General features: G+C 26.4%; 21 protein-coding genes across 32 annotated transcripts; 11 read left to right on the plus strand and 10 right to left on the minus strand.

The window, feature by feature from the left end:
* Positions 1 to 10,817: 10,817 nt before the first annotated feature.
* Positions 10,818 to 11,658, minus strand: LOC123267183. Its single transcript, XM_044731724.1, has one exon. The coding sequence runs from the start codon at positions 11,652 to 11,654 to the stop codon at positions 10,818 to 10,820; it is 837 nt and encodes a 278-aa protein (XP_044587659.1). The 5' UTR covers positions 11,655 to 11,658.
* A 10,312-nt stretch (positions 11,659 to 21,970) lies between these two features.
* LOC123267696 (katanin p60 ATPase-containing subunit A-like 1) lies at positions 21,971 to 27,917 on the minus strand. Its single transcript, XM_044732485.1, has 10 exons — positions 27,828 to 27,917; positions 27,338 to 27,758; positions 26,230 to 26,359; positions 25,583 to 25,824; positions 25,380 to 25,501; positions 25,074 to 25,253; positions 24,849 to 24,991; positions 24,589 to 24,701; positions 22,390 to 22,516; positions 21,971 to 22,309 (listed from the first exon to the last, which is right to left on the minus strand). Exons 2-10 carry the CDS (start codon positions 27,600 to 27,602, stop codon positions 22,111 to 22,113), a joined length of 1,521 nt encoding a protein of 506 aa, XP_044588420.1. The 5' UTR covers positions 27,603 to 27,758; positions 27,828 to 27,917; the 3' UTR covers positions 21,971 to 22,110.
* LOC123267701 (putative cyclin-dependent serine/threonine-protein kinase DDB_G0272797/DDB_G0274007) lies at positions 23,237 to 42,169 on the plus strand. Of its 4 annotated transcripts, none has more exons than XM_044732499.1 (6): positions 23,237 to 23,257; positions 39,064 to 39,191; positions 39,282 to 39,329; positions 41,100 to 41,374; positions 41,440 to 41,588; positions 41,929 to 42,169. In XM_044732499.1, exons 2-6 carry the CDS (start codon positions 39,084 to 39,086, stop codon positions 42,108 to 42,110), a joined length of 762 nt encoding a protein of 253 aa, XP_044588434.1. In that variant the 5' UTR covers positions 23,237 to 23,257; positions 39,064 to 39,083; the 3' UTR covers positions 42,111 to 42,169. The 4 variants fall into 4 exon arrangements, with proteins under 4 accessions (XP_044588434.1, XP_044588433.1, XP_044588431.1 ...); XM_044732498.1 differs by lacking the exon at positions 23,237 to 23,257 and adding an exon at positions 28,344 to 28,360; XM_044732496.1 differs by lacking the exon at positions 23,237 to 23,257 and adding an exon at positions 38,673 to 38,764 and having other exon boundaries at positions 39,068 to 39,191.
* Positions 28,481 to 30,334, plus strand: LOC123267698. Of its 3 annotated transcripts, XM_044732491.1 has the most exons (4): positions 28,481 to 28,586; positions 28,668 to 29,157; positions 29,248 to 29,854; positions 30,297 to 30,334. In XM_044732491.1, the coding sequence occupies exons 2-3, from the start codon at positions 28,686 to 28,688 to the stop codon at positions 29,607 to 29,609; spliced, it is 834 nt and encodes a 277-aa protein (XP_044588426.1). In that variant the 5' UTR covers positions 28,481 to 28,586; positions 28,668 to 28,685; the 3' UTR covers positions 29,610 to 29,854; positions 30,297 to 30,334. The 3 variants fall into 3 exon arrangements, with proteins under 3 accessions (XP_044588426.1, XP_044588424.1, XP_044588425.1); XM_044732489.1 differs by having other exon boundaries at positions 28,668 to 29,854; XM_044732490.1 differs by having other exon boundaries at positions 28,498 to 28,544; positions 28,667 to 29,854.
* Positions 32,715 to 38,375, minus strand: LOC123267697 (uncharacterized protein C19orf47). Of its 2 annotated transcripts, none has more exons than XM_044732486.1 (3): positions 38,325 to 38,375; positions 34,717 to 35,829; positions 32,715 to 32,954 (listed from the first exon to the last, which is right to left on the minus strand). In XM_044732486.1, exons 1-3 carry the CDS (start codon positions 38,341 to 38,343, stop codon positions 32,824 to 32,826), a joined length of 1,263 nt encoding a protein of 420 aa, XP_044588421.1. In that variant the 5' UTR covers positions 38,344 to 38,375; the 3' UTR covers positions 32,715 to 32,823. The 2 variants fall into 2 exon arrangements, with proteins under 2 accessions (XP_044588421.1, XP_044588422.1); XM_044732487.1 differs by having other exon boundaries at positions 34,717 to 35,805; positions 38,325 to 38,356.
* Positions 42,170 to 44,313: 2,144 nt separating the features above from the next.
* Positions 44,314 to 46,366, plus strand: LOC123267700 (DNA repair protein XRCC3). Of its 2 annotated transcripts, none has more exons than XM_044732494.1 (3): positions 44,314 to 44,583; positions 45,381 to 45,514; positions 45,871 to 46,366. In XM_044732494.1, exons 1-3 carry the CDS (start codon positions 44,373 to 44,375, stop codon positions 46,303 to 46,305), a joined length of 780 nt encoding a protein of 259 aa, XP_044588429.1. In that variant the 5' UTR covers positions 44,314 to 44,372; the 3' UTR covers positions 46,306 to 46,366. The 2 variants fall into 2 exon arrangements, with proteins under 2 accessions (XP_044588429.1, XP_044588428.1); XM_044732493.1 differs by having other exon boundaries at positions 44,315 to 44,586; positions 45,384 to 45,514.
* Positions 46,367 to 46,570: 204 nt separating this feature from the next.
* On the minus strand, positions 46,571 to 49,255 carry LOC123267699 (RNA pseudouridylate synthase domain-containing protein 1-like). Its single transcript, XM_044732492.1, has 4 exons — positions 49,085 to 49,255; positions 48,752 to 48,995; positions 48,179 to 48,455; positions 46,571 to 46,718 (listed from the first exon to the last, which is right to left on the minus strand). The coding sequence occupies exons 1-4, from the start codon at positions 49,253 to 49,255 to the stop codon at positions 46,571 to 46,573; spliced, it is 840 nt and encodes a 279-aa protein (XP_044588427.1).
* A 1,874-nt stretch (positions 49,256 to 51,129) lies between these two features.
* Positions 51,130 to 68,873, plus strand: LOC123267695 (E3 SUMO-protein ligase RanBP2-like). 2 transcript variants are annotated; one of them, XM_044732484.1, is made up of 6 exons: positions 51,130 to 51,344; positions 55,055 to 56,042; positions 56,999 to 62,103; positions 62,134 to 62,293; positions 62,756 to 63,759; positions 68,623 to 68,873. In XM_044732484.1, exons 1-6 carry the CDS (start codon positions 51,273 to 51,275, stop codon positions 68,809 to 68,811), a joined length of 7,518 nt encoding a protein of 2,505 aa, XP_044588419.1. In that variant the 5' UTR covers positions 51,130 to 51,272; the 3' UTR covers positions 68,812 to 68,873. The 2 variants fall into 2 exon arrangements, with proteins under 2 accessions (XP_044588419.1, XP_044588418.1); XM_044732483.1 differs by having other exon boundaries at positions 62,134 to 63,759.
* A 719-nt stretch (positions 68,874 to 69,592) lies between these two features.
* On the minus strand, positions 69,593 to 80,219 carry LOC123267177 (phenoloxidase-activating factor 2-like). Of its 2 annotated transcripts, XM_044731718.1 has the most exons (6): positions 80,069 to 80,219; positions 76,904 to 77,259; positions 75,858 to 76,175; positions 72,900 to 73,168; positions 72,280 to 72,443; positions 69,594 to 69,836 (listed from the first exon to the last, which is right to left on the minus strand). In XM_044731718.1, the coding sequence occupies exons 2-6, from the start codon at positions 77,251 to 77,253 to the stop codon at positions 69,648 to 69,650; spliced, it is 1,290 nt and encodes a 429-aa protein (XP_044587653.1). In that variant the 5' UTR covers positions 77,254 to 77,259; positions 80,069 to 80,219; the 3' UTR covers positions 69,594 to 69,647. The 2 variants fall into 2 exon arrangements, with proteins under 2 accessions (XP_044587654.1, XP_044587653.1); XM_044731719.1 differs by lacking the exon at positions 80,069 to 80,219 and having other exon boundaries at positions 69,593 to 69,836.
* A 1,045-nt stretch (positions 80,220 to 81,264) lies between these two features.
* Positions 81,265 to 92,639, minus strand: LOC123267184 (poly [ADP-ribose] polymerase 1-like). The gene is made up of 3 exons (XM_044731725.1): positions 92,414 to 92,639; positions 85,341 to 86,522; positions 81,265 to 81,593 (listed from the first exon to the last, which is right to left on the minus strand). Exons 1-3 carry the CDS (start codon positions 92,415 to 92,417, stop codon positions 81,265 to 81,267), a joined length of 1,515 nt encoding a protein of 504 aa, XP_044587660.1. The 5' UTR covers positions 92,418 to 92,639.
* An 8,186-nt stretch (positions 92,640 to 100,825) lies between these two features.
* On the minus strand, positions 100,826 to 104,332 carry LOC123266713 (putative ankyrin repeat protein RF_0381). Its single transcript, XM_044731093.1, has 2 exons — positions 104,283 to 104,332; positions 100,826 to 102,104 (listed from the first exon to the last, which is right to left on the minus strand). Exon 2 carries the CDS (start codon positions 102,050 to 102,052, stop codon positions 100,844 to 100,846), a length of 1,209 nt encoding a protein of 402 aa, XP_044587028.1. The 5' UTR covers positions 102,053 to 102,104; positions 104,283 to 104,332; the 3' UTR covers positions 100,826 to 100,843.
* A 3,656-nt stretch (positions 104,333 to 107,988) lies between these two features.
* LOC123267185 lies at positions 107,989 to 128,145 on the minus strand. Its single transcript, XM_044731726.1, has 6 exons — positions 128,060 to 128,145; positions 115,934 to 115,979; positions 115,333 to 115,856; positions 112,400 to 113,221; positions 109,481 to 110,194; positions 107,989 to 108,150 (listed from the first exon to the last, which is right to left on the minus strand). Exons 3-6 carry the CDS (start codon positions 115,546 to 115,548, stop codon positions 107,989 to 107,991), a joined length of 1,914 nt encoding a protein of 637 aa, XP_044587661.1. The 5' UTR covers positions 115,549 to 115,856; positions 115,934 to 115,979; positions 128,060 to 128,145.
* LOC123266776 (differentially expressed in FDCP 8 homolog) lies at positions 128,067 to 153,987 on the plus strand. 3 transcript variants are annotated; one of them, XM_044731177.1, is made up of 8 exons: positions 128,067 to 128,471; positions 129,471 to 129,762; positions 130,120 to 130,290; positions 132,025 to 132,078; positions 132,231 to 132,472; positions 132,955 to 133,190; positions 134,742 to 134,952; positions 153,957 to 153,987. In XM_044731177.1, exons 1-7 carry the CDS (start codon positions 128,283 to 128,285, stop codon positions 134,941 to 134,943), a joined length of 1,386 nt encoding a protein of 461 aa, XP_044587112.1. In that variant the 5' UTR covers positions 128,067 to 128,282; the 3' UTR covers positions 134,944 to 134,952; positions 153,957 to 153,987. The 3 variants fall into 3 exon arrangements, with proteins under 3 accessions (XP_044587112.1, XP_044587111.1, XP_044587113.1); XM_044731176.1 differs by lacking the exon at positions 153,957 to 153,987 and having other exon boundaries at positions 134,742 to 135,031; XM_044731178.1 differs by lacking the exons at positions 132,025 to 132,078; positions 153,957 to 153,987 and having other exon boundaries at positions 128,072 to 128,471; positions 134,742 to 135,031.
* LOC123266778 (phospholipase A2-like) lies at positions 137,599 to 140,543 on the plus strand. The gene is made up of 4 exons (XM_044731180.1): positions 137,599 to 137,930; positions 138,939 to 139,098; positions 139,763 to 139,915; positions 140,342 to 140,543. The coding sequence occupies exons 1-4, from the start codon at positions 137,693 to 137,695 to the stop codon at positions 140,430 to 140,432; spliced, it is 642 nt and encodes a 213-aa protein (XP_044587115.1). The 5' UTR covers positions 137,599 to 137,692; the 3' UTR covers positions 140,433 to 140,543.
* On the plus strand, positions 141,087 to 156,703 carry LOC123266777 (odorant receptor Or1-like). The gene is made up of 5 exons (XM_044731179.1): positions 141,087 to 141,752; positions 143,862 to 144,373; positions 146,758 to 146,965; positions 156,424 to 156,579; positions 156,650 to 156,703. The coding sequence occupies exons 1-5, from the start codon at positions 141,483 to 141,485 to the stop codon at positions 156,701 to 156,703; spliced, it is 1,200 nt and encodes a 399-aa protein (XP_044587114.1). The 5' UTR covers positions 141,087 to 141,482.
* Positions 156,704 to 157,141: 438 nt separating this feature from the next.
* LOC123266717 (phospholipase A2-like) lies at positions 157,142 to 161,499 on the plus strand. The gene is made up of 4 exons (XM_044731097.1): positions 157,142 to 157,670; positions 158,378 to 158,537; positions 161,180 to 161,332; positions 161,406 to 161,499. Exons 1-4 carry the CDS (start codon positions 157,298 to 157,300, stop codon positions 161,494 to 161,496), a joined length of 777 nt encoding a protein of 258 aa, XP_044587032.1. The 5' UTR covers positions 157,142 to 157,297; the 3' UTR covers positions 161,497 to 161,499.
* A 2,635-nt stretch (positions 161,500 to 164,134) lies between these two features.
* LOC123267187 (phospholipase A2-like) lies at positions 164,135 to 165,634 on the plus strand. The gene is made up of 4 exons (XM_044731729.1): positions 164,135 to 164,383; positions 164,523 to 164,682; positions 165,319 to 165,471; positions 165,541 to 165,634. The coding sequence occupies exons 1-4, from the start codon at positions 164,242 to 164,244 to the stop codon at positions 165,632 to 165,634; spliced, it is 549 nt and encodes a 182-aa protein (XP_044587664.1). The 5' UTR covers positions 164,135 to 164,241.
* Positions 165,635 to 166,102: 468 nt separating this feature from the next.
* LOC123267290 (phospholipase A(2)-like) lies at positions 166,103 to 172,191 on the minus strand. The gene is made up of 4 exons (XM_044731842.1): positions 171,622 to 172,191; positions 171,281 to 171,440; positions 166,390 to 166,539; positions 166,103 to 166,284 (listed from the first exon to the last, which is right to left on the minus strand). Exons 1-4 carry the CDS (start codon positions 172,022 to 172,024, stop codon positions 166,173 to 166,175), a joined length of 825 nt encoding a protein of 274 aa, XP_044587777.1. The 5' UTR covers positions 172,025 to 172,191; the 3' UTR covers positions 166,103 to 166,172.
* An 8,515-nt stretch (positions 172,192 to 180,706) lies between these two features.
* On the plus strand, positions 180,707 to 201,214 carry LOC123267188. Its single transcript, XM_044731730.1, has 9 exons — positions 180,707 to 181,136; positions 184,204 to 184,363; positions 184,424 to 184,573; positions 184,680 to 184,791; positions 196,926 to 197,166; positions 198,648 to 198,707; positions 200,642 to 200,810; positions 200,879 to 201,031; positions 201,102 to 201,214. Exons 1-9 carry the CDS (start codon positions 180,779 to 180,781, stop codon positions 201,187 to 201,189), a joined length of 1,491 nt encoding a protein of 496 aa, XP_044587665.1. The 5' UTR covers positions 180,707 to 180,778; the 3' UTR covers positions 201,190 to 201,214.
* An 801-nt stretch (positions 201,215 to 202,015) lies between these two features.
* LOC123267190 (phospholipase A2-like) lies at positions 202,016 to 204,320 on the plus strand. Its single transcript, XM_044731733.1, has 5 exons — positions 202,016 to 202,026; positions 202,276 to 202,454; positions 203,481 to 203,640; positions 204,013 to 204,165; positions 204,220 to 204,320. The coding sequence occupies exons 1-5, from the start codon at positions 202,016 to 202,018 to the stop codon at positions 204,311 to 204,313; spliced, it is 597 nt and encodes a 198-aa protein (XP_044587668.1). The 3' UTR covers positions 204,314 to 204,320.
* A 2,245-nt stretch (positions 204,321 to 206,565) lies between these two features.
* Positions 206,566 to 222,320, minus strand: LOC123267743 (dihydropyrimidine dehydrogenase [NADP(+)]). The gene is made up of 5 exons (XM_044732562.1): positions 222,086 to 222,320; positions 221,968 to 222,012; positions 215,878 to 216,781; positions 212,819 to 214,072; positions 206,566 to 207,452 (listed from the first exon to the last, which is right to left on the minus strand). The coding sequence occupies exons 2-5, from the start codon at positions 222,010 to 222,012 to the stop codon at positions 206,614 to 206,616; spliced, it is 3,042 nt and encodes a 1,013-aa protein (XP_044588497.1). The 5' UTR covers positions 222,086 to 222,320; the 3' UTR covers positions 206,566 to 206,613.
* Between the last annotated feature and the right edge of the window lie 690 nt (positions 222,321 to 223,010).

Consider the following 223,010-nt stretch of genomic DNA (forward strand, 5'->3'; position numbering starts at 1 on the left):
ATGTGGGTACTCAAATGAAAGGTCCCGAGGAGTGTAACATCGGGATGAGCTTATATCTTTCAAAATGTCAATAGTTCACGAGGTACAAGGTAATTTCTTGATTACTGACATTTTTTAAGATATAAACTCATTTCAATGTTACACTCATCGAGACCTTTCATTCAAGTACCCACGTGGCAATTTTTATATATTTTATAAATATGGTAATTGTGAAATATATAAATATATGAAATATATGAAAAATTGATGTGGGTACTCAAATGAAAGGTCTCGATGAGTGTAACATCGGGATAAGCTTATATCTTTAAAAATGTCAATAGTTCAAAAGATACAAGGTCATTTCTTAATTATTGAAATTTTTCACGATATAAACTCATTTTGATGTTACACTCATCGAGACCTTTCATTCAAGTACCCACATGGCAATTTTTATATATTTTATATATATGGTAATTGTGAAATATATAAATATATGAAATATATGAAAAATTGATGTGGGTACTCAAATGAAAGGTCTCGATGAGTGTAATGTCGGGGTGAGTTTATATCTTTAAAAATGTCAATATTTCAAAAGATACAAGGTCATTTCTTTATTATTGAAATTTTTCACGATATAAACTCATTTTGATGTTACACTCATCGAGACCTTTCATTTAAGTACCCACATGGCAATTTTTATATATTTTATATATATGGTATTTGTGAAATATATAAATATATGAAATATATGAAAAATTGATGTGGGTACTCAAATGAAAGGTCTCGATGAATATAACCCCGAGATGAGCTTATATCTTTAAAAATGTCAATAGTTCACGAAATACAAGGTCATTTCTTAATTATGTGTCCAGAGATACATTTTTTGTAGAAAATTAAATTTTGAATAACTGTTTTTTAAAAAATTTTTTCTTAAAACCAATATATTTATCAAAAATCTTGAGCTTAGTACAATTTTGTAGATTTATAATAAAAATTAATTATTATTAGACTTAAAAAAATTTTAATTTTTATAAAAATTAATACAGCTTCTTTTGATCCTCTATTAATTTAATTTTATTTAAAAAAAATATAATTTAAAATTATTAATGGGTGCTCCGAAATGATTCGCTCTATTTAATTTAAAAAAAAAAAAGTAATGCATGATTTATTAAAAATAATTTAACCAAGTATATCAATATATATGAAAGATTAATTTAATATGTAAATAATTAAATAGAAAAAGAGTACCTTGCTTAATCTATAAGTCTGTAGGTATTATGATAAAAATAGGAAAAATATGCCAAAAATAAATAAATTACTAAACACCAGAATTAATTAAATGTAACAATATGTAATAATATCCGTCCGTGAATAAATCAAGAAAATATAATCGTGTGGTTAGATGAATAATTAATATTAAATAAAAAATGATCCAAATGATAATATGCAAAATATTAAATACATATTAACTATATTTAATATTTAATATTTAATATTGTTTATTCGTTTAAGTAGCTATTACGGTTAAAGTTTTATTCATCGATTTATTTCAGAGCACTCTCAGAATAATTAATTCACGGGGACCATTTTTTATTTGGCCGAATGTTAAATAAACATCTTTGACATTAAAATTTAAATTTTTAGATTTCTATTATTATCTCAGCCAAAAGTATGAGGAATTTAATAGCTTTTCTATAAACATCATTGTGAATTAAATAACTTCATTAAAAAATAAATTTACCATCGGATTGTTCGGAAGCCGGTTATACCACATCCTAGGTTTATTTTTAGACAGTACAATAAATATTAAAAGTGTAAATTTTATGCGATTTGTTAAAAAAAAATTGTATATTAAATTTAATTAGAAATTTTTGAATATTTAAAGAAGAAATAGAATTAAAATTAAATATTTTTAAAATAATAAGATACATTTTTTTAATTAAAAAATTTTTGGTTCAAGATTTCTTTTCTTAAGCCAATTTTTTCAATCAAAAAATTCTAATAAGGAAGACTAACAACCTTGCAGTCACTACGTGACTGCCGTGACTTCCTAATTATAAATAAATTTTGGTTTATTAAATAATGACTTTTGTTAAATTACACTGTGCTTTCTTAAATATTGACGTTTTTAAAGATATTAGCTCATCTTGATGTTACACTTATCAAGAGCTTTCATTTGAGTACCCACATGCATTTTTGATATATTTTTCATATATATATATAATATATATTTTAAAAATATAAAGTCATCACGATGTTACACTCATCAAAAGCTTTCATTTGAGTACCCACATGCATTTTTGATATATTTTTCATATATACATATATATAATATATATTTTGAAGATATAAGCTCATCCCGATGTTACACTCATCGAGACCTTTCATTTGAGTACCCACATGCATTTTTGATATATTTTTCATATATATATATATATAATATATATTTTAAAAATATAAAGTCATCATGATGTTACACTCATCAAAAGCTTTCATTTGAGTACCCACATGCATTTTTGATATATTTTTCATATATACATATATATAATATATATTTTGAAGATATAAGCTCATCCCGATGTTACACTCATCGAGACCTTTCATTTGAGTACCCACATCAATTTTTCACATATTATATATATATATATATATATATATATATATATATATATATATATATATATATATGTATATATGAAAAATATATCAAATTGCATGTGGATACTCAAATAAAGGCTCTTGATAAGTGTAATATCAAGATGAGCTTATATCTTTAAAAATGTCAATACTTCACAAGATATAAGGTCTTTAATAAATAATGACTTTTGTTAAATTGCACTGTACTTCTTTAACTATTGACGTTTTTAAAGATATAAGCTCATCCCGATGTTACACTCATCAAGAGCTTTCATTTAAGTACCCACATGCATTTTTGATATATTTTTCATATATATCATATATATAAATATATGAAATATATCAAAAATTGATGTGGGTACTCAAATGAAAGTTCTCGATGAGTATAACATCAGGATGAATTTATATCTTCATAAATGTCAATAGTTCTCAAGATACAATGTCATTTCTTAATTATAGATATTTTTGAAGGTATAAACTCATTTTGATGTTACACTCATCGAGACCTTTCATTTAAGTACCTACATGGCATTTTTTATATATTTTATATATATGGTATTTGTGAAATATATAAATATATAAAATATATGAAAAATTGATGTGGGTACTCGAATGAAACGTCTCGATAAATGTTACGTCGGGATGAGTTTATATCTTTAAAAATGTCAATAGTTCTCAAGATACAATGTCATTTCTTAATTATTGAAATTTTTTAAGATATAAACTCATTTCGATGTTACACTCATCGAGACCTTTCATTTAAGTACCCACAAGTTATTTTTTATATATTTTATATATATGGTATTTGTGAAATATATAAATATATAAAATATATGAAAAATTGATGTGGGTACTCGAATGAAAGGTCTCAATGAGTGTAACATCGGGATGAGCTTATATTTTTAATAATGTCAATAGTTCTCAAAATACAAGGTCATTTCTTAATTATTTCTTCAGAGATTGAATTATAAAATATTTTTAAAATAATAAATTACTTGAATTAAAATAAATTTTTTTATTAAAAAAATTTTATGCTTCAAAAAATTAATTAAAAATTTTTCTTTAAAAATAATTGATATTTTTAATTTAAAAAAAAATAATAATCGGCTTCCTGGAATATTATAATCATAATGATTTAAAACAAAGCTTTACCCTTATATTTATTAAAACTACAACATGTTACATCTGCTATTAGATTATTCGAAATATTACGCTTACTAGGTGTTGCCAGATGTGAATGTGCATTTTCTACATATAAGATATTAATTCTTTAGATAAAATAAAATTTGGACCATGTACTATTTCTGTGAAATTATTATAAAAATTATATAATTGAGGATGTTAAATCCGTAATAATTGTAATAAAGTTTTATGTAATGTATTTAAATAATGAATAATTATATTTAATAAATAATATTAACGCTTGTATTATAAAGCGGTGGATTATAGTATAGAGTATGTAGAAATTTATAATTTTATTTTAAAAGCTCTTAATAAATTTTTTTTTGTATTTTAAAAAATTATTGTATTATAAATTATAATTGTGTATTATACAGCGACGAAAAAACTACTTTAATTTTATATTTATTAGTAAAATAATTTGTAATTAATTTTTTTATTAAGTTCAATTAAAAGTATCTCCTCTTATCTAAGTTACAGAAAATTAAGAAGAAATATCTTAAAAAAATAAACCAGAGACTTATAAAAATATTTATATAAATTTACATTAAAGCTTATTACTTTTTTCTTTTTACTTTTTATACAAAAATATTATTATTGCATCAAAAAAATTTTTTATTTCTTCCCACACAGAAAAATTCCAGATTATACTGAGTGAAAAAAAAATTAAGATAGTAGCTAGTATAATCCAGATATCACTGAGTATAATCCAGATATCACTGAGTATAATCCAGATATCACTGAGTATAATCCAGATATCACTGAGTATAATCCAGATATCACTGAGTATAATCCAGATATCACTGAGTATAATCTGGAATGATATTCAGTATCATCTTGTTTTTTCCGTGCATCTTTAATTTATTAAAAATTTTTAAATATAAATTTAGATATTTTAGTTTTTATTAATTAAAAATTTTTTTTTTAATTTATTTATCAATTTTTATATTCTTAATACAGAAATAAATAGTAAAAAAAATTGATAAAAAAAATTAGTTAATTTTTTTATTAAGCTTTAGAAGAAATACTAAATTAATTCCTCAATTCTAGAAAATATCTTTTTTATGATACAAATTTAAATAAATTAGTTATTAAATTTTTATTTAAATTATTTAAAGTCAATTAATTTTTTTAAAAATATTATTTCTTCTTAGTGTAATTTTTTTAAAATTTTAGATTAACCTCAAAACCTGGCAACACTAATATAATAAATAATAAAGAAGAAATAATTAAATAAGTAAGAAAAAAATAAATTTTCAAGCCATATCCTCACAGAAAATAACTATTGATTAATAATTAATAATTAATTAATTATTAATAGTTTTTAAATTTGTTTAATTTTAATAAAAAATTAAATTCTTATTTTATTTTTGAGTTTTTGATGATTAATAATAGTAAAATAAATTATTAATGGAATTGATTGTAATTATAATTAAATAGTCTTCAGTAGTTAATTTCCGCGAGCGATATGATATATTTTTAAAAAAATAAGAGTAATTGTTATTAAATTTCTCTTTTATCTTTAAATTATGTTTAATATTATTATAATTAATATTCAAAAATATTAGAAGAAGAAATAAGAGGTTTATTTTTAAATTGGACTAATAAAAATATATTGTGCTTCGCATAAATTAAATATCTAGAGTTATATGTCAAAATTAATAATGTTTAGTTGAACATATTGCATTCTAAAATTTTGTAGTTTGCAAAAAATTAAAAACCAAAGAATTCACTAGGTGTCTTTTAATTATTTGTCGTAAATCTGATACTTAGCTAAATTAACTGCCACATATTCTTGAGTTTATATGCATTTGTAAGCACAACTGCCATTTATAAATATTTGAACAATTATATAGACTTTAATTGATATCTATAGTGTAAAATAATCGAAGAACAATAAAAATTTTATTTCAGAAACAAACAAGTCTACATTTTTTCTAAAAAATTTTCCCAAATTTTTTCTCGTCTAAAAAAAGGTCTTAAAAAAATTTTTTTCCATCGTTTCACTTATACATTTTTTTAGAAAATTTAATGCCCTTTAATTTGACGGAATCAGAAAGCCTAACTTCAGTAAAGCCTTTGATTCTGTTAACCATAAGAGATTATTGAGCAAATTATTACTTATGAACTTGTAACGTCCACGTTTTCCAAAAATTATAAAAATAAAATAATTTATTTGTCCCCGGCTCGAAATTTGCTCGCCGGAGTCCAGGGTCATAAACGGGGATTACATTATCAATAACAAAATAATAAACAAAACACTTCATTTTAAATAAATCAAAGAAAAAAAAGAAAACCTCTTTATTGGCCTGAACATGTTAATAAACGATATAAACAATATAAACAAATTAAACAATATAAACAATGTATTAGAACACTCTTGTCACACATAGTCGCGGTTCAAAATCGCGAACTAACTGTCAAGAGCTGGTTCCCCGCTTTCCCAGGAGACTAGCCGTCACCCCTGGGCCTAAACCTCTACCCCGAGAGCGAATGGAGAGTGTCCTCTTCGCCCCCACCTACACGGCTTATGATCACCTACTGTTTTGACTCGCGCTTGGTTTACCGCAAGTATATAAAATTTTACGTATAAAAATTAAAGCTTATATTTTACACCAAGTAAATGAGTTACTCAAATAAATTGTGAATAAAACGTTTAGTTCACAATTAATAAATGCAAGACTAATAATAGATGTTGCACTAAGTAAAAACCATGAGGTTGAGTTTAACTTTAATTTATTTAAAGTAAAGAAATGCGACTGTGCGCTACAAAGTATGTAAGAATAACTAACTTAGAGAAAATACAAAAATTATTACAAGGAGAGTAAAAACTAGGCGTTACAATTACAAGTAGAATAAATTAGAGTAGGAATATTTGGCAACGAATAGTTGACCAGGAAATAATTTGGAGGCGGGATAATTGCCAGCTATGCAGTTTGGAAAAATAAGCAGGAAAGGGAATACGGATGCTAAGATTTTTACCTGGATGGGCGATACGTTTACAAAAAATATTTCTAAACTTAGTTAGCAATAAAAGATTAAAAATACGAAATTTACCAAAAGTAAAACCCAAAGTAATATAACCCAGGTATCAAATTTATGACCATAAGCAGATTAAAAAACTATTTAAGAAAATATCCCAAAATTACCATTAAAAATTTATTTTCTATTCTAAATCTAGAAAATAACTAAAATAAAAAGGAGCAAAAAAAAAATTGTTTAGACTGCTATTGCAATACCTAGACTGGGAAATTTACAGCCATAAATAAAATTAAACAAATGAATAAATCTTTTTTTTTAGATAACATGAAATACTTAAAAATACGGGTTTGAATTTAAAATAAAATATAATATTTATATTATTTACCGATTTAAATAATAATTTTCGAATATACAAATAAAAAAATATGAAATTATTTAATTAATTTAAAATTTTCTAATAAAACTAATCGTACGATTTGATCACCTACCGTACCTCTGCTGAAGGCTTCGGCACGGGGAGAAGCACTTTCATCCGGTCGGTTCATGATACTTACCTGGGCCTTGGTCAGACTCCAGGTAGAGTATCCTCTGGAAGTACTTGGTGAAGAGTATTCGCCCGAGTAATTCTCCCGAGAAAGAACTGCTTGCTTTATCGAGCCAAATTTTGGCGTTTATCATTTTTCCCCCAACTCTCTTGTAACGAACCGGAAGAGCCGTTTTATACACCTGTCCGGTGTCCTCGAACTAGCATTCAAAAATAATTATTTATTATTTTAATCGCAATTTCCTTCATTTTCTATCCATTCGTCTTGCCAAATTCTAAGTTTTTATTTTTGAAACTCAAATCTTTATTATTTTAATCGCAATTTCCTTCATTCTCTATCCATTCGTTTCGTCAAATTCACAATTCTTTATTATTTTAATCGCAATTTCCTTCATTATATATCCATTCGTTGATTTTTCATACTAAATTGTCCTCGGGACTTATAAAATTTTCGCTTACCTAATTTATTTCTTACAAAATAATAATCGTCAATTCTTTCATTTTATATCCATTCATCACTTTCCCATACTAAATCTTGTTCGGAACTTAGAATAATTTTCCCAGTCTTTTAATTTCTTTTACAATTAATTCGCTCGGCTTCGTAATAATTTCTCACACGCTTAATTTCTTAATTTAATCATACCTTCGGTAACAATAATATAAAATTATTAACTAAATAAATACAATAATTAAATAATAATCGCCGCACTAATAACAATAATTGTTTCTATTAATTTTTAAGTAATTAACTAAAAATAAACTAAAATACTCAAATACAAAAAGTAAAATCTGGGTCATAAACTTCTCGAATTCAGCCGTTGAGTGGGTTAAATCATATTTAACAAAAAGAAATCAGTCGGTGCGCTCAAATAAAAATATCTCATCATGGGAAGAAATAGTGAGTGGTGTACCTCAAGGTAGCGTACTTGGACCGTTATTATTCTCACTATAAATTGCGGATCTAGCTAAACATTTGGATTGCCAAAATCTTTTTTATGCAGACGATTTATTGATATATCTTTCTTGCCATCTTTCGCAGATCAATGAGTGTGTAGCCAAACTTAACAGTGAGATAATAAAAATTATTAATTGGTGTAAAATCAATTGTCTAAAATTGAATCCTAAAAAGACAAGTGCAATTATTTGTGGAAGTAGAGTAAAGGTCAGTAGTAATGAATGTCAATTGGCCAACGAGATTGTTGTAGAGGGTTGTGTTATTCCTTATAGTAGCACTATAAAATATCTTGGAGTGATAATAGACAATACTCTCTCATGGGAGAGTCAAGTAACAAGTGTTTGTAACCGTGCAATGAGTATTCTAGCACAATTAAAAATAAATAATGAAATATTCAATGAACGTCTGCGTATTAAACTTGTAACTACATTAATAACTCCAATCTTTGACTATTGTTGCGCGGCGTTTACGAATATTTCGAATAAATTGCAATTAAAGTTACAGAGGAAGTTGAATTCATGTATTAGATTTATCTACATAATTCCGAAGTACGAACATGTAACTCTTTACTTCAAAAAATTAGGTTGGCTAAAGCTTGGAGCAAGACGAGACTATTTCATTGCCTGTTTGTTTTATAAAGAAATTCGACTAAATTATCGACAGCTATTTGGCTCAAAATTAAATTTTTTACCGGTGGCATTGCGTAGAGGTGATGTCAGAGAGGACTATTTATATTTGTAAAAATGCTTACCGTAAGATGGACGGTGTGGCTTAATGTATATAGAATAAGCGAAAGGAACTTTAGTATAGACCGGATAGCTCAAATGGTAGAGTAGCCGACATGTCTTCGGAAGGTTCTGGGTTCGAATCCCAGTCCGAGCTATCTAATAAATTCTTCTCGCATATTCTATAAACTCACATTAAGATGATCCTCTCCACATTCCTTTCTCAATCCTTTCCTACCAATCTCCTGTTACGTGAATGTGGAACGCTTCACGTAATAATTACCGTAACTCCTATTCTTTCCAGCTTCACAGCATTATTTATATTTGTAAAAAATGTGGAACGCTTCACGATTTTACGTGTATCTCCGCAAGAGGAGATACTAAGAGGACTACCTCCGCCTACCACAGGCGAATTGTGTCATGTATGACAATTCATTTTTAGTTCATGGCATACGAATTTGGAATGCTCTGCCAGCTGAGACTGTGGCTGTGGATAATTTGGTTGAATTTAAAAATGCTTGCTTCAATCATTTCTTTCAATGTGATACTTAAATTTGAATTAAATTAAATTATATTTAAATTCGATTTTCACTTTCAATTTCAATCGGAATTTTTAAATACCTATGCGTCTTAGATTTATTTGTAATTATTTTAATTATCACTCTGAATTATTGCTTTAAATTGATATTAAATTAAATTATAAGATCTTTTTGTCTATCACTAATAAGCTGTATGTGAACGTTTCATTAATTAATAATTAATTTGTATTTTTTATTTTTTATTTTTTCAAATTTCTAGTCCAGAATATCCCTTTAATCTTCAAGCTTAGATTATATTCTCAAAATGATTAGAAAAATAAAATTTGTATCTTAAAAAAAAAAAATTAGGAAAACGGTTGACCCTAAAGGCCATTCCTGCAACTTCCCGCTAATTCCGTTAATACCTGGCCGCTTTTTTGAGCTCTTCGAGCTCAAAAGTACAATCTGTGTGTTGTTTTAAGCTCTCCGAGCTCAAAAAGATACCTTTTCTATGCTTTTGAGCTCTTTGAGCTCAAAAGTCTGTTAGAAGTTTCATAGAACACTATTTTTTGAATGTTCATACCGCAATAACTTTTGAATGAATGAACCGATTTTTACGCGGTTGGCGGCATTCTACGTAGTTTTTTAAGCCTTATAAATAATTTCTAAGTTTCAATTGGTCAAACTAGAAATTTCGGAGTAACTCTGAAAAAACACTTTTTTCGGTTTTCTTTCGTTCACGATATCTCTCGAACGAATCAACCGATTTTGACCGGATTGGCGGCGATCGACGTGGTTTTTCAAGGTTGAGAGCTGATTAGTTTTTGAAATCGATCGGTTGAGCCGTTTAAAAGTTATCCCAAAAAAACCACTTCAGAAAAAAATTTTTTTCCTACTTTTTTTTAGATTTCTCCAAATTTCTCAAAATCTATCGGTCCGAATCGGTTCAAATTAACAGAAAATCTAAGTTTGGCGAAGCTCTTTCGAATGGCACCAACCGCGATAAAATCGGTTCAACCGTTCAAAAGTTATAAGAGGTTTACATACTTACACACACACATACATACAGACATAGTGACACCGTCGCGGGAACAGTCAGGAAAGCTTCCTAGGACCTAAAAACGTCGAGATCTGATGAAAACTCGATTTTCGAAAAACGGGGTAAAACCAATAACTTCCCGATTTTTGAAAATTTTCAATTTTCTTAGCGGGAAGTTAAAAATATGAATTCGAAGAAGTGAAAAAAAGTAATAAATTTTCCAAAGCTTATCAATTAATTTAAATTATTTAAATTTAATCTACGAAAGAGGTTCTGTAATGTCTATGTCAATTTTTTCCGACTTCAAAATCTCTAAATTCCAATTTTTCGTAAAACTTTCAATTGGAAACCAGACGAACCCATTTCTAATACGCACAATATTGTGTAACTCATAAATAACATAAATAGCATCTTTACCATGTAAAATCGGCAGTGTAATATTAACCAGCGGATTTCTTTCTTTGTAATGAACACTGCATACATTGCAGGGCAAGATTATATGAAAATTAACCATTACCAAAGCAAGGTAGTCCATCGCAGGATTATTAGAATCCTTTTGGTACTCATACTGCACTAAAATAGATAAAGCGTGGAGAAAATTCCAATAATTCTTGCCCCACTCATCAAGAGACCATTCTTCTTGCTCGAGTTTCTTCGGTTCTAATAAAGGATCTTTTGTTAATCCAAAAAACTCCCGACACTCTTCGTACAGCATTGTATTGCATAAAGTCACGTCATTCATATTATTCAATTGTTTTAATGATTCATCGCGATTAATCGGGTGGATAATAAATGTAATTAGCATGAATAACTTCTTAAAGAATCTTCCTAGTGTAACGCGCTGAAAGAAATCTGCAGATTCTGGTTTATCTGTTCTTATGTACGCTAAGAAGATATTTAAGTATGTTTTAAAACTTTCTTGCAATTTATTTATTGTTTCAGGGTTTAAATTGTAAGTATGGCGCAAAAGTGTCGCTTTGTAATGAAATTCATGATTATTGTTTTCTTCCGGAGTAGTTTTTATATTTTTATAATTATCTTCAAGCATTTGCTTAGGATGTAATTCATTCTTTTCTTCTCTGAAATTATCATCCATTTTTTTTTTAGAAAATATATCGAGCGCTTTTAGAACTAAAAGACTTTTTTTTTAATTTACATATCTATAAATTAGTAATTGCCATTATTTTAATTATGATAATAATTTATTTTGTAGAAATTAACTTTGCTTTAGAAGTATTAAGTCAATTAATTTTTTTGTAATAAAAGATAAGATATGTGTACTGAGTACTTACGCACGCAAAAAAAAAAAAATGTAAAAATTACATTATAAATAGTAAGTAATAAGCGTCACTTTGTATAAAAAACTATAAAAATTGCAGTTTTAAATAAAATTTTTATAAATTCAAACTTTCAATGTTAATTTTTCAGAGCTTCCAATATAATAATTACATTTCACAATGTAATTCTTACCAAATCTTTAATAATTACAATCTAAAACTGAAATTTTTCGAGTTTTGTACACGGAAAAAAGTAAACTGTAATATTCACTCGGATTCTGGTTAATTTTTATAGTTTTAAACAGTAAAGCGGACATCGGGGTGGAAAAAATATAAATATTACAGAACTTAATGTAGAAAGTATAAAAGCCACAATTTATAATTTAATATCCAAAATAAGTGATTAGTAGCTGTTACTATAGTAAATAACGACTCTTATCTTAAAAAATTACAGTTTCAAACAGTAAAAATTGCCATTTCAATATATAGTCGATATTATGAGGAGAAGGGGAACTCAGATGAAAGAGAAGGGGGTCCCACTCTTGGAGAATTTAACATTTGAAACAGTAAAAATTATACTTTTAAAATATACATTTTACCAGTCCAAGCAAGTCAATAATTACAGTTTGATTTTTAGCGTTGCGTTTAAAATTTACCATTTTACTTTGTAAATATTGACGTTGCTTGTATTAGAAATTTATTAACTTTATTTTATACTTTTTACATATCATTGCGATCATTTTTTAACTACGAAATGATAAATATCAAAGTCTGAATTTTTAATATTTTGGCAAAATATTGATCCTATAAAAATTTTTTCAAACAAAATTGATCAAATTCAATTTTATAAAAAAATGTCTTTTATGTTTTTCATTAGGATCAATAATTTCACCGTAATTACAAAATAAGATTCATAATTATAATAAAATTTGAACCTTTGATTATAAATTTTAATTTTGGAATTCCAGCAAAAATATTTTTTTTTTTTAAATCATAAGAAACATTTTTTTTACAAAATTAAATTTTGAACAACTTTTGTTTAATAACCTTTTATAGGACCAATACTTTCGCCGTAATATTAAAAATTTGAACCATTTATTTTAAAATTGCGGCAAAAATTTTAGACCTACTTATTTAAATTGAATAAACTATTTTAGAAAAGAATATAAAATATTAAAATTACACAAATTAAAGTCACACGGAAAAAAGTAAACTGTAATATTTACTCGGATTCCGGTTAATTTTTATAGTTTCATTTATAATCAAAGGTTCAAATTTTATTATAATTATGAATCTTATTTTCGAAATTATGGTGAAATTATTGATCCTAATAAAAGATTATAAAAGACATTTTTTTATAAAATTGAATTTGAACAATTTTGTTTGAAAAATTTTTATAGGATCAATATTTTTGCCAAAATATCAAAAATTTCTACTATTTATTATGAACTATTATTTTGAAACTATGGAAGAAATTTTTTCTATTTGAGGCACATTCCATAGTAACTGCACGGAAAAAAGTAAACTGTAATATTCACTCAGATTCCGGTTAATTTTTATAGCTTCAAACAGTAAAGCAGACATCGGGGTGGCAAAAATATAAATATTACAGAACTTAATGTAGAAAGTATAAAAGCCACAATTTATAATTTAATATCCAAAATAAGTGATTAGTAGCTGTTACTATAGTAAATAACGACTCTTTCATCTTAAATAATTACAGTTTCAAACAGTAGAAATTGCCATTTCAATATATAGTCGATATTATGAGGAGAAGGGGAACTCAGATGAAAGAGAAGGGGGTCCCACTCTGGGAGAATTTAACATTTGAAACAGTAAAAATTATACTTTTAAAATATACATTTTACCAGTCCAAGCAAGTCAATAATTACAGTTTGATTTTTAGCGTTGCGTTTAAAATTTACCATTTTACTTTGTAAATATTGACGTTGCTTGTATTAGAAATTTATTAACTTTATTTTATACTTTTTACATATCATTGCGATCATTTTTTAACTACGAAATGATAAATATCAAAGTCTGAATTTTTAATTATTATACTTAAACATTTTAGACATTTACATAGCAAATATTACTGTTTGAAATAGTATTTTCTTCCATGTAAAGAGTAAATTGTAACGTTTAAATGGTAAATATTACAAAGTGAATAGTAAAATCACGATTTTACTGTTTGAAATAGTAATTTTTAGCAGTTGATCATTACTTATGATAAATCGACTGTTATTTATTACAGTTTACTTTTTTCCGTGTGTAATTCTTATATCTTTTTCTTTATATAAATGACCTAATTAATATATTTTTTACATTTAGAAGTTAGATAACCCTTTTTTAGAATCAAATAATTAATAAAAATTACATTTTGATCAGTAAAATTTATTTAATTAAGCATGCAGTAATTGGTACCGAAAAACCGCATGTGCGTGTATTACTGCAATTTTCTCAGTCGACTGCAGTAATAGAAGTGCCGCTATTTGTATATGTCTGTACCTATTACTGCGGACGTAAACACGGCTATTTGAACCTCTAAATAAGTGCGTGAATCAAGTTGTCTCGAAGTGAAAAATAAACTATGGATAAAATTAATAAAAAATCAAAAGTAAATAAACAAAAAAATAAGAAGTCGAGGCAAGTCCAGGAAAGCAATAATCAGTAGATTGTAAGATTACATCAATTAAGGTAGTACCCTCGCCAGAGTCGTTTTCTTAGGATTTTTTTTTAACTTCGGCAGATTAATATTCATATAATTCTGCGTCGATTGGCGCAATTTGAAAATTTTTGACCATTTAGTTTCAGAGATATTTAATTTCAAAGTTTGAGTTTTGAACGCTCTTTTACATTGCGGTATACGGGATATCGAAAAGTTTACCTACAAACATTTTTATATCTCAGAAACTTTTCTTAGGATTCTTTTAAAAAACTAGAGTAACGTTAACTAACAACTAAACAATTTTTTAAAAATAATTTCATTGATAATTACCACACAGTTTCAGAGAGATTTATTAATAAGTAATGAAAAATTTACCAGACTTTAGCCGAGGAGGGGATACGTTAATAAAACTGTGGCAACAACGCAAGTTTTGTGAGCCGCGAAAAAAATATGAGACGCGCATGCGCTGAAAAATTTGAAAAGTTTAATTTACTTTAAGTGTAACATTATAGTTATTAATTTTATTTATTTATAAAAAAAAGTAACAATGATTATTTTATGAAAATAAGTATTTTTCTATATTTATAAAAATTCAAAAAGTTAATAAGTTGAATATAATAATATATATTAATCTTTCATAAGTTATAAAAATAATAGTCAGATAAAATAATAAAAAAAAATACTAAAATTTAAAATCTGTAAATACATCAACATAAAAATTCAATTACTGATTTTTCTGAAAAAACAAAACAATATTGTCAATTATTTTTTTTCTATTTGTTATTTGCATATTTGCTAGTGATTTCTGTCGTTTTTCAAGGACTTTTTTTTATGAATCGTCCTTTATAAGTCAATTTTTCAGACATTGTAATTATATTTCCGAATAAATGTAAAACAGAGGTTAATCTACAGTTAGTCCAAAACACTACAGTATAACCACTATAAAATATCTTAACGCTCACGCAGTGTTGCCAGACTTTTCAAACGATCAGTTTCTCGTTTGTGATTGGCTAAAATAAGTACATAAACAGCAAAAAGTTTTAGGCTTGTCAATAATGACTCTAGAGTATATGTACCATACACTCTAGCACAAACTTTTGACGACGGAAGTCGCGAGGGTACTACCTTAAAATTTACGAATTCTGGTCAATTAATAATACGTTAAGGCTGTTACTTATTATTTAGATTATGAAGAATTCTTGCTATTACATTAAACTAATAAATTTTCTTTTTGATAAGTTTTTGTTCATTTTTAGGTAAATCCTAAAATATAGCCGTTCTGCAGTAATAGGTACGCAGTAACTGGATCAGTTGCAGTAATGGACACGCAGTAATAGGATCAAGCTACTTTAAGACCTGCAGTAATACATGCATTTAGACTTCTTTTTAAATGCTTATTATTTAACGAAAATATTTGTTTCTCTTATTGTTAATTTTATTTTGGGTTAATAATGAGTCAAACTTTTGTTTAAAAAAAAAAAGTTATTATTATCTTGAGAAAATTTTATAAAAATGCTTTCGAAGTGAGACTTACGAAAAAAACTGCAGTAATACCCACACTTACCCTAGTATATTATTTTAGACGGAAAAAATTTGAGCCTTGATTACAAATTTCATTCTATTTAAAAAAATAAAAAAAAATTCTCAATTAATTAATTAAAAATTGTTCTTTTAATTTAATAAATTAAATTATAAATGTCCAAATTTTTTTTTTAGTAGGCAGTAATTTAAATAATGCTAAATAATAGCCATTTTATAAAAATTTATTTCAATTAAGTTCAATTGACAATTTTTTTGTCTTATAGTATGACTAATAAACTCCGACAAATTATAAATTGCAAATCTTATTAATCTTATCAATCAATAAGTAGCTTACAATTATAAAAGTTTTGTAAGTGTACCAAAGTAGGATGAATATAAGTTAAGCATTTTTCAATATCTACAAGATTATCAAGGCCTTCAACAACTTTATACCCATTAAATTTATTCTTTACTATATTATAATAATTGTCATATTTTTGATTATTAGACGTGCGCATTGACTTGTAAATTACAATTAATTCAAGATTATTTAAGTCTTTAATTAACTCATTAATTGCTTGGAGGGAACTAAATCTTAGAGGTTTTATATTATTGCTATAAAAACGAACTGGAAATAGCGAATTCTGTTTATTAGATGTAAATGTTTGAATATCATCTATGTTTACTTTAATATTTTTACGCCTTGTAGTTGATAAATTTTTTATAAGATAAAAATTGCAGAAATTATAATCATTGTTAAATTCTATTACTTGGATAAATAATACTGATTTTTGCTTCATTATTTCTTAAAATTTAAATATTTTTTGTGTTACACAATTACTATAGAATAATAATTTTTTATAAATATATTTTAAATATATAAATTGGCCTTTTTATCATTTGTTAATAAATTAAGTTGTTAAATTTATTAAATCATTACAAATACAAAAGTAATTTTGTTTTTTTGTTATATAATTTAATAAAGTATCAAATTATGAGTATATTATTAATGTATGTAATAGATCGTGCAATTAGTGACTCATTAATTTTATTTTTAATCAATGCCCGGGTAAAAAAGATTATATATGAAAAATGGCCCTATATAATTATATAGAATTATATATAATTATTTCTATAAAAATAAAAAAAAAATCAACGTGCGCGGGGATCGAACCGAGGACCTGACGCTTGAAATGCTGACGCGCTACTTTTTTTTTTTTTTTTAAAGAAGTTTTATTTGCTTTGAAAAATTACATTTTTGTTACGTTAATTGGCTGCAAATATTAACTTAAAAAATAGCCATAGATAATTTCTGTTTTTTTTTTTTTTTGTTTATAAAAACAAAAAGAAAAACTTGATTTTAACAATAAGTCTTCTCGATTGGAGCAGCTGATATTAAGAATTATTATTGGATATTTATGTATGTTTATTTTAGAATCTTAGAACTAGTTTATTTAGTTATAATAACGATCTAATTTTAATTGCTAAATATGCAACATCAACAGTTGTGGAAAAATATTTCTTTTTTAAAACCACTTGTTTCTAATTTAATAAATCTTAAAACTAGGAGATATGTACATTATTTACAAGAGAAAATTAACATTATCACGATTTTTTTTGTAACCGTCTTCTCAATTCTTTGCGATGTCTGGACTCTTCGGTTAACCACCAATACTTCTCATCCAGTCGAAGATCATCAAGATGGTCTCTTGCAGGGAGAGATTTGGAGTAAGTAAAGTCGAACCAGTTGGTTTTAGCTTCCTCAGGAGTGAGGGTTATTCTTTTGTTGGCTTTATGACGCCTCCAATGGTAGATAATTGGTACATTATCTTCATCTTGAATAAGTCCTTTATGATCGAGTGGTAAAAATGCTTGAGGTGGAAGCTGACCAGACTCGTTTCGTTTTTTGAGATCATCCTCAGTGAACTCAGCAAGGTCCTTGATGGCTGTATTGTCAATTGTTATTAATTTGCTGAAGTAATCCCGAACTAGTCTAATGATATGGTTATCCGAACAAAAACAGTTTCACTGTAAAAAAAATCACGCCAAGTCCACGTTCATAAGACTATTAAGAAAAAAAAATTTTATTTCTTTACAAAAAGATATAAAATAAAAAATTAAAAAATCCAAGTAACCGATATGGTTGTAAGGTAAAAGCCCCAATATATGATCACGTACCAGTATATGATCACTCCATGTATTTGTATACCTATAGAGTTAGCAGTAATTTTTGTAAAAGTGCCCAAAATATAATTGTCAGTAATCATGTGATTCCATATGTACAATCAGTTAAATACTTGGGTTTGATAATTGATAATACTCTATCGTGGGAGAATCAAGTTGTAAGCGTATGTATTCGTGCGATGAAAACGCTAGCGCAACTAAAAATTAATAATGAAATTTTTAATGAACAGTTACGCATAAAATTGGTTACGACCTTGATTTTTCCCATCTTCGATTACTGCTGTGCTGCTTATACAAACATCTCAGGCAAATTACAGCATAGATTGCAGCGTAAAATAAACTCATGTATAAGATATATTTTTAAAATTTCGAGATTTGAGCACACTACTCCGTATTATAAAAAATTAGGCTGGTTAAAACTTGATGTTAGAAGAGATTATTTCATAGCTTGCTTATTTTACAAAGAAATTAAGTTAAATTACTGTCAATTATTTAAATCGAATTTAGAATTTCTGCCGATTGTGCTAAGGAGAGGTGACGTCAGGAATGATTATCTACGTCTGCCAAGAAGTAATTGTGCAATTTATGAAAACTCTTTCCTAATTCATGGTATAAAAGTTTGGAACTCGTTACCGGCCGAAATTACATTAATTGACAATTTCGAACAATTTCAACAGGCTTGCTATGACTTCTTCTTACAATAAATGTTAATGTTATTATTTCTCTGTTAATATGTTATTATTTTAAGAATTAATATGTTCTTACTTTTAATAATTTAATATCAAATATTTAAATTGTATTAAAAACACTGTATCAAATGTATACATGTAAATGATAAAATTTATGTATTGTTGATGGTCCTGAAGGAGCTTAGAACTCTAGGATCAAATAAATTTTTCTATCTATCTATCTATCTATATTTGTGAATATAGATATACAAATAAATGCAGTGATCATATACTGGTACGTGATCATCTATTGGGGCTTTTACCTTATATGATTTTCGGAAATTAAAAAAAATTTTGTTGTAAATTTAAAAATTAAAAGAAACAATTTTGGAACGTATTTAGTGTGCGTGGTTACGAAAAATTTCACTTTTTATGAAATTCCTAAAATCTATCTACTAGGACTTTAAAAAAAAATTGAAGTACACAATGACGCAGATAAATCATTACTTGGGAAATGCCATTCAAAATGCCCGCGCTAAAGTGCAAAAAAAAGGTGCTAATAGGCCAAAAAATTAGTTTGTTTTGAAACTTCTTAAATTTAATTATAAACTCTACAAAATAGTTAAGTTTTAGAAAAATCACATAATTTGTGTGCTCTTTTATTAGTTTTTTAAATAAATGTTTTTGACTCGTCCATCAAACAAAATTGGATTTCGGAAACAAAATAGAGTGCGAAAAAATTTAATTGCACGTGTGCAGTAAAGAAAAACTTGGTTTGAACAATCTTAAATTTACTTATTTAATTATTAACTCGATGGAATAGTATAGTTTTGAAAAATTCCATTATTTGTATGTGTTTTTTATAGTTTTGTAAGTGAATTTTTTTAAGTTCATCATATAATAAGTAGGATTTAGAGTACTTTTCGCAAAATGATATGCTTATATTACATCAAAGAGAATTAGAGAATAAAACTTTGTCAAATAATGACTTAATTTTGCGTTCATAGCATAAACTATAATGACTTTTATATTATAAAATTGTTACTATAATCAAACCACAAAATAATAATAAAATTATAATATTGAATATACTTACTGTGTTCTAAAAGTTTCTAGTTATAAGACTCACCGAGTAATGAACACCACCGTCCATCTTACGGTAGAAAGCATTATATTTTTAATTATCCACTCTTATAATTTAGATGAAAAATATGAAAATATATCATGTAAGCAAACTATTCGTAACGTGATTGGTCAAATATATCATAAGCATGCGCAACGTATACCAGTATCAGTACTAGTATTCACACGCGCGCAAGCGCGCGTGTGAATTTAGTATGGAATTATCTATATTTTCATACTTATGATATATTTGACCAATCACGTTACGAATAGTTTGTCTAATTGTGTATATTTTCATATTTTTCATCTAAATTATAAGAGTGGATAAACACGGCAAAATTACAGTATATCTTCGGTATTTTTACCGTAGAAATACCATTTTATTATTGTAAAATTATAGTAATATTATAGTTAATACATAGATTTTTTACGGTAAAAATTCTAGAGTTTTACGGTAATTTTATCGTATTATTTCTGAACTTTGCAGCAAAAGTACGGTAGAATGCTGCTATGTATAACTATAGTAAAAAGACTGGCCAAAATAACCACAGAAATACTGTATCCCACAAAAAACAGTTTCACTGTAAACCGCCGCGCCAAGTACACGTCCAACTATTGTTACAAACTATAATAATTCAATTTTTACAAAAAACTATTGAATCGAAAAAAAAAAACGAAGTACAAAAAATTTTTTAGATTAAAAAAACATTAAAGACAGTAAATATTAAGGAAAAAAATTTAATGTATTTGGTGAGCATCATTCGAATACTTTCATTATCCACAGTTTTTAAAATTGATACTTGTAGTGTGAATTGTATAGCACACCAAGTACACTAAATTTTTTTCCTTAGTATTTACTGTCTTTAATGTTTTTTTAATCTAAAAAATTTTTTGTACTTCGTTTTTTTTTTTCGATTCAATAGTTTTTTGTAAAAATTGAATTATTACAGTTTGTAACAATAGTTGGACGTACTTGGCGCGGCGGTTTACAGTGAAAACTGTTTTGTGGGATATATCTTTTTTTTGTAAAGAGTATATTAAGTGACATAATCAAATATTTTATAAATATTTTAAAATTCCAAATATGTACTTCTCAAGTGATTCAGCTGATTCTTTATGCATGAATTTTTGTAATAATTTAATTACAAACAAAATTACTACAATACTTTAAATGACGCGCGTGACTAACCAATGTGACATCTAAAATATAGCGGTAATGATTTTGTGGCTCCACCTACTGTCATATATTGAAATGTTAAACTAAAGACCAACTACTTATATCGGCGCTAAGTTCAGTACTTAGTATATTAACTACTTAGATGGTAGAATAACAGGGTTAAGTGGTGCCAACTTGGAAATAAGAAAATTCGCCCTAAATTTGTAAAATCTCTCGTAGAATCGAAAACAGGCGCAAGCAAAAGTTTTCAAACTGGCGATATATTAAATAATTGTTAAGATCCAAAAATTTTTTGTAATATATGCATAATTGGTAAAAAGAAACTTATTAACAATGATGTCAAGTGTTAGTGTCTTAGCAATAATAAAAAAATATAGAGCTAAATATGTGAGGAGGTTATGTTGACATATGATGAGAGAATAGAGACACGTTGTCTCACGCCATATATTGGACGTGTACTTGGCGCGAGACACTATCGTGTCTCCGGATTATTTCAGAATTATAACGTTTAATTTATGGTAAACGCATTAATACCGAAAATTTACGGTAAAGAAAAATAAAACGACTTTTTGTTAATAACTGATTTGTAAATAAAATTTTTATATTTTTACAAAAAAAAAATTATAACAATGTTAAAATATAAATAAAAATTTTTTAAAAATTACATTAAACAATTTTTACTAAAATTCGATTAGCTATTCATTAATTAATTACATTAATATACGTCCAATAAATTTATAAAAATTCAGTAGAATATTAATATCAAAGCATGTAATTTAAAATTAGGAAAAACATGGATTTAATTTATCTAACTTAATTTAATTAAAAAATGCCTTTAAAATTGAATAAAAATTATTTAGCGGATCAGATCTCACTCACATGCATTAGAAAAATTATTTTAATTATTATGAATTTAATTGATATTTTTATTGTTATCATGAAGAGCCGAATTCGTTCATCCATTTGTCATATTTCTCAAGATCTTCTTGTGAGACGCTCTTATTACATCTTTCAATAGCTTCATAAAAGTCAGCTGCTGATACTGGCAAGTCTAATTCTTCTTTAGGTAATTGCCGAATTTGATCGGGTTTTAATCCAGCTATTTTTTTCCTCATTGACATCATAGAAGCGTCCCTTAAAAAATTTTAAAAAAAAATTAGTTTAGAAATATCGAATTATTTTTTTTTCAAAAAAATATAATTATTTATATTTACCTGCAAACATTTGTAATATCTGCACCAGAGTAACCAGCAAGCTTTTTCGCAACATCTGATAGATTAACAAATGGATCAATTTTAACGTCGCGTAGATTTATTTTTAGCAACGATTCACGACCTTCACCTGCAAGATAAATATTTATTTTATTACTTATATTTAGGGTTTTTTTTTTATTTTAAAATAATAATTAATAACTAGCAACTTTGCAGTCACTACGTGACTGCCGTGACTTGTGAACTATAAATAAATAGAATTTTGCTTTATTAAATAATGAATTATGTTAAATTGCACTGTATTTTCTTAAATATTGACATTTTTAAAAATATAAGCTCATCCTTATGTTACACTCATCAAGAGCTTTCATTTGAATACCCACATGCTTTTTTGATATATTTTTCATATATACATATTAGGGTGGCGCAAAAAAATCGACTATTTTTTTTTTTTGAGTCTCGAGTGAAAAAATGTTAGTTTTTGATGTTTTAAGAGCTCTCTCCAAAGGACAGCTTAAAAAAAAATTTTTTAAATGTCGCTCCAAATTTTTTTAAATTTCAAAAATCGTCAAAAATCGAATTTTTTTTTTTTTTTTATTTTTTTTCTCGTTACGGTATAATTTTATAGACTAAAAAAAATAAGTTTCTGAAAATTTCAGTTCAAAATTTGAATTTTGAAAGGTCGCTCATAATTTTTTTCAATTTATTAGTGCATTAGTTTAGATTTTTTCGAGCGACCTTTTACTATTCAAATTAAAATTTCATGCATTTTTTTTTTTTTATTTAGTACAATAATCGATAAAAATACATCACGAGATGAACTAAAAATCAAGCACAACATAGAAAATATAATTTTTTTTTAATTTAATAATTTTATTTAATCAACTGCCAGGCGTGGGTTCGAATCCCAAGCTGGTCTTAGAAACCAGCTTGGTTGAGATTTGACCTTGCCGCGTAGGTTAAGATTTTTTCAAACCAAAAAGACCCCAACCTACCACTCGCAACACTTAAAGTCGGCGATATGACTAATTGAAGAAAAAAAAAAAAATTATGAGCGTCCTTTCAAAATTTAAATTTTGAACTGAAACTTTCAGAAACTTATTTTGTTTTGGTCTATAAAATTATACCGTAACGAGAAAAAAAATTTTTAAAAAAATTCGATTTTTGACGATTTTTGAAATTTTAAAAAATTTGGAGTGACCTTTTAAAAATTTTTTTTTAAGCTGTCCTTTGGTGAGGGCTCTTAAAACATCAAAAACTAACATTTTTTCACTCGAGACTTAAAAAAAAAAATAGTCGGTTTTTTTGCGCCACCCTAATACATATATATATAATATATATTTTAAATATATAAGCTCATCCCGATGTTACACTAATCAAGAGCTTTCATTTGAGTACCCACATGCATTTTTATATATTTTTCATATATACATATATATAATATATATAAATATATGAAAAATTGATGTGGGTACTTAAATGAAAGGTCTTGATGAGTGTAACATCAGGATGAGCTTATATCTTTAAAAATGTCAATAGTTCACAAGATACAAGATCATTTCTTAATTATTGACATTTTTTAAGATATAAGCTCATTTCAATGTTACATTTATCGAGACCTTTCATTTAAGTACCTACATGGCATTTTTTATATATTTTATATATATGGTATTTATGAAATATATAAATATATAAAATATATGAAAAATTGATGTGGGTACTTAAATGAAAGGTCTTGATGAGTATAACATCAGGATGAGCTTATATCTTTAAAAATGTCAATAGTTCACAAGATACAAGATCATTTCTTAATTATTGACATTTTTTAAGATATAAGCTCATTTCGATGTTACATTTATCGAGACCTTTCATTTAAGTACCCACATGGCATTTTTTATATATTTTATATATATGGTATTTATGAAATATATAAATATATAAAATATATGAAAAATTGATGTGGGTACTTAAATGAAAGGTCTTGATGAGTGTAACATCAGGATGAGCTTATATCTCTAAAAATGTCAATAGTTCACAAGATAGAAGGTCGTTTCTTAATTATGTATCTAGAAATAAAGCATTTTCGAATGCAGCCCAAATAAATTTTTCCGAATCTAATTTATATGTACGTAAACTTCAAGTATCATGTCGTCTTATGTACCGTGACTAAAATCCTGGTAAAAAATAAAACTTTTTTCTTACTATTTGGGAGTGGAATGTATATACGTTTTTCCAATCGTCGTCTTAAAGCTTCATCAATGTCCCATGGAAAATTGGTTGCGGCTAAGACCATGACAACTTTACTCGGATCATCACTAAAGAGGTAAAATTGTTAAATAAATAATGAAAAATTAGTTACATTTTTTTGGATAATTTTTAGTAATTTGAAATTTTATGCTTAAATTCAAAATTTTAACTCAATAATCGTTTAATGAATAAACATAAATTTTTTTAATTCATACTTATTAGAACTTATTCCATCCATTTGAACAAGTAACTCTGATTTTACACGCCTAGATGCTTCATGTTCAGACTCGGATCCACGTCTTGAGCACAATGAATCGATTTCATCGATGAATATTGTACTTGGAGCATAAAATCGTGCCTAAAAAACATTTTAATAATTTAATCTTCAAAGTTTAATAAATTTTAAGTTATATTAAAATTATTTTTCTCTAACTAATTACCATTTCAAAAAGAAGTCGAACAAGTTTTTCAGATTCACCGCGATATTTTGATGTTAACGTTGACGACGATACATTGAAAAATGTTGTTCCACATTCTGTAGCAACTGCTTTAGCTAACATTGTTTTACCAGTACCTGGAGGTCCAACCATCAGAACTCCTTTCCATGGCCTTCGAATACCCTAAAAAATAATATTATAATTATAAAAATTTTAATAAAATTTTTTTTAATAATTTAAAATAATCAGTGATTTAAAATCTTATTTTAAAATTCAAAATTTTACTTAATAATTTATTATAATAAATACCTTAAAAAAATCAGGCATCCACATTGGTAAAACCACGGCTTCTTCTAACAATCGTTTAGCCTCATAAAGATCAGCAATATCATCCCAGCGTATGTTAGGATTTTTTTGTACAATATCACGCTCTAAATAAAAATAAATAAATTTATTATTTAATTTAAAAAAGTAATTAAAATTAAAAAAATTAATTTAAATTAATTAATTACCTAACAAGTCAACTAAATCACGATCATTTCCAGAAGACTCAAACTTTTTCTCTTCTACTTCAACATCAGTACGGTCATTGTCATTTTTTTCTTTCTCATCTTTTTTGAAGTTTTTTTTATCTTCTTTTTTATTATTATTGCTATTTCCCTTAGCATCTGGTTTTTTAACAGCTGTTGATGATGTTTTACGTGGTGCAACACGATTTTGAGGTTTACGAACTCCATTTTGTGATTTCGGAGTTCTAAAAAAAAATTTAAATACTTTAAAAACATAATAATATTCTCCAAAATAAATTTTCAATATTATTTTAATTTTTAATTAATTTTTGATATTGTTTTTAATTTTAATTTGAACTAATTTTTAATATTATTTTAATTTTTTGAAATTAATGGTTTAAATTTTGATATTGCAGCAAAAAAAAAATTGGTTTTAGAAAAACATTTTTAAAACTAAAGTTTAATGAATAATTCAATTTTTTATTAATTATTAAAATCTTGAGAGAAAATTATGACACATTTTTTTTTATAAAATTGAATTTTGAACAACTTTTAAAAATTTTTTTTATACGACCAATATTTTTCCCATAATTTAAAAAATTCAACATTAATTTAATTATTAATTATTATTTTAAAATAAAAATAATTACTTCTGTTCACCAGGTGCTAAAGGAGGCCACACGTCGGGATCACGTGTTTGATGTGCGTTCCATGATGATCCACTGGAAGACCATAAACTTGAATCTCTTACTGATTCTTCATATTGTAAACAAGAGGGACCTAAAACATCGAACATTTTATTAATTTATGCGCCATTAAATTAAATATTCTAAAAAAAAATTTTAATTAATAATTTTATAAAATTTCAAGATATTTATATGAAAATTAAGTTAGCCGACATTGAATAATTAAAAAAATTTTTTTTATTAAAAAAATTATTACAAAAAAATAAGAAAAAAAATTTTATTGGTAAAAACTTTAAGTGCAATTTTTTAAAAATATTTTTTTTTGCTCCAATTTAATAAATGAAAAAAAATAAAACAATTAGAAACTTCGGCTAACTTTAGTATTATGATATTTATTACACAAGTAAAGATGACACTGAAGTTTACAGACATCAGAAATTTTTTTAGAATTTTTTTAACAGTAAAATTATTATGAAAAAAATTTAATAAAAAGATTCCACATGTGAAAATTAAAAAAATTTTTAGAACTTATTTTTACTGTTATTAATTTGTTATAACAATTAATAAAATTGACAGTTGTCAGTATCACAAGTACAGATAAAATTAATGAGAAAAATTATCAACTTAAAAATCTTACTGAATTTTTTTATCCGATTAAAATTTTCAAAAAAAAAAAAATTGAAAAATTTGTATTTATTGAAAAAATTTTCAATTGTAAAAAACTTGAAAAATTATAAGTGCAATTTTTTAAAAATATTTTTTTGTTCTAATTTAATTATTAAAAAAAAATAAAAAAATTAAAAACGTCGGCTAACTTTAAAAATATTCTCAGAATTTTATAGCAATTAAATTATTATAAAAAAAAATGTAATTAAAAAATTTCACATGTGAAAATTAATAAAAATTACAAGTGAAAATTTTTCGAAGCATTTTTTTTATTGTAATTAATTAATTATAAAAAATTTTTTAAATTGACAGCTAATGACTAACTTCAGTAATATTAAATTTTATCTTATCAAACTAAATTTCACAATAAATCTAAAAATGAATATTAAAATAATTAATACAATACCTAATAATTTTTCAGAAGGTACATCAACTTTAAATAATTGCGTAGCACGTAACGCTGCTGTAACTTTATCATATTCATCAACAATTTGATGCTGAACTAATTGCCACTTAGCTTTTCTAGCAGTGTCCGCAATTGTTGACAATAGTCGATTAATTTGTTGTATTACACCTTGATAATAAACACCTGATGTTTCGTAATTCCCAGTTAATGCTAGCTCACGTGCTAATTTTGTGTTATCAGAAATTTCATTTAACGAGACAGCCATTTTTTAATTTTATTTATTTATTTATAATATTTATTATCTGCTCGTTTTTTAATTAATTTTTGTTTATTTACTTTGATATGTATATACACACTGTTGTTAGATTCTGACCATTTATAGACATTCGAGATTTTTTTTTCAGTCTCTCAGTCGCGCCATCTGTAATAATAATAATCATAATTACAACAAACATAAACAGTTAATTTTTAAATTACAGAATTTGCATACTTGTCAGTACAACATTTCTACAATATTATTTTTTTGTATTAATTCATTATGCAAATAATTAAAATTATTTACATGTGAATAATTTAGTTAATACATAAAATTACATATTTTACATAAATTATTCTTTCACAATTTTAAATAACATCAAAGCACTTCACAATTTTTTAATTTTATTAAAAAAAAAATTTCTTCCATTATTTTAAAAAAAATTGCATTTTACATTTTATTAATTTTTTACAATTTTTTTATTTTGCACTAATTTATTTATTAAATATCTATTTTAATTTTCATCAATTTTGAAAATATTAAAAAAATTTTTTTTTAACTTAAATTTTATTTATTTTATTTTATTGCATAACAAATTAAAATCTTAATCAGAATTTTTACAGTTAAAAAGTATGACACTGAAATTGGCATTAAAAATATTTTTATATTTTTCCAGCTGTTGAATATTATAATAAAACAAATTTAATAAAAAAATTCCACGTGTTAATTAATAAAAAATTATTATTATTATTTTTTTAATTAAATAACACTTAATAAAAATTGACAGCTGTCAGCTAACTTCACTTTTATAATCCCACGCATGCGCAGAAAATTACTGCGCATTAGTTTCTGCGCATGCGCGCCAGAATAAACGTCTGCGCAGCTTGAATTTAGCTGAGACGTCACTCCAGCGGCCATTTTGTTATTTTACAGTGAACTTACAAGCCGAGTGCTGCGTCACCTAAAAAATATTATTAATATTAAATAAAAAGTGTAATTAAATAAATAAATTTCTAAAAAATTTATTATTAATAATTAATAATAAAATTTTAACATTAAAAAATAATTTTTTAGTAAATTACAAGCGTAAAAATGACGGGAAAGCGCAGACATCAAATTAATGAAGAATCATCAGAGGACAGTGACTTTTCCTACGATAATTTATCAAACGCAACCTCCAACCCAGGGAATGTCGAACAAAGTGAACTCCAACCACGAAAACGCGGTCGAGGTCCATCAAAGCGACCGTGCTTGAATCGCAATGCTTTAATGGCGCGAGCTAATCGTCAAAAGAAAAAAAAATATGTGGAACATATTGAAAGTAAATTAATGCACTATCGTCAAGAAATAAAAGAATTAACAACAAAAAACCAGAAACAGTGCATTGATTTAAAAAGATTAACAGCTGAAGTGTCATATTTAAAAAATATCTTGAATAATAATTCGAGTATTACTTCGTTGTTAAAATCAATAAACGAAATTCTGTCAAGAGGAAGGAGGAAGGGAAAGGAGGGGGAAAGTGCGAAGTTCATTTGTGAGAAAGAAAAAGAGGCTGATGGAAAAGGTAATTTAAATAATCCTTTTTTACAGATGACACTGCAATCTGATCACAATTACAGTTCATTACATTCTGACGAATTATTTAATTTTGAAGGGGTTAATTACAATCCTGACAACGGCCAAGTGTCCATTAAAGAGTCAAGCTCACAAGAAAGCTCGGTTAAAATTTATAATGAGTTAAATAAATCACCTGTTGAGTCTATTGACAATATTGATTTAGGAATCAGCGATACTGATTTAGATCAATTAAATTCTATTGACTTATTCAGTCAATTAAGTGATGACCTGGATGACAATGAGCCCATTGACTTTTTCAAGGCGCAAAATTCTCCGGTTGAGTCTTTGGATTTGTTCAACAACCTGGATAACAATGGCATCTGCGTTCATGTTAATCCCAGGAGGATTTCTTTGGAGTTTTGCTCGGCTTGCCATGTCAACAATGCTAATTTAGATTGAGTTTTAAATATTTAAATTCATTGTTTATCTTATGGTCGGTAATGTAAGATAGAAGATCGCTGTATTTTTTTTTTTTTTTTTATTAATTATTGTACTAGGTTAAGGAATGTTGTGTAGAGTAAGTTTATTATTTTTATTATTGTAATTACCTCCGAGGCTGTACCAGTTATTTCATTTTTACAGGACTTGAGGCGGATCCGGTTTTATTCTTGGAAAGTTGGAATATTAGACGACGTAAAATTAAGGTGGGCGTCAGTTTAACAATTGTTAATCACTTTTTTATTTGTATAAACGATTTTATTATCTTGAATATTAATGATACTAAAGTTAGCCGACGTTTTTAATTTTTTGATTTTTTTTTTAATAATTAAATTAGAACAAAAAAATATTTTTAAAAAATTGCACTTACAGTTTTTCAAGTTTTTAACAAATGACAATTTTTTTTTTGTAGTCATTTTTTCAATAAAAAAATTCTTTTTAATTTTTAAATCTCGGCTAAATTTTCATTGAATATTAAATTAATAATTTATAAAAATTTATTTTTAATTTAAAATCAGTGAATTTGATAAGTAATTAGAGTTATTTTTTTTCGTTTGAGATAAATTCGTTTCAACAAATTAAATAGTGATTTTTGACGCATTTTTTTTTGTTAAATTTGTGTAATTAAGCCTTTTGGAATGGTTACAGTTGTCGTGTGGCTGAATGGATTTTGAAGCAGAAATATATTAGATAACATCAATTATACTTTTATTAATAAACAGAATTGTTTATTAACTAACAGGTTGAGTATAATGTATCACTTAAATTTATCATTTTTTATTGTTAAATTTAAAAAAAAAAAAACTAAAGATTTATTATAGTTTTCTTATATTAGTCAAATTTAGATTCTTTAATTAATTTTTTTTCTTGAGAATAAATTAGAAAAAAAAAACAAGAAAGTAAAAAAAAGTTTGAGTAGTATAATGAAATTTCTTTATAAATAATTAGTTGATAATTGAAAATAATATAATTTTTTTATTTTGTAATGCTTAATTTGAACGAAAAAAAAAATTTTTTTTTTAATTGTATAATTAAATTTATTGGTTCTTTAAAATTCTTGGGTAAAATATTTTATGAAAATTAATTTAGGAGATAGTACTTAAATAATTTTTCAGAAAAAATATATTTCATTCTTTATAAAAAAAAAAAAAAAAAAAAAAATCATAATTTTGAGTTATAGATGAAAAACTGAATTTTAAATTTAAATTAGAAAAATTCTTGGGTAAAATATTTTACGAGAATTAATTTAGCGAATATTCAATAATTTTCATAATTTTTTAAAAAGATAAATAATAGCAAAAAAATTGAGAAAAATTTAAAAAAAAAATTATCAATGCAATTTTTTAAAAATAATTTTTTAGAAAAAATATATTTCATTCGTTATTGAAAAAACAATAAAAATTCAAAATTTTAAGTTATACTTAGATAAAAAAAACTTTCAATTTTTAATTCAAATTAGGAAAAATTCTTGGATAAAATATTTTATGAGAATTTATTTAGTGAATATTCAATAATTTTCATAATTAAAAAAAAAAAGTAAATAACAGTAAAAAAAATTGAGAAAAATTAAAAAAAAATTATAAGTGCAATTTTTTAAAAATAATTTTTCAGAAAAAATAGATTTAATTATTTATAAAAAAAAAAATCAAAATTTTGAGTTATAGATGAAAAACTTTCAATTTTAAATTTAAATTTGGAAAAATCCTTGGATAAAATATTTTATGAGAATTAATTTAGTAGATATTTAATCATTTTTTTAATAAATGAACAATAGCAAAAAAAAAAAAATGACGTAGAAATTTAAAAAAATTTAGAAATGCAATTTTTTAAAAATAATTTTTCAGAAAAAATATTTAATTCTTTATAAAAATTCAAAATTTTAAGTAAAGATAAAAAAACTCAATTTTAAATTTAAATTAAGAAAAAAAAAAAAAATATTCTCATATCAATGGCTATTTAAGTTTCAGCTTTCAACTTGCGAAGACTGGTCAGCAATAACACACTGGGGCTCCATTTATTTATTATAATTAAATAATAAATAATCAAGATTGTTGGTAATCTAATATTCAGAAAAAAAAAAAAAACCGTCTCAAGTACCTACAATAAGCGATTTATTCTGATTCTACCCTGGTTAAAAATATTGATTGAAAAAAATTGAAAAGCAGTCACTCTATGCTGTACATAATAATAATAATTATTATTAGTATTGTAATTTTTTTCTATAATAATAATAATAATAATAATAATAATTATTATTATTATTTCAGAGAAAATTATAATCATAATAATAATAACAATAATAATAATAATAATAATAATAATAATAATAATGGTTATTATTGTTATCATTATTTATTTATTATTATTATTATTATTTCAGAAAAAAATACAAATAATAATAATAATATTAATAATAATAATGGTCATTATTGTTATCATTATTTACTATTATTATTATCATTATTTTTATTATTTAAGAAAAAAAAATTACTTGGATAATTTTCATAAAAAATTTTTTAAACAAAATAATTTTTTTTTTTTTTTTTCTATATTTATATACAAAGAAAAAAATTGAAATTTAAAAAAAAATTCGAATTATCATGTTTTTTAATTATTATCAATCAGTATTTTTAAACAGTGTATGTACAAGAGAGATAATTTTTTTTTTGCTAACTGTGATATAATTCATGTTCATTAATTGATACAATAATTATAAAAAATATTTCCATTTTCATATCGAAAGAAATTTTATAAAAAACAAATATTTCAATTATTATTACTTAATGAATAATCTTTTTTAATTTTATTATCACTCAAATTACAGATCTCGGAGGTAAATATAAAATGTTTTTGTGTATTTCTTTGATCTACATAAATGTATTATTACAATTAAAATACATATTTTAATTAAAAAAAAATATTATATGTTAATTTTTATGTACAAATATTTTTTTTTTACTAAGCTGTTGAATAAATAAGAATTTATTCAATCTTATAATTAAATTATTTTTTTTTTTGTTAATTCATACAACTCTAAACAATATTAATGATTAAACGTAACTATAGTTTTTAATGAATGACAAATGAAACTTTACGTTATTTTAATAATTATTAAAATATAAAAAAATACAATTACAATAATTTAGGTTGAGTTTTTATTGTTAGACAATGATATTCAAACACCAAGCCTACTGAAAACATCGGGTTTTTTTATGTGTGCTATAGTCGCTACTTTGTTGAAGGTTACTTGCTTCATGCCCATTCCTAGACGTGCTTTTGCTGGTAGTTGAGATAGTCGTTCTGAAGCTGTAAAAATAAAAAAAATTATATTATTATTAAGAGAATAAGCAAAATTTTGTTTCCAGAATAGTCATGATAAAATCAGTTTTTTTAATGAAATTTAGTGTATTTTTAAGGATTCATTTCAAAAATGCTCTATCTCTAGATACATGATTAAGAAATGACCTTGTATCTTGTGAACCATTGACATTTTTAAAGATATAAGCTCATCCCGATGTTGCACTTATTGAGACCTTTCATTTGAGTACCCACATCAATTTTTCATATATTTTATGTATTTATATATATGTATATATGAAAATGCATGTGGGTACTCAAATGAAAGCTCTTGATGAGTGTAACATCGAAATGAGTTTATATCTTAAAAAATGTCAATAATTAAGAAATGACAATGTATCTTGTGAACAATTGACATTTTTAAAGATATAAGATCATCCCGATGTTACACTCATCGAGACCTTTCATTTGAGTACCCACATCAAATTTTCATATATTTTACATATTTATATATTTTACAAATATCATATATATAAGATATATAAAAAATGCCATGTGGGTACTTAAATGAAAGATCTCGATGAGTGTAACATCAAAATGAATTCATATCTTAAAAAATGTCAATAATTAAGAAATGACCTTGCATCTTGTGAAATATTGACATTCTTAAAGATATAAACTCACCTTGACATTACACTCGTCGAGACCTTTAATTTGAGTACCCACATCAATTTTTCATATATATATATATATTTCACAAATACCATATATATAAAATATATAAAAAATGCCATGTGGGTACTTAAATGAAAGGTTTTGATGAGTGTAACATAAAAATGAGTTTATATCTTGGAAAATTTCAATAATTAAGAAATGACCCTTTATCTTGTGAAATATTCACATTTTTAGAAATATAAGCTCATCCCGATTTTATACTCATCGAGACCTTTTATTTGAGTACCCACATGGCATTTTTTATATATTTTATATATATACATATATGTAATATATATAAATATATGAAAAATTGATGTGGATACTCAAATGAAAGGTCTCGACGAGTGTAATATCAGAGTGAGCTTATATCTTTAAAAATATCATTAGTTAACAAGATAAAATGACTTTATATCCTAAAAAATTTCAATAATTAAAAAAATAACATTGTACCTTGTTAACTAACTACATTTTTAAAGATATAAGCTCACTCCGACATTACACTCATCAAGACCTTTCATTTGAGTACCCACATCAATTTTTCATATATTTCATATATTTATGTATATTACATATATGTATATATGAAAAATATATTAAAAATGCATGTGGGTACTCAAATGAAAGCTCCCGATGAGCGTAACATCAAAACGGTCTTATATCTTTAAAATATATATTATATATATGTATATATAAAAAATATATAAAAAATGCATGTGGGTACTCAAATGAAAGCTCTTAATAACTATAACATCAGGATGAGCTTATATCTTTAAAAAGATCAATATTTAAAAAAGTACAGTGCAATTTAAAAGTCAATTACTAAAAATTTCAATTTTTACAATTTACAATTTATTGCAGTCACGTAGTGACTGCAAAATTGCTAGCAAACATTAAATCCTTAATTTCTCTTACTCCCAAATACACAATTTATTTTTACAAATTGAAAATAAAAATTCAAAACTAAAAAAAAACCTTACTTAAAATAACATAAATCCCAGTACTATATTTAATCTAAAAAAAAAATCTTGTCAAGATAAAAATAACTTCAACTCACCTAATTTATTATTAGGAATTTTCCTGGTAATAGACGTAACGCTATTTAATTTCATAGCTTTAGTAGTCCGTACAAGTTGTTTAATACTACTCGAAACAATTTTCTTCTTACTTTCATGATCAGCGTGCATAGTTCCCGATTTTCCAGGATTTTTAATCAAACTTATCGACGTAGTCCCAACATTATTAGGTTTATTTTTTAAAATGCCTTGAGGTTGATTTAATTTTCCATTAATTTCATTTTTTAAAATCCCAGCACTAACATCTTTTTTATCTTTATCTCCTAAGCGTTTAAATACACCAGAATTGCGTTTAACAACGTCATTACCAATCCCGGTAATATTAAAAGTAGTACTGTCAATTAAATTAGTAGTACTAGTTACCGAACTATCACCCAGTCTATCAAAAACAGTTCTTTTTTGGTCAATTAATTTCTTCTGAGTGACATTTAAAGATTCTTTTGTTGCAACATTCGTCGGCCTATTCATAACAACTTTATAATTTATTTTACTCTCGTCACTTTTTAACCTTTTATTCATTTTTAAATCTAAATCTTCGTCACTCTCGTCAGAATCACTGTCAATAGTTTCAATTTCAAGCTTTCTTTTCTTCGCTTGTAAATCTTCAGGTTTTTTTATCGGAGCGACAACTCTCGTACTGCCAACAGTTTTTTTTTTCAATCCAGTAACAACAATATTAGGTTTTACCTTCAAATTATTTTTAGCAACAACTTGTGATTTAGTTTTACTACTATCCGCAATTTTTGAAACATTCGTTACTTTTGAAGGTAATTTTTTAACAACAGTTGATTTTGTTGGATTTATTTTATTTATTTTTGATAAATTATTATCGGGATTTTTATTGTTTAATGATAAAGTTGGGTCGACAGAATCTACTAAAAAACGCTCGCAAGTCATCTCTTCACTTACTTTTTTAGCGTACCGTAATATTGCTATCATATCACCCATCAATACTATTCCCATTTCTTTTAAACTTGGTTTGTCTAAATCCGGAAGCATGTCTGGCTTTATACGATTGTTGGAAAATACTACAGCGTGTTTTGTTGCTACGTCTAATGGAAAACCAGCTGCTGTGAAAAATTTTACCCAGTAGGCTAAAAATATATAAATAATTTAAATTATTTTATGAAAATTAAATTAGCAGATTTTTTAATAATAGTAAAGTTAGCCGACATTGTTAATTTTTGTAGTTATTTTTTAATTATTAAATATTATTTTTTAAAAATTGCACTTATAGTTTTTTTTTTTTTAATTTTTTTGTAATAATTTTGTTAATAAAAAAAATTATAAAAAATTTTTAATGTCTGCTAACTTAATTTTAATGATTTTTTATTATTTTAAAAATTTTTTATGAAACTAAAATTAGCCGAAAAAATTTTTATTAATTTTATTAGCAATAAAAAAATATTTTTAAAAAATTGTATAGTTTTTTAAATTTTTTGCATGTGCAATTTTTTCTTTTAATTTTTTTGTAATTATTTTATTGATAAAAAAATTTCTAAAAATTGTCAGCTGTCTGCTCATTTTATTTTTGAAAATTAAGTTAGCCGACATTTAAAAATTTTTAGAAATTTTTTTTTTATTAAAAAAAAAATTTCACTTATAAAACATTTTAAAAACTGTAAGTGCAATTTTTAAATAATATGTTTTTGTTCTAATTTAACTATTAAAAAAAAATTCAAAATATTAAAATCGTCGGCTAACTTTAGTATTATATTTTATTTTCATAATTTTTTTTTTAATGAATAAATTAAGTAAAAATAAAATGAATAAAAAAATTGACATGACATTAAAGTTAGTAATTACTTAACAAATTTTTAATTTTATTTATCAAAAAAATTTGTTCTAGAAAATTATTTTTAAAAAATTGCATTTTTTATTTTTTTAAATTTCTACGTGTCAATTTTTTTTTCTATTTTTTTTTGCCATAATTTATTTGCTATAGAATTTTTAAATTAATTTTCATAAAATTGACATGTAGAAATTTTAAAAAATTAATAAATTAAATTGATAAATAAATTAAAAATGCAATTTCTTAAAAATAATTTTTTGGAACAAATTTGCATGTTAGATAAAAATTAAAAAATTTTTAAGTGACAGATTATTATTATTATTATTATTTATGAAAATTAAATTAGACGACTTTTAAGAATTAAAAAAAAATTTTTTATTGAAAAAATTAAAAAAAAATTTTTTTTTTTTGGTAAAAAACTTGTGCAATTTTAAAAAAATTGTTTTTTGTTATAATTTTTATGAAAATTAATTCAGCAGATAATTAATAATTAAATTAGTCAAAAAAAAAAAATTTTTAAAATTGACATTTAGGAAATTTATTAAATTAAAAATGCAATTTTTTAAAAATAATTTTACGGAACAAATTTATTTGTTAAATAAAATTAAAAAATGGTCAAGTAACTGCTAACTTTTATATCATAATTTTTTCAATATAATAAATTGAAAACTTCGGCTAACTTTATTATTATTCAATTATTTATAAAAATTAAATTAGCTGACATCTAAGAATTTTTTTTTATTGAAAAAAAAATTTTTAAAAAATTTAATTTGTAAAAAATTTGAAAAACTGCAAGTGCAATTTAAAAAAAAAAAAATTTTTTTGTTCTAATTTTTTCAATAAAAAAAAAAAAATTTTTTGTTCTAATTTTTTCAATAAAAAATTAAAAAAAATTTAATTTGTAAAAAATTTGTAAAACTAGAAGTGCAATTTTTAAAAAATAGTTTTTTGTTCTAATTTTTTCAATAAAAAAAAAAAATTAAAAACTTGGACTTTATTATTATTTTTTTATGAAAATTAAATTAGCTGAGATCTAAGAATTTTTATAATTTATTTCTATTGAAAAAATTATTTTAAAAAAAATGTAATTTCTAAAAAACTGTAAGTGCAATTTTGAATAAATATTTTCTAAATCTAATTTAATAAATTAATCAAAATAAAAAAATAAAAAATGTCGGCTAACTATTATTATTCAATTATTTATTAACATTAATTTAGCAGATTTTTGATAATTTATTTTATTAAAAAATAATTTTTTTTTTAATTAAAACAAAAATTTTCATGTAGAAAATTTTAAAAATCCGTGAAATTTTTAAGTTTTTTAGTTCTAATTTTGAATAAAAAAAAATATAAAATTTTTGAGTGTCAGCTAACTTAATTTTTATCAATTATTTATGAAAATTAAATTAGCCGACATCTTAGAATTTTTAGAATTTTGTTTTTATTAAAAAAAAAATTTTTATTTCTAAAAAACTTAAGGTGCAATTTTTAAAAAATATTTTTTTGTTCTAATTTTTGAAATAAAAAAAATTAAAAACAGCTGATTTTATTATTATAATTATTTTATAGCTGATATAAAAAATGTTTTTAGAATTTTAAGCATTTACAGCATTCAAATAATTACAAAAAAAATTCATTAAAAAACCTCACATGTGAAAATTGGTAAAAATAACAACTAAGAATTTAGAAGTAATTTATTTATTAAAAAAATTTTAAAAATTAACAGCTGACGGCTAACTTCATTATTATTTTACTGATATTTAATTTTAATAAATAAATATTTATTAAAATACTTACATGAAAGTGAAGATGCCATTTTAATATTTATATTTGTTGTTTATTTTTATTCCTCACACAGTAGTTTATTTTTTCCTTTCTTTTATTTAAACACTCATAAAATCTTTAACTTTTTATAGTAAAAAAACAATTATTTCATTATTAATTCAAGAGTTTTAAATAATTATTTAATAATTAATTGTCAGATTGGAGTTAGCCTCTAGGTTAAAATTTTATAGCAAAGTATATTTAGTTTTTAAGCTGCGTTTTTATGTATAGTTTAGTTTGCCGCCGCGTGCTGCCCCCTGCAGCTGAAATTTAGTAACTATTAAAAAAAAACTACAAGTTGAAAATAGAAAAAAAAAAAAAGTAAAAAATGCATGGTCCTCATCCACGTCATTGAATTGACAATTAAATTTGTTACCATCAGAATTATTCACGTGAAAAATTAAAAAAATTAGGTTTTTATTTTTATTTTTCATTAATTTATGATAAAAAGTTATTTTTAAGATAATAAGGTAAGATTTTTCTAAAATTAATAACATATTTATTTATTTTTTTTAATTTTGAAAAAAAAATAGTGGAGAATTTATCTAGTTTTTGTTTTTTAAATGAAAACATATTGTTACTTTAAGTGTTTATTTTTTTAATTATAATTTTTAATTATTAAGTAGTATTTACTTTAATTTTAAATTCAACTAAATTAATTTATTCAATGTTTACAATTGATAATTATTACTCAAATATTTTTTTTCTCTTTTCAGTAATTGAAAATAAAAAATGGATTGGATTTTAAGAACTCTAATTTTAGGATATATTGTTACATTGTCAAGTAATGTTGAAGGACAAAGAGTTGCACCAGGTGTTCCACCGCAACATTATCAACAAGTAAATAAAAACACGTATATTTTATTTTATTTTAGAGTAAGAATTAAATTCTTGAGCTAATTTGTCACTTTTTTTTTTGTATTTTATTAGCAAGTTCCACAACAACAAATGCACCAACAGCAAGTTCATCAACAACAGGTTTGATTTTATATTTTTTTAATAAATTATGACAGATATGAATTTTAATGAAAATTAATTTTAGTCAATAAGTAAACTAGCAACTTTGTAGTCACGTAGTGACTGCAATGACTTGTAGACTGAAAAATTAAAATTTTGGGTTATTAAATAACGAATTTTGTTAAATTGTACTGTAATTTCTTAAATATTGACATTTTTATAGATATAAGCTCATCCTGATGTTACACTCATCAAGAGCTTTTATTTGAGTACCCACATGCATTTTTCATATATTTTTCATATATACATATATATAATATATATAAATATATGTATACATAAATATATGAAAAATTGATGTGGGTACGCAAATGAAAGGTCTTAATGAGTGTAATATCTAGGTGAGCTTATATCTTTAAAAATGTCAATAGTTAACAGGATACAATGTCATTTTTTAATTATTGACATTTTTTGAGATATAAACTCATCCTGATGTTACACTCATCAAGAGCTTTTATTTGAGTACCCACATGCATTTTTCATATATTTTTCATATATACATATATATAAATATATAAAATATATGAAAAATTGATGTGGGTATTCAAATGAAAGGTCTCGATGAGTGTAATGTCAAGATGAACTTATATCTTTAAAAATATCATTAGTTGACAAGATACAATGTAATTTCTTAATTATTCACATTTTTTAAGATATAAACTCATTTTCATCTTACACTCATCGAGACCTTTCGTTTGAGTACCTACATGACATTTTTTATATATTTTATATATACGGTATTTGTGAAATATATAAATATATAAAATATATAAAAAATTGATGTGGGTATTCAAATGAAAGGTCTCGACGAGTGTAATGTCAGGATGAACTCATATCTTTAAAAATATTAGTTGACAAGATACAATGTAACTTCTTAATTATTGACATTTTTTAAGATATAAACTCATTTTCATCTTACACTCATCGAGACCTTTCGTTTGAGTACCTTCATGACATTTTTTATATATTTAATATATATGGTATTTGTGAAATATATAAATATATAAAATATATAAAAAATTGATGTGGGTACTCAAATGAAAGGTCTCGACGAGTGTAATGTCAGGATGAACTCATATCTTTAAAAATATCATTAGTTGACAAGATACAATGTAACTTCTTAATTATTGACATTTTTTAAGATATAAACTCATTTTCATCTTACACTCATCTAGACCTTTCGTTTGAGTACCTACATGACATTTTTTATATATTTTATATATATGGTATTTGTGAAATATATAAATATATAAAATATATGGAAAATTGATGTGAGTACTCAAATGAAAGGTCTTGATGAGTTTAACATCGGAATGAGCTTATATCTTTAAAAATATCAATATTTTACAGGATACAATGTCATTTCTTAATTATTGACATTTGTTGAGATATAAACTCATCCCGATGTTACACTCATCAAGAGCTTTTATTTGAGTACCCACATGACATTTTTTATATATTTTATATATATGGTATTTGTGAAATATATAAATATATAAAATATATGAAAAATTGATGTGGGTACTCAAATGAAAGGTCTTGATGAGTGAAACATCGGGATGAGCTTATATCTTTAAAAATGTCAATAGTTCACCAGATACAAGATCATTTCTTAATTATGTATCTAGAAATAGAGCATTTTTTAATCCAGCCTTAATACTTATCTCTCTTAATAATATATATTATTATAAAAGAAAATTGTAAATACAATTTTTTTCAATTATTTTTCAGTTTCAACAAGTACCCCATCAACAACCACCCCTTCAACAACAACAACAACAACAACAACAACAGTATCAACAACCACCTCCACAACAACAACAACAACAACAACAACAACAATACCAACAACCACCTCCACAGCATCAGCAGCAGCAGCAGCAGCAACAACATCAACAACAGCAACAATTCCAGCAAGCTCCACCTCAACAACATCAGCCCCATAATCATGGACATACAGATCCACAACAAATACTCAACGCTGCTAATATAGCTCATGAAAAAGAGTAAGTTCTAGAGTACTTACCCCTGATTTTAATTACTATTAATCGATATTTTTTATTTATTTTAGACACATAGCAGAGCATTTGGATGTCCCTATGGACACGAGTAAAATGACAGAACAAGAATTACAATTTCATTATTTTAAGATGCATGATGCTGATAATAACAATAAATTAGATGGATGTGAATTGATTAAATCATTGATTCATTGGCATGGTAAATATATTTTTTTTTAATTTAATTAATAAATGTTTGCAATATTTAATGAATTTTTTTTCTAGTCCATCACTTATTAAATTTTTTAGTTAATCATAATTATCATAAAAATTCCGGATTTGATCAAATTTGCAATTTTAATATTAAGTTAAAAAATTTTTTTATTAAAATTTGATAATTCTATTTTTTTTTTCTAATATTAATTTAAAAAATTAAAAATAAAAGTCTACAAAAAAAATATGAGACTAAAATTAGCCAACGTTCAACAATTTTTGATTCTTTTTATGAATTAAATTACAAGGAAAAAAATACTTAAAAAAAAAATTTTTTTTATTTTTAGAAGAAACAAAAGATCCAAAATCGCCAAATGGGGAAGGAAAAATATTCCAAGACAAAGAATTAGTTGATTTAATAGACCCGATTTTGAATATGGATGATGCAAATAAAGATGGATATATAGACTATCCGGAATTTGTCCAAGCACAGCAAAAGTCAGCTCCGAGTAGAGAAAATCATAAATAAAAAATTTTTGTACTAAAAAAATTTTTTTGCACTTTAATAATAAAGATTAAAATTTGTAATTAAAATTTTTTTGTCAGTACTTACTCGAGTTAATTTTTAAAATTTTCTCCGATTTTTATACTTGGATATTTTTTTATCTCTTGAAATTAACAGTGTAGAAGAAATAGCATTTTTTCAAATAATAATAATAATATATTTATATATTAGTGTAGTAATTGATTAATATAAATTAGGGCTGTACAATTTGGCCGGTTAGGCCGGCTAAAAAAGTTAGCTAAGTTAATTAGCCAGTTAGCTGGCCAGCTTAGCTAATTTAACCGATTAGCCGAATTAGCTTAGCTAATTAGCCAACGGCTTAACCGGTTAACCTAGCTTAACTCAGCTAATTAGCCAACTGCTAAACCGGTTAAATAGCTCATTTTTTATATGCTTTTTGTTGTATACTGAGGTACGAATAAGTATTGAAATTAATGTTAACCTCGTTTTTTGGGAAAAAAATCATGAAGAACAACAGAAAAAACGAGAGTAAAGTAATTTAATGACCTATGAATTAATTAATTTTTTTTTTTTAAATAGAAAACAGTAATAGAATAATTAATTAAGTGGGTCATTCCATGTCAAATCGACCAATAGTTGGAATCGACCCTTTCCGATTTGGATGAATTTTGGCCACAAGTTTGCTTTTATCATAAAATAAAGTTGTGCCAAAGGAGAAAATTTTGAAAATTTTTTTCGAAAAGTTATGCAAAATTAAAAATTTCACCATTTTCAGGTTTTTCAAATTTATTTTTGTAATATCTCGGAAACTATTTTAGTTACAGACATGGACCAAAGTTCATTTTAAAGGGGATACTTAGGACTATAAAAATTTTTTTTTTTGGGTAAAATTTTTGAAAAATCAAAAAGTGGGAAAATTTTGAAATTTAAAAAATCGTGAAAATCAAAGCTCGCTATGAAATTTTTGGCTCATTTTTTTTACAGAGTACCTCTTACTAATCTTAAAATATTCTGAAATTTTCAAGAGGGTGTTCTTTTTTGTTCAGATATAAATTTTTGAATTTGGGAAAAAAAAATTTTTTTTTTTTTTTAAACTTCGAATGATGTTAAATTAAATAATTGTTTAATTTTGTTATTCTCAATAATAAAAAAATGCAAATATTATCTATACTACCATCAAGTTGGTCAACAGAAAAAATTGTAAATATTTTTAGCGCATCAACATACACTAGAATTTGAATTTGCGCGCGCAAGCGCGCGCCTGACTATAGCATTTGCATATATTTTCATGCTTATGATATATTCGACCAATCACGTTACGAATAGTTTGATGCAACATACATTTCATCTCAATTTTATATTAGGAATTTTATATTAGGAATATTAGGATCAACTAGAATTTGAATTTGCGCGCGCAAGCGCGCGCCTGACTATAGCATTTGCATATATTTTCATGCTTATGATATATTCGACCAATCACGTTACGAATAGTTTGATGCCACATACATTTCATCTCAATTTTATATTAGGAAATAATAACAAAGGTGAAAAAATTAACTATCCTATCCTAATATAAAATTGAGATGAAATGTATGTGGCATCAAACTATTCGTAACGTGATTGGTCGAATATATCATAAGCATGAAAATATATGCAAATGGTACAGTCAGGCGCGCGCTTGCGCGCGCAAATTCAAATTCTAGTTCCGGTAAAAAATGAGCTATTTAACCGGTTTAGCAGTTGGCTAATTAGCTGAGTTAAGCTAGGTTAACCGGTTAAGCCGTTGGCTAATTAGCTAAGCTAATTCGGCTAATCGGTTAAATTAACTAAGCTGGCCAGCTAACTGGCTAATTAACTTAGCTAACTTTTTTAGCCGGCCTAACCGGCCAAATTGTACAGCCCTAATATACATTTTTTATGTTTTAAATAAAAGTATTTTAAGATACATCAGTTTTATTTCCATATTAATTGACTGCGCATGCGCAGTGTTTTTTTTTTAATTTCAATTAAAAAAAATAAACAAACATAACCTATATTTTTTAAATTTTCTAAACACTGTTTTTGACAGTTCAATTGTTGGAATATAAAACAATAATAATTTACTATAAAATAATTTTTATTTATTTAATTAAAAAAAAAAATTGATAAAACAAAAATAAATAAATAAATTATTTTAATAAAAATGATTTTTAAAAATATAAAAATTAAAATTAATGATCAATAAAAATTCAACGTAATTAGTTAAGAAGAAATAAATAATAAAGGATGACAAATTTTCTAACAGCTGATAAATTATCAAAAAATTTTAATGATAATTTTTTAACAACCGGCTGCAGTATTATTGATGATTTATTACGAGGAGGAATATCAAAACGTGGAATAACACAATTTTATGGAATCGGAGGTTCAGGAAAAACTCAATTAGCTCTGCAGTTATGCTTGACATCACAAATACCATCATTAAATGGTCATCAAGAGGGTAATTATTAATTTTATTCATACTGTATTTTTTTTAGACATTAAAGTTGTCACTTGATAATCTTTTAATTATGAAAATTAATTTAGCATACATTTAATAATTTTAAAAATTCTATAACAAATAAATTATCGCCAAAAAAAATTGACATGTAGAAATTTTAAAAAATAAAAAATGCAATTTTTTAAAAATAATTTTTTGGGACAATTTTTTTTTTTTTAAATAAAACTCAAAAATTGTTGAGTTAAAAAATTATTTATAAAAAATTGCATTCATAATTTTTTTAAATTTCTACGTCAATAGTTTTTTGTCATAATTCATAATTTATATGAAAATTAATTTAGCAGATATTTGATAATTTTAATGACATTAGCTGTCACTTGATCAATTTATAATTTTATTTAAAAATTAAATCAATTCTAAAAAATCGTTTCAACAAAATTACATTTTTTATTTTTTTTAATTTCTACATGTCAATTATTTTTTCTTATTTTTTTTCCGTAATTTATTAATTATTTGTTAACAAAAGTTGTAGAAATTATTAAATATCTGTTAAATTAATATTCATTAATTTTAAGAATTTTTGTAACAAATATTTATAGCAAAAAAAAATTTTTTTTTTTAAATTAACATGTAGAAATTTTAAAAAAATAAAAATGCATTTTTTTGGAATAAATTTGTTTGTTAAAAAAAATTTTTTAGAATAGTGAAGTAACTGCTAACTAATACCAAAAAAAATTATCAGATGTTTCTAAATTAAAGCATGATTTTTTTTATAAAAAAAATTTTTTTTTTTTCAGGAGTAATTTATATTTGTACAGAGGCTAAATTTCCATCTTCACGCTTTCAGCAATTATTAGAAAATTCACCAATTGCTAAAAAATATAATCTTAATGGCAATAAAGTATTTATTGAGCATATATCTACAGTAGTAAGTATATTTATTTATTAATGAATTAGTTAATTAATTAATTAATTAATTAATTAATTAATTTGTTTGTTTATTAATTAATTAATTTGTTTATTTATTTATTTAATTATTAATTGATTAATCAATTAATTATTTAATTTAATTATTAATTAATTAATTAATTAATTAATTTATTAATTAATTAATTAATTTATTAATTAATTAATTAATTTATTAATTAATTAATTAATTTATTAATTAATTAATTAATTAATTTATTAATTAATTAATTTATTTATTTATTTATTTATTTATTCATTTTTTTAAAATAAAATAATTTTAATTTATAATATCTTTTTTTTTTTTAATTTTTTAAGAGCGATTTAGAAAAGTGCATAATTGAGCAGATACCATGTATGCTGAGAGTAGAAAAAATCGGATTGATAGTAATTGATTCAATCGCAGCTCCATATCGCGTCGATTACGAATCAATTAATCTAAAAGATCGTGCAAGGAGCTTGCGTAACATTGGTAAAGCTTTACACAATTATTCTAGGAACAATATTTCTGTGGTTTGTATTAATCAGTTAACAGCGGTGGTAGATAACACTGCGATAACTGATCGAGTTTGTAATGATGGAAATCCAGCTCTGGGTATAATTTGGGCTTGTCAAATAACAAATTCACTATGTTTTTGTAAACTCAACAATCAACGTCATATTCATATCAGAGAATCTCCGTACTTGGCTAGAAAAACTTTTACTTTTTGTGTTGAAAACAAAGGAGTTTTCGGTTTAGAAGAAATTACATAATTATAGTTTTTTTTATTGTTAATTATTTAATTATTAATTTAATCTGTAGCTTAAAAAATTAATTTATTATTCAGACTGTTGATTTAAAAAAAAAAAATTAAAGTTCAAGTAAATAATAAATGTTAGATAAATTTTCGTTAAAAAAATTAAAATAATTAAACGTTAATTTTCCAAAGATAAATAGTGATGTTAACTTAAAATTAAATATAATAAATTTTTATAAAATATATTATTAAAAAATAAATTGTAAATAATTATTTTTATTTCATAATAATTTATCTATAGTATCAAAAGTATTACTATCTAAAGTATATATAAAATTAATAGGTACCCATTTATTAAAATAATAATTGCTGTTAAAAGGATCTGATGTTTGAACATCAAATTTTTCAAGTTCACTGTCCAAGGCTAATCTGTAAAAAAAAACAAAATAGTTAAAAAATTTTTACTTATGTTATTTTCTGAAATAGAAAAAAAAAAAAAAAGGTAAATATTTACAAGTTGGATGGAAAGAACAAGATAACACTGGATATCATCCCAGATTATACTGAGTGAAAAAAATTTTTAGATAGTAGCTAGTATAATCCAGATTACAATGAGTATAATCCAGATATCACGAAATATATCTGAGTAAATTCCTCAAATATTTCTCATTCAAAAAGTTTGGAATATATCCTGATAGAGGATTTGATTATCTTACCATGTGTGTAGATGCAAACTTACTGACTCTTGAAGAGCACAGAATCTGTGCATCAATATTATTGATATCCGGACTACTATCTAATGACATTGAATGTCCTAGGTTTCTTGAACAGATTCCCATATTAGTACCGCAAAGATGCTTAAGATCTGATCAGCCTTTTTATCCGACTCGGCAAAGGAGCAATTTCACCCTCTCTTCACCTATTAATAGACTGATTAACGCCTGCAATTTCATAATCCAACAGGATAGTGATATTTACCTGCTTGGCTATCAATCGCGTTGCAGCGCCAATGCCCTGGCATCCATCATAACTAACTCTAGACAATTTAACTAGCTAAAGCATATGATCATACTCCAGCTCTTAAATAATCATACATATTATATTGAGTTTATCTAATCTATAGTAATTTAATAATAAATATAGTTTTACGAATAGTATTATGTACGTCAGAGTCAAACACCTGTCATCTATAACTTATATTTTGTTAATATTTTTCTTTTTTTTTTATTTACTTATTGCAACATGTGTAAAACACTTTACCACATATATTAATGTATCTTTTTGTAACTTCATAACTGGCCATACAGGCTGTCAGGTTTTGTTAATAAAGAAATAAATAAATACAGTCTGGATTACAATGAGTATAATCCAGATATCACGCAGTATAATCTGGATTTTTTTAGCTACTATCTGAAATTTTTTTTCACCACAGATATCACTGAGTATAATCTGGGATGATATCCAGTGTCATCTTATTCTTTCCGTGTGGGTCAACCATTTTAATTTTCATTTTTTTGAACGAAATTTTTATTTGATTTAATTGATATATTTTTTCTTGAAAAATACATAAAAAAAAATGAACAATATAAATATTCAACTTTTTTTGTAAATTGTTCGTTTTTTTATGTACTCAAAAAAAAAAAAAAAATATATTAAAAAAAGATAAAATAGAAATTTTATCCGAAAACATGAGAGCCAAAATTTTTTCCAACTTTTGAAGGCAAAAAAGCCATCGAAATCTTTATTTTTTTTTTTTACGATATTTTTTTATCATAAATCCGCCGTAAAAATAAACAGAATAAAAAAAAAAAATTTTAAATGTTACCTAGATATGGCGAAAAATAGGGTGGACCCCACTTGTAAATAATTACCAAAAAAAAAAATCATACCTAAAAGAATGTAAAAATGTCCTATAAGGTTTTAAATCTTTGCGATCGCTGTAAGTGTAATCGCCGATAATAGTATGACCAATATAACAACAATGTACTCTTAATTGATGTCTCCGACCTGTATTTGGCCGTAATAAAATTTTAGTAGCTGGTTTTCCATCACAAAATCCTTTTTCTAGTACCAGTAATAGCGTAGAGCTATCGCGAGGCTTTATGCAATGATCATCATCGCTTGTACACATTTTTTTGTTACCAAAAATCTCTCTGGTATCTTGACCTGAAAATACTCAGAATTAATATACTTAATTTATTATTTATTAAGAACATTATAATATAATTTAATAATAATTATATTATTATTAAAATACTCACTAATTGTAATTGAAAAATTTTTTATTAAAATTAATTTAGCAGATATTTGATAATTTAAAAAATTTTTTTAACAAATAAATTATGATCCGAAAAAAATTATTAAAAAAATTGATATTTAGAAATGAAAAAATTTTTTTGTTGAAAAAATTAAAAAGTTGTCAAGTGAGGGCTAATTTTAATGTCATTAATTTTTTTACATACCTATCGGTCTATTTATTATCAAATGTGATTCATCAATATGCCCATGAACTAATGCCAAGTAATATTTTTTGACTTGTCTTTTTTCAAATGCTGTTGATGCAGCACGTGCTGCATTTTTATTTAATGCTATACAAATTACTCCACTTGTTGGAAAGTCAAGACGATGTACAAAATAAAATCCATTTTTTAATGAAGGGTTTGCTAAAGATGGAAAAATTTTTTTTAATTCATTTTCTAGAGTTTTCTGCAAAAAAAAATTTATCATAAAATTTGTAAAAAATTAATAACTATTAATTTAAATTTTAAATAAAATTAATAATTTTTTTTTCTTACCTTGACAGTAACATCATTACTATTAACAACCATATCATAAGGTTTATTAATTATCAAATAATTATTACTATGATATAAAACATTTGACTTAGTTAATTTATTATTAAAAAACAATAAATGTTTAATAAAATTAAAAATAATAATTATTTTATTTATAAACCACAGCCACATTGTCATTACTATTTTTTTTTTTTTAAAAATAATTCTTTTTTGACTTAAAAAAAAAAACTCAATTTTTTCTTAACATTATTTAAAATTACTCATAACAATAAATAATTTATTTACTTTATTTAAACTCTGACAAATTATTTTTGTTTGTAAATAAGTGGTGACACTTTACCGACAATATGGCAGCGGATAAAAATTTTAAGTTGGCTAAATTGGCTAGGAAGTAAATTAAAAATAGTTGTTGGTCAAAAAAATTTTTTTAGAAACAGTGCGACGTGTTTACCTGTAACATTTATTAAAATTTTAATGGAAGATTTGAACGAAGTTAATCCATCATTAGTGTCGTGAAATAGTTCTAAAAATGTTCAAAGTTTGTTGTAGAAACATTACAGAATTGTCCCAAAAATGTCCTAAAATTGTCCCAAAAATTGTCCTAGAGTTGTCCCAAAAATGTCCTAAAATTTTTCATCTATTAATTTTAGGACAAATCTACAACCGTGCAAAAATAAATTGTTTTTTTTTTTTTTTTTAATTATTTGAAAAACGTTCAAAATTGTCCTAAAAATATTAAAAAAATGTTCCGAAAATGTCCTAAAATTGTCCCAAAAATGTTCAATAAATGTTTCATCCATTAATTTCTAGACAAATCTACAGCTGTGCAAAAATAAATTATCTTCTTCAAAATCATTTAAAAACCGTTTAAAATTGTAGTAAAATTGTCATGAAATTGTGAAGTCTTCTGAAAATCTTCAAAAAAATACATAAAATCGACGAAAAATTACTTAAACGCACTATTTTAAAATTTTTAATTTTTTTTTTAGATGTCCCAAAATTGTCCCAAATTGTGTCACGTTTGGATGTCCCACGCTTGGGACATTTTCGGGACAATTTTTTTTTACACGGGCCGCTTCACTCGGTAACCTGGCGACGAAGTGGAGATGACTTCGCGCAACTCAACTCAATTTAACTTAATTTAATTTAACTTAACTTACCTTACTTAACTTGTTTTATTTTCCTTTTTGGTATTTTTTGCTGCTCCGGAAACATTGATTCTCCAAGTTATCATATCATATAATTACACCTGTATTACTTTACTTTCCCATTACTTTTACTTTATATTAGTATATAATTTAAATATAATTTAAATTTGGTTATCTTGTCATACTTTAATCATTATTGTAAATTAATTATAAGTCTATATTCATGGAACCCTGTTAATGGTTTAAACTGTTGGGTTTATTATTCAATAAAATAAAAATAAAATAAAATAATTGGGGCTTTTACCTTATGTCATTTTATTTTAATGTTAACGTTGTGAATTCGAAAAAATTGATCACAACGCTCTCTATGTACACTAATATAGAAATCACATGTAGAATAAATGTCTGAAAAAATTTATTTTTAAGTTGGCAACATTAAGCTTGATTTTCACTGTTGATAAAAAAAACATGACAAAAGTTTTTTTTTTTTTATTTTAAATCAATTAAATTTATTAAATTATTATAAAAAATATTTAATAAAAAAATTCCACGTGTTAAAATTAAAAAATAAATTATTAGTAAAAATTTTTAGAACCATTTTTTTGTTGTTAAAAAAATTGACAGCTGTCAGCTAACTTCAGTATGAAAAAACTCACAAATCTGCAATTAGTAGCTTCTGTTTTTATAAAAAAATAATAAAAAAGAAAGTAATTATTAAAAAAACTGCACAGAAAATTTTTAACACAATTAAAAATAATTAAATACTTTATTTAACATGTAATAATAATTTTTTTATAACTTATTTGAATTTTCCAGAGTCTACTGCGCAGAGCGACCTGCGCAATAAAATCAATGCGCAGTGAGTTTACGCATATGTTAATTTTACTGAGAAAAAACCGCCATTTGAAACCAAGTGTGATCAACGGTTGGAATTTTAACGTTAAAAGTCCTGAAATAATTGCGATAATTACCTCAATAATTAAAAAAAACTAAATAAATCTTTATAATTGAATGTTATAAATTTATACGATTGTTTTAAGATGTTTCGAACAAAAACATCTGTTGATCGTCATGTCCAAGAATTGTTTCGTAAAATCACTGATGAAAAGGAGGTGAGTGAGGTTATTTTATGTATATATAGATATACGTATATATAGTAAATAAGCCTATCAACATGTCTCCGGCATTTTTTCGTAATTTCTCGAATAAATTTTCATGCCGGCATTAGTCATTTTTTCTTCCAGATTATATTTATCTTTTATCAGATTATTTGTGATAACTAAATCATTTTATTTCCGGATTTGACATTTTTTACAAAATGGCTCTTGTGATTTATTTATTTATTTATTATAAAAAACTTTTTTTTACTTATGTGTCAAGCCAAGGTCAACAATGCATTTAAGAATTTTTTTCAATCACTAAAATTAAATCAAAATATTTTTTGTTAATTTAATGAAAATTATGATACTAAAGTTAATTTAGCTGATATTTGATAATTATTTTAATAAATAAATTATGGCAAAAAAAAATTGATTTAGGAAATGAAAAATTAAAAAATGAAATTTTTTAAAAATAATTTGTTTGTTATAAATTAAATAAAATTAAAAAATGTTCAAGTGTCATAATTGAAAGACCTGTCAATTTTTGACATCTAAATTATTATGAAGAAATTTTAATAAAAAAATGTTTTACGTCAAAAAATTGAATAAAATTATGATACTAAAGTTAGCAGTCACTTGACTATTTTTAAATAAATTTTTTCTGAGATATTATTTTTAAGAAATTGAATTTTTTATTTATTTAAATTTCTACATGTCAATTTTTTTTGGGCATAATTTATATTAATAAAAGAATAAGCCAAATTTTGTGGTCAGTGGATTTATATGATAAAATAAGATTTATATGATGATAAGTATTAGGCTGTAAAATGCTTTATCTTTAAATACATAAATAAAGAAATTATCTTTTATCTTGTGAAATATTGAAATTTTTAAAGATATAAGCTCATCTCGATGTTACACTCATCAAGACGTTTCATTTGAGTATCCACATCAATTTTTTATATATTTTATATATTTATATATTTCACAAATACCATGTATATAAAATATATGAAAAATGTCTTGTGAGTACTTAAATGAAAAGTCTCGATGAGTGTAATATCAAAATGAGTTTATATCTTAAAAAATGTCAATAATTAAAAAATGACATTGTATCTTGTCAACTAATGATATTTTTTAAGATATAAGTTCATCCCGATGTTACACTTATCAAGAGCTTTCATTTGAGTACCCACATTAATTTTTCATATATTTTATATATCTATATATTTCATAAATACCATACATATAAAATATATAAAAAATGACATGTGGGTACTTAAATGAAAGGTCTTGATGAGTGTAACATCAAAATGAGTTTATATCTTAAAAAATGTCAATAATTAAAAAATGACATTGTATCTTGTCAACTAATGATATTTTTTAAGATATAAGCTCATTTCGATGTTACACTCATCGAGAGCTTTCATTTGAGTACCCACATCAATTTTTCATATATTTTATATATCTATATATTTCACAAATACCATATATATAAAATATATAAAAAATGACATGTGGGTACTTAAATGAAAGGTCTTGATGAGTGTAACATCAAAATGAGTTTATATCTTGAAAAATGTCAATAATTAAGAAATGACATTGTATCTTGTCAACTAATGATATTTTTTAAGATATAAGCTCATTTCGATGTTACACTCATCGAGAGCTTTCATTTGAGTACCCACATCAATTTTTCATATATTTTATATATCTATATATTTCACAAATACCATATATATAAAATATATAAAAAATGACATGTGGGTACTTAAATGAAAGGTCTTGATGAGTGTAACATCAAAATGAGTTTATATCTTAAAAAATGTCAATAATTAAGAAATGATATTGTATCTTGTCAACTAATGATATTTTTTAAGATATAAGCTCATTCCGATGTTACACTCATCGAGAGCTTTCATTTGAATACCCACATCAATTTTTCATATATTCTATATATTTACATATATGCATACATGAAAAATATATCAAAATGCATGTGGGTACTCAAATGAAAGCTCTTGATGAGTGTAACATCGGGATGAGCTTATATCATTAAAAATGTCAATATTTCACAAGATTCAATGTCATTTCTTAATTATTGACATTTTTTAAGAGATAATTTCATTTTGATGTTACACTCATTGAGACCTTTCATTTAACTACCCACATGGCATTTTATATATATTTCATATATAGGGTATTTCTGAAATATATAAATATATAAAATATATGAAAAATTGATGTGGGTACTCAAATGAAAGGTCTCGATGAATGTAACATCGGGATGAGCTTATATCTTAAAAAATGTCAATATTTCACAAGATAAAAAATCATTTCTTAATTATGTCGCGTTATTGATGCCATAAGGGCGTATCCCGAAAAAAATACCCTTGAAAAGGCATAAGGGCGTATAAAAATTTTTTTTCCGGGAATCGACGTAGTTATGTCTGAAACGCGTAGAAATGACAAAAAAAATTTTTTTTCAAATTTGAAATTTTTTGGTACGCCCTTATGGCACCCAGGATACCTACCGGGAGCCATAAGGGCGTACCAAAAAATTTTTTTTTCGAGAAACAACGTATTTTTACTTGAAACGCGTAGAAATGACAAAAAAAAAATTTTTTTCTAATTTGAAATTTTTTTTGGTACGCCCTTATGGCCGCCAGTGGGTACCTCCGGTGCCATAAGGGCGTACCAAAAAATTTAAAATTTGAAAAAAATTTTTTTTCGTCATTTCTACGCGTTTCAAGTAAAAATACGTTGTTTCCCGAAAAAAAATTTTTTGGTGCGCCCTTATGGCTTCCGGTAGGTACCCTGGGTGCCATAAGGGCGTACCAAAATTTTTTTTGCATTTCTGCCCGGTTTAGGCATAACTACGTCGATTTCCGAATAAAATTTTTTGATACTCCCTTATGGCACCCGGGTGCCATAAGGGCATATAATAGGCTGATACGCCCTTATGGCATTTGTAACGCGATGTATCTAGAGACAGCATTTTTGAACACAGCCGTAATTACAATAAATTGACTACTGGTGAGAATGAAATAAAACCTCGAAAAAGCACAAATTCAAGTCAGGATTTTTGCAATGACATTAAATTTACCTTAAAAAAACCAATTTTATCATACTACTATTCTGGAAACAAAATTTTTCTTATTCTCTTAATAATATATATTAACTAACAATAAATATACTTCCCTCCCAAATAAATATTTATTGAATATTAAAAAATATTTATTAAATTAAATAATTGTCTTTAAATAAATTAAATTATCAATAATTAATAAACCTTCCTATCAGTGTGAAAAATTATTTTCAAAAATTGCATTTTTCATTTTTTTTAAATTTCTCAATTTTTTTTTTGAAAATTTTCAAGAATATATATTTTTAGCTCTAGAACTTGTTAAATTAATTGAAATAATTTTTACTTAATTGAAATAATGCTATTCTCTTGTTTATTTATTATTCAAAGATAAATATTGATGCTCCTCTCTTCAGAAATTAATAATTAATAATAATAGAATATTTGACCGTCATTGAATTTCTTGAACCAAGAAATTGTTAATTGAATAAAAGTATTTTTTTTCTCAGTGTAATTTATATTTTTCTAATTTTTTAAATTTACCATCTGAAATAATAAATTTTAAATAAATTAAATTTTTTAAATTTTTATCAAAAAAATAAATGATTATATGAATAAACTATTTTTAATTCCCCAGAGATCTCTCCGTTGTTACAACATAGCCAAGCTGTACTACCAAGTAGGTGATTTCGAGTCAGCTCGCAGGTACGTGTCAAACTATCTCGAACTAAAAGTAGAGTCAGCAGGAGCCTACAAACTACTAGCTCAAATCTACGAAGCCTTAGGCCAAAAAGAATCAGCTCTAGCACAATACCAGCTCTCACTCGAGCTAGACGCTCGCCAAGATGATTTAATCCTAAAAGTCTGCGAGTTGTTAATCGACGTGGATATCAGCTTAGACATCAACCGCATAAAGTACTGGGTGGACCGAGCAGGCGAAAAGTTTCCGCACCATCAAATAGTATTCCAATTAAAAGAGAAAATGTTATCCTCCGATCGTTCTGGAATTGATGACGACCTTGAAGGTCTAATTATTTCCGAATTATCCACCCGTCCATCAGACGTAATGTTGCGGGTTAAATTATTGAAGCATTACGTCGCTAAAAATCGGATTGATGACGCTTACCGGCACGCAATTGAAGCCGAAGCTAATTACATCTACCGCGACAATCTCCAGTGGTACGAAACTCTGGTTGATGTTCTGTCAATCTACAGAGAGACTAATACATTCAACCAATCATTCTGGATTAATTATCTCGCATCTTGGGAGAGATTCGCTGCGTTATCTTGCAAAGAAGGAGAAAAAGCTAAAACAATCCCCGAAGCGACTCAGATTATTCTCAATTTTGATTCTGCCTTGTATGAAGTCAAGCACCAGACTCATCAAAGCTCTAGTTTCATTGATCAAATGTTCCATCACATGTGGGGCCAGCTGCATTATCATCTAGCTTGTCTGCTGTTGCGTAAAGCTAAGCGCGAGCAAAAAAACTGGATTGAAACTGCAAGACTCAGCAGTCCGTTGTTACTCAGTGCGTTTCATACTTCTCCGATTGACCTGACTGGTTCCTGGGCTGCTAACTTGAAAGGTTCTTCAAAAACACTGGCGAGCTTGTGGCGCAAAGAAGGTAATGTAATATAATAATAATCTTCATTTATTAAGTAATGTTTTTACTAATCAATTTCTTTTTTTAAAATCATAATCAATGATATTAACTAATCAATTTTAAATAATTAAATAGATTATCCGGATACACCAATTATTGACAGGTTAAAAAACTTATTGATCTAATTATTGACATACCTTAGCCCCTATTATTGACACCTATACTAAGCATGCCTAGAATCATCTGCTTATTCTTATTTATCCAAACTTATTATTAAGTAATCAATTTTATTAAAGTTTATTAATAATAATTTCCATAAATGATACATTACTTTTAAAAATATAAAAATTAATTTAAAAATAATTTATTGAATCAGAAGAGTTCAAACTCTTACAGTAAATTTTTTAGATTAAAGTAAAAAAAAAGGCGTCTTAGCGCTGTCGACTGGCTGTCAATATGAGATTCAACTTAAAAATTATCAACTAGTTATTGACACCCATTATTTAAAAATTATAAAGGAAACAATTAATTTCGATTATTCAATTTTATAAATTTTTCATATATTGTTAATTAAAAAAAAAAAAAAAAGATCATTTTATTAGGCGAAGAAATTAATTTAAACAGCATTAAAAAAAAAAATGCTTTTCTAATTAAAGTTGTTAAGAAAATAAACGTTCGTAAGGTTTGTTCTGGTGCTTTTATTTTTTTTTAATAATTAATATTTAATATTTTGAACTGACAGTAATTTTTTTTTTCAATTTTTTAATTAATTAGAATTTAATAAAAATTTATATGACAGTTATTCTTATTACAGATAATTAAATATATTTAAAAATTATTTAGGATGTCAATATTTAGACCCCTGTCAATAAGTGGGGCTTTTACCTTATATAAAAAAAAACTTTTCAGCTTTATCTTTAATATGACTTTATGTATTAGTATACAACAATCATATATTATCTCTGTCTGTCTGATAGGTTGTTATCGTTGCAGCCAAGCTGCTCACGTCTTACAAGATTACGCGCGCGACAATCCCAAAAAACTAATGGACAAAATAGAAGAATTCATGAACAATTCTTGGCGCGAAAATATCTACCGTAAAATATTTAACAAAACTCACGAAATAACCAATTCATACTTTGTCAAAAATTCCGGTCAGAATCCCCCATTGAGGCTCTTGTCCTCCAACGAATTAAAGCAGTACGACGAAGAGTCAAAAGAAGTGTACCCAGATTCGCTTCATCACCATGTATGGTTAGGAATTGTTAACAAACCTCGTCTAAAATCCAACGAAGATCTAGGACCTTACCCCAACGAATACTCCCACGTGTTTCCCAATTTACAATTGTCGGTTTATAATCTAAGCCAAGCTTCCCCCGATAGTTTAGGAGTTCTAGATATCGATGCGTTTTTAAACGCCACTATCCTGTGCTCGCTAAAGATAGTCGAAGAGCAGCAAAAGAACGGGTTATTGTCGCCCGAAAGAATGCCAACTTTACCAGCAGACTTGACTACTAGTCTCTGTAGCTCGGTTCAGGAAAAATGGTGGTTATATGCTTACAAAATCTACCGAAGGTCGGAAATTATAAGGTGTGATATTGGAGAAATACGCCAGGAAGTTCAGCGAGGATTGGAAGTAATCCGCTGCATTGGCAGTCATGGTCTCCATCCTAGTATTTTAGTCCAGCTGGCTAGAATTTTCCAACACCGCTGTAAGTTATTAAAAGACAAAGATAGCAATGACTTGCCCTTTATTCAAGCAAGATGCGAGCTTTATTGGTCCGCCGCAGTTCCTTTGTTGGAAAGATTGCTCAATAATCAGCAAATCCGGATGATTAACACCCGAATTTTTGACTACCAAGGCAAAGAAATGAACAATGTAGAACTCAGCAACTCCTTAGAAGAAGGCAGATTATTAGTTGCGTGCAAATACATTAGGGATAGAAATTACGAGCAAGCTAGTGACATTCTTACGTCGCTAAAGTGTCCTGAAGCTTCCTTCCATCAAGGAGAAATTTACAAAAAACTTGCTGATGAATTAATTGAATCCTTACCTAAAGAGAGTATCACCTCCTCAATTAGATCTCAGTACAATATAATGCTAACGAAAGCTAGAAATTGCTTTTACTTAACACTAGACCGCTTGCGCAGTCCAGGAATAAATCCTAACCACCCCTTAAACGCGGAGTTAGGGAGTAGGTTAGCGAGTATTGAAGACGAATTGTGGAGAAATGATGCTAAGAATGACGGAGATAATGGATCCGATGAAAGTTACTCATCTGCTCACAGTATTACCGAACAATTAGCTAATTCTACGATTAACCCCAGCACTATTACTCCCCGCCGTAATCATAGAACCCCTAAATTATCTAGCACACCCCGTCAATACCCCAACAGTGAATTAGATATCACTCGCAGCAGAATTCAGATGGAAGCCCGGCCAAGTCCGGAGCGCCTTGATGCTCAAATTAGGCAACTGCTTTACACTAAAGACAACATTCTGCACAGTGTCATGGACCAGCAGAAGACTCTTTTGGAGTCTAATAAGGCTTTAACTGAGTCTAATAGACAGTTACAGTCAATTGTTGAAGAGCTGAGGAAGGAAATGGCTGAGTTTAGACTCGAAGCTAAAAAGCCTAAAAGAACTGCTAGTGCTAATCAGTATGATGATGATCCTTACAACTATGAGGAAGATTACAGTGATGTAAGTTATGGCGTTCAAAGTAACATAACTCAGCCGACTCAGCCAATTCAGCCAATCCAACCGACTTTACCTATTCAGCCAAACGTTTATCAGCCACGTTATCCATACTCGCCTTATAACCAGCTTAATTATTACTCAGGATTGCCATATAGTGACCTAAACCTCCCACAATTCTTCCCTCCGAGGTACCCACTAGGTCTCTATCCCCCAGACCGCAATCTTGTACCCAAAGTCCCGGATATGATCCAACAAGGCATGATCCAGCCGAACTTATTCAACCCACTGCTAAACCAATTCAATGATACAATTGTCCCGGTCTCTCCCCAACAAATACCAGTTCCACAACTTAGCACGGACTTGCCCAGTAATATTTTAGCTCCTAAAGATACTGCCACTATAAAAAATGCCCCAGTAAACAAAGAGCCACCTGTTAATGTAACTATTACCAGTTCTGATATTGTACCCACTAGCGCTCCGTTTGTTCAACCAACTTTGAGTATTGTAATTCCTCCCCAGCATCGAAAAGTCACTACTGTTGCTAATACTAATGCTAATGCTAACTCACAAGTAACTAGTACCCCGCATAATTACCAGATTTTAATGCCAACAGGCGCTAAAATCCCAACCTCTTCAAATCTATCGTCCATTTTCAGCAACTCTGTCTTTAATAGCAGTACAGATAAAATTAATGAAAGGAACACTAGTGTGGTATCAACTGGCTCTCATAACAGTTCAATTGAAGCTGTAGAAGTAGAACATGACCCTATCCCAGACTTCCAACCGATAATTCCGCTTCCAGCGGAAGTTAAAGTAACCACCGGTGAGGAAGATGAACAAACGCTATTTTGCGCTAGGGCAAAATTATTTAGGTTTTTTGAGAAAGAATGGAAGGATAGAGGGGTTGGGAATGTTAAACTTTTGAGAAACAAAGAGGGAAAAGTGCGCTTGTTGATGAGAAGAGAGCAAGTCTTGAAGATTTGTGCTAATCATTTACTTTCTCCTGATATGGAGCTTAAGGCTATGCCGAATAATGATAAAGCTTGGACCTGGGCGGCTAATGATTACGCTGATGAGGAGGTTAGGTTGGAGAAACTTTGTATTAAGTTTAAGTTAGTTGAGGAAGCTCAGTTGTTTAAGGAAGCGTTTGATAAAGCTAAACAATCTGTTCCTGTTTCTCCACCGAAAAATAAAGAGTTGGGTAAAAATGATTTGTCTAAAGAAATTGGCAATGATTCTCCGGCAGATGGCAATAAGTCTTCAATTATGGTTGGAGGATTTTCATTTTCTTCTACCCCAGTTATTCAATCAACTATAGCTAGTGATAATAATAAATTGAAACAAGAAGAATCATCAAAGCCTAGTCCATTTGCTGGATTTTCATTTAGTAAAAGTGAACCAACTGTTCCAAGTGGATTTAGTTTTAATAAAAATATATCGGAAGCTGATATTTCCAGTACTAAACCTGCCTTGCGAAAGCCTCAGCAAGCTCCCAATTCTGTCCCAACAACAACTAGCTCTAAAATTACTGGGGTGATAAATGACGACAATGAAGCTGTATTATTTAACAAAAATGTAAGCTTAATGCGCAGCTCTGGTGAATCTGGACAGTGGAAGGACCGTGGAACAGGTTCCTTGATGCTCTTATTAAATGAAAAGTCGCACAAATTGCGTATATTGATGCGAAAGTCAGACACTCAAAAATTGTGCATCAACCAGACTTTAACGAACAATTTTGTAGTGATGAATCTAAGCGGAGCTTCCAATGTAATTTGCTGGGCATCAACTGAGTCAAATAAATCAGGAAAACATGAAACTTACGCAGTGTCTTTTAAAGATGCAGCTGAGGCTGAGGAATTTAGTGATAAGATTCATCGCTTGGTCAAGTTGATGGTCAACAATTCAAATGAAATCCCTGGGGAATATATTTCTAAAACTGGGAAGATTGTGAAGATAATTGAGGGTACTAGTGGCGCTAAAGAAGTTTCTAAGTCGCTGTCTGAAATGTTTAAACCAGCTGTTGGTTCTTGGGAGTGTGCTAGTTGTTATACTAGAAATAATGCGGGGGTTGGGCAATGTGTAGCTTGTTCTGCTCCATCAGAACCTCAGAAGCCAGTCACTGAAATTAAGCAACCAGTTTCAGCACAAATTGTTAATTCTAATTCTAATCAATCATTTGGTGGATTATTCAAACCACAACCTGATACTTGGGAATGTAAAATGTGTTATATCCGCAATTCTAAGTCAGATTATTACTGCGTAGCTTGTGATAGTCCAGTTGATCCTTCAATGCCTGAAAAACCAAAACCAAATGACACATTAAGCTCCGCACCTGGACAAACATTTACTTTTGGAATTCCAAAAGGAACAACAGCAGGACAATCAGCAAGTTTGTTCACAGATATGCTAAAAACCCAAAAAGAATCAACAACAACAACAACAGGATTTTCATTTGGCTTCAACCAACCTTCTAAAGAAGGTTTAGGTAGCTTCACATTTAAAGCACCAGGCACTGATGCTCCAGGAGAAAGCAAGCCTTTAGACTTCAGTGGATTTGGCCAAAAATCAGAAAAAGATTTTGGGTTTGGAACAAAGAAACTTGAACCTCCAGCAAACACCTTTGCATTTGGCTCCCCTGGAAAGTCATTTGACTTCCAATTCTCCAAATCTCCTGTAAAATCCCCCGGAGCTGGAGATGTGAGTGAAGACGAGGTTGCTGAAAGCGAGGATGTTTACTTTACACCGGTAATACCGCTGCCTGATAAGATTGACGTGAAAACTGGGGAAGAAGATGAAGAGGTTCTTTACTGCCATCGTGCTAAGTTGTTTAGATACGACGCTAAGACTAAGGAATGGAAAGAACGTGGGTTAGGTGATCTTAAGATACTTAAGAATGATAAGAGTAATAAGACTAGGTTTGTGATGCGGCGAGAACAGACTCTTAAGTTGTGTCTTAATCATTTTGTGACGGAAGACTTGGAGATTAGTAAGAAAGATGATAAAACTTGGATGTGGCACGCGGCTGATTATAGCGATGGAGAAATTGAGTATGCTCAGTTTGCGTGTAGGTTTAAGACGCCGGAAATTGCGGGGGAGTTTAAGGAAGCTGCTGATTTGGCTATTGCTAATTTGGTAAGTGATTCTGTTAAGGAATTTGAATCTTCAGCCCAAAAATCAGTCCAGAAATCAGACCAAAAATCAGCTGTTAATGAAATTCAAGTAGTTTATGAGCGTAAAGTTACAGAAGAAGAAAAAAACGCAGCTTTGAAATTACAATTACCGGAAAACTTTTATGCTTATAAGCAAAAAGAAGATTGTCAAGGATGTCGAGGATGTAAAGAAGATATTTCTTTGTTTGAAAGTGAAAAAACTCAATCAGAAGTTGATAAAACAGAAACTGATAAATCAGCGGCTGATAAATCAGCCGCAACGCCTCTAAATATTAAATTAGCTCCACCCAAATTAAGCCCTTCACCTTTAAAAGCTCCTACATCTGCTCCAACAACTACCTCAATGAATTTCGGAGCAACATTTTCATTTGGCACTTCAGCACCTTCTTTTGGAGCAACTCCAGTATTTGGTGGCGCCACTAATGATAAGGATAAAAAAACAAGCTTTAGTTTCGGAAGTTTTTCCGAATCTTCTGCAGAAAAATCACCTAATTTATTTGGCGGGAAAACTATTTGCAGTCCTTCATCTGTGAATTTTGGCAAAAGCCAGGCTTTTAATAAGACTTTTGGAGAAACACAAACTCCTGGGTGGACTTTCGGATCTTCTGGGTCTAATAATTCCATATTTGGTGGAGCTAGTGCCAAACCTGAAGCCAATCTATCCTTTTCCAGTTTTGGAACTAATTCTGTTGGATCTAAACCTGAACCTATCTTCGGATCAATTGCTAATGATTCAAGCCCAGTATCTTTTGGCAGCTTGGCTAAATCAGTAACTAGCACTAGCACACCTCCAACAACCACACCAACAACTACTAGTTCAGTTTTTGGATTCTCTTCAACTCCATCAACAATCTTTGGAAGTTCAATTTTTGGCGGGAAAGTCTTTGAATCAGCTAACATGACTTTTGGTTCAGCAAATACTGACACTAAGGTAACTTCTGCAGAAGTTGCACAAAAAACTGAAGGATCTAACGCGTTTTTGAACACAGATAACATTGCAACCTTTTCGAGTTTAGCTTCTAATGCAGATCAGCCTATAAGCTTTAAAACAGACCCTAATTTCTCTTTTGCTGGAGCTGGACAGTCCCTATTTGGTGCCAAACCTTCTCCTCCGGGTAAAGTAGAGAAAGCTTTGACAACAGATGATAAAGAAGAGGATGATAAGGAAGAAAATGATGAAGGGCAAGAGTATGATCCTCATTACGAGCCGATAATTCCTTTGCCAGATGCAATTGAAGTCTGGACTGGAGAAGAGGAAGAAGAGAAATTGTTCAGCCAGCGTGCTAAATTGTACAGATATGAAACGGAGACCAAAGAGTGGAAGGAAAGAGGTGTTGGTGATATGAAACTGCTTTACCATAGTGAGAAAGGGACTTACCGACTGCTGCTAAGGAGGGAACAGATACACAAAATTGTCTGTAATTTTTCTATATCGCCAGAATTAGAGTTCCAACCTTTGAAGACTTCGGACAGAAGTTTGATGTGGGTGGGAATGAATTTTATAGAAGGGGAGCTTGTTTTAGAGAAATTGGCGGTGAGATTTAAGAATCCGCAGATTGCGAAGGAGTTTAAGGAAGCGGTGGAAAATGCGCAGAAGAATTTGAGGGAGAGACCGAGGAATAATGAGTATCAGGAGTATCAGGTGGAGGATGATGAGGAGGATAATGAAGATGATGATGAACACTCGATGATGTTTGAACGGGATGCTAGGTTGTTTTATTTGGATGGTGGGGATTGGCATCCTATGGCTGATGGGATGGTTAAAATGTTTTATGACTCGGATTTGTATGGAGCGAGGATCATTTTTGAGACGGGATCTGCAGAGCTGATTTGTAATTGTGTTATTACTGTTGAAACGGAAATGCAGGTAAGATTTTTTGGTTATAAAAGGGCGGGAAAATTTTTTTTGGTACAAAATTTTGAAAATTAAGTTAAATATATAAAAATTTTTAGAATTTGTAAAGAATTGCAATTTTTTTAAGAGTTTTTTGTTTTATGAAAAAATGAAAAAAAAAGGGTTTAGTTGCAATGAATATGAAAAATCTATAAGAAAAATTTTGTTTCAAAGATAGTATGAAAAATGAAGTTGTATCTTGGGAACTATTGAGATTTTTAAAGATATAAGCTCATTTTGATGCTACACTCGTCGAGAGCTTTCATTTGAGTACCCACATCAATTTTTCATATATTTTATATATTTATATATTTCACAAATATCATATATATAAAATATATAAAAAATGCCATGTGGGTACTTAAATGAAAAGTCTCGATGAGTGTAACATCGAAATTTGATATCTTAAAAAATATTAATAACTAAGAAACTACCTTGTATCTTGTGAACAGCTGACTTTTTTAAAGGTATAAGCTCATTTTAATGTTACACTCATGAAGACCTTTCATTTGAGTACCCATATCAATTTTTCATATATTTTATATATTTATATATATTTCAAAAATACCATATATATAAAATATATAAAAAATGCCATGTGGGTGTTTAAATGAAAGCTCTCGATAAGTGTAATATCAAAATGAGTTTATATCTTAAAATATGTCAATAATTATGAAATGACCTTGTATCTTGTGAACTATTGACATTTTTAAAGATATAAGCTCATTTTGATGTCGCACTTATCGAGACCTTTGATTTGAGTACCCACATCAATTTTTCATATATTTTATATATTTATATATTTCAAAAATACCATATATATAAAATATATAAAAAATGCCATGTGGGTGTTTAAATGAAAGCTCTCGATAAGTGTAATCTCAACATGAGTTTATATCTTAAGAAATGTCAATAATTATGAAATGACCTTGTATCTTGTGAACTATTGACATTTTCAAAGATATAAGCTCATTTTGATGTTGCACTTATCGAGACCTTTGATTTGAGTACCCACATCAATTTTTTATATATTTTATATATTTATATATTTCACAAATATCATATATATAAAATATATAAAAAATGCCATGTGGGTGTTTAAATAAAAGCTGTCGATAAGTGTAATATCAAAATGAGTTTATATCTTAAAAAATGTCAATAATTATGAAATGACCTTGTATCTTGTGAACTATTGACATTTTTAAAGATATAAGCTCATTTTGATGTTACACTCATGAGGACCTTTCATTTGAGTACCCACATCAATTTTTCATATATTTTATATATTTATATATTTCACAAATACCATATATATAAAATATATAAAAAATGCCATGTGGGTGTTTAAATGAAAGCTCTCGATAAGTGTAATATCAAAATGAGTTTATATCTTAAGAAATGTCAATAATTATGAAATGACCTTGTATCTTGTGAACTATTGACATTTTTAAAGATATAAGCTCATTTTGATGTCGCACTTATCGAGACCTTTGATTTGAGTACCCACATCAATTTTTTATATATTTTATATATTTATATATTTCACAAATACCGTATATATCAAATATATAAAAAATGCCATGTGGTTGTTTAAATGAAAGCTATCGATAAGTGTAATATCAAAATGAGTTTATATCTTAAAATATGTCAATAATTATGAAATGACCTTGTATCTTGTGAACTATTGACATTTTTAAAGATATAAGCTCGTCCTGATATTACACTCGTCGAGACCTTTGATTTAAGTACCCACATCAATTTTTTATATATTTTATATATTTATATATTTCACAAATATCATATATATAAAATATATCAAAAATACCATGTGGGTACTTAAATGAAAGGTCTCGATGAGTGTAACACCGAAATGAGTTTATATCTTAAAAAATGTCAATAACTAAGAAACTACCTTGTATCTTGTGAACATCGACATTTTTAAAGATATAAGCTCATTTTAATGTTACACTCATGAAGACCTTTCATTTGAGTACCCACATCAATTTTTCATATATTTTATATATTTATATATTTCAAAAATACCATATATATAAAATATATAAAAAATGCCATGTGGGTGTTTAAATGAAAGCTCTCGATAAGTGTAATCTCAACATGAGTTTATATCTTAAGAAATGTCAATAATTATGAAATGACCTTGTATCTTGTGAACTATTGACATTTTCAAAGATATAAGCTCATTTTGATGTTGCACTTATCGAGACCTTTGATTTGAGTACCCACATCAATTTTTTATATATTTTATATATTTATATATTTCACAAATATCATATATATAAAATATATAAAAAATGCCATGTGGGTGTTTAAATAAAAGCTGTCGATAAGTGTAATATCAAAATGAGTTTATATCTTAAGAAATGTCAATAATTATGAAATGACCTTGTATCTTGTGAACTATTGACATTTTTAAAGATATAAGCTCATTTTGATGTCGCACTTATCGAGACCTTTGATTTGAGTACCCACATCAATTTTTTATATATTTTATATATTTATATATTTCACAAATACCGTATATATCAAATATATAAAAAATGCCATGTGGTTGTTTAAATGAAAGCTATCGATAAGTGTAATATCAAAATGAGTTTATATCTTAAAATATGTCAATAATTATGAAATGACCTTGTATCTTGTGAACTATTGACATTTTTAAAGATATAAGCTCGTCCTGATATTACACTCGTCGAGAGCTTTCATTTGAGTACCCACATCAATTTTTCATATATTTTATATATTTATATATTTCACAAATATCATATATATAAAATATATAAAAAATGCCATGTGGGTACTTAAATGAAAGGTCTCGATGAGTGTAACATCGAAATGAGTTGATATCTTAAAAAATATTAATAACTAAGAAACTACCTTGTATCTTGTGAACAACTGACATTTTTAAAGGTATAAGCTCATTTTGATGTTGCACTTATCGAGACCTTTGATTTAAGTACCCACATCAATTTTTTATATATTTTATATATTTATATATTTCACAAATATCATATATATAAAATATATCAAAAATACCATGTGGGTACTTAAATGAAAGGTCTCGATGAGTGTAACACCGAAATGAGTTTATATCTTAAAAAATGTCAATAACTAAGAAACTACCTTGTATCTTGTGAACATCGACATTTTTAAAGATATAAGCTCATTTTAATGTTACACTCATGAAGACCTTTCATTTGAGTACCCACATCAATTTTTCATATATTTTATATATTTATATATTTCAAAAATACCATATATATAAAATATATAAAAAATGCCATGTGGGTGTTTAAATGAAAGCTCTCGATAAGTGTAATCTCAACATGAGTTTATATCTTAAGAAATGTCAATAATTATGAAATGACCTTGTATCTTGTGAACTATTGACATTTTCAAAGATATAAGCTCATTTTGATGTTGCACTTATCGAGACCTTTGATTTGAGTACCCACATCAATTTTTTATATATTTTATATATTTATATATTTCACAAATATCATATATATAAAATATATAAAAAATGCCATGTGGGTGTTTAAATAAAAGCTGTCGATAAGTGTAATATCAAAATGAGTTTATATCTTAAAAAATGTCAATAATTATGAAATGACCTTGTATCTTGTGAACTATTGACATTTTTAAAGATATAAGCTCATTTTGATGTTACACTCATGAGGACCTTTCATTTGAGTACCCACATCAATTTTTCATATATTTTATATATTTATATATTTCACAAATACCATATATATAAAATATATAAAAAATGCCATGTGGGTGTTTAAATGAAAGCTCTCGATAAGTGTAATATCAAAATGAGTTTATATCTTAAGAAATGTCAATAATTATGAAATGACCTTGTATCTTGTGAACTATTGACATTTTTAAAGATATAAGCTCATTTTGATGTCGCACTTATCGAGACCTTTGATTTGAGTACCCACATCAATTTTTTATATATTTTATATATTTATATATTTCACAAATACCGTATATATAAAATATATAAAAAATGCCATGTGGTTGTTTAAATGAAAGCTATCGATAAGTGTAATATCAAAATGAGTTTATATCTTAAAATATGTCAATAATTATGAAATGACCTTGTATCTTGTGAACTATTGACATTTTTAAAGATATAAGCTCGTCCTGATATTACACTCGTCGAGAGCTTTCATTTGAGTACCCACATCAATTTTTCATATATTTTATATATTTATATATTTCACAAATATCATATATATAAAATATATAAAAAATGCCATGTGGGTACTTAAATGAAAGGTCTCGATGAGTGTAACATCGAAATGAGTTGATATCTTAAAAAATGTCAATAATTAAGAAATCAAATTGTATCTTGTCAACTAATGACATTTTTAAAGATATAAGCTCACCCTGATATTACACTTATCGAGACCTTTCATTTGAGTACCCACATCAATTTTTCATATATTTTATATATTTATATATTTTACATCTATGTATATATGAAAAATATATCAGAAATGCATGTGGGTACTCAAATGAAAGCTCTTGATGAGTGTAACATCAGGATGAGCTTATATCTTTAAAAACGTCAATATATAAGAAAGTACAGTGCAATTTAACAAAAGTCATTATTTATTTAATAGAACAAAATTCTAATTATTTACATTTCACAAGTCAATGCAGTCACGTAGTGACTGCATGGTCGCTTTTTAAGAATTAAACTACAAAAAGGGCCAAATTGAACACCAAAAAAATTTTTTTATACGCCTTTTTTTACTTTTCATTTATTGTATAATTAATTACTCTATTTTATTTTATTCCATCAAGGTCGACAAAAACGAATGCATATGGACTGCAATCGATGATGCATTCGAACCATCGGTACAACGTACTCTCAAAGCTCAATTTTCAAACGAAGACTCGGCAGAAGAAATGTTCATGAACTTCCATGACGGTCAAGACTATGCTCGTCAAGCTCATATTACTAATGTCGGTGATTATTCATCGGGTAGATAATATCATTTTTCTTCTATCACTTCTATTATTTAAAACCAAAATTTTTTTTAACTGCATCACAAAAATAAAAAAAAACAATTTTTAGATTTCTTCTTTCATATTTAAAAATTTAAATAATAAAAATTATTTAAATAATAAAAATTATTTAAATAATAAAAATTATTTAAATAATAAAAATTATTTAAATAATAAAAATTATTTAAATAATAAAAATTATTTAAATAATAAAAATTATTTAAATGATAAAAATTATTTAAATAATAAAAATTATTTAAATAATTAAAATTATTTTTTTATTTTACACGATAAAAAAATTCAAATATAAAATAGAAAATTATTAAAAAATTAATTTTTTTTATTTTTTTTTTTTTTTTATTTCAAGAATCATTATTATTAAAAATAAGACTTTTTTTTTATACAACAAGTGATATCATAATTATAAACTGTTTTTTCTTTTTTTTTTATAAAACTATTTTCTCAATCATTTTTTAAGTTAATAAAAGTTAAGCATAATAAAAAAAAGGAATGAACTTAATTTTATGATTATTTTTTTTAAGATATGATATAATAAATAAATTAAAGTTAATTACTGATTAAAAATGTATGTATATGAATAAATAACTAAGTAATTAAATGTTTAATCGTTAGATAAATTTTTTAACATTGTATGTAATTAATAAATGGCAGTGTTGAATTCCTTAATAATATGTTTTATTTATTTTATATTCATTGTTTAACATTTAAAAATAATTAATTAATAGTCACTGAATTAATATTAATATTATTTATATATTGTGAATTATTATTTTATTAATTGTAAAAAAAATAGGAAGAAATTAGCCAGTAAATGCGGAAAATGTTTCTGCTAATTGTTGATCAATCCATTCGCGTGCATAAGCGACATTTGCATAGACAGCTGGAACTCCGTCTCCGCCACAACCGACGCCCCAAGAAACTAATCCAGCTTGTGAGTAGCGAGTTGGATCATCACGGAGAGGGCAGACTAATGGACTGCCTCCATCGCCCTGTTCAATTTTTATATTAATTGAGAAATTACCTTGCATCTTGAGAACTATTGACATTTTTAAAGATATAAGCTCATCCTGATGTTACACTCGTCGAGACCTTTCATTTGAGTACCCACATCAATTTTTCATATATTTTATATATTTATATATATTATATATATGTATATATGAAAAATATATCAAAAATGCGTGTGGGTACTCAAATGAAAGGTCTTGATGAGTGTAACATCAAAATGAGTTTATGTCTTAAAAAATGTCATTAATTAATCAATGACCTTGTATTTTGTGAACTATTGACATTTTTAAGGATATAAGCTCATTATGATGTCACACTCGTCGAGACCTTTAATTTGAGTACCCACATCAATTTTTCATATATTGTATATATTTATATATTTCACAAATATCATATATATAAAATATATAAAAAATACCATGTGGGTAATCAAATGAAAGGTCTCGATGAAAGTAGCGTAAAAATGAGTTTATATCTTAAAAAATGTCAAGAATTAAGAAATGACCTTGTATTTTGTGAACTATTGACATTTTTAAAGATATAAGCTTATCTTGATGTTACACTCGTCGAGACCTTTTATTTGAGTACCCACATCAATTTTTCATATATTTTATATATTTATATATATTATATATATGTATATATGAAAAATATATCAAAAATGCGTGTGGGTACTCAAATGAAAGGTCTTGATGAGTGTAACATCAAAATGAGTTTATGTCTTAAAAAATGTCATTAATTAATCAATGACCTTGTATTTTGTGAACTATTGACATTTTTAAGGATATAAGCTCATTATGATGTCACACTCGTCGAGACCTTTCATTTGAGTACCCACATCAATTTTTCATATATTGTATATATTTATATATTTCACAAATATCATATATATAAAATATATAAAAAATACCATGTGGGTAATCAAATGAAAGGTCTCGATGAAAGTAGCGTAAAAATGAGTTTATATCTTAAAAAATGTCAAGAATTAAGAAATGACCTTGTATTTTGTGAACTATTGACATTTTTAAAGATATAAGCTTATCTTGATGTTACACTCGTCGAGACCTTTCATTTGAGTACCCACATCAATTTTTCATATATTTTATATATTTATATACATTATATATATGTATATATGAAAAATATATCAAAAATGCGTGTGGGTACTCAAATGAAAGGTCTCGATGAAAGTAGCGTAAAAATGAGTTTATATCTTAAAAAATGTCAAGAATTAAAAAATGACCTTGTATTTTGTGAACTATTGACATTTTTAAGGATATAAGCTCATTCTGATGTCACACTCGTCGAGACCTTTCATTTGAGTACCCACATCAATTTTTCATATATTGTATATATTTATATATTTCATAAATATCATATATATAAAATATATAAAAAATACCATGTAGGTAATCAAATGAAAGGTCTCGATAAAAGTAGCGTAAAAATGAGTTTATACCTTAAAAAATGTCAAGAATTACGAATAACCTTGTATTTTGTGAACTATTGACATTTTTAAAGATATAAGTTCATCCTGATGACACACGTGTCGAGACCTTTCATTTGAGTACCCACATCAATTTTTCATATATTTATGTATACATATATTTATATATATTATATATATGTATATATGAAAAATATATCAAAAATGCGTGTGGGTACTCAAATGAAAAGTCTCGATGAAAGTAGCGTAAAAATGAGTTTATATCTTAAAAAATGTCAAGAATTAAGAAATGACCTTGTATTTTGTGAACTATTGACATTTTTAAGGATATAAGCTCATTCTGATGTCACACTCGTCGAGACCTTTCATTTGAGTACCCACATCAATTTTTCATATAATTTATGTATTTATATATATATATTTATATATATATATATATATATATATATATATATATATATATATATATATATATATATATATATATATATATGCTATATATATACATATTAATTTATATATATATGTATATATGAAAAATATATCAAAAATGCATGTGGGTACTCAAATGAAAGCTCTTGATGAGTATAACATCAGGATGAGCTTATATCTTTAAAAATGTCATTATTTAAAAAAGCACAGTGCAATTTAACAACAGTCAATATTTAATAAGGCAAAATTCATAGTGACTGCAAGGTTGCTAGTAATTAAAATTTTTGTAAGTTTCAAAATAATTTTTGTGTGAAGATAATATTAAAATTAACAGATATTTTACAATTTTTAATTTTTTGAATCATTAAAAATGATGAAAAAAAATATTGTTAAAAAATTCCACTTAGAATTTATAATATTTTCTACATGTCAGTTTTTTCAAAATAATTTTTTGGAACAATTTTATTTGTTAAAAAAAAATTAAAAATTAATTAAGTGACTGCTAACTTTAATGTCATTGTGAAAAGTTACGATTTTTAATTTACCTTGCACGTGTCTTTTCCAGGTTCACCTCCAGCGCACATAAAACTTCGATCTAATCGGAAATATTTTCCCAGTCTAGTTCCACGTAAAGAATTTTGACAGACTGCGTGATTAATTGCTGGCACGTCAACTCGTTTCAGAATAACTTGGTATTCTCCTTCTTTACCTGATTGAAAATAAAAATTAATTTAAAAATTTTTTATGTCAATTAAATTATTATAGAAAATTTTAATTAAGAAATTTTGTGCGAAAATTTTTTGAAACATTTTTTTTATTAAAATTGATTTTTTATAAAAATTTTTAAAATTAATAGCTGACAGTTAGCTTCAGTATCATTAAAATAATAAAAATTTACAACTTCACACCTAATAATGGATACTGAAGTGAGTTGGCAGCTGTCAATTTTTTCAAATTTGAAAACAAATCAATTACAATAAAAAAAATGCTTCTAAAAATTTCCACTGATAATTTCTTTTTATTTTCACATGTGGAATTTTTTAATGAAATTTATTTTATAATAATTTCATTGTTATAAAATTATAAAAAAATTTTTAATAGCTGTCATTAATTTTTATATTAATTTTTATAATTTTAAAGAACATAAAAATTTTAATAAACTTACCAAAGACATTTTTTCCCCAGCCACTTGCAACGCACCTCGTATTGTCAAAAATCTCATATTTATCAGGCAAGCAAACAATATCAACATTTTCAGCTTGTTCCATCGCTTCAGACAAAATTAATACCGCAAAGTCATTGTGTAAATTTCCAGATTTAAATTTAGGGTGCATAATAATTCTTGAAACACCTCGATTTTGATGTGGAACTGGTTCACTTTGTGTTTGAGTGTCCCATTCGCCGGCTCTTACGACTATATCTCTAGAGTTGAGTCTTTAAAAAAAAAAGGTTGGTTAATTTTTACTAGTAACCTTGCAGTCACTATGTGTGACTGCCGTTACTTGTGAACTATAAATAAATAAAATTTTGCGTTATTAATTAATGACTTTTGTGAAATTGCACTGTACTTTCTGAACTATTGACATTTTTAAAGATATAAGCTCATCCCGATGTTACACTCTTCGAGACCTTTCATTTGAGTACCCACATCAATTTTTCATATATTTATATATATGATATATATGTATATATTAAAAATATATCTAAAATGCATGTGGGTACTCAAATGAAAGGTCTCGATGAGTGTAACATTACGATGAGCTTATATCTTTGAAAATTTCAATAGTTCACAATATACAAGGTCATTTCTTAATTATTGACATTTTTTAAGATATAAGCTCATCCCGATGTTAGACTCATCAAGAGCTTTCATTTGAGTACCCACATCAATTTCACATATATTTTATATATTTATATATATGTTATATGTATGTATATATGAAAAATATATCAAAAATGCACGTGGGTACTCAAATGAAAGGTCTCGATGAGTGTAACATTAAGATGAGCTTATATCTTTAAAAATTTCAATATTTCACAAAATACAAGGTCATTTCTTAATTATTAACATTTTTTAAGATATAAGCTCATCCCGATGTTAGACTCATCAAGAACTTTCATTTGAGTACCCACATCAATTTCCCATATATTTCATATATTTATATATATATATATATATATATATATATATATATATATATATATATATATATATATATATATATATATATATATATATATATATATATATATGTTGTATATATGAAAAATATATCAAAAATGCATGTGGGTACTCAAATGAAAGGTCTCGATGAGTGTAACATCAGGACGAGCTTATATCTTTAAAAATGTCAATTGTTCACAAAATACAAGATCATTTCTTAATCATTGACATTTTTTAAGATATAAGCTCATCCCGATGTTAGACTCATCAAGAACTTTCATTTGAGTACCCACATCGATTTCTCATATATTTCATATATTTATATATATGTTGTATATATGAAAAATATATCAAAAATGCATGTGGGTACTCAAATGAAAGGTCTCGATGAGTGTAACATTAAGATGAGCTTATATCTTTAAAAATTTCAATAGTTCACAACATACAAGGTAATTTCTTAATTATTGACATTTTTAAAGATATAAGCTCATCCCGATGTCACACTCTTCGAGACCTTTCATTTGAGTACCCACATCAATTTTTCATATATTTTATATATTTATATATATTATATATATGTATATATTAAAAATATATCAAAAATGCATGTGGGTACTCAAATGAAAGGTCTCGGTGAGTGTAACATTAAGATGAGCTTATATCTTTAAAAATTTCAATAGTTCACAACATACAAGGTAATTTCTTAATTATTGACATTTTTAAAGATATAAGCTCATCCCGATGTTACACTCTCCGAGACCTTTCATTTGAGTACCCACATGCATTTTTGATATTTTTCATATATACATATATAATATATATATGATAAATTGATGTGGGTACTCAAATGAAAGGTCTCGATGAGTGTAACATCAGGACGAGCTTATATCTTTAAAAATGTCAATTGTTCACAAAATACAAGATCATTTCTTAATCATTGACATTTTTTAAGATATAAGCTCATCCCGATGTTAGACTCATCAAGAACTTTCATTTGAGTACCCACATCGATTTCTCATATATTTCATATATTTATATATATGTTGTATATATGAAAAATATATCAAAAATGCATGTGGGTACTCAAATGAAAGGTCTCGATGAGTGTAACATTAAGATGAGCTTATATCTTTAAAAATTTCAATAGTTCACAACATACAAGGTAATTTCTTAATTATTGACATTTTTAAAGATATAAGCTCATCCCGATGTCACACTCTTCGAGACCTTTCATTTGAATACCCACATCAATTTTTCATATATTTTATATATTTATATATATTATATATATGTATATATTAAAAATATATCAAAAATGCATGTGGGTACTCAAATGAAAGGTCTCGGTGAGTGTAACATTAAGATGAGCTTATATCTTTAAAAATTTCAATAGTTCACAACATACAAGGTAATTTCTTAATTATTGACATTTTTAAAGATATAAGCTCATCCCGATGTTACACTCTCCGAGACCTTTCATTTGAGTACCCACATGCATTTTTGATATTTTTCATATATACATATATAATATATATATGATAAATTGATGTGGGTACTCAAATGAAAGGTCTCGATGAGTGTAACATCAGGACGAGCTTATATCTTTAAAAATGTCAATTGTTCACAAAATATATGGTCATTTCTTAATTATTGAGATTTTTAAGATATAAACTTATTTCGATGTTACATTCATCGAGACTTTTCATTTGAGTAGCCACATCAATTTTTCATATATTTTATATATTTATATATATGTATATATGAAAAATATATCAAAAATGCATGTGGGTACTTAAATGAAAGGTCTCGAAGAGTATAATGTCAGGACGAGCTTATATCTTTAAAAATGTCAATATTTCTCAAGATACAAGGTCATTTCTTAATTATGTATCTAGACATAGAGTATTTTTGAATGCAGCCTAGATACTTTTCTATATTGTTTGTTTGTTTTAATCTTACCCTTTAACACAGTGCGCAGCTGTTAAAACAGCCCGAGGATGAATTAAAGAACCTCCACACTGATAATGGAATTTTTTTTCTTCTTGAGTATTCACCGAAGTTCCATCCGGAAGTAAAACAGCAACCATCCAGGGAAATTCTCCAAACTCAGCTTCACTATTATCAGCTCCTGTAATTCTAAAACCTACACCATTGAAATTACGATGTCCACATCCACGACGGACTTTTGGCTTTGGTGTTAGACGCTTGTCGCGGTCCAGGATGTTCGAAGGTGAACAGCAAACTTCTAAATAGTTGTCACAAGTATTTTCTCCAAGTCTATAATAAAATAACATTTCAATTTTTTATAAAAATCAATTTAGCATACATTTAATAATTTTAAGAAAAATTTTTAACAAATAAATTATGGCAAAAAAAATTGACGTAAAAATTTTTAAAATAAAAAATGAAAATTAATTTAGTAGATTTTTAATAATTTTAAAAATTTTTTAATCAATTATAGCAAAAAAAAAATTGACATGTAGAAATTTTAAAAATAAAAATTAATTTAGCAGATTTTTAATAATTTTTAGAATTTTTTAATAAATTATGGCAAAAAAAATTTTTAAAAAATTTAAATATAGAAACTTTAAAAATAAAAAATGATAATTAATTTCGTAGATATTTAATAATTTTTAGAATTTCTTATAAATAAATTATGGCAAAAAAAAATGAAAAAAAAAATTGTAAAAATTTTTTAAATAAAAAATAAAAATTAATTTAACAAATTATTAATAATTTTTAAAATTTTTTAATAAATTATGGCAAAAAAAATTGACGTAGAAATTTTAAGAAATTATAAATGCAATTTTTTAAAAATAATTTTTTGGAACTAATTTATTTGTTAAAAAAACTTAAAAAATTTTTTGACTGCTAATTTTAGTCATAAATTATTAAATTAAATTTTTTTCATTGATATAAAATAATAAAAAAAATCCCAATGCCATAAAATCAATGAATAAATTAAAAATTGAACTACAATTTTTTTTTTTTTAACTTTTCAGTACCTGATATCAATTATTCCAACACCATCATTAACAACTGTGCCGTTAGAACACAAGTAATAATTGACGCATTCACAACCATAATTTTCTGGAATGTTAACATTAACTCGCTGATTATTTTCATAATTTTCTGTTTTAGGAGTGCCAAAAACTTCATAAATTAATTGATTTAAGCCTTTGGTACTGAATGTCGTCGACGGACGATTTGTTGTAGTTGGAATCGGATCTGCTTGTTCTGGTGGAGGTGTACCGAATATTTCAATAAGTAATTTTGGATCTACACCGGTAATTTCAGATAGGGAAGACGACAATCCAATTAGAAAAATTATAATAAATATCTTCTTCCACTTCATGATAATCTACATATTTAAAAATAATTACATGTAATTAAAAAAATTATTAATAATTAATCTAGAGATTTTTCGTTCTTAATTTTTTAAATTTTAAGAATTATTAATTAAAATTACCTTTTGGAATTTTTTAATAATTAATTTTTTTTTTTAATAATTAATTTTTTTTTACTAATTAAATTTATTTTATTTTTTAATAATTAAATTTTTTTTTAATAATTAATTTTTTTTACTAATTAAATTTATTTTATTTATTAATAATTAAATTTTTCTTTTAATAATTAATTTTTTTTTTAATTATTAAATTCATTTTTTTTAATAATTAATTTTTTTTACTAATTAAATTTATTTTATTTTTTAATAATTAAATTTTTCTGTCAATAATTAATTATTTTTTTTAATTATTAACTTTATTTTTTTTTAATAATTAAATTAGTTTTTTTTAATAATTAAATTTGTTTTTTTTTTTAATAATTAATTTTTTTTTACTAATTAAATTTATTTTTTTTTTTAATAATTAAAATTTTATTTTTTAATAATTAAATTTTTCTTTTAATAATTAATTTTTTTTTTAATTATTAAATTCATTTTTTTTAATAATTAATTTTTTTTTACTAATTAAATTTATTTTATTTTTTAATAATAAAATTTTTTTTTAATAATTAATTTTTTTTTAATTATTCAATTCATTTTTTTTAATAATTAATTTTTTTTACTAATTAAATTTATTTTATTTTTTAATAATTAAATTTTTCTGTCAATAATTAATTATTTTTTTTAATTATTAACTTTATTTTTTTTTTAATAATTAAATTAATTTTTTTTTTTATAATTAAATTTGTTTTTTTTTTTTCAATAATTAATTTTTTTTTACTAATTAAATTTATTTTTTTTTTAATAATTAAAATTTTATTTTTTAATAATTTAATTTTTTTTTAATAATTAATTTTTTTTTAATAATTTATTTTTTTTAACTAATTAAATTTATTTTATTTTTTAAAAATTAAATTTTTCTGTCAATAATTAATTATTTTTTTTAATTATTAACTTTATTTTTTTTTAATAATTAAATTAATTTTTTTTACTAATTAAATTTGTTTTTTTTTTTAATAATTAATTTTTTTTTACTAATTAAATTTATTTTTTTTTAATAATTAAAATTTTATTTTTTAATAATTCAATTTTTCTTTTAATAATTAATTTTTTTAAAATTATTAAATTCATTTCTTTAAATAATTAAATTCTTTTTTTTTTAATAATTAATTTTTTTTTACTAATTAAATTTATTTTATTTTTTAATAATTAAAGTTTTCTGTCAATAATTAATTATTTTTTTTAATTATAAACTTTTTTTTTTTTTAATAATTAAATTAATTTTTTTTAGTAATTAAATTTGTTTTTTTTTAATAATTAATTTTTTTTTTACTAATTAAATTTATTTTTTTTTTAATAATTAAAATTTTATTTTTTAATAATTAAATTTTTCTTTTAATAATTAATTTTTTTTTTTCACTTATTAAATTAATTTTTTTTTATTTATTCAATTTATTTCGTTTTTAATAATTAAATTCATTTTATTTTAATAATTAAATTTTAAAAGCGAATTATTTTTATTTTTTTTTTTATTTTTAAAGCGGGAAGATGAATAAAGTAATTAATTATTCTGTTTATGAATTCAAAAAATAAAAATAGAGTAAAACATACTAGAGTATGAACAATTAGTAACAAATGGTACAAATAATAAAAAAAAAATTTCATTTAATTCAGAATCAAATCCTTTCACAACATTGACCTTGAATCTCTAAATGCTTTAGTATTATATAAACTTTGTATACAAATAACGAATATTTTTTACCGATTCTAATTGAGGTAACACTAATAATTCGTTTTTATGATTTGATGTGAAAACCCCAAGGTTAGCTTGGGGATATCCAAAATAAATCTCTACCTTTCTAATTTATTCAAACAATATTGGATTTATCTTTTGGACTAAGTTAAGATTTTTTAAATAGAAATATTTAATTATAAATTATAGATTATTAAATTAATATTTTTAATACATTATTATTAAATTATTAATTATTAATAAATATCTTTAACATTTTATTATTAATTATTAATTTTTAATTAATATCTTTAATACAATATAATTTAATAACAATAGAATTAGCCGAAATTTTTAATTTTTTTTTATTTTAATTAATTTATTAAATTATAACTAAAAAATATTTTTAAAAAATTTCACTTATAGTTTCTAACAAATGAAAAATTTTTTTATAATTTTTTAATTAAAAAAATCATAAAAATTTTTAAATGTCGGCTAACTTTATTTCCATAATAATTTAATTATTTTTCAAATAGAAATATTTAATTATAAATTATAGTTATTAAATTCATATTATTAATTAATTAATCTATTTAATACAATATAAATTTACTTATTAAAATTTTTATTTTGTAAATTAAAAAAAAAAAAATTTTTTTTATTGCAGAAAAATTTAACGCAATAGAATAATAAGAGATTAAAAATTTTTATTTTTAAATTATTAAATTTAATTTTATAAAAATTAATTAATAATTATTATTCACTAAAAAAAAATTTTAATAATTATTTATTTAAATAAATAATTATTATTCACTAAAAAAAATTTAAATATATCTAAAGCTTTTACCTCAACAGTTAAGTTCGTAATTCAATAATAGTTTATTTACAAACTAAGAAATTATTTTTAAACTAAGTTAGAAAAAATTTTCACAACTTGTCTTTAACATATCAAATTATTTTTAAGACACCAAAAAAAATTATTTTGATACTTACAATTTTTTTTACTACAATTTTTTCAGACCCGATGCGCAAATAACGAAGACCGAAAGCTGACTGAATATTCTGAAGCCTAACACCTGAATTTACGTGTTGAATTGCGGCACGATGAATGTAAAACTATTAATTTTTTTTTTATAGTTATTGGATGCTACCAAAAATAATTTAATGAAAGGAATTTTTGTTTATTTTTCAACGAATTTATCGCTTTACTAGAAACGTATGAGTAATGTTACAAAAACCCCAGTAATAAAAATTACGTAAAGATAAACAAATAATTTAAATACTGAGCTACATAATTTTTTTTTTTATTTTTAAGTAATCAAATTTGTTACAAATATATTAGAGCTCAATATTATAATTAAAAAAAAAAATTAAGTGAACAATCATTAAGTAATTTTAAAAAATTAAACTTATTTTAATTATCATTATTATAAATCTTTTTATAAAAATTTTTAGATAAGTAACAAGTCATAAAATATCATTTAAACTTATTTTAATTATTATTATTAATAATAAATTTTTTTATACACTGATAAAAAATTTAACTTGAAAAAAAAAATCTAGAATTTTGAAGAAAATAATTTTAAGTCAAGAAAAAAAATTTTTTGAATTGAAAATAATTTCTTGACTTAAGAATTTTTTTTCTTGACTTAAGAAAATTATTTTCTTCAAAATGATACTTTTAGTTCAAAATCTTTTTTTTTTTAATCAAATTAAATTTTTTATCAGTGTAAAAATTTTTAATTAAGTCATGAAATATTATTCAAAAAATTTTTGAAAAAAGTTATAAATAAAAAATTAAATTAAATTACTGCCTGACGAGGCGCGTTGTTTAATTTTTATTCGACTAATTTCCCATAAGACACTTTGACACCAGGAGAAATTTTAGTGCAATTATAACATTAAGGTAAACAAAAAATTTAAAGCTGAGCTTCATATTGTTCATAAATTTTTTATTTTATCTCAAAATTCAATTATCGAATTTTTTACAAATATATTTGAGCTCAGTAATGTAATTAAAAAAAAAAAATTAAGTGAACAATTATCAAAGTTTATTTTTTAAAAATTAAACTTATCTTAGGTATTAATTATTATTAGAAATATTTTTATAAAAATTTTTAGTTTAGTAACAAGTCATAAAATATTATTCAGAAAATCGTTAAAAAAAGTAATACTTAAATAAAAAAAAATTAAATAACCGCCTGACGAGGCGCGTTGTTAAATTTAATCTGAACCAAATACTTAATCTTAATCTGAGCTGGGTCATAAACAACATACTCATTATGAATAAGCTTCAATTTAGACTTCTCGCTCAATTTTTGTTCTACCAATTTCCCGTAGGGTACTTTAACACCAGGAGAAATTTCAGTGCATTCATGGCAGGTAGGTCCGTATTGCCCCCTTGCAAACGCTGAATGTTTTTTCTTTGGTAACACGAGATTATTATCTGGCTCATACTTTTCTTCCATGTTTCCCAAGGCAACTTCACAGAGCATCAAAAGCGCAGTAGAGTTTTGACCTTTGAATACAAGAGAGTAAGTATGATTTTTTTTTTTATAATATTTTTCATTATTTTAGTACAAATTATTGAGATAAAATATAATACATTATATAATAAATACACTAGATAATAACTAACTATTAAAAAAAAAGACTAGAACAGCCACTTATAATAAATATACACTGAGAAAAGGATTTATTAACTATTAATAATTTAGTTTATTTAGAGACAATGATTTAATTTATTAAATTTTAATAATTATCTTTTAACATTTAATAAATATTTATTTGGGAGGAAAGTACATTTATTAATATTTATTAATAGTTAACAAATATTTATTAACTAGGGCTGTACAATTTGGCTGGTTAGGCCGGCTAAAAAAGTTAGCTAAGTTAATTAGCCAGTTAGCTGGCCAGTTTAGCTAATTTAACCGATTAGCCGAATTAGCTTAGCTAATTAGCCAACGGCTTAACCGGTTAACTTAGCTTAATTCAGCTAATTAGCCAACTGCTAAACCGGTTAAATAGCTCATTTTTTATATGCTTTTTACACGCTTTATATTAGCTTCACTTGTATGTCAGTTTGTTTGTCAGTTTGTCAGTATGTCAGTAACTCTCCGTGGGTAATCTGCGCGCCTGCGGCCTTCCTTGGTTCTGGTAGCCGTTTCTCAGGCTCGCTCTCCGAAATTGAACTCTGATTCCCCGTATTTATAATATTTATAAATAATTATTTTTTTTTTTTATTAGCTTCACTTGTATGTCAGTATGTCCCCGAGAAAAAATGTTTCTATATAATTATATATAATTGTATATAATCATATATGATTATATATGGAACCACATATATAATTATATAAAATTATATATGATCATACATAATTATATATAATCATACATGATTATATATGGAATTGTATATGAGGTTATATATAATCATATATAATAATATATGATTATATATGGAGCAATATACAACCATGCACGATTATATATAGTTCCATATACAATTATATATAAGTATATAGAATTATATATAATCATACATGATTATATATGGAATTGTATATGAGGTTATATATAATCATATATAATTATATATGACTATATATGGAGCAATATACAACCATGCACGATTATATATAGTTCCATATACAATTATATATAAGTATATAGAATTATATATAATCATACATGATTATACATGGAATTGTATATGAGGTTATATATAATCATATATAATTATATATGACTATATATGGAGCAATATACAGCCATGCAAGATTGTATATAGTCCCATATATAATTATATATAAGTATATATAATTATATATGCTTATATATAATTAACAGACATAAAAATTTTTTCTTTGAAAAAAAATTTTTTTTTTGGTAATCACAAAAAGTGTAAAATGATGTTTATAATTACGTTTAAATAATTCTGAAATACAAAATTTGTCACATTTCCTATGAGATGTTTTGGTCTGCTCTGATACTACCTAATAGTAAAATCATTATTTATTTTATTATTTAAATAAGTGTTATATTATAATTAAATTCGGTAAAATAATTAAATTATGAATAATGACTATCTAAATATATATTAAAATCAATTTTTATATTCCATTTATGATAAACTCATATGATACATTATCTAGATCATAGAATCATTATCATCTAAGACAGCAGCACAGCAGACAGACACTTCAAGACGCACGGAGATCACCGAAGTTAAGCAGCATTGAGCAGGGTTAATAGTTGGATGGGTGACCGCTGGTGTTATAGCTATAAAATTATATCTAGATATTTTTTTTGCATTTTAATTGGTTACACAGAATTGCGTAGGACCATATTAAATATTCTATCCATAAAATTAACCCAATAATTAATTAGATGTAATAAATATATAATTAAATATTGTTATATATAATTATATATAGTTATATATAATTAGATATGATTATATTTGGCCATTTTTCATATATAATCATATATAACCAATTTATATATAAATATATATAATTATATATAAATATTTTTTCTCGGGTCAGTATGTCAGTATGTAACTCTCCGTGGGTAATTTGCGCGCCTGAATATTTTTGATAGTCAACAAATAATAGTTTAAAAAAACTAAAAAATCACGCTTTTATAAATAAACCAAACTAAAAAGTAAAAAATAAATAATAGTTTAAAAACTAAAAACACGCTTTTTATAGAAAACCAAACTAAAAATAGAAAATAAATTTAAATTAAGAATAGTGTTAAAAATTTCAATAAATATAAATTAATAATAGTGTAAATAAAAAAAATGTATTTTATTTTAAAAAGCGTGGGATGCTTTTAAGATATTATCAAAATGATAATAACTCTAAACATATCTGTCAAAAAAATATTTATAAATATTTACACCAAGCACCTCACACAATTGTTAAAATAAAATACATTTTTTTTATTTACACTATTATTAATTTATATTTATTGAAATTTTTAACACTATTCTTAATTTAAATTTATTTTCTATTTTTTAGTTTGGTTTTCTATAAAAAGCGTGATTTTAGTTTTTTTAAACTATTATTTATTGTTGTATACTGAGGTACGAATAAGTATTGAAATTAATGTTAACCTCGTTTTTTGGGAAAAAAATCATGATGAACAACAGAAAAAGCGAGAGTAAAGTAATTTAATGACCTATGAATTAATTAATTTTTTTTTTAAATAGAAAACAGTAATAGAATATTTTATTAAGTGGGTCATTCCATGTCAAATCGACCAATAGTTGGAATCGACCCTTTCCGATTTGGATGAAATTTGGCCACAAGTTTGCTTTTATCATAAAATAAAGTTGTGCCAAAGGAGAAAATTTTGAAAATTTTTTTCGAAAAGTTATGCAAAATTAAAAATTTCACCATTTTCAGGTTTTTCAAATTTATTTTTGTAATATCTCGGAAACTATTTTAGTTACAGACATGGACCAAAGTTCATTTTAAAGGGGATACTTAGGACTATAAAAATTTTTTTTTTTGGGTAAAATTTTTGAAAAATCAAAAAGTGGGAAAATTTTGAAATTTAAAAAATCGTGAAAATCAAAGCTCGCTATGAAATTTTTGGCTCATTTTTTTTACAGAGTACCTCTTACTAATCTTAAAATATTCTAAAATTTTCAAGAGGGTGTTCTTTTTTTTTTTCAGATATAAATTTTTGAATTTGGGAAAAAAATTTTTTTTTTTTTTTTAAACTTCGAATGATGTTAAATTAAATAATTATTTAATTTTGTTATTCTCAATAATAAAAAAATGCAAATATTATCTGTACTACCATCAAGTTGGTCAACAGAAAAAATTGTAAATATTTTTGGCGCATCAACATACATGATAACAAAGGTGAAAAAATTAACTATTCCGGTAAAAAATGAGCTATTTAACCGGTTTAGCAGTTGGCTAATTAGCTGAGTTAAGCTAGGTTAACCGGTTAAGCCGTTGGCTAATTAGCTAAGCTAATTCGGCTAATCGGTTAAATTAACTAAGCTGGCCAGCTAACTGGCTAATTAACTTAGCTAACTTTTTTAGCCGGCCAAATTGTATAGCCCTAATATTTATTAACATTTAATAAATCGTCTAATAAATAATTTATTAACTGAATAAATATATATTAAATCCTATGTTAAAATATCATTTATTAAGTTAATAAATATTAAATATAAACAAATCCTTTTATCACAGTATATTATAAATAATTTTTTTTTATAATGCAAATAAAAAAAAAAGCTCACCTTTAACCCTACAATAATTAGCAGACTTTGAGACTACATCCGCAAAATAAATTCCTCTTCCCAACATGTGACTCGTAGAGCTAGCGCTTTTCTTCGGAACGCGCAATCCTTTCAATAAAATACTAGAAATATTTGTAACTTTAGTACCATGCCAGAGCAACATTCTGTTGCCAATTCCTCTAGTACGATTATTAAATCGTTGAGCTTCTCCAGCTCTGTTAATAACAAAAATCTTCTTGACCTCAATTTCATATTTATTATGAACAAACGAGTGAGTGTTTTCAATATATTTTTCAATTATTTCAAATTCTTTGGCATTAACGCTCAATTCTTTTATGTCCGCTTTTAATCTACTGTAATAAATATCCAGAACATTGCAAAGTTCTCCCGTTCTGTAGTTCATAATTTTATCAGCTAAATTAATCTCACTCAATTCATCAAGCATGTCCAATTTTTCCTGGAGTATTTTTTTATCATTCAAGAGTTTAATTTTTCCAGGTAAGTGAGGAATGCAAGAATAAAATTTAGCTGAAGCTTCATTAATAATAACAACTTTTTCATCATCTTTATCATTAACAATACTTATTGCTTGCAAAATCATCTTCAATTTTCCGTAAGCTTGTCTGATTCTTTTGTTTGATAATTGTCCGGGTCTTAATCTATTAGTATCTAAATTAAAATCTTGCATTACTTTGCGGATGTTTTCAGTATTGAAGATTAATTGAATTAATTGTTGAATTGAAGGGATTAATTTGCTTTCAAAATTGTCTTTAAAATTCAAATTTGAGCCTTCAATATCTAAAGTTACAAAGTCTCTTTTTAATCTAGATTTTACAAGCCATCTATATTTATTTATGCAAACTTTTCTTGGCAATTCTCGAAGCAAATCATCTCCGTGGGGAGTAATTATTGTTCCCCATGTGCGAAATAACCAGAATTTATTTTCAGTTTTGTGTTTTAAAATTTGGATTTTGTAATAATGAAGCTGTTCCCAGGGATTTACTTTTAGTAAGACTGTAGAGTAAACTCTGACAGTACTCTCGTAAATATTAGTGATTTTTTTGAGTTTAGAATTTGGCTGGAGTTTTTCGCAGCAATTAATCCAACATTTTAAAGATTCTTGTTTTAAATCATCAGATTTTTCGCCATTTAAAGTCAAATTTTTTAAATGTTGGGATAAATCTTTAAAAATAAAATATACACATATATATGATTTTTATTTTAATAAGTAATATTATTTTTAATTAATAGTACTATTTAAAAATTATTGCTTTCTTTCAGTTTTAAATTATTTTTCTTGTTTTCTTAATTAATAAAAATTTTATTGAATCTTAAGGAATTAGTAAGAAAACAAATAACTATGATTAGGTAGAATAAAAGCTTATCTTGATTTTTCTCTGAACGATAACAACGTTTTTTTTTTTTAATGGCACAAGAGATTGCGATAAATATTATCTTTAAAAGAAACTGCGCTTTGTTTTAAAAAATTGCAAATTTAAATATAATAAATATTTGCGTTATTTTTTATAAATATTCTAATGAAAATTAAATTAGCCGACATCTAAAAATTTTTATAAATTTTTATATTGAAAGAATTACTAAAGGTGTTTTCATGACCGAATTGTATATATATAATGAGTGTTTTTTCATGCTGTCTAGGTCAAATAACTAGTAGATGTTGTTCAAGTCAAGAGATGGATACTTCCATCTTCCCTTATTGGTTGAGAGATATCCTATCTGTATATAAGTTCGATGGAAATCCATCAAACTTGAATACTAGTAAAGCTGTAAGCTTGTAATATCCATTCGAGTACTAAAGATGTTAATTAATTGAAAGAAATTATTTTTAATTTTAGATTTTAATTAATGCCATATCAAAGCAAATTTTAAGGGAGTTGGGAAAGAACGGATAGGGGAAAGGGGGGACCTACTCAGTGGGAATTTTTCCGTAATTGAAAAAATAATCAGACAGCCCAGACTGGGAATCGAACCCAGATCTCTCGGTTACGCGCCAAGGGCTCTACCAGTTAAGCTATCCGAGACAAGTACTGACTACTTTATTCAGTCACGTATATAAGACCCACCGAGCAAACAACGCCACCGTCGTATTAAGAGACAATATACTTGTATATATAAATTACATATATAATTAATGTATTTTATATTATAATATTAATGTATTTTTTATTTAAAATCTTAAGTTAATTTAAAATATAAAGAATGAGAGTAAAGACAGACTTTCGAAAAAATAAATGGGGTTGGTTGCCAAGCCAGGAATCGAACCTGGATCTCCCTGATAACATGTCAGGAGCTCTACCAGTTAAGCTACCGGGCCCTTTTCACCATCCACCTTTCTCAGTCCATTCTTATACAGTCAACGCACTCTGTATTTGACTCGCCCGTACAGGACCATTCTCTGTATTTGACTCGTCCTTGTCTACAAGAGCTGTGTAAAATCGTCAAATACAGAGGAAGAATGTGGTCAAATACAGAGAGCGGTCAAATACAGCGAGGTCCAATACAGAGAGCGTCGACTGTACTCTCAATACTTACTTTACTATCCCTTCCCTTTTACCCGAGTTACGTACTATGATGGTAGTAGTACTTTTATTTAGGCAATATTATTAAGGTATTACCCTCGCCATATTAAAGCAAATTTTAAGGGAGTTGGGAAAGAACGGATAGGGGAAAGGGGGGACCTACTCAGTGGGAATTTTTCCGTAATTGAAAAAATAATCAGACAGCCCAGACTGGGAATCGAACCCAGATCTCTCGGTTACGCGCCAAGGGCTCTACCAGTTAAGCTATCCGAGACAAGTACTGACTACTTTATTCAGTCACGTATATAAGACCCACCGAGCAAACAACGCCACCGTCGTATTAAGAGACAATATACTTGTATATATAAATTACATATATAGTTAATGTATTTTATATTATAATATTAATGTATTTTTTATTTAAAATCTAAAGTTAATTTAAAATATAAAGAATGAGAGTGAAGACAGACTTTCGAAAAAATAAATGGGGTTGGTTGCCAAGCCAGGAATCGAACCTGGATCTCCCTGATAACATGTCTGGAGCTCTACCAGTTAAGCTACCGGGCCCTTTTCACCATCCACCTTTCTCAGTCCATTCTTATACAGTCAACGCTCTCTGTATTTGACTCGCCCGTACAGGACCATTCTCTGTATTTGACTCGTCCTTGTCCACAAGAGCTGTGTAAAATACAGCGTCAAATACAGAGGAAGAATGTGGTCAAATACAGAGAGCGGTCAAATACAGCGAGGTCCAATACAGAGAGCGTCGACTGTACTCTCAATACTTACTTTACTATCCCTTCCCTTTTACCCGAGTTACGTACTATGATGGTAGTAGTACTTTTATTTAGGCAATATTATTAAGGTATTACCCTCGCCATATTAAAGCAAATTTTAAGGGAGTTGGGAAAGAACGAATAGGGGAAAGGGGGGGACCTACTCAGTGGGAATTTTTCCGTAATTGAAAAAATAATCAGACAGCCCAGACTGGGAATCGAACCCAGATCTCTCGGTTACGCGCCAAGGGCTCTACCAGTTAAGCTATCCGAGACAAGTACTGACTACTTTATTCAGTCACGTATATAAGACCCACCGAGCAAACAACGCCCCCGTCCATCTTACGGTAAAGAGCCATATTAAAGCAAATTTTAAGGGAGTTGGGTAAGACCAACGAGTCTTCATAAAATTAAAAGTATTTTTTTGTATTGAGTTGGTATAATAAACGTTTATCTTATTATCTATCAAATTTTATTATTTTTGACAGTTGTAAGTGTATTTTATTATTATTGATAAATAATTATTATTGCAATAAAATCAAATATATACAATAAAACAAATTATATTTAACTATTATATTTTCATTTCTAATATTTAATTATGGATGACTAACTTAAACGAATTTATATTCTTTTTATTATTTTATCTTTATAAAATGAAATCGTTTTTTAGATTTTTATATTTGTAAGCATTGTCATGATGTGATTGAGGGTTTTGAATTAGCCGCTTAACATGGATGTTTCCAAAGATTTTAAAGATTTAAATATACAGGTAAACAAATATTTAGATTTTTAGATTGCCAAACTTTCGAATTTTTGTTCAAAACTTGAAGCAATACCAACGCAATCTACTGCTGCATTTCTTAACTAATCTGTTTCAATTAAACATGTGCTAATGCGGCACCGTGCGGCAATGAGTCGCACTGTGCTCTCGTAATTGGAAAACTACCATACAGTGTTGCCAGATTGGGCTATTTATCGCCAATTGGGCTATTTGAATTGTCAATTGGCGGCTAAATTTTACTGTTGGCGGTTAATAGCCATTTGGGCTATTTTGAACTTCACATAATTTTATGCTAGATGGAGAGAATTTCATATTAACCCTAACAATACTTGTTTTGTAGATTTTACTATCTTTGATGATAATAAATTTTATAAAAGTTAAAATGATAAATACAACAATTTAAATTATAATCAATACAATAATAAAATAATAATTCCTAAGATAGAGCAATCCCACTATTTACTATCGAGATGGTTACATTTATGACCAACACCATATACGCGGAAAAAAGTAAATTGTAATATTCATTCGAATTCCGGTTAATTTTTATAGTTTCAAACAGTAAAGCGGACATCGAGGTGGCAAAAATATAAATATTACAGAATTTAATGTAGAAAGTGTAAAAGCCACAATTTATAATTTAATATCGAAAATAAGTGATAAGTAGCTGTCACTATAGTAGATAACGACTCTTTCATCTTAAAAAATTACAGTTTCAAACAGTAAAAATTGTCGTTTCAATATATAGTCCATACTATGAGGAGAAGGGGAGTCTCACTCTGGGAGAATTTAGCATTTGAAACAGTAAAAATTCTTCTCTTAAAATATATATTTTACCAGTCCTAGCAAGTCAATAATTATAGTTTCATTTTTAGCGTCGCGTTTAAAATTTACCATTTTACTTTGTAAATATTGACGTTGCTTATATTAGAAATTTACTAACTTTATTTTATACTTTTTTCATATCATAAGATCATTTTTTAGGTACGAAATGATAAATATCAAAGTCTGAATTCTTAATGATTATACTTTAACATAGTAAACATTTACATAGCGAATATTACTATGTTTTTTTAATGTCTGCCATATTTTTGTTCTATCATTGATAGTTTAAATTTTTATTTTTTTGTAAGATATTTAAAAATTTGGTGTTTATTTCCCTCCGCGATTGGGCAGATTGGGCTACTTTTGGGCTACTTCAGCGCTGCTCATCGGCGGGTTTTAGAATAAACTTTCTGGCAACACTGCTACCATACACTCTAGCATAAACTTTTGACGACGGAAGTCGCCAAGGTAATGCCTTAAATTACTAAAGGTGTTTTCATGACCGAATTGTATATATATAATGAGTGTTTTTTCATGCCGTCTAGGTCAAATAACTAGTAGATGTTGTTCAACTTTACTAGTATTCAAGTTTGATGGATTTCCAACTAATTTATATTCGCTGGGTGCGTGACCCCACCGCCACCTGACGATACAACTTACGGTGGCTTTTTTAAGAAAATTTACATGTATTAGATGCCAAATAGTTATTTAAACAATTAAATAAACTTGAAAAAAATTTTTTCTTGGGTCAGTTGAAAATAGTAAGGAAAATAAACACAATAACTAAAACAAATCTCAAGTGAATTAGGTTAATCAGTGTTAAAATCTGTCAAGGTGTTTATTGTTAAATTAATATTAAATGAAAAATCCGTATTAATATTAAATATATAACAATCTGAAATTGTATAAAAAATAACGAATAGCTCTATTTAACATAACTTTATATTTACGAATATATCTTAAATTTTTATATTCTTTATTTAATTTTGCAATCTATTACCCATAATATTATTTTTCAACCACAAACTTTAATAAAGGGTAAAAATTTAATCCTGGCTGAACATATGAGAGATGTTGAGCAGCAGCTATCCATTTTTTTCGCTGATTTAATTTCCAATTGGCAACCGGAAACTTATAAAATTTACAATCACTATTTCTACTAGTATTTTTACAATTAACTACACAACAATTTTGATGACCCATTTTATTTTATTTATTTAAATAAACTAACACACGTGTTATTTTCATAGCTTTTAGTAATAAAGAGCCACCCTTAGTTCTGTATTGTCCCGCAGCGGGCGCTGACATCAGTTTTGTGTCCCCCACTATGCCTTACGCACCCAGCGAATACAGAGAGGATATCTCTCAACCAATAAAGGAAGATGGAAGTATCCATCTCTTGACTTGAACAACATCTACTAGTTATTTGACCTAGACGGCATGAAAAAACACTCATTGAAAGAATTATTATAGAAAAATTGAAAAAAAAAAATTCACATGTAGAACATTTTAAAAACTATATGTTCAATTTTTTTTTACTCACAATTTAATTGTTGAAAAAAATACAAAAATTTTTCAACGTTGGCTAACTTTAGTATAATATATTATATTAATTGTTTATTTTAAAAATTTTAGTAACAAATAAATTCTAGAATAAAATTGACATGTAGAAATTTTTAAAAATTAAAAATGCAATTTTTTGGAACAAATTCGGTTGCTTAAAAAAAAAAATTCTAAATGATGTGACTGCTATCTTTTGTCATTTTTAATTACTAAATGATTGCAATATTTAATTTAGTTAATCATAATAATCATAAAAATTCCGGACTTGATAAAATTTACAATTTTAATATTAAGTTATATTAAAAATGATTTTTATTAAAACTTGATTTCATTTTCTTTTTATTAAATTAAAAAATTAAAAATAAAATTTTGTAATAAATAAATGCAATTTTTAAAAATAATTTCTTATTTTTGTTAAATATAAATTTAAAAAATTGTCAGCTGATTTTAGTATTTTTCTAATTTAAATAAATAAATTAAAATAAAATTTTTAACAAAATACGACACAAAAAAAACTAAAAAATTTATCCGAAAAAAGATGACGCAATTGATAAACTTTTAGATATTTCATTAAAATTAACTTACCCATTTTTAAACTCGTCAATTTATTGTTGAATCATTAAAAAAATGAACAATAGTCAAATAATTGTTATCAAAATGAATTTATCAACAAAATTATAAACTTTACTTAGAAACAAATGAAAGAGCGCGTTCTGTGTGACTCAGTGGCGTCGTTTGTACACTCTGTAATGCGAGACCGCGCAACAACGATAACAAATAACTCGACTAAAGCCAGTAAACTGATTCCAATATTTACTTCTGGGATTCACCGCTCTAACTGATGTGAGGTGCTTTTTAATCAATCAAAAAAGACTTCCGATGGACGCGTTTTTTCATTGGATATTTTATTTATTGAACTACCGGCAGTTATTCATTTGACAACAATAATAATAACAATCATTAAACAATAGGTTTAATTATTTATACTAAAGTTAGCCGACGTTTTTAATTATTTGATTTTTTTTTAATAATTAAATTAAAACAAAATTTTTTTTTTTTAAATTCACTTACAGTGTAATGTTATGCTGTGATGCACCTAGTGCATCCAGCAGGTGACGCTACCTGTTATTAGCGCGCTATCTATTATGAGAGCGTGAATTCAAACGAAATATTCAAAAAGTTTGGAAAATCCAAAAGTGCACGCCTCATAACGCTCATTCATTTTTTAAGAAAAAATAAATTGTGTAACTGATAAAAAAAAGAAAATTATAATTAAGTAATTTCTTACAGAGTATTTTTTTTTTTTTTTTAATATCAGCGCCCTTTTTTCTTGTTATATGCGCACGCAGTCTAAAAAAATCTAGCTTTATCAAGTGGCGCCATAGTTTTCACGTGACAAATAAGAAAAATTCGTTTGTCTTTGTACGGTTATATCGTAATAAATTTTAATAAAAATTCAATTTAAAAAAAAAATACGTTAACTAGGCTACTGATATGAAATACGGACCCAGTTCATCGCATTCGTAAACTAATAAAAAAGGTCCGGTCTTGAAATATCAATTTGTTCGGGAGTAATCATTGGTACATCCAAAATGGGGTGACATCCGGACGTCCACGTAAAATTTTTTTCAAAACGTTTTTTTTTTCAAAATAGCAACATGAAATGATTTTAGAAAGTAAAAGATGGTTTAATTTAAGTGTTTTTTGGTGTACATCTACTTATATCATTGTATAAGTGTAATATGGTTGTGATAGAGACATTTAAAGATCACAAAATTGCTTGACCTTGACGAGTCGAGTATAAAGCACAACCTCACGCGCTTCGCGCTATGAGGCGTGCAATTAGTAAATATTAAATGATTAAAATTAGTTTAGTTTAGTTTAGTTTATTAACAAAATTATGTCAAGGCAGTTGCCGAATGACAAAGAGTAAGTATACATATAATTTTACATTATTGTGCAGTTTAACTTATAAATATTTAGAGTGTTTTACATAATAATATTTTTAGATAGGTGATAATAGCCAGTCCCATGGCTAAGCGGTATAATGCTTGTCATGCTTGCTTGGGTTCGAATGGTGAGGCGTGGGTTCGAATCCCGGTGTGAGCTGAAATTTAATTTTCAGTGAACATCGGTGCTCGTAACTCACGCCGGGCTGTACAGGTTTGGGTTTTTCGATGGTTTCCCCAAGCCCTGTGCTACCGGTGGGGCACAGGCAAATGCGTGCAGTTTCCCCAAAGTCGCATCGCCCATCGCCGCATTACTCTCCAGGCTGAAAAAGTATGTAATACCGCCAAAACTTATTCTGCCAAAACTTAATGTACCGATCAGCCTGGAGTCCCCTTCCGGTCTCGGCCGGACCCCCATTGAGACAGAAGTCTGAAAAGCGGGGTTAAAATAAAAAAAAAAAAAGATAGGTGATAATATTATATACTACATTAAAAATTAATATAAAAATTTGATTTATAAAGAATTAACTAATAATTTTAAGAATCTTTGATGTTACTAAAGAGACAGGTAGGAAACTTTAAATTAAAAAGAAGCTATATAAAGAAGGTTAACGAAGTTTGAAGATTAATAAAATAATGATAGAAGCATTTACAACAGTTTATGATTAAACATCTAAATTAAATAAATAAAAATTTTATTTTTGAAAACCTCCAAGCTTGATGAATTTATAATGTCCTCTAGTAGTTCTTCCCATAATCGTATAACTGTAATTACGAAAGAAGACTCATAATGAGTGGTACTGAAATTTGGGAATTTAAAGAGAATATTATTTTTCTTGGCTGCTAGTCTCTCCCCGAGAAAAAATATTTATATATAATTATATATATTTATATATAAATTGGTTATATATGATTATATATGAAAAATGGCCAAATATAATCATATCTAATTATATATAACTATATATAATTATATATAACAATATTTAATTATATATTTATTACATCTAATTAATTATTGGATTAATTTTATGGATAGAATATTTAATATGGTCCTACGCAATTCTGTGTAACCAATTAAAATGCAAAAAAAAAATATCTAGATATAATTTTATAGCTATAATACCAGCGGTCACCCATCCAACTATTAACCCTGCCCAATGCTGCTTAACTTTGGTGATCTCTGTGCGTCTTGAAGTGTCTGCTGTGCTGCTGTCTTAGATAATAATGATTCTATGATCTACATAATGTATCATATGAGTTTATCATGAATGGAATATAAAAATTGATTTTAATATTTATTTGGATAGTCATTATTCATAATTTATTTATTTTACCGAATTTCATTATAATATAACACTTATTTAAATAATAAAATAAATAATGATTATTTTACTATTAGGTAATAGCAGAGCAGACCAAAACATCTCATAGGAAATGTGACAAATTTTGTATTTCAGAATTATTTAAACGTAATTATAAACATCATTTTACACTTTTTGTGATTACCAAAAAAAAAATTTTTTTTCAAAGAAAAAGTTTTTATGTCTGTTAATTATATATAAGCATATATAATTCTATATACTTATATATAATTATATATGGGACTATATACAATCTTGCATGTCTGTATATTGCTCCATATATAGTCATATATAATTATATATGATTATATATAACCTCATATGCAATTCCATATATAATCATGTATGATTATATATAATTCTATATACTTATATATAATTGTATATGGAACTATATATAATCGTGCGTGGTTGTATATTGCTCCATATATAGTCATATATAATTATATATGATTATATATAACCTCACATACAATTCCATATATAATCATGTATGATTATATATAATTCTATATACTTATATATAATTGTATATGGAACTATATATAATCGTGCGTGGTTGTATATTGCTCCATATATAGTCATATATAATTATATATGATTATATATAACCTCATATACAATTCCATATATAATCATGTATGATTATATATAATTATGTATGATCATATATAATTGTATATAATTATATATGTGATTCCATATATAATCATATATGATTATATACAATTATATATAATTATATAGAAACATTTTTTCTCGGGTCAGATCGTCTTACAGTAAGGTCTTCTTGAAATAATTCGCGCAAATAGCTAGGTTTACCAATTTCTAATAATTTATAAAAGTAACAACAAGTAAAATAAATTCGACGACTCTTTATCGAGAGCCATCCCAGTTCACGTCTATAAGGCGAGACATGTTCATCTCGCTTTAAATTGAAGATGAAGCGAATTGCTGAATTTAAAGAACGCTGGAGTTTACAATCTTTTCATCAGTTGCATTTAATAATACTATAGAGCAATAATCAATTAACGGTAAAATAGTTGCCGATACAAGTAATTTTTTAATTGATGAAGTGTAAATATTTCTACGTAATTTCAGGCTATATAATGCCGAATTGATTTTACTTATAGTTTTTGATGTGTGTAAGTTCCACGATAAATTACACGTAAAATGAACTCCAAGGCACTTGATTGATTCAATATAAGGTAGAGGTACACCATTAATTTCTAGCTTTGGAATACCTTATCGCATAAGAGCAAATTTTAAAGGCCCATATTAAAGCAAATTTTTTAAGGGAGTTGGGAAAGAACGGATAGGGGAAAGGGGGGGGGGAACCTACTCAGTGGGAATTTTTCCGTAATTGAAAAAATAATCAGACAGCCCAGACTGGGAATCGAACCCAGATCTCTCGGTTACGCGCCAAGGGCTCTCCCAGTTAAGCTATCCGAGACAAGTACTGACTACTTTATTCAGTCACGTATATAAGACCCACCGAGCAAACAACGCCACCGTCCATCTTACGGTAAAGAGCCATATTAAAGCAAATTTTTTAAGGGAGTTGGGAAAGAATAGATAGGGGAAAGGGGGGGGGAACCTACTCAGTGGGAATTTTTCCGTAATTGAAAAAATAATCAGACAGCCCAGACTGGGAATCGAACCCAGATCTCTCGGTTACGCGCCAAGGGCTCTACCAGTTTTACTTTGTTATTTGATCCCATTACCATTGCTTTAGTTTTAAGTAGATTTACTTCTGACCCATTATCTCTGGCCCAATCTACTACTGCTTGAGACTACTCTCTGGCCCAATCAACTACTGCTTAAAATTAGTTAAATTTTATATTCGAAGTAAATATTCAAATCATTTATTTCATGCTTTTACTCTTACCTGTTGTAATAAACATCTTTTGGTTAACTCTGTTTTATTTATAAAAGAAAATAAAATAAAAAAAACCATTCGGCAGCCGAAATGGAAGTAGATTTCTTTTTCATAAAATAAATTTAAGAAAAAAAAATTATGAGTACACCAAAATATTTGAAAATTATTTGCCCCGCGTTATATCGTATATATATATATATATATATATATATATATATATATATATATATATATATATATATACATACATATATAAATTTTTGAACCGTATGTATTTTTTGACTCAGCTCATCGAGTTAGGTCGAAATAGACCAAAATTTTTCAAAAGTTGCGTTATGAGGACAATTACAATAGTTAGATTTTTATGAAATCTACTAAAAATTTCATTAAAATAGATCCCAAAATAGATGTTTTTTGGCCTAGAAATACATGTAAATATGTAAATTGAAGCTTATTTTTTCAGCAATAAGATGCATTTTACAGAATTCAAATATCTCGACGCGTTTAAAAGTTATTTGAAGAAAAAGCGATAAAAATATGGAATTTTCGTATTTTTCAAAATTTAAAAATGCTGTAATTTCTAAAATTATTGACCGATTTGGCTCAAATTTGAACTCGACCTTCATAATCGTCTGTAGAATAAGTATGTAGAGTTTCATTGAGATCAATAGAGAATTGTAGACGTTATCATGCTGACAAGCCCCGCGTTATATCGTATATATATATATATATGCATACATATATAAATTTTTGAACCATATGTATTTTCTGACTCAGCTCATCGAGTTAGGTCGAAATACACCAAAATTTTTCAAAAGTTGCGTTATGAGGACAATTACAACAGTTAGATTTTTATGAAATCTACTAATAAGGAAAAAACATATTTCGGTACAAAAGGACATTGTAATTTAAAACCCTATGAGGAAAAGTCAAGAACAAAGAATAATAAAAAACCATATGTAACTAAACAAAAATAATATTGTTAAATAACATTTACTGTTAAAATCTAACTTTATATAATATTGTAGTTAAGCAAAATTGAGTTAAAATAATTAATAATTATTATCTTGTATTTAATTTATAATTAATAATTATTATTTAATTAATTTACTATTAAATCATTATTTAATTATTATTTAATTTATAATTAAATAATAATGTCTATTCTTTTATACATGATAATAATTAAACCGACTTATAATTTTATTAGAAAATCCGATTGTAAAATAATAGAAATAATATTTAATTCAAGTTAAGTAAGTAAACTTTTCAATAAATAAAAATAACATTCACTAGATGGAAGCATAACAACAGTTTTTAAAGTTTTTTACAAGTGACATTTTTTTTTATTTGTTTTTAATAATTTTTTCAATAAAAAAAAATCTAAAAATTTTTAAATGTCGGCTAATTTAATTTTCATAAATTATTGGTGAAAATTTTTAGAAGCATTTTTTAAATTTTACTTTATTTTTTTTTAAGAATATAAAAAATTGACAATATCATCAATAATTTTCACATTTTTAATTTTTATAAAATTATAAAAAATTTTTTAATGTCATTTAACTTCATTATCATTTTGAATTATAATACTGAAGTTAGCTAACAGCTGTCAATTTTCTAAATTCTTATAACTAATCAATTACAATAAAAAAAGTACTTGTAAAAATTTTTTAAAACTTTTAAAGATTTAATTTTTTAAATAAATTTTTCGGGCTGTTATTTGTATGACATTAAAGTTAGGTAGCTGTCACTTGACAATTTTTTAATTTTATTTAACAAAAAGATTTGTTTTAAAATTGAAAATTAAGTTAGCCATTTAAAAATTTTTAGAATTTTTTTTTATTGAAAAAATGATGACAAAAAAATTTTTAAAAAATGTCACTTGTAAAAACCTTTAAAAACTGTAAGTGAAATTTTTTAAAAATATTTTTTTGTTTTAATTTAATTATTAAAAAAAATAAAATAATTAAAAACGTCGGCTAACTTTAGTATCATCAAAAAGATTTGTTTTAAAAAAATATTTTTAAAAAATTTATTTTTTTTAATTCTACATTAATATTCATGTGATTTGTTGGTTAAAAAAAATTCTGAAAATAATTCAACATCATCTTCAATGGTAAGTCTTAATTTATATTATTTATTTATTAATTAATTACAATATATTTTCATAACAATAAAGTTAGCCGACATTTTTAATTTTTTTATTTTGCTTAATTTATTAAATTTGAATTAAAAAATATTTTAAAAATTGCACTTATATATATATATATATATAGCAGTATATATATATATATATATATATATATAGCAGCATATATGCATATATATATATATATATATATATATATATATATATATATATATATATATATATATATATATATATAGTTATATATATATACAGTTATACTCATATATATATATAGTTATATATATATATAGTTAGCATATATATATATATATATATATATATATATATATGCCATATATACTGCTGCATATATATATATACAGTTATATATATATATAGATATATATAGCTATATATATATATATAGTTATATATATATAGTTATATGCTATATATATATATATATATATATATATATATATATATATATATATATATATATATATATATATATATATATATATATAGTTTTTGGAGTTTTTAACAAATGAAAAAAATTTTTTTTTATTTTTTTGTAATAATTCTTCAACAAAAAAAATCATAAAAATTTTCAGATGTCGGCTAACTTTATTTTCATTATATTTTTTTATTTTACTTGAAAAGTAAAAGGTAATAAATAAAATAATTTTATTTAACTAATGTAATTTAAAATAAAAATTAAGTTAGCCGACATTTAAAAATTTTTATAATTTTTTTTATTGAAAAAATTACTACAAAAAAAAAAGAATTTTTTACACGTGCAATTTTTGAAAATTATTTTTCAGTTTTAATAAAATGATTAAAAAATTCAAAAAATTAAATTAGAACAAAAATATTTTTTAAAAATTCCACTTCGTTTTATTTTTTTTTTTTATTTTGTAATCATTTTTTCAAAAAAAAAAAAATTCTAAAAATTTTTAAATGTCGGCTAAATTTTCAATAATAATAAAGTAAGCCGACATTTTTGATTTTTTTTATGTTGCTTAATTTATTAAATTATAACTAAAAAATATTTTTAAAAAATTGCACTTAAAATTTTTAACAAATGAAAACAATTTTTTTTTTATTTTTTGTAATAATTCTATAATAGAAAAAATCATAAAAATTTTTAGATGCCAGCTAACTTTATTTTCATACTTTAGTATTGTAATTTGAAGCAGCTCAAATAATTACTTATCAATTCATCAGATATTACATTATTTACAATAAATAAATTATCCAATATAATTTATTTTCTTCTTTTTTATCACGTATTTAATAGAAACTTCAGAGATAGTTTTATTTACCAAAAAATTTTAATAGAAGAATTTTTCTTGCTTTTGTATCAAAAAAAAAAAAAAAAAAAAAATTAGTTTAATAAATTAAAAATTTATCAAGAATATAATATGAATATAAAGTTAACCGACACTCAAAAATTTTTTATTTTTTTTATTTCTTAAAAATTAGAACTAAAAAACTATTTTTAAAAAATTCCACGTATAATTTTTAAAATTTTCTACATGTGAAATTTTTTTTAAAAATTATTTTTCAATAAAATAAATTATAAAGATTTTTAAATGTCGGCTAATTTAATTTTCATGAATATAATTCATAAAATTAAATCTTTTAATACAAATAATTAAAAAAATTACCTACTTATTTCAAAAAAATTTATTAAATTAAAAAAGACAATTCTTCCATCTCATTATTACTTAAATATCTAAAAATTTCTCTCACAAAAACATCCGGTAATTCCTCAAGAGTATCAAAAATAAAGTCTTCAATTTTTTCAATAAAATTTCTCCTAATTAATCCTTCTCTTAACCGATTTAAAAAAAGCGGTGTATAAATAGGAAATTTTCCTTCAACTTCATCAAAATTATCAACAATTCTCCTAATTTTTTCATTAGCCATATAAATAGCCAACTGATGAATAGATTTATTAAAAATCTCAAAAAAATTCACATAACTATCCCCAATTTTCTCCAATTTCATACTTTTGATTTCTTCTTGGCATTTTTTTTCAAACTCATCTAATTTATCATCAATATTAATTAATTTTAAATTATCTTCACTGACAAAATAATTAATAAATTTTAACTTAAGCACATGTCTTTTAATTAAATTCGCAACAGCTGTGCTTTCAGCCACAGCAAGTGCTGTTTTTTTATTTTTATCACAAGAATTAATATCAACATTTCCGTTCAAAAGTTGATTAATAATTTTATAATTATTATTTTTAACAGCTTGATGAAGAATTAATTCATTATTTTTGATTAATGTTTTTACATTATTAAATTTATTTATTAAAAATGTGACAATTTCTTCATGATCATTTTCAACTGCGCTAAAAAGAAGCGAAGGAGAATTTTCATTACAAATACAAGGCAATTTAATTTCAAAATGTTTGAACAATAATTCTACAATATCAATCATTCCTAATCTAACAGAAAAGTGAAGGATGCATTCGCATCCTTCAATTTTACACCTCGCGCCCTTTTCCAATAAAAATTTTGCAATATCTTCATTCCTGTATCTAATTGCGCAGTGCAATGGTGTCCAACATTGCTTCAATCCGTAATTAGCTACCGCTGAAATTTCAGCGCCATGTTGGATTAATAAGCTTACAATATTTAAATCTCTTTCTGCGGCAATGTGAAGAGCTGTTTCTTTGTAACTTGTTGTTGCGTTGATGTCTACATTTTTATTCAGTAAATATTTTACTAGTTCTTCGTCGCTGTTAGCTACGGCTGCATGCAAAAGAGTGAAGTCTTTGCGACCGTGGTAGATTCCTATTGCGTTAATATCAACACCGTTTTTTAGGATGTGATCTATGTTATCTTTATCAATGTGGTCGTAGTATAATTGTTTGGAGTTGTTCATTATTATTGACAGTGGTTTATTTATTTAATGGAGAAATAGAGCTGTGAATTATCTGAAACAGAATGTTTTATGTTTGATTAATTGTCAAATTAAATTCTTATTATTAAGAGAATAAGATCTCTAGATACAGAAATGACCTTGTATCTTGTGAACTATTGACATTTTTGAAGATATAAGCTCATTTTCATGTTACACTCGTCGAGACCTTTCATTTGAGTACCCACATCAATTTTTCATATATTTTATATATTTATATATATATGTATATATGAAAAATATATCAAAATGCATGTGGGTACTTAAATGAAAGCTCTTGATGAGTGTAACATTGGGATGAGCTTATATCTTCAAAAACGTCAATATTTGAAAAAGTATAGTGCAATTTAAGAAATATCTTGTGAACTATTGACATTTTTAAAGATATAAGTTCATTTTGATGTTACACTCATCAAGACCTTTCATTTGAGTACCCACATCAATTTTTCATATATTTTATATATTTATATATATTATATATATGGATATATGAAAAATATATCAAAAATGCATGTGGGTACTCAAATGAAAGCTCTTGATGAGTGTAACATTGGGATGAGCTTATATCTTCAAAAACGTCAATATTTGAAAAAGTGCAGTGCAATTTAAGAAATATCTTGTGAAATATTGACATTTTTAAAGATATAAGCTCATTTTGATGTTACACTCATCAAGACCTTTCATTTGAGTACCCACATCAATTTTTCATATATTTTATATATATAAATATATTTCCCAAATACCATATGTATAAAATATATAAAAAATGCCATGTGGGTATTTGAATAAAAGGTCTCGATGAGTGTAACATTGAAATAAGTTCATATCTTAAAAAATGTCAATAATTAAGAAATGAAATTTTATCTTGTAAATTAATGATATTTTTAAAAATATAAACTCATCCTGATGTTACTCTCATTGAGACCTTTCATTTGAGTACCCACATCAATTTTTCATACATTTCATATATTTATATATTTCCCAAATACCATATATATAAAATATATAAAAAATGCCTTGTAGGTACTTAAATGAAAGGTCTCGATGAGTGTAGTATCGAAATGAGTTTATATTTTAAAAAATATCAATAATTAAGAAATGACCTTGTATTTTGTGAACTATTGAAATTTTTAAAGATATAAGCTCATCTTGATATTACTCTCATTGAGACCTTTCATTTGAGTACCCACATCAATTTTTCATACATTTCATATATTTATATATTTCACGAATACTATATATATAAAATATATAAAAAATGCCATGTGGGTAATTAAATGAAAGGTCTCGATGAGTGTAGTATCGAAATGAGTTTATATTTTAAAAAATATCAATAATTAAGAAATGACCTTGTATTTTGTGAACTATTGAAATTTTTAAAGATATAAGCTCATCTTGATATTACTCTCATTGAGACCTTTCATTTGAGTACCCACATCAATTTTTCATATATTTTATATATTTATATATTTCACAAATACTATATATATAAAATATATAAAAAATGTCATGTGGGTACTTAAATGAAAGGTCTCGATAAGTGTAACATCGAAATGAGTTTATATTTAAAAAAATGTCAATAATTAAGAAATGACATTGTATTTTGTGAACTATTGACATTTTCAAATATATAAGCTCATCCCGATGTTACACTCATCGAGACCTTTCATTTGAGTACCCACATCAATTTTTCATATATTTATATATATTATATATATGTATATATATATATATATATATATATATATATATGCAGCATATATATATATATATATATATATATATATATATATATATATATATATATATATTATATGTATATATAAAAAATATATCAAAATGCCATGTGGGTACTCAAATAAAAGCTTTTAATGAGTGTAACATCGGGATGAGCATATCTTTAAAAACGTCAATATTTAAGAAAGTAAAGTGCAATTTAACAAAAGTCATTATTTACTAAAGCAAAATTTTATTTTTTTCAACAAATGAATTTGTTCTAAAAGAACTACTTTAAAAAAATTTCTCATTTTTTAAAATTTCTACGTCAATTTTTTTTTTTCATATTTTTTGCCAACATTTATTTGTTACAAAAATTGTTAAAAATATCAAATATCTGCTAAATTAATTTTCATGAAAATTTTTTTTAGTTAAAAAAAAAAATAACTTATTAAGTTATGAAAGTTTAAATAAATACCTAATAAAAATGTTGAATATTTATCAAAACACAGTACTCCATAAAATATTTTTGTAATTTATTCAGGAATACTTTTGTTATGGACCTGAAAAAAAAAAAATATGTTGTCAATTTAAATTAATAAATACGAATTAAAATTTCATAAGTATAATTTTTAATTAATAATTATGTGAATATTAATTAAATAATTAATAATATAAAGAGCGCATCTTAAAAACTAACCTCCAAGCAGTGTGTAGTGTTTATTTTATTTATGTCAATTGTCAAATGTCGGTAATGAAGGGTCCATTCGCGTTGGACGATCACAAATTTTACGCGCGCTTTATTTAAAAAATACCCGATTTAAAAATTTAAACAGTGTTAAGCTTTGACGCTGCATTAATTTAATAAGCCAGCGTCAGCAAGAAATTGTTTATTGCCCCTTAAGCGTCGGAAGTAGCAAAAGCGTAAGCGCTAAAATAAATAAATAAATAAGGGCTTAAGGGTAATCAACTTTCCCTGAATATAGATAAGACAAATTATATTACTTTTGGTAGTTACATTGATAGTGTTCCTTACAAATACAAACTATTTATAAGCAATAAAGAGATTAATAGAGTAGATAGCTGTAAATATCTTGGAATAATCTTTGATAAGAACATGAAATGGAACATTCATACTAATGAACTGGCAAAAAAAATTAAATTTTTCTTGTATTTGTACTATAAGTTGAAACATTGTATACAACCTATTGTATTGAAAACAATATCCGAACAAAAACAGTTTCACTGTAAAAAAGTCGCGCCAAGTCCACGTTCATAAGACTATTAGGAAAAAAAAATTTTTTTTTTTTTTAAAAAAAGATACAAAATAAAAAAATTAAAAAATCCAAGTAACCGATATGATTGTTTTTGATTTTCGGAAATTAAAAAAAATTTTATTGTAAATTTAAAAATTAAAAAAAAAATTTTAGAACGTATTTAGTGTGCGTGGTTGCAAAATATTTTACTTTTAATGAAATTCGTAAAATCTATTTACTAGGACTTTAAAAAAATTGAAATAGACAATGACGCACACCAAGTACGTTCTAAAATTTTTTTTTTAATTTTTAAATTTACAATAAAATTTTTTTTAATTTCCGAAAATCAAAAACAATCATATCGGTTACTTGGATTTTTTAATTTTTTTATTTTGTATCTTTTTTTAAAGAAAAAAAAAAATTTTTTTTTCCTAATAGTCTTATGAACGTGGACTTGGCGCGACTTTTTTACAGTGAAACTGTTTTTGTTCGGATTTTAGTATTTTTTGTAATTATAATGAAAATTTACAATCTGTACCAACTTAAATCTCGTGTTGACTGCATTTTTTACTGCAAACTATCCCTTTGAAGCTACAGTTTATGTAGATGTAATTCCAGTGCACCCTGGCGGCCGTAAATGTAAGCTGTGAATTACTTTTTTTAACTGTAGTTACTTATCTATAGGAGGATTACTACACATTTTTATTTTATCTAGTCTGTGGCGCTGACCTTTCTCCATAAAAAAAAAGTCAGGATCGAAATTTGTGAGCGAGCTATAGTATGCGCTGATAAAATTTAATAATTTCAAGTAAATAAATTGTTATAAGTGAATATAATTAATTAATACGGTGAAGTAAATTATGAATTACTGTTATGATAAACAAATTGGATAAAAAAAGTACCGTAGAATTAAATAAAATTTCGCAGCCTCAAAAAACCGTTCTGCTTACAGTAAACACAGTCGGTAGTCTGGCGCTCCGTTTACAACGGATTTGAACGGAACTTGGCGCCAGATTCTACCGAATCTGTGGATATCCCTCGCGGTTTTTGAAATACCGTAAATTTCCGGTATTAATGCGTTTACTGTAAATTTACCGTTATAATTCTGAAATAATACGGTATTTCTGTGGTCATTTTGGCCAGTTTTTTTACTATAGTTATGCAGCATTTCTACCGTACTTTTGCTGCAAAGTTCAGAAATAATACTATAAAATTACTGTAAAACTCTAGAACTTTTACCGTAAAAAATCTATGTATTAACTATAATATAACTATAATTTTAAAATAATAAAATCGTATTTCTACGGTAAAAATACCAAAGATATACTATAATTTTGCCGCGTTTATACTGATATAATTAAAGATATAATGCTTTCTACCGTAAGATGGACGGCTGTGTTTATTACTCGGTGAGTCTTATTAGGTGACTGAGTAATTAAGTATGGATAGTGTCTCTGATAGCTTAACTGGTAGAGCCTTCGGCGCGTAACTAAATGATCTGAGTTCGAATCCCGGTCTAGACTAAAAAAAATTATTAATAATAATAATAACAATCGAGAAATTAGTTTATCAACCTCTTAAAAATAATTCACGATAATTTATAATATTATAAAAAAAAATTTCAAGCTATCGAATAATAGTAGTAAAGCAGCATATTTTTGGTATTTTGCCGGTAATAGAAAGTAGGGATCTTCTTTTCCGGTTTTTTGCTGCAATAATGCCGCAGATATACAGTAAATATGCGGTATATTTACGGTTTAAATGCTGTAAATATACCGTAACTTTTCTATTGTATTGCCATAAATATTCTGAATTTATTTCATAATTTTTTCATAATAATTCGACAAAAAAACTGGCTAAAATAACTGAAGTATTACGGTAAAAATACAGCATTTATATCGTATAAATACCGAATCTTTACGGCATTTCCAAAACCGTGAGGGATTATGGGTTGTTTGATAGCTTAATTAATTATGGAATAATTGCTTGGGGCGGAGCATATGAAAACTCCGTTAAATATCTTGTTAATGTAAAAAATAAATTAATAGACAGAATATTCATTAATAATCAACTAACTGCCCCGCTAAAACTCAAAGAAAATTTTGTTGTCAGTGCTTTAACCAATTATTTTGAACTTTGTAAAAATCAGTATGTTGAAAGACCTTTAAATACTCGAACTAAACAACTCCCTCTCCCGAAAATAAATAAGAAATTAAGTACTAAGAATGCCTGTTATGTAGCAATAAAATATTTCAATTTTCTACCTAATGATATGAAGCTGTTAAGTGTTTCTAAAAAAATCTTGCGTAAAAAGTTAGGGATATGGATAAAATCCAGTCCTACTGTAGTAATTTAGATTTTAAGTTACTATGCATGTGTTTAATACTTGATACTTTGTACAATAGAACATGCCTTCTATAACTTTATGTAAAACATTGTATAACTTTTTGTATTCCTTCTGGTCTCTATGCACAGGTGTAGCCCACCTCTATAGAACTATTTTCAGAAGTAAAAAAAAAAAATAAATAAAAAATAAAATAAAAAAATAAATTTCATTATTTATATAAGATCCAGTAAAAAAATAAATAATAGTTTAGAAAAACTAAAAAACACGCTTAAAAATTTTTATAACAAACTTAACTGAAATTACAAATATACAAACATACAGGCGAAGCTAATAAAAAGCGTGTAAAATGGAATCAAGAGACTCGATAGAGTCTGGCGCCAAGTTCCGTTCTCAAGCCAGACTACCGAGTGTGTATATACCGTAAGCAGAACGGTTTTTTAAGGTTACAAATTTTTTTTCAAATTTACTTTGATTTTTTTTATAGCTACAGTCGACAAATAAGGGTAATCAGATTCGAGCGATTTCCAAGTTACAATCAGGTTAGGATTAGTTTTCCAGTCTACTGTAGATCGATTAATAAACTACATAAGTTCGATAGGCAGACCGCCTGCTTCATCACTGTCAGCGACTTGAATGTTGTGTTGCACAGCGTCGTCTAAAAAATCCCACAGATCATTACTACCTGAAGATGGTTGATGATCTGTAAGATTATTTTCGCAGGTAATCACAAGAGTTTTCGATGACTTAATTTCTTTTTTCAAAATTTCACCTATACAGACAAGATTTCAATACCATATTAAAATCATATACAAATGAAAATAAAAATTTTCTCAAATATTTAAATTGAACGAAATCCGATTGAATGCGAACGCACAGAGAGCGCTAAATTTAAAATATTTTCATAATGAAATATAAAATTACTTTGGGCCATTTTTTATTTAATATATTGATGCTATAGTGTTATTACTCCGGCATTAAAATAAATTATAGACTCGATCACTAAGAATCGATTCTAGATCGATTCTGATAACTGGAAATCGAGTTTACCCTGATAGCCAGAGTTTCAGACCAACCAAGTTGGTGTCAGATAGTTGCCACCAACTTAGCGACAACTTGCGGTCAACTTTCGAATTTGTAACTGTTGGCGTCAAGTTGGCGACAAATTTCTGAGAAAAAAGAGCCCAATCTACTGCCGCAATATGTCGCCAAATTTCTTGAGAAACTTGTCGTCAACTTGGTGTGAAAATGTTTCAGAAGCAACTTTTGCCGCCAACTTGGTGACAAGTTGCGGCAGTAGATTGGCAGAAAGTTGCGGCCAACTTGGCTATCAGGGTAAATAATCGAGTTTTTTGACCACAGAATCGATTCTCGGGTAGAATCGGAATCGATTTTACCATCCCTAGCGGCAGCTAATTCCTCCCCCCGCGAAGAAATGCCTTACGGCGGTACCATGGGGGATCAGAGGATAGAAGAGAAAGGGGTTTAGGGTTTAGTGGGTAGGGGCGTCAGCGTTGAGTTTTAGTATGACGCTGCGTCGAGTCACCACATATCCAGGCCAAATAGCTATGCCTAGAATCCGTAAAAAGGATTTCCCCCCCCCCCCCTAAGGAAAAAAATAAAAATATATACATACAGCCGCACGGACACCATCGCGGGAATAGTCAGGAAAGCTTCCTGTGACCTTAAAACGTTGAGATCTGATGAAAACTCAATTTTCGCAAAACGGGGTGAAACCAATAACTTCCCGAATTTTGAAAATCTTCGATTTTCTTAGCGGGAAGTTAAAAATAAAAATAAATAAATGAAAATAAAGTAATTGATATAAAATAACTTTTATTTTTTTAAACATTTCTTAATTATTAATTATGTATATAATTTTAATGATTTTTGAGATTAATTTATCAATAAATTAATTTTTATAAACAATATCAATTATTTAAAAAATTAAATTTGTTTTCCATATAAATAAAGTCATTTTTAAAGTATATAAATTTTATTCTAAAGATAAAAATTGCAACAGCTAAAAATTTTTCAGAAATTGTCAGTTGAAATGTTATTAATATTTAACAATACATAGACAGCTGTTAAAATTATATTTAGTAATGAAGGTTGCATTGAATTTGATGAATTTTTTTTCTTTAAAATTTCTGTACTAGAATTCTGTGAAGAATTGTTAACAGTATCAGTTAGCAATTCTTGTGATGAATTTTTTCCCTCTAAAATTTCTATAGTAGATATAGAATTCTCTAAAAAATTATTAAAAGTATCAATTAGAAATTCTTGTGTTGAATTTTTGGAAGCATCATCCGGTAAATTCCCTGGAATTTCATTAGATAAATTTTCTAACGCTCCAGGAAATAAACCTTGAGACATATTTTTAAACGTTGGAGTAAGCAAGTCTGGAGTAAAAGTTTTGAAAGCTTCATTTGGTTCTGACAAATTTTTAAAAATTGCAGTTAATAATTCTTGTGATACTTCGGAGTTCTTAATAGGTAAATTTTCAGATGAATTTTTTTTTAAATTATTATATTCACTTAGAGTTAATAATGGTAGAGAGCGCTTTTTGTTAATCGAACGTAAATCAATATTTACGACCGCTTCTTTTTCTAATTTTTCAATTATTTCATTTTTTAATTTTTCATTAGAATAAATATTATAAAGACTATCAATTTTACTATCATTTAAATAATCTTCAATCGTTTTTTCAAGTTTACTATTTCTGCTAGCAGACAATATTTTTCCTTTATGAACAGGCTTTTTTTGATCATCTGAACTGTACACTAATCCCTGAAAAAAAAAAAAAATTATTACAATATTAGTATAAAAATTTATGATACTAAAATTAGCCAACAAAAATTTTTCATCAATTAAATTACAATTAAAAAAATTCCACATATAATTTTTCAAATTTTCTAAATGTGAAATTGAAAAAAAATTTTTTTTCAATAAAATAAATAAAATAAAAATTTTTAGATATCGGCTAATTTAATTTTCATTAATGATTTTTTTTTTATTAATTAAATTAGAACAAAAAAAATAATTTTACAAAATTGCACGTATAATTTTTAAAACTTTCTACATGTGAAATTTTTTAAATTAATTTTCTATTAATATTTTTGTCAATAAAAAAAATTCTAAAAATTTTTAGATTTCGGCTAACTTTATTGTCATTTTTCATTAAAATTTTGACATTAAAATTAACAGACACTTGAAAATTTTTTTATTTATCTTGAAAAAGGAGTTAGATCCAGAAAATAATTTTTAAAAAATTGCATTTATAATTTTTTAGAGTTTCTAAAGAATTTTTTTTAAATAAATTTTTTTTTCTATAATTTATTTGTTTAAAAAATTTTTTTAATTATTAGTTGTCTTTGAATTTAAGGATCGTAAAAATTAAACAATTTTATTATGAAAATTAAGTTTAAGAATTTAAAAAATAAAAAATTTTTTTAACTTCCCGCTAAGAAAATTGAAAATTTTTCCGAAAAAATTAAAAAAGAAAATTTGAATTTTTATGTTTTTTTTAAAATAACTTTAAAGGGTGCGGAAAAATCATAATAAAACCATGTACACATTTTTTGGGCTTCAAAAACTGCGTCAAAGTTACAAAAAAATTGAATTTGAAAAATTGTAAGTGCAAAATATTTTTTGGTTCTAATTTAATAAATGCAGAAAAATTAAAAATGTCGGCTGAATTTAGTATCATAGTTTCATTATTAATTAAATAAAATAAAAATAAAATTTTATAAGTTAATTAATAGGGCTGTACAATTTGGCCGGTTAGGCCGGCTAAAAAAGTTAGCTAAGTTAATTAGCCAGTTAGCTGGCCAGCTTAGCTAATTTAATCGATTAGCCGAATTAGCTTAGCTAATTAGCCAACGGCTTAACCGGTTAACCTAGCTTAACTCAGCTAATTAGCCAACTGCTAAACCGGTTAAATAGCTCATTTTTTATATGCTTTTTGTTGTATACTGAGGTACGAATAAGTATTGAAATTAATGTTGACCTCGTTTTTTGGGAAAAAAATCATGAAGAACAACAGAAAAAACGAGAGTAAAGTAATTTAATGACCTATGAATTAATTAATTTTTTTTTTTAAATAGAAAACAGTAATAGAATAATTTATTAAGTGGGTCATTCCATGTCAAATCGACCAATAGTTGGAATCGACCCTTTCCGATTTGGATGAAATTTGGCCACAAGTTTGCTTTTATCATAAAATAAAGTTGTGCCAAAGGAGAAAATTCTGAAAATTTTTTTCGAAAAGTTATGCAAAATTAAAAATTTCACCATTTTCAGGTTTTTCAAATTTATTTTTGTAATATCTCGGAAACTATTTTAGTTACAGACATGGACCAAAGTTCATTTTAAAGGGGATACTTAGGACTATAAAAATTTTTTTTTTTTTGGGTAAAATTTTTGAAAAATCAAAAAGTGGGAAAATTTTGAAATTTAAAAAATCGTGAAAATCAAAGCTCGCTATGAAATTTTTGGCTCATTTTTTTTACAGAGTACCTCTTACTAATCTTAAAATATTCTGAAATTTTCAAGAGGGTGTTCTTTTTTTTTTCGAAGATATAAATTTTTGAATTTGGGAAAAAAAATTTTTTTTTTTTTTTAAACTTCGAATGATGTTAAATTAAATAATTATTTAATTTCGTTACTCTCAATAATAAAAAAATGCAAATATTATCTGTACTACCATCAAGTTGGTCAACAGAAAAAATTGTAAATATTTTTGGCGCATCAACATACATGATAACAAAGGTGAAAAAATTAACTATTCCGGTAAAAAATGAGCTATTTAACCGGTTTAGCAGTTGGCTAATTAGCTGAGTTAAGCTAGGTTAACCGGTTAAGCCGTTGGCTAATTAGCTAAGCTAATTCGGCTAATCGGTTAAATTAGCTAAGCTGGCCAGCTAACTGGCTAATTAACTTAGCTAACTTTTTTAGCCGGCCTAACCGGCCAAATTGTACAGCCCTATTAATTACCTGATATAAGCAGTCACCAAATTGAATCGACGAAACATAATGAGTTTCATTACTTTTTTGAAATCTCAGTACAACATTTTCATTTTCAAAAATATTATAATCCAAATCAATAGACTTTTCATTCAAATAAACAATTTCCAAGGGATCAATACCCATTTTTTGTTCTTCAAGAACCGAACAGATTTTTATTTCATCGCGTATATAATTTTCATTAAAAAATTTTTCATCAATCCCGTAAGATTTTTCTTGAAGCAAGCAATTAAAAGGTTTCAACCTTTCAATATCCTTATCATTATCATCGTTATAGAACTTTGTTACGAATTCGCGACAAGATAATGATGATTTATCCATACTTATGTCGGAATAATTTGTTATTTGAAGACTGTCCGGGTTGCTGTGTTTTATCTTGTCAAAAATCTTAAAATCCAGCATGTTTCTACTTTTCAACACTGAATTTGATTGCAGATCGTTGATATTGAAGCTATCACCCGGTTTTAGTTCCACCAAATTTGATCGATTTTTTGGCAACTCAATTTTATCTTCTTTAAACTCTAACGATCTTGGCAATTTAGGTAGCACAGTTAGTTCGATGCTCATTGTATTATCTAGTGATAAATAATTTAAGACGTCACTTTTTATGCTTAATGGAAAATTTGGAAAATTGAATAGTAAATTATCTGAAGTATTTAAGTAGTACTTCAGTGATTCTTCAAAGATATGATTATTACTCGCCAATATTATTTTACTTGTGTACTCTGGCGTTTTTTTTAAATAATCAATTTCTTCTGAAGAATTTTCTGGTTCAGTGTTGAAGATGAAAATCTGAAAATTAGAATATTTGTTAGTTTAGAAAAAAAATTGATTTTATTATTAAGGGTTAAGATATTTTATTAAATTTTATTTCTTCAGAAGACAATTTTTTTTTAAATTTGATATTTATATTTTAAAAATATCCAAAAAAATTTTACAGGCTGCATTCAAAAAATCTCTAGATACATAATTACGAAATGACCTTGTATCTTGTAAACTATTGACATTTTTAAAGATATAAGCTCATTTTGATGTTACACTCATCGAGACCTTTCATTTGAGTACTCACATCAATTTTTCATATATTTTATATATTTATATATTTTATAAATACCATATATATAAGATATATAAAAAATGCCATGTGGGTACTTAAATTAAAGGTCTCGATAAGTGTAACATCGAAATGAGTTTATATCTTAAAAAATGTCAATAATTAAGAAATGACATTGTATCTGGTGAACTATTGACATTTTTAAAGATATAAGCTCACCCTGACATTATACTCATCGAGACCTTTCATTTGAGTACCCACATCAATTTTTCATATATTTTATATATTTATATATATTATATATATGTATATATGAAAAATATATCAAAAATGCCATGTGGATACTCAAATGAAAGCTCTTGATGAGTGTAACATCAAGATGAGCTTATATCTTTAAAATATCAATATTTAATAAAGTATAGTGCAATTTTAACAGATATCTTGTGAACTATTGACATTTTTCAAAATATAAGCTCACCCCAACATTACACTCTTTGAGACCTTTCATTTGAGTACCCACATCAATTTTTCATATATTTGATATATTTATATATATTATATATATGTATATATGAACAATATATCAAAAATGCCATGTGGGTATTCAAATAAAAGCTCTTGATGAGTGTAACATCAAGATGAGGTTATATCTTTAGAATATCAATATTTAATAAAGTACAGTGCAATTTTAACAGATATCTTGTGAACTATTGACATTTTTCAAAATATAAGCTCACCCCAACATTACACTCTTTGAGACCTTTCATTGGAGTACCCACATCAATTTTTCATATATTTATATATATTATATATATGTATATATGAAAAATATATCAAAAATGCCATGTGGGTACTCAAATGAAAGCTCTTGATGACTGTAATATCAAGATGAGCTTATATCTTTAAAATATCAATATTTAATAAAGTATAGTGCAATTTTAACAGATATCTTGTGAACTATTGACATTTTTCAAAATATAAGCTCACCCCAACATTACACTCTTTGAGACCTTTCATTTGAGTACCCACATCAATTTTTCATATATTTGATATATTTATATATATTATATATATGTATATATGAACAATATATCAAAAATGCCATCCGGGTATTCAAATAAAAGCTCTTGATGAGTGTAACATCAAGATGAGGTTATATCTTTAGAATATCAATATTTAATAAAGTACAGTGCAATTTTAACAGATATCTTGTGAACTATTGACATTTTTTAAAATATAAGCTCACCCCAACATTACACTCTTTGAGACCTTTCATTGGATTACCCACATCAATTTTTCATATATTTATATATATTATATATATGTATATGTGAAAAATATATCAAAAATGCATGTGGGTACTCAAATGAAAGCTCTTGATGAGTGTAACGTCAAGATGAGCTCACATCTTAAAAAATGTCAATATTTAAGAAAGTACAGTGCAATTTAACAAAATTAATTATTTACTAAAGCAAAATTTCATTTATTTATAGTTCACAAGTCACGGAAGTTTTAAATTTTAAACAATTTTATTTTTAGAGATAAAATTAAAATTAAAGAAAATTTGCAAGTTTTCTATCTAAAATTATTTTATTCCAAATAAAAAAATTTTTTTTAACAAAAAAAATTTTTTATTTCTCCAACTAAGAAATGAAATTTAAAAATTAATTTTTTATTACAATGCCAATTTTTTTCAAAAATAATTTTTTTCTCAGTCTAGTAAAGTAAGAAATTAAAAAAACCACGTGCTTGATTTATTTTTAACTCATCTAATCATAGAAATAAAAAAAAATTTTTCTAAAGTACAAATAAAAAAATTTTTTGTGCAAAAAATAAAAAATATTTATACCTGAAATAAACAATCTCCATTGTGAATAGCCGATACAAAATGAGTTTCATTGCCTCTAATAAATTTAAGAATCTCAATATGTTTTCCTTTGGGACGATTATCATGGTACCAATAATAATCATCATAATATTTATCAAAATATTTTTCTTCAAAGAAATTAACAAATTGTTCGTAAGTTTGTTTCTCCGATTTACACAATTCGAATAGCAAACACATGTGATTATTATTTAAATATTTTTTATCAATATCAAATAATTGATAATTGAGTTTCCGCTTGTCGAATTTCTTAAACAAGTTTTTTTCTTCAAGAGAATCTTCAAAAATTAAGTTTAGAGTTTTTGAACATGTGAATTGTGCTGTTGACCACGTTGGAAGATTTTTAACTGATTTTGTCAATGATTTAACGATGGAAGGTATTTTTTTATTGGAATTTATAATGTTTCCATAGACTACAGCAGATGTTTCATCTATTGTATCGCCGAGTGATAATTTTTCAAACGGAATTATTGTACAGTTTATTTTTACTGCAATAAATAAAACGTTAATTAAGATTAGTAAATTTTTTGTAGTCATGGAAAACATTTTTATAAAATTTATCAACTGTAGTTAGTGTTGAGGCAAAAGTATGACTGGCCATCATTTTATTCCTGGAATAAAAGGTACGTGATTTTTAACACGTTTCTGGTCATAAAGATAAAATTTTAACGTACATATTTATAGAGTTAGTACATTAACAAGAATTGATAAGATAGACTAATTACATAAATGGTAATTACAAAGTTAAAATTGTCAGAAATCGTATTCTTTGCGCCCTCTGTGTGTTGCTTGAAAATCCAACCTTCACGGTTGATATGTCAAAAAAATAATTATCCGAGCACATACATGAGAGTGTTAAAGTAAATACATGCAATTTCAAAAAAAAATTTTTTGAATTAAGAAAAAAAATTAGGAAAACGGTTGACCCTAAAGGCCATCCCTGCAACTTCCCGCTAATTCCGTTAATACCTGGCCGCTTTTTTGAGCTCTTCGAGCTCAAAAGTACAATCTGTGTGTTGTTTTAAGCTCTCCGAGCTCAAAAAGATACCTTTTCTATGCTTTTGAGCTCTTTGAGCTCAAAAGTCTGATAGAAGTTTCATAGAACACTATTTTTTCAATGTTCATACCGCAATAACTTTTGAATGAATGAACCGATTTTTACGCGGTTGGCGGCATTCTACGCAGTTTTTTAAGCCTCATAAAGAATTTCTAAGTTTCAATTGGTCAAACTATAAATTTCGGAGTAACTCTGAAAAAACACTTTTTTCGGTTTTCTTTCGTTCACGATATCTCTCGAACGAATCAACCGATTTTGACCAGCTTGGTGGCAATCGACGTGGTTTTATGATGTTAAGAGCTGATTAGTTTTTGGAATCGATCGGTAGAGCTGTTTGAAAGTTATTCCAAAAAATGTCGAAGTTATGTTGAAAAAATCCTTATTTCCAAATATTTCGTCGAGGATATCTGTCGAACTAATCAACCGATTTCCACGTTTTTGGCGGCAATCGACGCGGTTTTTTAACCTCTGAAATTATTCTATATCATCAAAAACGATCCGAGAAGAAATGACGAAGTTATGTGAAAAAAACAGTTTTCGGTTTTCGGTTTTATTTCGTTCACGCTATCTCTCCAACGAATCAACCGATTTTGACCGGATTAGCGCCGATCGGCGTGGTTTTTTGACGTTAAGAGCTGATTAGTTTTTGAAATTGATCGATCGAGCCGTTTAAAAGATATTCCAAAAAAACCACTTTCAAAAATGATTTTTTTCTAATTTTTTTTGAGATTTTTCAAAATTTCTCAAAATCTATCGGTCCGAATCGGTTCAAATTCTCAGGAAATCTAAGTTTGGCGAAGCCCTTTCGAATGGCACCAACCGCGATGAAATCGGTTCAACCGTTCAAAAGTTATAAGTGATTCACATACTTACACACACACACACACACACACATACATACAGACATAGTGACAACCTCGCGGGGATAGTCAGGGAAGCTTCCTGTGACCTTCAAACGTCGAGATCTGATGAAAACTCGATTTTTGCAAAACGGGGTGAAAACAATAACTTCCCGATTTTTGAATCACGTCTGTCCACGATCGGATTGGTCTAAAAACTTTATATATTCGTTCAAGTTTTTTTGAGAATTTCATCAAAAAAATCGAAGAGGGCATACATTTCAAAAAAATGTTTTTTTTTTTTGCTTAAAACTTAAAAAAAAATAGAAATAAATTAAAGATCAAAGAGGTTTTTTTTTTTAAAAAAATCATTATCTCAGAAACGCGTGGTCAAAAAAAATTTGAAAAAATTCATGAAGGTATTCTTTGACGGTATTAAAAGCATATAAAATTTTCAAAAAAATTGGAAAGGTCGACCTAAAAAAGTGGCCGATTCGGTATGAAATGCCCCATATATATATATATATATTAGGGTGTGTCAATTTTAGGCGACTTTTTTTTTTCAACGAAAAAACAGGCTGAAAACTTGCATGAAGGTGAGAACAGAAGCCAGTTCAAAACGGAGCTCTTAATATTAATATTTAGAGGTGTCTGTCCCTAATTTTTCATTTCCCATTTAAATAACATAGGAAAAAAAATTCTTTTTTTTGTTTATTTTTCTAGCTCGGCATACGCACTTCATATATATAAGTCCATAGCATATTCTTGTAGAGAATTTAACGCTCTACAAAAAAGGTCTCTTACACTTTTATCATAAAGACAGCCGTTCTAAAGTTATTCAGACGTAAACTTCTAAATGTATAAAATTTTGATTATTCAAGTATTAAACTGATACAAATTAATTTATTACTGTCTTAAAAATTATTTTTATATGGATAATTGGTTCTGATGCGCTAATATTTTCATAAAGCTAAAAAAAAATTACTCATGTATCAAATGTTTTTCTTCTTTATTTCATTTACTGTAAGAAAATCATGATCCGAGTTGAATGAATTAAATTTTTGAAAAGTTTCACGGAATTAACAATTTATTACTCTACACGGAGAGAAAAGATAAGTTTGGAAAATCAGAAAAGTGCACGTCTCATAACGCTCATTTATCACAAAAAAATCTGGAAAACGGTTGACCCTAAAGGCCATCCCTGCAACTTCCGCTAATTCCATATCTAAGCGCTTAAAATTGCACTTATGAGGTTTTTGAGCTCTTCAAGTCAAAAGTCTGATAAAAGTTTCATAGAACACTATTTTTTGAACTTTCGAAGTGCAATAATTCTTGAATAAATTAACGAATAATCATTAATAATAATGTATATCATTAATAATAATCATAATAATAATTTTCTTACAGTAAATAAAATAAAGAAGAAAAAAATTTGATACATGAGTAATTTTTTTTAAGCTTTATGAAAATGTTAGCGCATCAGAACCAATTCTACATATAAAAATAACTTTTAAGACAGTAATAAATTAATTTATATCAGTTTGATACTTGAATAATCAAAATTTTATACATTTAGAAGTTTACGTCTGAATAACTCTAGAACGGCTCACAGAGAAAAGTAAACTGTAATATTCACTCGGATTCCGGTTAATTTTTATAGTTTCAAACAGTAAAGCGGACATCGGGGTGGCGAAAATATAAATATTACAGAACTTAATGTAGAAAGTATAAAAGCCACAATTTATAATTTAATATCCAAAATAAGTGATTAGTAGCTGTCACTATAGTAAATAACGACTCTATCATCTTAAAAAATTACAGTTTCAAACAGTAAAAATTGCCATTTCAATATATAGTCGATATTATGAGGAGAAGGGGAACTCAGATGAAAGAAAAGAGGGTCTCACTCTGGGAGAATTTAACATTTGAAACAGTAAAAATTATACTTTTAAAATATACATTTTACCAGTCCAAGCAAGTCAATAATTACAGTTTGATTTTTAGCGTTGCGTTTAAAATTTACCATTTTACTTTGTAAATATTGACGTTGCTTGTATTAGAAATTTACTAACTTTATTTTATACTTTTTACATATCATAAGATCATTTTTTAGGTACCAAATGATAAATATCAAAGTCTGAATTCTTAATTATTATACTTTAACATTTTAGACATTTACATAGAAAATATTACTGTTTGAAATAGTATTTTCTTCCATGTAAAGAGTAAATTGTAACGTTTAAATGGTAAATATTATAAAATGAATAGTAAAATCACGATTTTACTGTTTGAAATGGTAATTTTTAGCAGTTGATCATTACTTATTATAAGTCGACTGTTATTTATTACAGTTTACTTTTTTCCGTGCTGTCTTTATGATAAAAGTGTAAGAGACCTTTTTTGTAGAGCGTTGAATTCTCTACAATAATATGCTATTGACTTATATATATGAGGTGCGTATGCCGAGCTAGAAAAATAAACAAAAAAAAGAATTTTTTTTCCTATGTTATTTAAATGGGAAATGAAAAATTAGGGACAGACACCTCTAAATATTAATATTAAGAGCTCCGCTTTGAACAGGATTCTGTTCTCACCTTCATGCAAGTTTTCAGCCTGTTTTTTCGTTGAAAAAAAAAAGTCGCCTAAAATTGACACACCCTAATATATATATACATACAGATACCATCGCGGGAATAGTCAGGGAAGCTTCCTAAGACTTCAAAATGTCGAGATCTGATGAAAACTCGATTTTCGAAAAACGGGGTAAAAACAATAACTTTCCGATTTTTGGAAAATTTTCAATTTTCTTAGCGGGAAGTTGAATAGAATAACGATTTTAAATTATACATCGGTCACCAATGCTGTTATGTTATTGACTACTTTAATTTCAACCTGTGTCACAAATGTGATAAGCCTATGGAGGGTAGAGGTACCATTACCCTTCATAAGTAGGCCTAACAATAGTCATAAAAAATATTTTAATCAGATAAAATGTCTGACTTGTGCCGGTGACTACTCAACTGAATAACTCTTTGTGTCACAACAATTTATTAGTTCTACCACTGAACGTTAGAGTCCTAAACATTAACTTTACCAAGCTAGAATTATTTGTTCAAAATCTTTCCGTTAAACTTGATAGTATTATTTTTACGAAACCGTTTCTCTCTCGTGTTTTGCGTTTTTTGAACTGAAAGATTATAGTATACATTAGAATGGTAGCAATATTAAATAAATAAAATAAATAAATAATTAAAGAAAAAAAAAATAAAGATTGTTATGTTTTCAAAATTTATTTGTGCAATTTTTTAAATCGTTCAAGCAACAATGACTACCATTTAATAATAACAGCGATATTTATTAGAGTTTTGTGTATCTTTATATTATCAATAATCAATATTCCATAGTTAAAAAAAATCAAATAATTCATATGGTATACTCAGTTGGATTATCCAACTGTAAGCAATTTAATTAAAAAAATTAGTGATTATTACACGATCAATTAACTCTTGAGTAATGTCAGCAGCCATAATGACCATAAAAGCCCGATGAGGATTTCGATAGAACTTTGCCATTCGATAATTCAACGGTTCTTCACATTTATCTTCTGTATTAGGGTATGATTCTTTTGCGTAGAGTGGACCAAACATATCATCGTGATCAACCACATAGTTGACAAAACACATTCTGTTAAGTGAAAAACTTTCTGCTTGTAATTTTTGGACTGCGTACCATTTAGCTTGTTGTGGTGAGAAACTAATGTAGTTTGCTACCTTTGTTTCTTGAATCTCACAATATTTATATAGATTGACAGCACACTGATTAAAAGTTGTTGAGCTTGTTGCTAGTAAAATTTTACCTCGAAGTGCTCCAATCGTGTCATTTAGTTTCCAATTTGATGTCAAACGTTGTCCTGCGCTTGATGAGTTAAACTGATCAATTAATCGACAATTGTTTTTACTTGCACCATAATAATCAATCTCTTGATGTATATACAATATCATGAATTCACCAGGATTGGTAGTCAAAAAACGATTTATCTCTTTTAATACGTAGTTGAATGTTGTATTTAAATACCCTGAACGCGAATAGAGGAATAGATCGTTATTAGCTGGTGATGCACGAACACTTATTTCAATAAGTCGTACACCGGATTTCATTTGATCTGCGAGACTCAATTCTTGAGTTTGTCCCAAATTCCATTGACCATTTTGGATGATTGCAAGAGAAGAAACAGTCCCGACTATTGCTGTATTGTTCAATTGATGTGAATCTGGTAATTTTGATAAAAATTTGGCACGGGATTGATGTTTTTTGTAATGATACCGTGGACAGTTTCCCCATGAATGTATTAAAGGTAGTGAATATATTATAGTTAATAATGTAAGAATCTTCATTTTTGAGAGTTACTTTGCAGTATTATGTAAGAACGTGAAAAAACTATACTGAAGAACCTAATGAGACAATCGTTTATTTATAGTGGAGAAAAAATAATCAAAAAACATGATTCATCGCACTAAGGCTGACGAAACTTGTTATCACTTATCAAATTTCAAAGTTAAACCTCAAAAGATTCACTTGTGTATATAGATTTAAACCGTCAACAGATTTATTATCTTACAACTCACATAGTTGTGAACGTATTTATCGATCAATTTTGATATCGGTATAAAATATTATCAGCGGTCTTCATACAAAAAAACATATTTCATTATTAAAACTATTTGTATTTAAATGATAATCATTGATAGGTGTTAGTGTGATATCTCTAATTATGCATTTAGGTGACTCAGCTGTCACTTTTGATAAAAAAAAAGGAAATTAATATTTCCGTTAATCATTATAGATGTCTGTTGTATGCTGGAAATAATGAAATCATATTTAATAGTAAAAAAATGTATAACCTATATCCACGGAAAGAGAAATATAGGAACTATTCGCAAAGTTTAATAAAAATTTTTTCTCCACTATTATAGAAACTATGACCAAAAATGATGGGAATATTTCCTATAATAATAGGAATGTTTCCCATAATTTATGAGAACGATTCCACTACGATTAGGGAAATGATTTCCATAATGAAATCATTTTCATACAATTATAGGAATAGTTTCAACAATATATGGGAATAGTTTCCAAAATATTATAGTAATACTTTTCATAATGTAATAGGAATTATTTTCATTATGTATAGAGAAAGTTCCTATAATTTTTAACTTCCCGCTAAGAAAATCGAAGATTTTCAAAAATCGGGAAGTTATTGTTTTCACCCCGTTTTGCAAAAATCGAGTTTTCATCAGATCTCGACGTTTGAAGATCACAGAAAGCTTCCCTGACTATCCCTGCGAGTGTGTGAAAGTATGTGAAAGTATGTGAAAGTATGTGAACCGCTTATAACTTTTGAACGGCTTAACCGATTTCATCGCGGTTGGTGCCATTCGAAAGGGCTTGACCAAACTTAGATTTTGAAAACTATTTGGACCGATTCAGATCGATAGATTTTGAGAAATCTTCAAAAAACTGAAAAAAAAATTTTTTTCAAATGTGGTTTTTTTGGAATAACTTTTAAACGGCTTGATGGTTCAATTCCAAAAACTAATCAGCTCTTAACCTCAAAAAACCACGTCGATCTCCACCAGTCCGGTCAAAATCGGTTGATTCGTTCGAAAGATATCGTGAACGAAAGAAAACCGAAAAAAGTGTTTTTTCGGAATAACTCCAAAATTCCTAGCGCGATCGATTCAAAATTTGAGATTCTTTGTTAGGCTTGAAAAACTGCGTCGAATGCTGCCAACCGCGAGAAAATCGGTTTATTCATTCAAAAGTTATTGCGGTTTAAAAATTCAAAAAATAGTGTCTTATCAAATCTCTATCAGACTTTTGAGCTCAAAGAGCTCAAAAGCATAGGAAAGCCATCTCTTTGAGCTCGGAGAGCTCAAAATAACCCATAAATTGTATTTTTAAGCTCGAAGAGCTCAAAAACGTCATTGGTCTAATTTTAAGCGCCTAAGTATAGAATTAGCGGGAAGTTGCAGGGATGGCCTTCAGGGTCAACCGTTTTTCTAATTTTTTTTCCGTGTATTGATTTAATAAAATGTACAATTAATCATTCTGTTTTATTATGACTTTTTCAATAATTTTCTTGTCGTAGATTGGAGTTTTTATTGTTTAAGATTAGAAAATGAATATTATCTTCAATTTAATTTATTTAGAAGTTGCAAAAAATAACCTTATTTTCTTATTAAAATTTAAAAATCTGGAGCTTGGATAAAAATAAAACAGGATTGACAGTTGCAAGATATCTTAAAATGCGTTGAATTAATTGTATAAAAATATTAAACCAAAAATTTAATGTCGACGTGCGATTTTTCGGATTTCAATATATTAATCATTGTCAATTTTAGTCAATGATGGATTGTGCCAACCCTGAATAAAAAAAAGTATTGAGACAAAGAAAAAAGTATTGAAAAGTATAAGATAGACTAGAAAACCAATATTTTTCAATACTTTTTTCTTTGTCTCAATACTTTTTTTTAACTTCCCGCTAAGAAAATTGAAAATTTTCAAAAATCGGGAAGTTATTGGTTTTACCCCGTTTTTCGAAAATCGAGTTTTCATCAGATCTCGACGTTTTGAGGTCCTAGGAAGCTTTCCTGACTATTCCCGCGAGGGTGTCACTATGTCTGTACGTATGTGTGTGTGTGTGTAAGTATGTAAACCTCTTATAACTTTTGAACGGTTGAACCGATTTCATCGCGGTTGATGCCATTCGAAAGGGCTTCGCCAAACTTAGATTTCCTGTTAATTTGAACCGATTCGGACCGATAGATTTTGAGAAATTTGGAGAAATCTAAAAAAAAGTAGGAAAAAAAATTTTTTCTGAAGTGTTTTTTTTGGGATAACTTTTAAACGGCTCAACCGATCGATTCCAAAAACTAATCAGCTCTTAACCTTGAAAAACCACGTTGACCGCCGCCAATCCGGTCAAAATCGGTTGATTCGTTCGAGAGATATCGTGACCGAAAGAAAACCGAAAAAAGTGTTTTTTCAGAGTTACTCCGAAATTTCTAGTTTGAACAATTGAAACTTAGAAATTCTTTATGAGGCTTAAAAAACTGCGTAGAATGCCGCCAACCGCGTAAAAATCGGTTCATTCATTCAGAAGTTATTGCGGTATGAACATTCAAAAAATAGTGTTCTATGAAACTTCTATCAGACTTTTGACCTCAAAGAGCTCAAAAGCATAGAAAAGGTATCTTTTTGAGCTCGGAGAGCTTAAAACAACACACAGATTGTACTTTTGAGCTCAAAGAGCTCAAAAAAGCGGCCAGGTATTAACGGAATTAGCGGGAAGTTGCAGGGATGGCCTTTAGGGTCAACCGTTTTCCTAATTTTCTTTCAAAAAATGTTCTTCCGCGTAATTAATTTTGACATCAGTTATATCAGGAAGTGGAAAACTATGAGTTATATATGACTTACAGCTTACGTAAATCATGACGTAGCATGACGTCATTCTGACGTCAGTTTGACATAATTGTGTTCACTGGAAATTACTGAATAGTATTCAAAATTTTAAGTAGCTTTATATCATTATGAATCATATTTTTAGAATTTAAAAGTATTCAGTAGTATTCAAGGTTTTTAATCATCTTAAATCTTAATTAATTATATTTTGAGGATTTACAAGCATTTGACAGTATTTAACAGTTTAAATCCTTTCAAATCCTGTTAAATCATATATTTAGTTGTCATTGATATTATTTTCTAAAAAATGCCATCTAGTAGATTAAATTAAAGGTAAATTTATGAGAGGAATAAAATACATAAATTTTTGTTACCTTTTATAAAAAAATAATTGTAAAATAAAATTTTTAGAATTTTTTTTTATTAAAAAAATTATTACAAAATTGAATGAATAAACCGATTTTTACGCGGTTAGAAGCATTCGACGCAGTTTTTTAAGCCTCACAAAGAATCTCAAATTTTGAATTGATCGCGCTAGGAATTTTGGAGTTATTCCAAAAAAAAACTTTTTTTGGTTTTCTTTCGTTCACGATATCTCTCGAACGAATCAACCGATTTTGACCGGACTGATGGCGATCGACGTGGTTTTTCGAGGTTAAGAGCTGATTAGCTTTTGGAATTGAACCATCAAGCCGTTTAAAAGTTATTCCAAAAAAACCACATTTGAAAAAAATTTTTTTTTCAGTTTTTTAAAGGTTTCTCAAAATCTATTGATCTGAATCGGTCCAAATAGTTTTCAAAATCTAAGTTTAGTCAAGCCCTTTCGAATGGCACCAACCGCGATGAAATCGGTCAAGCCGTTCAAAAGTTATAAGCGGTTCACATACTTTCACATACTTTCACATACTTTCACATACATACAGACACCGTGACAACCTCGCGGGGATAGTCAGGGAAGCTTCCTGTGACCTTCAAACGTCGAGATCTGATAAAAACTCGATTTTTGCAAAACGGGGTGAAAACAATAACTTCTCGATTTTTGAAAATCTTCGATTTTCTTAGCGGGAAGTTAAAAATTTTTTTTTTAATCGTTAATTGCATTAAATTCTTAACCAAATACACGGCTGGTGAAACCTCCATTTAACTACATTTAACTACTGATATTGTTGCATTAGGCACATTTGAAGAGTTTAGAGTAGCGTGTTTTAATTGGCATTTTGATAGAAATATATAAAACTGTGCAAAGAATTGTTGCGAAGAATCAAGAACAATAACAATAATATTTTTTGTCATTATTATATTCATTAACACTTATTATATTATGCTATTTATCATTTTACTTATCATGTTATAATTTCTATAATTAATCTATTATATTCTATTATCCTAATATTACATTAATTTATATGTACTCATTATGTAATGTACTTAATTCTGATGGTCCTTAGGGAGCACTTGCTCTAGGATCAAAATTTAATAAATAAAATAAATAAATAAATAAAAATTACAATTTTCAAACCTAATTATTTCATTAAATATCCCGGAAACCTACTGTTTTTTAATTTTTTTATTGATTATTAGGCTATGTAGATTAAATTTACAAATTTTCAGGAAGTTTTAAAAACTTGACTACTTCGCGTGGATCTCCTTAAATGATTTTATTATAATAAAAAATAATACTAAAGTTAGTAGACGTTTTTAATTTTTTTTAATAAGTAAATTAGAACAAAAAAATATTTTATAAAAATTGCACTTACAGTTTTTTAAATGAAAATTATTTTTTTGTTTTTTTTTTTTTAATAATTTTTTCAATAAAAAAAAATTCTAAATTTTCACTTATCTTTTTTTTTTATGGAAATTAATTCAGGAGATATTTAATAATTTTTCTAATAAATAAATTACTGAATAAAAAAAATTGACAATTAGAAAATTTAAAAAATTAAAAATGCAATTTTTTAAAAATAATTTTTCAGAACAAATTTTTTTGTTAAATAAATTTATCAATTTAAATTAAAAAATGGTCAATTTAAGTGATAGCTAACTTTAATATCATCTTTTTTTTTTATTGCCGCTTATAAATGTTTTTTTTCACTAAATTTCTTTAATAATATATTAACTGTAATTAATAAGAAATAATTATAATTAATTATAATTAAGCATTTTTTTAATTATAACTAGAATTTAATTTGCGCGCGCCTCATATTTATGGTCATGATATATTTATGTGTAGTTTATGTATATTATATTCGTTTTCAACCAATCAGAATGAGAATAAATATTTTCAACCAATCACATTACGAATAAATTGGTTTTACATACATTTCATCTCAATTTTATTATGGGACTAGAATTCAAATTTGCGCGCGCAAGCCGCGCCTCATATTTATTGTCATGATATATTTATGTGTAGTTTATGTATATTATATTCGTTTTCAACCAATCAGAATGAGAATAAATATTTTCAACCAATCACATCACGAATAAATTGGTTTCACATACATTTCATCTCAATTTTATTATGGGACTAGAATTCAAATTTGCGCGCGCAAGCCGCGCCTCATATTTATTGTCATGATATATTTATGTGTAGTTTATGTATATTATATTCACTTTCAACCAATCAGAATGAGAGTATTTATTTTCGACCAATCACAACACGAATAAATTGGTTTCACATACATTTCATCTCAATTTTATTATGGGACTAGAATTTAATTTACGCGCGCAAACGCGCGCCTCATATTTATGGTCATGATATATTTATGTGTAGTTTATGTATATTATATTCGTTTTCAACCAATCAGAATGAGAATAAATATTTTCAACCAATCACATTACGAATAAATTGGTTTTACATACATTTCATCTCAATTTTATTATGGGACTAGAATTCAAATTTGCGCGCGCAAGCCGCGCCTCATATTTATTGTCATGATATATTTGTGTGTCGTTTATGTATATTATATTCACTTTCAACCAATCAGAATGAGAGTATTTATTTTCGACCAATCACAACACGAATAAATTGGTTTCACATACATTTCATCTCAATTTTATTATGGGACTAGAATTTAAATTTGCGCGCGCAAGCGCGCGCCTGACTATAGAGTTTGCATATATTTTCATGCTTATGATATATTCGACCAATCACGTTACGAATAGTTTGGTTACATAATATATTTTCATATTTTTCATCTAAATTATAAAAGTGGATGGGATTGACTTGTTATAAAAATTAAAAAATTGACAGCTGTCAGCTAACTTCAGTATTATAAAAACAATCGATTTTACTATCAGCTGTGTTCATGTTTTAGAAACAACTTTATATACTAACTAACTTCACACTGCAAACATGAACTTGCCAACTGGTGTCTCATGGTCATGTTGTTATTGTTGTTGTCCAGTGGTTGATTTAATGAAAAGTCACATTTGTAAATAAGAATAAAATTATTTTAGTATTTGTTTTAAATTTTTTTGTAAATAGCTAAAAACTTTAAGAAGTAAAATTATATATATTATTAATTTTAAATTGATAATATTTATCTACAAATTTGATAATGGCAGAATCATTAATAAACACAAGCAATAGTTCAGATCTTAATTATGATACTAATAGTTTAACTGGATCAACTCCATCATCTTCAGTGTCTGATAATGTTACTCATGATACTGATGACAATTCTGAAGGTAAAATTAATGTCCCATTCAGTTTGAAATCTGTTGAGTCTTTGTTATCTTTATCCAAGGTAAGAAATAATTATTTATTTTTATTAAAAATTAAATAATAAAATTTTATTCAAAAATTCCAAGTGTGAAAATTAAAGAAAATTATTAGTCAACATTTTTTTTAATTATTTTTTTTTATTCTAATTGATTTTTTTAAAATTGACAGTTGTCAGTTGATTTTAGTATTATTAAAAAATTATTATAAAAAAAATTAAGAAAAAATTATTTTAAAAAAATAATTAATAAATTATAATTAAAAAAAAAATAATTAATAAAAAATAATTAATAAAAAAATAATTAATAAAAAATTATTACTTAACAATAATTAATAAAAAATTATTACAAAAAAATAATTAATAAAAAATTGTTTAAAAAAAAAAAATTAATAAATTATTATAAAAAAATAATTAATAAAAAATTATTAAAAAAAAAATAATTAATAAAAAATTATTAAAAAAAAAATAATTAATAAAAAATTATTAAAAAAAAAATAATTAATAAAAAATTATTAAAAAAAAAATAATTAATAAAAAATTATTTAAAAAAAAATAATTAATAAATTATTATTAAAAAAAAAATAATAAATTATTATAAAAAAATAATTAATAAAAAATTATTACAAAAAAAATAATTAATAAAAAATTATTAAAAAATAATTAATAAATTATTATTAAAAAAAAATAATAAATTATTATAAAAAAATAATTAATAAAAAATTATTACAAAAAAATAATTAATAAAAAATTATTTAAAAAAAAATAATTAATAAAAAATTATTACAAAAAAATAATTAATAAAAAATTATTTAAAAAAAAATAATTAATAAATTATTATTAAAAAAAAAATAATTAATAAATTATTATAAAAAAATAATTACAAAAAAATAATTAATAAAAAATTATTACAAAAAAATAAAAATAAAAATTGTGCATTTAGAATATTTAGAAAATTTTTTTAAAATATTTTTTTGATCTAATTTCATTACAAATTTTAATTTTGATTTTTTAATTTATTTACAGACCGCAACGCAAGAGGATCTCAATGAAATGATTGAAAAGTGTAAACAAATGATATTAGATAGTCAAGAATGTACTGATGAACGTAAATGGCTTGTTAGACGATTAATTGAACTGAGATTACGTGCTCAAGAATTACGAGAGTCATCAGATGTTAATTTATTTGAAACACAAGTTATTTTAGGTCATCATTTGGTACCACACAAATATCAGATTCCAAGCACTGGGCCTCTTTATTGTGATCATTGTAGTGGTACTATCTGGATGATGTTACAATCTTGGTATATGTGTAATGGTAATTTATTTTTTTTTTTTATTAATTAATATTTCATCAAAATTAAATTAGCTGACATTTAAAAATTTTAATAATTTTTTTTATTAAAAAAATTCCTCTTATAGAAAATTTAAAAAATTACACGTGCATTTTTTAAAATAATATTTTACTTGTTATTTAATTGTTGAAAAAATTTAAAAATTTTTTAAAGTTGGCTGATTTTAGTATCATTAATATTTCTTCTACAACTTAATTAAATTTTTAATTAATTAAATTGATTAAGTTTAATTTTAATTAATTAATAAAGTTTTAAATAATTAAATTAATTAAAAATTATTCAATAGTAATATTAAAATTTTAATATTCTAATTATTCTAGATTGCGGTTTTTCATGTCATTGGAAATGTATCACCGACATAAGACGTGTTTGCGCTCACGTGTTAGCTAGTGAAGCCGGTGGTTATATTTTTACAAAAGAAATATGCCCTGAAAAAGGTTTATCTGCTCAAGGATATAAGTGTGCTGAATGTCATACTCGTTTAACATTTAGTAAGTTATTTTTATATACTTTTTTAAAAAAATTTAGAAGGTTAATTAAAATACATTTAATTTTTAATAGAGTAATTATTAATAATAAGAAATTTTAAAATTATTCAATTTTTAAATAATGACTTTTGTTAAATTGCACTGTACTTTTTTAACTATTGACATTTTTGAAGATATAAGCTCATCTTGATGTTACAATCATCAAGAGCTTTCATTTGATTACCCACATGCATTTTTAATATATTTTTCATACATAAATATATATAATATATATTTTAAAGATATAAGCTCAATTTGATGTTATACTCATCAAGAGCTTTCATTTGAGTACCCACATGCATTTTTGATATATTTTTCATACATACATATATATAATATATATTTTAAAGATATAAGCTCAATTTGATGTTATACTCATCAAGAGCTTTCATTTGAGTACCCACATGCATTTTTGATATATTTTTCATATATACATTTATATAATATATATAAATATATAAAATATATGAAAAATTGATGTGGGTACTCAAATGAAAGGTCTCGATGAGTGTAATGCTGGGATGAGCTTATATCTTTGAAAATATCAATAGTTCATAAGATACAATGTCATTTCTTAATTGTTGACATTTTTTAAGATATAAACTTATTTCGATGTTACACTCATCAAGAGCTTTCATTTGAGTACCCACATGCATTTTTGATATATTTTTCATACATACATATATATAATATATATTTTAAAGATATAAGCTCAATTTGATGTTATACTCATCAAGAGCTTTCATTTGAGTACCCACATGCATTTTTGATATATTTTTCATATATACATTTATATAATATATATAAATATATAAAATATATAAAATATATGAAAAATTGATGTGGGTACTCAAATGAAAGGTCTCGATGAATGTAATGCTGGGATGAGCTTATATCTTTGAAAATATCAATAGTTCATAAGATACAATGTCATTTCTTAATTGTTGACATTTTTTAAGATATAAACTTATTTCGATGTTACACTCATCAAGAGCTTTCATTTGAGTACCCACATGCATTTTTGATATATTTTTCATACATACATATATATAATATATATTTTAAAAGTATAAGCCCAATTTGATGTTATACTCATCAAGAGCTTTCATTTGAGTACCCACATGCATTTTTGATATATTTTTCATTTATACATTTATATAATATATATAAATATATAAAATATATGAAAAATTGATGTGGGTACTCAAATGAAAGGTCTCGATGAGTGTAATGCTGGGATGAGCTTATATCTTTAAAAATGTCAATATTCCACAAGATACAAGGTCATTTCTTAATTATGTATCTAGATATAGAGAATTTTCGAATGCAGCCTAAATACTTCTTATCATAATAAATTGACTGTTAACAATATAGATTATTCAATTTTTAAATGAGATTAAATTTATTAAATTGCGTATTTTTTTTTATATTAAATTAACACAAAATATTTAATGATAATTATATCAAATTGATTTTGTAATTATTAAAAATGCAATTGAAAGATAAATTAAAAAATGAATAATTCTAGCTTTCACTTCACTAGAATTGTCACCATAATTACATGTGCATAGATCATAATTGTAATATTAAAATTATTATATAATAATACTTAAATAATTTTTCATATTAAAAAATCAAATAAGGAAAAAAATATTTTAATTGATTACATAAAAATAATGGTTAATTTTTAATTCCAAGCTGCATTAAAAGGATTGTCATTACCTTGTTTTGGCAGTCCTTTCAAACAACCAGGTATTTAGATTATTTAATTAAAATTTTACCAAATTCATATTATTAATATCTAGATAATTTATCAATTATATACTTATTATTCTTACAGCCAGTAAATAAATTACATTACCTTACATTATTTATATTTAACCACTATACAATTTAAATTTCAGAATCTGCTTGGGTAGAACCAAGACTTTGTGATTATACAGGGTTGTATTATTGTCAGCGCTGTCATTGGAATACGATGGCTGTGATTCCTGCAAGAGTGATAAGAAATTGGGATATGGAGCCTAAGCGTGTTAGCAGACTAGCAGCGCAGCTTTTACAATTATTAAATGAACGTCCTGTTCTATTATTAGAACAATTAAATCCTAAATTATTTGAATTAGTACCTGATCTATCGCTTATAAAAGTAATTAATATTCATTTTTTATAATTACATTTTTTTTTATAGAGAAAAAATTTATTTCTTAATTTTTTTTAAAATTTCTTTTTTAATTTTTTAAAAATTTCTTTTTCAGTTTTTTTTCTCAATTTTTCAAAAATTTCTTTTTTAATTTTTAAAAAATTTTAATTCTTAGCTGAGGAATAAAAATTTTTTTTACTGCAATTTTCTCGGTAAAAAAAGCTTCTTAAATTTTGGATGAAAATTTTTTCTAAAAAAATTTTTTTTTTCTAAAAAAAAAAAAAAATTTTTGTCAACAAATTAATTTCTTGTCCATTTTTTTAAAAATAAATTTTTTCTTTCATTATATTAAATTAAATTATTAATTATTAATTTTAAATTAAATTATTAATTATTAATTTTAGATTAAATTATTAATTATTAATTTTAAATTAAATTAAATTATTAATTATTAATTTTAAATTAATTTAATAAATAATTTATTTTAGAAATTACGTGAAGAATTACAAATGATGAAAAAATATTTAGTATTTTGCCCAGAAGCTGATATACAAAGATTACCATGGCGTATTGGATTACGTACTCATATGATTGAAAATTCTGGTAATTATTCAATAAAAGATCTCGTTGATTTTCACAATGGAGTGTTGATGGATGAAATTCGTGGAGCTTACGATTTAATGCGGGAGCATATTACTGAATCATGTGAATTATGTCGAGCCCGGTGAGTATTTTAATTATTAAAATTAAAGAAATAAATGCAACTAGCAACCTTGCTGCAGTCCCTACGTGACTACCGTGGCTTGAGAACTATGAATAAATAAAATTTTGCTTTTATTAAATAATAAATTTTGTTAAATTGCACTGTAATTACTTAACTATTGACATTTTTAAAGATATAAGCTCATCCTGTTGTTACACTCATCAAGAGTTTTCATTTGAGTACCCACATGCATTTTTGATATATTTTTCATATATACATATATATAATATATATAAATATATAAAATATATGAAAAATTGATGTGGGTATTCAAATGAAAGGTCTTGATGTGTATAACACCGGGATGAGCTTATATCTTTAAAAATGTCAATAGTTCACAAGATACAATGTCATTTCTTAATTACTGACATTTTTTTAAGATATAAGCTCATCCTGTTGTTACACTCATCAAGAGCTTTCATTTGAGTACCCACATGCATTTTTGATATATTTTTCATATATACATATATATAATATATATAAATATATAAAATATATGAAAAATTGATGTGGGTATTCAAATGAAAGGTCTTGATGTGTATAACACCGGGATGAGCTTATATCTTTAAAAATGTCAATAGTTCACAAGACACAATGTCATTTCTTAATTACTGACATTTTTTAAGATATAAGCTCATCCTGTTGTTACACTCATCAAGAGCTTTCATTTGAGTACCCACATGCATTTTTGATATATTTTTCATATATACATATATATAATATATATAAATATATGAAATATATCAAAAATGCATGTGGGTACTCAAATGAAAGGTCTTGATGAGTGTAACATCGGGATGAGCTTATATCTTTTAAAATGTCAATAGTTCACAAGATACAATGTCATTTCTTAATTATCAACATTTTTTAAGATATAAACTCATTTCGATGTTACTCTCATCGAGACCTTTAATTTAAGTACCCACATGGCATTTTTTATATATTTTATATATATGGTATTTGTGGAATATATAAATATATAAAATATATGAAAAATTGATGTGGGTACTCACATAAAAGGTCTCAATGAGTGTAATGTCGGGGTGAGCTTATATCTTTAAAAATATCAATAATTTTCAAGATATTTGTCACTTGACAATTTTTTAATTTTCTTAAACAAATAAATTTGTTGCAAAAAAATTAGTTTTAAAAAATTGCAATTTTAATTTTTTTTAATTTCTACATATCAATTTTTTTTGCTATAATTTATTTGTTAAATAAATTTTTAAAATTATCAAATATCTGCTAAATTAATTTTCATAAGAAAATAACTTTATGAGTTATATAATAATTTTTCAATTTAAAAAATGTCTGAATATTATTTTAACTTATTACTGAAAAAAATTCTTAAGATTTAAATTATTAATAAAAAATGAAAAAATTTAAAATAGTTGATTATACTTTACAATAAACTAGAATGTAGGTCTTTCACTTACCAATTTTTTGCGATTTATCGATCCGCTTTCTCATTGGCACGACCAAGACTAAGCTAAAGTGAAATAATTTTTTTAGTGGGCATTTATGTGAAATTTGTGGCAATAATGAGGTAATATATCCATGGGATCCAAGTGCTATTTTATGTCAGCAATGCAATGCCGTCCACCACCGAGCTTGTTGGTCTAAAAGAAATCACTGTTGCCCAAAGTGCGCACGTATTGAAAAAAGACGGTCAACAAATAATGATCAAAATAAAGAAGATTATATTGATAGCTAATTTTTAATTGTTATTTTAAATAATTGCATATATCAAACATTTATTTTTTGAATAATTAATTTATTTATTTGACATTTTTTTTAAACTTCAATTTATTTTTTAAATTTAAAAATTAAATTTTTATTGATTTAAAATTTTATCAATACTACACTGATAGAAGGATTTGTTTATATTTAATAAGCTTTATTGACTGTTAATAAATGATTTTTTAACATCATAGGATTTAATAAATATTTATTAACAGTTAATAAACTATTTATTAAATGTTCAAAAATATTTATCAAAATTTAATAAATTATATAATTGTCTTCAAATAAACTAACAACCTTGCAGTCATTGTGTGACTGCTATAACGTGTGAACTATAAATAAATAAAATTTTGCTTTATTAAATAATGAATTTTGATAAATTGCACTGTACTTTCTTAAATATTGAATTTTTTAAAGATATAAGCTCATCCCGATGTTATATTCATCAAGAGCTTTCATTTGAGTACCCACATCCATTTTTAATATATTTTTCATATATACATATATTTAATATATATAAATATATGAAAAATTGATGTGGGTACTCAAATGAAAGGTCTCGATAAGTATAACATCAAGATGAGCTTATATCTTTAAAAATGTCAATAGTTCACAAGATACAATGTCATTTCTTAATTATGTTAAATTGCACTGTACTTTCTTAATTATTGGCATTTTTTAAGATATAAACTCATTTTGATGTTACACTCATCGAGACCTTTCATTTGAGTACCCACATGGCATTTTTCATATATTTTATATATATGGTATTTGTGATATATATAAATATATGAAATATATGAAAAATTGATGTGGGTACTCAAATGAAAGGTCTCGATAAGTATAACATCAAGATGAGCTTATATCTTTAAAAATGTCAATAGTTCACAAGATACAATGTCATTTCTTAATTATGTTAAATTGCACTGTACTTTCTTAATTATTGACATTTTTAAAGATATAAGCTCATCTTGATATTATACTCATTAAGAGCTTTTATTTGAGTACCCACATGTATTTTTATATATTTTTCATTTACACATATATGTAATATATATAAATATATAAAATATATGAAAAATTGATGTGGGTATTCAAATGAAAGGTCTCGATGAGTGTAACATCGGGATGAGCTTATATCTTTAAAAATGTCAATAGTCCATAAGATACAATGTCATTTCTTAATTATGTTAAATTACACTGTACTTCTTTAACTATTGACATTTTAAAAGATATAAGCTCATCTTGATATTATACTCATCAAGAGCTTTCATTCGAGTACCCACATGCATTTTTGATATATTTTTCATATATACATATATGTAATATATATAAATATATGAAAAATTGATGTGGGTACTCAAATGAATGTTCTCGATAAGTATAACATCAAGATGAGCTTATATCTTTAAAAATGTCAGTAGTTCACAAAATACAATATCATTTCTTAAATACTGACATTTTTTAAGATATAAACTCATTTTGATGTTACACTCATCGAGACCTTTCATTTGAGTACCCACATGGCATTTTTTATATATTTTATATATATGGTATTTGTGAAATATATAAATATATAAAATATATGAAAAATTGATGTGGGTACTCAAATGAAAGGTCTTGATGAGTGTAACATCGGGATGAGCTTATATCTTTAAAAATGTCAATAGTTCTCTAGATACAAGGTAATTTCTCAATTATGTACCTAAAAATAGAGCCTCTTCAAATAAATTAAATTATTAATAATTAATAAATTCTCCTATCAGTATACATTCATATTAATAATTTTCAACTGTAAATTTTAAATGTACATAAAATTACCGTGTAATAAAAAATCATTTCTTACAAAAATTATCCCAGCCAGTTTAAAAAAAAATAATTTTTTTTATTAAAAAAAAAAATTATTTAACTATATAATAATAACAATAATTGCATTACACGAACATAAACAAAACTTTCTAAAGCAACAATTAATTACAACTTTTACAATTATACATAATTATTATTTTAACAAGCATTAAGTTTAATGACCTTGGAGGTAAAGAGACTTTATCCGTTTCTTAGACCAAAAAGTAAACGCTCTTGACCTACTGTTAAACCGACAAGTTAACAAATTTGAGTGAATATATTACACTTAAAAAAAATAAATATAAGCATGCATTAATTGTTATGACACATCAGATAAAATGTACAATAATTAATAACACTCTTTACCGCGTTAAAAATTTTTTTCTTCAACAAAAGCAATAAAAAAAAAATAGTATTGAAAAATGAACTCCTACAATATTATTACTAAATATAAAAGTAATATTTTTCAATGAGTCTTTCATTACAACTCATAAACTCTTGACTCGTGGTTTCTTTCTCGATTCTCGCTGATTGTATAAAAGAGTTGGCTGTCACTTATAAGAATGTCTGTACTCGCTGAGACTTGAAAGTAACTGCGCCATAAATATTAAATAATATTTATTAACCTTTTATAAATATTCATACTCCTGCAGGTAATTAATTAATTAAACAAGTGTTTTATAATTTAATTAATTGATTACAAAAAAATACATTTTTATAGATGCATTATGATTCATGTTTTTATAAAATTATTAATAATTCATCAAATGGTTAATTTTATTGCTAGTGAAGAAATATTAATTGATAATAATAAAAATAATAGTAAATTAAACAATGATTTATCCTATGACTACATTGATAATGAAATCGATATGAAATTAACATACAGATCAAGAATAGAAAAATTCTTTCAAGTTATTTTAGCAACTATTCAACGCTCTGATACTAATGGGATCGTTGAAGTTATTGTTTCTTTTTTACCTGAGTCATTTAGAATTTTTTTACTACGGCCTAATGCTACTAAAGTTAATGAAGCGACTGAAAGTACTGAAAGAGGCTTTGGTGATATTTTAAATATATTTAGAGATGATTTTCAAGCTATTTTTCCTGGTAAATATTTTTTTTTTATTGTTTGCAATATTTTAATTTTCTTCTTTTATTAAATTTTAATTAATATTTTTTTTTTTTTTATTAATATTTTTTTCTTTTATCAAATTTTAATTAATATTTTTTTTTTTAATTATTTTTTTTTATTAAATTTTAATTAATATTTTTTTTTTATTATTATTTTTTTTTTATTAAATTTTAATTAATATTTTTTTGTTTTCGTTTATTAAATTTTTATTAATATTTTTTATTTATTAATTTTTTTTTTTTTTATTAATATTTTTTTCTTTTATCAAATTTTAATTAATATTTTTTTTTTACTAATAGTTTTTTTTATTAATTTTTTTTTTATTAAATTTGAATTAATAATTTTTTTTTTAATTAATATTTTTTTTTTTTTTATTAAATTTTAATTACTATTTTTTTTATTAAATTTTAAATAATATTTTTTTTTTTTATTGTTTGCAATATTTTAATTTTCTTCTTTTATTAAATTTTAATTAATATTTTTTTTTTTTTATTAATATTTTTTTTTATTAATTTTTTTTTTTGATAATATTTTTTTTTTTATCAAATTTTAATTAATATTTTTTTTTTTTTATTAAATTTTTATTAATATTTTTTTTTTATTAATTTTTTTTTTTTAATATTTTATTTTTTTTTTTTTTTTTTTTTTATTAAATTTTAATTAATATTTTTTTTTATTATTTTTTTTTTTATTAAATTTTAATTAATATTTTTTTTTTTTTTATTAATATTTTTTTCTTTTATCAAATTTTAATTAATATTTTTTTTTTTATTAATATTTTTTTTTTATTAATTTTTTTTTTATTAAATTTGAATTAATATTTTTTTTTTTAATTAATTTTTTTTTTTTTAATTAATATTTTTTTTTTTTATTAATATTTTTTTTTTTTTTTTAAATTTTAATTACTATTTTTTTTTTCTTTTATTAAATTATAATTAATATTTTTTTTTATTGAATTTTAATTAATATTTTAATTAATTAAGGAACTTTGTGGTGTGGTAGTGGAAATTCAGCAAGAAAAAATGATGATATTGGAGTTTTTTCACAAACTGATATATGTTGTCGGCAACATGATTCATGTCCTTACTCAATTCAAGCTGGCGAAAGTATGGGATCGTTAAAAAATATTGGAATTTTTACTCGGTAATTATTTTTAATTTATTTTAATTATTAACATAAAATTAAAGCGATTTTTTTAAATGTTTTATTTATAAAGGAACAAGTGTTTTATTGCAAGTATACTTCAAATCAAAAAATTTTATTTAATAATTCATTTAATTTTTAGTATAAATGTAATTTTTTTAAATTCAAAATTTCATTTCTTCTTTTTTAATTTTCGAATTTCTTCTTATGTATTTAAAAATTTTATTTAACAATTTATTTAATTTTTAATATAAATTTAATTTTTTTTTCATTCAAAATTTTATTTCTTCTTTCATACTTCTTCTTTTGTATTTAAAAATTTATTTAATTTTTAATAATTTATTTAATTTTTAATAATTTATTTAATTTTTAATAATTTATTTAATTTTTAATAATTTATTTAATTTTTAATAATTTATTTAATTTTTAATAATTTATTTAATTTTTAATAATTTATTTAATTTTTAATAATTTATTTAATTTTTAATAATTTATTTAATTTTTAATAATTTATTTAATTTTTAATATAAATTTGATTTTTTTTTATTCAGAATTTTATTTCTTCTTTTCTGATTTTCAGATTTCTTCTTTTGTATTTAAAATTTTTTTTTTAATAATTTTAAAATAATTTATTAATTTTTTATTCTTTATTTTCTGACTCAAGATCAGCATGCTCGTGTGATTATGAATTTTATAAATGTTTGAAAAAAGTCAATACGCTCATATCAACAAATATAGGTACAACGTACTTCAATATTTTAAGACCACAATGTTTTGGGTTTCATTATCCAATTATGGCTTGCGAGAAGTATGATAGGTAAGAATTAAAAAAATTTTTCTTTTTATTATCAATAAAAAAAAAATGATTCCAAACAATTACATTTTTTATTTTATTTTTAAAATTGTTCAATTTTTTTATAAAAAATTAAAAAATATCGTTCTTTCATAAAAATAAAGTTTTATACAAAACTAAAACATTTTTTTAATTAAAATTTTTTTTTATAAATTTAAATAATGCAAAAAATTAAAAAAATGCAATACCATTAAAATTATCTAATTTTTTTATAAAAAATTTAAAAACATTGTTTTTTTTCACATAAATAATTTTTCTTAACGTTAAAAAATTTTTTTATAAATTTAATTAATGCCAAAAATTTCAAAATTACAAAAATAATTTTAAAAAATATATTTATTTTTTAAACTTGCAACTTCTCGAAAAAAAAAATTTTTTTTTTTTTTTCAGCTCACGAAGGACTGAAAAAAAGTGTGTTCAATATAAATTAGATTATTCAAGTAATAAAACTCTAGAATGGTACGACATACCTGATTTTTAGTGAATAAATTAAAAAAATTTATTTCTTCTTTGTAAAATTTTATAAAAAATATTTAAGAAATATTCCACAATTATATAAAAAATATAAAAAATAAATTAAGTGAATAAAAAAGAAGCTATTTCTTTTTTATTTTATTTTATTTCTTCTTTGTAAAATTTTATAAAAATATTGAAGAAATATTCCACAATTAAAAAAAAAAAATAAAAAATTAATTAAGTGAATAAAAAAAAATTATTTCTTCTTTTTAAAATTTTATAAAAAAATTAAAGAAATATTCTACAATTATATAAAAAAAAATAAAACACAAATTAACTAAAAAAAAAAAAAAAATGCTATTTCTTCTTTGTAAAATTTTATAAAAATATTGAAGAAATATTCCACAATTTATATAGATAAAATAAAAAATTAATTAAATGAATAAAAAAAAAGATATTTCTTCTTTGTAAAATTTAATAAAAATATTGAAGAAATATTTTTCAATTATATAAAAAAATAATTAAGTAAATAAAATAGAAGTTATTTCTTCTTTATAAAAATATTGAAGAAATATTTCACAATAATATAAAAAAAAATAAAAATTTTATCCTTCTGTGTATTTAAACGATCTTTAAAATAATTGAAGAAGATATTAAGAAATAAATTAAATATAAAAATTTCTATCTATATACAATACATAATTTTAAGCTAGAGATATAGAGGTATAGATAGATCCTATAGAAGCAACGTATTATCAAAATAAATTACAGACTTGAATTAATAGCGTTAGCGTGATTACAAGTTACGTATTATAAATTAGTAATTATAACGACTGTAGTATAATACACACACGATATTTACGAAATTTCCTTTCCTCAGATGTTGTACAATTTCCAATAGATAATTACTGAATACATTACAGAGAATACAAAAGACCTATATTATCTCTGCCTTCAAATTTGATTTCTTGAATTATTAAACTGTCGAAAGCTTTTGATTTCTCAGAGGTTCAGTCGTAATCGAGTTTCAGTCGGAGTTTAAACTTTCTTAATTAATTTAACATTAAAAATTATTATGGAATTAGATAGTATTGAATTGCGGCATTTACAGCCTTATTATAACATTAAAGTATCTCTTACTTTAACAAAATATATCGGAACTTGGCCGCCATTGTTAGAACCTTATAGAAGTATTTATTTATTCTACACTTTTTTGAGTTTTATTTTTATTCTTGGAATTTATTTGACGGTACAAACTGTTAATTTGTTTGTAATTTGGGGGAATATTGAACTTATGATTGCTACTGCTTTTTTATTGATGACTAATAGTATTCATGCTTATAAGGTTATTATTATTATTATTTAATTTTTTTTATTAAAGTGAAACTGGGGCTTGAAAGATTTAGAAATTTTTATTTTTAAAGGGAGTAAAATTGAAAGAAAAAAAAAAGGATTTTTTTTTATACTAAAAAAAATTATTTTAAAGTAATAATAAATAATTTTTTTTTTGGTAATTAATGCTTAGAAAATGACATTACTTATATTTTAATTTTAAGAAAACCAATAATAAATTAGATGAAATTTTTATTTAAGTAAAGAAGCTATAGGAATTTAAAGAAGAAGAAATTAAATTTTTAATTTGAGGAATGAATAAAAGTGTTTACTAGTTTAAAAAGGTTTTTTAAATAGAAATTCTTTGGAAATTCAATAATTAAGATTGAAAACTTAGCAGTCACTACGTGACTGCATTGTGAACTGTAAATAAATATAATTTTGTGTTATTAAATAATGACTTTTGTTAAATTGCACTGTATTTTCTTAAATATTGAGGTTTTTAAAGATAAAAGCTCATCTTGACGTTATACTCATCAAGAGCTTTCATTTGAGTACCCACAAGCATTTTTGATATATTTTTGATATACATATATATATATAATATATATAAAATACATATGTACATAAATATATGAAAAATTGATGTGGGTACTCAAATGAAAGGTCTCCATGAGTATAATGTCGGGATGAGCTTATATCTTTAAAAATGTCATTAGTTGACAAAATAAAATGTCATTTCTTAATTATTGACATTTTTTAAGATATAAACTCATTTCAATGTTATACTCATCGAGAACTTTCATTTAATTACCCACATGCATTTTTGATATATTTTTCATATATACATATATATAATATATATAAATATATGAAATATATGGAAAATTGATGTGGGTACTCAAATGAAAGGTCTCCATGAGTATAATGTCGGGATGAGCTTATATCTTTAAAAATGTCATTAGTTGACAAAATAAAATGTCATTTCTTAATTATTGACATTTTTTAAGATATAAACTCATTTCAATGTTATACTCATCGAGAACTTTCATTTAATTACCCACATGCATTTTTGATATATTTTTCATATATACATATATATAATATATATAAATATATGAAATATATGAAAAATTGATGTGGGTACTCAAATAAAAGGTCTCAATGAATGTAACATCAGGATGAGCTTATATTCTTAAAAATGTCATTAGTTGATAAAATACAATGTTATTTCTTAATTATTGACATTTTTTAAGATATAAACTCATTTCAATGTTATACTCATCGAGAACTTTCATTTAATTACTCACATGCATTTTTGATATATTTTTCATATATACATATATATAATATATATAAATATATGAAATATATGAAAAATTGATGTGGGTACTCAAATAAAAGGTCTCGATGAATGTAACATCAGGATGAGCTTATATTCTTAAAAATGTCAATATTTCACAAGATACAAGGTCATTTCTTAATTACTGACATTTTTTAAGATATAAACTCATTTTGATGTTACACTCATCGAGATCTTTCATTTAAGTACCCACATGGCATTTTTCATATATTTTATATATATGGTATTCATAAAATATATAAATATATAAAATATATGAAAAATTGATGTGGGTACTCAAATGAAAGCTCTCGATGAATGTAACATCAAGATGAGTTTATATCTTTAAAAATGTCAATAGTTCACAAGATACAATGTTATTTCTTAATTACTGATATTTTTTAAGATATAACTTATTTTGATGTTACACTCATCGAGATCTTTCATTTGACTACCCACATGGCATTTTTGATATATTTTTCATTTATACATATATATAATATATATAAATATATAATATTTATGAAAAATTGATGTGGGTACTCAAATGAAAGGTCTCGATGAGTGTAACATCAAAATGAGCTTATATCTTTAAAAATGTCAATAGTTTACAAGATACTAGGTCATTTCTTAATTATGTATCTAGAAATAGTGCTTAAATACTTACCATCATAAATTGACTAGAATAAAAAAATTCTAAAGAACCATCATGCCCCAATTTCTCTAAAAAATCTATCCAATTTTTTAACCCAATATTTCATTAAAAATTATTTTCAAAAGGTATTTGTAATCCTTAAAAACCAAAAAAGGATTCAAGTTCTTTTAGATAAGCTTTCAACAGTAAATTATTATTCCAACGAAGCTAAATACGAACGCGTGTTTACTTATTACGCATGGCAAGGATTGCTTCACCATGCAGCGTACCAAAGTTTTGGAACAATTGCCGTTTCTTGTTGGGGAGCAACTCCAATTGCTGATGCAATTGCTGGAAACACAAGACGCCTGCCAATGGAAGCTTGGTACCCTTATGACACAAAAAAAAGCCCCGCTTTTGAAATTACTTCCGGTCATCAAGCAATTGCAGTTATTATAGCTTGTTTTCACAATATTGCTATGGACACTTTAATAACTGGATTAATTAATGCTGCGTGCTGTCAATTAGAAATTATTAAGCAGAATTTGAAAAATATTGATTTGAACTTTAGTGATTATTGTGTCGTTGAAAAAAATGAGAAAGATTTGTTGAACAAACAAATCAATCGGATTATTGAACACAGTAATGAAATTTACAAGTAAGAAATTGTTAAATTAATTTATTTAGAAACATTAACACCAAAATTATTGAGCAAATAATTATGGTAAAAAGCATTAATTATTAACACACTAAAATTAGACGTTCAACAATTTTTGTATTTTTTTTAACAATTGAATTTCAAGTAAAAAAACACTTAAAAAAAATTACACGTACAATTTTTTACATGTGAAATTTTTTTTTTTGACTTTTTTGTAATAATTTTTTCAATAAAAAAAATTATATAAATTTTCAGATGTCGGCTAATTTAATTATGAAAATAAAATTAGGAGACAGGTGACAAAACATTGATGGAAAAAATTCCACATGTCAAAAAATTTGAAAAACTATACGTGAAATTTTTAAAAAATATTTTTTTTATTGCTAATTCAATTAATAAAAAAAAAATTAGAAAAACGGTAGACCCTGAAGGTTATCCGTGCAACTTCCCGCTAATTCCATACCTAGGTGCATAAAACTGCAATAATGACGTTTTTGAGCTCTTCGAGCTCAAAAATACAATTTTTGTGTTATTTTGAGCTCTTCGAGCTTAAAAGTCTGATAGAAGTATCATAGAACAATATTTTTTAATTCTTCTAACCCGTTATCACCTATTCGGTCATTTTATGCTAGTATAAATCTAATTTCAAGTGGATGGAAATTTCCATCTTCACTAACAATTTGAGACAATTCGTCTTCGGATAGTTAGGTCGATGGGCAACCATCGAACTTGAACACTAGTTAGCTGGTGAATGCTAGTATCTGTTCGACTATATGTTAAGTATTAACGATGGAAAGCTACTGAGAATAAAGGGCAACTTTGAAAAATCCATGAAAAATTAACCAAGCCAGGAATCGGTTGATAAAATTAATAAAAGTTTAAAATATAAAGCGCCTAGAAAATGGAAACAGAAGTACTACAGTTTCTATCGTAGTATGGAGTTTAAAGGGAGGAGGTAGCGTAGTATTGACAACTACTGAGAGTTAAGTGTATACTGAGAGAAAGTAAGTGGAGAATGACCCGGTAGCTTAACTGGTAAAGCATCCTGACATGTAATCGGGGAGATCCAGGTTCGATTCCTGGCTTGGTTAATTTTTCATGGATTTTCAAAGTTGCCCTTTATTCTCAGTAGCTTTCCATCGTTAATACTTAACATATAGTCGAACAGATACTAGCATTCACCAGCTAACTAGTGTTCAAGTTCGATGGTTGCCCATCGACCTAACTATCCGAAGACGAATTGTCTCAAATTGTTAGTGAAGATGGAAATTTCCATCCACTTGAAATTAGATTTATACTAGCATGAAAATGACCGAATAGGTGATAACGGGTTAGAAGAATTATAATAAAATCACGGTTGATAAAATTAATAAAAGTTTAAAATATTTTTTAAATTTTCAAACCGCACTAACTTTTGAATGAATCAACCGATTTTCACGCGGTTGGTAGTATTTGACGCAATTTTTTTAGTTTCATGAAGAATCTAAGTTTGAATTGATAAAACTAGGAAATTTGGAGTAATTCCAAAAAAACACTTTTTTTGGTTTTCTTTCGTTCATGATATTTCTTGAACGAATTGACCAATTTTGACCGGCTTGACGGTGATCGACGTAATTTTTTCATGCTAATAGCTGATTAGTTTTTGAAATCGATCAGTGCAGCCGTTTAAAAGTTATTCCAAAAAATGTCGGAGTTATGTTAAAAAAACACTTGTTTCCAAATATTTTATCGAGGATATTTCTTGAACCAATCAACCGATTTCCACGTTTTTGGCAGCAATCGACGCGGTTTTTAAGCTCTGAAATTATTCTATATCATCAAAAACGATTCGAGAAGAAATGACGAAGTTATGTCAAAAAAACAATTTTTTCGGTTTTCTTTCGTTCACGATATCTCTCGAACGAATCAACCGATTTTGACCGAATTAGCGACGATCGGTGTGGTTTTTCAAGCTTAAGAGCGGATTAGTTTTTGAAGTTGATCGATAGAGCCGTTTAAAAGATATTTCAAAAAAACCACTTTCAAAAATGATTTTTTTTGAGATTTTTCAAAATTTCTCAAAATCTATCGGTCCGAATCGGTTCAAATTCTCAGGAAATCTAAGTTTGAGGGAACTCTTTAGAACGCCGTTTAGTACGTTCCGATCGGTTTAGTCGTTCAAAAGTTATAAGCGAGTCACATAGTCACACACACACACACACAGAGGTATAGTGACAACCTCGCGGGGATAGTCAGGGAAGCTTTCTGTGACCTTCAAATGTTGAGATCTGATGAAATCTCGATTTTTGAAAATCTTCGATTTTCTCAGCGGGAAGTTAAAAATAAAAATTTTTTGCTATCGGCTAATTTTAGTTTCTTAATTTAATTTTAATTAATTATTTCAGTTTTGTTAAAGAAGTAGAAAATATTTTTGGAATTGTTATTTTGCTTCAATTGACGGCTAATTGTCTTATTATTTGCATCAGCGCATTTCATATTACGCAAATGACTGTTTTTATACCAGTGGAATTTTTTGGTATGATGGTGTACTTATGTTGTATGACTTACCAGATTTTTATATATTGTTACCACGGTAATGAACTTGAATTGCAGGTTTGTAATAATTATTAATTAATAATTTATCACTTAATCTTTTAATTAAATTTAACTCCATAAATCAGCTGCCCAATTTTAAAACACAGAAAGTGTAAAATTTTGTAGGGGAGAAGGGGGTCAATTGAACCACTCGACTTAAAAAATCGAAAAAATTGAAAAAACGCTTCATGCTCTTAGAATTAGATTCTAATATGTTAAACTCGGATATGATCAAAATTTGAAATCATTGCGATTAATAAATTTTGAAAAATTGAGATTTTATTTATTTTTAGGCATGTAAACTTTTTTTTCGGCTGGTGACAAATTGTTTAATAATATTTCAATTTTGGAATTAATTGATAAAGTTTGAATTGTAGTAGTTGTATATACTTATACTTTACTAGCTGACCCGGCAAACGTTGTTTTGCCATGTGAATAATTTCTAGATAATTTCTAGTGTAGAAAAAAAATTACTAACTTATTGGAAGTGTATAAGGATGTGGAATATGAGTGAAAAAGGCCTGGAGCGCTGTGAACGATGAGGGAATGTTGTTTAAAAATAACAAAACACCAAACATTAATTGTTTTAATTTATTAAAAGTAATAATTATTTATATAATTAATTAATTACATAATATTAATCTCTTAATGCTGCAGCGTGAACAATATTTTTTGTTAGCTCGTCTTTAGCTAATACAAACAAACTTGATGGTTTACCCACTCGAGAGCATGCAACGTATAATTGTCCGTGTGAAAAACATAGTGTGCTCAAATCTAAGCCACAAACAGACATTGTTTGGCCTTGGGATTTATTAATAGTCATTGCAAATGCCAATCTAATCGGAAATTGAATACGCTTAAATTGAATTGGCACATCTGTGGGTACAATAGGTATTCGTGGTATCAATATATTTTCACCTCGAAACTTGCCATTTAAAATGGTGCCTTCGATAACGTTTTTCATCAATTTTTTAATGACTAATCGCGTACCGTTGCATAGCCGTGGCGGGTTCAAATTACGAAGCAAAATAATTGGAGATCCCACCTTCAATTGTAAGTTATGTGGTGGCATGCCTGGCAAATCTAGTGAGTTCCAAAACTCTGTTGGAAAATTTACAGCTTCAGTGTCATCGCAAACTGTATCAATAGATTTATATGATACCAAGTCCCCTGGCAATAACTGTTGTATCTTCAGATTTAAAATGTCAACGTCCACATTTTTTGCAGCTAACATTGCTCTTTCTGCGAGCTACTCAAGATTTATGTAATTCGTGTGTACATCGGGAAATATTTGTTCAATGAGAGCATCTTGCGAATCAATAATTGTGCAGAAATCATTCGCTAATTTTATGTATTCAGTTTCAGCTACAGTAGCGCTCAAAAGTATTTTGACAACATAAAATTTTTTAATATTTTTTTAAAATAAAAGCCTATCGGAAAATGTATTGAGTATAATGTAGAGTAGTGTAATTGCGACTATTTAAGCGTATCAAATTACAACTTGTTTGTTTACACACCGCGCCACCGAACGTACTTGACTTACCGTGAGCTCAAAAGTATTTTGACACGCATTTGACTTGAAAAACTCTCTCAGATTACTTGTTCCTTAGTTTTTATTATTACATATATTTACTTATTGTGGTTACTTCAATATGCCTAAGTGAAAGGAATATTCTAGTGATTTTAAAAAAGCCGTTATTAATGCATTAAAACAAGGATTGAAACAAACAGAAGTTGCTCGTTTGTTTAAAGTGTCTCGACAGTTAGTTAGCTTATGGAATAAAGTCTATAACAAAAGAAAAACTGTCGAAAGTAAGCCTCGAACAGGCCGCCCAAGAAAAACTTCTTCTTACATCGATCATATTATAAAAAAGTTATCAGCAAATGATATACGGATGTCCGCTGTAATGATAAAAAATGAATTAAAAGAAAAATATAACGTAGATATTCATATTTCTACTGTTAAACGACGCTTAAAGATCCTAGGGTTATATGGCCGAAGACCGGCTAAAAAACCTTTAATATCGAAAAACAGGAAGTCTCGTCTTGAGTTCGCGAAACGGCATATATCGTGGCCAAGTTTAGAGTGGTCTAAAGTTTTATGGAGTGACGAAAGTAAATTTAATTTAATGTCATCTGGTGGTATCAAGTACATTCGGTATCCAGTAAACAAAAATACGATTATCGGTATCAAATACCCACAGTTAAACATAGAGGTGGTAGTGTGATGGTTTGGGGATGTTTTTCACGGTCTGGAGTTGGACCATTAGTTCGAATAGAAGGAAAAATGGATCGGTTCATGTATGCAAATATATTAAAGTCTCAGATGTTACCATATGCTAAACATCACATGCCAGCTAAGTGGTATTTTCAACAAGACAATGATCCCAAACACAGATCAAAGCATATTAGTGACTTATTAAATCGTGAAAAAGTTAAAGTTCTTGAGTGGCCAAGTCAAAGTCCCGACTTGAATCCGATAGAAAATCTCTGGGAAGAATTGAAACGTAGTGTAAAAACCCAAAATTATTCAAACAAAAACGCTTTGTTTGAAACTCTAAAAAATGAGTGGGATCAAATTCCAATAAGTCGATTACAAAAATTAATCGACTCAATGCCGGAGCGATGCAAGGCTATCATAAAGGCCAAGGGATATGCTACTAAATACTAATATATTTATTGCTGTAAATTATAATTATGCGTTAAATTAGTTTTTTTTCAAAAATGTCAAAATACTTTTGAGCCACCATTTTCCTAATATTTTAAAAATTAAACTTTCTTTTATTACGAATAAGAACCTCTTTGACACTATTCTTTAGTTTATTCAAAAGGTGTTAAAAAAATAAATAAATGATTATTGTGTTTCATATTTATTTTTAATTAAACCATTAAATATATTTGTCAAAATACTTTTGAGCGCTACTGTATAGTGACTTTTCCATTGCCGATATCTAAGAGTTGTTTTGAGAATGTTTCAGCGGATGGATCTTAAAGCATTTGAACGCGTATATTTACTTTCAGCTGTACTATTTCAACATTACCCCACAATGTCGATGATTTTAAGCAAACTGAAGATTATTATTTCTCCTACTGTTACGTTCACAAATTTTTGGTAAATTAATTTAAAAATTATTTAAGTCCAGATTTTGACCTCGTTAAGATGTCAATAGACTCCAGGTGGGTCGTATCACTGGTTTACTCCGCGAAGTCACTTTTAAAATTTAAGTTTATAAAATTTAGGTTGGCAATAGCCTAATCGGCTCGGTACCTGCATTTCGAAAGAGTGGGACCAGGGTTCGATTCCGGCGCGCACCAATATTTTTCAATGATTATAAACTAAGAATATGTGCGTTTCATTGCCAGCCTCTGTACCGGTCGGGTTTTCTGTGGTTTTCCCGTATAGTTATGGAGGTAAAATGTCATTATAGAAGTACCTCCATACTATTTAAGACCGTAATGCAAATGCAGGTACTGATTATAACGCGTAAGTCGACCACAGTCGCAGCACATGTGTGTCGGGCATGTAAGAAAAAATCCCGACATGCAGGGGGGTGGGGACGAAAAAGTGGTTGAGAGTTATAATGACGGGGTTGAGAGATTATATTGCGGAGAAAAAAGTGGAGAGACAATAATTCCCCACCCTCCCTTGTAAAACACTCTACAGTGATACAAGTAAAACCATCCTTAATCCTCAATCAAAAGTTTATAAAATTTTATGTTACTTTCAATTAACCTGCCTCAGGTAGGTGATTTTAGAGTGCCTGAACGATGGCTAGCGCTTCGGCGATTTCACCAGGGTGGAAAACAGCTAATAAAAGCGCTTACACCCTGGGGGATAAGGTTTTAATAATAATCCATATTAATCGATTGACAATTAATAAGATTTATTTAAAGAGGATTAGGCAGGTTCAGCCTCGGACCAGCAGAGATTGCTCCTCTGCTAAGTCCAAGGACTGACTGCCCCAGATGAAGTCTGAAGACAGAATGCAAGAAAAATATTAATTACATTGGGTTTTTATAATGATTTTTAGCGACGTTGCTAAACACAACGTAGACTGTTTAGTCTACTGGGCTGCGTTGACGTTCCAGAAATCTGTTATCTCGAGGTATTTCCGTTACGAGATGCCTCAAATAACGATTAATTTATTATTTTAAATATTAATTAATAAAATTTTTAATAAATTTAATATTTGCCAAAACGTAACACTACGAATCACAATTTCTCGTGCACCTGTACGATCGCCAACCATGATTCCAGCAACGTCGTCAGCAACAGGTGCATTGAATCTACGAATGTGTTCTCCAGCTGGTGTTTTATCAGGATTAATAACAATAGCGTGATTATCGCTTTCTAATTTGTGCATGTGGGATTTGAATATTTTCAACAATTCATTATGCTCATTCAATAGAGCATCCAGCTCGCTGACGATGCGTCTAGCAAAGAATGAATCAAGCCCGAGTAAAAATGAAATTATTATTTTTTACGGAAAAATAATAAATTTCGTTCGACCGCCGCACCACCGCTGCACCACCGCCGCACCATACCGCCGCACCACCGCCGTTTGGCGGACTATTACGCCGCACGCTAAAAATTTACTCCCCCTAGTATCGCCGCACTACCGCTGCACCACCGCCGCACCAATGCTAAATCATACCTACAATTTCACAAAAAATGGTATCATAATTAATTTATCACGCAATAATTAATTAATAAATAATGCGACTAGAAATCTTTATGTAAGACTTATTGATCAACCTCCTTTTAATCGAATGCCTAATATTAAAAAAAAAAAAATTTTTTTTAAATCAGGCCAAAGCACCGCAAAATTATTGATTTTTTTAGTCGTATTGTTGATGAAGATTTTTAATTTCGTCCTCGGGTTGCACAGAAGCGGTACGCCTATTGAAATACTCTGAAAGAATTTTAAAAATTGAACTGTGATGGGATTCGAACCTGGATCGTCTGCATGGAAGTCTCGAACATTGCCAACTGCACTGCAAGTCATACTTAACTTAAAAAATTTAGTTAAGCTATTTGAATGATCAACAAATATTTTATTTCAATGTATATACCATCAAAGAGCGGTATGGTGCGGCGGTGGTGCAGCGGTGGTGCGGCGGTCGAACGAAATTTATTATTTTTTCGTAAAATTAATAATTTTATTTTACCCGGGCGCGTCACAGCTGTGGTGCGGCGGTGGTGCAGCGGTGGTGCAGCGAATAGAAATTTATTTACTTGTCACGGCGCTGGTGCGGCGGTAGTGCGGCGAATAGATAAATTCTTTACTTGTCACGGCGGTGGTGCGGCGGTGATACGGCACTTATAAAATAACCAAAATTGTCACGGCTGTAGTGCAGCGGTGGTGCGGCGCTTAAAAAGCCGTGCAGCGGTGTTGCGGCGGTGGTGCGGCGAGATTTTGTTTTTACTCGGGAGGTTATTGTAGCCACAACGTGCATCCACCCGTGATAATGATACGGGTTAAGTAGTAGACTTAACCATTCCAAAAAAAAAAATGATCATTTAGTTTTAATTCGAACAAAAAATTGCTAAACTTTTTTTGGTTCAATTGACCCCCTCCTCCCCTATTAAATAAATTTTTGAAAAGTGTCCAATTAATCTCTATTAAATTATCTTAACAATTGTATGCAAAATATATTGATTCCGTGAACTAACAAGACTATACACTGTAAAAAAAAACCGGTGTGAGTCCATGCGGTGTACGGTGTTAAAAATTCCGGTGTTAAATTCAACACCGAAATCGGTGTAGCAGTAACACCGGTCGCGGTGTAAATATTTTTTTTCGGTGTTAAATCCGTGTTATAAATTTTCCGGTGTTGATAATATTTTAAGTAACACAATTTTTATAATTAAACTTTTTATGTTTAATAATTAAAGATAAATAATCAAAAAAAAGTTAATATTTAATTTAGAAAGTTTAAAATAATAAAATATAAAGTAGATAAAAGTTTTTGATTTAAATAAATACACCGTCAAAAATTTCGATGTAAAAATGGACCCAGAGCACTTTACATGGCCGTTTAGTGTGAAATAATGGTGTGAAATTCTCTCGGTGTAAATTTTCAATCCGTGTTACTTTAACACCATTATTAAAGGAAAATTTTAGGACATCATTATAGATAATCGGAAACTCTAAAATAGTGGATTTTAGTAATTATTTCATAACTTTTTAGTATTTTTTTAAGATTTTCGGAATACTTCTAAGATAATTTTAGAATCAATGCAATTTATTTGAAGCAATTTAGTTAAAATTTTGTCCTTAAATCTTATGTGGAACCTTTTTTGAATAATCTTAAAACATTTTTTTAACTATTTGAGAACAAATTTTGAATACTTTTGAGATATTTTTCGGATATTTTTGAGACAATTTTGGAACATTTTTTGGACAGTTTTAGAGTGTTTTTACAACAAATTTGAAACATTCTTAGAACAATTTTACGAAAATTTTGAACGTTTTTTAAATGATTTTCATATAGATAATTTATTTTTGCACAGCTGTAGATTTTTCATGTTTAAGACATCCATTATATTATAAGAAACATTATGGTTACGATAAAAATAATTATTATATTGTTCCTAAACATTTAATTGTGTAAACACTATTTAACTTGTTGTATAACATTCATTAAATCGATTTCTGCGTAATTTTATAAATTGAAAATTCTTAAATAAATGTTACTTGTCTCATTTTGATAAATATTGAATATTAATTGTGTTTTATGGATCATGTAATATTCATACTCCGGTGTAAAATTATTCTACTGTTACACCGGTTTAACATCGCAAAAGAGCACCGCTACACCGGTGTTAATACACAGGTGTTACATAGCGGTGTTAAAATGAGTCCATTTTAACACCGCTTTTTTTTTTACAGTGTAATAATAAAAATAATTGCCGAAATGAGGCGAAAAAAATTTTTCGATCTTAAAGCACTCTCTGATGCTTCGCATCATAAGTCGTGCAATATAAGCTTATAATTATGATCATTAGTATTATTATTGTTATTATTATTTTCATAATTATACACAGATGATAAAATACACAAATTACAATTTTTATTAGGGCTGTACAATTTGGCCGGTTAGGCCGGCTAAAAAAGTTAGCTAAGTTAATTAGCCAGTTAGCTGGCCAGCTTAGCTAATTTAACCGATTAGCCGAATTAGCTTAGCTAATTACCCGTGCAAAAAAAATTTGTTTCATTATGAATTTCATTGTGAATTTGATAATGAGAGTCAGATTTTGACACAAATATGTGTTTGATAATGAATTAGCTATAAAAATCCTCTAATTTTCTATTGCAGCTGATTCTAACAGCTAACCAACAGCTGACATCTAATAATTGAATGGGTTATTTTTAAAACTTACTTGTCAGTTTAAATAAGTGATAAGTACATTATAAAATCGTATATTTCCAGCTTTGAAGAAGATTCAAAATTGTTGAATCTAAAGAAATTAAGACAACGAAGAGGAGTAATTCATGATGAATTTGATGATAATAAATCTATTTAAAAAATTATTTGTGACTCTTATGTAAGCGTTAACAAGATTTAAAATTTATTTTTAAAAATATATATCTATTGTTTACAGTTCGTTGTTAGTGCTATTACAAAAAATTTATTTATTGAATAATTTAAAAAAGAAATAAACTAAAAAATATATTTCATTCTGCATTATTAAATTAAGTTTATTTATTTATTTATTTATTTATGATAATTATTTATGATTTATAATAAACTTATTATGAATCAAGTATTAAGGTAAGATCAAATTAATATAAAATTTATAACCTTTTTATGATAAATTTATTATGAATCAAGTATTAATTTTATATGGTTCCATGATTTTTGTTGATTACTGTTAAATTAGTAATACATTTCCTCTAAGTTAAATAAAATAGTTTTTTTTTTTTTTTTTTTGAAATTTCGGGTGTAAAAACAAAAAATACAATTATAAAATAAAACATATTTATCTTATAATTAATTCAATATGACTCTCGTACTAAATTGATAATCATTATCATCAAATTCATCATGAATTACTCCTCTTCGTTGTCTTAATTTCTTTAGATTCAACAATTTTGAATCTTTTTCAAAGCTGGAAATATACGATTTTTATAATGTACTTATCACTTGTTTAAAGTGACAAGTAAGTTTTTAAAAATAACCCATTAAATTATTAGATTTCAGCTGTTGGTTAGCTGTTAGATTCAGCTGCAATAGAAAATTAGAGGATTTTATAGCTAATTCATTATCAAACTCATATTTGTTTCAAAATCTGAATTTCATTATCAAATTCACAATGAAATTCATAACGAAACAAATTTTTTTGCACGGGTATCCAACGGCTTAACCGGTTAACCTAGCTTAACTCAGCTAATTAGCCAACTGCTAAACCGGTTAAATAGCTCATTTTTACCGGAATAGTTAATTTTTCACCTTTGTTATCATGTATGTTGATGCGCCAAAAATATTTACAATTTTTTCTGTTGACCAACTTGATGGTAGTACAGATAATATTTGCATTTTTTTATTATTGAGAGTAACAAAATTAAATAATTATTTAATTTAACATCATTCGAAGTTTAAAAAAAAAAAAAAATTTTTTTTCCCAAATTCAAAAATTTATATCTGAAAAAAAAAAAAGAACACCCTCTTGAAAATTTCAGAATATTTTAAGATTAGTAAGAGGTACTCTGTAAAAAAAATGAGCCAAAAATTTCATAGCGAGCTTTGATTTTCACGATTTTTTAAATTTCAAAATTTTCCCACTTTTTGATTTTTCAAAAATTTTACCCAAAAAAAAAAATTTTTTATAGTCCTAAGTATCCCCTTTAAAATGAACTTTGGTCCATGTCTGTAACTAAAATAGTTTCCGAGATATTACAAAAATAAATTTGAAAAACCTGAAAATGGTGAAATTTTTAATTTTGCATAACTTTTCGAAAAAAATTTTCAAAATTTTCTCCTTTGGCACAACTTTATTTTATGATAAAAGCAAACTTGTGGCCAAATTTCATCCATATCGGAAAGGGTCGATTCCAACTATTGGTCGATTTGACATGGAATGACCCACTTAATAAATTATTCTATTACTGTTTTCTATTTAAAAAAAAAAAATTAATTAATTCATAGGTCATCAAATTACTTTACTCTCGCTTTTTCTGTTGTTCTTCATGATTTTTTTCCCAAAAAACGAGGTTAACATTAATTTCAATACTTATTCGTACCTCAGTATACAACAAAAAGCATATAAAAAATGAGCTATTTAACCGGTTTAGCAGTTGGCTAATTAGCTGAGTTAAGCTAGGTTAATCGGTTAAGCCGTTGGCTAATTAGCTAAGCTAATTCGGCTAATCGGTTAAATTAGCTAAGCTGGCCAGCTAACTGGCTAATTAACTTAGCTAACTTTTTTAGCTGGCCTAATCAGCCAAATTGTATAGCCCTAATTTTTATTTAAGAGCGCAAGTATCGGTAGGGCTGCATTTTCCGGTCATTGGTGGAAATTTCATAAAAGTTATAACAGATCATTAGGATTATTGATCACTCGATTCAATAAATCAATTATTTTTACTGCTGGTCCATTAATGAAGTTATCTTTACAATTATTTGTTAGTGTAAGTTTAAAAAATTTCATTTCTTACATAATAATTTATTCTTAATACAATTTATTTACAATTTTTTTAGATCCTTCGAATGTCTTATTCATTTTTCACACTATTAAAAAGTTCAACTAATTAATTAAAGTGAATATTAAATTTAATTAATAAAAATATTATCCAAATTCACTTAAAAAAAAAAAGTTCACTTTTTTCCTATAAAAAAAATTAAAATTTTAAATAATTAAAAAAATTTTATAAAATTAACAATTTTTTAATAATATAAAAAATATCAATATTTATTTTTAATATTATAAAATTATAATCTAATAAATAATTAATTTAAAAATTATTTTAATTAATTTGATAAAAAATTAAATGATAGAAAAATTTTTTAAAGAATATTTTTTCTTGTTAAAAAATTTTGTGTTAAATATTTAACACTTTTTTAAAAATTGAAAAATTTTAATTAAATTCAAATAAATTGTAAAATTTTTTCTTACCAATTTCTTATAAAGCAATTTATACAATAATAAAAGAAAATGATGAGTAAATATATTACATAACACAATAAAGATCATAAACAACATCAATGCACAGTAATTCATTAATTGAAGAATATTTATGACATAAGATAATATCAATTAAGCGATGCAGTATTATTTAACCATTTCTTGAGTAATCTGTGAGTTTTCAAGCGTCTATTACACTCAACAAGTATTATTTTGCAGTGAAGATGTGCAATATTATTTATTTTACTTTATTAATTGTAATATTTAATCCAAAAAAAATTCACAGTCAATTAACAGCTTCAGAAGGTCCAGATTACACGACAATAATTGAAAAGTACTCTAATTACAATTTAGAACCAAGCATAGAAACAAATCAGAATAGTGTGGAAAAATTAATCCAAGGCGCAAGAAGTGTCGGGAAATTTTTTAATCAAAATTCTACATCAAATCCTGAAGAATCTTCTGGAATTACAGGATTTATTAAGAATTCTGTGAAGATGATTCTTAAGCCTGTTGTAAAAGTTGCTGCTGAGGCTGGAAAAGGATTTGGAGCGTTTTTGAACGAGCACAAAGACCAGCTTCGATTAATATACCCTGGTAATTTTATTAATTGATATTTATATAAGATAATGATTATCAGATTCATTTTATCTGTTTGCGTAATTACTTTATAAGTCGTAAATTGATAACTCAGTTTATAATATTTTATAAACAATTTTTATTTTAATAAGTTTACTCGTTAATTCATTTTTATCTTGTGCAAATAAATGTTTAATTTAATTATTTCTTCTTTGTTTTTTGTTGAAAAAAAAAAATTCTTTTGAAAAAAATGAACAATTTTGTAATAAAAAATTAAATTGTTATTTTATTTTTTTAGCTAAAAAAATAAAAAATTTTATTTTTTTAGCTGAAGAAATAAAATTTTATTTTTTTAGCTGAAGAAATAAAATTTTTTTTTTTAACAAAAAAAAATTTTTTTTAACAAAAAAATTAAGCTAGCCGACATTTAAAAATTTTTAGAATTTTTTTTTATTGAAAAAATTATTAGAAAAAAAAAAAAAATTTTTCACTTGTAAAAAATTTTAAAAATTGTAAATACAATTTTTTTGTTCTAATTTAATTAAAAAAAAAAAATTTATAAATTAATTTTTGTATTATAAAAATTACTGAAAAAAATTTGTATTTCTTCAGTTAAAAAATAAAATTAAAAAATTAATTTATTATTATAAATATTGTTTATTTTTTTGAGAAGAAATTTTTGTTGTTTTGTGAAGACGATTAAATTTAGAAGATATTATTTTAAGGCACTAGGTGGTGCGGTGACGGAAACAGAGCTAAGAGTGAAGAAGATAGAGGTTTCTTTGAAAGTACTGATACTTGTTGCAAAAATCATGACCGATGTCCGTTTAATATACAAAGTGGAAAAAGTTTTGGTCCTTTAATTAATAATGGCGCTTTTACAAGGTAAGATAAAATAAAAAATGGTAATTCTAAAGTTAGCCGACGTTTGTAATTTTTTTCCAAAAATTATTTGTAAAATTTAATAAGTTATTATTATTTGACCGGATTTTTAAAATTTTTTAATAATTATTCAAATTGGAACAAAAAAAAATTTTTTTTTAAATTGCACTTAAAGTTTTTTAAATTAAATTTTTTTGTAATAATTTTTTTTAACAAAAAAAATTTTTTTAGAATTTTATAACAATTAACTTATTATAAGAAAAAATTTAATAAAAAAATTCCACATGAAATTAATAAAAATTACAAGTGAAAATTTTTAAAAGCATTTTTTATTCTAATTGGTTTGTTAGAAAAATTTTTAAAATTGACAGCTGACAGCTAACTTTAGTATCATAATAAAAAATATATTATATATTTATAATACTAAAGAGCTGATTTTAAAAATTTTTTAATTATTAAATTAGAATTGAAAAATATTTTTTAAAAATTGCACTTAGAATTTTTAAAGTTTTTTTGCAAATGAAATTTTTTTTTAATATTCCCGCTAATTCCATACCTAGGTGCATAAAATTGCACTAATGACGTTTTTGAGCTCTTCGAGCTCAAAAATACAATTTATATGTTATTTTGAGCTCTTCGAGCTCAAAAGTCTGATAGAAGTATCATAGAACAATATTTTTTTAATTTTCAAACCGCACTAACTTTTAAATGAATCAACCGATTTTTACGCGGTTGGCAGTATTTGACGCAATTTTTTTTAGTTTCATGACGAATCTTCAAGTTTGACCCGAGTAAAAACAGAATTCCGCCGCACCACCGCCGCAACACCGCTGCACGGCTTTTTAAGCGCCGCACCACCGCTGCACTACAGCCGTGACAATTTTGATTATTTTACAAGTGCCGCATCACCGCCGCACCACCGCCGTGACAAGTAAAGAATTTATCTATTCGCCGCACTACCGCCGCACCAGCGCCATGACAAGTAAATAAATTTCTATTCGCCGCACCACCGCTGCACCACCGCCGCACCACAGCTGTGACGCGCCCGGGTAAAAATAAAATTATTAATTTTTACGAAAAAATAATAAATTTCGTTCGACCGCCGCACCACCGCTGCACCACCGCCGCACCATACCGCTCTTTGATGGTATATACATTGAAATAAAATATTTGTTGATCATTCAAATAGCTTAACTAAATTTTTTTAGTTAACTATGGCTTGCAGCGCAGTTGGCAATGCTCGAGACTTCCACGCAGACGATCCAGGTTCGAATCCCGTCACAGTTCAATTTTTAAAATTCTTTCAGAGTATTTCGATAGGCGCACCGCTTCTGTGCAACCCGAGGACGAAATTAAAAATCTACATCAACAATACGACTAAAAAAATCAATAATTTTGCGGTGCTTTGGCCTGATTTAAAAAAAATTTTTTTTTTTTAATATTAGGCATTTGATTAAAAGGAGGTTGATCAATAGGTCTTACATTAATATTTCTAGTTGCATTATTTATTAATTAATTATTGCGTGATAAATTAATTATGATACCATTTTTTGTGAAATTGTAGGTATGACTTAGAATTTGTGCGGCGGTGGTGCAGCGGTGGTGCGGCGATGCTAGGGGGAGTAAATTTTTAGCGTGTGGCGTAATAGTCCGCCAAACGGCGGTCGAACGAAATTTATTATTTATCCGTAAAAAATAATAATTTCATTTTTACTCGGGAATTGATAAAACTAGGAAAATTAGAGTAATTCCAAAAAAAAACACTTTTTTTAGTTTTCTTTCGTTCATGATATTTCTTGAACGAATTGACCAATTTTGACCGGCTTGACGGCGATCGACGTAATTTTTTCACGCTAATAGCTGATTAGTTTTTGAAATCGATCAGTGTAGCCGTTTAAAAGTTATTCCAAAAAATGTCGGAGTTATGTTAAAAAAACACTTGTTTCTAAATATTTTATCGAGGATATCTCTCGAACCAATCAACCGATTTCCACGTTTTTGGCGGCGATTGACGCGGTTTTTTAAGCTCTGAAATTATTCTATAACATCAAAAACGATCCGAGAAGAAATGACGAAGTTATGTCAAAAAAACACTTTTTTCGGTTTTCTTTCGTTCACGATATCTCTCGAACGCATCAACCGATTTTGACCGGATTAGCGACGATCGGCGTGGTTTTTCAAGCTTAAGAGCGGATTAGTTTTTGAAGTTGATCGATAGAGCCGTTTAAAAGATATTTCAAAAAAACCACTTTCAAAAATGATTTTTTTTGAGATTTTTTAAAATTTCTCAAAATCCATCGATCCGAATCGATTCAAATTCTCAGGAAATCTAAGTTTGAAAGAACTCTTTAGAACGCCGTTTGGTACGTTCCGATCGGTTCAGTCGTTCAAAAATTATAAGCGAGCCACATAGTCACACACACACACACACACACACACACACACACACACACACATAGTGAAAACCTCACGGGATAGTCAGGGAAGCTTCCTGTGACCTTCAAACGTCGAGATCTGATGAAAACTCGATTTTTGCAAAACGGGGTGAAAACAATAACTTCCCGATTTTTGAAAATCTTCGATTTTCTTAGCGGGAAGTTAAAAATTTTTATTAAATTAATAAAATTTTTTCTTAATTATTAAAGGTCATGGTGTGCTTGTGATCATGCATTTTATCAATGTTTAAAGAACGCCAACAACCCAATTGCTAAAGAAATTGGTCATACTTTCTTTACATTTCTAGGACCTCAGTGTATTTATTACGGATATCCAATTGTGTCCTGCGCTGAATACGGAGGGTATATTTATTATTATTTTGTAGTTTATAATTTTTTATTGATGTGTATGTCAATAAAATTTTTATTTTTACAGAAAAAGGCTGTTTGAAAGGAAGTGTACTCAATATCAAGTTGATATATCAAAAAATTTTACACTTCAATGGCTTGATAATCCGGATTTTTAGTTATTGATTTAAGAGAGGAGATTTTTAAATTTAATTAGTATTAGTCTGCTGGATTTTAAATATGATCAATTTTCAAATTAATAAATTATTAATCTTCAATCATATAATTTAATTATTAATTTATTATTTAATTATTTATTTTTTTGTAAGCTAGAAGTTAAACACCATTTGCTATTTTTTTTAATAAGTACCGAGTGTTAAAAAATGATGAAATAAAATTTTTTGTGATTTCTGGAAAAATTTTAAAATTTATTTAAAATACTTATTTTCATTTTGTTAAAAATTATCGAGGATTTTAAATCTTTAAATTTATTAATATTATTAAAAAAAAATGTCCTGTAATTTTTTAAGAATCAAAATTTTTTGAATTTGTAATTTTTATGAATTTTAAGAATTAAAATACTCTTTTTAAAAAATTTTAATTTTTTAATTTTAAAAAAATATTCGCATGGATTTTTCTATTTTTTTTTTAATTTTAATTTTTTATAAAATTACAGACTATGTTAATTAATTTTTAATTAAAAATTTTTATTGCAATTTTTTCTTCATTTAAATAATAAAGTTTTTAATATTCTATTACTATGTTACTAATTTCTTCATTGAAAAAATCTTTAAAAAAAAAAAAAACAGAATTTTTGCTCCAACATATTCTAAAAAATATTACTCGTATTTTTATCTTTTGCAATAAATTTTTTCTTAAAATAATAATGAAGAAATATATTCTTCGAACACTAATTAAATCCTTTTCTCATTAAATGTTGAAAGAAGCTACAATTTATCTTACTAAATTTTCCTGAAATCATTTTAAGCGTCGACAACAACACTCGTAATTTTCTAAGTAAAGTACATAAAGTATGAGTCAATATTATTATTAAGATATTTGCATTAAATTGATAAGATTTAATCAGATGACCATTATACATTCCACGAAGGATTATAAAAGTATATTTATAAATTAATTGTTACAAATATTTAGCACCATAAAGAATATAAATTTTAATTTTTAGCTTCAATATTACTTGAAATTTTTTCCAAGACTCAGTTTTTATAATTAAAATAATTTTTTTGTATTTATAAATATAAAAATAACAAAATTTTATTATTAATAAAAACAATTTATTTTTTTTTAATTCTTTTTATAATGCCAAAAAATTTTTTTTATCTTGGTTTGTATTTATTTTTATTAAATAATTTTAATAATTAATAATTAATAATTAACACCATAATTATTAATTAATAACTAATAATTAATAATTAATGACTAATAATTAATAGTAATTAATAATTAATTAATAGTAATTAGTAATTAATTACTAGTAATTAATAATTAATTACTAGTAATTAATAATTAATTACTAATAATTAATTACTAATAATTAATAATTAATTACTAATAATTAATAATTAATAACTAATAATTAATAACTAATAATTAATAATCAATAATTAATGAATAATTAATAATTCATAATTATGAATTATTAATAATTAATAATTAATACTTAATAATTTTAATAATTAATAATTAATACTTAATAATTAATTATTGATTATTAATAATTAATACTTAATAATTTTAATAATTAAAAATTAATTACTAATAATTAATAACTAATAATTAATAATTAATAATTAATAATTAATACTTAATAATTTTAATAATTAATAATCAATAAGTAATAATTAATAATTAATAATCAATAATTAATAATTAATAATTAACAACTGATACTTAATAATTAATAACTAATAATTAATAATTCATAATTCATAATTATCAATTAATAATTAATTATTAATAACTGATGATTAATAATTAATAATCAATAATTAGTAATTAATAATTAATTACTAATAATTAATAACTAAAATTTAATAATTAATAATCAATAATTAATGAATAATTAATAATTCATAATTATGAATTATTAATAATTAATAATTAATACTTAATAATTTTAATAATTAATAATCAATAATTAATAATTAATAATTAACAACTGATAATTAATAATTAATAACTAATAATCAATAATTAATAATTCATAATTATCAATTAATAATTAATTATTTATAACTGATGATTAATAATTAATTAATGATTAATTAACTTAATAATTTTAATAATTAATAATTAATACTTAATAATTAATTATTGATTATTAATAATTAATACTTAATAATTAATTATTGATTATTAATAATTAATACTTAATAATTTTAATAATTAAAAATTAATTACTAATAATTAATAACTAATAATTAATAATTAATACTTAATAATTTTAATAATTAATAATCAATAAGTAATAATTAATAATTAATAATCAATAATTAATAATTAATAATTAACAACTGATACTTAATAATTAATAACTAATAATTAATAATTAATAATCAATAATTAATAATTAATAATTAACAACTGATAATTAATAATTAATAACTAATAATTAATAATTAATAATTCATAATTATCAATTAATAATTAATTATTTATAACTGATGATTAATAATTAATAATCAATAATTAATTACTAATAATTAATAACTACTAATTAATCATTAATAATAATTAATAATTCATAATTCATAATTATCAATTAATAATTAATAATTAAGATAAGTATTTATTTAACTCTAGGAGTACTTGGAGCAATCATAATAATTATTTTTCAAAAAAATATATCAATTGAAGCAAATTTAAATATCACTGAAGAAAAACAGAGAACATACAAATCTTTTATGGAAATAATTATTAAAAATATTGGATCAACTATGGAATCGAGTAACAAAACTTTTATTGGCAAGTCATTTTCAGAAATTTTAGATAAATTTGAAGAAGAAGTTCATGTAATTTTTCCAGGTTTGTTAGTTTATTTTATGGGTAAGTTTTGGAATTTTAAATTAGAATCAAATTTGGCTTTTGGAGGATTTCTATATTTATTTCTTCTTTCCGCTCTTATAGTTATTTTTTATTATTTGAATAAATTAATATTTATATTATAATTAAATTTAAAAATTAGGAACAAAATGGTGCGGACCTGGAAATATTGCTTCAGATTATGATGATCTTGGTGTATTTAATGACACTGATAGTTGCTGTCGGACTCATGATAGTTGCGCGAAGAATATTCTAGCTGGAGAAACTTTAGGACCTTTAATTAATGATGGAATTTTTACGAGGTAATGTTAAATTTTTATCAACAAAAATTCTGAAAAAAAAAATTAAAATTAAAAAATTTTGTTTTTTTATTGAAAAAATTATTACAAAAAAATAAAAAAAAAATTTCATTTTTAAAAAAATTGAAAAATAAGTTAAAAAAAAATATTTTTTTGTTCAAATTTAATAAAAAAAAAAAAGAATAAAATTATTACTAGACAATTTTTATTTATCAAAAAAATAAATCAAATTTGAAAAATTATAAGTGCAATTTTTAAAAAATATTTTTTAGTTCTAATTTGAATTATAAAAAAAAAAAAAAATTTTTAAAATTGGACAAAAAAAATAACATTAAATTTTGCAAAATAATTTTTTTAATAAAAAAAAAATATTTTTTAGTTTTAATTTGAATAATTATTAAAAAAAAAATTAATTTATTAAATTTTGCAAAATAATTTTTTTGAATTTTAAAAAAGTATTTTTTAGTTCTAATTTGAATAATTATTTTAAAAAAAAAAAATTGAACAAAAAAAAATAACATTAAATTTTGGCAAAAAATTTTTTTTGAATTTTTATTTTAATTTGACTGAAGAAAAAATAAATTCAATTTCTTCTTTAATTATAGTTTTTAATATAATAAAAATTAAAAATTTATCTAGATCAGCATGTTCATGTGACCAAAAATTTTATTGCTGTTTAAAAAAAGCCAAGTCTCTCCTTGCTACAAGTATCGGTGAAACTTACTTTAATGTAATTCAGCCTCAATGTTTTGCATTAGATTATCCAATAGAATCATGCGCAGAGTATCAAAAGTAAGATAAATTATTTATTTAATTGTGTAAAAAAAATTTATTGTCAATTTAATGGTTTTTATTTTGCAGAATCGTTGGAAATTTTGGAAAAAAATGTATTAAATATAATTTTGATACATCTAAGCCCAAAAAATTACAATGGTTTGATACTAAACATTTTTAAAATGATTTATCAATTTTATCAAATAAAAAACCAATTTATAATATTAATATTTTAAATAATATATTTAATATTACATAAATAAATCATTTTTTTTTCATTAACAAAAAAAAAATAAATAGCTAAAAAGTTCAAATTATTATTAATTATATAATATTGTATTTTTATTTTATTATTATTATTATGATTATTTTAATTTAATATTTTTAAAGTGTATGAAAAAAATATTCCAGATAAATAAACTTTATAATTATCTATTATAAATTAAAGATTTTAGTTTATTTAATAATAAAGAAGAAATAACTATTAATATTTTTATAAATAAAATTTATGATAAAAAATTCAACGAAGTTTTTTAAATGAAAATTGATTGATAAAAAACACAAATATTTACATAAATAAATTTATTTTTATGTTTAAGTGAAGATATATAAGCCATCATGCTTTTGATCATTCAATTAAAGTAGAATGAAAAGAAAAAAAAATTTTTTTTAATTTAAATTGACGATTTTGATAAAGGAAATTGATTTTTTATCACTTTTCAACCGTTGAGCACTTCAACATAATTAGGAGTGTCCTTCCATTGTAAAACTTTCTCTTTAGTTTGATCATACTCGTATTCAAGACATTTTCTGCCTGTTATATCGAATTTGCTAAAAACAGAACAAAAAATAATTAATTTTAATGACTATCTTATTACGAAAGTCAGAAAGTTATTGACTGTTTTTGAAATTTACCGATTTAAAATTTACAATTACCTTGTTAAATTAGTGCACTTTGCTGGATAGTTATAATCGATGCATTGAGGTCCTAAAACAGTGAAATAAGTAACACCAATTTTCCTAGCAATTGGGTTATTTGCTGCTTTCAAACAATTGTAGAAATCTTGGTCGCAAGCGCACCAGGATCTAAGGATTAAAAAAATAATATAATTAATAAAAAAAGCCATTCGACAGCCGAAATAGAAGTAGATTTCATAATAAAGAGAAAAAAAAAATTACCAGGATTGTATACAAAAAAAAAAAAAAAAACAATGACATCAAAACGAATGCAAAAGTAAAATTTCTATCTGAGAAAGTAGTTTAAAAATTTTCTGGCCTAGACTGAATAATGAGGAATGCAAATTAAAGTTTATTTAATAAGCTTTCAGATGCAATTTACAGAAATTAAAAGATAGAAAATCGGGTTCAATTGTTATTACACGGAAATACGGTGGAAGTGAAAATTTTTGCGATTTTTTAAAATTTTTGAATTGCTGTCATTCCTAAACTATTTAATTTAGATAGATAGATAGATAATAAATTTTATTGTTCCTAGAGCCTAAGCTCCCTCAGGACCATCAGCAATAATAATACATTGATTTAAATTTTTACGTATTATAGTAAAACTAAGTACAAATTAATTATTAATTAATGAAACGTTCACATACAGCTTATTAGTGATAGACAGAAAGATCTTATAATTATAAAATATAATTTAATTTAATATCAATTTAAAGCAATAATTCAGAGTGATAATTAAAATAATTACAAATAAATCTAAGACGCATAGGTATTCAAAAATTCCAATTGAAATTGAAAGTGAAAATCGAATTTAAATATAATTTAATTTAATTCAAATTTAAGTATCACATTGAAAGAAATGATTGAAGCAAGCATTTTTAAATTCAACCAAATTATCCACAGCCACAGTCTCAGCTGGCAGAGTATTCCAAATTCGTATGCCATGAACTAAAAATGAATTGTCATACATGACACAATTCGCCTGTGGTAGGCGGAGATAATCCTCTTAGTATCTCCTCTTGCGGAGATACACGCAAAATCGTGAAGCGTTCCACATTTTTTACAAATATAAATAATGCTGTGAAGCTGGAAAGAATAGGAGTTACGGTAATTATTACGTGAAGCGTTCCACATTCACGTAACAGGATATTGGTAGGAAAGGATTGAGAAAGGAATGTGGAGAGGATCATCTTAATGTGAGTTTATAGAATATGCGAGAAGAAATTATTAGATAGCTCGGACTGGGATTCGAACCCAGAACCTTCCGAATACATGTCGGCTACTCTACCATTTGAGCTATCCGGTCTATACTAAATTTCCTTTCGCTTATTTTATATACATTAAGCCACACCGTCCATCTTACGGTAAGCATTTTTACAAATATAAATAGTCCTCTCTGACATCACCTCTACGCAATGCCACCGGTAAAAAATTTAATTTTGAGCCAAATAGCTGTCGATAATTTAGTCGAATTTCTTTATAAAACAAACAGGCAATGAAATAGTCTCGTCTTGCTCCAAGCTTTAGCCAACCTAATTTTTTGAAGTAAAGAGTTACATGTTCGTACTTCGGAATTATGTAGATAAATCTAATACATGAATTCAACTTCCTCTGTAACTTTAATTGCAATTTATTCGAAATATTCGTAAACGCCGCGCAACAATAGTCAAAGATTGGAGTTATTAATGTAGTTACAAGTTTAATACGCAGACGTTCATTGAATATTTCATTATTTATTTTTAATTGTGCTAGAATACTCATTGCACGGTTACAAACACTTGTTACTTGACTCTCCCATGAGAGAGTATTGTATATTATCACTCCAAGATATTTTATAGTGCTACTATAAGGAATAACACAACCCTCTACAACAATCTCGTTGGCCAATTGACACTCATTACTACTGACCTTTACTCTACTTCCACAAATAATTGCACTTGTCTTTTTAGGATTCAATTTTAGACAATTGATTTTACACCAATTAATAATTTTTATTATCTCACTGTTAAGTTTGGCTACACACTCATTGATCTGCGAAAGATGGCAAGAAAGATATATCAATAAATCGTCTGCATAAAAAAGATATTGGCAATCCAAACGTTTAGCTAGATCCGCCATATTTAGTGAGAATTATAACGGTCCAATTTAGAAAAATAAATAAGTATACAAATTGAAGCTTATTAGATATAAGCTTTCAAATGCAATTTACAGAAATTCGATAAGATATCGCGTTCAATTGTTATTGCACGAAAATACGGTAAAAGTGAAAATTTTTGCAATTTTTTAAAATTTTTGAATTGCTCTCATTTCTAAACTAATCGACAGATTTGGCTCGTCTTAGAACTTAACCTCGGAAATCGTCCTAAGAATGAGTATGTTACGTTTTATTGAGATCCGTATACACAGAAAAAAGTAAACTGTAATAAATAACAGTCGATTTATAATAAGTAATGATCGACTGCTAAAAATTACCATTTCAAACAGTAAGATCGTGATTATACTATTCACTTTATAATATTTACCATTTAAACGTTACAATTTACTCTTTACATGGAAGAAAATACTATTTCAAACAGTAATATTCACTATGTAAATGTCTAAAATGTTTAAGTATAATAATTAAGAAATCAGACTTTAATATTTATCATTTCGTACCTAAAAAATGATCTTATGGTATGTAAAAAGTATAAAATAAAGTTAGTAAATTTCTAATACAAGCAACGTCAATATTTACAAAGTAAAATGGTAAATTTTTAACGCAACGCTAAAAATCAAACTGTAATTATTGACTTTTTTGAACTGGTAAAATGTATATTTTAAAAGTATAATATTTACTGTTTGAAATGTTAAATTCTCCCAGAGTGAGACCCCCTTCTCTTTCATCTGTGTTCCCCTTCTCCTCATAATATCGACTATATATTGAAATGGCAATTTTTACTGTTTGAAACTGTAATTTTTTAAGATGATAGAGTCGTTATTTACTATAGTGACAGCTACTAATCACTTATTTTGGATATTAAATTATAAATTGTGGCTTTTATACTTTCTACATTAAGTTCTGTAATATTTATATTTTTGCCACCCCGATGTCCGTTTTACTGTTTGAAACTATAAAAATAATAGTTTAAAAAAACTAAAAACACGCTTTTTATAGAAAACCAAACTAAAAAATAGAAAATAAATTTAAATTAAGAATAGTGTTAAAAATTTCAATAAATATAAATTAATAATAGTGTAAATAAAAAAAATGTATTTTATTTTAAAAAAAGCGTGAGGTGCATGGTGTCAATAGTTATAAATATTTTATTTACAGATATGAGTAGAGTGATTATCATTTTGATAATATCTTAAAAAGCACCCCACGCTTTTTTTAAAATAAATTACATTTTTTATTTACACTATTATTAATTTATATTTATTGAAATTTTTAACACTATTCTTAATTTAAATTTATTTTCTATTTTTAGTTTGGTTTTCTATAAAAAAGCGTGTTTTTAGTTTTTAAACTATTATTTATTTTTTACTTTTTAGTTTGGTTTATTTATAAAAGCGTGATTTTTTAGTTTTTTTAAACTATTATTTGTTGATTATCAAAAATATTCAGGCGCGCAAATTACCCACGGAGAGTTACATACTGACATACTGACATACAAGTGAAGCTAATATAAAGCGTGTAAAAAGACCATTCGGCAGTCGAAATGGAAGTAGATTTCATAATAAGTGTAAAAATCCAAAAATTACTGCGATTGGAAACGACCGCGGCTTGTCACCACGATAGCGTCGCCAATTTACAATGGATCTTTATCAAACTCAACATACTTATTCTACAAATAGATACCGAGGTCAAGTTCGAAGATGAGCTTAATCGGTCAAGTAATTTAGAAATGCCATGATTTTTCAAACTTAACATACTTCATTGACAATTATGATATTTCATTGATAACAATTTTTTAATAAAATATTTGTTTCACTGAGGTGTAATTAAGAAAGAATGTGACATTTGCAGACAAAGTATTCTGTCATAATTTACTGAATAATTACAATATTTTTTTAATGAGGAAACATTACCTTTTTCGATGACTTGTTCCAAAAATTTTCTTTCTTTTAATTAAAAATTACAGAGATATTAATTGTAAAAAATAAAAATTATACAATTGGCATAGCGGAATAGGACATAATTTTGAGACTACACATATGATATAGCACTCAAATTGAAGCTTATTTAAAGAGCTTTCAGATGTATTTTACAGAATTTCAATAAGTTATCCCATTCAAAAGTTATTCGAGTAAGAAAGTGAAGAAATATGAATTTTTATGATTTTGAAAATTTTGAAATCATGGCATTTCTAAATTACTTGACCGATTAAGCTCATCTTCGAACTTGACTTCAGTATCTATCTGTAGAATAAGTATGTTGAGTTTGGTAAAGATCCATTGTAAATTGACGACGCTATCGTGGTGACAAGCCGCGTTATATCGTATATATATATATATATATATATATACATATACATACATATATAAACTTTTGAACCATATGTATTTTCTGACTCAGCTCGTCGAGTTAAGTCGGAATATAGCAAAATTTTTCAAAAGTTTTGTCATGAGGACCATTGCAATAGTTAGATTTCTATGAAATCTACTAAAAATTAACCGAAGTCCGAGTGAATATTACAGTTTACTTTTTTCCGTGTATACATACATATATAAACTTTTGAACCATATGCACTTTCTGAATCCGCTTGGCAAGCTGAGTCGAAATATAGCAAAATTTTTCAAAAGTTCTGTCATGAGGACCAATGCAATAGTTAGATTTCTATGAAATCTACTGAAAATAATCACTGATTTGAAGTTCTTCAACAGATACCTTGTAAATCCAGCATTGTTCAACAAAGGTCCTAAGCTCTTTCCACTTCCGATTCCCAATGGACAGTTGTCATGTTGTCGACAGCAGGCATCGGTATGCTTAAACAGACCCAATTCTCCGTAATTGCTAGCCTTATTGCCGTCACCACACCAACGAGTACCTGAATAAAAAGTATTTACCATTAAATTGCAATAATTTTTGTAAATAATCCAAATTTGAGCAAAAATCACACTCAAGCTGGAAACTTTTTAAAATTCCAAAATTTTTCCATAGTAAAAACGTTTCGAGAGTGTGTATAAATTTTTTAGTTGAATAATTGAATATCAAGAAGAAAAACATACCGGGAAATATTGCTTTAAGCTTGCTTTTGTGCTTGCTCATTAACTCATTGAATTTTTTCTTCGGATCAGGCTGTGGAGCTTCTGATGGATGATCATCACTTCTCCATGGCTTGAATATCCAGGAGCCTAATTTTCTGACTCCAGCTCTTACTTTCACGATACCTTCCTTAACTCCTTTGAGTACCTTACAATTTTTTAAACGATTGGCTCCTCTTTCAATAAAAGACAATCTTGTTGGTACCAAATCAGAATCATCAACAACTTTATTCGAATATATCTTCTTGATCGTCTCAGCTTCTTCTTGTTTCAACTCAGCGATTCCCTCGGCATAAGTACTGTTCACTTGGAACAATAAGTACACCAAAAAAAGCCCAAGCATTCCAAAACCTTTTAAAGATTCCATTGCGTTAAAATTTGACAACTGATCTCTTTAAACTGTTGCAGTTTTTTCACTGTACTTCTAAACTGTTCTCGGGTTTATATATATGGCCAAAAAACCAAAATTATTTCCCTATCTATTCATTGGCGGCACTTTAAATGTCTAGATAACTATTGACTGACGTAAAAAATTGACGCATTTGAATATTTTAGTCAATTATTTACAAAGCAAATTACATTATTTATTACGTTACCCGAAAAATAACTTAATCTATTGTCAATTTTGTGGTGTACTTAATGAATATAACCTTGGAAAAAAAAACGATGAATATAAATTATATAAATCTAAAGCAAAAAAAATACAATAGTTCGATAATCAAAACTTCAAAAATGATTTATTAATTGTGTTATCACATTTATCTACTAACAATCCAATAATATTAATATTTGTGGAACCAAAGACTCATTACAAAACAGTTTATCAATATTTGTATCAATAAAAATATCTTTGGATAACACGCAGATGGTTTGGTAAAAAGCATGTTTTATTAACAAAGTTATAGAGTTCATTATCTCACAAAGTAAAATATTTTATTAGATACGTAACAATAATGATTTATTTGAATTGTCAAAATATAAGTAAGGGAGAAGGGGGTCAATTGAACCACTCGACTCAAAAAATTGAAAAAATGGTTCATGCTCTTAGAATTAGATTCTAATATGTTAAACTCGGATATGATCAAAATTTGAAATCATTGCGATTAATAAATTTTGAAAAATTGAGATTTTATTTATTTTTAGGCATGTAAACTTTTTTTTCGGCTGGTGACAAATTGTTTAATAATATTTCAATTTTTGAATTAATTGATAAAGTTTGAATTGTAGTTGTATATACTTATATTTTATAATCCTCAACTTTGTTTATAGTGATATAATAGTTTATTTATTTATTATTTACTATTAATTGTTATAAAATTATATGGGGTCAATTGAACCAGCAGTCCCGGGGACGATTGAACCATACGGAGAAGCATGGGACATGCGCGCGCATCTTGACTCTACGTGAAAAATACTCAGGGAAATAACCTAACAATTTGATGAACTGAATTTATAATGAAAATTATTTTTAAATTGATTTTTAATTTATTTAATATAATATCTGTGCATTGAAAATGTCCAATAGTAATATTAGCAAGTAACAATTAATAAATTATTTATTAAAAGTTAGGGTTTGAGTTTTAAATATTATTGGCTCAATTGACCCCAAGCAGTGGTTGAATTGCCCCCGAGCGGGGGTCAATTGAACCAGTAGACGCGTTTGGATATTAATAATTTTTAAAAATTCACGTTATTTATTGACTAATTTATGGATAATGATAGTAGATTTAATAAACTACCATTCAATGAAAAAAAAATTAGGAAAATGGTTGACCCTAAAGGCCATCCCTGCAACTTCCCGCTAATTCCGTTAATGCCTGGCCGCTTTTTTGAGCTCTTCGAGCTCAAAAATACAATCCGTGTATTGTTTTGAGCTCTTCAAGCTCAAAAAAATACCTTTTGTATGATTTTGAGCTCTTTGAGCTCAAAAGTCTGAAAGAAGTTTCATAGAACACTATTTTTTGAATTTTCAAACCGCAATAACTTTTGAATGAATGAACCGATTTTTACGCAGTTGGCGGCATTTCACGCAGTTTTTTACGCCTCATAAAGAATTTTCAAGTTTTAATTGGTCAAACTAAAAATTTCGGAGTAACTCCGAAAAAATATTTTTTTCGGTTTTCTTTCGTTCACGATATCTCTCGAACGAATCAACCAATTTTGACTGGATTGGCGGTGATCGGCGTGGTTTTTCAAGGTTGTAAGCTAATTAGTTTTTGGAATCGATCGGTAAAGCCGTTTAAAAGTTTGTAACGTCCACGTTTTCAAAAATTCCTAGCGCGATCAATTCAAAATTTAAGATTCTTTGTGAGGCTTAAAAAACTGCGTCGAATGCTTCTAACCGCGTAAAAATCGGTTTATTCATTCAAAAGTTATTGCGGTTTAAAAATTCAAAAAATAGTGTCTTATCAAATCTCTATCAGACTTTTGAGCTCGAAAAGCATAGGAAAGCAATCTCTTTGAGCTCGGAGAGCTCAAAATAACCCATAAATTGTATTTTTAAGCTCGAAGAGCTCAAAAACGTCATTGGTGCAATTTTAAGCGCCTAAGTATAGAATTAGCGGGAAGTTGCAGGGATGGCCTCAAAAATTTTAGTAGATTCCATAGAAATCTAAATATTGTGATAAGTTCTCATGACGCAACTTTTGGAAAATTGTTATTTCACCAGTCGTCGAACTTGATTCAGGAAATACATATGGTTCAAACAATTCTAATCGGATCTCAATAAAATTAACATACTTATTTTTGACCGGTTTCTGAGGTTAAGTTCTAAGATGAGCCAAATCGGCGGAGTTATTTTAACTAATGAGCAATTTGAAATTTTTGAAAAATTTCAAAATTTATTTTTACTGTTTTTCCATGTAATTGAACACAATATCCTAATAAATTTATGTTTAATGCATCTGAAAGCTTATTAAATAAGCTTTAATTCATATATCTATTGATTTTTGCGTTAAGAATGACCCTCCCAAAAATTGTAGTTTCAAAGGAAATGATTTCATGTGTCAGCATTTATATATAGTTTAACAATACATTAAAACAGCTAGTCGATTCATTCTTTGTTTTTTCCTTGATTTTTGTATTCATACTCAATGCAACCTTGATTAGAAATTTTTTTTTATTCATCATGAAATCTACTTCCATTTCGGCTGCTGAATGGTCTTTTTTTTTGGTTCAATTGACCCCCTCCTCCCCTTGATTTGATTGAACTTGAAAACCATCTGCGTGTTATCCAAATATATTTTTATTGATACAAATATTGATAAACTGTTTTGTAATGAGTCTTTGGTTCCACAAATATTAATATTATTGGATTGTTAGTAGATAAATGTGATAACACAATTAATAAATCATTTTTGAAGTTTTGATTATCGAACTATTGTATTTTTGTTGCTGTAGATTTATTTCGTTTATATTCATCAAGTTTTTTTCCAAGGTTATATTCATTAAGCACACCACAAAATTGACAATAGATTAAGTTATTTTCGGGTAACGTAATAAATAATGTAATTTGCTTTGTAAATAATTGACTAAAATATTCAAATGCGTCAATTTTTTACGTCAGTCAATAGTTATCTAGACATTTAAAGTGCCGCCAATGAATAGATAGGGAAATAATTTTGGTTTTTTGGCCATATATATAAAACCCGAGAACAGTTTAGAAGTACAGTGAAAAACTGCAACAGTTTAAAGAGATCAGTTGTCAAATTTTAACGCAATGGAATCTTTTAAGAAGGTTTTGGAATGCTTGGGCTTTTTTTGGTGTACTTATTGTTCCAAGTGAACAGTACTTATGCCGAGGGAATCGCTGAGTTGAAACAAGAAGAAGCTGAGACGATCAAGAAGATATATTCGAATAAAGTTGTTGATGATTCTGATTTGGTACCAACAAGATTGTCTTTTATTGAAAGCGCGATTGCCGGTTTCAAAGAGTATGGTGTAATCAAACGATTCAAATCTTACTACAACTCATTTAAATCTCATGCAAAAAAAGCTTACTTATTCATAAAGAAGAAATTGAAAATTTCCGACAGTCCATCAGGCGATTCAAAATCTGCTGCAATAAGTAAATTCAGTGAATTTTTGAGCCTAGTTAAAACTGAATTAACAACGCATGAATTCAAAAAAATATTTCCCGGTAAGTTTTTCTTCTTCATATTCAATTTATTCAACTAAAAAATTTATACACACTCTCGAAACGTTTTTATTATGGGAAAATTTTGGAATTTCAAAAAGTTTCCAGCTTGAGTGTGATTTTTGCTCAAGTCTGAATTATTTACAAAAATTATTGCAATTTAATGATAAATACTTTTTATTCAGGCACTTATTGGTGTGGTGACGGGCATACGGCTAGCAACTACGAAGAATTAGGTCTGTTTAAGCATACCGATGCCTGCTGTCGACAACATGACAACTGTCCATTGGGGATCGGAAGTGGAAAGAGCTTAGGATCTTTGATGAACAATGCCGGATTTACAAGGTACCTGTTGAAGAACTTCTAATCTATATTATTGAGAGAATAAGCTAAATTGCTTGGATACACGGAAAAAAGTAGACTGTAATATTCACTCGGATTCCGGTTAATTTTTATAGTTTCAAACAGTAAAGCGGACATCGGGGTGGCAAAAATATAAATATTACAGAACTTAATGTAGAAAGTATAAAACCCACAATTTATAATTTAAAAAGTTTGGAAAATCCAAAAGTGCACGACTCATAATGCTCATTTAATTATAAAATAAAAAAAAAAAAAAAAACATAAGTCGTTCAAAATTAGTTGCCGAAAAAACAGCTGTACTAGGAAGATACTGCACAAGCGTCTCTGGTGGAATAAATGTACATAATATCTATAGATATGTCACCATCCATGTTAATTTTACATGGATATATATAGATATACAGTCTTGTAGTTTTCGTTTTTTATTAATTGCAATTAAACGACACTGAATTAATTAATCATTCGCATTCAGTAAATCATTACTTATTATAAATCGACTGTTATTTATTACAGTTTACTTTTTTCCGCACTGACAAAAAAATTGACTTGACTCAAGAGCCAAACTCTTGAACCAAGAATTCCATATTGAAGAAAATGATTTTCTTGAGTCAAGAGAATAAATTCTTGAAACAAGAAAATTTTCTTAGACCAAGAATAATTTCTTAGCTCAAGAATTTATTCTCTTGACTCAAGAAAATCATTTTCTTCAAAATGGTATTCTTGGTTCAAGAGTTTGGCTCTTGAGTCAAGTCAATTTTTTTATCAGTGCGTGTATACGGATCTCAATAAAACGTAACATACTCATTCTTAGGACGATTTCCGAGGTTAAGTTCTAAGACTAGCCAAATCTGTCGATTAGTTTAGAAATGAGAGCAATTCAAAAATTTAAAAAAATTGCAAAAATTTTCACTTTTACCGTATTTCCGTGCAATAACAATTGAACGCGATATCTTATCGAATTTCTGTAAATTGCATTTGAAAGCTTATATCTAATAACCTTCAATTTGTATACTTATTTATTTTTCTAAATTAAATAGTTTAGGAATGACAGCAATTCAAAAATTTTTAAAAATCGCAAAAATTTTCACGTCCACCGTATTTCCGTGTAATAACAATTGAACCCGATTTTCTATCTTTTAATTTTTTGTAAATTGCATCTGAAAGCTTATTAAATAAATTTACATTTATTTGCATTCCTCATTATTCAGTCTAGGCTAAAAATTACCTACTTTCTCAGACAGAAATTTTACTTTTGCATTCGTTTTGATGTCATTGTTTTTTTAACTTCCCGCTAAGAAAATTGAAAATTTTCAAAAATCGGGAAGTTATTGGTTTTACCCCGTTTTTCGAAAATCGAGTTTTCATCAGATCTCGACGTTTTGAGGTCTTAGGAAGCTTTCCTGACTATTCCTGTGAGGTTGTCACGGTGTCTGTATGTATGTGTGTGTGTGTGTGTGTGTGTGTGTAAGTATGTAAACCTCTTATAACTTTTGAACGGTTGAACCGATTTCATCGCGGTTGGTGCCATTCGAGAGGGCTTCGCCAAACTTAGATTTCCTGTTAATTTGAACCGATTCGGACCGATAGATTTTGAGAAATTTGGAGAAATCTAAAAAAAAGTAGGAAAAAAATTTTTTCTGAAGTGGTTTTTTTGGGATAACTTTTAAACGGCTCAACTGATCGATTTCAAAAACTAATCAGCTCTCAACCTTGAAAAACCACGTCGATCGCCGCCAATCCGGTCAAAATCGGTTGATTCGTTCGAGAGATATCGTGAACGAAAGAAAACAGAAAAAAGTGTTTTTTCAGAGTTACTCCGAAATTTCTAGTTTGACCAATTGAAACTTAGAAATTATTTCTAAGGCTTAAAAAACTACGTAGAATGCCGCCAACCGCGTAAAAATCGGTTCATTCATTCAAAAGTTATTGTGGTATGAACATTTAAAAAATAGTGTTCTATGAAACTTCTATCAGACTTTTGAGCTCAAAGAGCTCAAAAGCATAGAAAAGCTATCTTTTTAAGCTCGGAGAGCTTAAAACAATACACAGATTGTACTTTTGAGCTCGAAGAGCTCAAAAAAGCGGCCAGGTATTAACGGAATTAGCGGGAAGTTGCAGGGATGGCCTTTAGGGTCAACCGTTTTCCTAATTTTTTTTTTTGTATACAATCCTGGTAGTTTTTACTTCTCTTTATTATGAAATCTACTTCTATTTTGGCTGCCGAATGGCCTTTTTTATTAGTAGATTTCATAGAAATCTAACTATTGCAATGGTCCTCATGACAAAACTTTTGAAAAATTTTGCTATATTCCGACTTAACTCGACGAGCTGAGTCCGAAAATACATATGGTTCAAAAGTTTATATATGTATAGTATATATATATATATATATATATATATATATATATGTTGTTATAGCTAGCAGTGTTATAGTACATATATATATATATATAATATATATTCTGCTATTTATATATATATACGATATAACGCGGCTTGTCACCACGATAGCGTCGTCAATTTACAATGGATCTTTACCAAACTCAACATACTTATTCTACAGATAGATACTGAAGTCAAGTTCGAAGATGAGCTTAATCGGTCAAGTAATTTAGAAATGCCATGATTTCAAAATTTTCAAAATCATAAAAATTCATATTTCTTCACTTTCTTACTCGAATAACTTTTGAATGGGATAACTTATTGAAATTCTGTAAAATACATCTAAAAGCTCTTTAAATAAGCTTCAATTTGAGTACTATATCATATGTGTAGTCTCAAAATTATGTCCTATTCCGCTATGCCAATTATGAAATTTTTAGTAGATTTCATAGAAATCTAACTATTGCAATGGTCCTCATGACAAAACTTTTGAAAAATTTTGCTATATTCCGACTTAACTCGACGAGCTGTGTCAGAAAATACATATGGTTCAAAATTTTGCTTTTTAAATTCCTTACTGTTTACAGGAAAAAATTTAGGTGTGAAATACAACAGCTAGAGCACATCCAAACAAGCATTTTTGAATTTAAAAATAAAATAATACAAGATCATGGATATTCTTATAAATAATTTTCTTGATTCAAGGATAATTTTCTTGAACAAAGTTTATTTTTATTTTCATATGAACAAACTATTTTCAATAAAGTTGATAATATTTAATAATGAATTGTATAATTTTTATTTTTTACAATTAATATCTCTGTAATTTTTAATTAAAAGAAAGAAAATTTTTGGAACAAGTCATCGAAAAAGGTAATGTTTCCTCATTAAAAAAATATTGTAATTATTCAGTAAATTATGACAGAATACTTTGTCTGTAAATGTCACATTCTTTCTTAATTACATCTCAGTGAAACAAATATTTTATTAAAAAATTGTTATCAATGAAGTATCATAATTGTCAATGAAGTATGTTAAGTTTGAAAAATAATGGCATTTCTAAATTACTTGACCGATTAAGCTCATCTTCGAACTTGACCTCGGTATCTATCTGTAGAATAAGTATGTTGAGTTTGATAAAGATCCATTGTAAATTGGCGACGCTATCGTGGTGACAAGCCGCGGTCGTTTCCGATCGCAGTAATTTTTGGATTTTTACACTTATTATGAAATCTACTTCCATTTCGACTGCCGAATGGTCTTTTTTATTATTAATTATATTATTTTTTCAATCCTTAGATCCTGGTGCGCTTGCGACCAAGATTTCTACAATTGTTTGAAAGCGGCAAACAATCCAATTGCTAGGGAAATTGGCAAAACATACTTCAATATTTTAGGACCTCAATGCATTGATTACAATCATCCATTGAAGTGCGCTGCTGAATCAGGGTAATTGCAGTTTATAAATTTTGAAAACAGTCAATAACTTTTTGACTTTCGTAATAAGATTGTTAAATTTAATAAAACTGATAATTAATTTTTTATTGTGATCTTAGGATTGCGTTTTGGAAAAGATGCACTAAATACGAGCCTGACACATCAAAGGAAAAATTTATCCAATGGAAAGACAGTCCAACTTATTAAACATTACATTAATTTCCAATTTTTGACCATTTTTTTTCTGGAGCAGAATTTTTCAAAATTTTCTTGTAAAGAAAATTCAAACTTTAAAATTATTTTATGAAGAAATAAAACATGTAAATTGTTTTAAATAAAATTTTTAATTGCAATAAAAATATTTTGAATTTTTTATTGATTTATTTTAATAATAAATTAACATTATTGTTATAACGCTTGAAATATTTTCCAGGAGATAAATAAAACATTTGTGTCCTAAAAAGACATATTATAAATTGTTTTATGAATTGTAAAATTATTGTTTTATTGTTGGACACATTTATCATCGTTTTAGCAAAAAAACATGTTTCTATTAAATAAGTCATGTAGTTAAATGTCTGCAATGTAAAATATTTTTTTATTTACGTGGTCTTTTATAATGCATGACATTTTTTCACGACAGTTAATAGTTACATTAATTTGACAGACTTGTCATGTATTAAATAAGCAAGATAATATTTATTGTTTTTCGTGTATATAAATCAAAATCTCAACCTATTAAAAATATATAAAAAAAATACACTTTAAATTAAAGAGCTCTTAAGTTACTTATCAAATTTTAACATGATGAGATCTTCCACAAATTTTGGAATGCGCGTAATTTTTTTTGTGTATTTATCGGTTCAAATAAATACCGTATTTATTTCTGGAGGATTTGTTGAATCAAATCAAAAGGAACTTGAAGAAATTTTGGAAATTTATTCGGAGAATAATTTTGAAGAATTTGATCAACAGTCTACAAGATTGTCTACAATTGAAGAGGGGCTTGCAGGTATCAAAGGATCGGTCAAAAAAATAAAATCGTGGATACCTAATAAATGGAAGAATAATTTGCATTCAGATGAGCAAGAGTCAGCTCCTAAAATTAAATTCAGTGATTTTGTAAGACAGTATAGTGGCAAAATTCGCGCAATATTTCCAGGTAAATTTTGATTTTTTTCACACTTGTGAAAATATTAAAGCAAATTTTAAGGGAGTTGGGAAAGAACGGATAGGGGAAAGGGAGGGACCTACTCAGTGGGAATTTTTCCGTAATTGAAAAAATAATCAGACAGCCCAGACTGGGATTCGAACCCAGATCTCTCGGTTACGCGCCAAGGGCTCTACCAGTTAAGCTATCCGAGACAAGCACTAAATATCAAAAATATGGATATATATTTAATATTTATACATTTATTTTGCTAATTATTTGTGCACCTTAATAGCTTAAAAAATAATATTTTTTTCTACATAATTAATTACTAATAATTAGCGCTAAAATTTTTGCCGTAAATTAAAAGCAACAATTCATAACATATTGTTCAAATTTTTGATATTACGGCGAATATATTGGTCCTATAAAATTTTTTTGGAACAAAAGTTGTTCAAAATTTAATTTTATAAAAAAAATATCTCTTATGATTTTTTTAGGATCAACAATTTCACCGGAATAATTAATTTTTAGGATCTCTTCCGCAAATTCAAAATTAGAAACACCATTCGGCCATACCCGACATGGATAGGTAGATTTCTTGTTTGAATATTGAAAAAACAACACGTTAGTAAAAAGCAAAAATGTCCTAAAATTTATTTTTTATTATATTTTTGCAAATAATGATATGAGACCGACTACAACCAATAGATATTCAAAGACATCTTCTTAAAAAATAGGATTTGTAACAGATGAAAGTCATTTGATGATAATAGCTAAAAATTAATTTATTTTTGATTTTTTTTTAATTTTCCAAACTCCGAAATAAATTGAAACAAGTATCAAAAGGTAACGAATAATAGCTCAAATTGAAGATAATTATGTGAATTTTAACATAAAGTTGATAAATTCAAGCTATCTTTTACGGCTTAAAAATTGTTTCAAGAAAATGGGCTGGAATACGTTCATTGAAAAATTTTTGAAAATTTTTAAATTCACGGAATTAATTAAAAAAATCATAAAAACTAGACAAATAATAGTTTAAATTATTTTTTTATCTATTTTTTATAGTTTTTATCTATTTTTTACATCTGAAAGATTATTTTCATAAAAAATACAAAATTTTGAATTTTTTGAAAATGAAAAAAATTTTCAAACACCCACAACTCGTAAACTAACCGGCCGATTTTGCTCATCTTCGAACTTGATCTTGGTATTGATCCACAGAATAAGCCCACAAAATTTCATAAAGATCGGTTGAGAACTGTGGGCGCAATCCTGCTGACATGGCGCGTTATATCACATATATGTATAAACTTTTGAGCCAATGCCATTTTTCGACATTACTCGATGAAATAAAACATATTATGATAAAATTTTCCTAAAATTACAACATGAGACCGGCTACAATAGTTAGATTTCTATAGAAATCTACCTAATTATAGTTCGTAACGAATAATTAATTTTTGAGTAGATTTTATAAAAATCTAACTATTGCAGCCATCCTCATGGTGCAACTTTGAAAAAATTTAGTCATTTTCTGACTCAGTTTCTCAAGTTGAATCAGAAAATCTATATAGTTCAAAAGTTTATATATATATATATATATATATTTGACTATATTTGACTATATTTGACTATTGTGCGGCAGTTTACACGGATATAACGTGTCAACAGCAAATTAGGTTACAGAGAAAGTTAAATGCTTGTGTTCGCTACATTTTCAAAATATCCAGGTATGAGCATGTAACACCGTATTATGCAGATCTGCACTGGTTAACACTTAAGACTCGGAGAGATTTCTTTTTGTCGTGTCTCGTTTATAAAGCCTTATATTTAAATCAGAAGCCACTTATTGGCAGTCTGTTACATATTCGTGAGCCTCGTCTCCGTAGGGGTGATGTGCGTCAGGATTATCTTGAGTTGCCGAGCTGTCATAGTACGAAATATGATAAGTCTTTTTTAGTTAGTGCAGTCAGAGCTTGGAATCGGTTACCTAATCAATGTACGTCACAGCCTGATTTTCAAACTTTCAGACAAGCCTGTTATGAGTTTTTGCTGAGTGAAGAGAATGTTTTTGATGGTCTTTAGAATTGATGGATGATGGGACGTAATAGCTAATGTAATTTAATAATAATGATTTGTTATAATTTGTTTAAAACTGTTTTACACTATTGTATGAAAATTTTTGTATTTATCTTGGAGGGCCGCAAGGAGTCTTGACTCCATGGCCTTAATAAATAAATAATAATAATAATAATATATATATATATATTTATAAATATAAATAATGCTGTGAAGCGGGAAAGAATAGGAGTTACGGTAATTATTACGTGAAGCGTTCCACATTCACGTAACAGGATATTGGTAGGAAAGGATTGAAAAAGGAATGTGGAGAGGATCATCTTAATGTGAGTTTATATATATATATATATATACGTATATAGTTATACATTATTAGTGTTATTATATTATTTTATTAAAAATCAATTTTCTTTATTTGAAAAATCTACTTCCATTTCGGCTGCCGAATGGCCTTTTTTCGATATTATGCCGAAAGTATGGAAGGTAGAAACTTATAAAGTAGAAACTTATAAATTCTTAAAATTTTTTCATCACAAAAATAATAAAACTTCGCGGTTTTTTCTCTCTTTTCCCATATTACCTGTGTAAAAATGTCATTTTTAATTGCAATTATCTTTGGTTAGAAGTGGTAAATCATCTCCAAATTTTAACAGCATGTACATTATGCATTTAATTATTTATATTATAAATTTGAAAGATTTCTTGAATTTTCCTCGCATGACCTAACTACCGTAAGATTAATGATTATCAAAAAACAATATTTGAACCTTTTATTATGAATCTCAATTTTGGAACTACAGGCGAAAATGTTAGTTTTTTTTTTTTTTAAATCATAAGATACATTTTTTGGAGAGAATTTTGAACAACTTTAATTTGAAACATTTTTATATTAAAAATTTAAACAATTTATTTAAAAATTGTGGCAAAAATTTTGACCCGAGAAAAATTCTTGAGCCAAAAAAATTATTTTAATTAACTATAAATAATTATTCAGGTACTCGTTGGTGTGGTGATGGCAACATAGCTCGTGATGACACTGACCTAGGTTCATTTAAGCATACAGATGCCTGCTGTCGACAACACGACAAGTGTCCTTTTAATCTTGAAAGCGGAGAGACTTTAGGTCCTTTGAGAAACAATGGCGCATTTACGAGGTATTAGCATCAAAACTTCAAATTATTTTTATTAATAAAATTCCATTGTTTAATCTTTAGATCCTGGTGCGCTTGCGACCAAGATTTTTACAATTGTTTAAAAGCAGCAAATAATCCAATTGCTAGAGAAATTGGTGTTACTTATTTCACAGTTTTGGGACCTCAATGCATTGATTATAATTTTCCTGCGACGTGTATAAGCAAGTCAAGGTAAATGTAGCTTGTAGATTTATGAGAGAATTTTATAATTTATTTATTTATTTATTTATTTATTTATTTATCAATCCAATAATAATTTTTTATTTTGTTTTTTTAGTGTATTAGACATCGCAGGTAGAAAATGCCTTGAATACAAGTATGATCAATCGCAAAAGAAAATTATGCAATGGAAAGACAGTTCTAATTATGTTGAAATCCTGAACAGAGGATAGATTCAATTTTTGTTGGAATTTTTTAAACTTTTGTGCGTAATATTTTGTGTACATCTAGAAGCTGTTTCAAATAAAATCAAGCTCCTGTGTTTGATTTTTTAATTTATTTATTTTTAACTTCCCGTTAAGAAAATCGAAGATTTTCAAAAATCGGGAAGTTATTGTTTTCACCCCGTTTTACGAAAATCGAGTTTTCATCGAATCTCGACGTTGGTGCCATTCGAAAGGGCTTGACCAAACTTAGATTTTCAGTATACTTTGGAACGATTCGGACCGGTAGATTTTAAGAAATCACAAAAAAACTGTAAAAAAAATTTTTTTCAAATGGGGTCTTTTTGGAATAACTTTTAAACGGCTTTACCGATCAATTACAAAAACTAATCAGCTCTTAACATCAAAAAACCACGTCGATCGCTGCCAGTCTGGTTAAAATCGGTTGATTCGTTCGTGAGTTATCGTTGACGAAAGAAAACCGAAAAAAGTGTTTTTTCGGAATCACTCCGAAATTTTCCGTTCTATCAATTTAAACTTGGAAATTTTTCATGAAGCTTAAAAAACTGAGTCGAATGCCACCAACCGCGTGGAAATCGGTTTATTCAATCAAAAGTTATTTCGATTTGAAAATTCAAAAAATAGTGTTTTATCAAACGTCTATCAGACTTTTGAGCTCGAAGAGCTCAAAAGCATACAAAATCTATTTTTTGAGCTCGGAGAGCTCAAAATAACACACAAATTGTATTTATGAGCTCGAAGATCACAAATACCGTGAGTATTCCTTCGATCACAAAAACCGTGAGTTATCATTTGAATTATTAATATTCTGCTAAAGTTTAATTATTTATTTATTAAAATAAGCCTTAATAACTTTCTACTGGAGCTCTCGATATTATTTATTTTAAAAAATCCCGAGTAAAAATGAAATTATTATTTTTTACGGAAAAATAATAAATTTCGCTCGACCGCCGCAACACCTCTGCACGACCGCCGTTTGGCGGACTATTACGCCGCACGCTAAAAATTTACTTCCCCTAGCATCGCCGCACCACCGCTGCACCACCGCCGCACCAATGCTGAATCATACCTACAATTTCACAAAAAATGGTATCATAATTAATTTATCACGCAATAATTAATTAATAAATAATGCGACTAGAAATATTAATGTAAGACCTATTGATCAACCTCCTTTTAATCGAATACCTAATATTAAAAAAAAAAATTTTTTTTAAATCAGGCCAAAGCACCGCGAAATTATTGATTTTTTTAGTCGTATTGTTGATGTAGATTTTTAATTTCGTCCTCGGGTTGCACAGAAGCGGTGCGCCTATCGAAATACTCTGAAAGAATTTTAAAAATTGAACTGTGATGGGATTCGAACCTGGATCGTCTGCGTGGAAGTCTCGAACATTGCCAACTGCGCTGCAAGCCATAGTTAACTAAAAAAATTTAGTTAAGCTATTTGAATGATCAACAAATATTTTATTTCAATGTATATACCATCAAAGAGCGGTATGGTGCGGCGGTGGTGCAGCGGTGGTGCGGCGGTCGAACGAAATTTATTATTTTTTCGTAGAAATTAATAATTTTTTTTTTACCCGGGCGTGTCACAGCTGTGGTGCGGCGGTGGTGCAGCGCTGGTACGGCGAATAGAAATTTATTTACTTGTCATGGCACTGGTGCGGCGGTAGTGCGGCGAATAGATAAATTCTTTACTTGTCACGGCGGTGGTGCGGCGGTGATGCGGCACTTGTAAAATAATCAAAATTGTCACGGCTGTAGTGCAGCGGTGGTGCGGCGCTTAAAAAGCCGTGCAGCGGTGTTGCGGCGGTGGTGCGGCGGAATTCTGTTTTTACTCGGGCTTTCATTTGAATACTCACACGAATTTTTTCATATATTTTACATATATAATATTTCTGATATTTGTGAAATATGTAAAATATATAAAAAAATCGTGTTTTATAAATCGTTTTACTAAAAACATATTTAGTTACCAAAAAAATTGGAATTATTTTAAAAAAGATAAGCATAAAATTATAGAATTTAAAAATAAGATATCTATGAAATTAGACAAATCATAAAACAAACAAGTGAAATGACAGATATTTAAAAAAATGGAGAAGAATAAATTTAGACAAGTCAATAAAAAGACAATTGAAAATTTAGAAATATAAAAAAATTGACAGTTTTAATTATTCGTAAACTTAAAAAATAGCCATCTCTAAATATAGACCAGTAAATTTAGATATCTTTAATTTTGGACATCTCTAAATATTTACAAATATAAATTTTTACAATTCATAACAAAGACGATTAAAAACATAGTAATCATACAAAATAAGAACTAAGAAATTTAAAATACAAAAGATAGCTAAAAATTAATTAATTTTCCTGTGACCGCTGCTCCAGGAAGTTATAAAGTTATTTGCGATCAATTGTTCTGTTATTTTTAAAACACACCAAGATTTTGCTTTTAATCTTAGTAAAAAATATTTTCGAGGACCTGGAACTACCAACAGCTCCTGTGACCGCTGCCCCAGGAAGTTGTAAAGTTATTTGCGATCGATTGTCCTGTAATTTTAAAAACCGACAGAGATTTTACTCTGTCTAAAAGAGATTGTCTAAAAGACAATCGATCAAAAATAACCTACAACTTCCTGGAGCAGCGGTCACAGGGGCTGTTGGCAGTTTCGGGTTCTCGGAAATATTTTTTACTAAGATTAAAAAGAAAAACCTCTGTGGGTTTTTTACATTAAAAGACAATCGAACACAAATAACTTTACAACTTCCTGGAGCAGCGGTCACAGGAAAATTAATTAATTTTTAGCTATCTTTTGTATTTTAAATTTCTTAGTAATTATTTTGTATGATTACTATGTTTTTAATCGTCTTTGTTATGAATTGTAAAAATTTATATTTGTAAATATTTAGAGATGTCCAAAATTAAAGATATCTAAATTTACTGGTCTATATTTAGAGATGGCTATTTTTTAAGTTTACGAATAATTAAAACTGTCAATTTTTTTATATTTCTAAATTTTCAATTGTCTTTTTATTGACTTGTCTAAATTTATTCTTCTCCATTTTTTTAAATATCTGTCATTTTACTTGTTTGTTTTATGATTTGTCTAAGTTCATAGATATCTTATTGTTAAATTTTATAATTTTATGCTTATCTTTTTTAAAATAATTCCAATTTTTTTGGTAACTAAATTTTTACATTACTACCCGTGTAAAAAAAAAATTTCCTGAAAAGTTCCGGAATAGTTCCTGTTCCGGAACCTTCCTATGATAAGACAATCCGGAATATCCCCGGAATACTTCTGCAATGTTCTTGAAATAGTTCTGGAACATCCGTGGAACACTTCCGGAACATTTCCGGAAAATCTCCGGCAGATTTATAGAACATCGCTGGAATACTTCCAGAATAAATTAGGAATACTTCCGGAACATCTCCGGTACACTCCTGGAATATTCCTGAAATACTTCTGGAACAAATCGGAAATAGTTACAAAATATATCAGGAATACATCGGGGATATGTTTAAAATATTCCTGGAAAAATCCTCGAATACTTCTGAAACATTTCCGGTAAACGTTTGGATCATGTTCCGGAAGTATTCCTAATTTATTCTCGAAGTATTCCAGCGATGTTTTATAAGTCTGTCGGAGATTTTCCGAAAATGTTCCGGAAGTGTTCCACGGATGTTCCAGAACTATTTCGAGAACATTGCAAAAGTATTCCGGGGATGTTCCGGATTGTCTTATCATAGGAACATTCCGGACCAGGAACTATTCCGGAACTTTTCAAGAAACTTTTTTTTTACACGGGTACCTTTATTTTTATCGAAATTTTGAATTATCCTTATTTAGACAAATAATTTTTTTATTATTTCTAATATAATATTTATATAAATTTTTTACTTAGTGATTTCTTTATTTAGAGTTGGCCAAATTTTGATGTTTCCATTTTCCGTAAATTTCTTGACCGGTACGAATCATTGAAAGGCATTGTATGTTTTTATCTAATTAAATTTGTTTTTATACTAGCCAGAAAATTAAAAAAAAAGTAATTTTTTTCAATCATTTTATTTTATTCAAAAAATTAATTTTTTTTTTTAATTATTTTTCATCTATATATTAATATATAAAAATTATATATGCAGGCAATATAAGTAAATATTTAATAGAATAAAAAATAACATACACAAAATATAAAAATTAATAAAATTTATAAAAACAAACTAGTTTATTTTATTTTAATTATTTTATTAATTATATATTTCAAAACAATTTTAAAAATAAAAATTATTTTTAATTATTCTCGTCTAAGCTTTTACTCCGTTAAATAAAATATCCATTATATTCCCATTTTGCATAAATATGACCTTCGATAATGCTACCTCATCCTTCCGTAACAATGCCGCTAGACACTTCTTTCAATTGTAAAATACAAGTAATTTAGGGTAGGTACTTACAGTACCTATGATTACCTATAGTAGCCACGACTAATACTACTAACGGCGCCATTGACATAAATATATGACATAAATATGAAGCATTACTATTAGATTCAGTTTGAAGAATTATGACAGTAACTCTAACAATTTACAAGATGCCTAAAATTTTGCCGACTATTGTCTCTATTTATTACATCTTTTTCATGAGACATTACCTGAGAATAAGTATGTAAAATCGCATTAACCTAAACAGACTTAAAAGTATTATCGTCAAATTTTCTATTAATCTTTTTGCTTGTGCAATTAGCAACAGTCTTCAATTTTTGGGGAATAAAAGCCCAATCGCTTGCATGGATTGCTCAGTTTTATTTTTGCATCTGTCGAGAAGACTAGTGTCTTGACTAAGTTACTATTTTATAGTGATTTTATATTTGAAAATATAAATTTTAATATTTTACTATGAGCGGAAAAAATATAAGACTTGTACAAAAGTACTACAAACCTAACAGCGGACTTAATTATGAAGTGAGTAATAATTTTAATTTATTTATTCATTTATTGTACAATAATTTATTTATTTAACTATTGTGGAGTAATTTATTTATTACTCAATAATTTACTAATTTATTTCCATTAAGTTATATATATATATATATATATATATATATATATATATATATATATATATATATATATATATATATATCTGGCACGCCATTTTACTATTTAATAGCAGAAAAAAAATGATCTTAAAATTAATAACTCAAAGGAAAAATGCACATTTTATGTTAAAACATAATCAAAATGTAATAGATTAATTTTATGTTTATTAGAGTGGTCCAAAAAAAAAACATTTTTATTTTTTTTTTCAACTGCTGTCTTAAAAACTTCTCTAAGGTATAAAAAAAAATTCTCTCCAAAGCGCAGCTTGATATCTCAATTCTTCATGAAGCTCAATGAATTTTTATTTTCCCATTTAAATAACAAGTAAAAAAATTTTATTTACGTTTCCATTCGGTAAAACTACGGAAAAAAATTTTTTTTTGTATTTTTCGTCAATTATTCTTGTAGGAAATTTAATTCTCTACAAAAAAGTACTGAGGTAGTTTTTTCGTAATCCTAACAAGTAAAAAGTTATTAAGCTTTAAATACTCGCAATAAAAGAAAATTTAATCAGATATGATTTTAGAATCCACGTTGTATCACATTTTCTGTTTCAAAGTATTTGATTATGTAATTTATATTTTTTTCTTAAAAACATGGTATACAGACTGATATCGGTAATTCAGTCTGGACCAGTGACAACAAATGACAATTGAATATATCGGTTTGTTTATTTGAACCACATGTAAAATGCACTGAAGGAGATTGCCAGACTTTGTAAATACTCTAACCACCGCTTAAAAAAATTAAACTAGATAATTTACTTTTAGCACTCTCTTGCGGCCTACATGAAGATATATAGTAAATTTAATTTTTTGTTGATAATTAGTTTTAATAATTATGTCTTATAAGTAATATAAACTAAAATAAAAAATAACCAAAAAATTAAATAAGTCTTATAGATTATATTGGTTGTATATTTATTAGCAATTTCTTTATAGTCAAGCTTATCCCATAATAAAATTGAGATGAAATGTATGTGGCATCAAACTATTCGTAACGTGATTGGTCGAATGTATCATAAGCATGAAAATATATGCAAACTCTATAGTCAGGCGCGCGCTTGCGCGCGCAAATTGAAATTCTAGTCCACTCTTATAATTTAGATGAAAAATATGAAAATATACACAATTAGACAAACTATTCGTAACGTGATTGGTCAAATATATCATAAGTATGAAAATATAGATAATTCCATACTAAATTCACACGCGCGCTTGCGCGCGCAACGTATACTAGTTTACTTAAATATGTGATGACTCCTGAGATAAGGCAGTTTTACGCACGAACTCTACCTGTTTATTTATCATTTTTTTTTCAAAGATTAAATTTAAAAATAACAGAATCAATTCACGAAGGACTTCTATTTACGTTCTCCTGCAAAGTTTCATGATTTTTCATTCGGTCAAAAAGCGTCCCAGCATCGTGTTCAAAATTTAAATATTCACCTGTCCTATATGTTCTTAAATAAAAAAATTAAATTCAGTACACATCCGGAAGGACTAGCTTGCTCTTGATTCAGATTCCGTAATGAAATTCAAGTTCAATTTTAAAAAATCATTGCTCATAGGAAAAAATATCCAAATTGTAATGAGAAAAATTATTCATAATTCACAGTTAATACTTCACCAAAAGACATGTGTTAATTATATTAGAAACAGTCTACTTTGATAAATTTTGAAATAAATACATGCAGTTACCAGAAAAGTTTTCGAAAAGATGCTTTGAAACTATCTTCGTTCAAATTTTCTTTTGTGCGAGTATTTAAAGCTCAATAACTTTTTACTCTTTAAGATTACGAAGAAACTACCTCAGTACTTTTTTGTATAGAATTAAATTTCCTACAAGTATGATTGACGAAAAATGCATAAAAAAATTTTTTTCGTAGATTTACCGGATGAAAACGTACATAAAATTTTTTTACGTGTTATTTACATGGGAAAATAAAAATTCATTGCTTCATGAAGAATTGAGATATCAAGCTGCGCTTTGAAGGGAATTTTTTTTATACCTTAGAAAAGCTTTTAAGATGATAGGCAAAAAACTTTTGTTTTTTGGACCACTCTACTGCATATATATTAAATGCGCAAGGGATATAACAAAATTATATGATACTGAAGTTAGCGCTTATTTGATTAAAAAAAAAAAATTATTTTTAAAAACTCTTATTTATAATTTTTTAGAGTTTCTAAAGATAAAATTTTTTTAATAAATTTTTCTTGCTATAATTTATTTGTTAAAAAAATTATAAAAATTATCAGATGTTTCTCAATTTCAGTATCATAAAATTATTCATCAAATTTGTCCGTCAGGTCATGCTAAGCTGCCTGAATGATTAATAATAACAAATCGTCAGAGTTAAATAAAACACTTGAAATTTGTATAAACTAAACTTTTAAAAATGATTATTGCATTATCATATATCGTTACATCAATATTATTATCTGGTGTGTTATTATTGATTATCGCACACTTTTACTACCACAATCGAAATCAAGGACGTCTTTGTAATTTGATTCTTGGACCTAAATTCTATCCTATAATCGGCAATGCTTTGGACGTAACAATACATCCTGGTAAAATAAATTTCATGAAGAATTGAGATATCAAGCTGCGCTTTGAAGGGAATTTTTTTTTATACCTTAGAAAAGCTTTTAAGATGATAGGCAAAAAACTTTTTTTTTTTTGGACCACTCTAATGTTTATACTTAAATTTTTTAAGGAATAATTATTATGTAGGGAAATAATAATATATCAAAGAATTAAAATTTTGAGTTGAGCTGATGACAAATAGAACATTTTTATTATATCATCATAATTAAAAAAAGTTTGGAAAATCCAAAAGTGCACGACTCATAACGCTCATTCATATTTTTTACACGCTTTATATTAGCTTCACTTGTATGTCAGTTTGTCAGTATGTCAGTATGTAACTCTCCGTGGGTAATCTGCGCGCCTGCAGCCTTCCTTGGTTCTGGTAGCCGTTTCTCAGGCTCGCTCTCCGAAATCGAACTCTGATTCCCCGTATTTATAATATTTATAAATAATTATTTTTTATTAGCTTCACTTGTATGTCAGTATGTCAGTATGTCAGTATGTAACTCTCCGTGGGTAATTTGCGCGCCTGAATATTTTTGATAATCAACAAATAATAGTTTAAAAAACTAAAAATCACGCTTTTATAAATAAACCAAACTAAAAGTAAAAATAAATAATAGTTTAAAAAACTAAAAACACGCTTTTTATAGAAAACCAAACTAAAAATAGAAAATAAATTTTAATAAATTTAAATTAAGAATAGTGTTAAAAATTTCAATAAATATAAATTAATAATAGTGTAAATAAAAAATGTATTTTATTTTAAAAAGCGTGGGGTGCATGGTGTCAATAGTTATAAATATTTTATTGACAGATATGAGTAGAGTGATTATCATTTTGATATCTTAAAAAGCACCCCACGCTTTTTTTAAAATAAAATACATTTTTTTATTTACACTATTATTAATTTATATTTATTGAAATTTTTAACACTATTCTTAATTTAAATTTATTTTCTATTTTTTAGTTTGGTTTTCTATAAAAAGCGTGTTTTTAGTTTTTTTAAACTATTATTTTTCTTTGCAACCTAAGCAGCGGCTTTTTCGACATGTTGGTAAACGCAGCACAACAATAATCAAAAATCGGAAATATAAGTGTAGTCACTAATTTTACTCGCAATTGTTCATTAAATATTTCATTGTTAATTTTAAGTTGAGCTAACGTTTTCATAGCTTGATTACAAGTCTTTAATACTTGGTGTCCCAAGAGAGATTATTATCTAAAATGACCCCTAGATATTTGACAGTATTAACATAAGGAATAACGCAATTATCAACTAAAATATTCTCTGCATTTATATAATAATCATTGCTAACTTTTAGTCTACTGCCAAAGATGATTGCTTTGGTTTTTGAAGCATTTAACTTCAAGCAATTTAAATCACACCATTTAACAATTTTTTCTATTTCACTATTGAATAAAGCAATGTTCTCACTGATCTGTGCTAAATGACAAGATAAATATATCACAAGATCATCAGCATAAAAGAGGTATTGACAGTTTAAGATTTTTGATAGATCAGAAATGTATAAGACAAATAACAACGCGCCAAGAACACTACCTTGAGGAACACCATTAAACACACTTCTCCACGACGATATATCATTATTGTTCCAAACTGATTGCACTCGCTGAGACAAATATGACCGAATCCATTCAATAGCATTATCAGAGAAGTTCATGAATAATAGTTTTTGTAATAATCTTTGATGGTTAACTGAATCAAATGCTTTACTAAAATCAAAGAATACAGCTATGGTTTAATTTAAGTGTTTTTTCGGTGTACATCTACTTATATCATTGTATAAGTGTAATATGGTTGTGATAGAGGCATTTATTAAAGATCACAAAATTGCTTGATCTTGACGAGTCGAGTATAAAGCACAACCTCACGCGCTTCGCGCTATGAGGCGTGCAATAAGAGCTTAATAATTATGTGAGGACATAATTTTAACTAACAATTTTTAACTTCCTGCTAAGAAAATCGAAGATTTTCAAAAATCGGGAAGTTATTGTTTTCACCCCGTTTTGCAAAAATCGAGTTTTCATCAGATCTCGACGTTTGAAGGTCACAGGAAGCTTCCCTGACTATCCCCGCGAGGTTGTCACGGTGTCTGTATGTATGTGTGTGTGTGTGTGAAAGTATGTGAACCGCTTATAACTTTTGAACGGCTTGACCGATTTCATCGCGATTGGTGCCATTTGAAAGGGCTTGACCAAACTTAGATTTTGAAAACTATTTGGACCGATTCAGATCGATAGATTTTGAGAAATCTTAAAAAAACTGAAAAAAAAAATTTTTTTCAAATGTGGTTTTTTTGGAATAACTTTTAAACGGCGTAAAATGTTCAATTCCAAAAACTAATCAGCTCTTAACCTTAAAAAACCACGTCAATCGCCACCAGTCCGGTCAAAATCGATTGATTCGTTCGAGAGATATCGTGAACGAAAGAAAACCGAAAAAAGTGTTTTTTTCGGAATAACTCCGAAATTCCTAGCGCGATCAATTCAAAATTTTAGATTCTTTGTGAGGCTTGAAAAACTGCGTCGAATGCTGCCAACCGCGTGAAAATCGGTTCATTCATTCAAAAGTTATTGCGGTTTAAAAATTCAAAAAATAGTGTCTTATCAAATCTCTATCAGACTTTTGAGCTCGAAGAGCTTTAAAGCATAGGAAAGCAATCTCTTTGAGCTCGGAGAGCTCAAAATAACCCATGAATTGTATTTTTGAGCTCGAGGAGCTCAAAAACGTCGTTGGTGCAATTTTAAGCGCCTAAGTATGGAATTAGCGGGAAGTTGCAGGGATGGCTTTCAGGGTCAACTGTTTTCCTAATTTTTTTTATGTAGTGACATAAATTAAATTAGCTCCGCTAGATTCATATTTTTGGAGTAATTATTTATAACATTTTTTTTTTTTTTTTTTTTTTTTATTGTTTCCAGATGTACAGTTATTTTAATAACTCTGTTACATTTTACAATTGTTTATATCCTCAACCTGTATTTCCTGCTTTATTATCGAATTTCCTGCTTTTTATTTTTGCGGTTGTGGTCCGACTTGTGCTTTCTGTACCGTATTTACCCTGCACCTTGCCTCTCAGGCTGTTGGAACAGAATCATGGGGAAACCACAGAGAAAACCCATGATAGTACAGTCGGAGCTGGGCTAAGTCTACAGTGATTGATAAGAAACTCTTCTTTATCGACCACTGAAGCATTAGGCCCTTCTCCTAGTGTACAGAGATCCCTCGCGCTAGCCAACGCTGACTAGAGCGGTCACTCATTCAAGTTGTTGCTTAAAATGGGTGATCACCCAAGTCAGACGTGTGCCGCCTGGCTATCTCTGCCACGTTCAGAGGCTGGCAACGTAACGCACATATTTTTATCTATAATCACTGAAAAATATTGGTGCGTGCCGGGATCGAACCCGGGTCCCACTCTTTCGAAAAGCGGGCACCGAGCCGACTAGGCTATTGCCAACCTTCTTATTTATAACATATTAATTTCTTTTTATTTAAAATTTAATACAAATAAGAATTAAAATTATGTGCATAATGAAAATGATTGAATTAAAATTATGTTCATAATAGAAATTCGGAATTGAATAGTAAAACGGCGTGCCATATATATATTTTATTACAAAAAAATTGTTAAATTAAATTTCCAATGTGTAAAATATTTATATAATTTAACGTTTTTTTTTTGCTATCTGTCTAGTTAAGGCTTTGGCATAAATAAATATATCTATCTATCGATTTATCTATTTATTTATTTAATTAATTTCATTAGATTAGTTAATAGAACTTGCCTACATAAATAAATAAATAAATTAATTAATTAATTATTAAATATTGCAATATATTAACTTAAATAATTTTGAAATAATAATAAAAATTCTAAATAATATAATTAAATTTATTTATCTATTTTATTTAGAAAATTTAATTTAGTTAAATAAATAAATAATACTTACGAAAAAAATTTTTTTTGTTAAATTGCAATTTTCAATAAAATTTTTTTTTTTTATAATTGTGATATTTTTTTTTCTAATGCTGAAAATATTTAAAAAAATTCAATTTTTTAAATAAATTTTTTTTTTTTGGTTATTTTAAATTTTTTTAATAAAATAAATATTTTTAAAAATTGTAAAAAAAAATATCAGGCGATTTTTTTAAAAATATTTTTTAAGTATATTAAATAATTTATAAAATTTTTTATCATTTCAACATGATGAGAGCGAAGAATCAACCTCTGAATCCTGTTCGGAACACGAATATTCGGAATATTCGTCGAGTTCAAAAAAATTATCATTGATCAAGGTAAGAAATTATTTCCAAAAATTAATCTTTAAAAGTTATTTATATTTAAGAATTAATGTCACAAGTTTTAATAATTTTAATTTTTTTTTTATTTTTTAGGCCCAAAAACGCGCGCATCATAACGAACTGGAAAGAAAGCGCCGAAAAGAAATTAAATTCTACTTCGAAAGATTGAAAAATACTGTCAATCGGATAGATCCTGCGAAAGAACTTGCTACGAGCAGGAGGAAAATTTTAACTAAATCCGCTAACTATATCATGAAGAAAGAAGGTAATTTACACTTAATTAAAAATGAGATATTGGCGATTAAAAACCAAAATAGACTTCTAGAAGCTCAAGGTAAGATTTTTGCAATTTTTTTTTTGCTTAAAAAATATTTTTTAATTAATTTTTTTAATTCAGGGTACTAAATATTTATTTTTTGCAGTGAAATCCCTTGAAATGAAAAATATCGCCCTAACGGAGGACGAAAGAAGGATACTCGATGAGCTTGATCAAGATTCATCGAAGTCGTCGGAGTTAATAGAGTCTGACGACGAGTAATAGAAGTAATATTTAAATAATAATAAAAATAACAATATTTAAATATATAAATAGTGAAAAATAATATTCAATATATTAAAATTTTTAAAAAATTAAAAAATAAAGTAATTTGAAGTCAAAATTAATTTTTCAAAATTAATTTTTCAAAATAATTTATAGTTTAAAATTTTCTGTTTAAAGTTTATAGTTTAAAATTTTTTGTACTTAAAATTAAGAGTCCGAATATTTTTTATTTAAAAAAAAAGACAAAGCTACAATTTTTATTTAAAATTTTTTTTTCTAATATCAATATTTTCCAAGATATTTATTATTAATTACAAAAAAAAAAACTATTTTTGATTAGTTTTTGGTTTTGCCGCTAGGCAGCGCATTGTAGCAAATTTCTGTTGCTAGCTAACAGGTAACTTGAAATTTTAAATATTTTATACTAAAGTAGATAATAAAATTAAGGAATAACAAATCATAATTCAATTTTTACTTATTTTTGTTATCAATATAAATGTATTAAAATAAAGATTGTATTTTTATTATTTTCACTAAAAATAATTAGCATACATTTTTTTTTAACGTAAGACACTTATAGTTATACTTATCCTGTTAATTTACTTAAAAAAAAAATTTTTTTTAGTTCTAAAAATGACCGCTAGGCGGCGCCAAAGCGCTTTTTCTTCTCGCTTGCAGAAATTTCTAACCAAAATAATATATTCTCTTGAAATTTATAACTATTAATTTTAATTTACAAAACTTTTATAATTTAGGTAATTTTATAATTTTAATCTTAATTTTTAATCTTTATTAGGATTTTCTTGATAAAATAAACTTATCATTACAATTTCTTATAATATTTAATTTTCATTAATGAAAAATTTTAGATTTATTTTTTTTTATTAAAAAAATTACTTAAAAAATCCAAAAAAAATTCCATTTGTAAAAAACTTGAAAAATTATAATTATTCAATAGTACTTAATTGCTCAATTCACCGCTCTGTACAAGAAAACTTTGAAGATATAAATTTAATCGCTCAAACACTCTATATTACAATAGAAAGATTAAAATTCGCTTAGTATAATGGCTTTACTTGGTTTTATTGTAAGTAAGCGCAGTATGATAAAAAAATTGTGTAATAATATTTTCATTAGTAAAAATTTAACTATGAAATTTTTTGGAGCATATATGATCTTCATATTTTGGAATTTAATATTGATAGATTCAGCAGCTGCATCCGTGGAAAATAAATCCACAAATTTGACAATTATAAATAAGTTTAAATACACAGTTGATAAATTTAATGATAGTGCTTATGATATTAATCGAAAACGAAGATTAATAGTACCAGGTAATTTAAACATTTCATTTTTTATAAATATTACTAAAGTCTTTTATTTAACAAAACTTATTTTTTTTAAATAGAAGAACATTTTTTTATTAAAAATAAAGTTTAATATCTTCAAAAGAAATTATAGTAGGTTTAAAAATTTTTTTTTTTTTTTTTTTTTTTTTAAATTTGTTTAAAGTCGCATAAACTACTAAGGTCATGAGCGACTACGGTAGTGGGTAAACTTTTGAGATTGGAATTCGTTTTATTTTTTTGGGCTGAGCAGAATAATACACCTAAATATTGAAAATATTCATTGGTGTACGCCGGACTCGAACCCGGTCCAATGCTTTGGTAAGCAAAGGCCGGATACGATGGGGCTACTGCGCGCCTATAATTTTTTTTTTTTTATATCTTATTGTATTATATTAATGTAATAAATAAATAAATGATTTTATTATTAATTTCAAAATCTATATAAAATTATATAAATTTTAATTGAATAATAATAAATTGGTAAAGGGGTTAGGCCGGCTAAAAAAGTTAGCTAAGTTAATTAGCCAGTTAGCTGGCCAGCTTAGTTAATTTAACCGATTAGCCGAATTAGCTTAGCTAATTAGCCAACTGCTAAGCCGGTTAAATAGCTAATTTTTTACCGGAATAGTTAATTTTTTCACCTTTGTTATCATGTATGTTGATGCGCCAAAAATATTTACAATTTTTTCTGTTGACCAACTTGATGGTAGTACAGATAATATTTGCATTTTTTTATTATTGAGAATAACAAAATTAAATAATTATTTAATTTAACATCATTCGAAGTTTGAAAAAAAAAAAAAATTTTTTTTCCCAAATTCAAAAATTTATATCTGAAAAAAAAAAAAGAACACCCTCTTGAAAATTTCAGAATATTTTAAGATTAGTAAGAGGTACTCTGTAAAAAAAATGAGCCAAAAATTTCATAGCGAGCTTTGATTTTCACGATTTTTTAAATTTCAAAATTTTCCCACTTTTTGATTTTTCAAAAATTTTACCCAAAAAAAAAAATTTTTATAGTCCTAAGTATCCCCTTTAAAATGAACTTTGGTCCATGTCTGTAACTAAAATAGTTTCCGAGATATTACAAAAATAAATTTGAAAAACCTGAAAATGGTGAAATTTTTAATTTTGCATAACTTTTCGAAAAAAATTTTCAAAATTTTCTCCTTTGGCACAACTTTATTTTATGATAAAAGCAAACTTGTGGCCAAATTTCATCCAAATCGGAAAGGGTCGATTCCAACTATTGGTCGATTTGACATGGAATGACCCACTTAATAAATTATTCTATTACTGTTTTCTATTTAAAAAAAAAAAATTAATTAATTCATAGGTCATTAAATTACTTTACTCTCGTTTTTTCTGTTGTTCTTCATGATTTTTTTCCCAAAAAACGAGGTTAACATTAATTTCAATACTTATACGGACCTCAGTATACAACAAAAAGCCTATAAAAAATGAGCTATTTAACCGATTTAGCAGTTGGCTAATTAGCTGAGTTAAGCTAGATTAACCGGTTAAGCCGTTGGCTAATTAGCTAAGCTAATTCGGCTAATCAGTTAAATTAGCTAAGCTGGCCAGCTAACTGGCTAATTAACTTAGCTAACTTTTTTAGCCGGCCTAACCGGCCAAATTGTCCAGCCCTATATAAAATCCATGATAAAAAGACACAACACCGTAACAAGCTTATGTCCATCTTTCTTGAAAACATTTTTTCTTCTTGAAAACTTTCTTTCAAACATTTTTGTTTTGAATTGTTTTATTGAAAAATTTAATTATTTAAAATATTTTGTCTGGAGATAAAAAATCATGGAACCAATAAATTTCCTTTTATTAAAAATAAAATTTTTTAATTATTTAGTCATTTTTAATCCTCTAAATTTACTTAATTATAAGATTATTTTTTTAATTTTTAGGAAGTTTATGGTGCGGTGTTGGAAATATAGCCATCCGGGAAGATGATATAGGTCAGTTCCATCTAACCGATACATGTTGCAAAGATCGTGACTTGTGCGGATTTAACCATAAAGAAATCTTGCTGCACTTTGAATCTAAAAAAGACGTCGCTTCGCAGCTTTTCGGAAAGTAAATATAAATATAAAATTTTTAATTTATAAATTTATATAAAAATATCTAAGCTAAATAATTTACAGACCAGTTTGCAAATGTGAGCGCGAATTTTACAGTTGCTTAAGAAGAGCTAACACTTTTGTATCGCGCAATCTTGGAAGATTGTATTTTTCTATTATTCGCCCAAAATGTTACACTTATGATCATCCTAGCATATATTGCATTAGATTTCAAGGGTAATAGAAATTTAATTAGAAAATAATTATTTATTATTGTTATTCTTTTATTTATTTTTTTTTTCTTTAGAATACTGCAAAGAAGATGTCTTAAGTATCAAGTCGATACAAATTCACGGATGAGAATAGAAACAAGAGATAATCCATACTTTTTTTGAAGAAATAATTTATTATATTTTTTTTTTAATCATCAAAAAACTTATTAAATATTTCATTTAAAATTATTAAGAAGTTAGTTTAATTATTTAAAGAGCAAAAAATTAAAAAAAAAATTTTTTTTTATAAGACATTATGTTTAATTTTAAAAAATTGATCGAAATTTATTAATTAATTAGAAATTATAAATAATTTTTAATTCAAAAAATAATTTTTTTATAATTTTAAAAATTTACATTAAAACTAAATAAATTTTAAAAATTTATATTAAAAATAAATAAATAAATTAATTAATTTTAAATAATTAAATTAATTAATTAATTTTAAATAATTAAATTAATTAATTAATTCTAAATAATTAAATTAATTAATTAATTTTAAATAATTAAATTAATTAATTAATTCTCAATAATTAAATTAATTAATTAATTTTAAATAATTAAATTAATTAATTAATTTTAAATAATTAAATTAATTAATTAATTTTAAATAATTAAATTAATTAAATTAATTAATTAATTTTAAATAATTAAATTAATTAATTAATTTTAAATAATTAAATTAATTAATTAATTTTAAATAATTAAATTAATTAATTAATTTTAAATAATTAAATTAAAAATAAATTTTAAAAGTTTATATTCAAAATAAATAATCTAAACAAAAATTAAGATTTTTAATAAAAAAAATAACTTTAGTTCTAAAATTTATTTTTATTTAAACGTTATTAAAGTTATATTTATTGCAAAAGCATATGATTGACATTTAATTGCTTTAAATCTTATATCAGTTATTACAGAGCATAAAAAAATGAATAAATCATAAGATATGGTTTTTTTGTTTAATAGTAAGACTTAAATATTATTCTTAGTGCAAATAAATTTTTCATTCTTAAAACTGCAATTTTTTTTTAAGTTTAGTTTGAAAATAATTTTTCTGAATTTCATTATTTATAATTACAAATAATTAAAATGGTAAAATTCTACAAATGCAATAATGGTATTTCGCATTTATAAAATATTTTATTAAAGGATATTACATATTATTTCTTCTGTAATAATCAATTATTATTTTCTTCAGGAAATTAGTCGAAAATTAACAATTTTATTTCTAATTTTATTGATTAAAAAGCCGTTTTATTTATGTAATAGTCATACTAGCGGTAATAATGAAAAAAATGAACGTAGATTCATTTTTAATCTCGGTTACAATCTACTGAGTGAAATCGGCTCTATTGTAAAAGCTCCATTTTATTTTATTGTTCCAGGTAAAAAAAAAAAAAATATTGAATGGAAATTTTTATTTAAAAAAAAAATTTTATTAATTAAGGATAAGATCTTGTAGAATCTTGATATAAACGCTAAGAAACTTTATAATTTAGCAAAAATAATAAAGCAATTTACTTGGCTAAATAATAAAGTTTCTTAGCGTTTATATCGCGTTACTGATGCCATAAGGGCGTATCCCGAAAAAAATACCCTTGAAAAAGCATAAGGGCGTACCAAAAAAATTTTTTTTCGGGAAACAACGTATTTTTACTTGAAACGCGTAGAAATGACGAAAAAAAATTTTTTTCAAATTTGAAATTTTTTGGTACGCCCTTATGGCACCCAGGGTACCTACCGGGAGCCATAAGGGCGTACCAAAAAAATTTTTTTTTGGGAAACAACGTATTTTTACTTGAAACGCGTAGAAATGACGAAAAAAAATTTTTTTTTAATTTGAAATTTTTTGATACGCCCTTATGGCACCCGGAATACCCACTGGGAGCCATAAGGGCGTACCAAAAAATTTTTTTTTCGGGAAACAACGTATTTTTACTTGAAACGCGTAGAAATGACAAAAAAAATTTTTTTTCAAATTTGAAATTTTTTTTGGTACGCCCTTATGGCACCCAGTGGGTACCTCCGGTGCCATAAGGGCGTACCAAAAAATTTCAAATTTGAAAAAAATTTTTTTTCGTCATTTCTACGCGTTTCAAGTAAAAATACGTTGTTTTCCGAAAAAAAATTTTTTGGTACGCCCTTATGGCTTCCGGTAGGTACCCTGGGTGCCATAAGGGCGTACCAAAATTTTTTTTGCATTTCTGCCCGTTTTAGGCATAACTACGTCGATTCCCGAAAAAAATATGGCACCCGGGTGCCATAAGGGCGTATAATAGGCTGATACGCCCTTATGGCATTTGTAACGCGATATCAAGATCCTACATCCTCTTATCCTTAATCATATGATTACAAGGATCTCAAAGCATTAAAAAAATTTTATCAAGTTTATAACTATCTATTTTTTCCAGGGACTAAATGGTGCGGTAACGGAAATATCGCTGAAGATCAATCAGATTTAGGGGTATTTAGTGCCACAGATAAATGTTGTAGGAAACATGATAATTGTGATAATAGCATTGTAGCTGGTGGCTATTTTAAAACGCTTCATAATGAAGGTTTATTTACTCGGTATATTAATTTTAATTTTTAATAAATTTATTTCTTAGCTGAAGAAATAAAAATTATTCTTACAATAACTTTTTTGTTGAAAAAAAATTTTTTTAGATTAAAAAAAAACAATTTAAATTATATTTTTTTTTAAACTCTTTTTACAAAAAAATTATTATGAGAAAAATTTGGATTTCTTCAGCTAAAAAAAAATAAAATGGTTTAAAATTTTAAATTTTTTATTACAACATTGCCCATTTATTTGAAAAAAAAAAAAATTTTTTTTTCAATGTATTTGTTTCTTCTTTTGATATAAAAAAATCTAGTGATTCAAAAAAAAATATTTACCTAACTTTTATTGGAGCATTTTAATTTAACAAAATTCTTTTTTAGATCATCATGTGAGTGCGACAATCAATTTTATAATTGCTTGAAATTTATATCCACCCCACCGTCATACCAAGTAGGAATTAAATATTTTAACATATTAGCACCTCCGTGTTATATTTTTGACTATCAATTAAAGCGCTGCATTAAATATGGCGGGTAAGACAGTATCATAAAAATACGGCACAAAAATTAAAGTTAAATTTTTTTCAGAATTTTTAAAAGAAGATGTCTTGAGTATGAATTTAATCAATCATCACCAAAAATATTCCAGTGGCGAGACAGTAGACTATTTCCAATTTTATAGAGTTCAAATTCTTCAATTTAATAAGTAGGGTTTACATTATTTTTCTCTCTCGCCTTCTATTGGTCAAACGGAAGTATCTCTGCCATACTTGTACAACAAATGGAATATTAAAACGCATTTTATGCATAAATAAATAAAAATTTTCCAAAAAAGCGCTTCGCTCTTCGATAGATAATTTAATTATTTTTTTGTGAAATTTTATCCTATTGATTGAGCAAAACACTTTTGAAAATTAACTATCAACCGTTCTTTTATAGTAAAAACTAGAATTTGAATTTGCGCGCGCAAGCGCGCGCCTGACTATGGCATTTGCATATATTTCCATGCTTATGATATATTCGACCAATCACGTTACGAATAGTTTGATGCCACATACATTTCATCTCAATTTTATATTAGGACTAGAATTTGAATTTGCGCGCGCAAGCGCGCACCTGACTATAGAGTTTGCATATATTTTCATGCTTATGATATATTCGACCAATCACGTTACGAATAGTTTGCTTACATGATATATTTTCATATTTTTCATCTAAATTATAAAAGTGGATTATCCATCAAAGCTCCCCGGGAAAAAATGAATTTGCCTAATTATATATAGTTATATATAATCACTTATATATAATTAGACCTGAAAATTGGCCAGATCTGATCATATATAATTAGATATAATTATATATAATTATTTCTATAAAAATAGAAAAAAATTCACCGTGAGCGGGGATCGAACCGGGGACCTGACGCTTTAAAGACTAACACGCCACCTGTTTACCTACGAGACTTACTGGAAGAGTAAAGCTTGAAATACCTACAATTAATGCAAATCGAATACATAATCGATTTTTATAAGTTAAATTAATTAATACAGTTCCATTATTTCATCCACAAAAAACTATAGTTTAAAAGATTATTAATCATTGGAGTAGCAGACTCTGAGATGAAAACAGAGAATGTTTTATAGTAATCACAAAATGCATATATAATTATATATGATTCATATATAATTAGATATGATTCATATATAATTAGATATGATTCATACATAATTATATATGATTCATGTATAATTAGATATGATTCATATATAATTATATATGATTCATATATAATTATATATGATTCATATATAGTTATATATGATTCATATATAATTATATATGATTCATATATAATTATATATGATTTCCGTATAGTTACACTGATATTGATAGAATGATTTGTTTATATTTAATGAGCTTTATTAACTGTTAATAAGTGATTTCTTAACATAATGGGATTTAATATATATTTATTACCAGTTAATAAATTATTTATTAAATACGATTTATTAAATGTTAATTAATATTTGTTAACAGTTAACAAATATTTATTTAAAATCAAAAGCAAAAATAGCAATTTTCTTTTGACATTTTTTATAACCTGACAGCTGGAATATCAATTAGATCTGATCAGATATAATCATATATAGACCTAGATAACTCAGATCTGATTATATACAGTCTTATATAAAATATACATACAATATATTAGTCTATATATGATTATATATATTTTACATAAAAATTTAGATATAATCATATATAATTCTATATATTCAATATATAATCATATATAAATATATATGATTAGGCAAATTCATTTTCTCCCGGGTCTATAAAATTTTTTAGATTTAGATTAACTTTTATTTATGCCAAGGCCTATTGGCCGAATGGCAATTTATCCACAATAAAATACATATTTATGTTTATACATAATTAATTGACTTAAAAATGTAATAGCATATTTACAAGGTAGATTAAGAATTAACAATAATACAGCACTGACTTATGAATTAGAGATAAAACATTAATTAGGTAAAAAATTAAAAGCTGGACAGTTTACAGTATAGTAACAAAATGAAAAGATAAAAATAATAGAAAGAAGAAACAAAAGGTATGCCCTGTACAATTAAAGTAAATTAATAGCTCTACTATACGGTAATTTAGAGTGCACTTCAAACATCCAAGTTAAACAAGTAATCAAAAATTTTATTCTTAAAGACCTCTAAACTCGTTGAATTTATAATCTCAGCTGGCAATTCCTCCCACAAACGTATCACAGTTACTACAAATGACTTTTCGTAATCCGTTGTAGAAAAATTTAGAAGTTTTAGGTAAGAAAAAATTGATAAAAATTTTTAAACAAATTTATTATTTCAATTTTGTTATAAATTTTGATTTACATTACAGAAATTATAATAAAAATTCACTTTTATTATTAAACAATTATTTATTAATATTTTTACTATCTAATTGTTGTTGTTAATTGTTATTAACGTAAATACCTCGTTTAATAACATGCGGAATAGTTTTAGGCACCATAGTAATACAATCTATAATAGGACAAACAGATAAGCACAAAGTGCACCCAGTACAATCGTCATTAACCTTCGGAATGTGAGTTTCAGCATTAAATTCAATAGCTTGGTACCCAGAGTCAGCACAAGTCATATAGCACTTCCCACAATTGATACACAAGTCATCATCAATCAGCGCCACAACTTGTTTTTTATTATCCAACTGTTTATAATTCGTAATATTAGGCAAAGCTTTCCCCAAGAAATCTTTAACCTTCAAAACAGGCCCAACAAATTCACTTTTTCCATTCTTTTCTTCAAAAATCTCCAAAGGATCTGCCTTAGCCCTGATTTCAGCCATAGCTTTTTCCCTCAAGACCTGATACTCTCCAAAAAAGGGAACATGATCCCCCAGAGGATGGAAGAGAACAGGTTTGCCTTTCTGATGTTTGAAAGTTGGCGGGCTTTGCCTGTCCCAAGCTTTAGTGTGCTCCAAAGCCGATAAATACAACAAAGTTTTTAATCCAGTTGTATAATCATCAATTAAAGTGAAATCTTGGTTTTGTATCGCGCTGCAAATTTGAACTACGGAAGCTCCGCATTGAATGAATTGTAATGCAACATCTGCGGAGTCAACGCCACCTATTCCGAGTATTGGGAATCCCGGGAGTTTCTTCGCGATGCTAGAAATGGCACGCAGCGCCTGAGGCCGCGTGGCGTTTCCAGAAACTCCGCCGTAAGTTGTAGCTTTTGCGCTTCCTACTGAAGGCCAAGGAGTTCCGTCGGATTTTAAGCCCATCAAACCTGAAACATTGTTAAGTATTCAATTGGTTTTTTTTTTTATCTTTCCAAAGCAATATAATTATATTTAATAATACAGTGCAACCTTGATATAACGAAATTAAAGGGAAATTGAAATTATTCGTTATATCGAGTTATTCGTAACAGTGAGGTTTGTTATATAGAGGTTAGATTAAACTCGATTCGTTATAACAAGGTAAGAAAATTTCCACTGATAAATTACAACTCGGTAATACGGTATTTCTGTGGTCATTTTGGCCAGTTTTGTTACTATAGTTATACAGAATTTCTACCGTACTTTTGCTGCAAAGTTCAGAAATAATACGATAAAATTACCGTAAAACTCTAGAATTTTTACCGTAAAAAATCTATGTATTAACTATAATATTACTATAATTTTACAATAATAAAATGGTATTTCTACGGTAAAAATACCAAAAATATACTGCAATTTTGCCGCGTTTATACTGATATAATTAAAGATATAATGCTTTCTACCGTAAGATGGACAGTTGTGTTTATTACTCGGTGAGTCTTATTAGGTGACTGAGTAAATAGATACAGATAGTGTCTCTGATAGCTCAACTGGTAGAGCCTTCGGCGCGTAACTAGATGATCCGGGTTCGAATCCCGGTCTGGGCTAAAAAAATGATAATATTAATAATAACGGAGAAATTAATTTATCAACCTCTTAAAAATTATTCATGATGATTTATAATATTATAAAGAAAAATTTTAAGCTATTGAAAAATAGTAGTAAAGCAGCATATTTTTGGTATTTTGCCGGTAATAGAAAGTAGGGATCTTCATTTCTGATTTTTTGCTACAATAGTGCCGTAGATATACAGTAAATATGCGGTACATTTACGGTTTAAATGCTGTTAATATACCGTAATTTTTCTATTGTATTGCCGTAAATATTCTGAATTTATTTCGTAATTTTTTCGTAATAATGCGGCAAGAAAACTGGGTAAAATAACTGGAGTATTACGGTAAAAATACAGCATTTATATCGTATAAATACCGAATCTTTACGGCATTTCCAGAACCGTGAGGGTGTAAATCAAAACACGGAATTTTTTATTTGAAAGCATTTAAATCAGTTTCCGGTAAAAATAGACGTCGTTATCAATGCGTAAGCATAGAATATAAACATAGAGTGTAACCGTAGGAAATTAAGGAATAATAATAGCTTATTGGTTCATTTTTTGTGTCTTTACTCGAAAAAAGTCATAAATTGTTGTCTATATAAAGGATAATTTGTAGGATACGTTATGTAGAGGTTATAGGCTGGAAAATTTGTTATATAAAGGCCAATAATAGTTTTTATCTATATTCTGCAATGATTGAACTTTCGTTATAGTAAGGTTGTTTGAAAAATATATTCGTAATGTAAAAGTATATTTTACATAAACTCTTATAGGCAGTTCTGGGGGATTTTGAAAAATTCGTTAAATCAAGGAGTTCGTTATACCCTGATTAAGAAATCTCATTTGGAATGATTCGAAAAGACGCGGGTTTAATCATTTCAAATCATCCCAAATTGTCAGGATGATTTGACTTTCAAGCATAAATTTTACAACGAATCATTTTATATCATATCAAATAATAAAAAAATGTAATATTATTTTATGATTTAAAATGATTTGAAATGATTTCAACTTCCAAATCATTTTGAATAATATTGAATGATAAAATAATATTATAATTTCTGGTTTTCTAGATGATTTAAAATTATTTGAAATGATTTCAACTTCCAAATCATTTTGAATAATATTGAATGATAAAATAATATTGAAAATTCTGGTTCATCAGATGATTTAATATTATTCGAAATGATTTCAACTTCCAAATCATTTTGAATAATATTGAATGATAAAATAATATAGAAATTTCTGGTTCTTCAGATGATATAAAATTATTTAGCATAATTTAAACGTTCGAATCATTTTGAATAATATTGAATGATAAAATAATATTATAATTTCTGGTTTTCCAGATGATTTAATATTATTTGAAATGATTCCAACTTCCAAATCATCTTAAATAATACTGAATAACATTGAAAGCTCGTTTGGGTAATTTTAAATTTTATAAATTTCTTTTAATATTTTCGATCCCAGAGTGATCATAATCATTTAATTGTTATTAGTTTGATAAATAGAATGGTAATGAAGGTGTCGTTATAGGGATACAAAAGATTGAATTGTCATTGTTACATAGGTATAATCTTATTTTTTATTGAACCTCAAAACTATTGGGTTGTAGACATACATAGTCAGTCATAGAAATCAAAGATAAATTTTCTACTCTAATAAATACCATTTTTGATACTATTTTTTTTATATCTATAATTGTAAATTTATTTTCCCACTCTTTTATAACAAATATATGTTCAAAAATATCAAATTTTTCTAATGCAGCTACTGTTACCTTTACTTTTTAAATATTAAATAAGGACTTGACAATTTTAATATTATTTTTTGATTTAATATAATTACAATAATTTAATTTGATAAATTATTTCTAATAATAATGTCGAAAAAATAATTTAAAATTAATAGAAATTAAATTTCAAGTTATTTTGAATTAATTTAAATCATAATTTTACAATTTTTAAGTATTTAAAATGAGCAATTTTTAAGTATTCAAAATGAGCAATTCTAAATCATTTCGAGTTATTTTAAGTCATAAAGTTATGGTTCAAAATTATGGACAGCTAAGAATTTTGAATCATTTTAAATAATTTCAAATAATATAATTATGATTTAAAATCATATACTACTAAAAACTTTGAATAATTTTGAATAATACAATTATGATTCAAAATGATTCAGAACTAAGAACTTTGAATCATTCTGAATAATTTTGAATAATAAAATTATGATTCAAAATTATTCAGAACTAAGAATTTTGAATCATTTTGAATAATTGTGAATCATAATTTTGTGATATCATACAATATGAAATTATTAAAATTTTTCGAATCATTCCAAATCATATTTCTTAATCAGGGTATTGAGGCTCCTCATATTAAGGTTACCACTGTAGTTCAAAGAAAAGATATTAACTAGGTTACATGATATTTAATAATTCAATAAAACTATGATATAGTTAATTAAATATTTTGGATGAGAGCATCATATCGCGTTTAAGGAGATCCAAGTATCCTAGTGTAAGGAATCCCTAGCGGATTCCTGGTGACGGCCAAACTACGGTCAAACGACAGTGAATTCACTTTACCGATGAAAGAAAGTCTATTTGCGGTCGAACAACCGTCGTTCAACCGTGAAAAATAAGTGAAGTTGTGAAATGTTCTGACGGTGATTGTACACTGATAAAAGGATTTATTTATAGTTAAAAATATTTTTTAATATTTAACAAATCATTTATTAGAGACCACTTTTTAGTATTAAACAAATATTTCTTAGTATTTAAAAAGATTTATTAATATTTAATATATGAATATCAGATTTATTAAATACAAACAAATCATTTTAAATACTAAGAAATATTTGTTTATTACTAAAAAGTGGTCTCTAATAAATGATTTGTTAAATATTAACAAATATTTTTAACTATAAACAAATCCTTCTATCAGTGTATGGTTCATACAATGAACATTCACAAGATTTTCTCCATTTTTTTCCCACTCAATAACTATGATTTTCCGACCCCTTGTTTGTCTTCAGACATAAATACAACGGTGAATGACTAGTAAAAATTCGGTGAATAAAGAGTATTTCGGTGGTGAATCCACGGTAGTCTGCGAGCGAATTTCAGGTCAAATGGCGGTAAAGAAGATAGTAACGGTAAAGAAGGAATTTTATACCAGCGATCTATTGATAAATTGCTGGGTGAAGTTTTATTTGTAAATGTAAAAAAATTTTATAAAATAATATATGAGGCTAATAAAATATAAATAAATAGTTAATAAAAATAATTTGAAAAAGGATTCAGTCACTATAATTTTTGATATTATAAAAAAAAACACCTTTTATAAATTTTTGTGAAATTTCAGGATTTTTTTTTATGAAATTTTAAATTCAACATAGCCTCATGAAATTAAAAAAAAATTTTTTTTTGATTAATAAAATTTAATGCATTTATTTTGGGTGATAAATTCACAGAATGATTTATTATTTAGAATTCATGGAATAGAAATAATTATCAAAACTAAATTAAGTATCCGTAAATTAGATGGTGATTAAAATGCATCTTTAATGTACGTCTGGGATAGCATCACAGGAAAATCCCTTGACTGTCAATCAGATGATCCGAGTTCGATTCCCGATCTGGGCGAAGTGATTTTACATTGAATTTTTTTTTTTTTTTTTATATTATCGTATACGCGAACATTATACGAGCTTAATATCGATTATTCTGGGTGAATGCACCTATTTTCTTTCATCGGATTCCTACGATGACACGGTGAATCGACCGTAATGAGCTAGTTGTTTGTCAGTTATATGCGGGTGAATTGATGGTCAAATGTCGGTCAAATCACCGTAAGTTCACCCGCAGAAAAAGGTATTTCTCGGATCTACAGTCGGTAAATCAATCGTCAAAATTGTTCACAATGACACCTAATGTAAACCGTCAAATCACTTCATATAGACTAATGTTTGACCGTGAATTGACCATATTCTAACCGTGGCGGTGAAACCGCTAGGGATGTCTATAAAAAAATAAAACGTAGAAATACTTTTGTTATCTTTAAATTAATTAATAACATTTTTGAGGAAATTTCCGAAAAATTTACTCACTAAATAATTATTAACATTTAATTGACTAAAAAAAAATATAGCGCTCTGAATTACCGGTATACACTTGACAACACCGCAAGAGTGTCCCTAACCTTCAAATTTATTTTTGTTTACTGTCTAACTAAAATGACTAAGATCTTCTAGCATTTAAAAAACCGCGGTTACTTATGCGCATGAGTAACTGCGCAAGCGGTGTTGCCAAGTCAAATACAAGACTTTAAAGAACGCAAGTTCCGAGTGATTTTTCATAAAAAATATAAAATATCTCCGTAATACGTTCGGAAAGCTACTTTTTTATTGTTTTAATCTTTAGCTTATTATTTTTTCAATCAAATTCAATGAAACTAAAATTTTTTTTAAATCGTTAATTGCATTAAATTCTTAACCAAATACCGGCTGGTGGAATCTCCATTCATGTAAAAATTACAGTTTTAACCTAATTATTTCTTAAAATCCCGGAAACCAGTTTTTTAATTTTTTAAATTATTAGGCTACGTAGATTGAATTTACAAATTTTCAGGAAGTTTTAAAAATTTCTTGGATCTCCTTAAGTTATAAAGATATTGTTACTTATCTACGTATAAAAAAATCCTTTTTAAAAACCTGAAACAGTGTTGATCGCCGAGACACCATCAGCACCTCCTTCATAAGCCGCCGTAGCAATCGCCACAATATCCGTAATATTCGGCGTAAGTTTCACAAAAACCGGAATTCTAACCGCTGATTTCACCCAATTTGATATTTCACGAACCAAATAGGGATCTTGACCACAAGCTAAGCCCATTCCTGATTCCCCCATTCCATGCGGGCACGAAAGGTTCAATTCCAGTGCATCCGATCCAGCAGCTTCTGCTTGCTTCGCCAATTCAGTCCAATCAGTTTTATTAAAAGAGCACATGATACTCGCAATCACAATCTTCTCCGGAAAGTCTCTTTTCAATTCGCTGATGCTGCGGCACCAATAAGCGGCTGTCTTTTCAGAGATCAGCTCAATATTCAGGAAGCTACCTTGTCCTGGTCCGTAATTGTGCCCAGAAGTTGTTCCTCTGATTATCCTTGGTGAGACATTTGTCACAAGATCTTTATCCAGTCCAAAAGTTTTAGTAACTGTGAATCCCCAACCAGCTTCAAAAGATCTTCTGATCATCGCACTGGTTGTTGCAGGAGGTGCTGAAGCTAACCCAAAAGGATTCTCGAATTTCAATCCGCAGAATTCTACGCTAATGTCCACATCATCTACTGAACTGTGGAATTTAGGAAGTTGCGGAGTTTTTGGTACAAAAACTCCTGATCCGTGGGATTCTTGGATGAACTTGTGGATGAACCAAGCCGCTATCTTTCCGTCGTTAACTGACTCTACTGTAGTTTGGGCGACTCCAGCAAGATCTCCTCCACAGAAAACACCTGGCACGGAAGTTTTCATACTGCTCGTGTCAACTTCAGGCAATCCGTATTTGTTAAACTTTATAGGATGCATAGCAGCCTTTACTTTTGGATCAAACAAACCGGATCCGAATGCGGAAATAACAAAGTCTGCTTTGATTCTAGTCACCTGATCTTCATCTTCTACCCAATCATCACCGTTCTGTTCAGTGCGATAGAATTCCATGGCTACTATCCTATTGTTCTTGATTATGACTTGCTTTGGAGATTGGAACGGAATGAATTCACACTTTTCTTCTCGAGCTAGCTCCATTTCTTCTGGAACTGCGCGGACATTGGTGAAGCCTTTGCGGAAGATTACGAAAACTTTCTTCGCTCCGCATCTGAAGGCTGAGGTGGCGCAGTCAAATGCGGTGTCACCTGCTCCAAGGACAATTACGTTGCCGTGCAAATTGGGTAATTTGCATTTGCATGCTGAAAGAATTTGGTTATTAATAAGGTTTATTAACTGTAAATAAATGATTTTTTAACATGAGATTTAATAAATACTCATTAACTATCAATAAATGTACTTTCCTCCAAAGTAAATATTTATTGAATGTTAAAAAATATTTATTAAAATTTAAGGAGGTCCTTTCGCTCCAGTTAAGGGGGGGGGGGGTAAAGTTAATTCGTACAAAAAAAGGTATATTTTTGTGATTTTTTTGCGACGACGCAGTTAAAATCTCTCTATTACAACTAATGGTACAGTAAAATATGACATTCGAAGAATATTATATAAAATTTTCACGAAGAAATATTAAAAAAAAGTTTGGAAAATCCAAATGAGCGGGATGCATGTGAAAAACATAAGTGCGTTAAAGTTTAATTCGAATTTATTGAATGGTCTGAAGCTCGCACGCTACGCAACGTTGCCAAATGTTCTGACGCCATTTAAATGTAGGTTACTTAAAAATTTTCTGTGATTTTATAATTTTAATTTCTCTATAAATTCCACGGTAACTTATATAATTTATTGCAAAAAATCAAACCCAAATATTTCGAAAGCCTTATTTTTATTTTTTTTTTACCCTATCTAATCGGTAGTTAATACCATAATTCGAGAAAGTTGTTAAGGTCTGATTTTCTCGTAAGACTTGGAAAAAATATTAACATTTTTAGAAATTTTTAACTTCCCGCTACGAAAATCGAAGATTTTCAAAAATCGGGAAGTTATTGTTTTCACCCCGTTTTGCAAAAATCGAGTTTTCATCAGATCTCGACGTTTGAAGGTCACAGGAAGCTTCCCTGAATATCCCCGCGAGGTTGTCACGGTGTCTGTATATGTGTGTGTGTGTGTGTGTGTGTGTGTGTGTGTGTGTGTGTGTGTGTGTGTGTGTGTGAAAGTATGTGAACCGCTTATAACTTTTGAACGGCTTGACCGATTTCATCGCAGTTGGTGCCATTCGAAAGGGCTTGACCAAACTTAGATTTTGAAAACTATTTGGACCGATTCAGATCGATAGATTTTGAGAAATCTTCAAAAAACTGAAAAAAAAATTTTTTTCAAATGTGGTTTTTTTGGAATAACTTTTTAACGGCTTGATGGTTCAATTCCAAAAACTAATCAGCTCTTAACCTCAAAAAAACACGTCGGTCGCTACCAGTCCGGTCAAAATCGGTTGATTCGTTCGAGAGATATCGTAAACGAAAGAAAACCGAAAAAAGTGTTTTTTCGGAATAACTCCAAAATTACTAGCGCGATCAATTCAAAATTTGAGATTCTTTGTGAGGCTTAAAAAACTGCGTCGAATGCTTCTAACCGCGTGAAAATCGGTTCATTCATTCAAAAGTTATTGCGGTTTAAAAATTCAAAAAATAGTGTCTTATCAAATCTCTATCAGACTTTTGAGCTCGAAGAGCTCAAAAGCAGAGGAAAGCAATCTCTTTGAGCTCGGAGAGCTCAAAATAACCCATAAATTGTATTTTTGAGCTCGAAGAGCTCAAAAACGTCATTGGTGCAATTTTAAGCGCCTAAGTATGGAATTAGCGGGAAGTTGCAGGGATGGCCTTCAGGGTCAACCGTTTTCCTAATTTTTTTTTCAAAAATTTGCTCGGTGAAGATTAAAAATTAAACTTCACTATTAGATAAATAAAGGCTTTAACTATTAGATAAAAATTAATTTTATGCATAATCTAATATTTTTTATTTAACATTGATGGCGAAAAGACCTCTTTAATAATTCAAATAAGTTAAACTATTAACAGTTAATAAATCTTTTTATTATCAATGCACTTACATAACCCTGGCTTGCTGCCGCCTGATACCAAAGGCAGGAAATTTTTCGAGGTATAGAATCCCATTTCTGGAGTCAATCCTTCAAAAATTGGGATTACTTTTGCTTCTGGTAAACCAATTCCGCAAAAAATAGCTTCATAACCAGATTTTTGGAGATTTTCAATCGTCAAATCGTCTACTGACAGCATTCTATTGCATTCAATTTTGACCCCTAAATCTTGGATCAACTGAATTTCAAAGCTAACAACATCATACGGCAATCGATACTGAGGAATTTCTGAAGAACTTAAGCCCCCAAGGAAATTTTCCTTTTCAAAAATTGTAATTTCAGTGTACCCTAATCTTGCCAAAAATGTTGCGCAGGATATCGACGAAGGTCCGCACCCAAGAAGCGCTATTTTAGTATTAGAATGTTCAACAAACTGACCGGGAATTCTGGTCGCGCGGATATTCATTTTCTTGAAGATATCCACTGCAAAATGTTGCAAACCTCCGATATTAATAGCTCCTTCTTCTGTAGCCGCTAAATTACACCCCCCGACACAAAGGTCACTGGTAGGACAAACCATTCCGCAAGTTAGACCCAAAGGATTGTCCGACAAAATGGTCTTCGCGGCGCCATAGTAATTTTTGTTAGATATTGAGGTTATGAAGGACTTTACGTCGATTTGAGTCGGGCAGGATTTTTGACATGGCGCGTCAGCGCATTTTAAACACCTTGCGGATTCTTTTAGCGCTCCGCGCTCGCTTAGGGTGGTGTGTTTTATGTCCTCAAAGTTGTTTTTTAAACATGAGGTACAGGTTAAGGTGTTGTTGCGCTTCCAATGGTGCTTGTTTTTTTTTGTTTCTAAAGATGGGACGAAATTTGTGTAGGGTTTTATTTTTGGATTCAAACTCAGCAAATTCTGAAACAAAAAAAAATTTAATATTCATTATTTATTATTTATTTTTATTTAAAATGAAATTTAGATGAAAAATATGAAAATAAATCATGTATTTCTTTTTTTTAAGTATATTATTATATTTATATTTATTATTTATTATTTTTATTTATATTTATATTTTTTTTTTAAAGTATAATTTAGATAAAAAATATGAAAATATATCTATGTAAACAAACTATTCGTAATCTGATTGGTCAAATATATCATAAGCATGAAAATATATATAATTCTATACTAAATTCAGTTGCGCGCTTGCGCGCGCAACATATATTATAGTGTCACTATCTATTTTTAAAAAATCTTTATTAATTTTTTTAATTATTTTTTTTCTTCATTAAAGAATTTTTTTCAAGATTCTACTCTTATAATTTAGATGAAAAATATAAAAATATATCATGTAAACAAACTATTCGTAACGTGATCGGTCAAATATATCATATGCATGAAAATCCTTTAGTAAACAGTTAATGTGACGTTTTCATTGTTGTCGCTTTTCGTTGTCATGGTAATCGTTGCTATGGTAACTGTTGCCACCCCGAGAAAAAATATTTATATATAATTATATATAAATTGGTTATATATGATTATATATGAAAAATGGCCAAATATAATCATATCTAATTATATATAACTATATATAATTATATATAACAATATTTAATTATATATTTATTACATCTAATTAATTATTGGGTTAATTTTATGGATAGAATATTTAATATGGTCCTACGCAATTCTGTGTAACCAATTAAAATGCAAAAAAAAATATCTAGATATAATTTTATAGCTATAATACCAGCGGTCACCCATCCAACTATTAACCCTGCTCAATGCTGCTTAACTTTGGTGATCTCCGTGCGTCTTGAAGTGTCTGCTGTGCTGCTGTCTTAGATAATAATGATTCTATGATCTACATAATGTATCATATGAGTTTATCATAAATGGAATATAAAAATTGATTTTAATATATATTTGGATAGTCATTATTCATAATTTATTTATTTTACCGAATTTCATTATAATATAACACTTATTTAAATAATAAAATAAATAATGATTTTACTATTAGGTAATAGCAGAGCAGACCAAAACATCTCATAGGAAATGTGACAAATTTTGTATTTCAGAATTATTTAAACGTAATTATAAACATCATTTTACACTTTTTGTGATTACCAAAAAAAACATTTTTTTTCAAAGAAAAAATTTTTATGTCTGTTAATTATATATAAGCATATATAATTATATATACTTATATATAATTGTATATGGAACTATATATAATCGTGGATGGTTGTATATTGCTCCATATATAGTCATATATAATTATATATGATTATATATAACCTCATATACAATTCCATATATAATCATGTATGATTATATATAATTCTATATACTTATATATAATTGTATATGGAACTATATATAATCGTGAATGGTTGTATATTGCTCCATATATAGTCATATATAATTATATATGATTATATATAACCTCATATACAATTCCATATATAATCATGTATGATTATATATAATTCTATATACTTATATATAATTGTATATGGAACTATATATAATCGTGGATGGTTGTATATTGCTCCATATATAGTCATATATAATTATATATGATTATATATAACCTCATATACAATTCCGTATATAATCATGTATGATTATATATAATTCTATATACTTATATATAATTGTATATGGAACTATATATAATCGTGAATGGTTGTATATTGCTCCATATATAGTCATATATAATTATATATGATTATATATAACCTCATATACAATTCCATATATAATCATGTATGATTATATATAATTCTATATACTTATATATAATTGTATATGGAACTATATATAATCGTGAATGGTTGTATATTGCTCCATATATAGTCATATATAATTATATATGATTATATATAACCTCATATACAACTCCATATATAATCATGTATGATTATATATAATTATGTATGATCCTATATAATTGTATATAATTATATATGTGATTCCATATATAATCATATATGATTATATACAATTATATATAATTACTAGCTGATACCCACCCGCTTCGCTGGGCATACAATAAAATTTTATGTTGTAACCTAGATGAAAAATATAAACAAAATGATTAATTTCAAAAAGATAATTAATATAAATTTTGAATTAGAGAAAAGTGATTGTTTATGATAACCGGTGTTAGCGAGTATTAAATATATGAGAAAAGTATTTTATTATTAATAATCAATCAATCAATGGGTCAGTTAGTCAGTAAATCTGTCATTAGACAGATTTCCGCATCACCCATGACGTACTGTGTAGTGAGATGCGTTCCCATTATAATAATGTTATCCTAAACATTTAGTCTAGACCGGATAGGTCAAATGGTAGAGTAGCCGACATGTCACCGGAAGGTTCTGGGTTCGAATCCCTGTCCGAGCTATCTGAATTTTTTCTCGCATATTCTGTAAACTCTTATTAAGAAGGTCCTTCCTATTTCTTTCTCAATCTCTTCCTCCTCCATTATTCTGTTACGTGAATGTTGGAACGATTCACGTAATAATTATCCGTAACTCCTATTCTTTTCCGCTTCATAGTATTATTTAATTTTAAAAATGTCAATAATTTTTTAATTTTAAAAATGTTAATAATAAAATACTTTTCTCATATATTTAATACTCTCTAACACCGGTCATCACAAACAATCACTTTTCTCTAATTCAAAATTTATATTCATTATCTTTTGAAATTAACCATTTTGTTTATATTTTTCATCTAGGTTACACCATAAAAATTTATTGTATTCCTATCGAAGCGGGCGGGTATCAGCTAGTTATTAATAAATTCATAACAAATTAAGTGGTATTAAAAATATATTTATTATTACTCATTTTATTAGAAATTATCTTAAATCGACCGTTTTTATAATAATTTAACGATATCGTTGTAAAATTTTAGAGAAGACGCATCAGACACAATTTACCATTTTAATTTTAATCATTAAAATCAGTATAATCATTTAACAATATCAACTTGATAATATTTATGTTTAATTTATCTGTGTTATGATATAATCGAGTTCATCCTTCATGATTATTCCAATACATATAAGTTATTTCAGTTATTAATGATTTAGCTATTCTTTCTTAAAAAACGTATGATTATGAATTCCTACTGTCCCAACAGTCAATCGATAAAATTTAAAATCAATCATTTTGACAGTTATTATAGCAACGGTAACCATGATAACGGTAACCATGGTAACGGCAACCATGGTAACGGTAACCATGGCAACGGTAACCACGGCAACGGTAACCATAGCAACGGTAACCATGGCAACGATAACCATGACAATGGTAACCATGGCAAAGGTTGATTAGCGTGGGTGGTTGTAGGGGGGTTGAGTTCGATAATTTACGGGTGCCACTGATGGTTTCTTAGATTAGAGGGTCAAAATGATATTTCGCTCCCAAAAAAAGAGAGAGATATAGGGAAGGGGAAAGATTATAGGGCACGGGAGGGGAGGAGAAGAATGAGAGGGAGGGGAGGGGAGGGCATATGTGATGGTAGACGAAAAATTCATTTTGGCTAGGAATTGCGTAAAATCCGTTCTTAGTGAGCGTCTACATCACGAATGGAGTAACTATGCTAAATTTCAAGTCAATCGGGCGAATAGTTTCGGAGATCTCGTGATGAGTGAGTGGTATTTCGCTTATATATATATAGATATAGAAACATTTTTTCTCGGGACAGTAACCGTTGCTGTGGTAATCGTTGCCATAGTAACCGTTGCTATGGTAATCGTTGCCATAGTAACCGTTATATGGTAACGGTTGCTATGGCAAATTTTTTCCATGAAAATAATGTAGTGGTAAAATTTGACTGACTGAATAAATGAAGATATGCAAATTGAAGCTTACTTAAATAACTACACTAATCAATAAATTTGTATCATCTTTAAGGTTATCATTAGCAATAGCTTACAAAATAAATGTATTACATTTCAGTGAAATCCCTCAAGAATTTTAAACTCTATAATCAATATAAAATGCATTAAAATCCTTTATTAAAAAGTTGATGTGACCTTTTTATTGTTGTCTCTTTTCGTTGCTATGGTGACCTATTTTGGCAATGGTTATCATAGCAACGGTTACCATGGCAACGATTAAATATTAATTCTATATTCAGACACCTGTTTGCGCGCGCAAATTAAATTCTAATAGTATTTAATACTTCTTAAAAAACTTTTAATTTGTTTTTTATTGTTAAATATATATTACATCAAATTATAATAACATTTCTTCTTTTTTAACAAATAAATAATATAAATTACCATTTTTATATATTTAATTATTCTTTTTATTAATAAAAATTTAAAGCAATAATTTTGTTGATTTAATTCTTCTTAAAAAAACTTTTAATTTGTTTTTTATTGTTAAATATATATTATATAAAATTATAACAACAGTTTTTCTTCTTTAGCAAATATAAACTATCAATTTCTTTAATTTTTTAAATTTCTTCTTTATTTATAAAATAAAAATAACTAATTTATAAAAAAACTTCAAAAATTTACCATTTTCATAAATTTACTTATTCTTTTTATTTATAAAAATTTAATGCAATAATTTTTTTAATTTCTTCTTTAATTATATCCTTAAAAATTACTGACTTAAAAAAAAATTCTAAAAATTTATTTTTTCATAAATATACTTATTCTTATTTATAAAAATTTCAACCAATAATTTATATTAATAAAATCATTGAACTCCTAATTTATATATCAAAAATTAAATTTTTCTAGGTCTATTAAATTCTTTCTCTAATTTTTCTCTCCTTCTTTTCTTCTATTCGTTGTATCCCCTCCATAAATTTTCCTATATCGCTGTCACTTTTACCGTTCTTTTCCTTCTCACTGATGTGTCTTATAAAATTTAAGATAAATTTAAAAAGTCAATGTTCTTCATTTACCAAGATATGATATTTTAAAATTAGGTCAACGATACATAATGATTTAATGACAATTAAAAATAATCAATGTTTAAAAATATCTTCGTTTAAATTTTTTCTAAAGTCAAAAATAATTTATTTAATTTTAGTAGTGTTAATTAAAATTTAAAATTACTTACTTCAATATCTGGTAAATCTTTACTAACATCCTGATGGTCTGTCATTTTATTTATTTATTTATTTATTTATTTATTTATTTATTTATTTATCACAGTCCCAACAACCTACTGTTGATATTTTGATATTTCTTCAGTTATTTTTTAAAACAAAAAAAAATTTACTTCTTAATAAATTTCTCTATTAGCTAAGTTCTTATGATCAGATATTTACTTATTTACACTTTAGATGTTTCAGTGTGTAGCTCTATAATAAAATATTTAACTTTAACTGTCAGTCTATATAATCAAGGTCCATAGACCTAGTAAAAGAGTGGGAGAAAGAAAAATTTTTCATCAGTTTTTTAGAAATGTAAATGTAAACAGTAGATACATTTCGCGTTACTAGAACCATAAGGGTGTATCTCAAAATATACGCCCTTATGGTTCTGCAGAACCATAAGGGCGTATAAAAAAATTTTTTTGCTCCAATCAATGTAAAAATGTTGAAAATATTAACATCTATGGAAAAAACGAAAAAAAAAATTTATTTTGTAATACGCCCTTATGGTTTTAAGAAAACATTTTTCTAAAACCATAAGGGCGTATCCTGTTTTTTCGGTTTATTATCAATTATGGGTCAGAGTAAGAAAAAAAATTACAAAGATAATATAATATCACTCGACAACTTGATTTATGTCAACAAATATTTATTTAAGTGAGAAAACTATAATAAAAAATTAAGGAAAAATAAATTCATCAGAGTATTACTCCAATGCCATCTCCATCGTCAGGATCATCTGTGTCTAAGATTATAAAAGTAAAAAATAAATTAGGAAAACGGTTGACCCTGAAGGCCATCCCTGCAACTTCCCGCTAATTCCATACTTAGGCGCTTAAAATTGCACCAATGACGTTTTTGAGCTCTTCGAGCTCAAAAATACAATTTATGGGTTATTTTGAGCTCTCCGAGCTCAAAGAGATTGCTTTCCTATGCTTTTGAGCTCTTCGAGCTCAAAAGTCTGATAGAGGTTTGATAAGACACTATTTTTTTAATTTTTAAACCG

Source organism: Cotesia glomerata, linkage group LG6, assembly GCF_020080835.1.
Source record: "Cotesia glomerata isolate CgM1 linkage group LG6, MPM_Cglom_v2.3, whole genome shotgun sequence".
In the NCBI taxonomy this organism is placed as follows: domain Eukaryota; kingdom Metazoa; phylum Arthropoda; class Insecta; order Hymenoptera; family Braconidae; genus Cotesia; species Cotesia glomerata.

Coding starts and splice junctions, on each gene's coding strand:
- LOC123267183 (XM_044731724.1), bottom strand. CDS start 11,654: ATGGATGATAATTTCAGAGAAGAAAAGAATGAATTACATCCTAAGCAA.
- LOC123267696 (XM_044732485.1), bottom strand. CDS start 27,602: ATGGCTGTCTCGTTAAATGAAATTTCTGATAACACAAAATTAGCACGT. Junction 25,825..26,229: donor TTAGCACCTGGTGAACAGAA/GTAATTATTTTT, acceptor ATTTTTTTTTAG/AACTCCGAAATCACAAAATG. Junction 22,310..22,389: donor GATATTACAAATGTTTGCAG/GTAAATATAAAT, acceptor AAATTTTTTAAG/GGACGCTTCTATGATGTCAA.
- LOC123267698 (XM_044732489.1), top strand. CDS start 28,686: ATGACGGGAAAGCGCAGACATCAAATTAATGAAGAATCATCAGAGGAC.
- LOC123267697 (XM_044732486.1), bottom strand. Junction 32,955..34,716: donor AATTCCTAATAATAAATTAG/GTGAGTTGAAGT, acceptor TTATTTTTACAG/CTTCAGAACGACTATCTCAA.
- LOC123267701 (XM_044732499.1), top strand. CDS start 39,084: ATGGATTGGATTTTAAGAACTCTAATTTTAGGATATATTGTTACATTG. Junction 39,192..39,281: donor CACCGCAACATTATCAACAA/GTAAATAAAAAC, acceptor GTATTTTATTAG/CAAGTTCCACAACAACAAAT. Junction 41,589..41,928: donor ATCATTGATTCATTGGCATG/GTAAATATATTT, acceptor TTTTATTTTTAG/AAGAAACAAAAGATCCAAAA.
- LOC123267700 (XM_044732494.1), top strand. CDS start 44,373: ATGACAAATTTTCTAACAGCTGATAAATTATCAAAAAATTTTAATGAT. Junction 44,584..45,380: donor ATCATTAAATGGTCATCAAG/AGGGTAATTATT, acceptor TTTTTTTTTTTT/CAGGAGTAATTTATATTTGT. Junction 45,515..45,870: donor TTGAGCATATATCTACAGTA/GTAAGTATATTT, acceptor TAATTTTTTAAG/AGCGATTTAGAAAAGTGCAT.
- LOC123267699 (XM_044732492.1), bottom strand. CDS start 49,255: ATGTGGCTGTGGTTTATAAATAAAATAATTATTATTTTTAATTTTATT. Junction 48,996..49,084: donor GTAATGATGTTACTGTCAAG/GTAAGAAAAAAA, acceptor TTTTTTTTGCAG/AAAACTCTAGAAAATGAATT. Junction 46,719..48,178: donor ACATTTTTACATTCTTTTAG/GTATGATTTTTT, acceptor TTTTTTTTACAG/ATTAGCCTTGGACAGTGAAC.
- LOC123267695 (XM_044732483.1), top strand. CDS start 51,273: ATGTTTCGAACAAAAACATCTGTTGATCGTCATGTCCAAGAATTGTTT. Junction 62,104..62,133: donor GTGAAAAAACTCAATCAGAA/GTTGATAAAACA, acceptor GATAAATCAGCG/GCTGATAAATCAGCCGCAAC. Junction 63,760..68,622: donor CTGTTGAAACGGAAATGCAG/GTAAGATTTTTT, acceptor TATTCCATCAAG/GTCGACAAAAACGAATGCAT.
- LOC123267177 (XM_044731719.1), bottom strand. CDS start 77,253: ATGAAGTGGAAGAAGATATTTATTATAATTTTTCTAATTGGATTGTCG. Junction 76,176..76,903: donor GTTGGAATAATTGATATCAG/GTACTGAAAAGT, acceptor ATTTTATTATAG/ACTTGGAGAAAATACTTGTG. Junction 72,444..72,899: donor CTGGGGAAAAAATGTCTTTG/GTAAGTTTATTA, acceptor ATTTTCAATCAG/GTAAAGAAGGAGAATACCAA.
- LOC123267184 (XM_044731725.1), bottom strand. Junction 81,594..85,340: donor TAATTATTGTAGGGTTAAAG/GTGAGCTTTTTT, acceptor TTGTATTCAAAG/GTCAAAACTCTACTGCGCTT.
- LOC123266713 (XM_044731093.1), bottom strand. CDS start 102,052: ATGAACAACTCCAAACAATTATACTACGACCACATTGATAAAGATAAC.
- LOC123267185 (XM_044731726.1), bottom strand. CDS start 115,548: ATGTGTTTGCTATTCGAATTGTGTAAATCGGAGAAACAAACTTACGAA. Junction 113,222..115,332: donor ATGGAGATTGTTTATTTCAG/GTATAAATATTT, acceptor TCTAATTTTCAG/ATTTTCATCTTCAACACTGA. Junction 110,195..112,399: donor TTGGTGACTGCTTATATCAG/GTAATTAATAGG, acceptor TTTTTTTTTCAG/GGATTAGTGTACAGTTCAGA.
- LOC123266776 (XM_044731177.1), top strand. CDS start 128,283: ATGGCAGAATCATTAATAAACACAAGCAATAGTTCAGATCTTAATTAT. Junction 128,472..129,470: donor CTTTGTTATCTTTATCCAAG/GTAAGAAATAAT, acceptor ATTTATTTACAG/ACCGCAACGCAAGAGGATCT. Junction 130,291..132,024: donor TCATACTCGTTTAACATTTA/GTAAGTTATTTT, acceptor TTTAATTCCAAG/CTGCATTAAAAGGATTGTCA.
- LOC123266778 (XM_044731180.1), top strand. CDS start 137,693: ATGAAATTAACATACAGATCAAGAATAGAAAAATTCTTTCAAGTTATT. Junction 137,931..138,938: donor TTTTCAAGCTATTTTTCCTG/GTAAATATTTTT, acceptor TAATTAATTAAG/GAACTTTGTGGTGTGGTAGT. Junction 139,099..139,762: donor AATATTGGAATTTTTACTCG/GTAATTATTTTT, acceptor TTCTGACTCAAG/ATCAGCATGCTCGTGTGATT.
- LOC123266777 (XM_044731179.1), top strand. CDS start 141,483: ATGGAATTAGATAGTATTGAATTGCGGCATTTACAGCCTTATTATAAC. Junction 144,374..146,757: donor CACAGTAATGAAATTTACAA/GTAAGAAATTGT, acceptor TAATTATTTCAG/TTTTGTTAAAGAAGTAGAAA. Junction 156,580..156,649: donor CTTTACAATTATTTGTTAGT/GTAAGTTTAAAA, acceptor CAATTTTTTTAG/ATCCTTCGAATGTCTTATTC.
- LOC123266717 (XM_044731097.1), top strand. CDS start 157,298: ATGTGCAATATTATTTATTTTACTTTATTAATTGTAATATTTAATCCA. Junction 157,671..158,377: donor GCTTCGATTAATATACCCTG/GTAATTTTATTA, acceptor TATTATTTTAAG/GCACTAGGTGGTGCGGTGAC. Junction 158,538..161,179: donor AATAATGGCGCTTTTACAAG/GTAAGATAAAAT, acceptor TAATTATTAAAG/GTCATGGTGTGCTTGTGATC.
- LOC123267187 (XM_044731729.1), top strand. CDS start 164,242: ATGGAAATAATTATTAAAAATATTGGATCAACTATGGAATCGAGTAAC. Junction 164,384..164,522: donor TTTGTTAGTTTATTTTATGG/GTAAGTTTTGGA, acceptor TTTAAAAATTAG/GAACAAAATGGTGCGGACCT. Junction 164,683..165,318: donor AATGATGGAATTTTTACGAG/GTAATGTTAAAT, acceptor AAATTTATCTAG/ATCAGCATGTTCATGTGACC.
- LOC123267290 (XM_044731842.1), bottom strand. CDS start 172,024: ATGGAATCTTTAAAAGGTTTTGGAATGCTTGGGCTTTTTTTGGTGTAC. Junction 171,441..171,621: donor GCTTAAAGCAATATTTCCCG/GTATGTTTTTCT, acceptor CTTTTTATTCAG/GTACTCGTTGGTGTGGTGAC. Junction 166,285..166,389: donor AAGTGCACTAATTTAACAAG/GTAATTGTAAAT, acceptor TTCTGTTTTTAG/CAAATTCGATATAACAGGCA.
- LOC123267188 (XM_044731730.1), top strand. CDS start 180,779: ATGATGAGATCTTCCACAAATTTTGGAATGCGCGTAATTTTTTTTGTG. Junction 184,364..184,423: donor AACAATGGCGCATTTACGAG/GTATTAGCATCA, acceptor TTTAATCTTTAG/ATCCTGGTGCGCTTGCGACC. Junction 201,032..201,101: donor TATTGCATTAGATTTCAAGG/GTAATAGAAATT, acceptor TTTTTTCTTTAG/AATACTGCAAAGAAGATGTC.
- LOC123267190 (XM_044731733.1), top strand. Junction 202,455..203,480: donor ATTTTATTTTATTGTTCCAG/GTAAAAAAAAAA, acceptor TATTTTTTCCAG/GGACTAAATGGTGCGGTAAC. Junction 203,641..204,012: donor AATGAAGGTTTATTTACTCG/GTATATTAATTT, acceptor ATTCTTTTTTAG/ATCATCATGTGAGTGCGACA.
- LOC123267743 (XM_044732562.1), bottom strand. CDS start 222,012: ATGACAGACCATCAGGATGTTAGTAAAGATTTACCAGATATTGAA. Junction 216,782..221,967: donor AAGATTTACCAGATATTGAA/GTAAGTAATTTT, acceptor TTTTTGTTTCAG/AATTTGCTGAGTTTGAATCC. Junction 214,073..215,877: donor CGGCAGCAAGCCAGGGTTAT/GTAAGTGCATTG, acceptor AAATTCTTTCAG/CATGCAAATGCAAATTACCC.